General features: G+C 41.4%; 12 protein-coding genes, 2 non-coding genes and 1 pseudogene across 21 annotated transcripts in view; 8 read left to right on the top strand and 7 right to left on the bottom strand.

Annotated features, from left to right (window-relative positions):
• Positions 1 to 1,927, top strand: part of top3a (DNA topoisomerase III alpha) — a 17,145-nt gene extending 15,218 nt beyond the window's left edge. For both annotated transcript variants that reach the window (XM_085352159.1, XM_085352158.1), the window contains exon 19: positions 1,576 to 1,927. In XM_085352159.1, coding sequence (XP_085208285.1) covers positions 1,576 to 1,739 — 164 coding nt within the window. In that variant the 3' untranslated portion in view covers positions 1,740 to 1,927. The remainder of the gene's footprint in view (positions 1 to 1,575) is intronic.
• Positions 1,928 to 7,085: 5,158 nt separating this feature from the next.
• On the top strand, positions 7,086 to 12,705 carry cbx7a (chromobox homolog 7a). The gene is made up of 6 exons (XM_085351439.1): positions 7,086 to 7,431; positions 8,535 to 8,578; positions 8,712 to 8,777; positions 8,892 to 8,958; positions 10,659 to 10,959; positions 11,052 to 12,705. The coding sequence occupies exons 1-6, from the start codon at positions 7,363 to 7,365 to the stop codon at positions 11,576 to 11,578; spliced, it is 1,074 nt and encodes a 357-aa protein (XP_085207565.1). The 5' UTR covers positions 7,086 to 7,362; the 3' UTR covers positions 11,579 to 12,705.
• An 8,018-nt stretch (positions 12,706 to 20,723) lies between these two features.
• On the bottom strand, positions 20,724 to 51,420 carry ep300b (EP300 lysine acetyltransferase b). 3 transcript variants are annotated; one of them, XM_085351441.1, is made up of 30 exons: positions 49,318 to 51,420; positions 47,148 to 47,734; positions 45,986 to 46,165; positions 44,063 to 44,372; positions 43,506 to 43,619; positions 43,115 to 43,357; positions 42,191 to 42,296; positions 41,966 to 42,094; positions 41,711 to 41,828; positions 41,411 to 41,594; positions 41,115 to 41,192; positions 40,401 to 40,480; positions 40,106 to 40,264; positions 39,500 to 40,000; positions 38,994 to 39,233; positions 38,709 to 38,889; positions 38,020 to 38,138; positions 35,878 to 36,117; positions 34,990 to 35,078; positions 33,813 to 33,893; positions 32,474 to 32,530; positions 32,246 to 32,323; positions 31,707 to 31,774; positions 28,678 to 28,828; positions 27,326 to 27,586; positions 27,050 to 27,215; positions 26,651 to 26,818; positions 26,404 to 26,565; positions 25,311 to 25,592; positions 20,724 to 25,173 (listed from the first exon to the last, which is right to left on the bottom strand). In XM_085351441.1, the coding sequence occupies exons 1-30, from the start codon at positions 49,409 to 49,411 to the stop codon at positions 22,090 to 22,092; spliced, it is 8,310 nt and encodes a 2,769-aa protein (XP_085207567.1). In that variant the 5' UTR covers positions 49,412 to 51,420; the 3' UTR covers positions 20,724 to 22,089. The 3 variants fall into 3 exon arrangements, with proteins under 3 accessions (XP_085207567.1, XP_085207566.1, XP_085207568.1); XM_085351440.1 differs by having other exon boundaries at positions 33,813 to 33,923; XM_085351442.1 differs by having other exon boundaries at positions 33,813 to 33,923; positions 37,987 to 38,138.
• An 8,724-nt stretch (positions 51,421 to 60,144) lies between these two features.
• On the bottom strand, positions 60,145 to 69,291 carry xpnpep3 (X-prolyl aminopeptidase 3, mitochondrial). The gene is made up of 12 exons (XM_085352160.1): positions 69,205 to 69,291; positions 69,008 to 69,121; positions 65,671 to 65,793; positions 65,398 to 65,585; positions 65,038 to 65,257; positions 63,445 to 63,629; positions 63,283 to 63,345; positions 62,827 to 62,940; positions 62,622 to 62,707; positions 61,755 to 61,938; positions 61,062 to 61,182; positions 60,145 to 60,981 (listed from the first exon to the last, which is right to left on the bottom strand). Exons 2-12 carry the CDS (start codon positions 69,072 to 69,074, stop codon positions 60,815 to 60,817), a joined length of 1,518 nt encoding a protein of 505 aa, XP_085208286.1. The 5' UTR covers positions 69,075 to 69,121; positions 69,205 to 69,291; the 3' UTR covers positions 60,145 to 60,814.
• Positions 69,292 to 70,563: 1,272 nt separating this feature from the next.
• st13 (ST13 Hsp70 interacting protein) lies at positions 70,564 to 80,502 on the top strand. 2 transcript variants are annotated; one of them, XM_085352161.1, is made up of 13 exons: positions 70,564 to 70,692; positions 71,090 to 71,229; positions 73,746 to 73,794; positions 73,888 to 73,984; positions 75,309 to 75,382; positions 75,528 to 75,594; positions 75,718 to 75,802; positions 75,909 to 76,019; positions 77,111 to 77,213; positions 77,381 to 77,497; positions 77,595 to 77,634; positions 77,854 to 77,960; positions 79,767 to 80,502. In XM_085352161.1, exons 2-13 carry the CDS (start codon positions 71,120 to 71,122, stop codon positions 79,899 to 79,901), a joined length of 1,095 nt encoding a protein of 364 aa, XP_085208287.1. In that variant the 5' UTR covers positions 70,564 to 70,692; positions 71,090 to 71,119; the 3' UTR covers positions 79,902 to 80,502. The 2 variants fall into 2 exon arrangements, with proteins under 2 accessions (XP_085208287.1, XP_085208288.1); XM_085352162.1 differs by lacking the exon at positions 70,564 to 70,692 and adding an exon at positions 70,841 to 70,882.
• Positions 80,503 to 80,951: 449 nt separating this feature from the next.
• Positions 80,952 to 83,697, bottom strand: rbx1 (ring-box 1, E3 ubiquitin protein ligase). Its single transcript, XM_085352164.1, has 5 exons — positions 83,605 to 83,697; positions 82,699 to 82,777; positions 82,493 to 82,563; positions 81,271 to 81,356; positions 80,952 to 81,093 (listed from the first exon to the last, which is right to left on the bottom strand). Exons 1-5 carry the CDS (start codon positions 83,677 to 83,679, stop codon positions 81,081 to 81,083), a joined length of 324 nt encoding a protein of 107 aa, XP_085208290.1. The 5' UTR covers positions 83,680 to 83,697; the 3' UTR covers positions 80,952 to 81,080.
• Positions 83,698 to 83,891: 194 nt separating this feature from the next.
• On the bottom strand, positions 83,892 to 83,963 carry trnaq-cug (transfer RNA glutamine (anticodon CUG)). Its single transcript has one exon. It is a non-coding gene; the product is annotated as a tRNA-Gln (tRNA).
• A 1,152-nt stretch (positions 83,964 to 85,115) lies between these two features.
• On the bottom strand, positions 85,116 to 91,379 carry chadla (chondroadherin-like a). Its single transcript, XM_085352163.1, has 11 exons — positions 91,315 to 91,379; positions 89,461 to 89,619; positions 88,704 to 88,898; positions 88,471 to 88,626; positions 88,226 to 88,371; positions 87,776 to 88,014; positions 87,306 to 87,568; positions 86,324 to 86,660; positions 85,877 to 86,229; positions 85,490 to 85,656; positions 85,116 to 85,407 (listed from the first exon to the last, which is right to left on the bottom strand). Exons 2-11 carry the CDS (start codon positions 89,617 to 89,619, stop codon positions 85,116 to 85,118), a joined length of 2,307 nt encoding a protein of 768 aa, XP_085208289.1. The 5' UTR covers positions 91,315 to 91,379.
• A 1,563-nt stretch (positions 91,380 to 92,942) lies between these two features.
• LOC146633335 (ran GTPase-activating protein 1-like) lies at positions 92,943 to 102,138 on the bottom strand. Of its 2 annotated transcripts, none has more exons than XM_085352165.1 (16): positions 102,092 to 102,138; positions 101,174 to 101,293; positions 100,948 to 101,075; positions 98,950 to 99,009; positions 98,681 to 98,860; positions 98,414 to 98,548; positions 98,040 to 98,198; positions 97,539 to 97,652; positions 96,992 to 97,091; positions 96,778 to 96,862; positions 95,673 to 95,820; positions 95,210 to 95,326; positions 95,005 to 95,110; positions 93,990 to 94,078; positions 93,785 to 93,906; positions 92,943 to 93,426 (listed from the first exon to the last, which is right to left on the bottom strand). In XM_085352165.1, exons 2-16 carry the CDS (start codon positions 101,283 to 101,285, stop codon positions 93,345 to 93,347), a joined length of 1,737 nt encoding a protein of 578 aa, XP_085208291.1. In that variant the 5' UTR covers positions 101,286 to 101,293; positions 102,092 to 102,138; the 3' UTR covers positions 92,943 to 93,344. The 2 variants fall into 2 exon arrangements, with proteins under 2 accessions (XP_085208291.1, XP_085208292.1); XM_085352166.1 differs by having other exon boundaries at positions 93,366 to 93,426; positions 93,742 to 93,906.
• A 4,446-nt stretch (positions 102,139 to 106,584) lies between these two features.
• On the top strand, positions 106,585 to 126,763 carry LOC146633336 (zinc finger CCCH domain-containing protein 7B-like). Of its 2 annotated transcripts, XM_085351444.1 has the most exons (22): positions 106,703 to 106,768; positions 107,023 to 107,090; positions 107,210 to 107,246; positions 109,844 to 110,041; positions 111,444 to 111,602; positions 113,828 to 113,908; positions 114,037 to 114,079; positions 114,182 to 114,354; positions 115,694 to 116,288; positions 116,816 to 116,877; positions 116,969 to 117,062; positions 117,239 to 117,400; positions 118,421 to 118,635; positions 119,308 to 119,408; positions 119,551 to 119,732; positions 120,184 to 120,269; positions 120,606 to 120,766; positions 121,688 to 121,793; positions 124,698 to 124,806; positions 124,959 to 125,095; positions 125,217 to 125,386; positions 126,123 to 126,763. In XM_085351444.1, the coding sequence occupies exons 2-22, from the start codon at positions 107,032 to 107,034 to the stop codon at positions 126,301 to 126,303; spliced, it is 3,111 nt and encodes a 1,036-aa protein (XP_085207570.1). In that variant the 5' UTR covers positions 106,703 to 106,768; positions 107,023 to 107,031; the 3' UTR covers positions 126,304 to 126,763. The 2 variants fall into 2 exon arrangements, with proteins under 2 accessions (XP_085207571.1, XP_085207570.1); XM_085351445.1 differs by lacking the exon at positions 107,210 to 107,246 and having other exon boundaries at positions 106,585 to 106,768.
• Positions 126,764 to 130,863: 4,100 nt separating this feature from the next.
• Positions 130,864 to 142,197, top strand: LOC146633337 (thyrotroph embryonic factor-like). 2 transcript variants are annotated; one of them, XM_085351446.1, is made up of 4 exons: positions 130,864 to 131,074; positions 136,153 to 136,722; positions 138,617 to 138,819; positions 139,169 to 142,197. In XM_085351446.1, the coding sequence occupies exons 1-4, from the start codon at positions 130,891 to 130,893 to the stop codon at positions 139,382 to 139,384; spliced, it is 1,173 nt and encodes a 390-aa protein (XP_085207572.1). In that variant the 5' UTR covers positions 130,864 to 130,890; the 3' UTR covers positions 139,385 to 142,197. The 2 variants fall into 2 exon arrangements, with proteins under 2 accessions (XP_085207572.1, XP_085207573.1); XM_085351447.1 differs by lacking the exon at positions 130,864 to 131,074 and adding an exon at positions 133,891 to 135,151.
• A 5,134-nt stretch (positions 142,198 to 147,331) lies between these two features.
• On the bottom strand, positions 147,332 to 151,593 carry tob2 (transducer of ERBB2, 2). The gene is made up of 2 exons (XM_085352167.1): positions 151,387 to 151,593; positions 147,332 to 149,061 (listed from the first exon to the last, which is right to left on the bottom strand). The coding sequence occupies exon 2, from the start codon at positions 148,857 to 148,859 to the stop codon at positions 147,648 to 147,650; it is 1,212 nt and encodes a 403-aa protein (XP_085208293.1). The 5' UTR covers positions 148,860 to 149,061; positions 151,387 to 151,593; the 3' UTR covers positions 147,332 to 147,647.
• A 7,937-nt stretch (positions 151,594 to 159,530) lies between these two features.
• On the top strand, positions 159,531 to 166,264 carry znhit1 (zinc finger, HIT-type containing 1). Its single transcript, XM_085352168.1, has 6 exons — positions 159,531 to 159,581; positions 162,438 to 162,535; positions 163,068 to 163,143; positions 163,675 to 163,754; positions 163,841 to 164,010; positions 165,853 to 166,264. The coding sequence occupies exons 1-6, from the start codon at positions 159,557 to 159,559 to the stop codon at positions 165,872 to 165,874; spliced, it is 471 nt and encodes a 156-aa protein (XP_085208294.1). The 5' UTR covers positions 159,531 to 159,556; the 3' UTR covers positions 165,875 to 166,264.
• Positions 166,265 to 167,654: 1,390 nt separating this feature from the next.
• LOC146633340 (zinc-binding protein A33-like) lies at positions 167,655 to 169,009 on the top strand (annotated as a pseudogene).
• Positions 169,010 to 171,880: 2,871 nt separating this feature from the next.
• trnal-cag (transfer RNA leucine (anticodon CAG)) lies at positions 171,881 to 171,963 on the top strand. Its single transcript has one exon. It is a non-coding gene; the product is annotated as a tRNA-Leu (tRNA).
• Positions 171,964 to 254,651: the final 82,688 nt, after the last annotated feature.

The following is a 254,651-nucleotide window of genomic DNA, read 5'->3' on the forward strand; positions in this document are numbered from 1 at the left end:
GACACTGATCTTATACTGGTGTACCCACTTTCACTGGGTTAAGTCACATGGTTGACATTGGCAGATGTTTGTAAACAACAAATTCAAAATGTCTCTAATATGACCATATTACGAGACAAATGTTAGAGCCTGACTGATTCATCTGCAGGCTGATATTAACTATGCACTATTATGTCGTTCTTGACAATTATAACAGTCAATAAATGTAAATTAAAGAAATAAAGACGAGGCAGGAGAAGCACCCTTCAGCCACGTTATTAGTGTTGACGTTGCACAGTTTGTCGACCACGTGCACTTTGCAAATCCACTTGCAGTTTCTTAAACTGCTTGTTATCTTAGGTACCTCAACAGTGTATTGAATAACTACACATAACAAATGTCAGGGATCTCTCTTTGTGTTTGGTGTGGCTAAAAAGTAATATCAGCCAAAATATCAGATGATTAAGTAACCAAAATATCGGTATCGATATTAAAAATCCTATATTGATCGGGCTCTAATACTTGTAAATAAATACAGAAGTGTTTTTTTAATAACCTTGGCTCTGTAGATGCCCACATGAACCAATTAAAGCTTTATCTGTAATAACTGAAGCAGTGTGGTTTGATTAAGCATAGTCACCCTTCAAAACACACCGTTATTATCAGGTCCAAATTTCTTTATTCATACTGCAGCGAGAGTTCACATGTGATAAGAAAGTAACACACAGCGAAACATTATCAACAACAAATCATAAAACTGATGCAAGAAGTGATAATGTATACTAATAAAGTATGGACCAATAAAGTATTGACAGGATACTTAGGGAAATCCAGTCGGTGTTCTTTATTGTTACACGCCATCAAAACTTGGCATGAAGACTTTTAGTTTACCAGCTGAAATTTTTTAATCTTCATCTTAATCTTAATTATCTGGTCTTATCTGTCTAGGATAAAAAGGATGGGCATAGTTTTCAGGTCTCAGATTGAACCCAGAGTCAAAGTGCATTCATTAAACCTGTAGTGCTTCTACTGGCCAGCAGGGACTGACTCATTCGGTGGCAGAAGGAAGTCTGAGTACAGAAGTAGATGGAAAAACTGCCAAACTGCTCACTTGATCTACAAAATTTCCTGGATGCGCTCTGTCACATTCCAGTGACTACGTCCACCTTTTATATTCTTCGTGGACATATTCAGGTTTTCAGACCAACAATACAAGACTTTCTAATAGATTCTCTGAAAAGATGAGTCATCTCAGTAAAAGCAAGCGTACTTGACATTATAAATGTATTATAGACAGGCATTTGCAGTGTATGCTATTGAGTTTTAGTGGACCTTGACTGCAGTGATTTGGCTGTAAAATTCTACGAAAGTTCTACAAAGCACATTATGTTTGTTTAAGAAAAAAAAGGATATTATGCTCACCATTTGATGGTAAAAAAGAAAGTACTGTCACGACTCACGAACACAGAGACCTTGAGGCATCAACATGACATGTACCTGCAGTCCCAACATGCTGAAAAAAATTCTTTGGTACTTTCTATGCTATAACTGGTAACTTTGACTCTTTTAACTCTGATCTCTGTTTCCCTGTGTCAGGTGGTTTTGGTGGTGGATTTTATAGTGATGGAGACGGCGGGAGGAAGGGAAGGAAGATGATGGGAGGTCCGAGTGCTAACAGACCCCCTGCTGCTAAGAAACCTCGCACCTGTGGCATCTGCCACATGCCAGGACACACCCGAGTCACCTGTCCTCAGCGATGACCGCTGTCTGTGACTGAAGCCACCCCATAATTGGGCAGAGTTAATGAAGTCTGTGACTTCAGTTTTAAATTTTAAACAACTTGGACTATACATAGAGTGGGGCATCTGCAAAGCAACTGGGTCAACAGGATAAGTGTGTGCAAAACAGAAAGTGTTCCACCCACATGTGTTGGCCAAACCAATACCAAAAGTGCCCAACAGCAGCATAAACTGCAGCTTTTCTTTTTGTTTTCACTCAGCACCGATGCCTCAGCTGTACTCAGATCAGTTCCAGATGAGCGACTCTTCTGTGGGGCTTGGGAGGACAAATAAGGTCAAGCTAATATTGAAGTGTAAAACAAACCAATCAGAACTGTACACGATCCATGTATGCTGGAGAGCACACATAAAATAAACTCTGAGACAAACGCTGAAGTGCTGAACTAGTTTTATTACTCGCGTTTGTAACCACAGCAACCTGAAAGCGCTTAGCAAGTTATTGAAAATTTGCTCACATGGCCTTGGATCAACCGATCCTCCACTCCACTGTCTTTTTCTGCTTTTTACAATCTCGAAATCCTAACTAAAATCCTGTATATTTCTGACTCAGGAGCAACGCCATCTCTGACAAATGAACTTCATTTTAAAAGACGGCGTGCATGCCGGTCAAGACTAATCGGCCAAATGTATTGATATCTGAATATTTTCATGTATCGATTTATGGAGGTGGAAGAAAAAGGCGGGGGAAAAAAATTGTTTTTACACTGCAAAGGTTGGACTGGTCATCTGATGTTCGCACTGATAAAAGTTAATAAACTCATTTTAACATTTTATAGTACATTGAATCTCTGCAGTCATGACAGAGGGAACTTTTGGTTTCGCTTGGAGTGTTCGGGGTTTTCCATTAGCTTTAGCTTTAGCTTTTATTTTGAGTCTGTTGTTTGCTTCTCTTTGTTCATTTACTTTTGGTTTTGAGTCTTAAACTTTCAGTCGGCCCTACTTTGGAAACGAAACAAAATTTATGACTAAGCAGAGCATGCATGAATGAAAACAGACTTGCTCTGGCCTGAAATACTCCGATGCATAAGTAAAGTAGGAATAGAGTCAACCAAATCTAAAAAAAGTTCCCCACAACATCTCTCAGTATGTAACTTTCATATCCAATAACACTTATGAAGCCATGCAAAATCTTTCCTTCATGAAGACTTTTACAGGTACATTAAAGGATCTCATAATTGTAATGAATGTGCTTTTTTTTTTTTTTTTTTTTTTACCCCCAATAATTTTGAGCCCGTGAAAGTGCACCTTTAATTTAATGCAGTCACATTCAGTTTGTACCAAGCACATTTTTCATTAATGATTATATAAATGACTACGTCTTTGCTTTTATATATTTCTGTTGCACTTGCTTCATGTTTGTGAGTTTTTTGTGTATTAATAAAATAAAATATAGTCTTTCTGTGTTAAAAAATAATTGTAACACAGAGGGAGTGCGAGCATATTTCATACAGTTATTTTTGATAATATAGCCATACTAAGGCCTGTAGCTCAGACTGTATGTTGCGTAATAGTCTGAAGGTAAGATTTGCATGACTTCTTTCAAATCACTCCGTGATTTTTCACGGGATGAACCGTAGTGTGCAAAAACACTCGAGTACACAGACGTAGTCAAAATTTCTCTGCAACTTTGCAATCTTTCCACCACAAGGCCCGACTACAGAAACGCACACCCATAGGCCTATTTAAAACCAAATGCTGAGCGTAAACAAGTTCTTTCTCCTAAAGTTGTGCAGTTTTGTGTTCCAGGGAAAAGTCTGACCGGTTCCGTCTTCCCATAAATGCCTTTTGCCTTTGTTCCCTTGAAATGCACCGTCTGCGGTCCCCTGCGGGTGTAGGACAGGAGAAATAAACCCGTGGATTCCCGGTACTGGGCTGTAAGTTACACTAATGTTTTTCGCTGGTCGTATTCCAGTGAAGCAGCCCTGATTTTACTGGCACGTTTGGTGACTCATATGTGACTCATAACATGTGGGTGGGAGCGAGCGCTGTGATCCGTCCTGCCGTGTTGTGTTTGCCGCTCCATCCCGACTCCCAAATCCGCTACAGTAGTATCCGGGCAGATAACGAGTCATGTGACCGCCGTATCTCTTCTCTGAATTGCAGGAATTACCTCCTACTTACGGGAAAAGAGGCGCATTTATCCCGTATTTCAGACTGATAGGTGTACTCTTCCCTATAGGACCATAAAGAACAGGCGGTCAGATCACCAGAGCTTTATGGACTTTACCGGAACTAAAACACCACAGCACTCTGTGCAAACTCACTGCTGGTTATTAAAGCGCCCGTGTGGAAATACTCACTGCACAAAATCAGATTAAAAGGGCACTCTGCCACTTTTACAAGTTCTTCTGCTCAAAAAACTCTGACAGAATAGCTTCAGTGAGGTCATCATTATATCATCAGGGGCATCTTGGCGTAGATTTAAATTTTTAAATTGTGTGTGCAGCTAAAAATTGAAAGTTTTTAAGGCACAGCCACTGACCAGGGAAGGAAGTAATAATTAAAACACTGAGTCATGGTAAAGATATTAATCTAATCACAATCTAGCTTTCATGCTCCCAGTCAATATAAACTGGGGTGACTGACTTTGGTTCTTATAATGATGGTGATCATGCAGTAGTTCTTAAATCAAAGGATGAGGATGTATATTCTCTGCTGTTTGGACCAGTAAATGATCTTTGTTTTAAGTAAACAGTGAGTACGGAATTAATTCTAAATGTTAAAACGTGTTAATATTTCTGTCACTCTTCATGTAACCATATAATCTGATAACCTTTCAGTTCTTAACAGTTTATTAATGCTTAATAAGGTCACTGTAAATTACTGCATTTCATACTCCTGCAAACTTCTCATAACCACTGTTCACAATCTCATCAGGTTGTTACAATATGTTACAGCTACTTTTTAAAATGCTTTCCATTGATGTTGTGTTAAATAAGTAAAGTGTGGCCAATTTCAGACGGGTTTTTTTATTATCTTTCAGGCACTCAAAACCTAAACACATTCCAGCATAACAGTGCTGTTATTTGTGAGTCTTCACTAAAATAACATGACAACAAAACTTTAAAATAATCATCTTTTATCATCACAACAAGTCACAGATTACTTGTTTAGTCTGCCTGACTCTGCTCAGATCAGCAGGTTGTTCTTTGTAGCTTTAGGTCCAAACACGTGGTGAACACAATCCAACACTCATAACACGGTGAAAGGTGTGTCTCTCATCTCGCCGTTATGTTTTCATTCTGCATTTTTAGCCGTTACAAATGCCGATACTGACATATCAGCAAATATCGTCTATAAATCAGCCCCGCCCAAATGCTGGATTAGCCTCGCCCTAAATGAGCAATAGAAACAAGCTGCAATAGGATGATTTCACATGTTTACAAGTTCTGGATCATTTCAAGCTTCTCTTGACTGAAAAATACACTTGACATTTTTAAATTGTCTGCTGTTAGTATGTTGTGCGTGTAAGGTAACAACATTCACATCTGTCCTGTGTTTTCACAGCAGTTTGTTGCTTCATATCTCGGAGGCTACATTTAAACATGCACACAACAGTGTCATTGGATTAACATGTTTATATAATCTCAAAACTGGGAGGTCAAAAGTCGACAAGTTCAGCTCATTCTTCATCCTTGAAGTGTTTGTCAACTCCTCCTGCTGTGTCATCATCATCATCATCATCATCATCCAGCTTTTCAGTTGTTGCCGTGGAAACAGTTGCCATGGCACCCAATGCGTAAGTGATGCAAGTGCTCCAGGTGCAGAGAGAGCGTGGACCACAGGCCGTGTGGATGAATTGTGTTTGTGTGGAGTTACAAAGAGTTTTTTTTTTCTTTTCTGTAAACTGATCCACACCAACCTCAATGAAAGACAGTAGGAATTTGGCTCTGGGCCCTTTTTCCACAATACTTGTGCCACCTTTATGAGCTGTTCTCACCTGGGGGCTGGGTGAATAGATGCTCAGGTATAAAGTTTGAAAAGTGCGTGAGATCACACTGTTAAACAACATCTTTTTTTTCTTTTTCCTTGATCGCATGAGCAGTTATTATTTAATCGCTGAGACCTTCATCTTAGTTATAGTCAGCTGTATTTCCAGCTCTCCTCTCTGCAGAGAGGTTGCTTAGCATTCAGGATGTAAAATTAAGACTTTCTGTCAGTGTTTAGCTCTTTCGTTCCATATTTGGATCAAACGTGGTTGAAGGGGTGGACGTTTCCATGGGAGAGGGAGAGAGAGAAGGCGAGGCTTTCATTTCCATTGCAGATTCTGATCTTTGCTGAGCTTTACTTCTGTTACATAAAAATACATAGAGCTCATATTGTTTCATGCTCAGGCTGGAGTCCAGTGGTGCATCTAAGGACTTGTGAAAGTGGGAAAATTAAAAAACAATAAATCCCTAAAAGTCATATTATGATCTTAGACCAGACTGACATAGTGTCTTTGTAGTTTTCAGTGAGTGAACTTTTTAGCTTTTTGGTGCAGAGCTTGATGGAAAGATTGATAGCATCTACACACTACATGTGTACATTGACCTTTGCTACTGGGGGGGTGGAGGTGGTTGACAATATTTTGTTAGCCTTGTTCAGAAGAATCCTACCTTCTTCCTCCTTTTTCTGCATTAATGCGAAATTAAGTTGATGAGCCAAACAAAACTGAGAATCTGGCTTTAACATTTTCAGAAAACTGGATGCTATGGAAGCTCTGTTTCTACAATAGGGGGGCCATGGAGGGTGGAATCAATCACAACAATTGGGTTATAAATTAATGTAATTCTTAAGTGTTTTTAAACACCTTTTAAATGGTAGAAATACAAAAAAAAATGCTTATTTATATAATAAATTCGCGATTTAAGTAAGTTTCTACAGGAAGCTACACATTTTAAGCTTAACATAGTCAGCTATGTTAAAAAAAATCATGTTTAATTTAGAAAAAAAATTCAGACAGAGGTAAGTTCAGATTTCGTGTTAGCTATTCTAACACCTGAATAAGTCGAAAGTTCGAGATAGCCAATTTGAAATTTCGCGTTATTGAGTAAAAATCTATTAAATATGGAGTTATTTAATAGAAATTTCCAGACAGTCACCCGAAATTTTGACTTATGAACGACAAAAGCAATAATAATTCATGAGCAAAAAAGCAGCAGCTCCCCTAGCTGTAACCCTTAATAATCCTGTCCTCGTGATCTCTTTCCCTCTGCCCCTCTCCTGCACTCTAGTCTAACTTGCGTGCGCGGCCTCGCGGGTGCGGGCACGTATCTTGGAGGCTCGGCCCCTACGCAACAGTGTGAGAGCGCGCAGGACTTAAAGCTGCTGTTGATGTGTCGCAGATTTTAAACACTGAGAGAGGCAGGCAGCAGGAGCAGGCGTGAAGGGGAAGAAGCGAAGGCAGAAAAACAAGCGAGCATCCGCCGTGACAGTGCGAGGGTTTTCCCCACACATACTCGTCTTTAAATAGTATCTGTTATTTAAATTTTTGCACTGCGACAAAAAACAACAACAAAAAAGCCAACAAAAACAACAACAACAACAACCGAAAAAGCATAGATACCCAGTTCGCGTCCTGCTCAGGATTCAGCGATCAGCGATGGAGCTGTCTTCAATTGGAGACCAAGTGTTTGCAGTGGAGTCGATAACAAATAAGAGGGTGAGAAAGGTAAGAATGAGCACGTAACTCACAGAAAAACTTAATCGCCTGTGTTTGTTTTCCCTCTTGAAGGAGCGCTCTGCTCCGGTTGCCATGCACAAACAAAACCTGGCTACGCACTTTTGTCGCTCCCAAATCCTTCTCCAGCTTTTACGCTAAGACACAACACCGATCTGTTTTCATGCAACTGCGCCAAACTTTAACACTGTTTTAGCGCACGAGTCGCATCCTGTAACCTTCATGTGCAACGGCTGGCGCTGCAGCTGCTGCAGCGTGTTCGTGTTTTGGAGGAGCCTACGCAGTTGTAGTGAAATGTGTGGAGGAAGAAGAAGGGGGGTGTGTGACCTGAAAACAGGTCTGACGGCCAGTAGCTATGCGGGCAGCTGCGCACTTTATTTTCGGTTAGATGGTGAGCGCTGCGTAAATCCGTCGCTGACTCCTTCGTGGTGGTGGCCCATTGATTTTTTTGCAGTTGGGGGTGGTGGGGGGATTTGGGGGTGATAATTTGAGCAGCACGAGCGCACTATAATGTAGAAATGCGCTCTCGCATAAGTTTAATAGAGCCTGTAAACAAACACGTTCTTCTCCTGAAAGCGCGCACTGTGCGCACGTCGGAGCTGCTCTTGTTTTGTTTTGTTTTTATCTCGTCTTCACTGGGACAAACTGCGAGCATTGATTTTCGAGCTGATAATTTAAAAAGTAAAAAAAGATTTTAATTTTTTTAAGATAAAATTGCGCAGCACCGCGTTGTTTACATGCCCCCGCCTCCCCTCATCTTCACGTGTGGCCCCACCTATACGAGCGGAGGGCTGTTCTAGAACGTCCACGAGAATCGTAGAAACCGGCACCTGCTGTAGCCACGTTCGGTCACGTCATCGCCAGCGAGAGACTAGCTGCAGCCACTCAGCCTCGCTGTCATTGACGTCACCCCTCACAAAAACACCCCTTTAAAAAAAAAAGAAGTAAAAATCCTCGTGACTCTCCCTCTGTCCCTCCCATCCACACTTTAAAGCGACAGCAGCTTGGTTCTGTATGCGCTGGAGCACGTGTTTTGTGTGTGTGCTGCATCATCTCTAAGTGTACACCACCCCCACCCCTCTGTCTCTCCTCAGGGTGCTGTGGAGTATCTATTGAAATGGCAGGGATGGCCCCAAAAGTGAGTAAGCCTTGAGTAATCATCTAGTGACCTCATCCCCCTCATCCGGTGTATATTTATGAGCGTTTATAGAATGTGCTTCTTCATACTAGATAGACTGACATCTTGGGTGTGTGTGTGTGTGCGCTGGCAGGTACAGTACCTGGGAACCAGAGGACAATATTTTGGACCCTCTCCTTGTTCTGGCCTACGAGGAGAAGTGCGTAATTACAGAAACTGTTGTGGTTTTCCTTTCATTCTGTTAGTCACACTTTCATATTCTTGCTTTTGTTTCTGACCTCTCTCTCTCTCTCTCTGTCTGCTTCTTTTCCAGCCGGGAGAAGATAAGAACTCTGACCTATCGCAGGAAAGGTCTTAGACCGAGGAGGCCCATCCTGCGGGTAGCGACACTTACCTTTCCTCTTGTCTCACAAACCTTTGTTGTATCTTCCTTCATTAATCCTAACTGCTGGCCAGGCTTGTTTGTTTAAAGGCAGTTGCACATTTATCCAGGTGATGACTTTTGGTATTTGTGCACACACACAACAAACAAATAAAAAAGATATTAAAGGGGTATTCCATCAATTTAACATTAAGCTTACAAATTTTTGGGATGTAGGAATCCTGGGACTTTTTTCTTCTTAGTTACTTATTGGCCTAAAGTTCCTCTGATGGGAGCGCCTTAGGTTCAGTGTCAAATCACAGACCTTACCATTAGCACCCAACAAACTCTGCCTTCTGCCGCCTGAACCGCCTGACCTGTAACCCTGCTGCTAATGCAACTTGATCTCAAGCTCCAGCCCAATAACCCCAATTACATCACCATGACATCAGCAGGATTATTTTTCAAGCTCGCTTTACTAGCTGAATGGTCCTCAAATGTAAGTTTCATGTATAACATTGCCAGAATGCCCCTTTGATTGAAACATTTACTTCTCATAAACAGCTGGAAATATAAGGAAACAAAAAAAACCCCAATGCTGTATCATTGTGAACAATACTTTTGTTGTTTTTTCTTCACAGTTCATTATTGTCCAGATGTTTTAACAGTTTAAAACATCAGTTTCTTTACAGAGTGACCCATTAGCGCTGATAATCAATCACTAAGATACAAAACCCCAGCAGAGATCAAGGCGCAATGGCCTCAGTAGTTTTTAAAAGACATGTTTCTAAAGCGAGGGGTGTGACCCCCGAATGGTCGTTGCTCTCACTGTGTCATTATCACTTCAGTCGTTAAAGGTGCAATTTGTAAGAGTTGCTGTCAAGCTTTGTCCCACACGTGGATATCAGAGCATCACAAATTAGCCAAGTCAAGCTCTTGATATCACCATGACGATGAGGACCAGAGAGGGTCCTTAAAAGAAAATCATGCATTAACACTTGGACAGAGTCACAGACTGTGTGCACTGTGCAGTGCTCCTTCTTTGGACCGACACAGTATGCATGCAACACTAACTCACTGCTGCCTGTTGTGGTAAATAGGTGGTACTTTTAAAAAAGGCAAGCCGGGCATAGCTGGTTTGGAATTTGCATTTTGCACCTTTAAGCTCCATTTACTTGTTTTTGAAGCGAGTTTAGAACAGTTCTGGTGTTTCGTGAGATGATGACTGTTTCCATTACTTGTATCAAACTGCAGTAAATCTGTAAATATACATCTTTTAATCTGATTTTAATGGCAGATATTGGCACATTTTCTGTACTTATAAATACGGTATTCACAGCAGCAGGATTGTTTTATTTATTTATGTATTTATTTTTTGGTTAGTATTCCACCATCCTAGCTAATCCTAGCTAAAACCATCCTGTCAACCAATTTCTGCAGAATTAAGACATTTCTAAAAAACAAAAATAAAACAAAGGTGTTAAACATGCTAAACAGCTAATGTTTGCAGTTTGGATAGTGGTGTTGGCTGCAGAAGTAAACTGAATATCACAGCATTTTCTTTACGACTACATTTCCCATACACGTGCTGTCTGTCAAAAATGAAATGCATCCTATGTTTCCACTGTAAGTAACTCAAAAGGCAGAACTGTATTTGCTTCCTGCTTGTGTGCGCAGTCATACAGCTTCTGACCTGCCACCATCTCTGCTCTCCCCCAGAATGTCTTTGCCATGGACCTCCGCAGCGCTCACAAGATGACGGAGAAGCCTCCGCCCCGCATTCGCCTCTCCCTCACCCGCTCCATGAGCACAGACGTGGACCACGTTGAGCACGGCAGCATGTACCAGCGCCAGGTGAGGAGGAATGGCTGGCAGAGGGTGGCCAAAGGAGGGCGAGATGGCAAACGTATGCATCTGCAGAAGAAGAAGATGGAGCCCATGGAGGAGGACTGGGGCGGCACCAGTGAAGAAGAGAAGTCTGAGAGCACCATGGGGGAGAGATGTGAAGGCAGTTTATATGGTTGGTTTGTCAAGCTGATAACAAAACGCAGTAGCCCCACCATGACCTTTGACCCTTAAAAATGAACAAGATGTGTCACCATCTCTTTTCAGGCCTGTCAGAGTGCAGCTCACCTGCTTTGCTCGAGCAACATGACCTGGAGCTGCAGGTGGGGGAGAAGTTGGGTGGTGACCTGATGCCGGTAAGCTCGCACACGTGGATCGACATCATGGGCGAGTGCGATTCGACACCGAAGCCAATGCTTGTGCGCAGCCAATCAAAGGACAGCACCTCTGCATCTGAGGCCAGACTGGGCGATGCAGTTTCTGTGAGTGACAGGTCAGATTCGGACAGAGGAGAGGAGGGCTGGGAGTCAGGCCCGGAGAGAAGCAATGCAACCTCAGTGATAGTGAGCATTCGGGGGAGCAGGGGGACGGCAGGTGACGCCGCTACCGTCTGCTCCCTGGCTGAGGTGAGGAAGGAGGAAGCGAGAGGCGACGATTCGATCGTCGCCCCAGAGACTGCTTCCCCAACAGCAGATCAGCCGAAGACCGTCATCTTGACAAAAGTGACTATAAACTCTGTGACGGTGACGTTTAAAGAAGCGAGGGTGGCCGAAGGCTTCTTTAAGGGCTACTGAACAAGGGTGACGAGTGGCACCGAGAGCTCAGAATAACCATAATTAGACTTGCCACTCATTTTGTACATGTAAAACGGTCACGTATGTAAGATAACTCTACATGTTTACAAAGCTACATTCATTTCCCACTGAGTTCGGTGAAGAAATTTTTGCCTTTGCATAAAAAGTGAGTGGTAATTTTATTATTGTGGCTCATTTATTAGATGTGATAGGAAGCCTGAGGCCCTTAAAAAAGTGCTCAAATTATCCATAAGAATCCAGCAGACTAAATAGGTCTCTGGCTGGTTTCTTCCCCGGGGCCGCTGGGTTTACCGAGAGTGAGACACACGTGAGACAGCAGCCTGAAACGATGCAGTTCAGATAACTACTCAGATGCAGCTACTTTTCTCAGTGCTTTCCAGCAAGACATCGGTCTCACACTCAGATCGGTTCTCGGGGCCCGTTTTCAGTCGCTCCTCTTTCTTACAAATGATTTTGTAAAGATGTTTCTTTTGTCATTTAATTATTTTTTTTAGTATTTGCACAGAGCTAACCGCATGCCCTGTCAGTCTGTGCCACACATGCTCAAAGCCCTGTCCTGTGCTTTGTTGAAGAGGTTTATTTCTGTCACAAAAGCAAGAAAAAAAACAAAGACAGAGAATTAATGCCTGTCGCTTAGATGAAGTTCTGCGCTTCAAGGAGGATGGATGCACAAAAACAAGTACTCAGCCGTGTTCGCCCTTTGTCTGTCCCTTTATTTTTCAAGTATGAAATGCTACCTGGTTCTATTTTTGTATTACCATTTGATAGTCCACTCTCTTCACTAGCCTTTGTGCATATCAAAACAGGAGGTGTCGTTTTACTCAGCTGCTGTGTAGGTAATGTGCAAATGAAAGCAAGTGTACATTCAGCCGGACCGTAGTGCGCTTTTATTTATTGCATGTCACACGTATAAGCTAAACTAACTTATGTCACTCGGTGTGTCCAAACAAGTCTCTTTCTCTCTGACAAACATGAAATGTCAAAGATATCTTCTCTCTTAAAAAATACATTTTTACTTTGACTCTATTTCCAATAAATGTGTACAACAGTAGCTGCCGCCTGGAGTGTGCTTAGAGGGGGTGGGTATAAAGACATGTTTCTGTGTTACCTTTCTGAAAGAGATGACGAAGCCAGTCATGAAACACAGATGTATCCAAATTTATTTATTCATTTCTTGGGAAGGTTTTTGGTTTTTTTTGTTGTTGTTTTTTGACAATGAACCTTCTTTGTTGTAGTTTTGCTTTAGTGCCTCGTGATGAGAGATTTGTTTCAAACCCACTATCGAAACCTAACAACCAACTGACGAGCAGTTTCACGCCCTTGTCGTGTCATGATAAATAAAGCAGAGAAAAGTTAGCTGTTCACTGAAATTTGGAGAACAAGGCACAAAAACATGTAAGTGAACCATTTATTTGGGGTTTTTTTGGCCTTACACGGAGAGCAAAAACCAGTTGGTACAGTCTTAAAAAGAGAATGAATGCAGCTCAAAGCAGCGTGAAAGACCAGACCTTGGTTAGATGTTAGACCACATCCAGCCAAGTCAAGGACACTCGAGGAGGTGAGGTAGGTGTATCGTCAAAGTCTGAAATCAAAAGACGCCTTCATGAATGTTCACAACAAGGTACAAGCCACTGGTTAAACTCAATAACAAGAAGGTTCGATTAGACTGTGTCAGAGCCTGCACAGCTCTGGAAATTTCTTTTAAAAGATGAAACCTAGATTAACTTGTAGCAGAATGATGCGAAGAGAAACCGCTCATGAGCTGACCTGTTTTCACAGAAATGATCCCCACTCCAGACACCTTATCAAATGGTGATTAACCCTCATGTTCATTTCTCCGGTACAGCAACGCTGTTCCTGGGTCAGTTTGACTTGGGGCATATTTAGTTATCTAAAAGTGTCAGAAACTTTTAGAAAATTACGATACACGTTATTTAGCATTATTAACTCCATTACTATTTCATTCAATAATTAGTGCAGTATACAATTAGTTTCTTACATCTCACACATGGGGGTTCAGTGAGGATATCACTAGTTTTTCATTATATACACTGGAAGGACTTACATATAAAATACAATCATTTTTCATGACATTGTTTTTTTTAATCTAGTCTAACAATAGGTGCCAATTTGTCTTTCTCTCATCTGGCAGTGCTTGTCTCTCAATTGTCAAATTGGCTTACTCTGCAGAAAACATAGTCTCCAGGGCCATCATGGCATAAAATATGTCTCTGCATCCCACAAACTGGCTGTTGATTGAACCTTTGACCATACATGGGACCCTCAAACATCCATACAAATGCATTTTATCCAGCTTCCAGTTCTCCCCCCAAAATCCACAGTCACTTTAGTCATTTTGAGCATGTCTGTCTGTATTGAATTGGGCTCAAAAGCTGACTTGATGTCTATCACGTGCCATCCTAGTGGGCCCTGGTGCTGTCTTCATTATGCTTCATGCCAACAGTTTTGCCTGATGTGCATTTGAGGATGAAGATCATTATATTTTACCATTTTCTGATGCGATTGTCGTGCTTGCAGGGATATGATTGGCATTTTCCTCATTTGGAAATCATCAGAATCAGAAATGACCTCAAGATGGTCTTCATCTTCAGACACATCCATCCTCCTCTGTGATCAAAGTTGAGTTCTAGAGCCTCCGTAAATCACGTGTGGCTGCAGAGTGTCATGTTGTTAGGACTCCTTTACAGAGAACCTTTATATGCTTTGCTTCTGTATTGCTGCACATGGCCTGATAAAGGAGACGTGGAAATCACTTCAGTAGGCCGGTCAGAGTGAAGTTAATGTGACTGATTGAACAGATATTCTTGCTGTTTGTCCTGTGTGCTAGTAGCTGTACTTCGAGTAAAAGAGAGTCAGTGAAAATGTAAAAGGAAAAAGCCAATTTTACACCAAAGAATAACCCACTCCATTTACTTGTTGTGTGAGAGCAACGTTTAAATATAAAGACAGAATTCAATTTGATGTGAGGTCAGTGAGAGGTTGTGGTAAAATTGCTTTCAGGCAACAGGGGAAAAACAATTAAGAATTAAAGTTGTGTCTAAAATCAGAATTGATCATTATTTATTACTGATACTGATGGTGATGCAATTTTCTGGAGAACTGATTTGTCACTGGGTGCTGATTTCATACCTGTTGATCTCTAATCTGAATCTTAACCTGCTCCGGAGCGGGCCTGGTTGATGTGACTGCTGATAGAAGCAGCCTGATGAAATGAAACGGGAGATTCTGACCTGATCTCAGTCCAACAGAGCAGAGCATGCCTTTCAGTTATCAAGTACAAAACTGAAGGTAAGAAAGTCCTGCTTTATTCCACATATTTCAGTTTCTAATGATCAAAGAGGAGACAGTAACCTGAACACATATTGCCAAACTTCTCTTCATTTCTCTTCAGTCACTCACACACTTCTATCAATGCCTCTTTAAAGACAAACAACACTGTATTCTTCATCCAGTGGTTTGAAATTTGGTTGGGTTTTTTTTTGTTTGTTTTTTTTAAACCCTCCACTAGAGGGCATAATGCTCTCACGCAAAACATTCCTGTAAGTGACGCCATGAGATTCTAGTGAACAGTGTGATTCATGGGTCAGCGTGTCAGAGGAGTGCAGCACGGGAAATGGTGGCGCTGCTGAAATAACAGTGTTTAACTGGAAGAGAGAAAAATCAGTGTCAATTCCCACGATCATGGGGAGAGAAAAACTAACACAGGGCTTTCAATAACAACAAGTAGAAATGGATGAGCACAGGGCATGCACTTTTGTGGAGCATGGCTTTTACCTAATGTATGTGAAGGGAATCCTTTCTGTTGTAATCAGAGGAAGGTTAGGCTGTCTATTATCCAACAGACCCAAGACACCAAGACGTCTGAAGCTTTGCAGATTCTGCTGAATGTGAGGGAAACTACACATTCTTGAGTCACTGTTTCAGTTTCTCACAGGGGCTGGCTCATAAAGGGATAAAATTGCTTTGATTGTCACATGTTGTTCAAAGAAGGTATGCCGACCTACGGATACATCCAAACTGAAACACCAAAGCTGTTGCCAGACACCTCCATTCATGGCATCTGTCAGTTTCTTGATCTGCTGACGATCAACCTTTCCTGCAGCATCCGCGGCCTCCCAGACACTGTTCAGAGAGGTGTGCTGTTTTCCTTCACAGTGACTCTCCCACAGGCTCTCGGTGGGATTTAGGTGTGGTTTGGGACTGAATCCGTGTGTCATTATTCTTTCATCTTTAAGGCCTGCGATGGAACATTAGCCAGTATAAAATTCACAGTCTTCTTGAAAGATGCAGACCTTCTCATCTTTAATAACACCAGCCCACACCAGTACCTCACCTCCACCTTGGAGTCTGATTTGAAGTGGAAGAGCCACCATCCATATCCTCTGTCAAGAGTTACTCTCATCTCATTGGTCCATAAGTTTGTCCTTGGATATTTCTTGGCCCGGTCTTGACTTTTCAGTCGGATACGCAGCTTCCGTGTCTCTGAGCACTGAACGCCTTTTACCATCTGGGCACTGCAGGTAGGCTGCAGTACTGGATTATGACAGCGCTGGAGGATAACGGCTTCCTGGCACCTTCACATTTGATTCTTCTCCAATTTCTGGCAATTCATTTGCATCTTTTCTTTTCACAGCATGTTTTTGTGAACTTTTTGACTACTGCCAACAAAATGTTTGATGGTTCTGTGATCATGGCACATGCTGCACCCCTCTGAAAAACTTTTTACTTTTTCTATTTTGCTTGTCAGAGTCAGTCAAATCTCTTTTTTTGTCCCATTTCGCCCAAGGAAAAGACACTGCCTATTATTTATCTTCTATCTTGAAATGGGCTGTTGATCTCCTTAGGCCGCATTCTCCCTCATTACACAAAGACACATCCCCTGACATCCCTGAATCCAATATCCATTCAAGTGTATACAGCCTGGAGTTGGAAATTATGCATAAGATAGACGATATAGTCAAAATACTCAGAGGTGACTGTACTGTACTGGAGGATTTAGAAGTTGAAACATGGAGGAATCAGCAATGCACGGATGCAGAAATAATAAAGGAGTAATGGAGAAGTTGGTGGATTAGGTCTACTTACTGATAACCATTAAGTAACTGTTTATATTTAATTAATGATACACTCATATAAGCTCTTTGGGCTGGTTGTTAATTAGTTATGATGTACCGCTCTGCAACCATCAGGGTGTTCCAAGCTTGTTCTTTGAATTTTGTGTCCTTTGTTGTAAGCTATCTTCGGTGCATCGTGGCCGGGAGCCTTCAGCATGAAGCAGGTTCAGGGTTTAGCAAGCGTCACATTTCTTGACCTTGTTCTTGGCAATGACAAAGTGTTCAGGGTTAGATGTTACAAACAAAGAACTGAACTGCGATGCCATAAATGGGTGCTTTTTGTAACTCCACACACTCACAGAAATATCCAGAGAGATGTATGGCGTTATTTTTGTGCCACTATTCTGAGCGCACGTAAAAAAAATTGCAGGTGCAAGTGTTGCATTTTGAGGAGAAATTTATTTTGAGCGAAGAAAAGCTGAATTTGAGTGAACAAAATTCATTGCTGCGTGCAAAAAATGTATTTCAGTGTTTGCTATTATCCACACACACAATAGCAGCCCCTCTCGCTCAGTTTTTGCACTTGCGCTCGCTCGCAACGTGTCGCTCGCGCTCTCAACATTTCAGCCCGTGCGCGCTCAACTCGTTCTGTACACCGCTATATTTGTGCCACAAAACCAGCCAATCACAGACTTGGATGCAAAAAAAATCTGATTGGCTGTTTTCGTCTCCAACCAGCTCGAAATGACGAAATGCAATATCCCAGAATCAATTTCGTCCAAAACTCAAACGAGGCAGTGGCGGAGGAACACAGAGTGGCAGAGTTTGAAATATTACTCTTTGTGGGTCACAAAATAAACTTTTAAGATATTTTCATGCGAGAATGGTGCTGTGTTAACTTCAAATATCTGCTCGATTTATCAAGACATCACATATTTGCATAAGTGCTCTAACGTTTTTGGAGATGCCTGTTACCCACCAGCTGACCGAATACCTGGACTGGCCATTGGGCATTTACCCGGCATTTGCCCGGTGGGCCAATGGTGATTTTTCATTTTTATGTTAGTTTGTTTGTTTTTGTAATGGTATAAACAATGAAAGGTGGTGGATTAGCCAGCTGGTAATAATCAACTCTGGGCTGGACCAATTACAATACATCCGTATTGAGGGGAAAAGACTTCAGCGAGAATAAAAAAGACACAAAGCTGGAGTTATTCTGTGTCTTAGCTGCCTCTTCTCTCCTCATTCTCCCTCCCTCTCCTGTTGCTACTTCAATCATGAAACTGATCAATGATCAGCTGATCGTCTCTCTTGTTTGTTTATCTCCCACTTTGCGCCAGAAACAGGAAACCAGCGGATGTTGCGCTAAACAACAACAGCAGCACGTTCAAAATTGATCAGCTGTTGTTAGAATTTATTTAAAATTAATTTCTAGTATCAGCTGATGTTTGCTGGAGCCACAGCTGTAAAGCTGGAAACATGAAGGTGATACAAATCATACATATATACCAACAAAACAGTGTACATCACTGTCACAACAGCGTTTGTTTTCGTTCAAAGGCTTTATGGTTTTTCCAATAATACCTGGTGGTGTAGTCGGTGATTTTTTTGTCAGTTCAGCCTTATATATTATGTTTAACCCGAGTTCCCACCCGGTCAGCTGGTGGGTAACAGGCATCTCCGAAAACGTTGGAGCACTTATGCAAATATGTGATGTCTTGATAAATCGAGCAGATATTTGAAGTTCACACAGCTACATTCTAACATGAAAATATCTTAAAAGTTTATTTTGTGTCCCAGAAAGAGTAATATTTCAAACTCCGCCACTCTGTGTTCCTCCACCACTGCCTCGTTTGTAGTGATGGGTCGTTCGCGAACGAAATGGCTCTTAGAGCCGACTCTTTGACGTGAACGACGCGAGCCGGCTCCTTATCGCGAGCCGTCACGTGGGTTTTTTTTTTCTTTCTCTCACCCTCTCTCTCTCTCGCACTTTTTTTCCCGCTTCACTTCGCACCTGAGCCTTGTGCTTTATGCTGGGCAGAGGGGGGAGGGGCGGTAGTTACACTCAGTAGCACAGGAACAGAGCCAGAGGGAGAGAGAGAGAGAGAGAGCCAGGGACAACAACGTCACATTAGAAAGGTATAGTAATCATCCACAACTATTTTCGGTTGCAGATGATAAAGGATTCAGAAAGTTTATTCATGCAGACCCATATGACAGAGAATATGCATCTTCTTTTTGTTTTCATATTATAATTTATATTTAATTGTGTTGTGGTTTGAAGTGTTTTGTGTTGTTTTCACTTTAAATTTGTAAAAGGAAAAAGCTGAAAATTTAAATAGTTAAAATTTGAAATGTGAATAGTTGATTTTTGTATTATATGATTTATTTATTACATTTTATGTGGAGTGAAAAAATAAAAGTATATTTACAGTGGCCCCTACAGACAAAGCACATACAAACTTCAAATCACGTACGAACTCTGAAGCACGTACAAACTCCAAAACACGTAAAAACACGTACAAACTCCAAAACACGTAAAAACTCCAAAACACGTACAAAAAACTCAGAAGCACATAAAAACTCAAAACACGTACAAAAGACAACAGAAGTGCTCCAGGATGCTGGGCGCAGTGTTGAGCTTTTGTTACCTAGTGGCTACACAAGCCAGCAAGTACCAACGACCATCACTACTCGTTTGAGCTTTGGACGAAATGGATTCTGGGATATTGCATTTCGTCCTTTCGAGCTGATTGGAGACAAAAACAGCCAATCAGATTTTTTTGCATCCAAGTCTGTGATTGGCTGGTTTTGTGGCACAAATATAACGGTGTACAGAAAGAGTTGAGCGTGCACGGGCAGAAATGTTGAGAGCGTGAGCGACACATTGCGAGCGCAAATACAAAAACTGAGCGAGAGGGGCTGCTATTGTGCGTGTGTATATGGATAATAGCAAACACGGATATACATTTTTTGCATGCAGCAATGAATTTTGTTCACTCAAATTCAGCTTTTCTTCGCTCAAAATAAATTTCTCCTCAAAATGCAACACTTGCACCTGCAAACCTTTTTTACGTGCGCTCAGAATAGTGGCACAAAAATAACGCCATAGAGATGTGGACATAGACAAATGCTGTTGTTTCTGTGATGTAGCAAAGAACAAAGTAAGCATTACGTTAAGTTTAAGTAAGACTTCACTGGCAAATGAATCAAATCTATACAAAGTGCTCTGTGTTTGCAGCCTCTGCCCTTCTTCTTCATCATTTCTGTCGCTGGATATCAGCTTCTTGGCCAAATCCTGATTGATGGCGATCACAGTTTGCTGGCTTCTCCTTGTCCACCTGCTTTTAAAGGATTGACCACTAATCCTCAGTTGGATTAAGATCTGGGGAGTTTCCTGGCCATGGATCCAAAATGTGAATTTGATGATCTCCAGGCCATTTAGTTATCATTTTTATCTCGTGATATCACGCTGGAAAACGTGCAAATTGCCCCCCAGATTGAGGAATGAGGGCAAGCAGAAGCTTGTAAACTGTGATCATCTTCGTCATTGATCATGTATTTAATGTCATAAGACTGGATTAATGGGAAGTCTGGGACAGCTAAGTGATTCTTCTAAGCTTTCAAAACCGTATCCCTGAGAGATCACTTCGGAATGGTTGTGGTTTGGATGTGAGCACCTGATGTGGAGCTCGTCTGTAGTACATCTCATCCGTCAACACCAACGCTGGTATTGGCATCAGATCGATACTTTGTTTCTATCCTCTAATGTGTATTTTTCCTTATTTGGAAATGAAAAATGTACCTCAAACATGCACTGTGAAAAATGTCAGAATCTTTTTGTCAACTGTCATGTCAATTTTTTTAGTCTTTAACACATTTAAACTACGGAAGTTGACCCAAAGTCGGGAACATTTCCAGGTCTCTGAAAGTCTTTTTTCAAAATGCATGAAATGCTGAAAGATGTGTTCTTTATTATCAAGTAATTATAGTAGCACTAACAAAGAGCCACACACAGGACGCACCGCTATTGGTAATTTTCATTTTATTATAAAAACAGTATTTGAGTCCACAGTTTGTTTCCTTTGTACAGTAAAAAATATTAAATTAACCTCCCAAAGGTCTTAGCAGAAAGATAAAGAGGATGGAGTTCATGGGGAGGAAGCTCACCCCAACTCCCTCTCGAAGAGTAGGCAGGGGGGATTTAAAGTCCAAGGGAAGCAGCAAAGGGGACGAGGCAGAAAGAGACGGAAACCAGCTGCTCACATCACCTTCTTTTGCCTCAGTTCTGTGCAACACAGTTCATTTGGATTGTTATCCTCTGTTTACTTCAAAACAGCAGAATCCTAAAAACACTAAAACCCCACCCCACTCTTTTTGTTTTTCATATCCCAGCCAATGTACTCAAAATGTTACAGGCACACAGGTATGCACCCCCCTCCCCAAGCCTCCACTGCTCCGTTTTAAGAGTCTTTAAAAAGGAAGGAGTGCACACACATTCGAGGGAGAGGGCTTTGCATGTTTGTGAGGCGGGGGGAGAAGAGTGTCTTCCAGCATGACTGATGTCCCAGAAAAACAAAAAGCTGTCCGGGAACGTCGGAAACACATCTGTTCACGTCAGACTCGGAGCAGACCCTCAACCTCTGCGAGAAAACACCAACATTTTCCCCAGCTGGAGAGAGTCGACTACAGACATCTAAATCTTAACAGTCAATAACAAAAATATATTTCTATAGGAATCGTAGCAGTCTCAAGGTACATAACCCCGCCCCCTCCCAAAATAAAAGAAATAAATAAAGCAAACCCAAACATTAAAAAATAAAAAAGGGAAGATATGCATCATATTTGGATCTACATTAACAATTATCCACATCACTCTAAAACAGAAAGAGTTTGACATAAGCAAAACAAAATGGATATATATTTATTTTAAAAAAAATTTGTATGCATGAAATCATTTCCTCTTTAATTCTCGATCACTTTTAAAATCTTAAAAACCATTTCTGAAAAAAACAACAACAAAAAAAGGCAAGTACTTGTATTTATCCCCCAAAAATATCACCTTTTGTGTACTCTGTAACAGGTGGCAGGATGGGGGTGGGTGGGGGTGCTAGAGAAGCAGTCTCCCTCTTTGTCCACAATTGGCAAAAAATATATATATATTAACAGCAATAACTTACAATTTATTTATTCTAATTCTTTTAACAACTGGTTGATTTCTTGTTCATCTCCCATAGGAAGTTCAGTTCAATGCATCTTTATTGAAAACATTTTAAATAACATTTAATAATAGTATTAAAAAAAGAAAGAAAAAAAGAAGGCTGAATAATAACAGTAATACTGTCCTGGGCGAGTGCAGTCTGTGCGAAGGATCACGGAGAACTTCAGCTCAGCTTGACACTTTGAGGAGAAGTCCTACATGATGTTTAAAGGGTTGTGATTCATGTTCTGGCTCAGCGGGTCCTGGCTGTTGCCCCCTGGCCCGTGCAGACCGGCCATGCCACTCAGCTGGGACAGCATGGCACTCTGGTCTGACCCAAATTGCTCCATAGTGTTCTGCTGCTGCTGCTGCTGAGTCGTTGGCTGCTGCTGTTGCTGTGAAGGAACTACCATTCCCGGGTGGTGCTGGTTTAGATGGCTTGAGTGTGGCGAACCTGTCTGCAACTGGGGGGAGATGTGGTGCGGAGAAGGCTGAGGCTGCATGCGTGGGGACGGGCTAGAGTGCGGCGGCTGGGACTGGGGTCTGGGTGACGGTTGTGGGGACCGCACCTGGTTAGCCAAGGATGTGGGCAGAGGCTGGCCCTGCAGGTGTGGATGTGGAGACTGGGCGATCTGCTGCGGCTGCTGAGGGCTCATGGGGTTACTGTGCTGGGCTGGTGACCCACCGGGGCCCATATGTCGCTGCTGGAGCAATCTCTGGTGGAGCACTTGTAGGGCCTGAGAAGGTTGGGGTCCACTTTGTGCAGATTGAGGGACCTGGGGTGGCTGCTGAGGGCCTCCTACACCCTCTCCACCTGGACCTGCATCACCCCCTGGCAGGCCAGCCATGGTATGTTGCTGCTGCTGCTGCATCTGGAGATGATGCTGTTGTTGAAGCCTCTGTTGGAGTGCCTGCTGCTGGGCCACAGAGCCTGGGTAGCCTTGCCCCTGCTGGCCCGGTGGACCACCAGGCTGCTGGGGACCAAGAGGCGGACCTCCAGGAGGACCCTGTCCCACAGTGGGAGGCTGCATCCCCGGCTGTCCCATGAATCCCTGGCCCTGTGGTGGCTGTGGTTGCTGAAACTGACCATGATTAATACCCATCTGCTGCTGCTGCTGCTGCTGCTGCTGCTGAAGATGCCGTCTCATGAACAATTCTCTAAGCTGAGGATTGCTGATGTTTCCCATCTGTGGCCCCTGGCCCTGGATTCCTCTCCCCACTCCCTGCTGCTGCTGCTGCAGAGCTGCAACCTGCTGCTGCTGTAAACCGCTGAGCATCGGTCTCTGCTGCTGCTGCTGCTGCTGCAGCTGCTGTACTTGCTGCAGCTGAGCCATAGTGGCGATGTTCACATTGGCCCCTCCCTGACCCCCCATGTGCATGCCTGGCTGACTAACACCAGCAGCATTCAAGTTCACCTGTGGTGCCCCACCTCCAATGACATTTCCAACAGGCCCCCCTGTGGGACCTGGTCCTCCTGGCACAGCCCCTGGTCCGCCAGGGCCCCCCTGCCCCCCCTTATACTTTGATGCCCTCTGTTTGATAAAAGCAGCCATCAGCTGTGGGTTTGACCGCAAGATGTTGAGGACTTGCTGTTGCTGAGGTGGAGAGCTAGGTGAGCGGAGCATCCGTAACAGCTCCTGGAGGGCTGCTTGGGGGAAGTTTCCACCAGCAGCGCCAACCCCCTGGATACCAGTGGCTCCAGGTACACCTGTGACCCCGCCTCCAGCGCCTTGCTGCTGCACCATATTCATCAAGGCAGCATGGCCCTGAGCCTGTTGGTGCTGCTGCTGCTGCTGCTGCTGCTGAGCGGCCATCATGCCAGTGTGGCCCACTTGGTTCATCATAGCTTGTCTCTGGTGGGGCGGCATCCCCTGGGCTGTCCACTGTGTTTGCTGCTGCTGTGGGTTCTGAAGTGGAGCTCCCATCCTCTGCTGCTGGAGCTGTACCTGAGGGGGCAGCTGGCCATGTGGGATGTTACCTTGCTGAGGAGGCTGCTGCATGGGCCCGCTGGTGCCAACCATCATCCCTGTAGGAGCACCTTGCTGCTGATCCATGTGGGCCCGAGCAGCTGTCACTGCCACTTGGGTCTGCGGTGGCATGCCCTGGGCTCCTACCATGCCTACAGACCCTGGGTGTCCCATGCCCATCTGCTGACCTTGACCTTGTTGATGTTGAGTGTGAGAAGGCATCAACTTTCCAGCTGCCTGGGCTGCCTGTCTCTGTAGTGCCATCTTCCTTTGAGCGTCAGCCACCTGCTGAATCTTCATAGCGATTTCTACAGCTGCCGGTGGAGGGCCAGAAGGTTGCTGCTGTGGAAGGGAGGGCTGGCTCGGCGGCTGGTTAGGAGGTTGCTGGCTCCCAATGTTTCCAGTCATGACAGCGCCACCAGGCTGCTGCTGTTGTTGGGGAGGCGTGGCAGAGCCAAGGACTGGTTTACCTTGGGACTGGTGGACTGGTGAGGAGCCTGGAGGTCTGCTGGAAAATTGAGGCAAACTGTTGTGGTGCTGCTGGAGCTGCTGAGGGTTGGTCACTGCTCCACTGGGCTGCTGCTGATGTTGTGGAGAGTTCATTATCCCACCACCACCACCTCCCCCTCCTCCTCCTGGAATTTGCTGGAACTGATGATGAAGGGCAAGCTGGGGAGGCATCCCTCCTGGCTGCTGCTGCACTCCTGGACCAGGACCCATTCCCTGCTGCGGGACTGGAGGCATTGACTGAGTCGGGGTTTGAGGAGTTGGAGGCTGCGTTCCACCAGATGTTGGGGTACTAGGCGCTGTGGTAACATTGTTTCCTGGTGATGGAAGTCCAACTGCAGATCCGCCCGGTGGCCCTCCAGCTGGCTGGGTCACCCGCTGCATGGTGGCCATCCTCCTTCTCAGCATCTGGGCCTGCTGCAGTCTGTGCTGCAGCTGCTGCTGCCGGAGTTTCTGCTTAATGTTCAGACAGAACGGGACAGGACATTTGTTCTCCTGGCAGTGTTTGGCGTGGTAGCAGCACAGAGCAATGAGCTGCTTGCAGATAGGACAGCCGCCATTGGTCTTGCGCTTGCAGCCCTTTGTGTGCTGCACAACGCGCTTCATCTTCTGACAGGACGGCAGCGAGCAGTTGGCATTGCGACACTGGCAAGCGTGGACCAGCGACTGGATGCAGCGCTGGATGCTGAGACGGCGAGAGTCACCGGGGCTTTGAGTAGCTGCCGCTGCCTGGTTGCTGCTGTCGTCATCCAGGCCAAGCCCCAGCTTTTCCATCTTGTGCTCATGACCCTTAGTGTTGTAGCAGGTGATGCACAAGTCATAGTCCTGGAAAATTAGGCAAAATTAATCGTTTAATAACACAAAACTGATAGATTAACTAACATATGCTACTGTGAAATGAAAAATTGTGCTTTAAAAAAAAGATCTGAATATTCATAAAGTACAGTTTAAATGTTTCTCACCTCGCAGACAGTGCAGTGGAAGCGAGTCTCCACGTGGTGTTTACACTCGTTGCAGGTATAGACGAAGCGGTCCTGGCTCTGGTTGTGGAGCTCCACCAACATACACATGGAGCTCCACTTGGACCTCCTGAGAGAGCTGAACTCCAAGTGCTTGTCTCTGGCCAGAGTTAGAAAGGCATCACGGCCGTCCATCAGATCGCAGGCCATTAGAGGATCTGGGTCGGTGATGGGGGGCAGTGAGTTGGCGGTGGGACCAGCAATGAGGCGGATGACGAAGAAGACCTGCCAGTTTAAAGCGAGGAAAATATTTAACCAACCTTTAACAAGATCTGATTTAGTATGTTTATGCGGGAAGATAAAACTGAGGGAAAATGTGTCTTTTTTCCCCCCTGCAGATCAGTGAGTCAGTGTTTTGTTTTGTTTTTCAATAAAATGTTACCATCATTGCACTAAACAATTTTGGTCTCTTTTCTTTTTTAGACTTAAAGTTGAGGATCATTAGAAGCGTGGTTGCTTTGAAGGACAAGTAGGTGCCACTCAGACCACTAGCTTCCTGCTAGGTGTCACAGAACTGGACCTCTGAACTGGGGCAGACTTAAATGCAGCTGCTTGCTTTGTGGCTTCTTCAAAATAATTTATTTCAGTGCGTGAAATTAAAGGATTTTATTAGTCTGTTGCATACAATGTATGTGTGCAACTTGCTTTTTGGTGTCAGCTGATAACTTCCCTTCCCCCTTTTGTCCAGCTGTAGTCACTTCTGGTGCCAAAAACACAGCTGACAACAGGTCATGATGATATGGATGAAGCTTCAAAAACGGGAGCTCACAAACCAGCAGTGGCATAACACTGGCTGTTTCCATCTTTTATATACAGGCGATGAAACAAGGTGACTTTCTTGTTAATGGTTGTGTTGCCAAAAGGCATCTTTGAGGTTGCACTAAGCACATGGACTGTGTTTTAATGCCGCCGTATTAAGTAAGTAATATCAGAACTGCTCCACAAATCAGTCTGATGGCTGATAGTGGTATAAATATGCTGCAGTGTCGAGTAAGAGAGTAAGCAGCGGCACTACGACTAAATTAGACTTGCATACCTCTTTATGTTTCTCCATTGTGGCGTAAAGTTTCTGGGAAAGGTCGTTGGAAACGTTGGGCATCCCTGGTTTTTTCTTATTGGCTCGGCTCAAGCTGCTCTTGTTCTTGCTCGTCTTTTTATTGTTCTTCTTTTTGGCATTCTTGCTGTCTCCTTTTATGGCCTGTGAACGTTTAAATGTCAATTAAGCAAGAGGACACCGCGAATATATATATTGTGACAAAAATTGAGGACTTTGTTCCACTCACATCTGTGCTCTCATTAGAGGTGCTGTTCTCCTCCCTCTTCCTCTCCTCCTCCTCCTGTTCCAGTTCCTTGATGCTCTCCTCCAGGACGTTAGGCCAGAAGTCGCCCTCAAAGTATGGCAGCTCCTTGGCACTGGTCAGCCGGTCTTCTGTTGCCTGCTTGAAAATGTCCTAAAGGGATGACGAGGACGAAACAAGGTAATGCTGTTAATGAGGTTTCAGAGGGTCACACAAAGCATGCAAGAAAACTATGTTAAAGACAGTCCAGGGCGATGGAAACCGTAAGAAGCCACATGAAACTACCAGAGTACCTACAAGAACAGCTTGTAAATGGACTCATTTGCTCAAAGAATCTGGGACAACCAGACACAGAGCATGAGAATTAGGGATAAACTGTCTCACCTTGTAATCATGGACTACGCGCTCAGACACAGCCTTGTCCAGCATCTTCTTGTACCATTCCTGCAAGCGTTTAGGCTTGGGGATCTTCTGGTCCAGTGGGTGACAGTGGAAGATGTAGTCATCCCCTTCACTAGGAGGACAGGCCCAGATATGCCCTGTTGTAAACCTGAGACAGGGAGACAAGGAGCCTTTTATATAAAACTGAGCTTTTCATGCAACTAAAAGCATTCAGAAACAGCAAATGTAACACAAAGAAACTCTAAGCTCCTGTCTTACCCCAGCCTTTTGACATACTCCAGGTAGCCCAGCAGGATCTCGTGATAGACTGCAGTCCTGAGGTGTCGAGGTTTGAAGAAGTGCACGCTGTCCAGGTAGGAAATGTACACTCGCCTCTGATTGGGAGGAGGGCAATCTGAGCCGTACTCTTGAACGTGCATGCCGAAAAAGCAAACGTCCGCTCCGTCAACGTCCTCGAATGCAAACAGGGCTTTCATCCTGTACGGGAAAGACTCGGCCATCTCTCCGTTGTCCACAAACCTGACAGGGAACAAAAATAGGTGAAGAAAACTGGCGTCAAACATTATCAGCAAATGAAGAAACTTGACTGTGGCACGTGTGAACACAGACTACAGCCATGCAGCGCTTTTACCGAGTGAGCTAAAATCTGGTTAGGACAAAACTGTCAAAGCCAAAGGGGTTGGATGTTAAATGAGACGCAAGTAATCACTGAAATCAATTCAGATTGCAGCTTTCCTCCTTCTCGACTTGCTGGACACTTGATTTAATCTTTAATCTCCTCACTCACTGCTGAGTCACCTCTCATCTTCCCTTTTGATAATCTCATAATGATTTGCCTCGTCGCTGTGAAACGTAGGGAAGTATTCTTCTCACTGATTCCTTCAAGGATTCATACATACTTGCAGAGCCCGACAGAATATTTGATCATTTAAAACGCTGATATATTAGCTGATGGTTTTTTTTATTCATTTCAGACACACAAAGCACAGATTTACCCAATACTTGTTATCTGTAGTTTTTCTTAATGAGTTCCTACTAAGATAGTATGACAAAGCAGTTTAAAATATTGTTTTGAGCGTTTATCGGGTTTCAAACAAATGATATTAACAGGAAAGGTGCAGAGTGCCCCCTAGAGGACAATATACACAACACTACATCTCATAACCTTGTTTAGGATATTTCTCTCCTTTGTTTTTTAACTTTCATTTTCATTTATTGACCATTACAAACACTGATATAAAGAATGATACCGATAACATATCAGTATCAATATCCACCAATATATCCGCCACACTGATATATCTGCGCTAACTCTATGTAGAACAGGGATCAGTGTTTTCTCACACTTTAAATCATTTTTCATTGTTCCTGCAAAACTGACAAACATGATCTTAACTTATTACCCTTCACTTACATTTTTTTATGCACATACTGATATTTTTGTTAATACATGTAATAATATGTAGCACCTCAAAACTTTCACCTACCAAAATCACAGCTTACCGTAATAACTCCTCCCATAGCAATTAGGAGTTTCCATGGATTCCCACCTCTAATCAGTAATTATGTTCCCCAAAAACCTGCAGCAGCAGTGAAATTTAACTGTTTACCTGGACTTCATTCCCGGCTTGACTTCAACCACCTTGTCTGAGACATGGACCACACGAATGGTGACCTCTCCAGACTCGGGATGGTTTTGCCGCTTGATGTAGTCGTTCACGCGAGTTTCTAAAAAGCTCCCCAACTTGGTTTGAGGAAGCCCTGCGGACACAGAGAAACAGGTGTGACCAAATAACAGGGCTGAGAGGTACCACTATTCTCACACTGTAGTTTTTGGTGAACAAGTATTTTAACTTCTTTATTTGTGAAAAACTGGAAGCAGCTGTGGGACAGAGCCTTTTTCTGACTTCATTCATTGAAAACCTCCACCAACAAATATCTACTACCTTGTATCCAGGAAACAGACCTCCATACAACACATTTCATCAGCCTCACTCCAGTATAAATCAATCTAATCTTTTGTCCTCCATTTGTTCAGTTTCCTCAGGTTTTTAAAGCACAAACTGCACACCCCACAGAGATATGGGAGATATTTCAATGAATCAACTCATTGGTGCAAAAACACCACTTTATGTCTGCCAAACGGTGTTACCGATGGCATTATCATATATTAAACTAAAGATAAGGGAACAAACAATGTGTTTTTGTGACAGGCTGCTAGTAACAAAGTGTTTAAAGTAGGGGTGGAAATTTAACGCATTAATTGCAATGAATTTGAAAATATAACGCATTAAAAAATAATGCATTTAATCGCACTTTGAATTCCTAGCTAAGGGGAATTTTTGTTGATGCACGATTTCCTGGTATACCGATTACACTGATGCACACATCAGAGCTACAAAGCATCAGAAGAAAGCGCATTGCTAGGACTGATGGGAGGCAAATTTCATTTCAAAAGACTACCTGATCGAACTGGACCTGAAAAAAGTCAGATGCAAGGACTGGACTGAAAAAGCAGCCAATGTCCAAAAACTTTGAAAGATGAAGAAACTGCTGCTCAAGACCACGAAAACGCAAAAAACTAAAGTCAGGATAGTCTGGATCATTGGAAAGCAAAGTGTAAAGAAATGAAGGGAAACTCAGGTTTATGTATAGGATGGCATTTCTAAGTTAAATGTACTTATAAAAACACTGAGAAATCCCTTCTTTCAGCATGGATGACTAATGCTAACCAGGCATAGTTTTCTGGGTAAAATCCAAATCTACATCAAAAAACAAAAAAAGAGCCTTGCTGGCAGCTTTCTTTACTGTTTTTCTGAGTCTGCTGGTGACAAAAACAACACCATTCTAGTAACTTTGCACGATTTACAGTTCAAAATAATCCTCATTTATCCTGCAGTGTATAGCAGGGGGGTAATACTGAACAGAATTGCAGAAACGGGTATTTAAAAGAGTAAATAAATGAATTGCACTATCATACTGTCTGCAATAATACTGGTATAAAGACATAAGGTCATATTAATGCTATGACAATGCCATAGATTTACACTCCCTACTGCCTGCAACAATTAGATGATCTGAGCATTCCTAAAAACTGTGTCAGATGATGACTGAAGTGCAGTGCTTTTCAAAATATACAAGAAACGTGTTCCTGCTGAAGGTGAAAACAAACTTGTTTAACCACTTGAGGCAAAAACCAGGCTACGAAGGAGGAGATACTAACAGCTGCTGATGTGCAACCCAGATGTAAACAAAAGAGCCTGCCGAGCACTGCTGGTGCTGCACTCCACATGACAGGAAGAGCATACAGTGGACAGAAATCACTGATGCGGTTACATACTTCGAAGTGAGGGCTTCAAGCAGCTAAAAAGATCAAAGATACGACAACCCAGACAGATTTTCAAGATTAGGTTACTTTAGTTACTGTTGCCTCAATGTCCAGGGAAAATATGACTTTGGCTACTTTTGTGCTTTTAATCTCAGCCTGATCTTTTTGTTAACACTATTATCGTTTTTCTTTTAAAAGGAAAAAAATAATGAAATTGTGGACACAAGCGGTGGAAATAAGCTTTCTCCAAAGGGTGGATGGGCTCTTCCCTAGCATAGGGTGAGGAGTTCAGTCATTCAGGAGGGGCTCAAAGTAGAGCCGCTGCTTCTCTACATCGAAAGGAGCCAGCTAACGCAGTTGCCTCTTAGGTAAGGTGTTCGGGTTAGGGATGTCCTACTGAGAGCAGCCCCCCCCCCCCCCCGGGGGAGACCCAGGACACAATCTCCCTCTTGGCTGGCCTGCGAATGCCTTGGTGATTCCCCAGATAAGCAGGAGGAGGTGGCTGGCAAAAAGGAGGTCTGGCCTTCCTTGCCCCCGAAACTCGATTTCACATAATTGGGATAAAATGGCTTGATGATTTATTGTTTTGTTATTTTAGATTTTAACTGTGTTTCCTAGTTTTAGACTGGTCGGTCAGTCTAATTTTTTGCCCCTCATCTCTAGGTCACACTTTAAATGAGGAAGTAGAGGGTGGCTGATATTGCCTTGAAATTATATCACTATTTCACGACAATAAAGATGAAAAAAAATATATATATATATACTGAAGGTTTTATTCATGCTTGCGCTTGAAACATATATTAGTGGAAGTAAATCAATCCTTACTGCCGGTGACACAAACCTTATTTGTCTAGATTATTTATCAAGATTGTTTAACAGGTGATGTAGCATAATGTAAACATAAAGACAGTCAACATTGATTTTATTCTGTGGCAAGTTTTGGTACATTTTTTAAATTATATACATTTTTCATTTATCTTCTAAGAGAGGCATTGAATTCATGTGAAGAGAAGATTTGTACATTAGCAGGAATGCACACCAGTGTTATAACAGTGTGAACGCAGTGTTATGTTTATGTGACAGTGCAATAAAAACATTTGTCACTACAATAAATATATAAAAATCAATGACCAATCCTGACACATAATCACAAATCTCAGCACCGATCAAAATAATTGTCCAAGCCAATTTTCTTCTGATTAGTTGCCTCTCTCAAACAGGTGCTTTATTAAAAATATGTGGGTAGGGCGAAGAAGAGAAGCAGAGGTGTAAGGACTAAGCATTAGACGAGCCCAGCTTTATTCCACTTACTTTTGGCGGCGTATTTGTTTTCTTTCCGTGTCTTATTGGCCTTTTTGAGACAGCTGTCACAAACAAATCTGGAAATGAAAATTCAACGGTTAGATTTGGAGGTTACCATCAGCTCTGTCACAATAATCAGCAGTGACAGTGACAAAGCGGCTCTAATCAAGACATGACTCGGCCTTTCATGCTAGTCCTCCTTTCTTTAAACAACTCTAATGAGTGGGAAATCACTCACATCTCTCAATTAAAAACAGACCACACATGTAGGGAGGTCAATCTTGGAGGAATGAGTCTCTTTGCTACGGGACTGCCGCCACGCTGTCAAGCATTTTTGACACCCCCACCCCGATGTAGCGTTTGAGATTTAAAACCTATTTTAAATCAGCAGCAGCTGGAAAAGTGAATGTCAGACCCAACATTTGTAGTTGGGCATATTAAGTGATTTTAGTTAAAAAAAAAGAAAAAAAAGAATGGAGATTATATTCCAGACCCAGTCACGCAGAGAGCGTGTGTGTTCGCGTGTGTGTCTGTGATAGCTGGCTCACCCTGACGGCCATATGGTTTCATTATGGAGGACGCAGATCTGGTGCATTTTACGGCCGCAGTCGATACATTCCACAAGTCTGAGCGGGGAGAGAGCGCGAGGAGACAAAAGACAGACGTTCAAAAGTTAGTACAGTGAAAACATCACACCCGAGGAAATAACCCGCTTGATTCCTCGAGAACCTTTAACACAATAATGGCTCTCAAATGAGTTAAGAAGGGCTACATACAGCTCGGGGTCAAGCGTGTCGTTCTTCTTCCGCTGGAACTGGTCTTTGTTGATGGAGCTGTGGGAAAAATCAGAAAGAACCAGCTGTAATCAACTCAGCCCTCTGCAGACTGCAGGCTGCATTTCCTTCATTCGGAAATGTTTACAACAAATTCAAAATGTGCCCACTGCCTCAACACTTCCCCTCTACATGCTCTCATCCTGATCATCTGTCATGGAAGACAAAGCAATAATAGGAAGCTCTTCTAACCCACAGAGCCGCCACAAACTAATCCTGTGCAGCTCAACACTGTTTAATCCTACAGGACTCACTGTTAATTATCTGGACCATTTTCTCGCTCATTCAACAACTGGGTCAGTAAATATCAGGACTAGAACTTTGTGACTGATTATTCCATTATTCATTTGATCAGTAAAATCTGCAGCCTGTTTCCTAAGCTGCAAGATGCCACTTAGCGAATGTTTTGCCCAGGCTGAGCTCAGTTTACTACCATGTGTGATAAGTGTGTGGCATTGGTTCTCATTTTGGCTAACAGAAAGATTCAGGACGATTATGTTACAGTGATATCAAATACAGACGAGCAACAAATCCACACCTAAGAGAAACACAAAGACTTAAATTATAAAAAGGAAAGAAGTGAAGCTTCTTTCAGCAGATTTTACACCAGAAGCCCTCCCGATCTTGAACTGGAATCTTATGTGTGTTAAGCAAATGAGTGAATCACTACAGTGTGGCGCCACTAATAAAAATGCAATGCTTTTACAACAGTAACATTAATTAAGAAAAAGCAGCTTGAGGAACTAAAAACAAAACAAATAAACAAACAAAACAAAAAACTGCAGCTAAGCTATAGGTGTACACAACAGGAAACATTTGAGTGCCTTTTTTTTGTGCAGGTTTATTTCCAAAGATGTTCCTCTGCGGAGGCATCGCTGCAGAAAAGCTGCTCTGCAGTGTTGGGAGACACTGATGATGCCATTTAGAGGACACAAACTAACTTTTAAACTGTATTTTTGATCACTAAATTATATTTTCGTGACGTAATTTAGTGCTGGTCGCTTGCACAATAGTCTTTCACTGCATTCACAACAACCCTATCAAAATCAGTGTGTTGAACTGTGTTTCACTCAGGAGGACAGAAGCATTTCTTCTTAAAAAAAAAAAAAAAAAAAAAACTAAAACAAAATAAAGTTTCCAATTAGTTTTCAATAAATTCACAAATATATTTGATAGCCTAAAGAAAAGGAGTGGGTTTCAAGCATTACACAAGGACCTCTGAGATGAAGCAAGCTGTCTTGTGTTGTGCGTTGCATGAAGGAGACAATGTGATGGTACTCACGTCTGAGGCTGGGAGGGGTCATCCCCCAGGGAGACACTCTCGCCTTGGATTTCGTTGAAACACTTCTCACAGAAGTGATACCTGTCAGCAAGAAGCCCATATTTTGGTGAACTACACCGTTCGTCATCAGCACAGCCAATCACAGAGAGGGCACGAAGAAGCAGCCGCCAATCAGGGCAGGACAGGCCAGGGGGTGGACACACAGGAGGAGGCAGAGGGCAAGGTAGGTCGTCGCCGGCAGCCAATCGTGATGCAGGGTTTTTGTGTGGGCGGGTGTTTTGATTTTGCGCGTAAATTTCGGAGTGGATGATTGGTCACACCAAAGCAGGCCAATGCAGACATCACAAGCGTTAAAAAAACACAAGGAGGGAGAGAGGGGAAGGAGAAGGGAAGGGAAAAGGGAGGAGGGAGGGAGATGGGGAAAGGGAGGTCAAAATGAATATAAAAAAATAAAAAATAAAAAGCGTGAAATAAAACGTTACAGATCAGACGGAGACGATGAAGGGAGGGACAGAGGGAGGGGTCGAGGAGCATGGAAGGAGAAGGATGTGAACAACAACCAACAGAGGACAGAGAGCCAAGGCAAAGCAAAGATTAGCATCAGACGTTCAGTGATAAACAACAACAACAACATTACAGCAACATGAGAGACCACTAGGAGCTGTGGAGGAGGAAGGGAGTGAGGAGTCTCCATACATGAAAAGGTGGATGAGGAAAAAAATTAATTATTAAATGGTAAAGCAACAGAGACCCATCATCCTTTCTGGTCATTTATAAAGTGGGAACCTTTCTTCTGGTGACGAGCATGACACCACCACCACCTCCTCCCACTCTGCTCATGACGGTACATTTTAGAAAATGTGAAATCAACTTGGTTGTGAGAACAGTGGTGCAACAAATTTAAAAAAAGAGGAACTGTGCAGGACGACGGGAGCCCACTTTATGAATGACAACAACATGGAAATTAAAGTGGTGAAGTATGGAGATGGTGCCAGGGTAACCATTTGAAGCCAAATTAAAACTCATCTGTGATTGAACTGACTGATTGATGCTATGCTGTAGGAAATATCAGTGTGAGGAATACAACACGACACATACGAGGTGATCTCACTGTCTGCATTGTCACAGCAAAAAAGAAAAAAAGAAATGAGAACCAAGTTCTGCCGACAGCCCTTACCTGTTCTGGTAGCTAAAATAAGCAGCATCACGTTGGATGGTGCATAACTGTTTTCCATAGCAGCATAGCGTTTGGGGGGAAAACTCAAACTGCAATGAGGAGACAAAAAGAAATCTCATATGAATAAATGTTTAAAAACACACACTAACACTAGATGTACCAGGTTTACATAAAGTCACAGACTGTAAAAAAAAAAGAAAAGAAAAAAAAGAGAAGATGGACTTCAGGGTCTTTGTCTCCAATGGCAACCAGGGGACAACTTATCTGAATTCAAAACTAACATATTACATTTCTTTGCTCCCTTTTCAGCTTCTTCTAATCCTATATCCTAATCCACGCAGTGATGCGGAGGATTTGTCTGAGTGGAGAGAACTAAGGTTATTATAATTAACTAAAACTAAAGTAAAACTAATATTAAGATGTGAAAAAAAAACATTTTAGTTAACCAAAATAACTATAAAAACTAGACTTTAAATAAAATAAAACTGAAACGATTTTGTGAACTTCAAAAACTAAAATTAAAATGCAGGAAAAATCTTTAGTTTTAGTATCTGATAGTTTGGTTACAAAAAAACAAGTATGTGTTTAAAAAGTTGTGTTTTTATTGCAATACCTGCCTCTGACATATGCCCTCCATATAGTAATCATTAAAAAGACTAAGGTTAACACTGAACCTAATAAAAACTAAAATGCAACATTTTCAAACAACAAAAACCAAACTGAAATAAGAAAACCCACTCTGGAAACTACCTGAAGCTCAACTAGATTCAAAACAAAAAAGGTTCTATTCAGCAGGTTTGATCTGCAGAAATGGTAGATAAAGTTTTTCACTTATTAGTCTACACCTGCAGACACACAGGAATGATAAAAAACATGGTTCTGCCTCACCTTCCTCCCACAGCAGTACCCCAGGCCCTGCATGACGGGATCAATCTCCGACTCGAACACCTCAGCCAGCTTGGAGCAGTACTTGTAGACGCGGGAGGTTTTGCGGTTGTACAGCCAGGCGTTGTTGAACATCAACCAGATGTCCTCTATATACTGCCACGGCTCCTGGTATTGCCCCGTGTCCAGCTTCCGCTTGATGGTCGACAGGTCCATGGGGTTCTTCACGATGTCAAAGTAGTCCTGGTTTGGAAGGGACGCCGTCCAGGTAAGAATGGCAAGTCAATGTAAAGTTCAGGTAGTTGAGAAAGATTTAGAAGCAGGGAGAAAGGAAAGAGCAGCGAGATGTGGGAGCATTTGATCACCCAAGGGAAGAGTTTGAGAGATGGGGGGAAAAAAAGAGTACGATCAAGGTCATCGTCGTCGTGGTCATCAGGTGAAGGTGCGATGACGGCGTCGCAGTCAACCAGGCGGGACCAGAGTAGGGAGAGAAGAGGGTGCAGGGGGACAATGTTGTTGAGCGCTGTAGAGAAGAAGGTTCGCGTGCAAACAGAGAGACATGACAACTTCTGCCCTCCAGCTCTCTGCCTTGCACCCTACTTTAAAAGTCAAGTCCCTGTCTGTGCTGTCAGCTCATACACCCATTTAAACACTACCTAAAGATGACATGTAAACATAATGCAAATGACACCCAGTAATGTGACTGCAAAATTATTATTTATCAATTTGCTTTGGGAAGTATGTTGGCTCATTTTGCCACACAGCCGGGGGGAAAATGAGTCTCTGGGTTGTGATCAGGGTGCAAAACCAAGAAGAATAGAGCAGCGGCAAAAGCAACAAGGCAGACAGAGATAAACTGTTTCTAGCAGCCGAGTGGTCGGCGTCAGCTATGCTAGCAGCACGAGCGGCAATATGTTGGCTGAGTTAAAATCAACAGGGCTGAGGTGAAGCAAGTGAGTGTGAGAGGAGGGACGCCTCTCTGGGTTGTTTTTCTTTTCCTGTCTTAGGCATTCTGCTTCTCCTCAAACTAAAGCACAGTTTGAAAGGCAGAGAGGGGTGTCAGAAGAAAGGAGGTCCATCGGCTCTGAGTGAAAACACTCACAAGAGGAAAAAAAACCTGATAAAAACAAACAAGCAGTGCCTAATTTCTATTACAGGGCCGAATATATATCACAGCAATGTGCTATATTTTGTTTTTTATTAATCCAAACTATTGTAAGTTACATTCCCCCCCCCCCCAAAAAAAAAGAGCTGAATGGTTATTCAGCAGCAGAAAGTTACATCCCTTGAATGTGGGTGCTCCAGAAGGAGATGTGAGCCAACAGGCTTGCTAATCACTGCTGTTTATTAATGTTCATATTTGCAGTGGGAGGACAGACACAGTTGCTCCGATTCAGAGTAAAAACATCCTGAATCTTATCAAGTAGTCTTCCCTCCAAATTGGACCCACTGAAGGTCACCCACCTCTACACACTGCCCACCTGAACACCGTTACACTACTACTGGTGAGGAACTGAACTAGAAAGCTAGCAATGGGACACTACCACGATGATGATGATGATGATGATGATAATGATATATTTAAAAAAAACATTTTTTGAAGCAATGCAACTTTAAAACTTGATGTCAAATGGCAACAAATTAAAATACATAAATGAAAGCGACTGGCTCGTGAACTGCAAATCATCCAGAGTGTATCCCGTGCAAAGTCTTTATTTTTAGGTACCGGTATGTGTAATATTCTTTCAACCGGTTTTTTTTTCTTATATTATGAAGTTTTTAAATATGGAGTTAAAATACATTTCAGCTGTTAATACCTTTTGATGTTGTTTCATATTAAATTTGCATTCATAAGAGCCACTGCTTTCATTTACAAATGGCAAAAAGTAGCATACAAATACAAACACGTAAACATATGACATGCAGTGGGGGGAAAAAAACAAAAAAAACAAAAACCATTGAGGTAGGAGTACAAAGTAAAATTAAAGTGTGGGGAAAAAAAATACGAAAAGTATGAGAAAGAAAAATATTTAAGATGGAAGAAACAAAAACAAAAATAAGCTAAATTTTGAGAGGAGTTGAAGCAAAATGGCAGCCAGTGCAGTCCCTTACCAGGTTAGTTTTGTTACTAGTTCGAATACGTACGGGTATTCCCAGTAACTGGGGGTCCACCGGCTGACGGAAGGGAAGGGACTCCGGGTCCTGCCGGTACAGAGATTCCAGGGTGGGCATCAGAGCCTGACGCAGCTCCTCGGGCTTAAAAACTGGAAAAGGAGAATCAGTCAGGGAGTGGATCAGGGAGCGGTCAGTAACCCCCCCCCCCCCCCCCAACTGCATTATTAAAAGAGGACGTCTTGTGCTCATTTCCAGCTCTGTGTGTTTATTCTTTAATTTATTCATTGTTCATTTTCTTTCTGTCTGATTTTTTTTTTTTTTTTTGGGGGGGGGGGGGGGGGGGGCAATATTTCCTAAAAAGGGGGGGAAAGAACAGAACCACAATAATTCAGGAATAATGGGTGCAGGCTTAAGCAACAGCTTGCGTGAGCCTACCACTCATACATAATGCAATGTTTTGCATATTATTCTGTGGTATGATGCACAACACTGTTAATAAGCTACGACAGCCTTCGCTACTTCACATTCACAGGCCAGCACTGTCAGAAACAATGATAAAGTTCACAGAAGTTCATCTTTCTCCTCGAGTAGATTCATGTGATTTCAACTTATTTCTCTATGACAGTGCTTCACATGAGTCACAGTTTGTGGTTACACAGCTGTCACTGTGGAGATGCTACAGCTGTTAATCACTAACAAAGACAACAGTGGACGCTTACTTTTCTTCTTGCTCTGAGTGTTAGCTGGGGAGCTGTTGGTGGCTGCTGACCCTGACCCTTCCTCTTTCTTCACTTCTGGCTTCTTGTCTTCACTTGTCGCTACTGACGATGACACACAAGATGAAGACGTGTCCATGGGCTCTCCTTTACACCCGTCTCCTGATGGCTTCTCTTTCTTTATCTGAGAGAAAGGTTTGTGTGTCAGTTAACAAATTTCTTTATCAGAATGAAGACTAAAAGAAGACTAAAATAAAACATCAGGAAGTTCATTTTGAAGAGCCTCACCTCTGGTTTCTCCTCCATCTTCACATCAGCTTGACCCTTTCCCATCTTCCCCTTGCCGTCTCCTTGAGCATCGGCTCCTTCGTCGTCCTCTTCTTGTTTCTTCACCTCCATTTTCACATCTTCCTGGCTGGGAGCAGGGCCGTTGGCTGAAGCGAGCTGAGAGGTGGGATCAGTGCTGCTGGTGACTGATGCTGGAGAGCAAACCTGACCATCTGCTGTCAGAGAAGGCTTCGCAGATAGCTGAGGCAGAGCAGGCAGAGATGGAGTGAGGTTTAGAAAAGGCAAGTTAGAAATCACAAACGGGACACGTGCCATGTTATGTTGGGTTTACACAGTCATCTGCTAAAACTAAACATGATGATTTTTTTCCCATATTTCCTGTGAGTACAAAAAAATAAGAGTCAGATAGGGAACCAATTCAAAACGAAAGGCTCACAAAACTTAGTCTTAGGGAAAGAATGTGGAGTAAGAGCAGACAAAATAAAGAAAGACTCTAATCTGCTCACCGGGGTCTGTGGCTGCTGTGATGGCACGTGAGCATTCTGATTCAGCACTGAAGAAGTCTGATTTGTTTGAGGGCCCGAGGAGGCCATGTCCCCAAGTGTCTGCTGTTGAAGGTGATTAGCTTTCTCAGAGTTCATCGTGTGCACTGATGGCTGCGGCTGCGGGGCTTGCTGTTGCTGCTGCTGAGGGTGCTGGGGATGGGGCAGCTGGGGTGTGCTGGGGGTCTGCGGCTGCGGGGTCTGACAACCAGGTAACCTCGGGGGTGTCTGATGGGGTTGAGGTGTTAAGCTGCGTGCTGGTGACGGGGAGTTTGTTCGCATAGGCGGACAATGAGGGAAAGCGTTGGACTGGTTGGAGGATGGAGGCAGGTTAGGCAGAGACCCAGTGCCACCAGCATTCACAGACCCCATAGAGCCTACGGGGGCTCCGGAGCCTGGAACAGAAGGGGCGGACTGGGGAGCGGGGCTGCTGGCTGGGTGGGATGGCGGTGTTGACATCTGGTTCTGATGCAGAGAGTAGGACACAGGATAATGTTTAGTCATCCTCTTTGAAACTTTATCATTCTAAACTTGTTACAAAGTAATGTCACTCTTCAACTCAGTCCTTACCGCATGCACAGCATTCTGTGTTCCTGACTGATTCATACCAACGGCACCAGCACCAGGACCAAGTCCTGGACTGGACCCAGGAAACTGGCCTGGAGGGAGGTACTGGTTCTGTAACGGTGTGGCGTTAGGCTGACTCATCCTCGTTGTTCCTATACCCATCTGGAAACAAAACAAGTCACGTAAAGTCTCATGTAAGCTCTTCTACTGCAGTTAGAGCTTTTCACAGCACATGAGTCAATAAATGGTATTCATATGAACCCAAAGTAATGACAGAGAATGCAACAGTGATGCCAACCTGGTTCAGCGGAGCAAGAGGAGGCGTCGACCTCTGACCCATCGACTGCATCCCACCTATCTGACCAAACTGGTTCATTCCTAAAAAAAAAAAAAAAAAAAAAGGACAAAATCGAGGCATGTGAAAACACTTTTCACTGGGCATTGCTGTAACTTGCACTGTTTGGATTATGCAGACATATTAAAGAAAGTGATATAAAGAGTAAGTATTTCCTGGTCGTGGCAGCGTGTAATCTCATTTAAATTTGGCTCAAACTTTTTCTGAAGATGTTTAAGCCTTGGTTCACAAAGATTAGAGTGATAACCATATTAATAATATAGATTATCAGCAGTTTATATAAGGACATTTTTTTTGGTAGAAAGTTTGAATTAACAAAAATAAAAAGCTACAGACTTTGCTTAACAAGATTTAACATAAACTGCTGGCAAAAAAAAAAATAATGGCAAAAATGAAAACCACAAACAAAATTCGGCTCACCTCTGATGATTTGGGATGGCAGCAGAGAGAAAGAAATAAATATCTGCACATAATTTGGGTGAACCAACCCTCTAATGTAGCTCTCTGCTAAACATTTCCACAATGGGGGAAAAGCCATATCTACTTCCTGATTTCTAAATTTTTTAAATACTGGTCTAGAACTCCTGTCTAAAATAAATACAGTATATGACATTTACTCAAGAATCCATTGATTTTAAGTCATTTATACTTGTGTACCTGCTGGATTCTGCATCCTGTTGACCATCTGATTGGGGCCGGGTGGTCTGACCATGGATGGATCAACGTGAGGCCCATCTGACAGAGCAATAACGAGGAATCAAAGTGAGCTCCTTGTCTACTTCAAAATTACACCTTTGCCTCTGGACTACATTTCATTTTTGAGAAGGAAATTTTGTGTTTTGTATCTTGTACCAGGCAAAGATGTGACTGGTGGCAATCAGTTTGATTATTTGTATGCCAGCAGTATTTGTAGACGAGTGTCTGACTGAGGTAATAACATAATGTTTACTCACTAGGTGGTTGCCCCGGCGGCATGGGAGGTTGTCCCATGCCAGGAGGCCCCTGTGGGAGGCCCGCAGAGGGTATGCCAGGCTGGCCAGGCATGATGCCCTGCTTCTGGAGCCGCGTCCTTCTCTTCTCTTCCAGCTCTTTTTGGATTTTGTAGATCTTCTCTGCCAGCAGGTGGTAGTACTCCGCCTAGAAGAGTCGCAGCAAGCGGATTTTACAGGATAAATCCCAACAGCACATAACACTAATGTATGTAAAGTTATTTTTTCTATATCTGCCAACTAATAGTCACACTGGATTCTTACCCTGCTGTTGGCTGACTCATACATATCCCCCTCTACTTTTCGAGCGTAAGCCACCAGATTATCCATCCGCCGGTCCTTCAGTGCAGCTGGGTCAGGAGTGGGGAAGATGGCCTGCACACTGTTCAGATACACACACACACGAATAGGAAAAATGTGCATCTACAATTACGTTTACACCGACTGTTGGAAATAACTTGTTTATTCATTTCATTGCCTCTGTTCTGTTGGAACGTTTGCAGGACACGACAGACTCACAGCTTGTGGACAAGGTGGTTGCGGAGGTCTTGTGTGATGTCTTCATGCCAAGACTTCCTCATGCCTCCAGCAGAAGGTGAAGTAGCCGTGGGCAAGGAACCAAGGCTCCCCACACCATCATTCATCAGACTGAGAGAAATGACAGATGAGTTAGTTAAGGTCTCAGCCAGCGCAACCCGAATGAAAAAGTAGTAAATAGATGTGGCCAATGAAAGGCAGTCTGACCTCTGCGCGTTCATACAGTTGTGCAACATGGCATCTGGCAGTAGCGAGGAATGCTGGTTGGAGGTCTGCACCCCAACTCCACCGTTCACTCCCATAGAGTTTCCCCCTGGAAAGAGAGGGTTTTGGAGTTAGAATAGAAAATGGGAAGTAGACTAGTGTTTACCTTAGATTTTAGAGTGTACTCACACTACACTGTCTATATCGTGCCCTATCACATTTGTCTGATAAAGCCAGGTTGGTCTGACTAGTGCGATCACTGCGCACCGATCCCAGTACACGGTTCAGTTGGACCCATATATGGTACGCATCTGGTGTGATCGCTAACCACGCCAAAGCATAAAAACGTCACGTTTTTACAATGACAGCTGGCACCATGGAAATCACTGTTAAATAATTAGCAAACCTTTAAGGCACGTGAAAAGACCGTTTCTCACCGTTTATAAAAACGTCTCAGCTTGAGCCACAAAAATCACATTGTGCTCTAAAAAAAAACACTCCTTGAAAGTATGTATGTGAGTGAGTGAGTGAGTGAGTGGAGCCGAGATGCCCAGACAAACTGAAGTGTACTTGGGTCTGGATTGTTAAGTACAGTGTGAATATAGGCGGGGAAGAAATACAAACGATGTTAGCATAGACTGTTGCATTCAGCGTCACTGAAATGTAAATTAAACTTCAGTGGAGAACTGTAAAAGATTAAGGAGGAACTAAAGAACACTCAGCATTCACCAAAGACTTGTAAAGTTACATGTTTAGGCCTCTTTCATAACACCTGAGGCAGCGCCAGCAACTGATGAGAAGTTCTGAACAACTTTAAACAGCTCATTCGAAGTTTCCGAAAAGCTCTACTTAAACATTACAGGGCTGCTTAAGTTGTTCCCCAAAGGTTAAGGACATCATATTCCTAGCAGGTTTCTATATACTAACCCATGCTGTTTACAGTCCTAATCCCGGGCTGTCCCTGCAGCCCCTGGTTTGGCACGCTGGCCTGCGACGGCTGCTGTGGCATCTGGTTGCCCTGGTAAGTGAGGCCCAGTGCAGCATAGGCTCTCTCTATGGAGCTGGGGTCGATCTGGTTGGGAGGGTTCAGGTTCGGTGCGTTGGACTGTCCTCCTGGCACACCTGAACCCAAGGAGTTCACTAAACCCACCCCAGCACTGTTGCCCAGAGCTGTGGCAACAGGAGAAAGAAACAGAGGTAACGAGAGATGAGTATCGTGAATTCTAGCCCACTGTGATGCACTTTATTGTTTAAATTAGAAATAATAATTAATTAAGGAATTAATGTGCAGATACAGCCAAAGTCTGAAAGGACTCACGCTGCTGATTCCTCTTGTCCCCAGCATTTTTCAGTGGCAGACAGACAGGACAGTCGTGTCGTGTGCAGTTCTTCCAATGAGAAATGATCTGTCTGGATGAGGCACAGTGCGCCACTGGAGGAGAAGACAAGAGTGAGGAAATGTTTTAGAAAAGGAAATAAAAGATGAAGAGTAAAAAAGATGGGAGAGCAAGTGGAGGGAAACGGTGTGTGAAGAGTGAAGGCAAGAGATGATTAACATGACAAGGATGAACAAAAAAGCAAAATAAGATCCAAAAGGTAATAACTTATTATATGAGTCACTCAGTAAAACAAAACTACGTCCAGATGGAGACTCGGTGAGACAAGGAGAGGAATTACAGTAAAACAGCCAGCTGAAGAGAAAATAACTCATCCTGATAGAGAAAAACTGGGAGGCAAACCAACAGGGATTAAAAGAAAATATGTAAAAGAACAAGAGAAGGGGAAAAAAGTGTTGCAGATGCATGACACCATCGTGTTTATGAGATAAACCACACACCATATAAACTAGCCATCGGTGTAATTCAGCAGACTCACCCTGGCAGGACTTGCCAAGCTGGCAATGAGTCATGTGGTTCAGCACGTTCTTCATGGTGCGACAGTGAGGCAGGTTGCACTGTCGTACCTCTCCGTTGGCCTGCTCCCTCCGCTGGCATTTGTGCGCGTGCAGCAAGAGGACCAACTGCTGTTGAATCAGCTTCCGCTTCTCGGGGTCTGCAGTAGGAGGTGTGGCGCCGGGTCCCGCCCCCACAGCATTGAGTCCAACCTGCACCCCTCCCACTGCTGCTGCTGCCCCGCTGACCGACACACCGCCAACTGGTCCAGGCTGCTGCTGCTGAGGAGTCGTCTTAGGATGGAGAGTAGAAAAGAGGCACAGGCCACATTAGAAAGATTATCCACCACAAAATGATCACTTTCAGTAACCAATCTTATAACAGTTGAGCACCTAGCAGCTAAAGATCCATGCTGCAAGAAGTCTCCGAGCATGGATCTTTGAAACTGCCGTTTTTGCCATAAGTTTCAGAAGTTTAATACACTTGGTAAGATCAGGTACTTGATTCAACAATCAGTAAACTAATATGGGAAGAAATGAGGAAAAAGTCTACTTCTGAATAATGCTTTCAGCTATTTAATAATTAAATACAGGAGAAGAATCTAAAGCACGAACGAGCCTGCTGAAAAGCACAAAAAAGGCCAGTTTTTAATTAGACCCAAATGGTATACAGCATAATAAGTAACTCTGTAATGTAACCGCAGCAGAGCAGGTGACAGCGCCCAGCTGACTTCTGATCATCTCTCTTGGCTAATGATAATCAGTGCAGAACATCCACCTGCTCATTTAATTGGAAATGTGAATGAACTCAAAAATTGGGGGCAGCTCTTACACTCAAACACACAGACTAAGTTAACAACCTGCAGTGAGTCACTGCTATCTGACACTACACTCCTGAGGCTTTTGGTTGATCTTTATGATGATTCATCTCTGTGAGATAGGTGGGATTATTATAAAGGTGATCTGAGCTACTTATTTACCAAAAACTCCCTCCACCACAACTGTGTTCATTAAGATAACACGGGACACAGTTATTTAGCAGAGGCAGCCCATCTTTTCTAAAGAGGTAATGACAAAACAAAAACAAACTGGAAGTCATCAATGAGACCTACAAGCTGACTGAAGCCAAGTGTGGAGACTGGGTGCTGAGATCGAGTCAGAAATATGACCCCATCCCAGTCTGACAACGCACCAACAAAAATGGGAAAAAATGACATTCAAAACTTTTAAACCCCCATTATTATTATTATTATTATTATTATTATTATTATTATTATTATTATTATGTGTCAGCAAGGCTCAGTGTCAATGTCATCTCAGCTGCTACACTGTCTGGAAGGGAGTAAAAGACTTCTTGTACGACTGCCAGTGAAAGGCCAATATTTGAAGAAAAAAAAATGCTCATCTGGACACTGCCTTTCTGAGTAATTAAAGGCACAAAATAAAACAAATTCCCATCTGGCTCTCAAACTGATCTAGTTTATAAGACACATCATCTAATCGCCTCTGATAGGATGTGTTGCAAATGGCAAATCTCAAAAGCTGTGCAATCATATATAGCAATGTAAAGTTATTGAAGCAGATCTGTAAAGAATAAGGTAAAAAGTTTAAGCTCTCTGGCGTCTACTTTTCCACCTCCATACATTTGCCAGTTGTCAATATTGGAGGGAAAAAAGCACCGGAGGCAACGATAGTTGGTTTTCAGCCTTTCAAAGGATATATTTAATACAGTAAGGATGACTGTGAAATACCCTCAACACTTTTTCTTCCAATCTGAATCTCATTCAATATTTGGTTTTACTTTGAGTCATTCAGAGTTAAAATGTGTGTTTAATTTGCAGTAAGGGCCAAAAGGCTCCTATATGGGCTACAGAGTTTTAAACAGAAGAAAAACCAACAAATCCTACCATCCCAGACATGCCTTGACCTGCTGGTGTCTTCTTCTCCATGCTAAACTGGGCAGCCATATTGCTGGGGAGGCCTGCTTTATTCTGGAGCTGTGGGCCCAGCCCTGCTCCAGGCATCCCCTGGCCAGGGGTCTGGCCGTACGGACCGCCATAGGGGCCCGCGTTGGCCATCATATTCATCTGGAGAGCGGTGGAGAAAAGGGTGAGGGGGTTTAAAATGAAAAGAGGGGGAGGAGGAGACAAGACAATGTAAGAAAGAAGTGTGATAATAAACAGTTTAAAAGGTTACTTTACTTTTCACAACATGTACTATAACCAGACAATCAACACATTTAGTCACCTTTTAAATAACATGACTGTCTGGTTACTGTACTTCACCTCCCTCTCCAAAATAAACTTACGACACAGACATGATTTATTGCCACCTCTTCGACTTGGAAAACAATTTCAGTATCAGCGATGGTCTTCAACATCTGGCCAAACTATTCTCTTATCACAGCAGCAAATCACGGCCTAAACTTCAGTGAGAGTGAGCCTTTAGTACCAGCACTGTGAGGTGGGTGGTAACCTGCTGCCATGTGTAAGTGTCTAATTGAACTGCTGATCCCTACTTACAAGCTCAGAGAGAAAATAAAGCAATTTACTGGGTTTAACAGTGCGATTTCAAACAAAGCTGCAGGCCTGTTACTCTTGAGAAAAAGTCCCAGAGACGCAAACTAACGCAAAGAAGTAATCCTTGTTTAAAACCATTTAACCGTCTTTTCCGATAACGTCTTTACGCCTCTAGAATAAAAATCACAATCATCATGTGGCTAACAAGTCACCAGCAAGTGGGTTAACCATCGATACCACAGAGTAAACTGTGATGCAGCTGTACATCCAACATGTAACCGCATTTCTATCTGCACCTGTGCTGGAGATGAGTAGTTTTATCCGAGTGGCAAGTGCACAGCTTCATCTGCCTACAGCTTTCCATGCTCTAATCAGACATATACCTCCAGGCTTCAGCAGTAATTTCAAACTTTCATATTTTATATCCATGTGAGGAATTGAACTCTGACAGGTACATCCCAAAACTGTTTAACCTGCCAGTTTGACCAGTTCAATCTCTTTGAAAAATAGTATTTTAAACACAAATGAGACTTGCTTTGAGTCTGCCTACCTTGTTCAGTGCTCCAGGCTGCTGTGGTCTCATCCCTGCCTGACTCCCGGCTCCCATTTGCTGACCGCCTTGCTGCTGATGTTGTAGGCCATCTGGCAAAAGATTACTGTTGCTTCCCATGCCAGCACTGCCGGGGTAGCCCATTCTAGGTGAGCCATTAACAACCTGGCCCCCCATCAGCCCCTGCTGAGGCTGCTGTCCACCATTACCCTTCTGGGCTCCCACCATAGCTGCTGCCCGATTGTGCGCTCCAACCATGCCGACCTGCTGCATTAATCCAGCTTGCTGCGGCTGGCTCTGGGGAGGCATGCCTTGAGGTCCTCCAGGGGCAACGCTGACACCCCCCATCATCCCCATGGATGCCCCAGATGGCGTGCTATTAGAAGTGGGGCCACCCTGCTGTGGTGCTGCTACTGCGCGCAGGAGCTCAGACAGCTGCTGGTGTTTTGCAGCTGCATCCTGACCACCTCCTCCTCCGAGGCTGCTGTGGAGTTGACTGGCATCCCCTCCGTTAGTCAATCCCAATTCCGAAGAACTGATGAGCTCGTCTGGGAGGTCATGCTCCAGTTCAAAGAGTGAACCGAAATCTAGGCATACAGGAGGAAAAACAGAATTATTACCAGCCAGAAAACTAGAGATTTTGTTAACAGGGTTTTTGTGTTTTGTTTTTAATAATCAACTATTAGAGTGTATAGGCAGGAAACAAGACCAGCACTAGCTGCCTCTCACAGCCTGGACCTCTCCCCAGAGCCCCAGTTTGTGGTTTGTGGGATGCCACACATGGAGTCGGGACAAGGTGAGAAGCCGCAGAGGTAAACAGTGCAGCACCTTGGAAGGTGTGTGAATTTGAACTGCAGTTCTATGGTTCAGAGGAACAAACTGCAGAGACGTGGAGGAAGTCATATCTACTGCAACAGGAGGCACATTAAAATCATAACCTGTTTTTAAGTAGAACTTTCATTTAAAAGTGACAAGAGCATTACCTACATTTTTATGGTAGTTTATGAGCTGTTGGCACCTCACTAAACTTGAAATTCCCATAATGACTTCTCACTTTTTGGATCAAATACTTCCAAAGATGTATTTGCACTAACAGATCCAACTTCACATACGAGGTGATACACGTCCAGTTGCTCTGCCTGCGACACGCTTTGTTGTTATTATATAGAAAAAAGTGAGCTGCACCAAGTGCGGCGCAGCGTCGCCGTGTAGCCAAACAATGGGGACAGAGAACCAGAATGGGCTCTGATAGTACGACCAAAGAGCTAAAAGGAAAAAGGCCTCTGAACAAAGGGCACCAAAGAAGATATGTCAAAGTCTGTGGCTTGCTTACTGTTTCGTTTAAACCCGGCAGCAGTGAGAAAATTAACAAAGCTGTAACTTCTGCGGGACAAGGACGCTCTGCCTAACTTATTCAAGTCGAACAATAGCTAGCTTGTATATAACAATAGTTTATTAAAAACCCAGTATGCTTAGCGCTAAAGACACAATAATCATACCGCAAATGGTATTTCTCTCTCTAGAGTCACTGGTTATCGACTGATACTCAAAAAGACTTGTTTCATTGAGGTTTTTGTCTTTGCTAACCAGATGCAGGGCTCAGTTGAGCCGGTCTGGTGGGTTTATCTGCCTAGCTACTAGCTAGCTGCTCGGCTACCCTCACTTTCTCTTAAAGCTGCCTCGGAAAAACCCTATCTTTCTCTAGTTTTTATCGGGATATCCAAGAAGCCTGGTGCTTAATGTGTCGGCACTTTAATTCTTCAAACTACTCAATTCAAAACTACCTCTACAACTTGAAGCAAACCGGGCTGACTCGCCTCTTCCATTGTTTGGAGGTGGACCCTAATAGTTGCTGCTAGCTAGCCTGTTGAGGCTAACGCATCAAAACACAAGTGCTGGAAAAGTTGTTCCTGTCGCCACAACTATTACCATGTTCCCCGATTAGCGGCCAAAAACTCTCGGATTAAGACTTTAAAAAATAAACAAACAAACAAACTCCCCAAGACAACAACATGTTGCTGTTCGCAAGCAGCAACTTTTGAGCATGTCAGTCAAAGCAACTAATGCAACTCTGCAGGGACTCCGAAAACTGACCGGCAATTTACACACACCTCACAGTGAAGCTGGTTTATATTTTATCCAGCCTTAATAATGCATGCCAAATAGTTACCATTTCCATCACTGGCAGACACCGAGAGAGCAGGAGAGGACAGCTTGGGCCTCTTGGCTGAAGGCGGGCCGGACTCCAGAACATTATCGGCCATATTTTTTTGGAAGAATTAAAAATAAAACGCTTTAGATCCACGGAGGGCAAATGCAATCCCCCACCCCCTTTATTTGCGTCTCCCAGTCCTTTTAAGCAACCTTTCTGATCGTTCCCCCACCGCTCGGGGGGGACGGTAGGGGAGAGAGGCACAGCAGTGTTGAGTTCTTTCAGTTCTCCCCTCTCGTTTTTATTCCTCTGCAGATATCAGTCCCCCTCCCCAGTCGGAGATTTTGTTTCTTCACAGATTTGAGCAGCAGCAGCAGGAGGAGGAGGCGGCGGCGGAGGTGGGAAGGTGGAGTCGGCAAAAAAGGCAAGCGTGCGGCCCTCTGACAACCTCATGTAGCCTCTTCTGCGACACAAAACCCGTCCCAAGATCTGTCCTCCAGGCTGTACTCAGTCCTGCCCGGCATAGTCGGCGGAGAAAATCTCCGTTTCAAATCCGAATCGCTCCAAGCCGGGTGAGGGGGGTGGAGAGCAATTTGTCAGGGCACAAAAAAGACAACTGCGATCCAGCAAACAGAAGCCAGGAGTTGTTTTTTTCCTCCTTTCTTTCAGTCTCCTGTGTTAACTCCAGGAGCCAAGCTCTCTCATGCAACAGATTTCTCTCCTCCTCTCTGATCGGACCTCTCTCAGTGCCACCGATTTCCCTCAGAAGTAAAACGAGGCAGTGGACACGGTTAAAGTTGCACTACAAACAACCTGCACCAGTTTTAAAGTAGCTGAAGAAATTAGTCAGCTGCACAGAGAGGACGACGCGCCGGGCTTACGGTTTCTCGGGTAAAAAATAAGTCTATCGCGGCTGTATATGTCTCACTACATATAACCCAATGATAGAATTCGTTGTGTTCTGCATGTACATGCCGACTTGTTTGTGCACTTAAGTGTTTGACCATGCAAAAGGCACTGTAGTCAGAAAGAACAGGACTCGTATTGCACGTAGTGGTTGTTGCAACCCGCTTGCGCGAGATGTCTTGCAGTCAGCACGGCTGCAAACAGAAGATCTTCAAGACCAAAAAAGAAGGGGAAAAAAAATCACAGTTCTTGTGCAATCTCCCATATGCACACTTTATCTCTCCGTACACTTCCCGAGGACGATCACAGCGCAAATTTCCTATCAGCGGGCAGTCAGATTGATCCAATCAGTATTTTTCCTCTCTTGCAGAGGACGGTCTGTTGGGTTACTTATCTTGTGCTCCACAAGAGGTTCCTCTCCTGGTATTTTAAAAAAAACACTTTAGAGAAAAAACCTCAGATTAAGTCACAAATATCGTCGCTTTTAAGGATGTCTTGGCCACGCGTGGAGGAGGAAAAAAGAAAGAAAAGCTCTGAAGCAAAAGCAGAGGATCAACGGCGACTGGAGAAAAATTGATCAAAATCTGACGGCTATTTCGGAAGCGGAAAGCTTCAGATCGGCACAATTATGTTGACACCCCCTCCTCCTTGAAATATTTTTGGCTGACAAAATCCTCTCATTGACTCTTTGTGATGGTGAATGCTCCCCCTCCGCGTTGATCCTGGCAGTTTTCCCCCCCTTCTCTTTAAACCCGTCTTTCTTTCCACCTCTCTCTTCTGCCCGGCAGCAATTTATTTATATAATTGTCTATGCGGGCTCTCTCCTTCCTCCGCGACGGACACATTATGATTTTTCATGTTGATGTTTTCCCTCCTCTCTTTTTTTGGCAGGTTTTTCCCCCCCTCGTTATGAGACACCGTCCTCTTCCGCCTCTCCTCCCCGTCTCCGCTCCGCAAACACCCCCTTCCTAGGATTTTTTCGGAGTATTTCCTTCTCATGCATACATATACACATATATATGTCACCGACTCGGTTTTCCCCCCACTGACGTCTTATCGGTTTTCGTGACGCTTTTTCTCCCCGGATAGCACGGACAGGATTCGGGCACTCTTTCGTCCCCCGGCGGTTACCGGAGCGGCTGTCGTGGGTCGCGGAGTCGCTCCTTCTCTCGGTTATCTCCTTCTGTTTCTGACGGTCTGTCCGCACAAACAAAATGGCGGCTTGTTGTTTCTACTCCTCTGATACGGGGGGAGGGTTTGAGGTACAGCAACATTAGGCGTGAAAGGGGGGAGGAGGGAGCGCGCGACGACGGGAAGAAGAGGTTGTCTTCGTAAATGTTCGGGAGTGTCCGGAAACCGGTTCTGGGCTCTTTTTTTTTTCTCATTTTTTTCCCTTTTTTCTGAGGATTTTTGCCGAGTTCAATCTGCAGAGGACAGTGGCGCTCCACTTTTATCTCAGTCAAATACAGCGGCTTTCACTACAGCGAAAGTGGAGAGCGACTTATTTGACAATAATATTGAAAAGTACAGTTTTTAAACAGGGGTGCGTCCAGAATTTTTTGGTGGCCATATAGGGGCCGCTAAAAATATTGGGGTGGCACACCAAAAACAGAATTTCCAGTTTTATTGTGCTGTTGTCAAATATAGGTTACTTGAAAAACATGGCAACAAAAAGAGAAAATCCATTATATGCCTACTTAATTTCCTGCTATTATTGTTGATATCACTGAAAATAGGTACATAGATAAGATTTCAAAATCTTATCTGGTTTCATCCTGAGAGGAGAACAGAACAAAAGGCAGGCAACGGGATCCAAAGAAGAGCTTTGAATGTCCTTTAAGAAGCTTGGAGAAGTATTTCTGAAGACTACTTAAAGAAATGACAAGAAAGCTGCCTCAAAGTGATTAGACTTTGAGGTCGTACCGTATATTGATTTTCAAGCTCATTAGAATCACAGACATCCTGTTTTTGCCTTATATATTGTTTTTACATGTACGTTTGCACATGTTTCAATAAATTCCCGCACTTATTTCCCATTTTTCTAAGCAAAAGAATATAAGGGGCGGCTAACATTTACACATTAGTGTTTAATGAAATATTCTAAAATAACTTTGATTCTATCCCCAAAAGTTGATTCTGTTCATCTGGACGCAGCGTTTTCAGTGGGAGAAACGTTTCATCACTCATCCAAGTGATTTCTTCAGTCTCAGCTGACTGCAGGTTTCCCCAACCTTATAAACAGATAGATCAAAGATACTTGGATTCTAATAAAATGGCGAATTCATTAAGTGTTTTCTGTTACAGAGACAATACACTGCTAAAAAAAAGTATCATGTGATTACTCCAGAGATATCCGTGTGTCCAGTTATCAAACAGAAACCACTGTGGATCCAGTTCACCTTGCTTAGTGCAAATGAAAGTGACAACAGGTGCTCTGAAGAGCCAATAAAAAAGGAAAGGGTTTGCAGGTGGTGGCCACAGACCACTGCTGGTGATGAGAGATGAGAGCAGGTTCAGACTGAGCACATGTGACAAATGTGTGCTTCTGGAGACACCGTGGGAAACCTGCTGTCCCAACATCATATGTGCAGTCATGGATCTGCCAGTGGTGAATACCAGTTGAGTTCCACAGCGCAGGTATGTGAACACAATCCCAATAGCAGAATAATAACCCCTTTAAATTTTCATGAAATCTTTAACATCACAGCCCTGCATCAATAAATCTAAGCATGCTATTTAGCAGAAAAGAGTTAATATTACTTAATAAACATTTAAAAAAAATCTTATAAAATATTTAATCATGTACAGTTTTGTCACAAATACATTTTTTTTCTGTCATTTGGCCGATTTGTGCTGGTTGCATTTCAGCTTTTTCAACACAATTTGCATATTTTCATTGGTTTCATGGGTGTAGCTGGACAGAACGACCAATTGTCACAGATGCAAACTACCTGCCTTCATTGCAGCAAGACCCAGATTAGGCTGGCATTTAAACTACCAACAAACAACCTCCAGTCCTCTGCATTGTAACAACCCATTGCACTCAAAAGACCTTTAACATCAACACAAAGATAAAATCATCATCCACTTGGACGAATGGAATAAGATCATTCTCAAAAATTTGATTTCTGGAGGCAGGGGTTTTTTTCCTCACTGAGGCGACAGTCGCTTCCTTTGGCACATCTAAATCTCATTCCAGTCATTTAACGGTGCCTGAGTGAATAACTGGGAGACAGATGAGCTGCTAGAAGATGGATCTTCAAAGTCCCCATCATTACAATGTCATGCATCTGGAGACAAGACACTCTCACCACCTTTTTTTTCTCCAAATATTATTAACGTTAAAACTGAAAAAAGAAAACAAAAGGCATATGGAAATATTTATCACATTGATAAACACCAATCCATATTAAAATAAAACCTTTTTTGTAACTAAGTATAACAAACAAGATGTTAAACTACATAAAACTTTTCCTTGTTTCTAAAAACCCCCAAACATATCAGGTTATACCAACTGGTTTTTTTTTAAAAACAAAACAAATCAAGTTCAAAAGAGGTCTCCAAATATTTTTTGGCTTTTACAATAAACAGTCCCAATCTAAAGTTTAAGACCACTTGAAAAATGGAAAAAAAAATCATATTTTGCATGGTTGGCTCTTAACAAGGTTCCAAGTAGAGCTTCAACATGCAAAAAGAAGAAATGGGAGCGAGACGAAACATTTTTTTGAGCATGCAATTTATTGAAAACAGCGCTTAAATGGAAACAAGCTGTTTTACAGCTGCTTAAAAGGCAGTATTTTTAGTGTGTTATTCCGAGGCGTGAGTTCAGCATCTGTGTTACAAGCACAAGCTGATTTCCAATCCTCTGGTCAGATTCCAAATCTACGTTCTATGGATTTAACTCATGTTGTGAACTGATGAGAATCAAATTTTACAAAAATAAAATTGTAAAACATCTTTTCTTATTAAAAAACAAAACATCCAAGACAGAATCAAAACACTAAAAAAGGAAATTGACAATATATTGACTGAAGAAGTGGAAAAAAAACTTTTTGAAACAGGATTATTATGAGAACGGCCCAAAAGCAGCTAGACTGTTAGCACGGCGTCTTAGACAGCAGCAAGCTGCTAATACAATTCACAAGATTAGGGACCCATCTACAAATAACTTGCAGTATAGCCAGGAAGCAATAGAAGAAACATTTAGGAAATATTACCAAAACTTGTATAAACAACCATGTTCCTCAAATAAAGACAAAAAAACTGCTTTTCTTAACTCCCTAGACTTACCACGTATTGGTACGCAGCAAAACAGCAAACTAACTGCCCCCATCAGTCATGAAGAAATATCTAGAGCAATTTCAAGACTTAAAGCTAATAAATCACCAGGGGCCGATGGGTTTCCCTCAGAGTGGTACAAGAACTTTAAGGAGGAGTTGATACCAATGCTTCAATCATACCCTTGCGGAGGGTGTAACCCCTCTCTCATGGAGAGAGAGGCGATTATCTCAGTAATCTCTAAAGAGGGAAAAGACACAGAATATTGTAACAATTACAGACCCATATCGGTACTTAATGTGGACTACAAACTATACACATCAATAATTGCTAAGTGATGGAGGAGCTGCACAAGACAATAAGCAACCAGCAGAACTCCCATCCAAACGCAGTGCACATTATAGCTGGGGACTTCAACCATGCTGATTTAAGGTCAGTATTCCCCAGATTTGAACAGCATATTAAATGTGCAACGAGGGGGGAAAACACATTGGATCAAGTTTGCAGATGATACCACCGTGGTGGAGCTCATCTCAGGGGGAGATGAGACGGCGTACAGAGCTGAAGTTCAGAGGCTGTCAGATTGGTGTGTAGATAACAACCTGGAGCTAAATACCACCAAGACAAAAGAACTGGTAGTTGACTTCAGAAGGAGGAAGTCCGAGCTCCAGCCTGTCAGCATCAACGGGGAGTGTGTGGAAAGGTGTGCACATAGACACAGACCTCCAATGGAGCTCTAACACCTCTGCAGTCTTAAAGAAGGCCCAACAGCGTCTCCACTTTCTGAGAATCATCAGAAAAATGGACCTGAAGAAGGAGCTGCTGACCGTCTTCTACCGCTGCTCCACTGAAAGTGTGCTGACATATTGCATCGGTGTGTGGTTCTCCAGCTGCACCACAGCACACAGAAAGGCACTCCAGAGGGTCATCAATATGGCCCAAAAAAATCATTGGGCATCCTCTTCCCTCCCTGAAGGACCTGTACAGCACTCGCTGTCTCAGGAGGGCACGCAGCATCCTACGGGACTGCACACACCCAGGACACCGGGTGTTTAAGCTGCTGCCATCTGGTAGGAGGTTCAGGCTGCTGAGGTCCCGAACAAATAGACTCAAGGACAGCTTTTACAACAGGGCAATAGCCCTGATCAATGCAAATAGCTGACCTGACTGGCTACCTGCCTGGACTTTGTTAGGGGGGAGGTAACAATGTTTAAAACAATAACAATAATAATATTTATATTTATAACAAGGTGCAATAATAATTAATGTGCAATAATAACAGTGTGCAATACACATACACTTCTTCTTCTTTTTTTATTACTAAGTTAATATACTGTGTTGTGTTGTTTGTGTTGCGTTGTGATGTGTCATATCGTGTCGTGTTGTGTTATATGTAGTGCCGACGTAGGACAGTTTTCCAATTTCATTGTACTACTGTACTATGTATGACAATAAAGAGTTATCTTATCTTGATATGGGGCAATTATGACAGATTTAATTAATGACGACCAAACTGGCTTTATCTCAGGACGTAGAACTCAAGATAGTATAAGAAGGACCCTCCAGGTAGTTAATTCGATACAAACAAAAAAGGGCAGTGCGGCCCTAGTAAGTCTGGATGCAGAGAAGGCTTTCGACAGTGTAGATTGGAGCTTCCTATATGCCGTGCTTGAAAGGTTTGGCTTTAATGACGGTGCTGTGATGTGCATCAAATCTATTTACCAATCTCCTACAGCTCGAATTAGAATCAATGGCAGCCTAACGGAGCAAATCTCTCTCTCTCGAGAGAGAGAGAGAGAGGGGTACCCGCCAGGGCTGTTGCCTCTCACCTCTTCTCTTTGCTCTATATATTGAACCCCTGGCACAGGCCATCCGACAAAGTGAGGAAGTGAGAGGAATAAATATTAAAGGGGAAGACCACATCATCAGCTTATTTGCAGATGATATGATATCATAGTCTACCTAGAAAATCCAAACCAAACTTTAATTCCACTGTTTAATGTAATTAATATCTTTGCTGAACATTCGGGGTACAAAATTAATGTGACCAAAACTCAGATACTGGCTTTCAACTATTTGCCATCCAAAGAGGTTAAAATAAGTTTAAACTGAACTGGACTGCAAAACAAATGAAATAGTTGGGTGTAACTGTGACTAAACAATTGAGTGACCTTTTTAAAACAAATTATGATGGACTGACCACTCAGATTAAACACGATCTAAACCGATGGTCAACTCTTACACTAGACTTTAGTGCAAGAATCACAACAATAAAAATGAGTAGATTTCTATGGAACTGTAAAAGGCCTAGAATAAAATACACAACATTACAACTATCTAGGAAGCAAGGTGGTGTGGGACTCCCTAATCTAAAAGATTATTACCATGCGGCCCAAACCAGGCCAGCGATAAAGTGGTGTGATCAGAACTTTAATGCTAAATGGAAAGATATTGAAATAAGAGTACAGGATGTCCCAGTCCAGACTTTTCTTGGAAATGAGCAACTTAAGAAAACTTTACAGCATTTCCTTGATCCTATAACATCCCACACTCTAGAGATATGGTCACGTCTTATGGCGTGCTTGATTGCGTAATCAAATCATACAGGTGCCTCCAATTCAAGGAAATTTCTGTACTATATAAAAACCTAAGAGAGAACATGGCAACATCAACTGAATACATAAAAAAGAAATGGAAGCAGGAAATAAAAACTGATATCTCAACTGAGGAATGGTTAGACATGTGTGAAACCCAGAACACAACGACTAACTCAAGATGCTGGAGAGAATTTGGATGGAAACATCTTACTCGATTCTTTATTACACCAAAAATCAAAAGTAAGCAGACTCAAGACAGTTTGCCATGCTGGAGAAGATGTGGTAACATGGAAGCACATCATACGCACGTGTTTTGGGAGTGCCTGAAACTGCATCATTTTTGGAAGAACGTGACTCTTGTAATAGGCAATATCTTGGGCTATCAATTACCACACAATTTTAAAACTGTATATCTTGGGAATATTAGAGAGTATGTTATGTATGATGACTTGTATTTGACATATATCCTATTGATAGCTGCAAAGAAAGCTATAACAAGAAACTGGTACAAACTGGATCCACCTTCTTCAAAAGACTGGTTAAATGTTGTTATATGGCACCAAGGAAAATTAATGAACGAACAAAACATTTAAGGTCTATAACTTTGTATATCCATATATGCATGCATGTATCAAAGTATGTATATAAGCTGGAGTATGTATGCTGGGAGTAAAGGCAGGTATGCATATGGTAGTTGATTAGAATTGGCACCCACACCTTTTGTTCGCTTTAGTTCTGTTTGTTTTGACTGTGTGCTTGTTTGGTTATTTCCCCTGAAATGTAAAACTGTGACAAAACTGTTAATAAAAACTACAGTGTCAAAAAAACCCCAAAAAAAACATGGTATTATATGGATTTATAAAAAATTAAATGGAATGCAATGATTTTTAATGTAATCAGTTTAAGTCATATGTTCATTTTACATAGGTGTTTTATGTTAATGCAAAGTAATGATATTTAAAATATACTATATATTATGCACTAAGCTCCCAGTTTCCTTTTCCCAGTGTCAAAATAATATGATCATTCATGATAATGTACTAGACTGCATTATGTTTAAAAGGGTTTAATATTCTCCTGATTGACGTTCACTACACACCTTCTCATTTATTTTCATGACTATTTACATTGTAGATTCTCACTAAAGGGATCAAAACTAAACTAACTAAACTGAATGAACACATATGCAATTATGTAGTAAACAAACAGTTCAAAACAAGTTTTATATGTTAGATTCAAAATAGCCACCCTTTGCTTTGATTACCGCTTTGCACACTCCTGCATTTTCTCCATTCCCTCACGAGGTCGTCACCTGAAATGGCCTTCCAACAGTCTTGAATGAGTTACAGAGATGCTGAGTGCTTGTTGGCCCTTTTGCCTTCATTCTGCAGTCCATCTCATCTCAAACCAACTCGACTGGGTTTAGGTCAGGTGACTATGGAGGCCAGGCCATCTGGTGCAGCACTCCATCACTCTCCTTCTTCTCCAAATGGCCCTTACACATCCTGGATGTGTGTTTGGGGTCATTGTCCTGTTGAAGAATAAATGATGGTCCAACTAAACGCAAACCAGAAGGGTTGGCATGTCACTGCAGTATGCTGTGGTAACCATGCAGGTTCAGTGTGTCTTCAATTTTGAATAATTCCCCAACAGTGTGACCAGCAAAGCACCCCCACACCATCACATCACCTCCTCCATGCTTCACAGGGCGAACCATGCATGTAGAGACCAACTGTTCAAAAAGCACAGATTTCCACTGGTCTAATGTCAATTCCTGGTGTTTCTTGGCCCAAACAAATCTCTTCTGCTTGTTGCTTTTCCTTAGTGGCTGTTTCTTAGCATCTATTTGACCACCAAGGCCTGATTTACACAGTCTCCTCTGAACAGTTGATGTAAAGATGTGTCAGCTGCTGGAACTCTGTGTGGCATTTATTTGGGCTCTAATCTGAAGTGCTGTTAAGCGCTTGATAGTTTTTGCGACTGCATTTGGGGACACATTCAGAGTTTTAGCAATTTTTTCAGACTGACTGACCTTCAGTTCTTAAAGTAATGATAGACTGTCATTTCTCTTTACTTAGCTGATTGGTTCTTACCACAATATGAATTCTAACAGTTGTCAAATAGGGCTGTCAACCTCTGAAAAACACAACTGATGGTCCCAACATCATTAAGAAGGCCAGAAATTCCACAAATGAACCCACACAAAACACACCTGTTATGATCAATTACTGATGTGCTTTTGATTACCCTCTGAGTTTCTATGGAAGCAATAAGGAGGAACTTAGTACTCCACAGGACTGCGCAAAGCCCTGTGATGATAAGATCTGTAATTGACCCTGAACTAATACTAATACTGCATTAATGCTAATACTATCAATCTTCATTCAAGCAACATATATATTCAGATTAACCACCAAAAACTCTTGAACTTTCCCTGACTTTGACATTAAATATATTTTTATTAAAAATATACTAGTTAGATAGTAAGTATAAATATACCAGCTGTCACCTGAAATGCACTGAGATCTTTTAAATTTAAACCTTGAGATTTGACAATAGGACCAAAGCATTTCATGACTTTTATCATTCCAAAAGAGCACTTGGCTCTCACACTGCAGGCTTATTTAAGGTTTCCAGAGTATTTAAAGTAGAATGGGAGGCAGAGCCTTCAGCTTTCAGGCCCCTCTTCTCTGGAACCAGCTCCCAGTTTGGATTCAGGAGACCGACCACCTCTCTACTTTTAAGATTAGGCTTAAAACTTTCATTTTTGATAAAGCATTGAATTAGGGCTGGTCTGTCCACAGTCTGGTATCGCTTAAACTTTCTTCCTGCCTATTGTAGGGTCTTTACTTTACAATATAAACCACATTGAAGCGAATTCTGTCGTGATTTGACACCATGTAGATAAAAACTGAATTGAATGAATGGTCCTACAATACTGTCCTTTTTGTCCAAGACATAAGGGGACAACTGACCCTTATAATATAGTGAAGGAAATGTCATCTCTCACTATGATCGACCAACAAAACATCCTCCATAAGTAACCCAAGTTAAACCCATTGAATTTATTAGTTATGAAAGAAATATTGGAAATATTTTAATACACAATAATTTAGAAAACAACACAACTCTCCTCTCTGCTAAAAGAAAAACAAAATCCAACACACACTGACACTCTTGTGACCTTTTTCACATTCAGCAGATTAATGAAGACATCACAGTAACTCCAGATTTATGACGAGCAGCCTTTTCAGTACTCAGGTTTTTGGATCCTTTGTACTGCAGTATGAGTTGGAAAACAATTATGCACTTCTGTGTGCAACTTCTTCAGTGAGATATGAAAATGAACCATAGTTCAGAAAACATGGTGAGAATCAAACCGGTTTTATCACGTAAAATACTTTTGTGGTAGCTGGATGTTAGCTGTTGTTTGTAGATGTTGATTTAGGCTTTAGTGTCAGATTTGGCTCACTGATAGAATCTGTAATCTGCCTTTTTTTGTAAATAAAGAATTGCAACTTTATGTTTGGCTGTTTGGTTTTATGTCTTGGAGCTGAGTTGCTCTAATGCAGCCAGTATTTCATAGACAGAGTAGTGAGGATAACAGGTTGTTGTGACTTAAAAACTAAAGTCTTATTGTGTGCTCCCACCTGTAATGCACCACGGCCCTGAGTCTCAGGATATAAACAGATAGCAGTGAGTAGCACTCGGTCAGTTCTCTTTCTCTCCCTGCTCTATCTCTGTGCACAGGCCCGCTCTACATCAGCGATGGTCTTTGGTGCGTCAGAGGACAGAATCAGAGGTCCTCCCTTCTCTCTGATAACCACGTCATCCTCAATCCTGACACCCAGACCTCGAAAGTGCTTCGGCGCTTGGTCGTTGTCTTCACAGATGTATAGCCCTGCAGCAAGACACAATGTGAGCCGTAACGGTAACGGGACAGAACATTTACATGCAGGTGCAACCGTGTGGATTTCAAACCTGGCTCTATGGTGATGGCCATTCCTGGCTGAAGAGGTTGCGAGCGAGATAGTTCAGGAGTGTCGTGGACATCCATGCCCAGGTAATGGCCAACGTGGTGGGGGCAGTACTGCCTTGCAGCCTGGAATTTAAATAAATAAATAGTTAAAAAGGCTGCAGCAGTCAGACGAGTGGTTCTACTAAAGTCAAACCTCACATAAACCTTAACAAAGCACAACCACATTAAAAAGCACTTAAAACACCAAAATAAAAGATGAATGGAAGTCCAGCATGGACCTGAGAGGAATCCTCTGGATTAGGTCATCTGGTCTGCACACAAAAAAAAAAACAAAAAAAAAAAAACAAAAAAAAACTTTTTGAAATGTTGAATTGAAGCTCCAGCTTTAGTAACTACCGACACAAGATATCACCTGTAATACTGAAAGGGAAATCTGACTTCATAAGAATATAACGCCAGCATTCCTTCTGAAGCCTAAATTATACTCTGTTGCAGATACGGACAGCCGAAGACCCGACAACAGAGTAGTTATTCCTGTTATACTTCTTTGACGACCACTGCATGTGTAAAAATTCTGAGGAAAAGTACGATTTGTCCGGACTCCTCCTCTAGGGACCATGACACTGTGCAGATGAGCCTCATTAAATATGAAGTGCACAACCAATCTGGGCACCCACCGTTTTTCCAATTATTACCTTTAGCGCCTCAGCATCGCTGGTACTGGCCCCGAGGATGCCAAGCCGCTTAAGCTGTCGTCCCAGCAGAGCCAGCATGGTGCTGTAGATGTGATCCAGACTGACGCCTGGAGAGCAAAGAGATAAACAGGAACGCTGGACCTCCAGGACGGATTCGTAGAGCTCAATCTGTGCAGGACTGAATCTAGTATTGAACACAAAAAAAACCCAAAATGTTTATTTCTGTGACTGGAACTGATCAACCTTCAAAAACAGACTACAGTTTCTTTAATTTAAGGGACCTAAATTCTAGAAATCAGATAAAATGAAGTTTAAAGTTGAATACCACGATCACCAAACCAGGATTGGAGGTGATGTGAACCACCTTTATTAACACATGCACTCTGGAAACAAATACTTGGAACAAATAGATGACTAAATAAACCTGGATGTAAAATGAAGTTTGACAAATTTACACTGTACACTGACTCATGGGCTGCGATGCACAAATGGGAACTTCACTCTATCGTTAGCGAAGTCATGATAACAGATGGAAAAGAACTTCTGCCACAACTCAAGGCGTAAAGGATTGAAACCTACAATCAGCGATTGTAGTTTTGTAGTTTAGTTTCTCTCATTTCCAAAAGCTAGATCACCCCTTTTTTTATTTTTTTAAACAAATGTCTGGTTCTATTAAGGGTTGCCACACTAGATCATCTGTTGCTATGCAAGCCAATACGCACTGTGGTAGGTAATTTTTCAGATCCCCATATTGAAAAAGCTTTTGTGTCCTTCCTGAGGGCATAAACTCTCCATATTTATGAGCTCATTAAACAAACTATCACTTCTGTTGGCACCAAATATTTTAAGGGTAATCAGCTTACTTACTTTCCATTTATTGGCCACGTTCGAGTGATATCGCTGACATAACCAAAGTATTCGCAACCACCATCCAGCAACACCATCTCACCATCCTGATGGAGACAAAGAGGAGGGAGCAAAACGTAATGAGTCATATATGCTACTTAAATACATGTAAAGTAATTATTCTCAGGAATATCTGTGTCCTCTGACGTGTTCATGGAGTAATTACCTTGATTATTTGGTTGTTATTTATGTAGTGCAGAGTATTAGCTCGATTTCCTCCAGCAATCACAGGAGGGTACGCAAGAAAGTTAGCACCATGGATCCGATTCTCAAAATCAAACTGGAAAAAAGGTTATGTTAAATACAAAGAATGGAGGGGAGGCTCAAGACTTTTGCACAGTACAGTATGTAACAAATAAAGTAGACACTGTAAGACTTAAACAGCATTTTCAGTTTAAGGTACAACTCTCTGGAGTTCCATACCTGCTCTTTTAAAGCAGATTCGTGAAATTAGGAGGGAAATTTGGAAAATTTCAAAGCTGCTTCTCCAACTGTAAAAATCAATAAACTAACACTTACTGTTCTAATAATTACATCATGAGCCTAATCAATGAAAGACACAAAGATAATGACTGCTCGCACACGTAAAGGCAGTGAAGACAAAGGTCATCACAGAAGTCACCTTAGCAAACAGGACAGCTTCATCCACATCTCCTTGAGACAGAGCCATTGTCCTCCTAAAAGCCTGAAAGATAACAATATGAGCTGCTGCAAGTACACTTCATAAATCTAACATTCACTTGGAGTCTTCAAGAGCTTCACAAGAACCAATTTAAACGTCAACCTGTGCCGTGATTCGACCCGCTTCTTGCATGAGAGCCACTTCGGCTGAGCTTTTGAGGGCCCTGAGAGAGTGTATGAGAGGTCTGAGAGTGCGTGGTGTCGGCCCCGCCTCCAGAACGGGACACACGTGAGCCTGGTGGAGCTGAGGGTGAGCCGGCTGAGAAGTGTCGTACCACAGCATAGTGCCTGGAAGAGGATCAGAGAAGACAGAAATGCTAAGAGTGAATTTGAAGTGATAAAAGAGCTAAATAGAAAAAAAAAAAAGAAAAACATTTTAATACCTAAATGAAAAGTTTTGGCACTGAAATAGGAAAGCATTTATCCAACAACTGCATTTTTATTTACCACACACGTCCCATCTTTCTTTACTACCGTCCTGTCAAAAAGAACGTCTTCACATCAGTCAATAAAATTATATTATATACTCATCCCAGATTTTGAGTAGATGCACCTATGGTATCAATTTGTAAATCCTACTTTGCCTCACTCTTAAGTTATCACATCCACCCGGCTGTTCAATGGGCTGATGACAATACCCCATTAGCATTTTACCGTTGAAGGACAAAAGAATCCATGCAGATCCGCAGGTGCAGAGCCAAAAAAAATGTGAACACAGAACAATAATCAACAGGTCACACATTGCACAACTCTAGAATCCTTATTTATTGCTTCTAGTGAAGTTTTGAGTACACCTGCTCTTCGTTTATGAAGATGAAGAGCAACCCACCTCAGCAGCAATAACCTCAATTATCAGTTTCTTACATAATTGTGGAGAAACGTTGCTTCACCTCATTGAGGTTTGTGGGCATTCATTTATGCACAGCTCTCTTAAACTTCCACCAAAGCATTTTAGTTGTGCTGAGGTCTGGACTTGAGGCGAGTCTAGGCCTGTCAGGTGAGGTCTGACTGACACCTTGATTTTTCTCTTTCACCCATTTGCTGTTAGGGATCATAGTCCTAATGCATGGCTTAATTTGTGCCAAGCTTCAGCTGCTGCACAGAGGGCCTCCTGTCTGCGTGGAGAATACTTTGGTATGAAGAGGAGTTCATTGTCAACTCAATGACTTCAAGGTGCCCGAGTCCTGTGGCTGGAAAATGAGCCCATTCACCGTGCTGACAGTTGATACGAAGTGCTTGTGCTGATATGCTGTGGTTGGTTTTCCCCTGTGCTGTGTATTATGGCCATAATGCCAAACGTGTGGCTTGTTGCATCATTATAAACCTAATTCCCCCCAAACTGTACAAGCAAGAAACTTGTGGGTCTTTTGCAGATTTTCTGACCTTGAGGTTAATTTGATAGGGCCACCACTCCTGGGCAGAAGTTTTGCTTCCAGAACACTCCATCCATCCATATATATTCCTGCGATAATAAGGTTTGTGAAAGACCCTGAAGCAGTGTCACTTTGCTTCTTTATTCAAGCAACATGCGTAATTCAGACTGACCACCCAAAACCATTGGGCCTCCTTTTCCTTTCTCAGAGAAAGATATGGCAGTTAGTGATCTGGTAGGAATGAACCATAACACTTTTTTTTTTCTCTCCGCAGGATTGCAAAGAGTAACCCCCCCCCCCCCCCGCCACTCCCATGCACCCACCTTTCAGGCTCTTGAGTACAACACCCAGTTCTTCTATGCTATGAACTCTCTCTATGCCAGTCAAAGCAGCTGCTCCGTCCTTCCCAGACCGCGGTCCGTCCCACAGTTCTCTCCCCGGGTCTCTGCGAGGGACGAACAAAATAGCCTGGTCTGGTTGACCCTTCCCGTGAAGAACCAAGGCACTGTCAGGTTCGAGAAAACCACTGAGGTAGAGGAAATCCTGAGGAACACGTGTTTTGAGATGAATTAGTAAAAACTTACCCAGGAATTTCACCCAGGAAAAGGAAGAAGAGCAAAATCCAATTTTTTCTCCTTTCTGAAGAATTCTGAACTGAATGCAACTTGAAAGCAAGTGCTCACCTGGTTCTGATGGAAGGGATAAGGGATGTCATTGGTCATGTATCTAGTTGGGTGAGACAAAATGATGGCCACATGGGTGCTGGAGGAAGCAGAAGGTCCGAGTCTTTCGGCCTGAGCCTCGATAAGCGAGGCCAGTCGGTGTCTGCGGAGCTCATATTCCGTCTGGCTCAAACCTGGGGTTACCTCACCTGAGGAGAAGCATGCTTTCCTTAAAGAAATAAATTAAGAAATGACATTTTACAAGATCAGCTGTCCACTGTAAACAATACTCACCATGTTTGATGAGGTGCGGATGAGTGAAAGGACTGGGCTGGCCAAGGTAACGAGGTGGAACCGTCTTTGGCTTCAACCCGCCAGGTTTCACAGAAATGTTTCTGCACAGGCACCAAATACATCCTGCAGACAGAAACACACACAGACTGTAAACAGGTGCTTTGGTCAGTTCAGTTTGACTAAAGCAAAGTTATATCAGTTCTGTCCGCTGGGCGATGCTGGAGTATTGAATATAGTAGTTTTTTCTCATGCATCTTTTTAAACAATTTTAGAGTTCGGTACTAAACGTTAGTAAAAGTTAAAAAAAAGAAAAAAAAAAAAAGACCCAACCCCATTTATAGCAATTTTCAGGCCACTACAAAGCATCCCGATGATTATTTACTGGGTAGAAGTCTGGCTGTCTTTACGGTTTCATGCAACATATCAGTGGGACGAGTGGGTGTCTTCAAAATGAGATAGAGAGAGAAATCAGTTGCATTAACAATCTATTATCTCCCACCTACTTACCTTTTGCTCATGTTACTAGGTAACAACAGGATGTCATGGGACAACTGACTATTAAAATTGGTGAGTGATCTAAGCCCTGTGACATTAACAGATTTTTTTAAAGTGTAAAACTAGCGCAAATGTAATATTATACATATGTATTCAGTTACGGTGTGTCTGATTTCAGCCAATATGTAAAACTTTATCCATACAAAACCATTAAAAAAAAAAGGGGGGGGGGGGGGGCTCATTTAGCAATCACCTAGAGGTGGGGGGGAGTGACAACGATCAGCTCCAGGCTTCGCAAACCAATAAGTTGCGTCACAGCAGCTTTATCAGCATAGAGCAGCGTCTCGCATCAGAAAGTATTTCAGTGTACCGACGGGTAAATCGCTGCCCACTGGTGGTGAAGGTTTGAAGTTACATTTTTTTAAAAGAGCGATTACAAAACATACCTTTATATAAACAAGTAAAAAGCACAGCGGCGCTGGACAACGTTAAATTATTATGACTTTATTAGATATTTATTATCTGAGCATCAACATATGCTGTATTTTACAGGTTGAAGCAATGGTGAAGTTAGAGTAGCCCATCAGTACAGTGCTGTGAAAAAGCATTTCCCTGATTTCTTCGTTTTCTGCATAGTCGGTACACATCTTCATCAAGCTCATCAACAAACACATTTGTTTTTTTAATTAGAAAAATATAACCTGAGTAAATACAAAATTCAGTTTTAAGTGAATATTTTATTTAATAAGGAGAAAAAAAACCCTACCTGACCCAATGTGAAAAAGTATTTTGCTAAATCATGAACTGTGATTAATTAACCACATTTTTGGAAAGCGGAGTGCAATTTCAATTTAACTTTTTTTTTTTTTTTTTTAAATTAAACCTTCATTTAAGGACCACATTTTGTATTTTCTCAGGTCATCTTTGCACATTCATTAGCTAAACCACATAAATGGGACACATAATCAATAAATAAATCAGGAAGAAGAAAAAAAAAAATCATGGCATTGTAACTACATGCCAGTTCAGTTCAGTGGATCTAAGCTCCAGTACTGTGCAAAAGTTTCGAGCCAAATGAAGACGCACAGGGGTGGCTGTGTCCATAAGAACCTTTTGTTGATCCACCTACTGTTCACTGAAGGGTCATTAGAAATGGTCTCAGTGGAAGGTTGAGGGATGCCAAATTACACAAGAACTTGACCAAAAATCAGTGACAACAGGTCTGATGGAGTGTTGAATCCAAATGTGACATTTCTGGTTCAAACTGTCATCAGTACGTACAGGGGAAGTCAAGAGAGAGGTGCAACAGTGAGTGTCTACAGCAATCTGTAAAACAGGGTGGAGGCTCTATCATGGTTTGGAGTTGCATTTAAGCCAGTGGTGTTGGGGATCTTGTCAAAATTGATGGAATTATGAATGCAGAAAAGTACCATCAGACTTTGATCTACCATGCAATCTGCCTTTTAAGTCTGACGTCATTCGCCGTTTCAGGGTCCAAACTCCTCTTCAACTCAAACAAACACTGCGGCATCACTGGGAGCTAAAAAGTGCCAAAATTCTTTAGTTTGTAATGAAGTAAAAAGTGTGGCTGCTCTACCAGATGCAACAATCAAGTTTAAGATTCAGGCATCCATGAAAAACAGGATTTATGAAGTTAGAGGTTAGTGGGGAGTAAGTTCGCTAGTTTCTATCCAAAGATGATACACCATATTCTGACTGAGTTATCCTGAAAAATGAAAAGTACAGCGCAGCAATCACTTTGGACATGCATGAAGACAGAAAACTAAACAGCAGCAATGTTTGTAAGGTTACTGAAGTTGGGCTAGCTGACAGAGCTATGGTTGATATGGAAAATAAAAACACATTAGCACAGTGAAGTTGGAGGATGAACGCAAACTTTTTTGCTCTCAATGAAAGTTAATGTGAGAGACCCCAATGGGCAAAGACAAATGCAATCGTACAACAGGAAAAAGACACTGAAAATGGACCAAACTTCAGTCAGCAGAACGCCTGTGATGATCCATCCCCAGCACGTGGTTAGTCACTGATATCCTGCTGCATAGTTTGGATTACTTGCTATGAACAACAGCTTCATGCACCCATTCAAATCTTCGTTAGCCTCAGAGTGATACTTTTCTGACACATTAAAATATTTGGCGGCTCCCAAACAATAAGCTGGTTTAAATCAACTGAGCTTTACAACGTGCTGCAGACAAATGGCGGTAATAAAAACCCAGAGAGGTGATCAGCCAGTGATCACTGACTATTTTAAGGGCTTGTTCAGATTAAACTGAACACAATACAAACACTTTTAAAAGACACCAGCCTTAATGGAAACAGGGTTTATACGTCATCACTTAACAACCGGATACTATCTGGAAAGTGTCTGATTGATTTTTCAGGATGATAATGATCCCAAACACACTACCAATGCAGTAAAAGCATACCTAGAAAAACACACATTGGCCTCCCCAGAGCACAGACCTCAACATTATTGGAGCAGTGTGGGATCATGTTGAAAGAGAACAGAACAAAACCAACATCCAGAGAAGAGCTTTAAATGTCCTTCAAGAATCCTGGAGAACTATTCCTGAAGATTACTTAAAGAAATGAAAAGAAAGCTGCCTAAAAGACATTAGACTGTGTTGAAGAATAAAGGCGGTCGTACCAAATATTGACTTTCAAGCTGGTTAGAATTATTCAAGCTCTGTTATTGCCTTATATACTGTCTCTAGACGGGTTTTTTTCCCATTTCCCACCCAACATGTACATAAGAGAGGCATGGTTCAGGACTTTTGCACAGTAATGTCATTGTAGTGATTGTAAAGTTACTGTCTCTAACCTCCACTCCAGGTCCGTGGCATCAGCTTGACAGCGGTCCTCACCAAGGCGCTCGCTGAGAGCAACATTGTTGCTGCAACTTGAGGACACCGATCAGTCACAGCATGTCGCTCCCCTGCGGAACAAAGTGTGACAGTCAGCGAACTACCGAGCACTCATATTCACAGAGACACTCTGAAGTAACTTATTATCACTTACCGAGGTTAACAGTCTCTCCTCCAGCAGTTATATGTACCCTGAATGACAGCTACACCTAGCTAGCTCGCTATTCTCACGTCTGCTAGCCACGCTCGTTTGTAGTTCATGAGAATTGCTTCCCTGAGTTTGGTTTCCCAGGTAGAGAAGCGGAACCCTCTCCCTTTCCTACTTGTTGAACCGACTACAAGCAGCTTTTATTTTAGTCATTTGTACACTCAATAAAATGGAGGCTATCGAGTGCCAAAAATAATCAAATAACTAGTTAAGCAATTAATTAAATGTAATTAATTAAAATTGTTAACAAATAAATTATTAAATGTTTTAAATGACATTATTGATATTTCAATTAATTATGTATAGATTTATTTAATGTATTATTTCATATTTTAATTAATTATCAGATTTTATTATTTACTGAATGATGTATTTATTTGATTCATTGAGGCACTGTATGTCCTCCATAAAATACACCATCAGCTTGTAAAAACAAGTCACAAACATTGCTCTCTCATAAAAAAAATAAACTACTAAACTAGAAACCAGCACAACACTGTCACTCTATTATTTAGTATGATTTTAACTTACAACAAGAAAAAAAAAGTAGAATATTACAGGAGCTTCTTTCTAGCATTTCTACTACATGGTAGAAACAACAAATACGTGTATATTTATTAGCGATTTACACTATGAAATTCAGCGTATATGATTAGAAAATGAAAGTGCCTAAACCGTCAGGCGCGTTGCTGCCTGGGAGGCTAGACTCCGGGAAAACTGGCCCACTCAATGATGAGGTAACATGCTTCCTGTGCATTTTAACCCTGAGCGTGACATTTCAGGGAATAACGAGACAAGGTTCAAGGTGGGATGGGTTTGTATGTTTTTATTGCCTATTATTGCACTAACTTTTCGTATTTATGTTCCTCTTCTTGTATACAGCGCTTTGTGACTGTTTGCCTGTTAAAGTGCTTATTAATTTATTTATTATTATTGTCACGATGCTGATACAGCCATGACTAGTAAAAAAAAAATCTAAATGCACTGTTATATTAAAATGATCCAGTACAACTACAGGAAATGCTGTTCACTATGTCAGTAGAAAGAATATTAAATATTTATATATATATTTATATTAAATATTATTTTTTAATATTTCTATTTACAGATATTTATATAAGAAGAAAATAATGTTAACATTTTTACTACTTGGGTTCATTAACCCCTCTAATGAAATAATCTCGTACTTCTAGGGTTTACAAAGTTTGGGGGAGCTGAGTTGATTCGCACGCGCTGTGAAGCGGAACCGTTTCTGTCAGGCCATGCTCAGGGCACACACCACCCTTACCCCCTTGGTCTGTCCGATAACACGCCTGAATGAAAACCCAGGAGCGACGCCACTGTCGGTGAAGGTGTATTATAGTACTAACATCGACTGCAGGCTTCTTCTGTGTGTTTTTTCCTTAACTGTCAGTTAGGCATATCTTCGGCAGGGTGAGTTTGCTTTTATTCCTGAAAATAATGTTTGCATCTACGAACTATTTTCATTAATCATGGCCCGCGGTGCAGCAAGCTAACGACGTTATTATGCGTCAAACGGTCGCCGCGTCACAGATGAATTCACATTTCTAGAAACTTCTGACCTACGACCCCTGAAACAGTCAATACTCATAGGCGTTGCGTGGTTGGTTCATTTATAAAGCTTCAGTAGCGCTTGGTGCTGGTTTTATATTGAACTGTGGAGCTGGTTACTGCGCACGCTCATTCAATCCTTGTGCGTTAGCATACCTAGCTTACGGATGCTGTCATTTGTTTACGTGCAGCTAAACACAACTCCGGACTTTGCTAAGCTGTTGATTGTTTTTCCTCTCTGGTTTCCCCCTGCACCTAGAGCTCCGTCTGGTGGACGTGAAACTGCAGCATGGACCCACGGAAAGTGGCCGAGCTGAAAGGCTTCGTGCAGTTGTGCGAGGCTAATCCCGGGATCCTGCATCTTCCAGAGATGGGCTTCTTCCGGACGTGGCTGCTAAAGTCAGTACACTGGGAACTTACCTGTTGCTAAAAACAGTGGGAAGCCATTGTCTAATGCTGGTCTTCCTGGTTTAAGGAATCACAGATGATTTTTTTTTTCATAATGCCAAAACAAGTGCTTAGGTGAGATCTGAAACAGACTGTAGAGTTGACCACATGCCCTGTTCCGCCCACCTAACGGTAAAGAACACGGCCCCCCCACCGTAGGGTGCACAAAGCAAAGCCTCACAACACAACTAATTGTTAAATTAAAACCCCAGAGGTTGTTTTGCTTCCGTTGATGTTAATACCTCAACTCTGCAATGCAGAAAACTTTTGTTTTTTCATCTGAACAGCTCGGACTGTGGTACTATTATTTGTATATATTTTTAAGGTGCAGTCACTTATTTTTTTTGAGTTTGTTTAATATAAAAAGATATTGTGCTTAAGAATATGCATCGATTAGTGTGTAATTACATTTCCAACAAATTGAGGTTCTCATAAACTAATTAGTTCTCTTAAAAAAATACAGAGGAGCAGGTGTCACTTTATAGAAGCCGCCATGTTACCCTGCAAACTTGAATACAGTGACTGACATGTACATCACTGTATGTGGGTAGAGACCAGCAGCATACGTCAGAGGCCGCAGAGAAATCGTAAGCGTTCGCGTACGGTGGAGGTGAGATTTAATTTGTGTCTGCGCCTTCCCACTCAAGATATGAAAAGTTACACCTAGGTTTTATCGGTCCCCTTCACCAAAGAAGTGAAAAACGCACGATGGCATCTTAATAAAACATCATCCTCTTGCTCCTCACCTCAAGCCTCATCTCCTAAATTGAACTCAGAGAGGTCTAACACACAGAAACGTGCATAAACGTGCTTATTTATTCTTGATATTGTCACAGTTGGGTATTGTCAGCCGATTAGACACGCGACCCTCCTGAGCAGACAATGAGCAGGCTAAACAACAAAAGTTGGTTATAAGCTAACATTATGCCAGGTAATTTTAGTCTCTTGTGTCCTAAAAATCGCTGTTCCATGTGATAAACAAACCTCAGTGACACTGTTATCTGAAGAAAGCGATTCGTTTCAGACTCTTTCAAAGCTTTCACAGTTTTACAGCTGCCTCCAGTGTAAATAGACCTAGAAACACATTGACAACTGAGGTAAACAGCTGACTGACAGCCTGTACTCAATACAGATGAACTGCAGTCAGTTGTTTGTCCTGCAGAAGTTCGATGGGATTATGCACTTGAATTGGGGGGGTTTAAAAACAAGCTGAAATCAGTTGACTGCAGTCTGCAAAAGACTGACATCTGGTGGTGAGATTTTCAGCACTGTAACTTTAACTAAAGTAGCAGACTTTTGTCTGTGCTGCTGAGAATTTTTAGAAATAAACTGCTTGGAAAAACTGAATTAAAAACCAATTAGCCAAAACATTAAAAACTAGACTACTAGTATTCAGACACCCACCAAAGGACAGATCTGATATATGTGTGTGCTGCTGAGCTCTAACTTAATTTTTTAACACCTAACTACAAATCATTAGTTTTCTGATGGATTTGAATACAGGTTTTGTTTTACTACACTCTTGGGCTCACCAGGAGCCCACTATGATTGTTGGGGGTCTGACACAACTTCCTGTGGGGATAAAAGAACGGTCTTTAAAGGTTTGGGACAGGTTAAATAGGGTTAGGTAGGGTAAGGGGCTAGTGAGTACACCTTCTCAGCATCTGTCCTCACAATTATTATCATAGAGGCATGTGGGCCAAAATCTCAAATCAAAGTTCACGGAATGAATGTTTTAAGGTGCCAATATATCGTCCGCTGTGATCGCTTTGCTCACTCCGTACCGTCATCACACAGATACAGGCTTATACTGGTTGTTAAGCCATGAAAAAGTCGCTGCAGTATTTTCCTAAATGATAGTTGTTAGGGCTCCGACAATATCGCATCACAAGTGCCGATAAGAAAGAGAAGGAGTCAAAACTTGAAGCCAAGACTTTGTTGAGTGTCTTTTTTTAGGGGGGGGGGTTGATTCTTTCTACACACGTTTTCAAACAGTTGCAATATCTCCCTCCGGGCGTCAGTACACGATCGTACACTTGTGTCTTCAAACAACCTGCGACTTCTGCAGGGCAACGAACCAAGTTACAAAACTCAAGAGGTGCAGAACCGGCCAACACGCCACAAAGATTGGGTCTCGCAACACAGGATGTGATCTCAAAATCATCATCAGAAACCAGCGACCCAGGGATCATTAAAGTGGCCTTACTTTGTGCGCTGCTTGTTTTACTCAATTTAAGCTCACTTTTTGCAGTTTTAGATGCTGTGGTTCAGTGAAGTGGTACCAAGGAGAGGGACGTAACTTTAAATCTGATGGTGTATATGATTTGATTACACTAAAATGTTGAGAAATTAACTAAGCAATATGTTCAGGTGAAGTAACCCTGTTGCAATATCTGTTTAGGCTTTTCCTCCAAAACAATGTCTTAAAATTTAATGTTTTGTGTTTATTTTATTGTTCTGTTTTGCAGCATGGGTGCAACAATCCCTCCACCACCCAAGACAAGTGACTCATGCCAGGTGATGCCTAAAATATTATTTAATTGCCTTTTACTTCATGCTAATGTCAGAAATTACACCTCATCGTAACAAAGCGTGCTTTCTGACTTGTAGGGTGGCTGTCCCTGTGGCCCTCCACCCACCGCAGCTTCGCCTCCTGAGCCTGAGCCTGCGCCTGCTGTGCCGTCTGAGAGCGAGGAGAGTGAAATAGGTACTGTATGCCCCACTCAACACTTTGTTTCATGACAGCCTGGAGCTTTGATTTACATGCTGTAAATTTAATAGATTAAATGAAATAATGAACACAATTTACAGAAGATTTTTTTTAATAGAGTACACTTTAACTGCTAGTCCTTTATTTATCAATGAATGTTTTAATTAATTATAAATAAACAGAAAACACTTCTATTTACATCCTATTAAAGCATTTTAACATCATTATTTAGTACTGAAACAGACTCAGAGCTTACCCGCAATCATCTAAATTCCTTATTCTAAATATTTCTAAACTATAACAATGAGGGAGTTAACACAAGAATCAAGTAAGAATACTAAAGAGAAATTACTTGAACAGTTACCATCAGGATACAAACATTAAGTTCACCAAGGAGGATGCCGGGGAAAACACACAGACATAAACATATTAAAAGATATCCAAACTGGGCCTTTATCAAGTCACCAAAAATGCACCGAAAAGAACCTGAAGCATCAACCAGTGAGGAGCACAGTGACTGGGAGAATAACGCTGTCATCCACGGCACTTCAGACCCAGCCACACACTCAGACAAAAACCCTAGCTAAACAACTCAGTGCAGAGAGGAGTGCTTGGTTATAGACATGAGAGCGACCATTCCACAGCCACATGGCACAACACCTCTTCTACAGGATGAGACTGGGCTGTATGTTTGCCTTTAAAGGACAAAGGATGCTCTCCTGAGGATTCTAATGTTCACATTTTGGACAGAGAACAGGAGGCAGTCTACATCCAGTTTTGATTTAACCACCATTCGTGTTTCCACGCTGACAATCCCGTGAGCTTTTAGAGCTGAAGGGGCTTACTGGATGAGACGTGAAACCCAAAAGAAGTCCAATTGGCTTCAACTTGAGCCATTTCAGATCAGGATAGAATTTTTTCCATCCAGGCTGAAAAAGCTAATGCTATCGACAGATGGAGCACAGTGGAGATGTGGCTGGACGCATGTGCAGAAAAATAGCTCACTGATATGTAACAGTTCTGATGTGGTCACATAAAAATTGGTGTAACATCCCAACATAGAATGTTTTTACATTATATCCCTTGTTGGTAGCTGAGATGTGGTGCAGTTTTTGCTAGCTGTTAACCTGTTTTTAAGCTACACCAATAATTTCATTGAGCTTATTTCAGTTAGTGTGGAGCTGAGTAAACGTTCCCCGCCAACAATAATGGTTCAGTCCTGCAGGGATGCTGATGCGAGTAATTGTCTACCCTCCAAGTTATAGAACAAACTGCTCCCGTCTTAATTATTTATGTTATGTTTTTGTGTTTGGTTTCTCAGAAATCGACAGAGAGGGAGTGATCGAGCCAGACATTGATGACCCGCAGGATATGGGCGAGCTTGAAGACATTGAGGTAAAATTATGCACATACATTAAATCAAAATTTAACCCTATCTTAGTTGGAAGCTGAGCCCCTGACTAAGATTCAGAGACAGAGAAATTACTATATTTTAAATTTTAGAGAGACTTGAGGCATAGATATCCATACTCTCCCACAGGTCACAGAGGAAATGATGGACCAGGCCAATGAGAAGAAGATGGAGGCCATTAACGCTCTAGGAGAAGGTGGGTTGATGGTCTGTTTACAATGAACAGTGAATGCAATTCCTGAATGCTTCTCCCTGTACATGGAAGAAGAAATTAAAAGGACTCTATGATCTGTAATGTCTCATTTTAAATATATTTTAGGTGATCTGCAGAAAGCTCTGGATCTTTTCACTGAAGCCATCAAGCTTAACCCCTGCCTTGCCATCCTCTATGCCAAGAGAGCAAGGTGAGAGTCCACTGTGTCCTTCATTTGAAACCACCGCCTCTTCTTCCCTCAGATACCGTCTGTTCTGAATGCCTTTGAGTGTAACTGGTTATTCTCTTCGTTTTAGTGTCTACATCCAGATGCAGAAACCCAACGCAGCCATAAGAGACTGTGACAGAGCCATCAGCATCAATCCAGACTCTGCACAGCCTTACAAGTGGAGGGGGAAAGCTCACAGGTACGAGAGAGCTTCTGCTGCACAGGCAACATAGACAAACTCTCATTCCAAACTTCCGCAAAAGCATCATTCAGGCCTGAATTACTCCCCTAAATGGGCTGTTCAGTGCTCATGATGTTTGCAGTGATAAGACATGCTTTTATTTTGAAGGCGAATATTGTCCATTTCTGGTTCATGTCACACTTTTTCAGCTTTCACAACCAGTCGGAGAGTAAAATTTTAAAGTTTGCAGACAAGTTGATGTCTTCCATGCAAACTACATGTGACAAGGTTTTTTGGTACAGCACCCTCTTTTACCTAGCAACAGCCAGCAGCCCTCAGCAACCACCAATCACCAAACAGATGGAGGAATGTGCATTTTCCCTCTTGGCCTGTGTGAATGGGGCCTTAAAAATGCTCCAAATAGCACCAACAACAGACAAAAACACTTCAGTGAGTCAGATTAAGGGAGGTGATGTTAAGCAGATCTCTGTCAGCTCTGCTTCACTGTATTCAATTAGTTCAGTTCGGTTTTATTTATTTAAAAAAAAACTTGTTGGGGGTGAAGGAAAAGGAAAAAAAGGAGTGCATAGGGAGATGATGACAAATGAAAGTAGAGAAAATGTAATGTTGCCCAGTAGTGGCTTCTTAACTAAAGGATATTTCAGAGGGTGTCTGTCTCTTGAATCCAAACTGGGGCCTCAAAGCTGAAGGCTCTGCCTCCCATTCTACTTCTAGAAACCACAAGTAAGCCTGCAGTGTGAGAGTGAAGTGCTCTATGAGAGTAACAGGATGATTTGATGAGGACTGATTGATCAGGGTTTTATATGTGAGGAAAAAGATTGTAAATTCAATTATGGATTTAGCAGTGAGTCAGAGAAGAGAAGCTAATGTGGGAGAAATTTGATCTCTGTGTCTAGTCTCTGTTGGTGCTACAGGTGCAGCATTTTGGATCAACTGAAGGCTTTTTAGGAGCTTTTAGAAATACCTTTAACTCAAGCAGCCATATAAGTCCTAAAGTGATTAAATATGTGAGTTATTAAAGTTCTGAAGAAGGTAACTGGAAATGGAAACCAAATATTGTCAGTAAATTGATGTTTGTCCTGCTGCAGGCTGCTGGGACACTGGGAGGAGGCAGCCAGGGACCTGGCCACAGCCTGTAAACTGGACTATGATGAGGATGCCAGTGCAATGCTGAAGGAGGTCCAGCCAAAGGTAATAGTGAAGTGAACAGAAAGATTAAAAAACGCTTTGCCACAGTTTCATTTTTTTGGTGGGAACAGTAATGCAGGTAGTTCAATATGTAGAAGGTTGCAGTTAAACAGCAAAGTCCTGATCTGTTTACACGATCTTAATGCAGATGAACTCTTTGTAATTTTCAGGCCAACAAAATCATAGAGCACAGACGCAAATATGAGCGCAAGAGAGAAGAGAAGGAGATCAAAGAGAAGCAAGACCGGATAAAGAAAGCCAGAGAGGAGCACGCACGGGCTCAGAGGGTGAGTTGCTGGGAGGAATTCCACAGATTTTCCAGGAGTGAAAAAATCCAAAAACTGTATGACACTGATGAATGTCTCATTCATTGTTTTGCAACAGGAAGAGGAAGCACGACAGGCTGGAGGAGGATTCTTCCCAGGTAGGAGAGCAAAAGCAACTCATTTTACTGCCGAATGCCTTATGATGGAGTCCCATAATTTATACTCCTGTAAACACTGATTGTTTTATTGATCATCCCGTGTCTGCAACGTCCAGGGTGAGAACAATGTGTGAAGCTGTGTGTTCATGTCAGGGTTCTGTTATGCATCCATTTATTAGACACATAAGTGCAAGTATAAGTCTAATCATTGCTTGGCAGGTCCGGGTGGATTCCCAGGCGGATTCCCAGGTGGAGCCGGAGCTGGTCCCGGCATGGCTGGTCTAGGTGAACTCCTGAAAGATCCTGAGCTGCTTAATGCCATGAAGGTGACTAACTCTGTCCTCCACATCACAGCTGTCCCATGGTTAGGGTTGGTTATTTTAACACGTAACACGGTGCTGAGGAGAGTCTTGTAGACAGGACGGCTAATAGAACAATTTTGATGCGCACACTTAGACCAGGGAGCTTCAGGAGTGGGTTGGTTGTTTTTCCACACAGTAACAAATGATTATTTTAGCCTTTAGGGCAGCATGGAGATGAATTTAGTTGTTCTAATTTTTACTCACTGACAAAGCTGTCTGCACAGTGTAGCCAGCACCTCAATAAAGGCAGATACCTAGAAACTGTATTTCTACTTGGTTTAGGAAAAATTCTCATCGTTTTGACATTTAAAAATCATTGATGTCACCTTTAACATTATGTCAGCAGCTATTCTCCACCGTGAACTATGTTAAAAACAAACACTGCTCACGCCTCACAGATGACAGCTTACAGTCCTGCGTAAAGATGAAAGTGACTTCGTACAGCCCCGATTTGCAGATGCTGTGTGCAGAGGTTCAGGAGCAGAAGTCCCATTGTAAACATATCACGGCAGACCTGACGATGTTTGCATGAACATGCTTTTCAGCTTCTCTTTATTGACCACTTTTCACTCACGGTTGCTTTACGCATACAGCCGGCTGTAGCTTTGCAGCTCACAGCCCGACACACACCAACACAACAGCATAGATGGCACAGACGTTAAGGCGGCGAGGCGTGATTGCGTGTGCCGCTCAGGTGTGTCCGCCTCCCCTGCAGTGGCGCTGCAGACCACGCCCCGCCAGACACATTAACCGGGTAAAATACATATTTAGGCAGAATTTTGCAAATATCTATTTTTCTTTTTTAGCAGCATAGTACTTTTTTTCCAGTTATTTTTTTAAAAGTCAGGTCAAGGATCCAAAAGCCCAAATAAGGGTGGCGGCTCACAACAGTGTTTGTTTGCTGAATCATTTTAGTTCAGCTGGGTGTCTTTCCTTTTGTTATATTTCTTTAAGAGTTCAAAATGTGTTAATTACATAAATAAAATGTAATTTTCTCTGTAGCACTTCATGGATTTCATAAGCAACACACCTTAGTTGTTCACACAAAGCATAAAGGTAAAAAACAATATATACAGTGTTATCTTCATTTTAGATGTCAAAAAGTATTTGCTGCTCCCAGTGTTTTCGTTTTCATGGAAACCGGGTCCAAATGGCTCTTTGGGTGTTAAAGGTTGCTGACCCCTGGTCTAGTCAGCCGATCACATGGCAGCAGCCTTTAGGCATGTAGACATGATCCAGATGACAAACTGAAGTTCAGACTGAGCAACATACTGGTGATTTAAGTGGCTTTCAATACAACATTGTTCTTGGTGCCAGACAGGCTGGTGTGTCTGGATTTAAATCAAGTTCTTATGCTGAACAGTACATAAATCGGGGTAGGCAACTCCAGGCCTCAAGTGCCAGTGTCCTGCAGGTTTTAGATGTGTCCTTGATCCAACACAGCTGATTCAAATGGCTAAATTACCTCCTCAACATGTCTTGAAGTTCTCCAGAGGCCTGGTAATGAACTAATCATTTGATTTAGGTGTATTGACCCAGGGTGAGATCTAAAACCTGCAGGACACCGGCAATTGAGGCCTGGAGTTGCCTACTCCTGACATAAATCATTCAGCCACACATGGCTGTTATGCATTGTTGAATCAGTAAGACCACCATATGACCTATGGTTAAAAAAAACCAAAAAAACATCCAACAGTTTTTGTTAAGCTGATTTGGAAATGCCCTGGGTGAGCAAAGTTGACCCCATTTTTGTCCAATATCCAACTCCAGGACCCTGAGGTGATGGCCGCCTTCCAGGATGTCGCCCAGAACCCGGCCAACATCTCCAAGTATCAGAACAACCCCAAAATCATGGCCCTCGTCACCAAGCTGAGCTCTAAATTTGGAGCTCCTCCACAGCCATAGACAGGACGGGACCGAAATGGGAGAGAAGAACGAGTGGATATGTGGTGAAACAATCTGGAGAGCAAAGCTTTTCAACAATTATTCACTGTGTGTAGTTCAAACAGGGGAGCAGGTGACGGGTTATCTGGCATGGTGTAGAGGAAGATTGGCAATTTCTTTTTTTTTTTAATGTTCTTAATCAACCTGTTAGCACTTAGCAACATGTCAACAAAGCAGCCCGGTGGTTAGGAGTCAGGTCTGATACTTATACACCCCGTCCAGCACATCTCAGCTGGGAATTCACTTAAACCACAGGTTGACGTTTTCTAACCTGCGTCATGAACAGCCAAACCGGGAGCCTCCTGCATTAAGACGCTAGCTTAGAAACATTTCTACCGCTGTTTAATACTCACTATGATTTAGCTACTGGTTTCTTTCTTTCTGTGGACGGAGCTGAACTCTCACACCACTGTGGGCCCTTCTTGTTATCAGACGTATTATTATAAAAAGTATTGAACATGTTTGACCCTGTTGGAAAAATTCACAAAAATAAAAGCTCTGTTCCTGCAAATCAGGTTTGATCTGCATTTCTAGTTCTGTTTCCCGTTAAATGTCATGTGTAAAAGAGTTCACTCATTTTTATTTTGACTTCAGTTTTCCTGTGATAATTAAACTGGAAAGAATGATCAGAAAACTCGACTCATCTTTAAACCTGTCATAATCATTGCCTCAATCTGTTTACAAACACATCAGCTGGTTCCAAATGTGGGTCTTTAAAGGTACTTTGATAAATCCGGCCTGGTGGGAGAGTGGGCCACCAGCTACTTAATCCATCCACAACATCTGTCTTTCAGCCAGAGGATTACCACTCTAACACGCAGCCGGCTGGGCTCTTATCAAAGCAGATCTGACTGAGCACTGTCCTGTCACAGCAGACGGCTGATTTGTCCTTTGGATCTCCTTCATTAACTCAGTCTTTTGCCCACAACCCCTGAAAATGTGCTGCTTGTCCCTTCCTCTTTAAAATTCCGACAACACAAGTCACACAAGCTGTATTTTTCACAAGATTCCTGTTTATTTCTGTACTTACAATATACCAGAACAAAATACATGAGAAACAGCTTTTATAAGCGGGTCAGAACAAGGATAAAGTGAGGGTGCTGCTTGCAGAAGCCAACAAAGGGGTGAAGGATAAACGAGCTAGTGTCCATATCTGTGAAAACATGACAGAGAGGATGTTCTGTCAGTACAGCTCTTCAGTTTTAAAGAATAAACAATTTTCTCTGCGGGTCAACAAATGATCAAATGCACTGTTAACCAAGGAACCCCTTAAACCCTTGTGATTGGACCACACAGTAAAACTGTATACAATGTAATGCATGGTACTCACTTCTGAAACTCCCACTCCCTGTTGTCCAGAGGACACACCTGTCTGGTCTTCAGCCAGCGAGAAATACAGTGGAAGTGGAAAGCATGCTGGAAAAGAGAAACAGTAGAAGGATGGTAAAACTACCTAAAAGAATTTTATTTAACAAAAATAACTTCTCTAGTGGAAAATCGATATTTTACTTCAGGTTTACAATATTTAAGTATCATGTATTTTATTTATTATTAGTCCTTTATTTATCCAGGCAAAAATCTCATTTCCAAGAGACCTGGCAATACTGCTAATACTAATTCTTTGTACTTCCACACGACAACAATCAAACTTTGAGGCACAACTGGAAAACAAAGAAATAGATCATGTGCGCTTAAAATAACAAAATGACCAGAGGATCAAGTTATCCCAGATTATTTAAAACCATTTTTAAGGATTTGGGAAACTTTAAAACCTTCCATTTAAATAGTGTTCATTGCATGTATAGTTCCTGCATATAAACCTGGCATGAGCAAGCTCTTATAAGCACAACAGCCTTGTGCAGGAAATTCCTATTAAAGTTCATTATGATCAATGTTGGGAAAATCGCTTCAGAAGTTATACTAATATTAATTTGTGTTTAACATGATTCCTCTCACCTTTATGGATCAGCATGCTGATCATTTTTGATAATGATATATCATCTGGAAGATCACCTCTGCCCGATACATAGAACTTCCTATATCTGCCCTTCCTGGCAGCAGAGATGATTGTTACAGGAGGTGCCTGTCATCGTCTTTTTAAGATCACTCCTTAGAAGTCCTAATCTGACTTTGTGAATCTGCATGTTTTCAGTATGGATGCCAAATTTGAACAGGGAGCATCAACAACTGTCAGTGCTACAGACACCAGGGTCAGACTGTGAAGACTCAGTTCTACTGTGATATCCTGAGTTGTCCCAGGGAGATCATTCAGTAGAAACAACCTGAACTGTGGAGTGCAGGGCACACACACTTCCTATGACTTCCTCCTTTGTTCCCAAAAAATAATTTCAGACACCCATTTTCATCTTCTTTGCTGTGTGTGATTGGCTTTTGTTGCCAATCACACACAGCAAAGACAGAGAGAAAACAGAGAAAATCAAGTGGTCAGATCAGGATTTTTCTTCCACAGTGCAATTCAAACAAAGAGCAATGGTCTTAAAGGGGAGCTGAGACCATTTTGATCACACTGTACATGTTATATAGAAGCTTACATTGCAAACACCCCAGGCTACAGTGCACTCTTCAGAGGTTGCAGAAGCTTGGTTGGCCTGGCACTCTATGCCTAATGGGTGAGGAGGGAAAAGAGAAATGTGTCAACATAAAAAGCACCATATCACCTACAATGATAAGCAAACCTCATTTACTGTCAAAATGTTCACCAAAGAGATCAAAGACCAAAATGTAAAACTGAACTCACAGAGATCCATGATGTGGTTCCTACAGATAGCACAGTTGTCCACCACAATGTCCCAGGCCCAGAGCGCCACAGCATTCCACTGAGGGGGGAAAAATAAAATCACACAAATATATGATCCAAGATTCATAATCTGGAGATTATTTAATTTAAAAAATGTCTATATCCCCTTATTTGAACCACACGAGGGCCAGCAGTGCACAAACTGCTGTGACTTGAGGGGCACTTTTTGAGCTTAATAACAAACATGACATAAACATATGTTTTATTTAAAAATATATATTTTAACTTTGGTTCATTATGAGTGTCAAATGTCTTTTGATTTGAAAAAGAAGCAGCAAAAGCATCTCTTGAGTGTCTGTAAGAGGGCCTTATCCACTTCCCCATCCCAGAAACACGCCTGAGATGTTACTGTAAACTCTATAGAAGTCCTCAAATCATTAGAGATTTAAGGCATGGGGCCCTAAATATATCATTTGAGTCTAGCTTATTGAGAAAAGAATAGCATAAGAACGAGACACACAGTCGCCATCGAAAGCATGTCAAACGTGTAAACATTATTTTTAAATACAAAACAAAAATTACGTGTGATGTGTAGCTAGGCTAATTCCGCCGGGGTACCGTTTGAACAGCTGATGTGTTTCTGCCCATTACACCTTTGTTATTAATTCAGAGATATCTGTAAGGGCGTTGATTCTCGGCCCCTTAATGGGAAGTGCAAATTCGTGGGTATTCGTTACTAACAGCTACAAGCCTAGTGTCCTATGCCACAGTGACATAGCGCTAAAGTTAGCATGCTAGAGTTAGCTTAGTAAAGGCAGTGAGCGGCACTGAGCTATGATAGCGTCCATTGTTCACATTAGACAGCTTCTTAGTAACTCCCCGGTGAGAGACTTTTTACAGCCATACCTTCTTTACTTCAAATCGTTTCTTGCTTGCGCTATTAGTACCGCTCGGTGTATCCACGTCCATTGCTGCTGCCATCTTGAACGGAAGAGTATGACGTATGAGCCAAATCAGGCGGAAGAAGAGCGGCAGTTTCCGCCGTCGAATTTGAGAAATTTTAAAGCGTATTATATCGATATTTGACGGCGTAATGAAGACAGATCATAGTTATTTTCTTATATTTATTTCAAAAGCTAACAATGTTAACTTTCATGAACACAAAGCGAAAAGCTTCTCCATCCAAAACATTTAGGTTCCACCGAGATTTGAACTCGGATCGCTGGATTCAGAGTCCAGAGTGCTAACCATTACACCATGGAACCCCCACGACTAACCCTCAACTACACCTCAGTATAAAGGTAGGTATCACAGACACAATGTTCTGTCATTTCCCATTAGATATAGTAAATTGTTAGAGCACAAATGTTGCTAACACTGCCAAGTAGTTTGAATTACTATTGATCTCCCATCGATGCTACGGTGATAAGATCAATACTTTGCTTCTATCCTATAAGTTCAGTTTGTAGCCCACTGAATTTTGGAATTAAAAAACTATAGCTCAGACATGCTGTATGAAAATATCTGAAAGATTTTGTATTTACCGTCACGTCTAGAATATTTAAAACCTATAGCACATTTAGATAACAGATGTTGACCAAAAGTGCTTAAAAGACAGGTCTAAAAAAAAGAATAGTTTTAAAATAATTAAGAAGGTGAAAGATTTGTTTTGTTGTCGTGTTAACTAATTATTGTGGGAAATTAAAAAAAAAAATCAAAGTGATTTTAGTGGTCATTAAAATGTGTTCAGAATTTGCATATTGATGACTATTTCATAAATCATGAAACACTGATCTCCCTTACATAAGCTGCCCTTATAGGCTAAAAATATTTGTATTGGTATAGGGAATACTGGCTTGATATCAGATCAATACCAACATTTGCAGTACTGCACATAACTAGCTGTGTTTGTCCGTTTTTGTTAGCTTTCAGTATGGATACACCCATAGATAAGATTTTTTTTGGCTATGTGGTTCTTCTATAAACTACACTCAATTCCAATGTGGGATATTGCTGTGCCGTCTCACATAGGGACAATGTGGGATAACATGGCCTCGCTGATTTCACCTATAGACACTTGACGCTTGGCCTCTGTAAATTAGTATGTGCACCACTAAATATACATTTCTGTAATATGCATAGCAGTTGGGCTCCTCTAAAAATGCGTTGTTATTCTCTCTCAACAAACCTTTTTAGTGTTGCATTAAAGTATCCCTGCAAGAATGGTGAGAGATTGGCTGAGTGACTGTCAGGTTTCCTCTGACTTTTTGACTTTGATTTTTCGCTTGGATACAAAAGACTTGCATGGCTCAACATTTTAATTTAGAACCAAACAAATGTAGCTTTCAAGAAACCCAGCTCCTTAACACTCAGGTTTATTGCAAAAAAAGAGGAAAAGGAAAATGAGTTACATGTTCTCATTTCAGTATCTTCTTTTTCTTTGTTACTTTTGGTGGCCCAGGTTTTCTTTGAGGCTGCTTCCTGGGCAGTTTGGCGACTTTAGCTGTGGTCTGTGCTTTGACTTTTCGGGATTTCAAGGAGTCTGCTTTGGATTTCTTCACTTTTGGATATGCAGCACTCTTCTTTTCTGGTGGAGAAATGTTCTCTGGGCAGGACTTGAAGACGTGGATGCCCCGGACCTTCTGACCTCTGAGCTCAGGAGGGTGACCACAAGTTGCGGTCAGCTCCAAACTAACATTCTCCATCCACCTGAGCCACAGATACAAAGAGACAGAGTCAGTAAAGCTGTCAGTTCATTCTAACTGTAGTCCCAGGTAAATCTTACACCGACCTGCGCAGAGGAAGCAGAGAGCAGTCACAACGCAGTGGGTTGTCCTGCAGGTCCACAGTCTCCAGGCCGGTGAGTGGGCTCAGATCAGGAAACTCCTCCAGCTGGTTTCCTCTCACAGTCAAAGTCCGCAGCTCTGAGGCCAGCCCCAGCAGTGCATCCTTGGAGATCTGTACAGTGGTGCAATACAAAGAGTTGAAAAGAAAATTCTTTATCTTGAACAAGCCCTCAGTGCAGTGAATAATCAGCACATATTTTCACATAAACAGTACAGTCACGTTTGGACTAGATATTGGAAACCTGGCTGGTGTTCAAATACTGACAATGCTGAGAAAACATAAACACGTTGCAAACGAACTTGTGATATTAGCTTAAAAGGGTCTCTCGTACCTTTTCCATTCCCATATGATCCATGTAAAGTCTCTTCAGACTTTTGGATAAGGGCTGGAAAGCATTTGGTCCCACCCAACGAACTGAGTTCCCAGAGAGGTTGAGCTCCTGCAGATTAGGGGTCTCAAGCAGAGCGTGGGTGGGCACCTCAGTCAGCTGATTTGAATCCAGGTGAAGGGTACATAGAGAGTCAGAGTCAAGAGCGCCCTTGGCAATGTAAGTTAAGTTGTTATTGCCCAGATATAACTCAGTAAGTTTAGAGCCCAGTGAGGACAGCAACCCACTGGTCTCAAGTTTAGAGATGGCATTTTGCTCCAGATGTAACACAACCAGACTTGGTAAGAGTGACAGAGCTAGAAGAAAGACACAGAACAGCCATGTTTTAGTTCCAGTGTTTCTTGTAGATAGTATCTACTGAGGCAGACTTAATGTAATTTTTCCACTGACCTGATCCAGGGAACTGCGCCAGCTTGTTCCTCTCCAGGTGGATGTAGGTGAGCTTGGGCACTCCAGCAAAGGCCTTGGGGTCCAAGGACATGAGGTCATTATCAGAAAGATACAAATACAAAAGGTTTTTCATCCCTTGGAGGGCACCACCTTCAATTTCATGGATTTTGCAGGACTGCAAGTGAAGAGAAACAAGTTGGCTGCTGCCTGGGAAGCTGTTGGCTGGAAGGTAGTGGAAGTGATTATCGTGGAGGTCCAGCAACTGCGTCTGGGCGGGGAAGCCTCGTGGGATTCTAGTATGGCCCCGACCCTCACATGTGGCATGCTGGGTCTCAGTCTAGAGAAAATCAGTTTTGAATGTGAAACCTGCAAAACGTCTCAGTGGAAATAACAAACAGTCATCGAGGAAGTACTCTGAGGGTTTACTTAATAGAATACCGACATATCACAGTGCTCTGAGACACTGATAAACATATGAGTAAAACAGCTGCCTTGTAGCATGCAGCATTAGCCTTCATTTAAAGGCCTTTGAAGCATTATTTGTGGTGTGCCAAAAATCTACCACTATGTTACCCATCAACCTACAGTGGAGTTTTAGAGCTTTCAACTCAATTTTATTCATATAGCATGGCCACTTGATCCAACCCCTAAATATATGCTTTATCAAAACCCTTTTAGCATAGCTCTCTAGCTTAAAACTAGAGAGGGTGTCTGCCTCCTGAATCCAAACTGGAAGCTGGTCCCACAGATTAGGGCCCTGAAAGCTGAAGGCTGTGCCTCCCATTCTACTTTTAAATATCCTAGGAATCACAAGTAAGCCACAGTCTGAGAGCCAAGTGCTCTACTGTGATTAGCGAAGTAAGTAAGTACAAGTGAGCCAAGTGAGAGTGTGGTAAAACAGCAAATCTATGAGAAACTGGAGTTTTTATTTTTTCTTCCTGCTTTCATTGTGTCCCAGAAGTGTTTTCTGTCTCCAACTTACATCACATTCACAGTTAGCTGGACACTTGACCTTCTGCTTTGGCTTGGCAGTGGCTGTGACCGTGGGTGGGACTCTTTCCGTACTCTCCTCCTCCTCCACCGGTGACTCCCCCCTCCTGCAGCGCAGATCCAGAGGAGACACCGCCTGCAGAGGCTCATCTGAGAGGTGAGGAGGTCCAGAGCAGGCCCCCAGCAGCTTCACACCACTAACTCTCGCCCACTGCCTCAGTGGAGACATGTAGCAGTTACAGTAGATGGGGTTCCCTTTAGAAAAAGTAAGAAATGCCTGTTGGTCAGCATGTAAAAATGACACATGGTATGCTATCACCCCCCTACATCTTTCTTTCTTGGCCTCACTATGAGACATGAGAAGTCAGATCACTTACATCTGCTGGTTTGGAAAAAATGAAAGCCTGTTATGTTAAAGTAAAAATCTGTGTCCAATAAAAAATATCAGAACACAGGCTTTACCTGTCAGGTTGAGGCTGGTGAGGTCTCTAGGGCCTGAGAAGGGCTCCACGTACCGAAGATGGTTGTGGCTGAGGTCAAGGTGTGAGAGGAGGGGGGCTTGAGAGAAGGCCTTGTCTGAGAGGTCCTGAAGGGACATGTGGCTGAGGTACAGGTGTGTAAGCTTTGCCATGGAAACGGAATCTTCCCCGAGGTAGACCATGGGGTTGTGGTTCATGTGCAGCCGTGTGACCTCACGGAGTCTTAACAGGTGGAGGACATGGCAATTTAAAATTGTCACTTAAAAGCTCACAAATTTTACTACATATATATATATATATATATATATATATATATATATATATATATTATTGACTTCTTTCTGAGTGCTGCTGCAGCTGAGGATTCAATGCTAAACACACATTAAAACACACATATCAATACGTCCCATAACAGTCGTCCATGTTGTCCCACCTCGTCATTGTCTGTGTGGGGAAGAACTGCAGCTCATTGTGATCCAAGTCGAGGCGGCTGAGGGTGAAGAGCCCAGCAAACGCCTCAGGTGCCAGGTTGTTCAGAGAGTTGTGGCTAAGACGAAGAAACTTAATGTTCTGCAGCCCCTTGAGGAGGAAGAGGAGGAGAAGGAGGACCGTTGTGGAATCGCATTACCAAACACATCCAAAAAGATTATTAACGTATTTACCCATAATTTGGAGTACCTGGAAGACCATGTTAGGGATGTAAACCAGCTGGTTGTGGGTTATGGCCAGTGTGTTGAGGAAGCCGAGCTGTGTGAAGGCTCCAGGCTGGATCTCCTCGATGCGATTGTTGTCAAGTCGCAGCTCTTTCAGGGAGGAGAGACCGTCAAAGGACTCCTGCAGCAGTGAAAAGAAGAGAACATCATTCTCATAATAAAGACTCGAGAGGAAAAACTGCGGGCCTCTGATCTTACTTGGTAAAGGATTTCAATTTTGTTGTGAGCCAGGTTTAGAGAGACCACTCGGCCAAGAGTCCGAAAGGCGCCCTCTTTAATCTCGATGATGTTGCAGCGCTGCAGGTTGAGATGGGTGAGGTAGGGTGTGTGCATGAATGTCCCCCTGGACAGCACCTGCAAGTTGTTATTTCTCAGGTCGAGTTTCACAGTAATCTAGAGGAAACAATGAGTATTGGACACACAATTACATGCCAGGACGGAAACCAGAGTGAGGCTGGTTTATTCAGATAATAAGTCTGGTTAGCTAATCACTCTTTGGTTCTAAAATCACTCTCTCTTGATTTCAGCACTAATTACTCACAGAATGTGGTCCGTGCTTCATAATTATACGCTTTCATTCTTTCTTTACTGAGGACAATGAGTGATCATTCACAACACAGGCTGGAAAATAATTACATGCAGTATTTTACAGAAGCTTCTTTAGCAGCAGCAAACTCCCTTTAGATGTTTCTGATGTTTCACTGAGGAGAAATCTTTGTCCTATAAACCTGTTTCAGTTCATCGATATTTCTGGGATGTCTTAATTGAAAACCCTTTTCAGGTCGTGCCAGAGCATCTCAGTCAGGTTAAGAGGAGAGCATTTGAAATTGTTATTGAAACACATGCACGCGCCATCCTTCAGAGTAAAGAGGAGAGGATCCATCCAGCTTGTTATCAACCCTCAGTTTAAAAAGCCTACATGTCTAAGATACAGCAAAACCCCTGAATTCCTCACCTCCTCCACAGTCGGGGGGACATCTGTTAGGTTCTTGCCCACACAGGCTGTTGTGAGTGTGATGCTGTCACAACTGCAGGCTCTGGGACACTTTTTGGCTTCCACGGGTAAAGACAGTGTTAAAACAAGGAGGACGACTTCAGCAGAGAAGATCTGCATCTGTGCCAGTAACACATGTTAGAAATAGAATTACAGGAGTGGCTAAAGGCCCCGGGTTGGGAGACAGACACTAGACACACTAGTTCAAGTTATAAAGCTCTTCTGCACCTTACAGAAGCAAAACAACAGATTTGGGGGTCTTGAAACATGGATTCCTCCTCATTTAGTTGGATAAAGGACTCTGCTTTTCCTTTCATGTCTATAAAATATTTTTGAAGGATTGTCATGTTACCTAAGGTATCTTTAAGGAGGCAGAAGAGCTCTCCACGGTTGAAACCAGCATAGCCTTTTACTTTGTTTGATTTCCCCTGATCTCCCACAACTGGTTCCTGGTTCCCAAAACTCAACGGTTTGGCTTTAGCAACACATGGCACACATCATTTATCTGCCATTTTTAAAATATAGATGTAGCAGGTGATGATCAAAACTGATCGATACTCAATATCTTACACTATATAGCTTAACACTGAATGCTACCATATGAGAAATCTAAACTCCAAAGAAAATCCGAGTTCAAAACCCAGACTCACTGAAAACAAGCAGCTTGGCTTACCTTTAACCATATGGCTGTGCTATCAGTGTTTCCTTGGTAACAAGAATTAGAGATGGATTTAATCTGCCAGTTCGGGCTTTAAGTTGTTCACTGAGGGCTTTACTTCACTCTGAGTGTGCTCAGTACTTACAGCCTGTGGTCCAACAGGCTAACAAACAAGACTTTGGTAAATTCTTTTGTGGTGACCCCTGATCTTTGTGTCCTCTCTCTGCAAATTAACACACTGGCTTCACATTTTCTGAGGCACAAGAAGCGAGCAGCTTCTATTTGCTGACACATGAGATGAAATAACTCACTGCTGGTTTGGAAAAATCAAGGCTTTTAAATCTGAATGCCGGAGTTTCATCCATAAGCTTCCATTATAACCTTAAAAAAGCCTGCTTCATCAGGCAATAATAATTGTGTGAATGCCTCAAAGTATTCTGTTATTTCTGCTAATTCCGGCTATATCTTTTGGTATTTATTACTATTATACTTTTTAAAATATTACACTTTTTTCCTTTTGTCCCATTGAAATGAATGGAAAACTTCCACAATTCTGCTAAAACTTGCTTGTTTTTGAAACTTAACTACTTCCTCATACTTTCACGTAGAAACTCCATTCAAACTTTAAAATGTTCTCAAATTATTGGGCTTTTTATGTGTGATTCAGCTTTTTCATATGTGTTACTGTTTTAATTTAATGCCTCTTTAAGTTTTCAGTTGCAGCTTTGTGATTTTCCAGAAAATACATGCGTTGTTATGGTTGCTATGCAATTAACTCAGAGTGACAACTTGTCCTTTCTGAACTTTCTCTTCATGTCTGAACAACTTCTTGCTACTCACTCAATTTTCACTCAACCTCCACAAATTATACATCAAAACGTGGGGATTTTTGCTGGCTTTCAGAAAATGTCACTATCATTGTTGTGGAAGTTACAGATTTTTATCAGATTGCCTCAGAGCAACACAAAGTCTGAAAACTCTCCATAGAAAGTCAATGGAGAGTTTGTTCAAAATCAGCGCTGGAACTCTTTAATGAGAGCCATTTTCAAATCGTCATATCTCCTTAACAAAGCAAAGTTAACAAATGAGGCTTGTGCCAATTCATCTTCAGACACTGCTGACACTCACGGTCGAAGCAGTTTTTACAGTCATCTTACCGTTGAGCCATAAATTACATTTGTTTGAGGGGTGGAAATCTGTCCTTTCTGTCCGCAGTGAAGGTTCAAAGTCTGCCGATTCACCCAGTACAAGTGACAGGACAAGTGCTTCTATCCCACCGAGTTTTACAGTAGTTACACAACGTTTTGTAACTCCAAAAAACGGCGCAGTACCTCTGATTGGTGGACTGAAATTGAGCAGAACCAGGTTGTTCTGCCTCCTTTCAGCAGAAATTTCAGCGTTTTCACCTCTTATCAGCACAAATCTCAGCCTCTTCTGCTGTTTTTATCAGAATTGTCAGCTTTTTTCAGTTACGTGAGAACCAGTTTGGCTCAATGAGTAGCTGAAAAATTGCAGCCTCTTCTGCTCTTTCAGAAGAATTTCAGCTTTTTTTTACCTCTTTTCAGCACAATTCAGCTTCTTCGGCCCCCTGCATATTTTTTCTCTCATCATATCTATTGTTGGGACAAGAACTGCTTTGGCTCAGTGAGATGAGCAGCTGCTGTGAGATCTGTTGGTGCAGGTTTGAATCCTACTTGTTGCTGTTAGCACACCTCTGCTTGCATGCACTCTGCTTTAGTGACACTGTTCAGTGTACCCTTTCAAATAAAGCAGTTTTCAGCAAAGAGTTCAGCTTCTACACAGTGTTTTCATCAGATAGTTCTCCTGCTGTTTTCAGATTCCACTGCAAGGCATTCACACAGCATTTTCGCAGGAAATGCAACTTTTTCTAGTTATTACTACCATTTCAACTTTTCTTTCTCCGTTTTGCATTACTGTAAAATCTGTATCTGCATTACATCTTTGGAGTTTAAAGTTTTGCTTTTTATTTTTAAATAAAACTCATTCCAATAAAAGCTCGGATGCTATCTGAAATATAAAAAAACCTAAGTGTAATGATTTGAAATGCTTATAAATCCCATTTTTATTCTGACTGCAACATTCGAAGAAGGAAAAAATTATTTGGGAAAGAGCCACGTTCACCACAACAGCCTTCTTCTTTTAACTGCAGCCAGGCCATTTCAGCACTGAACCTCTTCGCTAGGTTTAGCATCGTCTTGCTGAGATATGCAAGGCCTTTTTCTGAAAAAGACATTATCTGGATGGGAGCACATATTGCTCTAAAAGCTGACCTTATACCATTCAACATTAATGGTGCCTTTCAAATGTGCAGATTATTCTGAAATTGCTCCGTAAATTGTGGACAAGGTCTTTTGCCAGATTGGTTAATATATATCCAATCACGTTACTGACCCGTTGCCAGTTAACCTGAATTTTCCTTCAGCTGTTTCAGTAGTTTCCCTTATCAGTTTAAATATTTAACATTTTCCATGTTTTATTGTGAATAAAATATGGGTTTATGAGACTTGCAAATCACTGCATTCCAGTTTTATTTCCTTTAAACAGCATTTTGTCTTTTTTGGAATCGGGGTTGTAGAAACTACAGTCAGCTTGCAGACACTTAAAAAAAACAACAACACTCAAATGAGCTTTATTTTTGCAACACAATTTCATCAACAACTGTCTAACCTGAAAATACATTTCAATTTATTTAATGCATTTTAATGTGGTATGTTACAGTCTTGTTTCTGCTTGTCAATAGATATTTTAATATCACAATTTGACAATATTTGTGAATATATAACAAATATTTGGTGTGAAACAAGAGAACAGCAAAGGTGAAAATTAAATAGAGAAGCCACAATAGCTGCAAGTGCCAAGTCCACACTGATCCTGGTTTACAGCTGTCATCTGTGGAGCGTGAGGCCTTTTCTCATTCACCCATATACAAAGAAGGTGAAGTTAAAGGTGTCAGTGCTGTCTGGTAGTTATTTGAACATATACAAAGGGCTTCAACAATTTCACACCTTCAGAGCTTTTTCTATTTCATAAGACATATTCAAGTTATGTCCGAAGTCCAGGGAAAAAAGGGGTTTTCTCAAGTGCTCCTCTTTTTTACTTTTGTGTTTGTGTGTGCTGGTTTCCAAAGGCCATGAATGATCAGTCTATGCGCACGTGTCCACAGTCCTCAGCTCTGAGACCGGACTCTCTGCAGTGTTGATTGGAGATTGTTTTTAGCATTTCCACATGACTCCAAGGTCTTGTTATTCCTAAGAATGACACGTGCAGATTGTACAATTATTTATCCTGTATTACAATTTTTTCATTAAAAGATCTGGAGATTTTCTAGGATCCCATGAAACACCCCAAAATCAACAATAATTATTTAATTATTAATTTTTTTATAAGTAAACTGCACCAAAATATTGCATTATATAAATAGTTTAATCAAGAATATAATGAATCCTCTCCAACACAAAAGTGAGATAAAACCAGGGCGAATTAATCACCATCTGTTTACGCACCTGGTGCAGAAGCATTTATGTGCTACGTTACTAAGGATAGGAAATAATGGCGTTTTGTACCTGGAAGCTGCCTTTTGATTGGCTCATTCTGTCACGTCCTTACCGGGACATGAAGGCCTCCAGCACAGCCACGCTCTCTTTGGGGAAGTAGTCCTGTCGAACGACATGCTCCAAAGCTTGGAGGTGGCCGGGGACCACAATCACAGGTTTCACCTTATCCTCGCTCTGAAGGTAGAGGACCAAAAACATTAGGGGGGGGGGGGGGGGGGGGAGCAAACCAAAGACACATTTTGCAGAGTGTTTCATACCTTAATAAGTCCAAGCAGCACTAACAAAGATGATACAAAGCTGTAGCCTTGGAAGGAAGAGGAGGTGAAAGCTTTCCTCAGGAGCCCATCTGCAAGAGGAAAAACATCTTTACAAACAGAATTTTCAACACTGGAATAACACATCACTGACAACAAGTTTAGTTTCTCCAACTCCAAGCACTACAAAACACACATTTATGCAAAGCAAAATAAGATTATTTATTTTTTTAAAGCACAACTTTCCATCCACCAATTTGTTTGTTGATGGGAAAAATTACAATAATATGAAAAAAAAAGTGCAACGTGTGGGGAACGTATACATATATATATCGTTATATCTTAAGGTTAGCGTGGCTCTCTTGGATGGAAACAACTACCAGCATCTGAAGCTAATGATTTTATACTGCTTCATAAATCCATACACACCATGCTAGTGTAAAAACAATGAAAATAAATAAATAACATACATTTAAAAAAAAAAAAAAAAAAAAAAAAAAAAAAAAAAAAAACCTCTGGCACATACTGTATACAACAACAGAAACAAATGCCAGTTTTACATGTGGCTTTTGTTCTAAATAAACCTTTAAGTGGATCTATTATTATAAAGCTCCACTTAAAATTTTTGACTCCGTATGAACTCGACGAGACCGGTGAGGACAGAAGCCCCGCCCACCTTCCGCACAAACCCTTTGTTTGCAAGTGGCAGCCAAACGTGAAAGCTGGCTCTAACTGTGATGAGCCAAAACCACTTTTTCCAGAGTAGACTGAGCTTTCTAATGACTTAGATGAAGTAAATTGTAGGATTATTTAAATAAAATTAAATAAAAATAATTTAAGAGCATTTTAAGCTTCAGCAATAGCTGAAAATGAGAAAACTATACTAATACTCAAAGTAATATGTGAAAAAAAAAAAAGAAAGAAAGAATCAAACAGCTTAGCACAAAATAACTAAAATACACAAATGTCACACAAGTCTGGCATTTGCAAGATGACTCAACTCCACAAAGTGTCTTACCAATACTGTCCAACACTGCATTCTTCACTTCAGTATTGTCCTCCTTGTACACAGATGCAATCTTGAGGAAGGCTTCAGCTGTTTTTGTAGCGTCTGAAACATCCACCTGGGCCCAGAAGAAGAAATGTTTACACACTAAAGAACTGCTGGATCTTTGCATAGGATTACAAGTGTGTTTTAATGTCACTGGAGATTTCTTTGCTACCTGCTGCTCAATAAGCAATGCTCTCGTGGGGCCCAGTTTAAGCAGTTTGTCAGGGGAGGGAAAGCTGAGGAAGGAGGAGACTTCTGGGGGTCGAGGTGTTGACTGTGGGGTGGAAAACTGTAAGAACAAGGCAAAAGGAAAAAGTCAAAACACAAATGTGTGCATATGATCACAGCTAGTGTGGATTTTAGACTTCCTGTCACCTATTCAGTACAGAATGAGGCTTCTGTTAGACATAATAGTGACGTCCCTCAATACTTTAACATGTTAGTCATCATTTGGATTCAATAAGGCCCATATCTTACATATATCCTACTTAGAACTAGTGTATATTTTTTTCCTTATAGAGATTTAATGGTTAGAATTTAAAAAATTATAATTACAGACACATTTGATGCCATTTTACTCATTTAACTTGAGCCAACTTGTGTTAAAACTATTGCAATGAACAGACATGTCTTACCTTATTGCCAGTGCTTTCCTCTTCCTCCTCTTCTTCCTCTTCTTCCTCTACTTCCTCCTCGTCCACATCGTCCTCGTCATCATCTTCTTCCTCATCGTCGTCTTCGTCCTCCTCGTCATCATCATCTTCTGGCTCGCCCTCATCATCACTGAAGAAGTTTTTTTTTTTAAAGCACAGCTCTGTAGTGAGGACTTTGCAAAAAGACTTCATGACCTAAAGCTGCGTCCACAGTAGATGCGATTTGCGCGTTTCACATCACTTGATAAACTGATATTTGACATCTGACATGTGATGTATTTACTACCGTGTCATTCAATGGTATCCTAAGTTGGCAGCCGTTTGAATCACTCACCTGGGATTTGAGAAAAGTTTATCTCGGGTACTGTCCACGTCATGCTGGTTAGTATTTGAGTAGAGTATTTAAGAGAAGCCTGGCAGGAGGATCTCAGTATAAAGATTATAGACAGCAGATGTCACAAGGCTCAAGAGCATCTACGGACCTCGTCAGCATGTGCCAGATAAAGGCCTATTACAATTCAAGGTTCTACACAGGCTACATTTATCAAAACGCAAACTGGCTTCCTTCCTAAAACGATTCATCCTGCGATCGAAGCGAACAAATACCGGCTTCTCTAGCTCAAAAATCCTGAACCTGTCCACACATCCGAGGATTTTGCACTAAGACATTTCAGGCCTTGTCAGAAGTTTTGCTAAAGCAAATTGCTCGGGGCCCAAACCAGACATTATTTTGGGTGAAAGCAGCAACCCTAGAATTGTCAAATAATCAATACATGTTAATCGGATTTGCGCTGTTATTGACGAAAACTTATTCTGTTGAACTGGAAGCAAACGAAGCCACCGAGGTGGGACTTATTCCATGTCATTGGGCAACTCTTTGACTACTTTAACAAATCCAAGGCATGAAAGATGTATCTATAATATTTTGTCTTTGAGATACTTTTTTAAGTTGCTGTAAGTTCATATGAAGAACCTCAAAAAGAGAGTTGTGGGGGGGGGGAGGCTCTGAATGTCACTTTCTGCTATGAATCACAACCACTGTGGATGCAGCTCAAGCAAACAGGAGTCAGACTAAGCTGTGATTTACCTGAGTGATCCAAGTAGCTCGCTCATGTTCATGGCTTCCATGGCGACTTTCAAGGCTCTGCAACCATCCTCTCCGATGCAGTTACCTGAAAACCAGAGATCCTTTCACACAAGCCATGAAGCCAAATGCAGCTAAAACAACATTCCTCCATAATGTCTCAAATACAAACAAACAACAGAAGCATCATGACTGACACCGACTGCATTCTTTGTACCATTTAGGTCCAGTTTCTCCAGTTGGTCCTTGTCTTTTACTGCCTGTGCTACGACCAGAGCAGCATCCTCAGTAATCTCACCGTACGACAAATTGAGCTCCTGTGGAACATAAAAACTATTTATTCAGAAAGGTGTCCCACGTACATACATATGCTTTTATTTTAACTTCTGTAACGTCACTGTAGACTTCCACTATGTAAAACAAAAGGCGTTGGATAGGAGCAGCTGTAAAGTAAAGTTTTCCTTCACACGCGAGCTCCTAGATAGGTTTCTACTGCAGGTCTATTCTTTGTTGCAAATGTGAGAGAAAAGCTTTCATGGTGACAACTGAGCGTGAATTAAACGATAAGCGTCGAAGCAAACTTTTACATTAAAGATTTTTTTATAATCAAGTTAATCGATGAATCGTTACAACTCTAATACCATCATTAACCCTGTGCCCTGTTGTCAGGATGATAGGGGGAAAAAAAATTAAATATTGTCCAAGCCTACTGCCAACAACAACTTGCAACAAAGAGCTGGCAGTAGAGGGTTGCCCTCACTTACCTTGAGGATCGGCAGCCCCTCTGACACGCTCACTGCAATCGCTTTGGCTCCTTCCGGTCGTACCAAACAGTCTCCAAAGTTTATCACCTGGATGCTCCGCAAGTGTTTCAAGGCCTGTGAAGACACAGACAGTATCTGCTGTATCAGGCTGAAAATAACCAGTACAAATGATGGTGATGCATATTTTCACTATATTCAAATCATTCTGTCCTATTTTGCAGGCACTGTACAAATGTATCTTGTGAAGGCATAACTTTAAAGAGTTATATAAACAATACAGATCTTTCCTCTGTGCCTTTTAAACCAATCACTCTTTTGTGCAGGTGTCAGTGAAGCAGATTTCCATGCCTTTTTCAAGACTATCCAAGATTCTTTTTCCAGGCCTGGGAAATGAACGTTTTCAAATACTTTTCAGGTATTTCATGAGTGCACAAACTCTGTTTAAAAAAAAAACAACTCACTGTCTAGATATGCAACTACTAATCCCTTACATATGTATACCTGAGCCATGGCCATAGCCCCCTTCTCAGTGAACGTGTTGTCATTCAGATTGAGGATTCGAAGTCCTGGATTGTGTTGCATGGCTTCGGCCAGGGCGGTCACACCTGCGTGGTTGATGCCATTCTGGGGCATGTGAACCTCCTCCATGCTGCCCATAAGCTGGAAAGACAAACTTTAATCGTACACATTCGCTGCTTACACATAAAAGATAAAACTGTAAAGATCTACTTTGAATGTGTCTGACAGCATAAACTGGCTGATAATTATTTATACGAAGTGGTCCAAGAATAAAACGTGTCAATCATTAAGAGACGTATGAGAAACAGTCGTTCTGATGAATCAAAATGAAGCCTGTCGATGAAAATCAGTCTTACCTTAAAAGCCTGAGCGAGGGCAGTGGCTCCGTCATTCTCCAGTCGGTTTCTTCCAGCAACAAACACCTTCAGGCTGAGGGGCGATCCCGCAGCGCTGGATTTTTTATGGTTGTAGATCAATGATGCAGCTAAAATCTGAGGAGTACAAAACAAGTACAGTCATAATGATCTAGGATGCATCTGTCCACTTGTCTGGTTTTCATCTTTGATGCTTTATTCTTGACAATGACGACCTTATCCAAGAACACGTGTCATCTCCACACTTACCTTGCCACCTCCGATGCCCATGCCACAGTTGTTGAGCCGTAGCTCCTGCAGTGTGTAGCAGGTGGAACTCTTTAGCAGATTCTCAATGCCCTTTACTCCATCGGGTCCAAAAGCATTGTCGCTGAGGTCTAAAACTGTGAGCCTGGCACCCGCCAGCATCAGAGCATCACCCAGTGAATTCTACAAAACAAAAATAGGAAAATAGGAAGTGAATCAAAACTAACCGCTTGGGAGTCAAAATTGATGTGTTATTGATAATCATGTAGTACCAGGGAAGGTGGGATCTCAGAGCGCAGGCGACCTGTAAACATGTCACTCCAGTAACAACGCTGAGGAGGAAGGAAGCAAGGAGACAAGAGCAGTGTCAGTGGAAGCCACAAGATGATTGACTGACTGATTGTATTCCATTACAGGGCAGTTAATCATATAAATTATTATTAGATTCACCCATGCTTGTTGCAGGTATCAGTGTGACAGAGAGCAGAAGGCTGTTTTCAGCCATATTTAAACATTGTGTCGGACTAAGTTATCAGTTCATCTGCATATGAAACTTCTTATTTTAAGTGTGCACCCAACCTATCGCCCTAAGGCAGCTGCAGGATGCCAACCCCCCTTCACCCAAGCCATGAATTGGATAAACGTTTGGATTTCTCATTCCAGATTTTCATACTTCAAACATTTGCTATGATAAAGCACCTTTCATCATATGCCTTTGGAATATTAATATAGGGCTGGGCCATATTATACCGTTCACGGTAATACCGGTATAATGTTAGGCAACGATAGGAAAATGAAATATCGAGATAGAATATGAATAGAACGCGCATGCGCAGTGCCTTTGTTTTCATACGCACATGGCCGATTGTTGAGTGAAACAGATGAACCAGAATTGGTTTGTACAAATGGTGCAACTTCAGTGATGTGGAACTGGTTTGGTGTTTGTCCGTCAGATACACGACAAAGCACATTTTTTTGCAGAACATGCAAGCGGCCGTTGTTATTGTCATATTTGTCGGACTAAGATGCTCTTAAATCTGGGAGTAATCTGGGTGCTAAACTCCGTATGCTTCAGGTCAAACAACACTGCAGCATCACTTAGAGTTAAAAACTGTCTAAATTCTTTCATCTTTAATAAAACGATCAGCATTGCTGCTTTACCAGGTGTAACTATGAAGTTTAACTTCCAGGCATCCATGAAAACAAAATTTATTACATTTAACAGAGTTAGAAGTTAGCAGGAAGCTAGCGGAAGTTAGCTCGCTAGTTTCGCTAGTTACCTAAACATGATATTGCATGTTCTGACTAAGAGATTTCTGAAAAAATTCAAACGTACAGCTCTGCTATCACTTCCAACATAAATGAAGACAGGAAACTAAACAGCAGTGACGTTTGTAGGGTTACTGAAGTTGGGCTAGCTGGTATATAATGATGTGCTACGTGATCGCTAGCGACACAGCTATGTTAGCATAACATAAACAGTGAAGCTGGAGGACGAACGCTAACACTTTTCCACTTATAAAAGTTAACGTTAAGGTTCCTCATGGTTAGAGACAAATGCAATCGCATGGCAGGATGCTGTAAAAGGACCAATCTTCAGTCAGGAGAACAACTGAGATAATCCATCCACAATACGAGGTTAGTCATTAATATACTGCAACAACATGGGAATAGAGCAGCTGCCAGAGAATTCAACATTAATGAATCAATGGTACAGAAGTGGAGGAAGCAAGAAGAATGAGTTTAATAAAGTTTGATTTATCTGACTGCTTTGTTTCGCTTAATGTGCCTTATAATCCCGTGCACCTTATGGTCTGAAAAATGCGTACTGCACACTGCAGTTTAATGTTGCAAAGCACCTCTTTTTAACTTCAGTGGATATTATACATGGTTATGCTCAGGATATGTCAGCCCATTTCCACTGGAAATGCCTTTTGGTTAAACTTTCAGCAAGGAATTTGCATTTGCACTGTTACATTTTTATAAAGCTTTAATGTACATAAAAACCAGCTTCTTGTTTAAGTGAAAATAAATGGAAGGTTGTCTTTTTGCGCTAGTAATGTTGTGGAGTTGTATTTTGTCTCGCATCAATTATATCGTCAGTTATATCGTTATCGCAAATTTTCAAATATATATCGTGATAAATATTTTTGGCCATATCGCCCTGCTCTATATTAATATTAATTGTATTTTTATTAGTTCGTATTTATTGTGGAGAAATATAAAACTGCTGAAATGTTAGAGATGATGAACAGAGAAAAACGTCTCACCATCAATGCACTCTTTGTCTCCAGGGCCTTAGCGATGGCCTGTGCTGCCTCCACACCTACAGTGTTTCCCTCCAATCTCAGAGCTTGTAAACCCTCAAAGTCCTGGATCTCCTTCACCATCTCCTCAACTGCAGAGATTCAAATGATCATATTAAAACAGGTAACACATAAGAAAAATCATTAAAGCCAAGCCTTTGGATTATTTTAGTGATTAAGTGACACTCACCTGACTGAGCATCATCCAGCTTTCTTCCCTGTCCTTTGTAACTGAGCTCTCCATCCTCCACTCCAGTTTTGGCCAGAGAGTCAGCCAACTGCGCAACGTCGTCTGTCGCCATCCTGGCACCTGAGGACCAAATGCATCACTTTTTAAACTTCATGATAAACTCCGCTGTCTGACTCCTCTGCCCAATACCAGATGCTAACAGAACCAAAACAAAAGCACCCAAAAGAAGTCATTCAAACTCTAAATTATTCAGCTGGGTGTGAACAATCTGGTTTAAAGAGCGCGGGTTTTTTCTGGAAAACCTACCCTTACTGCTAGCCTTACTGCGACACAAAAACAGCTGAAAGCGCTTGTTCCACTGAGGGAATAATGCACCTCAAACACTGATTTTAAGTCTGGAAAACCACCGGAGCTCCCATGTCTACACTGTGTAACCAGTAATCTCTACAGTCTCCTACATAACGTCTGCACTCTGTGTGCTCGTCTAATACCCGGAGACAGCCGACAGCTTTGACGTAACGGTCACTGAGACAGAGTTGTTTTGGGGTGGATTTCCTCTTACAAGCAACCGGCGCCTAGCATGGGCTAACGTTGCTACCGTTATGCTAATATACCTGCATGAACTGTAACAGGCTCGTGTCCGTGGAGCCTTTACGATCGTTTCTGGAATTTATAATCCATCTTTATGCCATAATTACATATTTTCTTATGCGAATATGAACAGAAAAGATTCACGTGCTAGCAAAGGTCCATTCAACGTGGTTACAGCTCGGTCAGTCATCTGTTAGCAAACCTTTCAAGTTGGCCAGCGCCGAGGTTAGCCCCAGCCCTCGGGTTGAATTAGTTATTTTACACACCCTAAATCGCGTTTTAGCTAAACATGAGTCTACTCTTTATATAAATGAATGCTGTCATTACCACAACACTGCTGTGCCGCTTGAATACAGTCCGGCGGGTCGCTCCCTCGCTATTGCGCCTCTTCTTCTTCTTCTTCGTGAGTTTTATCAGCGAAAATGGTGCATTACCGCCACCAACTGGTAAGGAAGGACCTTAACAAAAATATTAGTCTGTCTTCAAAAATTAAAAAGCAGCCTCATAACCTTTATATCTTGAAGTTTGTTTGTTTTTTAATTTGTTTATTTATTTTCTTTGCCTTTAATGAATAGCTTTTGTTCTTATACTGAACTTTTAGATTACTTGTCTAAAACAAGCCAGCATCAGAACTTCAGCCAAACTACAAAAATAAAATACGAAGGTCAGCCAGGAAGTGAATCAGAAACAAAAGCAACAAATCCTGAGATGTTAATAACCCATTAATCTTCGAAAATATTCTGCCATGCCAATTTGTTATGTTTTATTTCTCATGGAAAATACAAACTAGTTGCAACATTGCAGAGATCCTCTTTTATTCTTGTTCTTCTTTTGGCTGTTCCCTTTAGAGTTCACCATCCGCTTCACATCAACTCTCTGCATGTCCTCTTTCACTGCATCGATGTATCTTCTCTGTAGTCTTCTTATTATCCTCTTAACTGGCAGCTCCATCTTTAACATCCTTTATTCCATATATTCAATATCGCTTCTTCCCTTGTTATCAGTGCCACCGTCTCCAAACTAAACATCATAGCAGGTCTCACTACCATCTGAATGGTGATTTTGCATATCTTTATGATCACCAGAAACTTTAAACTCGGAGTTATGAACACTTATGCCTGCATGTGATTGTGTGTGTCCTCAGTCATGAGGTCAAACTGCACGTTTTCTCCTCTGAGGGCTGCCTTTGTAATTTCAGACACTTGTAGGTGCCATACAGCAGTGTGATGGTGGGCCTCTTTCTGATATATTCCAGATGTATATGGGGGTGAAGACGAGTCAACAAATGGCATATTTATGCAGGCTTTGTCAAACTGCTTTTATTTTTGTGGATGTCAGAGCTGGTAGGCCCTAGCTCGTTAAGTTAAATATGTCCAGAGCCTGTGATGCGCTAAAGGGCGGCAGTTTTATTTCAATAGAGATCAGAGGTCATCTCCTTCTATTTGTCACACTTACAGGATATGATCATGTGATTCATCATCTCTTGACTGTGCTGATCTGCTCTGCTAAACGCAAAATTTCCTTCTGTGTGCTGTGACTGTGCGGACTCAGGAAATATTATGGTACCCATAGTTGTGTGATTTTAGTTCAATTTTTGTCTTAGTGCTTAAAAGGTTTAAAATACCTTACAAATATAAGATGAACCGTTAGTTAATCATCAGTTTATCACAGTATTATATAGGTATCCTTGTTGTCCTTGCTGTTTTTAGTCTGAAGCATGCCTTCTCACCAACACTACAGCACTTTACCAGCTTCTGATTGGCTGATTCAATCATTTCTTCCCCTCCAAAATGGTGCTGTTTCATCTATCTAACATTTTTTTCATCACCACCTCATGCATCCATGTAGTTTGACCGCATAACAGAAATTAAACCATTTATAACGATTTTGTAAAGTGAAATGTAGTACATTCAGATTAAACTAAGAACCATTTTTTATGCTCAAACTTGATCATCTCCTTTACAAACAGGTTTGACAGGTTTCCAGTGCAGCAGGCAAAGTGGGGCGCAACAACCTTGCTTTTGGTTGTTAAAATATTATCATATTACCAAAATAAAACCCCTCTGAATTTTATTTTGTATAGTTATGCCTGTAAAGAAATTATGTATCATGGTTTGTATTTTTTATTGTATGCAAATACCATGTGAGTTAGAGTAAATCAAACAATATCAGCTTTATTTATACATCAGCTTAATGCCAGTTCATATCATTATTTCTAAATATTATTGAAGTGTTTCATACACTAAATTAAAAAATGTAGGGGGAAATACAGCAAAGATTGCGATGTGAGTAAAAAAAGGAAAAGAGGGGTCTAGTAAACTGGGAATAAATGTGAATGTTTTGTATAATACAGTAATTCAGTTTATTTAAGATAGCTTTTTAAAAGACGTGACAGTGCTTATACATTTGTATCTGTTCTCTAATTTCTAAAAATGTCAAATTTGAATTGATAACTCCATCATTTTAAGTCCAGTTTACATATACTGTGCCACACCTCAGGCTTTTCTTCCTATTTCCCTCCCTTAAGAATGGCTTCTTGACAGCCTTTTCACACTGAAACCATTTCTGATGACGCTTCAGTGAACAGTAAATGAATCAGCTGAAGGTTCAGGTATCAGGTCTTTGCTAGATTTCGCCTAATTTTTAAGCACGTAACCTTCAGAATGAAATATCTATTATTTATCTATCTTCATTTAAGCCTGCTGCTTCTTCTTTTGTGCTCCACTTCTCCTGTCTTATCAGATGTTTTAAGGACACACTGGACATCATGCTGAGATAATCACCTTGGTAATGGATAAATACAATTTTATATAGAATAGAATAGAATTCAACTTTATTGTCATTGCACATGCACAGGTACAGGGCAACGAAATGCAGTTTGCATCCATCCAGAAGTGCTTTAGTGATATAGATATATTACAATATATATTAGCAATAATATAGATATGTGAGTATATTACAGAAATGGGTCTATTATGGTATGTTATAATGTACACGGTATGAAGTATGTTGTGAATATTCTATAACTATAAGTATGTACAGGCTGTAGTGAGTACAAGCTATGTACAGGCTATGAACAGGATATAAATATGAAAAACTATACAGAATATGAAATAAATAACTTTACAGAAATCTGAGATATACAGCTATACAGAAATGGGAACTATGCAAGTTGTAAACAGTTGTAGGATTAAAGATTATTGAATGTACAGAATGATTATTTACACAGAGCTATACAGTAGTGCAGTTAAGATAAGTGAGGGTGTAGATAGTTTCTACAGAGGCTATATAAAGTGCTAGTGGTTGTGAGTGGTGGTTCAGTCCATGTTATTATTGTGTGTTTGAGGGTACAGTTGTCCATTGTGTGTGTGTGTATGTTCAGTCCATGTGTTAATGTGGGTCAGATGTCAGGAGGCAGAGTTCAGGAGTCTGACAGCTGTGGGGAAGAAGCTGTTCCGGTACCTGGTGGTCTTAGTCCGGAGGCTCCTGTGGCGCCTCCCAGAGGGCAGGAGGGTGAAGAGTCCATGTGATGGGTGACTGGGGTCTTTGATGATTTTCCCAGCCCTTTTCAGACACCGCTTCCTGTAGATGTGTTTTATGGCAGGAAGTGGTGCTCCGGCGAAGCGCTGGGCAGTTTTCACGACCCTCTGCAACGCCTTCCGGTCCAAGGCAGAGCAGTTCCCGTACCAGACTGTTATACAGTTGGTCAGGATGCTCTCGATGGTGCAACGATAGAAGTTCACCAGGATGTCTGAGGACAGGTGGTTCTTCCTCAGAGTCCTCAAGAAGAAGAGGCGCTGGTGAGCCTTCTTGACCAGCTTGGAGCAGTTGGTCGTCCAGGTGAGATCCTCGGAGATGTGGACTCCCAGGAACTTGAAGCTGCTCACACGCTCCACAGCCGTCCCCTTAATGTGGATGGGTGGATGTGGGTCAGCATTCCTCCTGTAGTCCACGATGAGCTCCTTGGTCTTCTCGGTGTTAAGCAGCAGGTTGTTTCTGTCGCACCACTCAGCCAGACGATCCACCTCCTCCCTGTAGGCGGCCTCATCGTTGTCACTGATGAGGCCAATCACCATGGTGTCATCTGCAAACTTAATGATGGTGTTGGAACCATCAGCAGGTCTGCAGTCGTGGGTGAAGAGGGAGTAGAGGAAAGGGCTCATCACACAGCCTTGTGGTACACCGGTGTTCATCGTGATTGTAGATGAACAGTGGTTATCTGTCAAACTGTTTGTTTTTTTGGTTTTTTTTTGTAGATTCAACTAAAGAAATGTGAACAAATTGTGTTTTTTGTTGTTGTTTAAAATGTAAAAATATAAAATTGGTTCTCTTCTAACTTGTCTGCTCTTGAGTTAAGTGCCTTTTTAATATTTGAATGATTCAAAGATCAGAGTTCAGTCGGTTAACAATCAACAACAACGCTCCTGTAAACATGGTCACATACAAAACTGAAACGAAAGAAAAAGCAGCCAAAGAAGACCTTTGAAAGACCCACAGAAAGCCCGGATACCTGGTGCTCAAGAGCACTTAAAAAATGAGAAGGTCCGACTGCTTGTGCAAAATCAAACGAAATCAAGGGTGGCTCAAAATTTTTGCACAGCACTGTATTTATCTACCAATTAATCGAGTTAATATTTTTGTAATGTAAACAGCACGGCACTGCTGTCTTCCTCGCAGGCCGCACTAAACAAACGCCGCCAGGTCTCCGAGGGTCACGATGACGACCTGAGCGCTGGTTGGCCGCGCGCTTGTGACGCATGGGCGCTTGTCGTGTCACGTGACTGCAGCCTGTAACGGGGAGGAGGTCTGCAGCTGTCTGGATGTACTCAGGCTGCAGAGAATCGAAACTTATCCGAGGAGAGGGAAGTGTCGGGCGGTTACAAACGAAACCTCCTCGGGGTTTGCTCCTGTCAAAGTCTCTCCGTCTTCGTCCGGAAACAGCATGGCACACGTTTAAACTTTGCTTCGGCTCAATGAACTTCCTGGCTTCCTCTTCTTCTACTGGTAGGTGTGTCCGATGCTGGCCCAGGCTGGTCTCACAAACGGCCTCGCGTGCTGGATGTTTGCGCCAGTGATAAACGGTGAATGAGGCTGAATGTGGGAGTGTTTATAGAGGCTTGCAGTTCTTTTCGACTACTTTCAAAGGAAGCGGGTGTATCGAAGAGTAGCTCTGATACACCCACTGTCACAGCCACTGTCACTGAAGTTGGTATTTCCTCCTAATCCCTCTCCGTTTGTCTGTGTGTCTCCCACTCCAGTGGACAAGCATGGACCCTGGCCGAGAGAAACGCAAGGAGGAGATAAACAAAGCTCTGGCTTTTATACAGTAAGATCATTTTAATTTTTATCTGAGCGCACCCAGACAGAAAGTGAAACTGTCCCTGGTTACTCACGCCTCACAGCCTAGCTGTGTCATTACGATTTTAACAAGTTCCTCTGCTCTAGGTCTTCCCTGGCCTATCCTGACCCCGACGGCTATCAGGTAGTGCTAATGCTGTTATGTGCTTTTGCTTTTTATGCCCTGTGCATAAAAAGGGCAGCTGGCCCTGTGCATGCTTTGGTGTGAAGCACTCTGTCCTTTTTGCTACCTTCCTTCTTTCTATTCCTGGCTCTATGTAAAATCAAGCGCCGGATAGCTTTCTTTTGACTCTTTATAATCTTCCCCCATTACTCAGTTCAGTCCATGTTTGCTCGCTATTAACGTTTATTGACCGTTGACTGTTGAAGAAACAAACCACATCCCCACTCTACACCTCCAGAACAATGCATAAACCCCACAGGGAAACCTGTAGACTCAGGGGTTCCAGCTTGAATACCATTAAACAGTGCACCTTTGTCTCTGTTACATCTCATGCAAGTGTCAGAAATCTAAAGGCAAAGTTGTGGAGTTCTGCAGCTGTCTTGTAGGTTGTGTTGATCCATCTGCTGTGTAACATCCTGTTTATAGTTGTGGGTTTCAGTTGAACCCAGTCCTCTTCATATAATAATTCTGCACTCAGAAAACAGAGTAATTTTCTATAAAACATGCAGCAGTATGTGATGAACCATTGGTAGTTAATCTTGGTTATGTGTAGGGCTGCTCGATTATGGCAAAAATGATAATCACGATTATTTTCACTGAAATTGAGATCACGATTATTTGATGATATTTATTTAACCCTTTAAGACCTACTATAGAACCAAGTCCACCAGAGCTTATATATATATATATTTTTTTTTTTACATGCTGTAGTGCCATTTGTGGGAGCATTTCAAGTTGCTATACATCAATACAACTGTTATAGCCCATATTTTAATAATATGTATGCATTAAGTCCATAGTAATTACATAAATTGCAAAAAAGTGCAATAAACTACAAAAAAATTTGAAAATCGCTTTTGTTTTGTTTACATATATTTCTACTTGGAGAAATTTAAGAGGTTTATCCCTCAAAACTTTAAATACAATAAAGTTGCAAAAAATAGTTTCCCACCACAAGAAATTTATTTTGAGTGTCTTCATAGTTTTATTTTGGAGATACAGCAATTTTTATATACTGCAGGAAAAACAAAAAACAATCCTATGATGCAAATTTGCAAAGAAAACAGCATGTGCATCATTTCACTGTGGGAAGTGTTACGAACAGCTGATAGGAACGGCAAAGCGTGTTTCTGGAATATTATGTTTTTGTTCCTGCAAGCGCTTTTTATGCAATTTTTGCAAAGCTATATGTGGAACGAAACCGTGGCCGAGGACAAGCTGATGGCATCAGATGTAAGTACAACTCCTCCGGTTTCATATGCAAAACAAATTATTGCGCTAGCTTACACGGTTCAGGTTCTACAGGGATTTAACAATAGTTACGCAAAACGGAGCGTGCTGCTCTGACCGGCTTTAAAGGGTTAACAATGACTTTAAAAAAATTATATAAAAAAGTGTGCAACACCACTGAAGTTTTTTTTTTTTAAACTCTTTTCAACCAACGGCAGTCACTCTCCAAATAACTTCTGCTTAGCTTTCCGAGCTTCCCTCGGGTCCTCTTAATCAGCGGTCTCCAACCTTTTTTGCGCCACGGACCGGTTTATGCCCGACAATATTTTCACGGACCGGCCTTTAAGGTGTCGCGGATAAATGAGGGAGGGGCTAATAATCGGCTCAGTCATTTTTAATGATCGTTGAAAGCCCAGATCGTAATCGTGATTAAAATTCGATTAATTGAGCAGCCCTAGTTATGTGCAGTCCTAAGTGCACAGCATGATTGTAGAACCACCTTTAGCAGCGATGACTTGGAGCTCTGGGTTTCTGTATGACTTTATCAGTTATGGAGGAATTTTGGCCCACTTTTCTTTACAACTTTGCTTCAGTCTGGTGATTCTGATCCTTCTGAACCATAGTTGTTCAACCTTTTTCTAATTGTACTGTCATGAACTTTAACATTTAAGGTGCGAACCGAGGCCTGTAGAGTCTGCGCTGCAACTCTTGGGGCTTTTGTATTTTCTCTGAGCATTGCACAATCTGACCTTGGGTTGAAGTTGTCGGGACTTCCACTCCTGAGAAGATTACTATTTATCTTAAAGCTTTCCTGCTTGTGAATGATCTTTCTCACTGCAAAGTGATGGACTTCAAAATGTTTGGAAAAGCATTTTGAAGTCCAATGATCCAGACCAGCAACCTGACAAAACTTCTGCTTTTATAGATTTGCTCACACTTGCTGAAAACCAGTTAATCAGCTACATTTGATTAGCAGCACCCAGATTGATTCCCGATGGGCCATTTTTGCACAGTGACTCCATAACTCTATGAAAAGTGAAATGTATTTTGGAGAAATGTCTCTACATATGAGAAAGAGTGATAATAAGTTATATATGATTTAACATAAACCAAATGAATTGTAAACACATTCAACATTTTCTAATGCAGTTTAAACTGCTGCTTAGAATAGTATTAAAATACTATACTAACCCCCTTAATGTAAATACGTGCATGTCAATATTAAGGTGGACCTTAAAAACATAATGTAACTTACAAGACGTTAGCGCAGGTCCGCATAGGTTAAAAAAAAAGCTTGTTATTCCTTTCTTTTCTTTTGCTCCTCACAGGACTTCCTGACCCAGTTAGTGTGCAACCTGCTCGATGAGGGCAACGCCTTCTTCAGGGATGGCCAGTGCGAGCAGGCTGTCAAAGAATTCAGCGAAGGCTTGAATGTGTCATGCTACGCTGAAACAGAGGAGATCAAGATCCCCGAAGCTTTGCTCGAGAGCCTGTATGTCAACCGGGCGGCTGCCTACCACAGTTTGGTGAGATAACGTTTGATCTTGTGTCTGTGCAGCGTTCTGGGTATAGGAATGAAGTGGGGCAGGTTAACGTCTCATGCTGTGAGATCTCACGATGAAGTTCTAGTATAGCAGCATGTGTAATACATATAAGGCTTATCTACCTCACTATGTAAGGGAGTGAGGGTTTTTTTTCTTTTTCTTTTCCATAGCTGAGACATTTTGAAACAAACGCTTGTGAGGAATTCTCCTCCACACCTAAATGTGCATGAGCCACATAAAAGTGGATCAACCTGAAATGATTGTTGATTGAACCTGAGCTTTTAATATCTATTGAGTGGTTAGTTGATAACATCTATATTTTCTACTTTAACAAAAACCAATTGTAAACATTCTTAAACATGAACTCCATGGCTCTTCCTCCACTGTGCTCCAGACTCACGTTCTCTGCTGGTGGCTGGATTGTCTTGAGTAGCTCCCCTATTCACAAGGTGTCACCACAGAAGATGGATTAGATTTCATGCTGGACGTCCTTCTCGACACAGCTTTTTTTGTTGGGTTTATGCCTCCTTCTGGTCTTTAACTGGAAGTCTTTCACACATTAGGTGAATGTGTTAACCAGGTTGGGATCATCAAACCGCATTTTGTTGATATTTTTTGAGGTATCAAAATTCATCATTAAGGGGACAACAGAGGTCTCCAAATGGTCCAAACACACAATAAAATTCATGCCCAGGCGGTTTCAGGCTGTCCTGCTTGAATATGCTACTGTAGCGGCCCAGAGGTCTGTGACATGCACGTGTCCACGAATATCCAGCCAAGCCCAGCAGTGTTTGCCATTAGTCAGCACAGATATTGCCAAATCTATGCATGTGTGATTACAAAGGCTAATAATAGATGATTTAGTTGATGTCTACTTTTGTGGAAATTATCCCTGTTTTTGGAAGAAAAAAATGCAAAAATCAAATGCTTGAGCAACACTGGAGCATGGAACATCTAATTTAATCTTTAACAAAGCCTACAGCGGTATTAAGAAGAAAAGGTAGAAATCCATTGTAGTGGCTATTCTTCCTGTAGCGCATAACTTGGATTTACCATTCTATATAACTGAGGCTATCCTGAACCTCCCACCCCTCACACTTGATTTATGAAACCACTTATAAAAACAGATCTGTTCTGATTTACTGCCTCTAATATGTAAACATCACTAAATCATTCAGATGTGTTTGTCTGCATTCAAGGCCGCAGAGCCTTTGACCTGCATACCAGTGAAGTGCTCCATAGCAGCTACACACAGTTTAAACCAAGAGACTGTGATTTCTTCACCTTGTAGAGTCTTACTTAAAGCTAGATGGGAAAAGGAAGTAAAGAATTGATGGTATATTACTTTGATTTCTTTTGTGTGTTTCTCTCATGTTTTCCACAGGGGGAGTATGAACAAGGTGTGCTGGACTGCAACAGTGCTCTGGAGGTGTGCAAAGACAGCCGCAGAGCGCTGTACAAGAAGGCCCTTTGTTTGAAGGGGCTTGGAAAGTATAAGGAGGCCTACGATTGCAGCGCCAGCTATCTGCTCATTAACCCTCAGGTGAAGGATGGACAGAAATGGGAGAGTTTATGCTGATAGTCTTATATTGGAAGCAGTCAGATAAATCAAACTTTATTAAACTCATTCTTCTTGCTTCCTCCACTTCTGTACCATTGATTCATTAATGTTGAATTCTCTGGCAGCTGCTCTATTCCCATGTTGTTGCAGTATATTAATGACTAACCTCGTATTGTGGATGGATTATCTCAGTTGTTCTCCTGACTGAAGATTGGTCCTTTTACAGCATCCTGCCATGCGATTGCATTTGTCTCTAACCATGAGGAACCTTAACGTTAACTTTTATAAGTGGAAAAGTGTTAGTGTTCGTCCTCCAGCTTCACTGTTTATGTTATGCTAACATAGCTGTGTCGCTAGCGATCACGTAGCACATCATTATATACCAGCTAGCCCAACTTCAGTAACCCTACAAACGTCACTGCTGTTTAGTTTCCTGTCTTCATTTATGTTGGAAGTGATAGCAGAGCTGTACGTTTGATTTTTTTCAGAAATCTCTCAGTCAGAACATGCTTTATCATGTTTAGGTAACTAGCGAAACTAGCGAGCTAACTTCCGCTAGCTTCCTGCTAACTTCTAACTCTGTTAAATGTAATAAATTTTGTTTTCATGGATGCCTGGAAGTTAAACTTCATAGTTACACCTGGTAAAGCAGCAATGCTGATCGTTTTATTAAAGATGAAAGAATTTAGACAGTTTTTAACTCTCAGTGATGCTGCAGTGTTCGTTTGAACTGAGGATTACGGAGTTTAGGACCCAGATTACTCCCAGATTTAAGAGCATCTTAGTCCGACAATAACGATGGCCGCTTGCATGTTCTGCAAAAAAATGTGCTTTGTCGTGTATCTGACGGACAAACACCAAACCAGTTCCACATCACTGAAGTTGCACCATTTGTACAAACCAATTCTGGTTCATCTGTTTCACTCAACAATCGGCCATGTGCGTATGAAAACAAAAGCACTGCGCATGCGCGTTCTATTCATATTCTATCGCGATATTTCATTTTCCTATCGTTGCCTAACATTATACCGGTATTACCGTGAACGGTATAATATGGCCCAGCCCTAGTCTTATAAAAAGTTTTCAGTAAGAACTGTATATAAATCTGTTGGTTAAATCAGCAGCAGCACTGATTTGTAGAAGCAAGATACAGTACAGTGTAAACATCTTGAGCCACTCCTTATTACTGTTACGCCACTGAACACTGATCTATGAATCAGTCAAGCATAAGAAAGGCACTTAAGGTTCATCAAAGGATGAACCAGGGCTGTGTCTTTATATAACAAGAAACTTAGCAAATAATGTCTGTGAAGGTTCTCAGTCATCCAAGTCACACCAACTCTCTGCCATTTATAATCCAGTTTTGAGATCCCTTCCCAGACGCCTGGGATCTCCTGATCTCAGGAATTCGCATGATAAGGTGGGGCCAGGTTTCACAATGAACTCACCCGAAACTCTGGCTGATTGGGACCCACACCCAGTTTCACACCTTGGCTCAGGCGATTAGAGGATCATCAGGGGGTCCTTTTGTCCCTCTGTGGGGGGATACTCCCACTAGGTTTATATCTGGGACTCTCCACCATTTGACCTTAGAACTGAAGAAGCTTCTCGGATGAGAGGTGAAACGTCTTCAAGTAACTTAAAGAAGTCCAGACGCTTTTCTTTGCAAGCTCCTTTGACCTTAGCAAATAATGAATTTTAAATAGTATCTTCAGACACTTTGTAACTACAGCCTGTCACAAAAACACATCCCCAATTCTTAGTGAAAATAAAATAACAACAAGGTGATTCCCAAATTTTGCTAATTAACAACTAGCAAAGACACAGGACCTGAGAGATGTCCCCAAGTCTTAGCCCTGTGACATACTGGTGTCCAGGATGTAAGTGGAAGAAAATTGCTGCATCTTTAAATCCCTGTTAATGTGTATGGAGGAGGTCAGGAGAGAGATTTCATCACATTCCTTTTTTCATTCATGTTTAGTAAAATTTAATCAGTTGTCTGCATTTCTATTCATTTAATTTTTATTTAAAAAAAAATGAAGGCATCCAATCGAAGGAATGCATTTTTTTCCATAACTGAAACGATGAATACTTTTTAACAAGATGAGATAAACTTATCTGTGTCTCAGTCTCGGTGTTGTTCATCGCATATATGTTAATTGTAGCTTGGAGCATATCAGTAAATCCATTCGTTTACCTGTTGGCAGGACCAACAGGTGAATGAGCTCGCACAGGAACTGGCAAACCATCTAGGACTGAAGATTCGAAAACCTTACGTCAGCGCAAAGGTGTGTAAATGTTTAAATCTGGTTCATTGTGGGTTGTAGGACTTTATCAGCCTTCAGCTTAGTCATAGTCAGACAGGACACAGTCATTTTATCAAAAATCTGACAGCGATTTATGTTCTTCTCTCCAGATGTCAGGCGGTAATGTAGAAAATGGTAATGGCGTTGCACCAGGTGGGAATTTTGACATTTGTGGCTCTGTTACTCTCTGTTCTTGATCATTTTGTACACAAACACAAGAATGGTCCAAGTAAATGCACTTCTGTTCCTTTTTAGTCAACTTCCCCAGCGTGCCTCAGTCCTCATTTCCTTCCACACCTACCAGCTGCAGCACACCTACTAACTCTGCAGTACCTGAAAGGTCGGGCACTATCGAGGACTCCGAGCTGATGGGAGATGACATAGACAGTCTGCTGGACTGTGTTTCTACTGAGCCGGAAACAGCTGAGGTAAACTCCAAGTGCTGTGTTTTTTTTCCTTTCAGAACAGCGGACTAACTTTTGTTGCTGATGATGGAAGATGATGTTTGAGTGATATAAGTGCTCAAATGTTTCATTTGAGTGAAAATCAGACACGGTTTACTTCTTGTTTTGAGCAGCTCACCCAACACAGGGAATTCTGTTTACCTTTTACCTCTTTCAAGGCAAAGTATGGTGAGTCCTTGATGAGGTCTGAGTGAAATGCAACAATACTTAGAAATTAAAGAAGAGTCTACTGAACACAGGCATATTTTTTTGTTTTGGAAGATTCAGTGTCAGTGGTTTTCTTACAGACACACAAAATATCAACAGATCTCCCTAACTTTTGTTATTTGTAGTTATTTATGTCAGTACTGTTTAAAAATAATCTTGTTTTATTGTCACAACAAAACATGGATTATTAGTTTATGCTCTGCTTGGATTGGCAGGTTGTTGAGGATGTGCCATTCCAAACTTATTGCCAATACATTTGGAAAGTTGCAGAGTGCCCTCTGGTGGACAACATTGGCAATTATAACATGTTCGAAAGGCGTTTCTCAGAATCTTGTTGGGGGGTTTGTAGGTGCTGATGCTGATATACCAGCAAAAAGCTCATTTTGTCCAATATATAATATATGTTTTTGTGAATATATCTGTTGGGCTGTAAGATATCTGCTAATGCTTGCAAGCCTCATCAATAAACTGCATGGGTGCAACTCCCAGTCACACATCTCCTAACTGGCTCTAAGTAACAGGTTACTAAAATAGTATAATTTCACTCAGCTAAACATCTTGGATAGTTTGTATCACGCAGTAGGATATATTTTTCAACAAATAATTCAATTTAAAATGCTCCAAAATGCATTAGAAGACACCAATCTGCTACAATCTCTGTGCCAGGATACCTGTCAATCAAAGCAACCCCCTTCTCTAACCTCCAGTATCTAGATGGGGAAGAAATTATATTTCAGGGGCAAGCAGGGCCACTTTATGCCTCCTTTTAAACACACCCCTGCTTGGAAGATTAGAAACAAGCTGTCAAAACAGTAGTAGTTGCTAACATAACTTGGGGACAGAAATGATGAAGTAAAACTAACAAGCTAATAGGCATCAAGGACTTTATAGAGTCAGGTGATTCCCCTTTGTGCATAGTGGTTTTATTGATCCATTACTTAGGCCAAAATATTGATTAATGCAGTATTGTATATGGGTTATTTACCAGCTGTGTCGGCCAGCATCCATTCCAACTTTCATGTTTAATTATCCAGTTGAGGCATTGTCATGTTTTGCTTATGTTTTTTTTTTTACATCCTGCCTCCTTTCTTGACAGGACGTATTCTCAGTGCCCAGCGGGACATCCACTTGCACACAAAGAGGCCCATCTGTCCTGCCCGCACCGACACCCCAACTACCCCCGGCCTTTTTCAGCTCAGCCGTTAACCAACTCAACTCCTTGGACTCCTTTTCTGGTTCTGGGCTCGGCACCTCAGCTGCTACACTGGATATCCTAGACGACCTCTCGACCTCTGAAAAAGGTGGTGTTGCAGATGCTTCAAACTTACTACTGACCCCTACGAAGCTGGACGGTCTTGATTCCCTCGATTCCCTCGATTCTCTCGATGACGCCTTGGATAAGATGCCGAGGGCTGCTGCTGCTGAAGAAGTTATCGAGGCCAAAACAGAGCTGGATGTAGGAGAAAAGTCTCTTGATGAGCTGCTAGATGAACTAGATCCCTTAGAGACACTCTCTAATCCAAGCAGCCAGGGCGATCATGTCTCTAAAATTAGGAATAGATCCATGGACCGGCTTGACTCCCTTGATTCCTTGGACTCATTTTCCTCGATAGAGGGTGTTAGAGTAGTTTCGTCAGCAGTCTTAGTCGGGGGGTCTGGCCTGGACTCGCTCTCCGATTTCAACTCAGCAGGTGACTATGATTTATATCTGGCTTATTATAAGGGATGCTTTTTTGCTCAAACATCCACCGATATACACCGATTTGTATGATTCACATGCCCATTTAAAGATATTCAGAAAGGCTGAAGAACAGTTATTATTTAGTAATAACTGAAGCAGTCTGACCATTCTCCCCAGGGATTAACGAAGCATTTTCTCCCAAAGAACTGTTGCTCGCCGGATGTTATCTCTTTCTCATACCACTCTCTGTAAACCTTACAGATGGTTGCATAGAAAAATCCCAGCAGATCGGCTGATTCTGAAACATTCAAACCTGCCACATTTAAATCCTAAAGCTGAGTTTGAACTTCAGCCATGTCTGTGAGCCTAAATGCATCAGGTTTCTGCCGTGTGATTATATGATAAATATTGACATTAGTGAGCAGCTGAACAGTTGTACCTAATGAAGTGGCCAGCTCCCCTTTAGCGTCTGAGGTTGGTGCTTCAGCCCTTTTACCTCATGCAGTTCATAATTTATGTTCTCTCCTTGCTCCTCAGGTATCTCAGGCTCTCATAGTATTGCGGCTCCAGTAATGCGATCTCCAAAAAATCATTACAAAGTAAGACTGATGATCAGGCTTGTGTTACGTTTTCTTTCCTTGTATCTTCCTTAGCATTAACTGATGTCTTATTCTTACCTTGGAAACAAAGGCGAAGGAAAACCAAAGGCCGGGTGCAGTGTATAACCCTCTGTCCTCCACCCATGAGTTCCTGCAGGCCTGCTCTGCTTGCTACCCTCGAGAAGGTATGGTAGGATTTGAGTGACATCAAAATGGTCCTGCTGCTTATCAGCTGGTGATGGTTTTACAGTGTGGGAAGTTTGATGCCCTGCTGTTCTCAGTGGAACTTTAAAAGAACTTGTTTTCCTCTTTAATGTTTGATCAATATGTATTGTGTATTTGTGCACTAATTCCTTCACAGGTGTAGGGATATATACTTACGTTCACAAGCCAGACCTGGTCCACAACTGTAAGAGAGACATTCTGCTATGCAGACTAAAAGCCGACCCCCCTTTAGACTGGACCAGAGTGCGACCGCTGCCCATACTGAAGGCCTTTGGTGGGCGATTTCTACTTTGCAAAGGTAAGGAGCTCAAGATCAAGGTCACGAGTCTCTTCTATTTTTCATAGTTATTTACTTATTATTGCAGATAAATATGTCTTTAATGGTAAAGTCTGAAAATGGTGACAATCATACATTTATAAGTTGTTGCCAGATAATCAACAATAAGGGACTAGTTTCCCACTTTTTCATTCATCAAGTTTAATTTCTTTTATGATTAAAAAATACAATTAATAAAATTTTATTATACCAATTCCCTTAATTGTCTGACCAGTCTATTGGAAGAGAGAAGAATATTTTAATACACATTTTATGTATTTATTTATCTTTATTTAACCAGGAAAATATGACTGTTGACTTTCAAAATTTCTGACCTGTCCTGTTCTGGCCAAGACTTGTATAAACTAGTAACACACATACAAATACACACAGAAAAACCCCACACAAGCCACATAACATACAGTTGATTTGAAAAATGTCTAAAAACATCAAAAATTTATAAACTTCATTGTGAGTAAAGCCTGAAACATCAATAAAATTATTTTTCCTGTGCCAGAAACAAACAAGGGTGGTAATATTCAGGCAGAACATTTTCAGTAACTACATCCAAGTCATCTAAATTCCTTCAGTCAGACCAGTTCCTGAAGTTCAAGAGCAGCTGACTCATCACCATGTCTTTCCAAATATACGGGAATAGATTAGAGCTTACAGTCGTTTTAGTTTTCAAAGTCACCCCAGAGCACAGTTGGTTCTTCCAGAGATATTTTAAGGACTCAGTGTTTCTTGTTTCCATATTCCCTAACCAGGTGAGCATGTTTTGAAAACATTGAAAAATGTGATAAATTTGGGGAAAATTGTTCAGATTTTCTGTTAATTTGCTGCAGAGAGTTGAGAATGAGCCAGCTGTGGATTGCACACGAATACTGTGTGTGTGCCTGTTACTACACTTCAAATTTCTGTGCAGTGAAAGAAGGAAGGCAGTAAAACTCGCATACTTAGTGCGCTTATGTGAATGAAATGTGTGTTTTCTTATATTTCCAGAGTTGCTGAAGTCTGGAGAGCTGGGTGTGTGTAAGTATGGAGAGAAATGCACGTTTGCCTACAACCAGATGGAGATCGATGTTTGGACAGAGGAGAAGAAAGGGAGGCTGGACAGAACCCGACTGTTTGGCACAAAAGCTTTTAAACTGGACCCCGTGAGCAGCATCATATGCCTCCTACAGGAAAACAAAGGCACGTTCATGTTCCTCTGTCAGGTTAGTGCACGTGAGCTGTGTTTATTTGAAATCTCTGTTTTTCTCTTTGATAATGGAGCAGGGGTATAAAAGCTCTTTAACCTGATCGGATTAATGTTAAAGATTTACATGATGCACGCTGGAGTTTCTCCATTTGTTTTGTGTTTAAATGTTTAATCTGGAAACTTCAAAAGTACCACTTTCCATTTGTTCTTTTGAACTATGAGAGTTGAAAATGTGTGGCTACTAACCAATTTAAATGAACTATGGTACCCATTCTTCCAAGAGTGTTCAAATATTCAACCAGAATTATGCCAGAAGTTTGTTGATTGCTATCAAAAGTGTTGGCTGAGGTGCATCTTACTAAGGGACATTTAAACACAGATATCAGTGGTAATAATTTATATAACCACTTATAATTTGTATAATGTTAAACCTGTGTGAATTTGAAAAAAGGGGAGTTCAAAGACAATGCAGTTAAATCCAACGATAAGTGGATGTAAACTGCTGACTGTATGTTAGCCAATGCACACTATGTTTGTAATATTTGTGTCTGGATGTAGCACGCTTCCATCACGACAAATGTTCATTTCATTTCTAAGATGATCTTCTCCATCTTTCTCCCTTTGTTTCCGTCACCGGTCTCTCTTCCTTTCCTTTCAAAATCTTCGTCTTCCTGCCGTGTCTCTCCAGGCGTGCTATGACAGTAAACCGAGAATAATCAGTAAGCGCTTCCAAGACGATCAGACCATCTGCTCTAACTTGGATGTTCGCCACAACTTTGATGCTAATAAGTGAGTGTGCTTACAACATACGGGTCATTACAAGTCCTTGTTCTCTCACCCACTCTCACTTCTAATCCTGCACCAACTCTTTGCTCCGTATGCCTTCTCATCTGTCTCCATCACGCTTTCTTTTTCCCTCTGTGCCCATCAGGTGCTTGGCTTTCGTGGTGAGGACCCACAATGTGATTTACAAGAAGGTTCGCCCGTTGAGCATCCTGTGTCACATGGATCTGTGCAACCAAGCCATCCGGTACGGCTGTGTCAGAGAGGACAACTGCCACTACGCCCACTCTGTTATCGAGCTCAAAACCTGGAAGGTGCAGAGAGAAACAGGTGCCTGACAAATACTTTGCTTTACTGTTGTCATAGTACTGTTAATTACTGAGATCAAACTTAGAACAACAGATTGAGAGCTTGTGTGCTGAAATGATCTGAACCAAACCTGTGCTTTATAATAATGTCACACTATTATGTTTTAGTAGTAAGTGTTTAATTCATCATTTATATAGCATCACTCCTCCTTAGTATGCCATTTACAGCAGTGATGTAGTAGAAGTGTGAAAATTAAGTTGCACTGAAGAATTGTACTCAATGAAAATGATCTATACTATAAATAGAAATAATAAACAGTTAATTTCATTCATCGATGACAGAAAATCCATCGCGATCTGCCAGTATTTCCACTGTGGAAAACATTCACTGCCACAATATTCATTCAAAAAGTCCATCAAAGTGCACTGTTGTCCTGTAATCGTTCTCCTTCTTTATGCATTTTTATTTTCAGGTGTCAGCCCTGATGAGATTGTGAGAATATCCGCAAAGTATCATGACAAGCAGGAGCAAAACTCAAGCAAACAGAAAGGAAACAGAGTAAGAAGCATTGTGATGATCACTTTTATAGAAATAGTATTTTTCTTACTAACCCGTTCCAGTCTGGCTCTTCTTTAATGTTACTGTTATTACTGTAAATATGTGTTGGAGAGATGATGCTCTGTAAGGTGAATGTTTCATCTTGTCAACCATTCAGTAGATTTTGATATGAGGACGGTCATACTTATCATCAGTATGCTTGTAGTGGCCCGACAATGTGTGTGCGTTTGCGTTACTGCTGATACTAAATGCAGACTTCCATCCAGCAGCCTGTGACTTTATTTAACATTTCATCTGTGGACGAACGTCCCTTTTTTGTCATTTAAATTTAAACAGGTGCCTTTTGAAGGAGGTGGGAGCAAACCAGGAGGGGGAGGAGGTGCTGGGAAGAGTCTTAACATGCGGATGAAGTTTGCCTGCGGTCAGTGCTGGTTGGACGGCCTGATCAGTGAGCCAGACAAAGGCCTCAAGCACTGCGGTGCTAAAGCTAGACATGCGTGAGTAAAGTGAATACAGGTGCTCAGTTCCTGTACGAGTCTAGAGTTTTATTTTTAATATTTTATAATATTATGTCATATTAGGCGATCACTTCAGTGATTAAAACTTAATCATTGTCCAGTGCACCTCAACACAGCCAATTAAACTGTATTCAGACCTCCTGACCTTATGTGATTTTTCCCTCCAGGGTGTGTCTGGCAATGAATGAATGAATGAATGAATCACTGAAAGAGAAACACTTTTTGCACTGCAGCGACTTCTCTTGTATTTCAATTTTAACAGTAGAACCACCAGGGGGGGTCGCTTTGACCACGTCTTGCAACAACAGCATCAATAACAAGGAAGTCATTCAGCTCATTTTTCTCATATAAGAAATATTTAATTTTTTAAAAAACATTTAAGGTTAAGTTTTAGGATTTTTATTCATTTTGCAGTGATTTTTAATATTTCATTTTAGATCATAAAGGTAAAATATATAGAGTTTGCTAATAAGCAGCACACATTTTAATAAATACATTATTTTAAAGTACAACAGTGAAAGTTTATCACACAGTCCATGTTTTCTTTTCTTTTTGTCCCACACGCGGCAAAATTCACCATATGAAGAAAAAAAAACTATTAAAAAAGTCATAAATAAGAGATGTTGGACTTTTAATCTAACAGAGTTACATGAATTTTAAAATGCCGAGCAGTCAAAACACCCCGCTGGGCATTTTGTGTTGAAGAATTGTTTCACCAACCAATCGAATGATAATCCCTCAATGTCTGTCACTGCAATCAAACAGAAAGTGCTGTTTAACTGCAGATGCACTGCTCTTACAAAGGCACCTAAATGGACCCTTTACAGCTTTTCTCTTCCTCACCAGATAAATCCGCCAAAGCACGGAGCATATTTACAACGTTTTTGTCGTCACCTTCAGGTGGACTAAAGACAGGCGAGTGCTGCTGGTCAAGTCCCAAGAGAGAAGTAAATGGGTTCAGGTGCGACCACTGCCACACGCCAAGGATCTCCCTGCACAGTATTATGTAAGTCTGCACTTTAAAGCAGAAGGCATTTAAACCAAGGACTTGCATCATAGACATCATCCCTGCACTGATACAAATGAGGACTTCCCTCATCTTTGTTACATTATTTGGTGGCATTTGTAGCGTTCCAGTAGAGAAGTTGGATACTTTGTCTCACAAATGGCACTGTGCGTTGTTGGTTGAACAGTAATGTGTTCCCCCATCACTGCTTAATTTCTTAAAATTTCACTTGTCAGCAGTGTTGGGGAGTAACGGAATACATGTACCGCCGTTACGTACTTAGAATACAAAATATGAGTAACTGTATTCCGTTACAGTTACCGTTTAAAAAGGTGGTATTCAGAATACAGTTACTTTGTTGAAATAAATGGATTACACTGCGGTACTTTCCTGTTTCATATTGTCGCGGGTCAGGACTGTTTGGGTTTTGTTTGACAGCTACGTTCTGTTGTTCCAGGCGGCAGCGCTACGGTTGCCATGGTTACAGGGTGACGCTCTCTCTCTCTGCGACTGTGTGTTTCCTGGGTGAGAGAGCGCCTTTTCGTTGTTGTTGTGCTAAGCTAACAGGCAGAATGCTACAAGCATAGCTCTAAAGAATGTAGCATCATGGGCAGTGTAGTCCGTGTTGCAGGGAGAATGGACTGCCATACACGTTATGGGTCTGTGAGCGCGAGGAGGGAGAAAAAGGGGAGTGGAAAGGTTGGAGTTGTCATCGAGGAAAAACGGGAGCTGGAAGCATGTAAATATAATAATAACCACTGCAGCCAAGAAGAGTGCCTGACGAGCCCAGTTGTAAGTAAGCTATTAAGACTCGACTGTACACCGTGTTCGTGTTTTCCTCCGAAAACAATAAGTTCCGTTGGAGCAGTCTTTCAACGCCTCTCTCTGTCTCTGGCAAGCAGAGTTGACCCACACAACAAAGTAAAGCTATTTTTCGGCTACGAGCCGACAGGGACCCCGCCGTATTAGTCAGAGGTCCCTTTACTACAGCTCGGAGTCGCGGACCTTCAGTAATAGTAATAAATCACACAGCAATCGTACATTCACGTTGTTGTAAAAAGCATGATAATATATTAAGTAATCCAAAGTATTCAGAATAGATTAGATTAGATTAGATAGAACTTTATTAATCCCTCGGGTGGGTTCCTCTGGGAAATTCGATTTCCAAAAAAGCACAGCACCGACAGAAGTTACAGAGTTACAGAATATTTTATATATATATATATATATATATATATATATATATATATATATATATATATATATAATACACACACACACACACACATACACATATATATATATATATATATATATATATAACTACAGAGACAAATAAAAATACAAGTGAATTGCACATTTCAAGTATTGAGTCTATTGCACTGTTGACTATTTACAAAAGTATTGCACAAAAGGTATTGCACAGTGAGGTGAAGAGGCACTACAGCTTAGTTGTTCCCCCCTCCTTTGTCCTCCTGTTTCCCCTCCCTCTCCCCTCCAGAGAGGAGTTAAACAGTCTGATGGCGTGTGGGACAAAGGAGTTTTTAAGTCTGTTAGTTCTTGTCTTGGGGAGAAGCAACCTGTCACTGAACAGACTCTTCTGGTTGTTAATGGCCGTGTGCAGAGGATGCCTGGCATTGTCCATAATGTCCATCAGTTTCTTTAATGTCCTTTTCTCTGCCACTGTCACCAGAGTGTCCAGCTTCATGCCGACCACAGAGCTAGCCTTCCTGATCAGTTTCTCCAGCCTGGATGAGTCCTTCTTTGCTGTGCTGCTCCCCCAGCACACCACAGCATAGAAAAGTACTCCAGCAACCACCGACTGGTAAAACATCCTCAGGAGCTTCCTGCAGATGTTAAAAGACCTCAGCCTCCTGAGGAAGTACAGTCGGCTTTTTATACAGGTGCTCTGTGTTGCATGACCAGTCCAGTTTATTGTCCACCCACAGCCCGAGGTACTTGTACTTGTTGACCACCTCCACCTCCTCCCCCTCTATCTGAACCGGCAGTGGACCTGCTCTAGACCTCCCGAAGTCCACAACCAGTTCCTTAGTCTTTGAGGTGTTGAGTTGCAGGTGGTTTGTGTGACTCCATGCGACAAAGTTCCTCACCAGACTTCTGTACTCTTCTTCCTGATCATCCCAGATACACCCCATGATGGCTGTGTCGTCTGCAAACTTCTGAATGTGGCATAATTCAGAGTTGTGGCAGAAGTCAGAGGTGTACAGGGTGAAGAGAAGAGGGGACAGCACAGTTCCCTGTGGTGCTCCTGTGCTGCTGACCACTGTGTCAGACGTGATGTCCTTCAGCCTGACGTACTGTGGTCTGTCGGTGAGGTAGTCGGAGATCCAAGCCACCAGGCAGGGGTCCACCTCCATCCTGTTCAGTTTTTCCTGAAGCATACAGGGCCGGATGGTATTAAAGGCACTGGAAAAGTCAAGAAACAGGATCCTGACCGTGCCTTTTCCCCCATCCAGGTGTGAGTGGGCTCTGTGTAGGAGGTACAGGATGGCATCCTCCACTCCGACACCCGCCTTGTATGCAAACTGTAGTGGGTCCTGGGCATGTTGTACCTGTGGTCGGAGGAGGTTGAGGAAGAGCCGCTCTAGAGTCTTCATAAGATGTGATGTCAGTGCCACCGGTCGGAATACGTTACTGTCATTGAGTAACGTAACGGAATACGTTACAGAATACATTTTGGGGCATGTATTCTGTATTCTGTAATGGAATACATTTTAAAAGTAACCTTCCCAACACTGCTTGTCAGTCATTATAAATTCTGATACCGATATATCAGCGAATAGCTATTATTGTCCGGGCAGGCTCTAGTGTTGATATTTCAAATGATGGGGAAGGGCGTCGTCTGCGATCGGTGTTTAACAGCGTGATGCTTTCTCCTGACAGATGTGTGCACAGATTTTGGAGAAGAGGAAATGTAGCTACTCTGGGGTCTGCACCTTTGCTCACAGCCCAGAGGAGAAGGACATGTGGATGTATATGAAAAATAATGACTGTAAGTTACTAAAAGCAGCCAACGCTATTTGGTTTGATTGGAAAAATAAAGGAAGCACTTCTTATCTGCATGAGGAGGGAAGTGCAGTTTGTACGAGAAGAGGTCCACTCACTGAATGTCCTCTCAGTGATCTGATGTTTGTGTGCCTGTAGTGAAAGACATGCAGCAGATGTATGACATGTGGCTGGAATTAAGCGGTTATAATCGTCAAGCAGATGGATCCACGGTCAACCAGCCCAGCCCTGAGGAAAAATACATCACTATGCCCACTGATTATGCTGAGCCAATGGTGGGTTTCACTTTTCTCTCTTTGTTTCAACAAAGCAAAAGTCTGAAAATCTTAAAACTCCCATATTGTTCTTTCAGTTAGTAAGAAAAGATGAGAGTATTTCTTCCCGTCTTTATTTTAGAGTGGCTTTCACTGCCGCCTGTGTGGCAAACACAGTAACAGCGAGCGGCAGTGGCAGCAGCACATTTCCACCGAGAAGCACAAGGACAGAGTGTTCAGCTGCGAGGGAGAAGATGAAGCTCTGACGTGGAGCTACCGCTTCCCGGGTACACGCTTTGAACTGTGCTCCAAGTAAGAAATTTTCCTGGATCAGTTTGTACATGCAGACAATGAATAAAAGTGAGCTATTATGCTTTTTTTTTTTTTTTTTTTTTTTTTTAAATTTAATAAATGCAGAAATTAAGTCAGCATATGTACAAGTAATCAACTTGAGCCACTTCAGGCTTCAGTGTCTGTTTTAGTCCATTTTCTTTCCTACTCTTTGCTCTGATGAGGTCATAGAGAGGGGAAATCCCGAGTATGGTCATCTCAGGGACACATATGTGACTGTGACCACAGAGGCCCCACCCACTGTTTATGATGGACAGCCAATCAGAGAAAAAGCTGGCTTAAGTTGAGGATGAAAGGAGCTAAAACTGCTTGTTTCAGACAGAAGAAACTGACGGGCTGCACTAAGTCCACTGTGAACTGCAAATCATGCAAAACTACCTCAGTACAGTTTAAGAGTGAACATAAGTGAGAATAATAGATCCACTGTGTGAGGTGTAAATCACATGACCAGTTTGCAAAACCTGAGCTGTTGTAACAAACTGTGCAGCACAGGATATGAGGCGTTTGGGGACAGTACAGAGCTGTAGGTCACTTGTGTGCAGGAAGTATCCAGGTCCTAACATACAGAAGGACTCTCACACTTTATCATCCAGCAAAGATTAAGTTATAAAGTCTGCTGAGTGAGTGGACTAAATCGTATGGTAGTGTTTAGTTAAAGTAAAGCTCACAGCATAGTGTTTTATTTAATAACTGACAGGTTGGATGGCAGCTGTCCTGATGGTGCATGCTGTGACTACGCCCATAGCCCGGAGGAGCTCCAGGAGTGGATAGAGAGACGAGAGTTCTTACGACAAAAGCTGGCCAAAGCTAGGGAAGATATGCTCGTCATGCCTGATGATTTCGACTTTGGAAAATACAACTTCCTGCTTCAGGACTAACAAGAATTTGACTTTGTGAGCCAATTTTGTAACTGCCAAACAGCATTTCAGTTTGTCAAGAGTTTTCAAATTAAAACCAACAGCAGCAGTTCACTCGAAGGCACATATATATTTAACAAACCTGAATTTAAAAAAGCGTATATTTTAATTTTCTTGTGACTTCACGGCGCTACATTCACAGCTCGTGTCTCTCCAGCCAAAACATTAACTGCACTGTGCTGTGAGCGTAAGGCTATGTGGTGCCACACTAAGAAAGAAAGAAAAAATGATCATCAGTGAAGATTTATAAAGGTTTCATATGCCATACCTGCAGCCTTCCTCGTGCCTTTGTTGTTTTACCTTCTGTTTGTGTTTTGCTCAATCAGGGAATGTTACTGAAGTGTGCCTTCATTGTGCAGTTCATTAAGAAAGGAGGTTTTCAAAACTTTCATTGTGCAATAAAATGTCCCCTATATGGCAAGCTGGCTTGTACTTCTGATTTGTACTCGTGCAAAGACAGCAGAGGTCCAATTTTGTGTTCTGTTTAATACATTTGAACTAATTGAGTGGTAAGGGAGTACTTGACCCCAATGACTATCTCAACCACGAAAGAATATCATTCCTTTGCCTTGAGATTCTTGGGTTGTTTTTGTAGTGTGCTTTGGATCATTGTGCATTTGCACTGTGGAGAGCTCTCTGATCACTTTTGTAGCATTTGTCTGAATCTGGGCAGAGAGTGTAACTCTGTACACGTCACCATTCATCCTGCAGCTTCTATAAGCAGTCATAGTATCAGTGAACGCTAGTAAACCAGTTATAGTGCTATCTGTATAAAATATACTGCCAAAAGCATTCAGTCACCCATCCAAATCATTGAATTCAGGTGTTTAAATCAATTGTATGGCCACAAGTTTATAAATTTCGCCACCTATTCATGCAGACTGCATTTATGAAAGAATGGGTCATCCTCAGGGGCTCAGTGAGTTCCAGGGTGGTCCTGTCATAGGATGCTATCTGTGCAACAAGTCCAGTCGTGAAATGTCCTTGCTGCTAAATATTCCACAGTCAGCTGTTAGTGGTGTTATAACAAAGTGGAAACGACTGGAAATGACAGCAACTCTACTATGAAGTGGTAGGACATGTAAAATCACAGAGTGTGTTCCGTGGATGCTGAGGCTTATAGAGCACAGACGTTGCCAATTTTCTGAAGAATCAACCGCTATAGTCCTCCAAACTTCATTTGACCTTTAGATTATGTCAAGAACAGTGCAGCCAGACCTTGATACAATGGGTTTTCATGACCAGGCAGCTGCGTCCAAACTTTACATCACCAAACACAACAAACCGTCAGATTCAGTAGTATAAAGCACACACTGGACTCTAGAGCATAGACGATTCATGCTTATCCATATGGCAATCTGATGAATGATTCTGGATTTGGTGGATGTCAGGAGAACGGTACTTGTCTGGTTGCATTGTGCCAAGTCTAAAGTTTGGTAGAGGGGAGATTATAGAGCGAGTTTGGTGTGGAAGAAGTTGACTCTTCTGACCTCAACACAATCAAACACCTTTGGGATGAATTATAGCAGAGACTGAGAGGCAGACCTCATGGATGTACTTCTGGAAAAATGGTCAAAATTTCCCATAAACACTACTAAACCTGTGGAAAGTCTTCCCAGAAGAGCTGAAGCTGTTATAGCTGCAAAGGTGCAAAGGTATATGCACATGCCATAACATCCCGATCATGTTTGAAGGTAATGTGGTATTCTGTATCATTCTTGTACAAGTTCATCTTGTTTTCATCTGTTCATAGAATTTTCCAGAACTGTGAAGGCTCTTTTAGATGTTTTCTGCCAAAGTCTAATCTGTAACAAGTAGTTTTCACCTCATGATAAACTTTCTGTGTTTTTCATTCCTGAAAGCCTCTTTTGATTGTAAATTTGAACAATATGTCTGCCTCCTCATAAGTGTGCTGACTTGGTTAGATGTTGTGAAGTTGTTTTTGTTAACCATCGAAATAATTCTGCCCTCATGAACTTTAGCTACTTTAACATCTTCTGTGGTCTTTCAGACATTTTTACTTAGCTGGTCAGTGTATTTGTTCTTTTTAACAGTGCAACAGATTATTGATTTGGGGCTACTACTGATGTTTCTGCTGTGTATGTGATAGCTTTATTTTGATTTTTCAGCCAAATGAAAACCTCTTTCAGTTGAACTGCCCTTTATTTCGGTCTCGTATTTAGTTACCTATAAATGGAAATTCATCTCTTTATCTATACGCTTCATTTGTTGTGAAGTAAAAAGTAAAAGTCCTCAGCCGCCATGAAACTGATTGACAGCCTCAATATACAGGGAGTGCAGAATTATTAGGCAAGTTGTATTTTTGAGGAATAATTTTATTATTGAACAACAACCATGTTCTCAATGAACCCAAAAAACTCATTAATATCAAAGCTGAATGTTTTTGGAAGTAGTTTTTAGTTTGTTTTTAGTTTTAGCTATTTTAGGGGGATATCTGTGTGTGCAGGTGACTATTACTGTGCATAATTATTAGGCAACTTAACAAAAAACAAATATATACCAATTTCAATTATTTATTTTTACCAGTGAAACCAATATAACATCTCCACATTCACAAATATACATTTCTAACATTCAAAAACAAAACAAAAACAAATCAGCGACCAATATAGCCACCTTTCTTTGCAAGGACACTCAAAAGCCTGCCATCCATGGATTCTGTCAGTGTTTTGATCTGTTCACCATCAACATTGCGTGCAGCAGCAACCACAGCCTCCCAGACACTGTTCAGAGAGGTGTACTGTTTCCCCTCCTTGTAAATCTCACATTTGATGATGGACCACAGGTTCTCAATGGGGTTCAGATCAGGTGAACAAAGAGGCCATGTCATTAGTTTTTCTTCTTTTATACCCTGTCTTGCCAGCCACGCTGTGGAGTACTTGGACGCGTGTGATGGAGCATTGTCCTGCATGAAAATCATGTTTTTCTTGAAGGATGCAGACTTCTTCCTGTACCACTGCTTGAAGGTGTCTTCCAGAAACTGGCAGTAGGACTGGGAGTTGAGCTTGACTCCATCCTCAACCCGAAAAGGCCCCACAAGCTCATCTTTGATGATACCAGCCCAAACCAGTACTCCACCTCCACCTTGCTGGCGTCTGAGTCGGACTGGAGCTCTCTGCCCTTTACCAATCCAGCCACGGGCCCATCCATCTGGCCCATCAAGACTCACTCTCATTTCATCAGTCCATAAAACCTTAGAAAAACCAGTCTTGAGATATTTCTTGGCCCAGTCTTGACGTTTCAGCTTGTGTGTCTTGTTCAGTGGTGGTCGTCTTTCAGCCTTTCTTACCTTGGCCATGTCTCTGAGTATTGCACACCTTGTGCTTTTGGGCACTCCAGTGATGTTGCAGCTCTGAAATATGGCCAAACTGGTGGCAAGTGGCATCTTGGCAGCTGCACGCTTGACTTTTCTCAGTTCATGGGCAGTTATTTTGCGCCTTGGTTTTTCCACACGCTTCTTGCGACCCTGTTGACTATTTTGAATGAAACGCTTGATTGTTCGATGATCACGCTTCAGAAGCTTTGCAATTTTGAGACTGCTGCATCCCTCTGCAAGATATCTCACTATTTTTGACTTTTCTGAGCCTGTCAAGTCCTTCTTTTGACCCATTTTGCCAAAGGAAAGGACGTTGCCTAATAATTATGCACACCTGATATAGGGTGTTGATGTCATTAGACCACACCCCTTCTCATTACAGAGATGCACATCACCTAATATGCTTCATTGGTAGTAGGCTTTCGAGCCTATACAGCTTGGAGTAAGACAACATGCATGAAGAGGATGATGTGGACAAAATACTCATTTGCCTAATAATTCTGCACTCCCTGTAGAAGCTCGATAATTCTGGAGCCTCTGAAAATTGAGGGGAGGACTAACATGTGTAAATTCCTGTAATTCCTAAACAGTTAATCCAAAACTTTTGCTAAAGCCCTTGAATTAAAGGGTGAAAGTAGTGTATTTGTATGTGTGGAAGTATATACTCTAATTGGAAAAAGCGTCTGGACTGATGAGTTTCTTAAAAGTCAAACTCAAAGTAATCCAAACACTTTTTTGCCCAGATCCTTGGACTACAATGACCTGGATGACTGAGAACCTTCACAGATATAGGCTCTAATACTATAAAGCATTACTTTATAATAGTATTATAACACTATAATGGCATTGAGTGTGGTTAACAAGTTTCAGCATAATAGTTTGACACACCTTGGCTTGAATGGTGGTCACTGTGTAGTGCAATTTTTAATCAAGCCACTAGGTGGCACGTGACGCTCCAGATCCCACAGTGTCACTGCACGTGCTGCCGTGCGTGGGGGGGAAAGCCGGAGCCGCGCCGTTAAAGGTTGTTGTTTTGGTTGTGATTCTCCAGAGCCCGCCCCCTGCTTTTTGATAGGCGCTGCGGTATGATTGGCGTGCGCGCGCTCAATTGTCACCGCGTCAACATGCTGAGGGGGCGTGGCTCGCATTGGTAATTATAACTCTGATTGTGTTCGGACACATGCATCCGTCCCCGTGACGTTGAAAAGTTGATGCAAAGCGCACGTAGTCGTTTCGTCGGAGTAAATAAGAGTTGTGTTTTCGAGCAGAGCGGGCAGTTTCACAAGTTGTCCAACATGACGGCGGCTAACCAAATGTTTTTCGAGGACAGGAGCGACGTGCCGGACCTGCTCAGGTACTTGGCCGACTGTCCCTTCCCGGCCTTTGATGACAGTGGTAAGCATGTTTTAAAATAACGTTATAACTGTTTTTGCATCTTTTTATGAGAGCTGCTTTTGCTAGCGTCCAGTCTGTAGTTGGCAGACTTATTTAAGTAGCATATGGTGGTGTGTAGTTACATTCATGGAAACGCTAAGTACGTTTTTACTATATTTCATTACTTTATGTGACTTTCCCACATAAAAATTTGACATAGAGGCCTATGAATATTAAGGATTAAACTATGGCACTGGTTGTAAAATGAGTATAATTAATTAGTTACATTATTTTTAAGGTTTATGATTTAATATTGTCCTGTGACAATTGCTATGTTGCCATTTTATTAGAGTCTGAGATACAAGTAATGCAGCAGCCCTGCAATTCTTCATGGTATCTTCATCTTATTTATCTTGCTTTCAGTGATACACATGAAGTGGTTTTATACATAAAGCTAATGAAGTGACTTCTGTTATTTTGCCTATTAAAACTGACTAGTGCTTTCATTACATCTCAGCATTGAACTAAGTACTTAATCCAGCTCTAGTGTAAAGTTATTTTACTAGCAGACACTTTAAACCCTTCTGTATGGGAAACTGTAGAAGTAAAACCACCCGTAAACATAATTAAATGTCTCCTGTTCAGTTCATTATTTTACTGAGTGCAGTAGTATGTGGTAATCAGAATATCACTCTAATCTCTTGAAGTGTGCACAGGTGATGAAAGGCTGTGAGGTGTATTGTGTCAGCAGACTGTCTATGCTGTTTCTCCGTGTAGCCTGAAACTGATGCAACAACACTGAAACAGTCCTCACTCAGAGTTTCATCATTTCATTAGCTTCTTTATGCACTCTGCTTATGTTATGCACACTTTTTAGCTTACTTTCTGTTAAAAATAAATAAATTCTTTGGTTTATTTTTCATTAGAAGTTGCTAGTGCAATGACATAGGAAATGTGAGAGGGAGTGACATGCAGGGCATGCAAGAAAGACTGCCAGCTGAAACTGAACTAAATGTGTTGGGGTTGTGTTACTTCACCTGTGCTCTGATGTCTCCTTAAGCGTTTGATGGCACTTATGTGGGTACGAACACCTAATTGCTCCAGTATCACCAAAGTTGGTCACAGTGAGGTTTCGAATATACCTTGACCTGTTAAAAAAATAAATAGATAAATAAATCTTAGTATGCAGTCCCCATCTTCTCATGACTAATCAGAGAGTTTGTTCATCTCTATAGACAACCAGACAGCTAGCTCAAAGGCACAGTGTCAGATTTGGGTCAAACAACTTGCAGTAAAGCTGTGGCTAATGATGCATAGGAAATAAAACCACCCTGGAGTTTGATTTCCTTCATAAAGACCAGTCTGTGTCATTCAGCCCCTGAAATCAGACATGTGCTGTATTAGCAGATTTACAGCGAATATTTAGCTGTGTGTCATAAGTGTATGATACACATTGGCAGCATGTAAAATCTATGATGCCCTAGAGTTGACCTTCGGGGGGCACTTTAAGTAAATGTGGTTACAACTGAAAGGAACTCTGCAGTAAAAGCAATAAAACTCAAATAAAGCAAAATGAGTCGGCTAGTAGAAGCAAATCATGTGCCAGTAAAGTTTGTAGTATGTTTAGTAGTTTGTAAGTAGGTTTCTAGTCATGTAAAAATAACAAAAATCCAAAATTATTTATGTAAAAAACAAAACAAAACCAGGTTTTGCAGTAGCCTGAGAGTTAGCTTAGCAAACCTGAAATAATAATAACAACATAGATTTGTATAGGGTCTTTCAAGAAAGCCAAGGATGCTTTTCAGTAGAGTAGATAGAGGTTAAAAAATGCAGTATTATAGAAACTTGTTTTGCTCTCATGGTCTTTCACAATGCTAACTACATATTATTATATTCTGATTATTATATTATTATCTTAAGCTAATAAAGTATACTTCCATCCATACTTTCTATGCACATTTACCTACATGATGCTGGTATACAGATGAAGAAATTGTACAAAGTTGTAATAGCACTACCCTTTGCATCCCTGATACCCTGGCATACAATGTTTGGCTTTAGATTTACATGTTTACACATGTTTGTGACACCAGAAAAAATCCCACAGACATGCAAAGTAATTATAGTGTTAGAAACTCAAATATAAATATTGCATTTTATTATCTTGTTGACAACCAATGCTGACTCACTAGTACATAATATGCTGGCCCTGTGATATGCAGTGTCTTCGCAGGACACTTCAGTGGCAGATTATTGTGTTATTGTTATTGTGTTTACTGTGGTTGAGGCCTTAATAGTTCTGTAATTTCCCCTGTAAAGCATGCAGAAAGCATCACCATCAAGTTTTAATTCAGTTATTTCTTCCTCATCTCAGTGTGCATACAAAGTTCCCTCTGTTCACATGTGTTGAACAACAGCAGACTCCTGTCTCAGCTGTTTCAAGAGTGTAAATTTAATCCGTTTAAATAGACAGCAGAGGGCACTGATAAGTGTTTATTGTGCTCTGGTTTGCTCTGTAGACACAGCAGACTCCAGCCAAGACCGGTTCTTGTTTTGTATTTTTTCCAGTGAGCTGCAGGACCTAGAATGAAAACTTTGTATTGTGTGAACCGAAAGCATAACAAATGATTTAACAGTTCATTTCCAATATTGAAACATGCTTCCTACTCCCCCTTCGTCTTCTTCTTCTTCTTATTGTTGTTTCAGTTTGACCTTTATCATCCTTGTAATGCGATACAAAATGTTGCACATGCGCTCACTAGTATTCGTGGCCACAGAAACCTTAATAAAAACCCTGGTCTCATGTGTCCCTGTCTAACCTTGTACGTGGACAGAGTATTAGGACACCAGTCTTTTGGTGTGCGGTTTCAGTGTTCAGTCTGTAGAAGCTCATGGCACTTGTGCTGAACTTGGAGGGGGGGGGGGGAAAGGAAAAAAAAGAATTTCACTGCGGCTGAACATCGTGTTCCTGAAACAAAACAATATTCGAGACAAGGTCGTGCGCGCTCCGTCGCGCGGAAGCACGCACGTCTCTTTTTTTTTGTGGCAGTGAGGGTTTATTTTTTTTTAGATTAATTATTATTATTCGGTGCAGAGAGGACCTGGAAGCTGGTGCGCGTAGAGTTAAAGCGTATCTAGGGAAATATGTGATAGACGTTATAGATTATACCTCGCGTGCACTATTAAATCAATATAAAATAAAAACACTGTCGTGCGCGTGCCCGCTTCAACCAGCTCGCATTGGCTTGCACGTGCAGAGAATCTTTAAACCACGCCCATCGACAGAGTGTGCTTTCACGTGAGTCGGGTGCGGGCGGGGCGCACGTGTTTGGCCACGAGTATCACGCTCAGAAAACAAGCGACTGCACGAGCTCACAACGTGTTTATGTGGGTGTGGGTATTTGCGCTATGCGTGCGCGCGTGACACGCAGTTCTTGCCGTGAAAGTGTGAGTACCTCGTGCCTCTAACGCCTTCTAATAAAGATGTTAATATGATGACTGCACGAGGCCGAGTGTTGCATTCACGTTGCGCTTATAGGGTCTGTTTTTTTTTTCCTTCTATGTAAAGCCATGATTTCCTTGTGTGTTTGTGGCCAATGACCAAACGTAGAGCTACCACAGATTAGAGTCAAAATGAAGCTGCAGTAATATATTCATATATGAAGTACTGACAGCCAATCAGCTGCTACTATTGCGTGAAAGAGGCGTGGCACGGAACTTCTGAATATCCAACGAGCGTGCTCCGTGGGTAAGGAGAAGAAGAGGCTCGGTGTGGTGTTGTTTTTGACTCTAGAAATCTGCATTTTCGGCTTAAAAGGCTCAAAATCAGCGATAGTGTCGAGTCCAGCGGCTAAACGCGGTTCTTGTGTTCCTGTTTTTCGGACGCAGCTCTCGGTAAAAAAAAAAAAAAAAAAAAGCAGCGTCGCCTCGGTGTACTCGGAGCTCGGCACGGAACAATGCCTGGCGAAGCCGCGATGGCAACGGAGCTCGAGCCCAGCGGTAATACCGCTACAGCGTCACCCCAGAAGTCTTTTCCTTTTGTTTTAAAGAAAATTATGGACATACCTCCTCCGAACATCCTGGAGGAAGGAGAAGACGGTAAGCATTATTAATTATTATAAATAATAATAATAAATTTAAATTAAAATGCTGCCCAGTTTTTCAGCTTGTAAATGAACCACGAGTATATAGGTTTTAAAGCTGGGTAGTAATCAGCGTCTGGTGTTTCGCCTAAAACGTGTGGTCGTGGTTTTGGCTCACATGCCCTCTGTTGCGTGGAGCAAACGATGAAGAACAAAAAGTTCCTGCTCTTCTGCGCTGACAATCAAGGAGCTAAACCAGGCTGGAAACAGTCAGGACAGAGCGGACTCCCTGCGGTTTCATTAAACAGCCCGAGCTACTTTTCTTTGGTTGCTGGCTGATGGTGATGGTGTTTTCTGACTATCTTCTTTCATTTTAACATCTACTCCCTCTCTCTGCCTCAGTCTGTCAGACCGCTTGTAGGGCTTCTTGGATGTAGCCCGCCTTTGTTTACCCACTTGTTTGTCAGGTGTCACATCACCACCACCCCTTTCCACCCAGCCTCTTCTCATTCATAATTTCACTTTCTTACCGTGTCTCCTGAATAATGTTGTACCATGCTGCAATTTTTGGTATCCATTCAACACCCAAGTAAATACAGGGCCAGTATCGCCAATAGCGATACTTACAAAGGCAACTTGTGTAGCAGAGAGTAGTGTGTCATTACTTATGAGGTCATCACCAATTTGCAACACATTGTAATGACTGGGATTTTTTTTGTAATTAATACATGCCTTTCAACTTTTCATGTTTGTTAAAACTGTTTTTTAGACCTTGAATGTTACATATATATTTTGCTTAATTTTTTTTGTTTCCAAAAAATAATAAAGTCAGTGGGTTATATACTGAACTTAGGATTGATACTTTGTTTCGATCCTCTGTCTTGTTGATACTGTTGTCCTTCAGATTGATACACCCACCTCTACTACTGAATAATATTTGGACAAGGGAACTGTTCATTTTCAGCAAGCAGCCATTAATTTCACTTTTTCCTTTTATGCTTTATGTCTTTAATGTAGAAATAGAGAAGGAGAAGTTGTGCTCATCTGAAGATGTGGATGGAGGAGGGGCTGTGGCAAACAATGCTGGTGGAGGCTCCAGAGGAGGTGGTGGTGGAAGTGGGGGCAGTGGAGGGGTATCAGCCTCCCTGACCCCAGCCATTTGGGAGAAGACCATTCCGTATGATGGGGAGACATTCCACTTGGAATACATGGACTTGGATGAGTTCCTCCTGGAGAACGGTATCCCTGTGACCCTGGAGGAGGAGGAGCTGCAGAAGACGCTGACAGTTGAAGACAAAGGCAAAGCCATTCCCAAGGCTATTGCAGGAGCTACCACCACCACTCCTACTCCTACTACTACTGAAACAACTACTCCCGCTACTCCTGTTGCTGCAGACTCATCATCTCCCCCCTCTGCCTCCATGGCTACCCCAGATCCAGAGGAGCCTGTGACAGTCACCACGTTACAACCGGCTAAGCTAGAAGAAGAACAAGAAGAAGAAGAAGAAGAAGGAGAAAAAGAGGAAGAGCAAAAAGAGGAATCTTTGCCTGAGGAGGCAACGCCAAAAGCAGAAGTAAAGAAAGCGGGTGAGCAGATTTACTGCATGTGTTAAACATTAACACCTGATGAAAACTGTTGTTTCCTCTCAGTTATGCAGCTCTAGTTTTATTTAGTTTGGTCTAAGAATATCAATGCTGGCATGGCTACCTGAGTCATAACGATTAATAAATGTTACCAAATCTGGCCAAACAAGCTCTGTGACAGACTGGTGACCAGTCCCAGGTGTAGCCTGCCTCTCACCTCATGACAACTGGGATAGGCTGGATTAAATAAGGAATATCGTCAACTTTATAAAATGCGGTATGCCAGAGCATTTGGCAGTAGGACATACCTTATACAGATTTTGGTGCTTGCCCAGCTATTTCTGTGCATTATTACTCTGCTAAAGTGATGTCGTGAAAGGCAGATTTTTGCATATAATTTTCATCTAGGTCTTCAATGCTAATATAGTCAAATAATTTCACTGCAGGCAGTTTAGTCACATGTTAACAAACTGACACAGAAGCAGTGATGGAAATATTTTTTACGTAAATGTATTTTTGGGAGGTGTCCAACTTAGACACCTTTCATTTGAGCTGCACAGAAACTTTTAAAGCCTTTTTTTCCAGTGTGGCATGTAGTGAACTTATTTGTTTTACTACGTTTTATAATTGTTTTTATGTAGGTATGGTTATTATTCCCACAAAGACTTGTGCTTCTTTTGTATAACCCTCAGTTTGTTTGTTTTTTTTAAATGAGTGTTTGCAATGATAAAATATCTTTGTGGGATAAGCGGCTGAGAGCAATGAAGCCTACATAGCTCCCTAACAGGTTTCACAGTAGTGGTGTGAAGTAGGGCTGCCACAAACGATTATTTTGATAGTCGACTAGTCACCGATTATTTTTGCGATTAGTCGACTAATCAGATCATCATCCATTGGACGTACAGCATACAGCTTATTGCACCAGCAGCATCTGGTCTTATATAACTATCATTAGCTTACAGCTTGAAGTGTTTGTGCTAACTAAAAATAAAGACAAGATGGTAGTTTATTAATTTTTAATGAAATTTGCAGATTGTTTCGGTGAAGTTTAATAAACTCCTTGCTTTCTAAAATATAACAGGACACCGGAGTATATTATCCAGCGTCTCAAACTTCTGATGATCAGCTGTCTGCTTGAAGTTTATTTAGCTGTGCAAAAACTATAACTTTAATCTTAGCCAAACCGATTTACTCAGGAACAAATAAAATACTAAAGAAAGCCAAACAATAACATTTTAAGTTATCTAAGTGACTTATATATCATGTTTAACCTGAGTAGCGAAAGACAGTGGTGGGTTTGAAAACGATTTGCCGGGAGTCCGGTGTTCTCACGGCTCTAGTTAGCCTTGCCCCCGCCTAGCTAACGAGCTAGTGGGTAACAGACGTCTCCGAAAACGTCGGAGAGCTTTTGAAAATATGTGGTGTCTTGATAAACTGAGCAGATATTTGAGGTTTACACAGCTACATTCTCGCCTGAAAATATGTTAAACGTTTATTTTGTGACCCAGAAAGAATAATAAGAGTAAAGTTAAAACTAACTAGCTGCCGCCATTGTTGACAACTGCGCTGGGCCGCGCTATGAATTCTGGGACACAGCTTCTTCTTCTTCGGGGTTTAACGGCAGCTGGCATCCTTGTACATGCAGTGCTGCCATCTTCTGTTTCAGTCCGTTATTACACCCTTAAATCCTACTACTCATTCCTGCGTCCTTTGTGATCTTACAAAGCTTCAAACGATGCGTCGACTATTAAATTAGTCGTCGACGATTTTAATAGTCGACATAATCGTGACTAGTCGACTAATCGTGGCAGCCCTAGTGTGAAGTCTGGCCACCTGGTTCATTGCCGTTTACCTGTCTTGTGTCCAAGCTTACTTTTTCCCCTGCTGGACTCTGCAGAACGTAACACGCCCTCCCCAATCGACCCAGACGCCATTGAGGTGGACATTAATTTCCAGCCAGATCCCACAGACCTGGTCCTGTCCAGCGTGCCCGGGGGTGAGCTGTTCAACCCACGCAAGCACAGGTTCTCCCAGGAGGAGCTGAAGCCGCAGCCGATGATCAAGAAGGCCAAGAAGGTTTTTGTTCCCGATGAGCAGAAGGTCAGTGGAATCAAATTTTCTTCTTCCCAAACTGCAGTTGAGATCAGTTCACTCCAGTCTGAAAAAACACTGTTGTAAAAACTAGTTAATATATGTCATACAGTTTAAGTCTGACATATATTTAGAAAATTTCCACTCTTTTCATCTTGTTCAGTTGTCAGAAAAATGCATTTATCAAAATTGGGTTTGCAGAATGTTTAAGCTCCAACTCCATCAGTTAGTTTGTATTTCTATGTGATTACGTTAGCCCAATAAAACATTAGAATTGAGCTGATGATCTCCTCAATCCAATCCCTTCTTTTATGTGGGCAGGTTTAACTCTTCTTTCTGTCCCTTTTCATTCCTCTAGGATGAGAAGTACTGGTCGAGAAGAAAGAAGAACAATCTGGCAGCGAAGCGTTCCCGCGATGCACGCCGCCTTAAGGAGAACCAGATCACCGTGCGTGCATCCTTCCTGGAGCGTGAAAATGCTGCTCTGAGGCAGCAAGTGGCTGAGATGCGGAAAGACTGCGGTCGCTGTAAGAACGTCCTGGCTCGATACGAAGCCAAGTACGGCCCACTGTAAAAAATAAATAAATAACAGAAAAAAGAAAACTCACAATAAAACCCATGACGAGACAAAAGCAGAACTCCCTTCCCCGCAAATTTCAACACAGATATAAACACCTAGGGAATCTAAATTTGCACTGTTGTCTTTGCTGACCTCCAGTCACTGTGTTCGGCTCCAGTTTCTAACACAACGCTGGAGTTTTGGATGCACACTGGCAGGCAGTGAGGCATGATGGGAGCGGTGGTCACAGGAAGGCCTGTGGAGAGCGCCTGGCTCCTACACTCGGAGAGGAAGTGGACCGTTCTGGATTCTCCCATGGTCAAACACACATGGAAAATATGGTCGTCTCGAGAAAAGTTCAAAGAGAGTCAAGCGACATGAAAAGAGCGGGTCGGTTAGAAAGAATCGCACGCTTTCAAATTCGATACAGCAGTTTCCGTCAGAGCACAGCACACCTTTAATGGACCAAAGCACGAGTAGCGTCAGTCAGAAGCTGCATATTTAGAAAGGTGCACTCCTCCTGTTTTCCTTGTGTTGCACTTAATTAGGAGGCTCAGAAGAAGAAGAATATTTAGTGAAGTTGCGCAGTGTAGGAGAGGAACAGATGAAAAATGAGCCGGAGTCAGGTTCAAGGTGGTACTCCCAGTCTGGAGAGGGTAAGAGGAGGGAGACCTCAGGAAAGGTGTGGTCCAGTCAGAGTTCTTCCGTCACACAAGCACGCCTCTGCACACTGTTTAAAAACAACTGTTATGTATATATAATCATCTCTCTGCACCATTTTTATAGTGTATAATCCATTTTGCACTTTTTCATTAAAAAACAGAAAAGAAAACACACACACGGTGTGCGGAGATTAAGCTGGTAGCAGCTGTCAACCTTATTAACGATGATCACAGTGGGAGCTGTTTTAATGGTAGCATACTAATGAAAATGCAAAGTAGGTCTAAAGTTTAAAGCTTCTGTGATTTTTAACATCTTTTTTTCTACTAAGATTTATTTGGAAGGATCACCTTATTCTTCAACACAGCCTGATCTCTCTTAGGCAGCTTTCTTCTCATTTCTTTAAGTCGTCTTCAGGAATAGTTCTCCAGGACATTTAAAGCTCTTCTTTGGATGTTTCTGCCTTTCTGTTATGTTCTCTGTCAACATGATCCTACACTGCTTCAATAATGCTGAGGTCTGAGCTCTGGGGAGGCCAATCCATGACTGATGTTTTTCTATTTAGGTATGCTTTCACTGTGTTGTTTGAGATGATTGCCATTCTGAAAAATAAAGCTGTTTCCAATTACGACACTTTCCACATAGTATTGTATGATGGCTCAAAATCTAACAGTACTTTTCTGCCTTCATAATTTCATCAATAGTAACAAGATCTGAAAACTGTTTAATGCCCATCAAACTGTTACTTTTGATCTTTTGCGTAGATTCAACAAAAAATTAAAACAAGTATGTGTTTTGTGACAACTGCTAGTAACAAAAATACAAACAAAAAATAAAATCAACTTTGAAAGAGCTTTTTAGAAATCCTGGAGAACTATTGCTCAAGACTACTTTAAACAATAACAAAATGTGGCTCCTTGAAAGCAAAATATAAAGAAATGAGGGGTGGGTTTAAGGGTTTTTCACAGTGCTGTTGGGATGTTTATTTACTGCACACTGCAGTTAGTGTGCTAGAGTCACTGCCTGCCTAATGGTGTCGAGAGGACTGGATTGATTGGTTGCTTTTTGTTTTTTTATCTTAAGCAGGCTCAAAGTCGGCTGTTTCTGAACCTTGTAAATATGTCTCCTGGTCTTTATTTTGCTAAGACGGGGACTCTGTGTCTTTATTAACCCTACAATATTCCTTATATTTGCCAAATAGTTGAATGAGTGCTGTATTTATTCTTGGGTAATGATGCATTTGTTGATTGTGATGTACAAACAATGTGTCAGATAATTTTATTTCTCCTTAGGATAATAATAATAATACCTATATAATGAAACCAATGACAAAGCAGGGAATTCAAAGGGTGAACTGTGCTTTTGGATGTTTGTTTTAAAAACAGGTTTATATAGTAATGTGGGCTTTATTTTTTGTGGGGTGGGGGTATTGTGTTGTGAACACACAAAGGACAGGGTGCACTTTCCTTTACCTCGTCCAACACTTGCTACTGTGAAAGGTAAAACATGGAGCATGGCTACAAAGTGTTGGTTGAAGCAAAGAACACGTACAAAGCAGCTTAGTTCCATTTGGCAAAACCTTAAATCTGACTTTATAAACTGAGTTCTTTCCGCCAAAGCTTCTGAGTGTGAATCTTAATTAGTAAATATGTTGCAGACTGTTATGGGACTCTGTATCTCAAACTTATAATTTTCTTTTTGATTTTTATCAGCCAGCTTGTGCTCATAATCCTGGAAAGAAAATAAATGTGGCAATAATACTCAGTAGTGATGTTGTATGTATACTTACTATGATGTACTAAATAGAAATGCCCCAAAATCATTCGTGCTTCCAGTTCTTAATTCTCTGTAGTCCGAGATCTTAATGCATGAAACCCAGTGAACCTGTCTGTCTCTCTCTCTCTCTGTTCCTTGTTTGTTTTTTTAAAAAAACAAGTTTTATACCAAGTGTACTTATGTCTGTGAACCATTACTGAAAACTAGAGCTCTTTGGTTTTTGGGGGGATGACGTGGGCTGATGGTGTATTGTGCAGAACAGTGGAAAAAAAACAAAAAAGCAGAGCATCTTTGCTGCGATGTCCTTTTGTTTATGACAGCACCGCCTTTCCTTGTGCAGCCAGCGCTTGACCTTGTGGTGAAAACAGCTGAAAGCAGCATCTTTTAATCACTGTGGATTATTATCTTTTTTTTTTTTTTTTTTTTTTTAAATTTGCTATAGATTGATCTGTATCTGGATACACAGGAATCAGCTGGTGCTTTTTTTGTTTGTTTGTTTTTTTGTGTGTGTGTGTGTGTGTGTTTTTTTTTTCTTGTCTTCTTGATTGCTAATATGATCATTTGAGTTTCCTGATAGTGTATTGTAACAGCTGGTTCTTGGGGGTTTTTTTCTGTCACATCGACTGCACTGAGCTTTAGACATCAGTCTAGCTGATGAATGCAAACTTGGACATTTAAAAAGAAAAAACTGGTACTGGCCACGAGAGGTTTTTAGAAGCCAATAAAATAAAGATCATATTTTGTATAGTGATGCATAAAGTATGTAGCAGTTTCTGTTTGATGTGAAGCTCCTTATGAAATCATTTTTCCTTTTAAAGAGGTTGGAGTTTTTCCCCAATTCTCTGCATGCAGACCTGCAGTTATGACTTTTGGATGTAGGTGCGTCTTCTGCCACCTACTGACAAAAGATGGCTCCTGCACTTGTGAAACCCTTTGTGCTACTTTTGGGTAATATTTAAGGAAAACTAGAATCCTGGAAATGCACAAATAATTGACAGAGAACATCTGGCACAAGTGTGTGTGCGCACAGGTGTTTGTAGGTGTGCTCAGAGCAGCACGACTAGATCTCCAATCTAAACCTTGACACTGGTTTGAGATGCTTCGCATTGACAACACCGTGTCCTTGTTTACTTATTTGAAGTAGCTCCCGGAAAACCATTTTAAATCTCTTTCTGGAAACATTTTTAAAGACTTGTGGTGTTTTTGGCTTTCTGTTCTGATTTTTATATAAATGTGGGTTTTTTTCTCGTTTTTGTATTGTCCCTATCATGTATTGGATACATGCAACTGCAGTATCGTGTCCTAATTGTATCTTGTATTATGCATATGAAATAAATTTGGAGTTTTACCGACACGTGGCCTTGTCTTTTTGACCTTGCCTGATTTGCTGACCAGCTGCGGCGGCTGTGTGACAAATGTCGGGTAACACAAGGAGCTGGTGGATAAATGAAGGCATTGTCCTCATCCTTGATGCACTTGCATGCGCGCACACAGAAACACAAGCCCCCTGAGTGCACATCTCCCCCCCCCCCCCTTTTTATTGTCCCTCCATTACCTCTCTCCTGCTGCTCATCAGTATTCCAGCAGAGTAGGAGATGTTGCGTAATGATCACATCGACAGACAGGGGAGCAGAATTGTGTAACACATAAGCAGCCTCTAAAGACCAGAGGGATGGGTGTGTGTGTGGAAGATGGAGCAAAGACGGCGAGGAAGCAGGAGGTGGGGACAAGCAGTGGAAAGGATCAGGTAGTGGTAAAGATGGAGAGTGGGGGAGGGAAGATAGCTAGATGATGAAAAGAGAATGAGGGATGCGGTGCTGAGGATGCAGAGCTATGCATGTTGTCACACCGCGACATGAGCAAGCCAACCTTCCAGCTGGCTGTACACAGACACCAGCACGGGGCAGGACAGGCAGACGGAGTGCTAGGTGATGAAATGCAAAGTAATATCTGCTGGGATGGGTCCAGCTGAGGTGGGCTGGTGAGCAAGCTGGCTGCTCACCATTTGAGAATTCCATCCTTGCTTTGAATTATTGATCAAACATCACTCGAATCTGTTTACCGCAATCAGAGCAATGAGCTGCTCCAGGACTCTCACGCACGAACCAGGGGTCTGAACCCGCACAGAGACCACAAAGGAGGAGGACTCACCCCCGCACTGTCACGCACAAATGAGGACGACACAATCAGCTTAATTTTTCCATGCTTATAATTTTTTGCCAATCTGTTTTTATTACAAACTTAAAAAAAGGATCTCATACAATAAGAAACTGCAGTAGTAACTCCCCATTCCCGAGGGGGCAGCACAGAAAACAGGTCATTGCATCTCAGTAGTGAAATATTCATTATACATCTACAGGGTGTACAGATCAGATACAAAATAGGAAGAATAATAATAAAATACAGGCAGGAAAGAAAACACTATTTATACATCATCTGAACATTTTATTAGATCCATTTTACTCTTAAAGGTTAATGTTTATTCACTTTTTTCTTTTTTTACATAGAAAATAAATTTATTTTATGCCAATGAAATATCCCAAAGTGCAAAGTAAAACGCAAACATCAATATAAGCAAAACGACATCAGAATACAAAATTCTTGTCTCCATCGTCATTCCTGCTCAACCCTGATTTTAGAACAGCCCGCATTCAGGTTTATGGTGCTTCCCCCCTTTATTTACTTCTTTCAAATATCTAAGAGCTGACTCTCCAGCTTGTGTTATTAGGAAATGTAATACCACCATCGCCTCTATGCTTATTTTTTGTTTCAATTTTGGTTTTAATCAGGATGTGAGGGGTACAGAGAAATGTTTCTGGTCATGCATGACTCAAAGAATCCCTCCAAATGTTTTCACCATTAAATAAACCTAACAATCTAAACCAGGGTTGACAACAGTTCAGAGCAACATTCATTTCCCTCGTCTTTTCCCAAACCGGTTGCCTTCTTATTGAAGAGAGATATTGGAGAGAGGTAGAAACCCCTTGAATCCTTCAGGGTTGTTTAAAAACTTATGGCATTTCATTGAATTGGAGAAGGGTGTGTAAGTAAAGACAGTCAGGGATTATGGCTATAGTATCAGTACCATAAGGATCCGGCTGATGGAGCAAGGGTGGCTCAGTCAAGACAAAAAAAAAAAGAAAAAAAAAGAAAAAAAGAAAAAAAAGAAACGATAAAGATAGAAGGAACATTTTGTTCTTTTTAATATTAGCAGATCTGGGAATTGAAATGCAGATAAATTAAAAGTGTTGGGGAGTTTATAATATACAGAGTGTGTGCTACGTGAAAATAGGACTAATTAATTTTTTTAAATAAAAAAAGAAAAAAAAAAAGAAAATACATTGTTTTGGTTTAAATGTAATGCCTATGGGGAGGAGTGCTGTCAGACTGCCCTCGGAGCACAGAAAGTGGTGATCAGCCATCTTTTCCTACACAAACCCACTGTAAACATTTCTAACTCCAACTGCAAACTGAAGAATGATTACATTTACCCGTCTTATTAGACATATGGTGTACAAGGTACAATAAACATTCAATACTTTATTCTGTACATCTTTATTTACGTCTCAATTTGCATATATTCATGTTATTTTTCTGAAAAAATAACTTCAGCATGTAAGAAACTAAACAAAGAATCTCAACATAAGAACTTTTTATACACATATTCCTGGACTCTGCATGTCTTATACAAATGTTTTAGTGATCATTTTCAAAAACTAATATAAAAAATAAAAAAAAAATGGTGGAAATAGATTCAAGATCAAAAAGAAAAAGAAAAAAAAAAAAAGCCTTTTCCCTCACAACTGTAACATTTACAGAGGTGTACACTTCACCCACTCATTCCCTCTGAAACAAAAACAACTAAAGCTTGCTGCATATGACAGTAATGCCACATTGCAAAACCAACATGAGGACAAGACAAGGGTCCTTCTAGTACAAAAATATCTATAGTCTGAAAAACATTAACAAAATAACAAAAAACTAAACTAAACAACCAGCCAACCAAGAGTGAGACTGACTGCATCTCTTTCCCGTTTGTGATGCAAATGTAGCTCATTGGAGTTTCCAAAGCATTTCATGACATCTGAATAAAATGTGCAACAGCCAAACGGAGGGCAAAGGAACGGTTCGGCATCGGGAGCCTGGTAATAAAGTGCTGGACCGCTGGACGTGGACATGTGGAGGTTACCCTTCTCTTTCAGGGACGAACCAACAATGACATCAGGCCCCGCTGTTAAACTGCACCAATACAAACATCAGATCTCTGACAAGCTATCCAGTGACACGACAGATGCCACAGAAGAACACTCCTCATTGCATCTCTGTTCGCATCACTGCAGCTGGGAAATAAATTTTAAAAAAAAAAAAAAAAAAAAAGAAAGAAAGAAAAAGAAAATAAAGAGAGCAACCTGAACTGTACAATTCTGGTTTTTCCTTTGCAACAGCCGGAGGAGCAGAGATCGCTGGAGAATTTTAAGAGGACTGAGAGAATAGTGAGCCTTTGGCTTCAATACCATTTAAGCCCATCAGAAACGTGCTCTGGGTGTTAAAGCGTTGCTTTCTAAGCCAGTACACCCTGAATGGCACAGGGGGCAACAGAACCCTCTAGCTGCTTCTCTCTCTTACCGTCTCCCTCCCTCCCTCCTGTCCATGCAGAGGAAAGCCTCTCCTTCATAGTCAAAGTCATGCTAAGCCATTTATCACAATCCCTAATGCTGAGCTACTGCTGCATTCCCACCCCCCCACCCCCACCTCTCATCCTTCCTGCCTGTTCACCTTCATATGCTGCTGACTGGTGTATGTTTGAATATGTGTGAATATGTGTGAAACCATAATTTGCATCTTTATGTGCACAACTGGCCTAATCAGCAGATGGTTATCGCCTTAAAATTCAAAAGATTCATTTGTTTTCACATTCATAAAAAAAGGTACCCCCCCCACCCCCAAATCCATTTTGCTGACCTTCACAGCTGCAATTTCCCTTGACAGGTACAATACATTCAACTACATTACTCTTAGCGCCTCGATTCTCCCCTTAGCTGCCCTTGCTTCATTGAAACCCCGGTCACGTGCCCATTCCAGCTGATGATAACCTGCTTTCAACATGCGTCCACCAACAAGACTTGAAATATGCCCGTGCGTCAGGTTGTTTCAAAGGTAACAGGGCTTCACTGTGCAAGCAACGAGTCTCTCAATCACTCTGAACCACGACCAAACAGAAGCGAACTACATGCACAGAGAGCAGAGCCCCTCCACCAACCCCACCCCGTATTTGTGGCAAGTAGGGCAGAGCAGATTGCAGAGCAAAGTGCTGAGTTTCCCACAGCCGTCGTTCCCTGCAGGACTTGGCAAAGTCCTTTTTCACAGCATGACAGTGCAGTGCAAAATGGAGCTATACTAGAGTCCACTAGACTACAAGTCCCAAAAAACAAGAAGAAAAAAGGAAAAAAAAAAACTCACGTTAGCATTCATTGCAAAATCATAAACATGAAATTGGAGACGGCAAAAAGGTGGACAAAAAAAAAAAAAAAAAAAAAAAAAAAAAACAACAACAAAAAAACCCAAAAAAAACAGAAGCACCCATTCCAAGCCAACACAAATACAAATAACGGGTAACAGCAATGGACACAGGAAGTAGGAGCAGGGTGGGGTTTGGGGCGGGTTATAGAGATACCAAACAAATCACACTAAATATTTAGTGGACATTGTAAATCTTTGTAGTAAAACTAATTCTTAACACACATTAGTATTAGAACAATTTGTTAGAAAAACTGAAAATATCAGGAGGGTCTTTGCCGTACACCCAACTGCTCCTGCAACAATTCTTATTACAAATGAAGGCTTAGTTGGCCAGCACGACAGGCTGGAAAGACTGGCTGGGATATTGCAGGTTGTAGCTTCCTAAACCCTCAACAAATGGTGGCTTCTCCATGTAAGAGATCCCTCCACTGCTGCCAATGATGCCCACGCTCTGGGCAGGAGGGCTGGAGAACGGATCAAATGGTGGGTGGGTGTTGATAGTGTGCGAGGGCTGGAAAGGGCTGGTAAGAGGCTGCATGGGCTGGGTGTCTGCATCAAAGTAAAGAGGGCCTGGAGATCCAGGGTAGACAAACTCTTTGGCGTTGGGGGAGAGCTGGCTGTGGATGGGACCCCCGAGGGAGTGCAAGGAGAGAGAGAGGGGCTTGTGCTTAAGCAGCTCTGGTGCTGAGATGGTGGTAGGAGAGCGGGAGAGTATCCTCTGAGATGGTGGTACGATGACACCAGAGCCTGCAGACCCTGACCCGGCCCCACTGCACTTCTTCATTTTGGTGGAGCCGAATTTGGTGGCGGCGAAGCTGGCAGTGGTGAAGGTGATTGGCTGTGGACGGGCAGCAGGAAGAGCAGCAGGTGGCTGCTGAGTGGAGAGGTAGGGCAGACCGCCGCTCGGAGGAGAAGGAGTAGATGTGTTGGAGGAATGGATGCTGGGATCGGTGGGTGTGCTGGAGCTGGGGTAGCTGAAGATTCCAGGGCAGGACTGGGCAGATAGGGGTGTGGGAGAACTGGAGAGGGATGGCATTAAGGAAGGAGATGCCTGACTTCCAACTGGTACAAACACTTGAGCATCTGGATTAAAGCCCAAGCTCTTGGCATCCTCCATCTCTGCATCTAATTTAGCCTCTCTGATGACCCCTTCGGCCGGCTCGCTGTCACAACCGAGGCCAGGGGGGGACTCCAGATAGAGCACTTTCACCGCACCCTTCTCTCCAATCTGGTAGGACACCTCATAAGGGTCAATCCACACGCTCAACTCTGCAGGAACATTTGCCCGCACCTCCTCCGTGTCCAGCCCACTTCTTTTGGCAGCCAACTCCACCACAGGGTCCCTCGGTGCACCCAGGTGAATGCAGCGGAAAGCAGAGCCCCTCAGTGGGGCCTCGGGGTACCAGTGACCCTCAAAACGAGAAACTAGTATCTTCTCCAGCTCCTCGCCAAACAGGTCGGCTCGTCGACGAGGCAGCTTGTTGTACAGGTAGGACACGATGAAGTTGAGCGCGACCTTCACTTCCAGATGCATGTCTGCACCGGGTTAGTGCCAGTGTGGGAACAAAGTGTTCAAAGGGGATGAGATGAAAGTGAGGCAATGCAGTGGCAACAAATCTTTTTGTCCCCCTCTGACTTATTGTGCAGTGTTTGATTCTTTTAGTGTCACCATGGTAAAGGCACCTTGAAGGCAGAGGCTGCAGGTTACAGGCTGTTTTGTGTTGGCAGGTCCTCAACTATGAAGACAAGAAGAGAAGAGCAATACAACTTTGTGTGAAAATGAGGAATTTGTTTTTTCAGCTGATCTCTCACAACAGACAGTTAATGTGGTATTTTTGGAACACAGAAAGACGGGGCTACAGGGGGATTGTAATCAGAGTATTATTTTATAGTGAGCTTTAAAAAAAAACAAAAAACTCAAGTCTTACATACAAGACAATTACCCACACATAATGCATCACAAGAGAAGAAATTCCTGCCACTACTTTCGATACAAAAAAAAAGCAAAAAAAAAGCCAAAATCCTAATGGAGTCATAAGCTTCCAACAACACTGAAAAATGCATAATACATGCACCTGCCAACCAGTGCAAGCATCGGGATATCTATTCAAATGCCTACTGGTATTTTTTATTTTTTTTAATTACAGTAGTGATATGAAGTATAACTCCTGCATCCTGCAATCCTAAAATTTACCCTTTTATATTTCCTGTTTATCAGCCTCAGGGTGGATGTAACAGATGCTGTGCACTTCGTAAATCCTGCATAATCTGAATGCAATTGCATGAAGTGCTTCTTGCTTTAATACACAATCGTACAAGAGTCCACTCGTCACCATGCATATTCCCACTGAGAGCAACATTATATGCATATCATAATACAAAAGGATGTACCGGAGAAGATGTGTAAAATGGAAGGACAGTTAGCCGACTCCACAGAACACAGTTTCCCAGAATGCACTGAATGTGTTCAACACCACCCCATCTCCCTCCCTTCACCTCTCCTCCCCTCCTCCTTCCTACATGCACACAAACAATTCACTCACATTCACTTCCCTGCCAGATGGGGATTCGGAAGCTAAGATTAGAAAAATGCCTCAGATTAAAGGTAATTCTAATGTTGCTACAGATAAAGCTGCACAGCCTGCACGCAGGGCTGCAGGGGTGACACAAAACCACAGGTCTTGCATTTTTCCCCTTGCATAAAAAAGGGTGACATTGAAGGATAAGATGGGGGCTGTTAGGATGAGGCTATAAGTAGGGGCCCTGTTTTTGCATCATCTGAGGTGCAAATTCCTCACCTTAATAACGAGTTACACTGACAAAGAAAGGACTGCACCGGTCTTTTACCTGAAACAGCCATCATCAGTGTCTCCAAAAACCTTGAGTGCACAAACCTCTAAGCCACCTACTGCATTTCCCACCTCTCATTTAAAAAAAAAAAAAAAAGGGAAGCAAGCAGCAAGATACACAAGATCCAATGTCAAACAATGACATTAGAGAAACAGCTCAGCTGTTGTCCACAGATGTGTGGCTTTCAGAGTGAAATCTGAGGAATACAAACAAGACTCCAATCTTTCCACAGACACAAGCCCCACCACCTTGCATAACTGAAACATTTGCATTTTCACTGGCAGACTTGATTCTAGTCTTGTTTTCCTTCTCGTCAGGTCATCAGCAGAATCTGGGGTGGTATTTTTTGTTTACATGCAGGCATTAGTACAGCGCTGACACAGTACTGCTAAACATCCACTATATACCAGACAAGCGGCACAGCTACACAATTTGCTATGAAAATAACAAAAACAAAAAACCGTGTATAAGGGCAGCAGAGGGAGGCCTGCATGATTGCCTAGAATAAGGATATGAATGTTGCAGGAATTTGTACTCGTGTCCCTCACTTACCAACAGAAATTAAACTGTCTGCTACTTTAATTTTCCTTACGTTTGGAATTTTGTGCACATGTGCCTCCTTAAAAAAAGAGACAAACATGGACAAATGTCTTCAATGTTTGCAAGAACGCATTAAGGTCTACCTGGAGAAAGGATTAGTGACATTTGCGAGTCAAAAGGTAGTGGACCAGAGAAGACATTGGTTTAGCTGATGTGCAAGTGGAGAAGCCTTCCCTGGCAAATTGTCGCTGTAAATTAAATTATAAAGCTAATTAAGTGATGAGCAGCCTATCGACCAAGTATCTGAGGAACGAAGGCGGCAGCCCCCTCTCTCTCTCTCTCTCTCGGCATAAACACCCCCGCAAGCACAGCAGAAGGAAAATAAACGTGAGCTGAACACACTCCGGGAGGCTCGCTTTAGCTAATCTATAACGGGCTCGGGCAAAACAAAAGCTGTGTCTTTCCAGGGGCTCAACCCTGTGCACCTTCTCTAACGGACAGCTAAAGCTTCTAGAAGAACAATAACAGCAACATCCCGCTGTCAACAAATTTTATATATTTGTTTACATTTTTTACAGTCCTTGCATTATCAGGGACTGTAACATCCAGTCCTTTTTTATTGAACATAAAAGCAACCAATCCCGCGCACCGGCTGACGGTTAATTACTCACCTAGCTTCACTGATGTACTAGCTTGTCTTTGTTTTTTTTAAATTCCCTTACGAGGACTCCGATTTCATGTGTCGACTCACTGGTTCAGATGCGAAATAGTTTACATTTTTTTCACCATCATAAATATTTTTTTTTTCTCCCCCACAGCTGCCCAAATAATTGAAAGCCTCTCCAAGGTTTCCCCACTTTGTCTTCAGCTGACAGTTTGCATGGAGGGTCCAGTAAACTTTGCTGTTTGACAACCCAGCGTATTTATACAGTGTGACTCGCCCACACCCCCGTGACGACAGGGACTACTTTCTTCCCATTATTATCTTTTCAACATAGCGGTTCTGACGCTCCTGTCGAAGCATAATGTGCTCCTGTCGCCACTATATTATTATCTGTATTTCATAGGTTTAGTTTATCCAAATTTAAGCTGATAAAAATAAAAGTGACTCCTTAATTTCTGCTCAAATAGCATGGTGTTGATTAATCAGTTTTCTCGAATAGCCAAAAAGCCAAACACCCCACTGTATAGTCGGGGAGTGCGCTTTTCCAGCTATTAGAACATTATAAATGACCCAGCGCGATCTAGTTTCTATGGTGGAGGGATATTTGTAGTTTCATATGGTGCTGAACAATTTACTAAAAATATAAGCAGTGACAGCAACAGAGTCCTAATTGGCGGAGATAGGGGAGGACCCTCACCTTATTGGACTACAGCCGCTAAAGCGACCAGACTTTCATCAAGGGCTTGTGGGAAATGGTGTTCATGTTGCAGAATTACGTGGTTAAGATAGCAGTAAAAATATTGCGCGTTTGTTGTTTTTCTCTTTCTCTTTTTCTTTTAAATTTCATTTAAACAATTATACAGTTATGTATATGTAATATTTTTTCATATAAATGACAAAAAAAAACCATAAACCGAAAACAAAGCTGAAAAGAGCAAAAATTAAAAATGAACAAACAAACAAAAAACAAATAAACAAATCAATATTATTAGTTCAAACATTTCTTTAAAATTATTTTACATTTAAATGTATTGAATTTAAATGTAAAATAATGCTATTGAGCATTTTAGTTCCCCACTGTGTGTGTGTGTGTATATATATATATATATATATATATATATATAAAAAAACACCCAGCACGCCCCTGCGGGCGGTTTATCCTTCAAGCTCGGGTCCTCTACCAGAGGCCTGGGAGCTTGAGGGTCCTGCGCAGTATCTTAGCTGTTCCCAGGACTGCGCTCTTCTGGACAGAGATCTCCGATGTTGTTCCCGGGATCTGCTGGAGCCACTCGCCTAGCTTGGGAGTCACCGCACCTAGTGCTCCGATTACCACGGGGACCACCGTTACCTTCACCCTCCACATCCTCTCGAGCTCTTCTCTGAGCCCTTGGTATTTCTCCAGCTTCTCGTGTTCCTTCTTCCTGATATTGCTGTCATTCGGAACCGCTACATCGATCACTACGGCCGTCTTCTTCTGTTTATCTACCACCACTATGTCCGGTTGGTTAGCCACCACCATTTTGTCCGTCTGTATCTGGAAGTCCCACAGGATCTTAGCTCGGTCATTCTCCACCACCCTTGGGGGCATCTCCCATTTTGACCTCGGGACTTCCAGGTTATACTCGGCACAGATGTTCCTGTACACTATGCCGGCCACTTGGTTATGGCGTTCCATGTATGCCTTGCCTGCTAGCATCTTGCACCCTGCTGTTATGTGCTGGATTGTCTCTGGGGCATCTTTACACAGCCTGCACCTGGGGTCTTGCCTGGTGTGATAGACCCCAGCCTCTACGGATCTTGTGCTCAGAGCTTGTTCTTGTGCTGCCATGATTAGTGCCTCTGTGCTGTCTTTCAGTCCAGCTTTGTCCAGCCACTGGTAGGATTTCTGGATATCAGCCACCTCCTCTATCTGCCGGTGGTACATACCGTGCAGGGGCCTGTCCTTCCATGTAGATATATATATATATATATATATATATATATATATATATATATATATATATATATATATATATATATATATATGATGATGAAGGCTCTTAGGGTCCCATTGATCTTGTACCAGAAGGCAACATTGCAGACATAGAGGACAGTTACAAGTACCTGGGGATCCCGCAGGCAAATGGGAACCATGAAGAGGCCGCTAGAAAGGCTGCAACCACCAAGTACCTGCAGAGGGTCAGGCAAGTCCTGAGGAGTCAGCTGAATGGTAAGAACAAGATCCGGGCCATCAACACGTACGCCCTGCCCGTGATCAGGTACCCTGCTGGGGTAATAGGCTGGCCAAAGGAGGAGATAGAAGCCACTGACATAAAGACAAGAAAGCTCCTGACCATGCATGGAGGGTTTCACCCCAAGTCCAGCACCCTGAGGCTGTACGCTAAGCGGAAGGAAGGGGGCCGGGGACTGGTGAGTGTCAGCACCACAGTCCAGGATGAGACAAGGAACATCCAAGAATACATTGGGAAGATGGCCCCAACTGACCGAGTGCTCAGTGAATACCTCAGGCAGCAGAAACCCAAGAAAGAGGAGGGAGACGAGGAACCATCATGGAAGGACAGGCCCCTGCACGGTATGTACCACCGGCAGATAGAGGAGGTGGCTGATATCCAGAAATCCTACCAGTGGCTGGACAAAGCTGGACTGAAAGACAGCACAGAGGCACTAATCATGGCAGCACAAGAACAAGCTCTGAGTACAAGATCCGTAGAGGCTGGGGTCTATCACACCAGGCAAGACCCCAGGTGCAGGCTGTGTAAAGATGCCCCAGAGACAATCCAGCACATAACAGCAGGGTGCAAGATGCTAGCAGGCAAGGCATACATGGAACGCCATAACCAAGTGGCCGGCATAGTGTACAGGAACATCTGTGCCGAGTATAACCTGGAAGTCCCGAGGTCAAAATGGGAGATGCCCCCAAGGGTGGTGGAGAATGACCGAGCTAAGATCCTGTGGGACTTCCAGATACAGACGGACAAAATGGTGGTGGCTAACCAACCGGACATAGTGGTGGTAGACAAACAGAAGAAGACGGCCGTAGTGATCGATGTAGCGGTTCCGAATGACAGCAATATCAGGAAGAAGGAACACGAGAAGCTGGAGAAATACCAAGGGCTCAGAGAAGAGCTCGAGAGGATGTGGAGGGTGAAGGTAACGGTGGTCCCCGTGGTAATCGGAGCACTAGGTGCGGTGACTCCCAAGCTAGGCGAGTGGCTCCAGCAGATCCCGGGAAAAACATCGGAGATCTCTGTCCAGAAGAGCGCAGTCCTGGGAACAGCTAAGATACTGCGCAGGACCCTCAAGCTCCCAGGCCTCTGGTAGAGGACCCGAGCTTGAAGGATAAACCGCCCGCAGGGGCGTGCTGGGTGTTTTTTTTATATATATATTTTTTATTCATTTATTTATTTATTTATTTTAAACCTTTTAGCTGGATGTCAAACAACACAAGACTCTTAAGCATATTTATTTAGCAAATTTCGCAATGGTATAAGCATCAGCAGTACGTTTAACTTGAGTAATGATGCTGGTAGAAAAAACTGTCAACTCATGTTTTTTAACAGATGACTTGAAACACTAAACTCTAATATCACTAGTTTATTTTAAGTTTATAAGAATATAAAAACTGGTAAGATGGTGAGTTTTTCTTCTCACTGCCGTGTGTTATGTTGTAGTATCCATTTATCGTGTATGCTACTTAAAAATGATTACAATGAAACAACTGTGAAAATGTTTCATTGTAATCATGAAATAAACCAGATTTTTACTGTCTGCATCTTTTACTGTTTTTCTGCTTTTGTTTACACCAACCTTAACAAAACCCACCGACATCCAGAGTTACCTCACTAACAACGTGGAGCAATAACAGTGTACTTAGCTACTTTTTTTCCCTAAACACAATCAGCTGACTGAGAGAAATGCCTGTAGCTCTCCACTTGGTCAGTGTGAACCTTGAAGATGTATTCCATAGACACCTTATACTTGTATTGCCTTCACTTACATCCGACACTACTATGTTCTATTTAAATCCAGGTTCCTTTTATAGTTTGCAGTAAAAATTTTTAAACCATTGCTCAACGGACCAGAAGTGCAAGTCACTCTTTACTGACACATTGTAGATAAGCTTGTTTTCGGACAACACAACTAACACCCTCACACACTCTTTCATTTAGAACTTCACATTCACTCTTTCATTTAAAACTGAGATTCTAAGATGTAAGCAGAAATGCTCAGCCAGGAGCATGTATCCCCACTTTCACAATCCTTCAAAAAAAGTAGCACAAAAAGATAACTGACTCAACAATGGTAAATAGAGCCACCCTAGGCTGATATTTAAGCCTCTGATTGAAGAAAAATGTGTTTAATAATTCAACAAATCTCCCACCTTCAACGCATGTACATTTAAATTTTGGAACAGGCTCAACATTGCTGTTGTTTAATGTTTTTTAGCTGCTCTCAAAAGTCATCTTATGGCTTTAATACTTCCAGCTGATAAGGACACTTACTGCATTTCAAATGAACGCCCAAAGGCTTTGAATATTCACTTTGTCTGTAATGACAGTATCAAGCTACAAAGCAGTGTTTTTACTAAAATTCAACATTTTCAGATGTCTGTGTTTTGTTTTTTGTTTTTATTTCACTGTAACAACCCCCAGAATGCAATTTTTTCCCCATTTTTTATATCTTGTGCTTTTGTAGTGAGGGTATCGTTGTCACTGTGTTTTGTACTACCAGCTGTTAAAAGAGCACATGGGGGGGAGCTCTGCTTTTACTTTGAGCAGTCTGTTTTTATTTTGTCTAGTGAGTGTGTATTTTCAAAGGAGATCTGCATCAGTTTGATTCTGTTAACACAAACTTCATGTGAAGTTCACAACAGAGATAAAGAGATTTAGAGTTCATTGTGTATCTAAGACATCCCTGCAGTTTAACCAATAAAAGTGGGTATCAATTGCATAGCAGTGAAAATCTCATATTAGGGTCCATAAACAGTCTTGAACTAGCAGAACAGGAATGATAAAATGGTAAATGGCCTGTATTTGTATAGCGCTTTACTTAGTCCCCAAGGACCCCAAAGAGCTTTACACTACATTCATTCACACACACGTGATGGCAAGCTACATTATAGCCACAGCTGCCCTGGGGCGCACTGACAGAGGCTGCCGGACACTGGCGCCACCGGGCCCTCTGACCACCACCAGTAGGCAACAGGTGAAGTGTCTTGCCCAAAGACACAACGACCGAGACTGTCCGGGGCTCGAATCGGCAACCTTCTGATGACAAGACGAACAGCCAACTTTTGAGCCACGATCGCCCCTGCAGGAAAAAAATGCAATACATCTGCACCTCTGTATCCATGCTAGTGCTGACCCACAATGCAATGGTTGTGCTCTTAGCTAAGCTCTGGTCATGTGACCATCACAAATTCTACCTCAACCAAACTTCACAGCACTTTGCACCTTATAACTTTTAACAAACACTTATTTTGTAATCACATATTTTAGACAGGTTTTCAATCAGTGCTGCCCTTTTTATTATCTTGTCTAATACATTTTAACTCTTTCCAACAAATAAATGAACTAAATTAAACATGAATCTATCACAGAAAAATAAACACCTTTATTTAACTGTCTCACAAAGTAGAATAACAGTGATTCTAATAACAGGAGTCACTGAGAGCCTGTACAGAGTCTGACTTTCATGAGTGTGTGAGTGTGCGTGTACCATGTTTAGATATCTTTCTGGGAACCAAAAGTGGGAATGTTACTATACTGATGTGGACCAACAGTTTTTTATGGGGACAAAATTCTGGTCCCCGTGAGTTTGAAGACATGTTTGAGACTCAAAATGTGGTTTTAGTGTCAGGGTTACAGTTAGGTTATGTTTTTGATCAGGGGTGTGTGTGTGTGTGTGTGTGTGTGTGTGTGTGTGTGTGTGTGTGTGTGTGTGTGTGTGTGTGTGTGTGTGTGTGTGTGTTAATGAGAGCACACACAGGACACTAGACACTGATCTCTGAATTTTTTACTTCTCGCCTTTGGAAATTCCACCATAGGCATGAAGGAGAGATTGGAATTACAGATTGGACTTTGATTTGGTTTTATTTCTGTTCACCATCATCATCATTATCATCATAATTACTGTGTTGGATTATAATTCTGAGAAGGATTTCGACTTCCATTATTCTCAAGAAGATTCTCAAGACTTCCAAGGTTTTCTCAGCTGATTATAGCTTTGAGAGAAGTGGGATCAATCAAGGAATCCTGCTTTCCTGATTAATTCCATGAACACAGAGCACTGAGGTGGAACACATCTTCTCACCACCAGCCTCTCCCCCCCTAAAGGCAAGAACAAAGTCAGAATTACCTCAGTGGGTTAATTAAATAAGTTGAATTGAGGTGATTTGATTATTCTTTATTATTCTTTTTATTTATTTTATTTTGCTTGGCTCCTGCCAAGCAGTTGTAATCAAATCCAAACTGTGGACATTCCCTTTTAAACCCTTGTAAAACAATAAACATATAAAGCTGGGTATAAATCTATATTAGCCCAAACAGCTCTAATAGGTTGCTCTAGCCTTTAGCTCTAACCATCTCAGATCAACAACTACCACGATTTAGAGAGGAGTGGCCATAATAGATATGATTAATAAGATTTGACCTGCAAGGCTTCTCGGGTTTCTTCATATCAGGGCAAGCAGGGAAGACACCTGGATGTCAAGGCAGTCAGGCTGGACGAGTCTCCTCAGTCCCCTCAGTACGAGGGAGAAAGGATAAACCGTTTTGAGCCGTGTGACGTATAAAGTGACGTTTAATGACCAGAAAAAAATCGTCTTTTACGTTCCAGACCTGAGAGCAAAGCTGCACATGTTGGGGAGGTTGTCACAGGAAATTATGCTCCAGGCCCGAGAACGTCGGGAGTGCCTGTGCAACGGAGGGACGAGGCTTACTTCTCTTTAGTTTCTATATGAATCAGATCAGGTTTTCAATGCATGCAGACATAAGTGATGTAAGTCTCAGGTAAAACTACTGATATCTCTTAACTGCTGCATCATTTACAGAGCAAAGCTTAGCTGGACTCTCAGCATTAAGAAAACAGTGTCTGTGTCTTTTCCTCCAGGGCTCGGTCCTCATTAGAAGCGAATAAGTTACATTTAAAAGATCAAAACAGGTTTCCCAGGTAAAATATCTTACCTTTACTTTAGATGCCCCTCCCAAATATAAAACACAAGATAAATAAGTTATAACAATAAGCTAAAATACATTTAAACTTATCAGAGACTGTTTTTGTTTGCTGCACATACTTTTCTGGACTCAGTTTTTCTCACTTAAATTATTGTGAAACCTCTTGAAGCTTCCACAGTGATGATGATGTACAATCAGGCAATTCAAGGTTTGTGATGTTTTTATGAAATTAAATGTGAGTTTTACTAATTCACAGAACTTTACATAATGGCTGCGCAGTGACTTCAGCATGACCTCTTTCATTACATCTGACTCTTCTCTTTCCCTCCAGCCTGGCAGCTCCATCATTCACCACATCATTGTCCAATGAAACCACTATAACTGAGTACAATATATCATCTCCAGGTGGCAATTCTACTATGGTGGCCCTGAGAGGCCAAACAGACTGCAACTTAAGAAAACATCCGCAATAAGAAAAACACTGCAAAAGAACACAAAACACAACGGAAATAGGAAAAAACAAAACAGAAATAGGAAAAAACAGATTTCCAAAGGCACAAGGGAAGTGTTTCTGGGGAGACAATAACCTGACGGACCAGTTGCAGGAACCCAAAACATGCTAGGTGTGTTTTATCATGATTCATATAAAACTGATGACAGATTTTTAGGCTAATAGTTAGGCTTACACACTTACCTCTCGTCTTTTCTTTCCTCACAAAAACGGTAGATCCTCCACTTCTGTTGAGTGTCTCCCAGCGCAATTTTTAGCATATTTTGGTACAACAGACTGAAGAAAACGCTCAAACTTTATTTAAAATAACAAACATAAAACACTCACTTCAGAAAAAAGTAGAATTAGAATGAAGTAGAATGAAGATCAGCCATCAAAATCATCAAAAGTTGTCACCCTTTAATTGTCCTATCAGCGGTCAAGATGACAAACGCGCTTCGTTTGCTCTGACAGGGACTTACACGGCCGCCGTACAGAGGACGTGAACAAAGATGGTGCTGGAGAAGAAAGGTTCCGGTGAGTGTTGGTCTGTTTGAACTCTTCTTTTGAATATAAAACACTGTCATGCAGTCAGACGGTGTAAAAACACTTTAACAGAGAGCCCCTCTGTTGTTCTATCTTCTTTAACTTGGAGCTCACAGGGGAAACGTTGGTTTTAAACTCAACTCCGGTTTGCTGAGCGGTTCGTGTTGTTTACTGTTAATGTTATTATTACTGTTTTTATAGAGCTGCAGGGTTTTATTCTAACATATACATGTTAAAAAGGAATAGTCCAGTTATTTAAAAAAAAAACCCCAACTTATAGGAGAGGATCGACCGTAGGTGATGTTACTTTACGGTTTATTTAACCAGGACCACCTGAAGGATTTTGGGTGTTTCACTGAAGTAAAAGATGTTTTTTGGGCTCCAGCTGTGAGCCGAATTTAAGTTAAGTACTTAACTGGTTCAGATTTTGTTTGATGAGCTTCCAGACAATAATACGAGAACAGAATGAGATAAATTTAACGTTTTCACAGTGCGGTATGGTTTGATTGGAAGGAAACACTAAAACTACTAGTAAAGGGTAATTCAGGGACACACCAGCCAGCTTTTTCCAGTCCTAAATTGATAGCAGGCTTTTCTGCTGATAGTTTCTCCTTTCCCTGCTCTCAGTCTCACTGTGAGTGCATCTCCTCACACACGGAGTGGAGCAGAGAGCAGGGCTTGCAAAATCGCTAGCCCGACGTCCCGGGGCTAGCGATTTTTCCAGTCGGGCTACCAAAATCTATCTCTGCCCTGCCCGTCGGGCTATTGTAGGAAGGGAAAATATATGTCAATGCTTTTGCATTCTTTCGGAAATGTAGCTGGGTAATTATGTCATTGGCATCGGTGAGCCACTGTCAATATGTGACATATTGAAATCGCGTTTGAGTTTGCGCTTGTTTTTTTGCTTTCACTTTGCAATCGCGCGAACTGTGTATAGAGAGCGACAGCACTGATTGGTGAGTGATGATAATTTGTGCACCAATTCCTCTGACATCGTCTTATTAATCGTTAGCTTACTATGCAAACATGACAAGTGAAGTCTCCCGCAGCAAGCTTAAACATATGAGAGGTTGATCGCACAGAGAATCGCTGACCTGTGTGTGTGTGTGTGTGTGTGTGTGTGTAAAAGCAGCAGGATATATATTTTAGTTCTGCTGAGCCAAATAAGACAGGTCAGGGTGAAGAAGTGACAGCCAAAGAAAAGCTTACCACCAGCCACCGTACAAATCAGACTATAAGGCAAAAAGAAAGTGCAGCTTTATGGTTTCATGGACAAAAGAATTTCTGTGGCTGCAATATGACGAGCTATATAACCGGGGCTGCACATAAGTGGTCCGCAGGTGCGCATTCGCTGTCAAAAAAAACAAAAAAAAACAAACACAAGATATGAAGTTGCAACGCGTGTTTGCATACATAAGATTTTCTGGAGGACAGACATTTGTTTAAAACTCTTAAAGATGTCGAAGAAGCTCCTTTAAGCAATTACTTTGGTGTTCCTCCACCTCCAAACAAATGTCAGAAGGAGTCCGAACCACAAAAGAAGCGCGTATTCTCGGAAAAGTGGTTGCAGGAGGTGAGCTGGCTTCAAACAAATGATGAACGCACAGAGATGTGGTGCGGAATGTGCCGTGAAAATCCCACTCTAGCGGACAAAAACAGTGCTTTTTATATGGACGCAAACGCGCGTTGCAACTTCTTATCTGGTGCGCGTCTTTTATTTTGACAGCGAATGCGCACATGCGGACCATTTATGTGCACCCGTGTAAATAACATAATGTTCTGCCGGGTGTGTTGTTGGTTTTCTCTCGATTTCTGAGTCGATAAGCGCCTTTGTTACTGGGACCAGTCATTTTAAGAAAGGCCCCCATTAGAACCCATGAGAAATGCAAGAAATGCATTATTGCTCAGTCTGCAATATCTTTCCCAGAACAAACACCAATTGCAAATAACATACTAAAAATAAACCTGAAAAATCTGTTTAGAACAGCGTACTATGTTGCAAAGAGTGAACTACCACTGGCAAAATTTAGCAGTCTTTGCAAACTTCAAAAAGCAAATGGCCTAGATCTTGGTTCCACTTGCCTCTTACCCGTGACTTCAGTGGAAATTTTAAATTCAGGATCTGACACAGACGGATTCATGTCCTACACAGTTCTTACAAGTTCATAGAAATTTCTGTTCAATTAGAACCAAGTATTTGAGTTGATGATTGTAATTTTTATACAATGTTGTAATTTGTTTTTCAACAATTTTTTGATTAATGTTTTGTTTCCTTTACAATATTATACATTAAAGTATAATATTGTAAAGGAAACAAAACATTAATCAAAAAATTGCTCTCTTTTTTATTCGAACTACTTACATTTATTTTGGGCTACCAAAAACTGAAGAGTCCCTGCCTGAAGGGCTACCAGGGATTTTGAAATTTTGAGAGCCCTGGAGAGAGATTCTGAACATTATGTTGCTGTAAGTGCATCAAAGCTTCCTCCCAGGAGTCCCACTGAACGTGAAGAGAAGGTGAAGCCGACAGGGAAAACATCACCATCACTGGAGCTTTTCAGCATGGTCACACTCTGTGTTTAAAACTTTTGCAGACCCTTAAGCTGCTACTGTGGCAGGTTTGAAATCCCTTAAACTGCTGAGCCTTTGAGCTTTCAGCTGTTTTTTCCTGCTCAGAATGAACCTCTGTGAGGTGACTGTGTGCTGTATCACAATTAGCAGTCCTGATGATTTCCCTTTGGTTTACATGCTGGAAAAACTACACAGAACTTTATAGAAATGAGCTGAGTCGATGGGTCTTTTATCACTGATACCAACTGATGGAAACTGTGTGTTTGGATCCAACAGCTCGGGTGGAGGCTGGTCAGCGCAGAGTTTTGGATGAAGCCACCAGACAGAGGAGGCTGACCCGTCAGCTGGAGGCTCTGGAAAAAGACAACTTCCAGGTCCGTGTCTGTAATTTAAAGTTGACTGACAGCTTTTCTGCTCTCACTTCCCTCTAACATCCACACAGAGCTCCACTCTGTACACGGGGATCACTTCATCCACCTCGCATTCACATAGAAACAAGCACAGGTGGAGATTTTAAGCAGGACTTCTTTAGAAATCCTCTAACATTGAATTGTGCAGTTCGGGCGACTAATCAGAAGAAAGCTCAGAGCTCTCTCTGTGTATGTCACACATTATAGTAACCTGTAAGGCGCATGAGCTGCTTGATCACTGATGTTCTGCTTCTGTCAGGGTCAGAGGTCACAACCCTCTAACCCTCTTTCACCATCTCCAGCTGCTCGATGTGGCCTTAGAGAAACTAGAAGTGGTGAATGAACATAGGTAAACATGGTGTTGCTATAATGAAATACAATGATTTTAAACATGTCCACCTGTTAGTGATGCTGATTGGCTCATGTATGTCTGACGGGCTGTTAATAAACAGTCTGTATTATTGCTTAGCAATGACATCTTGTTTTGTGTTTCCAGGACGACCCTCTGTCCTCCCTTCCTCCCCCAGGTCCTACTGCCCGCCTACCTGCATTCAGTGAGTCTGAAGAACCAGGTGAGTTTTTCACCGTCCAATGTGCACATGAACCCTACACTTTTGACACTTTTTACACGGTAGCAGCTGAAATCTTTATTCCTTGAAACTTGAGTAGCTGTATATAGGCTGGTACTTATAAAATACTTTTCTACTCTAATTAAGTATTCAAAGCACTTTTCACATGGTTCACACAGCTCTGAGATTTCTTGTATTCACAAATTAAGGCATATTGGACAATTCGAGGATCATCATCCTTCCTGATGATACTTTGGTATCCAAACTGGAGAAGCTGAGGTCTAAACCACTGACCTTCTGATGAGCCACTCTCCCTCCTGAGCCACAGCTGGCCCAACAGTAGTGATTAGAAGTGGAAAATTACAACCAGATCAAATCCTGTTTAAAAACCTGCAAATATTTTTCCATTGTCACCACACCGACCAATTTAAAAACTGAAAAGTCCATATTAGGAAACGTGTTTGTGATTAAAAAATCTTCCAAAAAATCCTCTAAACATTCTCTGTCCTCCTTCTTCTCTGTCTGTGCGTCCAGAGAAGAAGAAGAGAAAGACGAGGGGCGACCACTTCAAGCAGCGTTTCAGGAAGAACTTCACCACGCTGCTGGAGGAGGAGGTGAGTCAGACGCCCTCTCTCCTCTCTCTGATTGGCTGAAAGGTGGTCGTTAGCTGACCCACTGTCTCCTCTCCTTTGATTGATAGAATCTCTCAGAGAAGCCAGAGCCTAACTACCTGTCAGCGGCGGCCCCGCCCTCCTCGCTACCTGCACGCCACTTCTGCTGCGTCTGTGGGTTCCCGTCGCACTACACCTGCACCACCTGCGGGGGGCGCTACTGCAGCACCAAGTGTCTGTGCACACACAGAGAGACGAGGTAAACACACCACATGTTTTTTGGAGATCTGGGGCCTGTTCTTCGTACCTCGCTAAGTAAGTTAGCTGGATTAGATTGTTGACGATTTCGCGTGATCTTGGATCGTTCGGTTCCCCGAAGCTCATCCGGGACTTGCTGTCATAGCAACAGAGCCGTAAGCGTAAACCTGCTCGGGAGCAGGTTTACTTTATGTAAACAGGATTAGATCGCGGCCACGCAGGTATGTCCGCTTCATTTATACGAAAGCAACAGCGATATTCCACACCTGTTTCACCATAAATAAATAACATCAATGTAACTAAAGATAATGCAGCATTTGATCCTTTCATTGATTTCACACAGATACATACAGGTCATTTCCTAAAAAAGGGAAATGTACTATTAACATTCTATTACATGTATGTCATTATTACAGATGTAATTCATATTTCAGAGTAGTAATTGCAAATCACTTCGTGTAATCAAGATGAGAGACCACGGCTATAAAAGCGAAGGTGGATTTGGGAAGTCTGTCACAGCCATGTCCTGTCCGTTTACGCGAGCCACCCATTGCGGAAGGTGCAAGATTGATAAGGAGAGTCCTCAGAATTCAGCGTATATTGCGGGACAGACAGGATCCTTTAGCTCAGCGCGACAGTGTGCTCATAGAGAGATATCGATATTCCCGTGAGGATATTATTCACTTAACCAACTTGTTGACGAGGGGGTGCAGGACCACCACCTGTCTTTTTTTTTTTGCTCTGCCCTTTTCTTGGTTGCTGTTATGAACAAACAAACAGATTATTTCAGGGTCTCTTTCCAAGAGACGAAAAGCAATATAAGTGATAAATATTACCATTCTGTAGAATATTCTTATATTCCACTTTTACTTGTTCCCATGTTCTAGTGGGTCCTGTTGTGGCTCTAATGTGAAAGGGGATATAATATAACAATATAATATAATGTAATATAATATTGGATAATATAGTGTAATATAATAAATCTATAAATAAATAACAAAGTGACTGAATAGTGGTATTGTCATGCGCTTTGGGTGCCTTGAAAAGCGCTATATAAACCCACTCCATTATTATTGTTATTATTGAATTACTTACGAGTTTGATTTGTCAGCAACTTTCTGCCAGCCCCTCTCTCCTTGCTTTTGCAGCCTTTGCAGTGTTCCCTTGCGTTTTAATTAAACTCTGAAACTCCTGAAATCCCTCAATCAAGAGTTCTTGCTCTGCTGCCGGAAAATACCGAGCGCGCCCCTTCGACATTTTCGCCGACCAATCAGCGGGTTGCCGATCAATGTTTCTACTATCGATGCGTAGCCCCTTTTACGACACCCAGTGATGTCACATTACTGCGTCCAGCTGTACTAATCGTCAACAACAGGTGTGTTCGGGGAACCGGATTAGCGAGCTCACGGTTAGCGCGATGGTTTGGTCTTGGATGTTTCATTTGATCTTGGATGTAGTAAGCGACGTACGAAGCACAGGGCCCTGGTTGCTCAGGTTAGATAGATGCTCAGCATCAGTTACCATGACGATGTACCAGGTCAGAAGTTTACCTCATGTCAGCGAGTTACTTCTCCAAAAAAGGGCCGCCTCTTGTGACTGGATGGATTTGATTTTGATGGTCTTGGTTCAGTTTTGGAGGGTTGCTGTAAGAACTGGAACCACTAAAAGCAGAATGAGGACACCCATCTCTAAGATACGGAGATTATCTGCAGGATCAGGCTCATTGAAACAGACTTTAAACACTCTTTGACGCGCTGTGATGTCACCATCTGAAGAAACTGGAAAATCTCCTGACCAGAGTTCATGCTTAACAACATCTTTTTTCTCCTGTGTGTCTCTGCAGGTGTTTAAAGTGGACGCTCTAACTGCCACTGCCCTGGTGATGGAGGTGAGGGTTGCATATGGGATGCATGAAACTGCATCATAAAGAGAGTCTGAACCCTTTGTGCCTCTGCTGGCTGCTGTGAGAGCAGCTGGACAGAGACTGACATGTGCAGGTGGACAGGAGGCTTCTTGTGATGTCGCAGCATTGCAGATTCACTCGGGAGATTTGGCTGCTTCAGTATTTCTGTATATTTTTCTTTACTCTGTCAGTTCTTTGTTTACCTGTCATAACTTAGCTCTGGTGCAAATGAAGATACATGCACGCGTTTGTTGCATCATCATCATCATCATCTGAGTGGGCAGAATCAGATTAATTGTAAATATCTGTGTAACTTTAATGTTTTCTTCATATTTCAATAAATCAGATCTGATTTCACACAGTCTCCTAATCCAGGACTCCAACTCGATCTACAGCATCCATCTGCAGTCATGTTTCTGTCTCTATGAGCCGCTCACATCACTAGAGATTTTTCTAAGTACAGGTCATTCCACATTATTTCATTAAACGCCTCCCACCTGACCATCAAACATCTGCCTGAAAAAAATTCCAGCAGAAAATTTTAAACAACATTTCTTACAAACTCAAATTGATTAAACTTTGCTTCAGAGAATAAAGAGGCAGACTTAAAGTCAAAGATTAAATTCCATCTAAGGCTTAGATATAATTTAATCTTTGACTTTAAGTCAAAGCTTAGATTCTAAGCTGTTGTTTGTGTCAGACAGAATTTGATGCTGGCGTTGGCCTGATGGAAGAGTTACAGTAACTCAGGGGTGGGCAACTCGAGGCCTCAAGGACCGGTGTCCTGCAGGTTTTAGATCCTTGATCCAACACAGCTGATTCAAATGGCTAAATTACCTCTTCAACATGTCCTGAAGTTCTCCAGAGGCCTGGTAGTGAACTAGTCATATGATTCAGGTGTGTTTACCCAGGGTGATGTCTAGAACCTGCAGGACACCGGTCCTTGAGGCCTGGAGTTGCCCACCCCTGCAGTAACTGCTGGTTGTTCAGTGAGAGGAGCCAAAAAACACACGTTTACAATCCATTTCACTTTTATATAAGTCTGAAACAAAAGCTGCCAAACACCTGCAACACTTTATTTTCTGAGCTTCAAAAAAGGTCTTTTGACCTGCAATAAACACCTGCACTCTGCTGTCACACTCACACATTTTTGGGATAAAATATCTTAATTTCAGGAGCAGGCGCACGCCTCCAAACATGCCCTTTTCAGTTCTTATCTATGTATATGATCCCTCAGCTCTACAAGCTGTTCGTTGTGGTTTTCCTGTCCCCCCTTCAGTCTTTTCACTTCTTCACCTCTCGGAAATAAATAAATAAATGGGGATCTGCCAGGCCCAGGAGCCGCCGCCAGTCCTCTCCGAGGCTTTCCCCAAATCACAAAAATACTGTCAAAACTAAAATGAGGATGTGGGCGCACCTGAGTGAAATAAGTGGAAGTTGAATGAAGCTCCACCCCCTCATGTCACACTTCTGAGAAGAACGAGGAATGAGGCTGTTCCACTTCTTTATTAAAGACAGACGCACAGACGATCAGACTGAGTTCAGAACAAACTAGCTTCTTCCTGTGAGTCAGCTACAGGAGAGAAAAGTGGAAAACTCCAACACTGCTGCTTCAAGCTGCTGAGGCTCCACACACTGAATGTGAGTTTGAGCAAAAACACGACTCAGTGAAGCAGAGGAGGGAGGGGAGCCAGGACTGACTGTACTTCCTGTCTGCTGTTTTCAGCTTCACTACAGACTCAATGGCTTCCAGATCAGAGGAGGATCTCTGCTGTCCGGCCTGTCAGGAGGTCTTCAGAGATCCTGTTCTTCTGTCATGTAGCCACAGCTTCTGTAAAGACTGTCTAAAGAGATGGTGGAGAGAGAGAACAACACGACTGTCCAGTTTGTAAGGAAATATCAGTGTATGAACCACCTTTAAACCTGGCTTTAAGAAAACCTGTGTGAGTTGTTCTTACAGGAGAAAGATCAGAGAGCTTCAGAGGCTCTCTGCTGTCTGCAGTCTGAGAAACTCAAACTGTTCTGTCTCGACCATCAGCAGCCAGCGTGTCTCGTCTGCAGAGACTCAGAAAAACACACCAAGCACAGATTCAGACCCATCGATGAAGCTGCACAACAACACAAGAAGGAATTTAAGGAAACTCTGGAGGCCTTAAAGAAGAAGTTAAAGGTTTGTGTAGAAGTTCAAGTGAAGTTTGATCAAACAGCAGAACACATTAAGGTCCAGGCCCGGCACACAGAGAAGCAGATTAAGGAGCAGTTTAAGAAGCTTCACCAGTTTCTAGCAGGCTGGCCGCACTGAGGGAGGAAGAGGAGCAGAAGAGTGGGATGATGAAGGAGATGATGGAGGTTCTGGGCAGAGCGATAGCAGCTCGTTCAGACACAGAGCCACAGAAGAGGAGCTGAGAGCTGAAGGTGGCTCATTCCTGCACAACTACAAGGCTGCAGTGGAAAAAGTCCAGCGCTGCCCCCTGCTGGATGATCCACAGCTGCCCTCAGGAGCTCTGATAGACTGAGCCAAACACCTGGGCAACCTGACCTTCAACATCTGGAACAACATGAAGGACATGGTCTCCTACACTCCTCTCATTCTGGACCCAAACACTGCTCATCCAGACCTTATCCTGTCTGAAGATCTGAACAGTGAGAGAAGGAGCGAGGCAGCGGCTTCCTGATAATCCAGAGAGGTTTGATTGGTTCTATTCTGTCATGAGCTCTGAGGGCTTTAACTCAGGGACTCACAGCTGGGATGTCGAGGTTGGAGACAGTACAAGCTGGATGCTTGGTGTGGTAGAAGAGTCTATCAAGAGGAAGGGAAACACAGAGTCTGGATTTTGGGGAGTAGTGGTCTGTTTAGGTAAATACTCAACACGCTCACCATCAGCTGGATTCACTGCTCTCTCGGTTCAGAAGAAGCTCCAGAGGATCAGAGTGAATCTGGACTGGAACAGAGGAAAGCTGTCGTTCTCTGGGCCCAATACTAACACACACATACACACCTTCACTCACTTTCGCTCACAGGATGTTTCCATTTATTCAAACTGGGGATGATGTGAAGGTGTTGCCGTTGAAGGTGTCAGTGGAGCAGATGAGTTGAGGATGATTATATTTCTCATGTTGTTTCCTGTCAGTGAGTTGAAGCTGTTAAACTGCAGCTGTCCTCCTGCTGCCTCTTGGTTCCAAAGCCCTTTGTTTCTTTTTTAGTTCTCACTGTTCCTGCTCTCCACCTTTTCACATTGAAAATCATTTCACTGTTTCTCACTGAATGACTCCCCAAACCAGATTTGAAATTCATCAAGTTTCTAATCATTACAAGTGGTTCATGTTTCTATTTGATGTGTGTAAATGGAGATGATTTAGTTTGCTGGGATATGGACTGACATGTGTTGAATGGGAGGAGCAGATTGTTATTGTTGTTGTCTTCTTGTCTGTTTATGAAAACAAATATATTGTTGAAACAATGATTAATTTTTAACTCCACATATGAAATGTTTCTGATATTTGAATTCTGTTTGATTAGAGACTTTCATCATAACACAAATGAGATTTTAGTGTTTTACAGTTTTTCGCGATTGCTTAAACACATTTCTTGAAACTATGCCTCATATTCTCAAAACAGGATAGGGCGAGAGGCGGGGTACACCCTAGACAGGTTGCCAGTCTGACACATAGAGACTGACAACCATGCACTCACAATCATGGGCAATTTAAATTTTTCAATAACCTATCCCCCCATGCAAGCTCCACACAGAAAGAGCCTGGCCTGATGGTGGAATTGAACTCAGGACCTTCTTTCTGTGCGGCAACAGTGCTAACCACCGTGCTGCCTGACATTGGTGCAATAAATTAAAAACAATATTTCCAAAACTGGCAAGTTATGTTGCTTGTGGTTCTTCCCCTCAATGTGGGCAGCACACACAGTGCTCTAATTTCTCCCCTGTACTTGTGCCAGTTTCCCACAAGTACATTTTTGTGAGTTAAAATCTAACAGGCAGAAGGCAAATGCATTTGGCACGATGTTGGTGCAGGCGACTATAAATCGCACTGTTCACACAAACACAAACCCTGAGGCTTCATGCATTAAAGAAATGCACATTTACATTCCATGTGTCAAAAAAGAAACAAAAAATCCAACTTAGTTTAAAAATACACAAAAAGGTGAAAAGTGTGTTTTGCTGCGTTAACTCAAGTGGAGAGTAAACATCAGCCGTCATTAAAATATGTTCAGAGTTTTGCAGACTGATAATGATGCATCTCCTAAATCATGACACATTGATTTTTACTGCATTTGTAATGTGAATGTATCAGTATTGGTAGTACCAGTAGTAAATGTATATACTTGGTGTTGGATGGATATCAAAATTTGCAGTACGACACACCACTAACATTTAGTGGAGTCTGTGAATTATTTTAAAAGCAGTTTGGAACTTTTTTGTTCAAACATCCTTTCTGTTGATAATTTCACAGAACTTTCTGTTGTTGTTGTTGTTTATTTTTAAGCTACCTCTCCCTTATCCTGCTTCTGCCACAGGTTTCTTCCTGTTAAAAGGGAAATTATAGATTTTGCATCTCTGTCATAGATAGCATGGCCAATAAGGGCTGAAAGTCAAGATGTTTGGTCCTGAAGATGTTTCCCAAGTGACTCCTGAAAAACAGCAGCACAGAGAAACTTTCAGCACCTTTAGCAGCAATAACTTGAAGCAATGGTTTTCTGTTTGATTTTATTGCTGTCTCGCATCACTGTGGAGGAGGAATTTCGACCGACTCTTCTTTACAATGTTGCCTCAGTTTATTGAAGTTTGGGAGTATTTGTTTATGCACAGCTCTCTTAAGGCTGCACTAAAGGCTTTCCATCAGGTTGAAGTCTGAACTTTGTCTGGGTCATTGCATTGACTCTAGAACACTTTGGTATAAAGAGAAATTCATGGTGAACCCAATGACTGAAAGGAGCAGAGGTCCTGTGGATGTAAAACAAACCCAAATCATCACTCCTCCACCACCCTGATTGACAGTTGGCTTGTGTAGCTACCAACCATGGGGTGAACAATGGCTGATGTTTTTCTTCTTTGAGTTGTGTTAACAAACATCTTAAAGCTTTAGACCTGCAAAACCTTCTGTTTTTATAGACATGTTCAACACTAGCTGATGATAAGTCAATCTAGAGCATTTGCATTAACGTCTGTTTGCTTTTTACAACTTCAGTTCTTTTTTCACTCAGTAGGTGGCAGCAAACTACAAACAATGGCTGCATTTTACGCTCATCCGTTTTCATTAGAGGCAGAACTCAGAAGCACATCCAGGTTTAGGTCTACTGCTTGGTGCTACACAAAAACAGGCTGAACAGACTGAAACTCACATGAACTTTGACAAATTGAAGTAAGAATGTCACTTCTGCTCTTCAGTTTTCTCAGAAATGCCTACACCTAAACCTAAACCTACGGATATGTTCGCGAACTTTTTCTCTTAGTCTGGAAATACTTAGTTAGCCCATTACTCAATTGAATTGATTATCATGACCCTCACTAATAGTCACTCAATAAGTTAAGAGTAATGTGCAAAACCCATTAACCAAAGCAGTATAAATATTTAAACTTTTAGCAAATCCAGCAGCTTAATTAAGTGATCATATGGTCAAACGGCTTGTCCATTTTTAATATATCCCACATAGGAGAAGAAGAGCAGTCATGGAGTTTTTGCTCCTCATGTTTTTTTAACAAGTCCAATAACCTGATAGATGTTTGCTGAACATTGTGGTTTACATCAGCACCTACATTAAAACATAAAAACCCTGTTTTGTGTGGGCTGCTCAATACCATAAAGCAAGACCTCTGAACATCTCAGTTTTTACACACACACACACACACACACACACACACACACACACACAGTGTTTTATGTGCTGTTGTCTGTACCGTTGCCTAAAATAGAAATGTTTAAAACTTCTACATGGATGTCACATGATACAGTTGTCAAGATGGCCGAGCGGTCTAAGGCGCTGCGTTCAGGTCGCAGTCACCCCTGGAGGCGTAGGTTAGAATCCCACTTCTGACATCATGCCTTTACCGATTTTCCCGGAGGAACCCACCCAAGTTCCTCTGCAGAGCTGTGCTACAGAGCAGAAGTTCTATCTAATCTAAGATTCTGTGTGGTGCAAAGCAAAAATAAAAAACTCCCTCCAGGCAGAAGCGCTCCATTTTTGTATGTGGGGAAAACAACACACACCGAAAAACCCAGGAGACAGGCTGGCACCAGAACACCAGGGATGTGCCCCGAGATGAGTGTGAAAATGTGATTATCAACAAGCCCATCTGGGCTTCAGGTAGGCCGCACGCTTGTCCAGAGTTCACTTTGTCTTCAAGCGTTTTAATTTAAAACATAAACTGAGGCCTACCCCAAGCTAAAAGAAGGCAGATTATGTTCTCAGACAAAGCAAGCAATGAGGGCGAAGCAGAGAAAGTACCTGCACAATACATTCACATAAATCAAAATGGAATTTCTTTGAGGACACAAACATCTGGGGAGTAAACAGCTGTTTCAATACCTAATCACAGATTGTGCTCTCTGTTGTACACATTTTTAGTAAGGCATAATTAACTAAAAGGCTAGAGAGATGAAAGGATGCCAAGCTGATACCAGGCCTCAGTCACATGGATTGTTTCTTAAATTCTGAAATTAAGTGGACATGCAAAAAGATCTGACACTTCATATATTAAACTGACGAGAGGCTGTGTTCACCCGAGAAAGCTCCCAGAAATTTGAGCAAATGTTGGCTGTGAAGTTTTTACTCAAACCAAATTGCAGGTCAGTTTAAAGCGGAAAATTGTGCAAGTAGTCCAAACTAAACCGTTCTTGAGATGCAGAAATGTTCTCACACACACAAAAAGCAGACGACTGTGCCTCCAAACAAATGCTTGTAACATAAATGATGAAAACAGTAACTGCAAAGTTGAGACTGAACAGTGTTACAGTTAAAGAGCTCCTTCAGTGACTGACTGCTGCATCCTACATGCATGAAGGAGCGTTTCCGCAGGTCCTTCCTCCCTGCAGCTGTCAGACTGTACAATCTGCTCCCAACAATCATAGATGTTTACATCTACGCTGTAACTGCAATAATTTAATCAACCGATTCGCACTACAACCTGGTTTACCTCTTATCTGTAGTTAATTTAATAACTGTACAGTACTCTAGTACTCTGTTTATAGTAACCATTGTCCTTGATGTAAATATGTAAGAAAAATTGTGTGTTTCTGTTCTGTGTCCTGTTTGTTGTATATGTGTCTTTCTGGCTGCTGTTACAACCAAATTTCCCCTTGTGGGACAATTAAAGGATTATTCTATTCTTCTATTCTATAGCCAACCATTCAGCTGACTCATTGGTGATTGCAGGTTTCATTATAGAAGAATTTCAAGGAGAAGACAGACGGCAGGGAGTCAGAAACGGGGGATGGAAATGCAAGATGTTGAGGACAACTTATGAGCCCAGGCGTCAGGTGTGAACAACAACAATAACTGGGCTGCATTTAGGTGTACAGATCACATGACCATCAAAAGAGCAGTGTAGGGGAGCTTTATGGACACAAACTGGGAGAGGTGGCATGCTCAGCTGACCAGTAGAATACCACACTAGACTTTCCTCCGGGAGGGTTGAGGACCCTGTTGTGGGTGCGAGGCTTGGGTCCCAGATGAGGCTCGTGGTTCTTCAGCTAAGTGTCATCAGGAAATGAGGATGGCGTGGGCTCAGGCTCCAAGGGTGCCGAGACAGCAGCCGCAGTGGCAGCGGGTGGCTCTTCCTTGACTGGTGCATCGGCTGGGGGTGTTGTTTCTTCTTTCGCCTCAGGCTGGCCGGCTTTGGCTTCAGGAGCTTGATGAACTGAAGCAAACACGCTGACATGTGATATCAAATTGGACACAGCCACCGTGACCTCACCCCCTGGTTATTGCACTCTGTGTTGTGTGTAGTGTGATGGACAGTGGCGTGTCTAGGAAATTTTTGTTGGGGGGGCCAGGTAGGGGCACAGATTTGGAGAAGGGTGGCAGATGTAATTGGCAGATAATGTTTAAAAAAAATTCTACCAACCGTTAACCATATTTCAATAACCCTGTAAACCTAATAACCGAACGTGCTTTTAACTCTTATTAGAATGAGATTTTAACCACTACGGTGCAAAGTTTTTAGATACTGCGTTAATAAAGTACAAGAGATACAATCAGTGCTTTGTCAGTGTTTACTCAGCATTCAAGGACAGCAATATTTGCATTGTATTTTTACTGACATATAGTGCACATATGTTTTGGGCAAAAACATTTTTGAATATTAAAATATGAACATTTGTAACAAACAATTGACAAATTAGCCAATTCCAATGCAAAACTTTATGTGCCTGTTAAAAAAAGAAGATAATCTTCTCACAAACTGGTGTTTGATTTTGAAACAGGAAAAAAGTGGGGAAACAACTGAAAAGACTAACATTTGAATAAAACCTGAAAGCAAGTAAATACTTTCTATGCTGCCTTATGGTAAACTTTGGTAATATTGATAAAGAACAACACTGGCTGATGATGAAATACAGTCAGCTGGCATGGTGACACTGCAAGTATTAACCTGCAGGGCTGGACCGGGACAGAAAATCTGGCATTTTGACTAGAGACCGGCCCACCAGGTATTAAAGCCATAAAGACTTTGAATGAAAACAAACGCTGTTGTGACAGTGATGTACAGTCTTTTTGGTATATGTATGATTTCTATACATTTTACGTCAGATAAAAACTTTGATTGTAAGATTTAGATAATTATTTAATAAAAGCTAGATATTTTAAATGAGAATAAGAAAGAAAAGTATTTCTTTGTGCCCCCCTTTCCCTGTTAATGCCCTACCTGGCCCCCTGGCAACACTTTCCTAGACCCGTCCCTGCACAGTTACCAGCTGTCAGCTGCTTAGAAAAGGATCCTGGTGTTATTTGTCTCTCAGAAACAGTTCATAACTTCCCTTCAACTCATTCATGTCACCTAAAAGGTAAACCTGTTTCTCCATCACCTGTTCAACTCTGATGATTCAGTAAGGACATCTCCTGGTTTCATCTTCATGTTTCCCTCTCACCACATATCCAAACTGATATCATGACCAGCAGCTTTTACAGCTGTGGCTCCAGCAAACATCAGCTGATACTAGAAATTAATATTAAATAAATTCTAACAACAGCTGATCAAGCTTAAACGTGCTGCTGTTGTTTAGCGCGACATCTGCTGGTTTCCTGTTTCTGGCACAAAGTGGGCGATAAACAAACAAGAGAGAAAAGCTGATCAGCTGATCATTGATCAGTTTCATGATTGAAGTAGCAACAGGAGAGGGAGGGGGGAGAATGAGAGGAGGCAGCTGTGCAGCGTAAACACAGAATAACTCCAGCTTTGTGTCTTTTTTTCATTATAGCGAAAGTACGGGAGAAACTGCGTCTCTTCTCAGCTCAATACAAAACGTGTAATATTTTCTATCAATGAGGGACCATTCCATTTTTTTAAGGAGCCGTTGGCAACTATACTAACTAACCTTATGAATAAAATAAAGTTCACTATCAGTAACATCATAGCACCCACCCAACTGTATATAAACTCCGTCATGCTAGCTAGTAGCAGTACGAGTTATTGTAACTGACTGTAAAAAGTCAGCACAACGAAAATAAACTGCACCTAAATTTGGTTTATATCTGACCCAGATAGACTGCAGGTCATAACTTCTTACCTGAAGTTCAGTTCACCTGACACTCGGACCGGCGGCTGCCTCGGGGCTCTCCTGCCTCCCCTTCCCTCATCCACCTGCTGGCCTCTGTGGAAGCCCCGCCATAGCCACCACCAAACAACTGAGTTATTTTTACACATCGACCTGCATCTGGCCAATCCACCACCTCTCATTGTTCATGCCCTTACAAAAAAAAAATAAAAAATAAGTCACCGGGCATATGCCCGGTATGCCCGATGGCCAGTTCAGGTATGTTAACCTGCAACCAAATCTGCAGCTCCATACAGCAATGTTACGACTTAGATTATATCTTATAACTCATAACTCTTATGTTAGCTGCCCTCAGTAGCATACTGTCTGAAATATTCAAAGGCTGCAATAATTCTTTAAGTGTTATTTTTTCCTTGGTATTCTAATTTCACCGAAGTTTACTAAACTCAACAAACTTAATATTACTTACCGGGACATTTATTCTGTCCTCATTTTCTTTCACCGAAAAATTGCCTCATGCGGTGCCATCTTTCGTGCTTGGCTCTCCTACCTTTGCTAACGTCATGCACATAGTGCAGAAGCCGATGCTGCATTCACTTACACTCGGATATCTGAGCTTCACCGTGAAAATCGTACATTTGATATTTGATTGCATTTTATTGTTTTACCTTTGGGGTGGCCTGGGGGGGCACAGGCCACCCCGCTGGACATACCATTGGTGATGGACACCACCATGTTGATTTTTTTGGATCAAGAAGTGATCATAATTAGACAAGAGCATGGAGTACCAATTTATCATCTAAAGCCAGAAAGCTTGAGTTTATGTAAGACACCACAAGCCCTGCCATTTTCAAGTCCCGTTCACTAACAGAGGAGGGTTAAATCACATATTTGTTACATTTAAGATCAAAGTGGAAATAATAAGCGTTTAAAAAAAAAATAAAAAATGCAGGACGGAGGACAATTTATTGAGACTATCACACATTTTTATTGTTTGTATGGAGCTATATGCAGTAAAGCAGAGAAAATGCACGAATGAGAACATAAAAAGACCGAAAATTTGTTTTGTTTTTTCCCCTCTTTTTAACTGACTCATTAACTCACTTCCTAAACAACTAAATGCCATGTTGCCATATCATTTTTTGATTAGTCGACATTTATGGGCAGAAATCTGTGCCATCAGAAACTGAATTTGAATAAGTTCAATTTGAATTTGAATTGCTCAGATTGAATCTGAATTGTAACTTGAATAAATGCTTTTGAAAACTGAATTTGAATTAGTCTAATTTGAAATTGAATTTATGGTTTGAAAATGATCATCACTAAATTGAAATTGAATTTTATATTTTGAAAATGAATTGATTTGCTTTGAAACTGCATTTTATCCTTTAAAAATTCAGCTCTCGAATAATTTCAGTTTCATTTCTCACCATTCAGTTTCAGTTCTACAATTCAATTTCAGTTCCAAAATTCAGTTTTTTGGAACTTACATCCGGTTCCGGTTCAAGCGCAGATTAATAGAACTACGTTTTACTAGCGGACCGAAAGTGTTACCGACGGGAATCTACAGCGTCTTGAGCTGAATTAAGACTTCAGAAGTCATTCGTCATGTCAAATGACCAGCGGATAAACTCTCAGGTTGGTAATAAATGTGTCATGGTCCTGAGTCTGAGGACTCAGTGTTTTGTGTTCCTTATGCTTTTGTTCATTCAGAGTGTGTATTCTGTTGTGATTTTGCCATTTGTTAGGTTTCTGTTCTTTGCCTGCCTGCTTCCACTTCTCTGTGTTCCCTCTGTCTGTCCATGGTGTTATTGTGTCTGCTCATGAGTCTGCCTGTCAAGTTCAGTGTCCGGTCTGGTTCTCTGTGTCTGTTAGTTTCCTGTTTTATTCTGAAAGTTCATGTCTCATGTCAGTGTGTTCAGTTTTACCTCTCCCCTGTCTCGTTAGCCTTATTGCTCCCAGCTGTGTCTCCCTCCTGTGGCCCATTCCCTGATTACTCCCCGTGTATTTAAGCCCTGTGTTTTCCTGTGCTCTCTGTTGCGTCGTCTGTTTAACTCCATGTCAGTCTGCATTATTCTGTTACCTGGTATTCATTCTGCGTCTCTCTGCCATCTCTCTTTGTGCATTTCGCTCCTCCTCCCGTGAGTGTCTGGTTTAAGTTTTGTTCTTTAGTTTTCCCAGTTTAGGTTTGTTTACTCCCCGCTCTGCTCTTCCTGTTTTGTCACTTTATCACCTCTGCAAATAAATTTTCACTCGCACCCCAGTCAGTGCCTGCATCTTGGATCCTTTTCTCAATTCACCACACGACTGCTGTGCAGCCGTGACAAAATGTATTACATGTATAAGAACAAGCGTCATGTTAACAAATGATAGCCGTACAGTAACTTTTATGCTTATTGTAGCTGTTAGCTAAAAACGCTAATTTAGCGTAGTTTGCCCTGAATTCAGCTTTGACAAACAAATATGATCGACTGTTTCTAGTAGAATTCCAAAGTTGTCATCTTGTACCCTCTCAGAGTACCCCCTCTGTATGCTTGCAGAGACCCCTACAGTAGGGAAACATGCAAAACGGTGCCCAAACCATTTTAGTTTTATTTATGTCTTACACAGCATCCCAACTCTTTAGCTAACTTAATAACTTTAGCTAAAGTGAATAGTTAGTGAGCTATGCCGCTTTGCTAGCTAAAATACCGGTGTTGGCACATAAGGACGCTGTCATAGCCTGTCAATGACGTTGATTAGTTGTGCATCATCTTTCACCCCCCTCTTCCTTTCTCCCTTTTCTTTTCCTCATTTAAGTCCGTCCCGTATCTAGCAAGTGAAAATAAAAAATAAATAAATAAAATAAACAATAAAATATGAATCAAATAGACCATTACGGCAAGGCTGGGATGGTCAATTTGGTAAAGTAAATCTGTTGGGCATCTTTTCTCGCCTTTAGACAATAATTCTGACGGCAAAAGAACCAAACGGGACAGGCAAAAAAAAAAAAAATCAACGCGAGGAACAACATCAATCCTTGCAGTATTGGATTGAGGGCCTATTGACATATAATACATAGCTAAAGGATCAAAATAAATTTAAGGATAAAACTGTGAAAGAATTAACAGATGAGAAAGATCAAATGGGCAAAGTAATAGACGACCAAAAAGCCCAGAATATGGAGATCAAACGGAAATTGTCATGATCTAAATCGCCGGCTGACATCGACCCTGCTGACAAGGAACAAACAAGCCTTTTCAGGAATAAGGTGGAAAAGGACGAGAGCTACATCAACAGTGTTCTGCAGCTGTGCAGAGTAAGATCCAAATGAATCCACAGCAGTCCACCTAGTCTTACTATGATGCATGCTGTCTGGTTGGAGTTTTGGGTTGATGCATGTTGGCGGGATGGTTGCTGGCTTTATGGATGGTTGGGTTAATGCAGGTTTGTTGGTTGGATTGATATTGAATGGATACATGTTGTTTATGGATGTTGTGTAGCCCAGGGTTACAAACAGATAAAAGTAGAAACCTTTTGTTAGAATTATTACACAAGTTGTTAATGCATTTAAGTTAAAACATTCAAAGCTAAAAGAGACGGAGAAAACTCTGGCTGAACTTAAAGAAAAACATGAGGAAGAAGTCGAAGTCCTGCAAGGACCGCTGGAAACAGAAAAAGAAAAGGTTGCACGTCAGGAATTTCACAACAGCCAAGTTGTTGAATTGTTATTGAAACGCCACAAAGAGGGAAAAAAAATAAGATGCAGCAATTTTACGACGAAAATACTAAAAAACTCGAAGACAAAGCTAATGCTGAAAAAACAAAGTTAGAAAAGGTCATAGAAATGTATGATAACCAAATAGAAAAGCTTGAGAGAAGAGTAAAAATTAGTACAGGTGTGACCGCCAATGCAGTGAAAGAACGCGAGGAGGTTTTTTTTGCCCTTTATCCCCGTCCCTCTTCTCCACTGTTTCACCCCCCTCTTCCTTTCTCCCTTTTCTTTTCCTCATTCAAGTCAGTCCCATATCTAGCAAGTGAAAATAAATAAATAGCTTTTTGTTTACTTTTGTATTTTGTTGCAAAGGGACAAACTGCAGAAATTGTAGGTGTATAAATAAGTCTAGTGGTGTCTTCTGTATATCTTCCAGCTCTTTTGTGTGCTGCGTGTCATTGTGTGATGCTGACTATATGCCCTAGCTGTGTCCTTTTGGCTGCATTCTTCTGACCAAGCCAAGGCCTATTTACTTTTGTATTTGTTGTTTAAGCCACATAAACACTGGAACATCTTGTAAACACAGTTATAGTGGAGAAAAGAAGCTAGAAAAAATTTTTTTTATTTTATTTAATCTAAATAAATTATTATTTTTTCTGAAACATGAAGAAGGACTTGAATTTTGTGTTATTTAAAAACACGTATTTAATTATTATTCAGTGTTGTGTGTGCTAGCAAACTGCCAGCCTTAAACCTAAAAAAACCCCCACGATTTTATAGAACTAGACAATGCATTTCCTGAAGAAAATTTCAATGTAATGATTATTTATCAATACATTTTGTATTTAGTATTTAGTTTTATAAAGTAAATGCTGACCACACAAGTTTCCTTCTGGATTAATAAAGTTTAAAAAAATATCTGTAAAGTGTTATGAAATATAAAAATGTTTTTGTTGAGAATATGTCCACACAAAATAATTAAATAGGGCATTTTCTGTTAATTAATAGAGGTTTTCTGTTTTATAATTATACTGCAGTTTGGACGATGAGCTTCTGGAACGTTTTTAGGCATTTGTTCACATTTTGGAATTTAATCCCCAAGAAACAAAGATTTTCTTCTTTTATTCCACCAGCACTCCATTATCATGTACACTGTAAAATCTAACATTGTGTTTAATTAAAAAATGTAAGGATATACTAAACTCAATTTTTTTCAGTTTGTTTAAATAAGTTACCAGTAGTTTTTATTCAAAAAGCTGATCAACCCAGTTTATTTGAGTTGTCTTGAATTGGAAAAACTAAGTAAGCTAGAAATTTTGCTTCTCAGTGCAGGCTTTTAAAAGATATGGTTTGAAAATGCCATGTCACTGCTATCCTCCTCGCTTTGCACAGATTAGTCTGCATGTTCATGGCACCCACATTTTTTTATTGGATTAGTTTGAGCAAACCTGGGTTCTAGTGATGGGATTTCCGGCTCTTTTTAGAGATCCGGCTCTTTCGGTTCGGCTCCGAACCGGCTCTTCAGGTTGTTTTGTTGCTTTAATTAATTTATTATTAACAATAATATAAAATTATGCACAAAAGGAATTACTAATGTTAAAAAAAGTTTTATTTATATATGTTTATATATAAATATATGCGGTGGCCCCTAGAGACAAAACACGTACAAACTCCAACACACATTTCTAGCATGAACTGAACTTCCAAAGCAGAGCTACTAGATCACTTAAATTACACAATTGAAAGCATGCGTATGGAGTGCCAGGACTGCCATAATGAATTAATTAAATACACCATTAAATAATTAATTAAATGTGTCAATAATTAATTAAAATTGGAATTAATTAATTAAATAAATAGTTATGACACATGTAATTAATTAATTATTGACACATTTAATTAATTATTTATGTATTTCACATTTTAATTAATTATTGACACATTTAATTAATTAATTATTGACACATTTAATTAATTATTTATGTATTTCACATTTTAATTAATTATTGACACATTTAATTGATTATTTAATGATATATTTATTTATTTCATTTTGGCAGTCCTGGCGCCTGGCTCTCATCATGAAATAATTTTATCTGTCAGCCTCACCCATCAAACTCAGGGGGCGGGGTTAACGCTGCCCATGCAGCTTCTCTAACATTTGATTGGTTGCCGTGCAAAGTAAGTCAAAACAGGTCGATCCTAGATAATCGATTGCTTGTGTAGACTTGGGGCAGCCAGGTATCCCAGAATGCAGATCAAATCACAGGCAGCAATGTATGGAACGCCAGGACTGCCATAATGAATTAATTAAATACACCATTAAATAATTAATTAAATGTGGCAATAATTAATTAAAATTGGAATTAATTAATTAAATAAATAGTTATGACACATGTAATTAATTAATTATTGACACATTTAATTAATTATTTATGTATTTCACATTTTAATTAATTATTGACACATTTAATTAATTAATTATTGACACATTTAATTAATTATTTATGTATTTCACATTTTAATTAATTATTGACACATTTCATTAATTATTGACACATTTAATTAATTATTTAATGATATATTTATTTATTTCATTTTGGCAGTCCTGACGCCTGGCTCTCATCATGAAATAATTTTATCTGTCAGCCTCACCCATCAAACTCAGGGGGCGGGGTTAACGCTGATCGAGTCAAAACCATTGCTTTGGCCTGGTGGCCATTGTTTCTAGCACACAACAACCGGCATGTGGAAGCTAACAGAACTGAGCTTTGAAAAACCCTGTTTGTGTGTCACCAAATACCGTTTTAATATTTTTTTAGCCGAGAATGTAGTGGTTTAATCTTCATGTGTCTGGTCGGTTTGTCAAGATACAGCCTCTTTGCAAAAGTGTTTCGATGATTTCGGAGATGTCTGCCCAGTCTCACGGCAAAGCGTGGGATAGACCCGCTCGCCTCGCAAGCAATCCCACCGACAAAGCGCAGGCCCCGGTACACAGCTGTAGTAACCCCCGCTGACTTCTTTTACTGAGGTTATATTTATCGATGTTTTATTTCCTGATGTTCTTATGTGTCCTACGTGTTTCAGTCGCCAATTCTGAATTATAACTAACATTAAAAACATGTTTAAGGAGGAGAGAGAGCAAATAAATCTGTTTAACATCTGATCTTTGGGTTTTTGTTCAGTAATCAGCGTGACCTGTGTATAAACACATAAAAGAGATAACGTTGGTGTTTCCGTCATGTAGTAACTGCTGGCTTTAACTGTACAAAGGTTGTTCGACACTATGAAACACATACAGACTTCATGATGTTCGGCTAATATTTTTATTGTGAATATTAATCATGCTGACCTCGCTCTGTACACCACGCAGCGAGGTCAGCATATCCACGATATCCTCAGCTCCATGAGTTAACACAAAGTTTCCCAGCTGACTATCTAACTGCCAACTATTCCAGAGACGTGAAAATATACAGCATAAAGAAAAGTGTAAGAGACTCAGCAGCAGATTAGAATAACAGTTATACATTTAATAAATCACCAAATGAATCCAAGAAACGAGCAAACCTGTTCCGACAATTTGAATTTGTATTCCCTCAGCTGCAGACTCGCTGCTGTTTAAATGTTTGAAAAGGAAGATTAGATATAAAAAACGTCAAACATAGACTCAGTCTGCCTTCACATTTGATATGAGGCCAGCACGTATAGTGGCCTCAGCAGGCTATTACTGAAATACACGTGCTATATCATAAACTATGATATAAACAGGGAGGTCCTATTAACATGTTTAGTTTTAAAGGACACCTTCCTGCCTTTAGTCTCATTCATGAGCAGTATTAGTTTTCTTCTAACATCCAGAAGTCTGCACAATGTGTTTCATAGTTTGTAACAAGCCTTTGACAGGTAAACATAACATGACCGAAAAAGCAAAAAAAAAAAGAAAAAAAAAGAGAGAGAGAGTGTTGACATAAGAAGAGAAAATTCTCTCAATTATGGAGACAGGCAAATGGTTCATTTATGTTTGATGTGTGTTTATTCCTCCCTAAATATCGTCGGTGAAGTTCGCCATGCATGTCAGATTTTCCTGCGCATTTTTATACCTCTGCCAACAGAGACAGAAAAAAAATCACATTCTAACAGACAGCTGGTGCTTAGAATACAGTTGAATAACTATTAAAAAACAGATGATATTTAGATGATAGTTCAGTCTAACACATGTGCCAGTGAACCGTTAAACGTCTGTGAAACTATGCAGTTATGAAACGTAACTTTAACCTCAGCCAAACCGATTTGCTCAGTTGTAAATAAAACAGCGAAGTAAACGTGACCCGACAGACAGAACCTGAGTGAATGAAGTCCAGCGTTTAACCACTGAGAGCTAAAACTCAGCTGAGGTTTCAAAGCTGTGTGCCGGTGATTGGACATCAGCCGCTGATAAAGCTGTTCGCCTATAAAGTGCTCTGTAAGGAAACGAGCTCCAGCAGCTCTGCGCTCGGGGAAAACACTATATTTACTTATCTTGTGCAGAAAAATGCGCTGACATTGCGTTATATCGAGCACCGGCTGCCCAGTTAAACTGTGACTATCACCAGGTAACTAGGCGTGTTTCTTGAATTAGCAGCAGGTGTTAAACAGCTGACAGATGAGGAGGAGGATGCATGCAGGTAAACTGAGGGTCTGTTGAGCTGATCGCTGGTTTCGTGAGAAAAATGTCAGCTCGTTCTTTATGTTACAGAAGCACAGAGACACAAGACCAGGCGGAAAGAGACGATCGTTCGGTGAAAATGAGAATCTGCGAATGCAACATGTGGAACACGGAGAGTGGAATATGTAAACAAACCGGTTAACGTAACCCCCTCGGTGCACTCTGCATGCTAACTGTTAGCAGAGCTAGTGAAATCTCTGAAAACATCTGAGCACTTTTGCAAACATGTTCTATGTTGACAACCTGACCAGACATACGTCGCGACATTCGCGGCTAAAACACTGTTAAAAGTGTAGCTGGTGACAGAAAAACGGGGTATTTTAAAACTACACCACCACCATTGCTGCTTGTGATTTGATCTGCATTCTGGGATACCTGGCTGCCCCAAGTCTACACAAGCAATCGATTTTCTAGGATCGACCTGTTTTGACTTACTTTGCACGGCAACCAATCAAATGTTAGAGAAGCTGCATGGGCAGCGTTAACCCCGCCCCCTGAGTTTGATGGGTGAGGCTGACAGATAAAATTATTTCATGACGAGAGCCAGGTGTCAGGACTGCCAAAATGAAATAAATAAATATATCATTAAATAATTAATTAAATGTGTCAATAATTAATTAAATGTGTCAATAATTAATTAATTACATGTGTCAATAATTAATTAAAATGTGAAATACATAAATAATTAATTAAATGTGTCAATAATTAATTAATTACATGTGTCATAACTATTTATTTAATTAATTAATTCCAATTTTAATTAATTATTGACACATTTAATTAATTATTTAATGGTGTATTTAATTAATTCATTATGGCAGTCCTGGCGTTCCATAGCAATGGTGGTGGTGTAGTTTTAAAATACCCTGTTTTTCTGTCACCAACTACACTTTTAACAGTGTTTTAGCCGCGAATGTCGCGACGTATGTCTGGTCAGGTTGTCAACATAGAACATATTTGCAAAAGTGCTCAGATGTTTTCAGAGATTTCACTAGCTCTGCTAACAATTAGCATGCAGAGTGCACCCAGGGGGTTACGTTAACCGGTTTGTTTACATATTCCACTCTCCGTGTTCCACATGTTGCATTCGCAGATTCTCATTTTCACCGAACGATCGTCTCTTTCCGCCTGGTCTTGTGTCTCTGTGCTTCTGTAACATAAAGAACGAGCTGACATTTTTCTCACGAAACCAGCGATCAGCTCAACAGACCCTCAGTTTACCTGCATGCATCCTCCTCCTCATCTGTCAGCTGTTTAACACCTGCTGCTAATTCAAGAAACACGCCTACGTTACCTGGTGATAGTCACAGTTTAACTGGGCAGCCGGTGCTCGATATAAAGCAATGTCAGCGCATTTTTCTGCACAAGATAAGTAAATATAGTGTTTTCCCCGAGCGCAGAGCTGCTGGAGCTTGTTTCCTTACAGAGCACTTTATAGGCGAACCAGCTTCATCAGCGACTGATGTCCAATCACCGGCACACAGCTTTGAAACCTCAGCTGAGTTTTAGCTCTCAGTGGTTAAACGCTGGACTTCATTCACTCAGGTTCTGTCTGTCGGGTCACGTTTACTTCGCTGTTTTATTTACAACTGAGCAAATCGGTTTGGCTGAGGTTAAAGTTACGTTTCATAACTGCATAGTTTCACAGACGTTTAACGGTTCACTGGCACATGTGTTAGACTGAACTATCATCTAAATATCATCTGTTTTTTAATAGTTATTCAACTGTATTCTAAGCACCAGCTGTCTGTTAGAATGTGATTTTTTTTTCTCTCTCTGTTGGCAGAGGTATAAAAATGCGCAGGAAATTCTGACGTGCATGGCGAACTTCACCGACGATATTTAGGGAGGAATAAACACACATCAAACATAAATGAACCATTTGTCTGTCTCCATAATTGAGAGCATTTTCTCTTCTTATGTCAACACTCTCTCTCTCTTTTTTTTTTTTTTTGCTTTTTCGGTCATGTTATGTTTACCTGTCAAAGGCTTGTTACAAACTATGAAACACATCATGCAGACTTCAATTTTACATGTATGATCTTAAAACAGGACACAGCCACTATACGTGCTGGCCTCATATCAAATGTGAAGGCAGACTGAGTCTATGTTTGACGTTTGTTTATATCTAATCTTCCTTTTCAAACATTTAAACAGCAGCGAGTCTGCAGCTGAGGGAATACAAACTCAAATTGTCGGAACAGGTTTGCTCGTTTCTTGGATTCATTTGGTGATTTATTAAATGTATAACTGTTATTCTAAACTGCTGCTGAGTCTCTTACACTTTTCTTTATGCTGTATATTTTCACGTCTCTGGAATAGTTGGAAGTTAGATAGTCAGCTGGGAAACTTTGTGTTAACTCATGGAGCTGAGGATATCGTGGATATGCTGACCTCGCTGCGTGGTGTACAGAGCGAGGTCAGCATGATTAATATTCACAATAAAAATATTAGCCGAACATCATGAAGTCTGTATGTGTTTCATAGTGTTGAACAACCTTTGTACAGTTAAAGCCAGCAGTTACTACATGACAGAAACACCAACGTTATCTCTTTTATGCGTTTATAGCTGATGCTGTGTAGAGGGTGTTCCTCTCGACTGTGCTGGCATATCTCTTCTTAAGATCTTGACTGATACTTTGCTTGATGTTTCTGACCAGCGCTGTGTCACCAATGTTGTCTTGGGTGTCGTGCAACAGCTGTGCTAGCAGCGGTGCTACGAGAGACAGAGTAGGATTCTTTTCCTCAGACATCACAGTAGTCGCGACTTGCATTGACTTCAAGGCCCGGACAATTTCTTCAGTGTTCCCAATATCCGTCTCGTTTAGAGTAAAGATATCTGTGCTACTCTTTCTGACTTCGGGAGACAGCAGCGCTGCACAAATCGCAGGTTGTTGTTCAAGGAAACGCTGGAGCATGTCATAAGCACTGTTCCATCTCGTGCAGACATCGGTCTTGAGCTTGTGAGTCGGGAGCTGTAACATTTTCTGTTTTTGCTCCAGAGCGTGGTTTGCCACTGTGCTTCTATTGAAAAACCCAGTTATGTGCCGCACTCTTCCCAAGACCCTGGCTACTGCAGGCAGGTTTAAGGCTCGTTGTGATGCCAGATTGAGCGTATGGGCGAAACACTTCACATGCAGGTATCCCGCTAGCTGAGTGGCAATTGTCATATTAGAAGCATTGTCGGTGACAACCACCAGATTTTTGTCGGCAATCCCCCATTCCTGTGCTGCATTTTGCAGGAGATTTGCAATGTTCGCTCCGGTGTGACTTTCATGTAATGTTCGAGTTTGGAGAACGTAAGACAGCAGTTGCCAGTCCGCTGTGAGATAATGAGCTGTTATAGTCACATATGAATCCACAGCCTGCGAGGTCCATGCGTCGCAAGTTAATGCAACCCTTTCTGCTGTGCTCAAACTTTCCTCAACTTTACGCTTCACATCTATGTAGAGATTGGGTACAGCTGTGTCCGCGAAAAAAACGTCGTGATGGTATCACATACCTGGGTTCCAGCATCTTGATCATGTAAGAAAAGCCCTCGTTTTCCACAATGTTGTAAGGACGCAGGTCTTTGCAGATGAAGTACGTGATAGATTGTGTTATTTTCTTAGCTCGCTCTGAATTGGGAGATAGCTTTGCTAAGCTAAGAGTGTCCAGCGTTGGTTGATTTTTCAGTGGAGCTGATTCAGAGCTAGCTTTCCCGTCCGCGGTTAATGCTATTTTTGGATGGTGCCGTGTAAGATGGGCCCTCATGTTCGTAGTATTCCCAGAGTACTTTATTTTCATACGACACACCTTGCAAATCCCGTGTGTCATATCCATCTCATTTGTTCCATCCTTGTTAAAAAATCCAAAGTACGTCCAGACATTTGATTTAAACGCAGATGGCGCTTTCCTGATCTCTTTTTCTTCCTCCATCTTTGTTTGATCTATTTTCCCATGTGCTGACCTAACCTCTGCTGACCTCACTAGAGAAAAAGCTCAACCGCACCATCTGGTGGACTGGAAGTTTTTGGAACAAAATATCGATATCTGCTGTCCCTGTATCGATACATTATTGGCAAACAAAATATCGCGATACTACGCAGTATCGACTTTTTCCCCCACCTCTACTGATTACTGATCAAAAACCCAAAGATCAGATGTTAAACAGATTTATTTGCTCTCTCTCCTCCTTAAACATGTTTTTAATGTTAGTTATAATTCAGAATTGGCGACTGAAACACGTAGGACACATAAGAACATCAGGAAATAAAACACCGATAAATATAACCTCAGTAAAAGAAGTCAGCGGGGGTTACTACAGCTGTGTACCGGGGCCTGCGCTTTGTCGGTGGGATTGCTTACGAGGCGAGCGGGTCTATCCCACGCTTTGCCGTGAGACTGCGCAGACATCTCCGAAATCATCGAAGCACTTTTGCAAAGAGGCTGTATCTTGACAAACCGACCAGACACATGAAGATTAAACCACTACATTCTTGGCTAAAAAAATATTAAAACGGTATTTGGTGACACACAAACAGGGTTTTTCAAAGTTCAGTTCTGTTAGCTTCCACATGCCGGTTGTTGTGTGCTAGAAACAATGGCCACCAGGCCAAAGTAATGGTTTTGACTCGATCAGCGTTAACCCCGCCCCCTGAGTTTGATGGGTGAGGCTGACAGATAAAATTATTTCATGATGAGAGCCAGGCGCCAGGACTGCCAAAATGAAATAAATAAATATATCATTAAATAATTAATTAAATGTGTCAATAATAAATTAAAATGTGAAATACATAAATAATTAATTAAATGTGTCAATAATTAATTAATTAAATGTGTCAATAATTAATTAAAATGTGAAATACATAAATAATTAATTAAATGTGTCAATAATTAATTAATTACATGTGTCATAACTATTTATTTAATTAATTAATTCCAATTTTAATTAATTATTGCCACATTTAATTAATTATTTAATGGTGTATTTAATTAATTCATTATGGCAGTCCTGGCACTCCATACATGTGTGTATTGTTTGTGTATTTATACACAGGCACTCATATATATTCAAATAATTTAAAAAAAAGTTCATTTACCTGTTACTACCACACACCAAATCCGGTCGTTGGTACTTGCTGGCTTGTATAGCCACAAGATAACAAAAGCTCAACACTGCGCCCAGCATCCTGGAGCACTTCTGTTGTCTTTTGTACGTGTTGAGTTTTTACGTGCTTCTGAGTTTTTACGTGCTTCGGAGTTTGTACGTGTTTTGGAGTTTGTACGTGTTTTGGAGTTTGTACGTGTTTTGGAGTTTGTACATGCTTCAGAGTTCGTACGTGATTTGAAATTTGTATGTGCTTTGTCTCTAGGGGCCACGGTAAATATACTTTTATTTATTCACGCCACATAAAATGTAATAAATAAATCATATAATACAAAAATCAACTATTCACATTTCAACTTTTAACTATAAATTTTAAGCTTTTTTCGTTTACAAATTTAAAGTGAAACCAACACAAAAACCACAAACACAAACCACAACACAATTAAATATAAATTATAATATGAAAACTAAAAGAACATGCATATTCTCTGTCATATGGGCCCGCATGAATAAACTTTCTGAATCCTACCGAAAATCGTTATGGATGATTACTATCCGGTTGTTCAGTGATGACGCGACGAATCCTACTTCCGGGTCTAAAGTAGTCTGTGTTTAATATGGCTTTTGTGTTGTTAACATGTTTAATGTTATGTATTTTCTTCTATTTGATCTCAAAAAGCTCCTAAAACAGTCAGTGATCCCTGTTGACCTCCCTTGGCTTTTATTACCACTAATCATTTATTTAAGCTCAGTTTTTAAAACCTTAGGATGTAACTACAGCCCAGCCCATGCAGCAGTATATGAATGACTAACCTCGTATTGTGGATGGATTATCTCAGTTGTTCTCCTGGCTGAAGTTTGGTCCTTTTACAGCATCCTGCCATGCGATTATATTTGTTCCTGACCACCGAGAACACTCACGTTAACTTTTATCGAGTGGAAAAAAAGTTAGCTTGTTTATATTATGCTAACATAGCTGTGTCGGTAGCGGTCACGTAGCACATCATTATATACCAGCTAGCCCAACTTCAGTAACCCTACAAACGTCACTGCTGTTTAGTTTTCTGTCTTCATTTATGCTGGAAGTGATAGCAGAGCTGTACGTTTTAATTTGTTTCCAAAACCCCGCAGTCAGGACATGCTATATTGTATTTAGATAGAAGCTAGCGAGCTAACTCCCTGCTAACTTCTAACTCTGTTAAATGTCATAAATTCCGTTTTCATGGATGCCTGGATGTTAAACTCAATTGTTACACCTGGTAGAGCAGAACGCTGATCATTTTATTAAAGACGAAAGAGTTTTTCAACTCTCAGTAATGCCATAGTGATCGTTTGATATATGGACCTGCAGCGGAGTTTAGACCCAGACACGGCTAGTGACGTCAGACTGAACAATCGGATACCTTTCTAATGTGACGTTGTTGTCCCTGGCTCTCTTTCTCTCTCTCTCCCTCTGGCTCTGTTCCTGTGCTACTGAGTGTAACTACCGCCCCTCCCCCCTCTACCCAGCGTAAAGCACAAGGCTCGCGTGCAGAGTGAAGCGGGGAAAAAAAAGTGCGAGAGGCTGAGAGAAAGAAAGAAAGAAAAAAAACCACGTGACGGCTCGCGATAAGGAACCGGCTTGCGTCTTAATGTCAAAGAGTCGGCTCTAAGAGCCATTTCGTTCGCGAACGACCCATCACTACTGGGTTCAGATGGAGCAGCTTGAGCTCAAGAGATAATTTCTGTGATTTTTTGCGTGATACTCTGGCTTGGAAGTAAACTGTTTTTGTACCTTCTTTCAGTTTAAAACCAGGTTTTGAACTTGCTAGCTAGCCAGCTTGTTAGCCTAGCATTAGCCTAGCATTGCTGCTGCTTCTCAGCTCATGTTACTTAGAAAATTAACCCCACAACTTTAAAATTCATTTAAAAATTGCTCAGTGACATTTTCTGTTGATTGTTTGAAATTGAAAAGTGAGCAGCTATTAGAGCAGCGGTCCCCAACCCCCGGGCCTCGGACCGGTAGCGGTCCGTGAGTCGTTTGGTACCGGGCCGCGAGAGTTTAGGCTCAGGTGTGAAATGTATAGTTTTCAGGGTTTTTATCGGTTTTCAGTGTTATTTTGTTATCGTTTTTATCGTTTACTCGGCTTTCCTTGGTCTTTTCACATGTGTTATGAATAAATCTTCTTTTTTTCGGTACCGGTACTAGTTTTATTTTGTTGTATTTATCTGCGACACCTTAAAGGCCGGTCCGTGAAAATATTGTCGGGCATAACCGGTCCGTGGCGCAAAAAAGGTTGGGGACCGCTGTATTAGAGGACAAAACTTTTTCGGAAGGTGCAGCCCTTAGGGGTAGGGACTTTTTTTCTATCCATATTTATGTTTGGCAATATGTAAAAAATTTCCAGCCAACATTCGTCAGTCCAAAAAAGGATAATAGGCAATATATTCGCTCCCGTGACCTTTTGATGGGTGAAGCAATGTAAAGGAAATTATGTCTTTTCTGTTTTTCTAATTTAAGCTTGAGTTGAATGTCTTTCACTCTAGATTTTAGATGACCTATCTCTTATACTTCATTGCCAGCCTTTTCAATAATTTGGTTCACTGGTCCAATGAGCTCCTGTCTTTGTTTGAATAAAGTGAAAGACTTTACCATACCATACCATTGTACTTCTTTTGAAACTATTCAAGCTCCTGTTTTTTTATCTAGTAAAGCTGTCTCTAGATATTTGCATCTGGTACATAGACAGTTCAGCTGTTTTTCAAGAAACTCCTTTGTTATTCCAACAAAGGGGATGCCTTCCACACCGTCTACGCATTTCTTTTTCAAGTTGAGGAACATATCTGTAAATTTCACCTTTTCTTTTCCCGGAAGTGAACTGCATTTGGAAATGCCTTTCCAAAGGACAAAATGCACTGTACAGTTCTTCTTGGAAGTAGTGCTCTTTCTTCTCCAGCCAATTAGCGTTGTGTATAAATTTTTCTCTTTGCTTTATTGTGGAGCACAGTTTCTCTTCGAGACCCACCTTTTCAGCCAGTGCCTGATTGTGTGCCGTTTTTACCTTATGCCTGTCCACTGCTGTCTTTCTGTGTTTTTCCTTTTCTGTGCATAGGGCCTTTATTAGGTCATTGCGCGATATGGCAGCCTCGCTTCTGTCAGTCTGTCCCAGGGCAGCTGTGGCTACAACCGTAGCTGCCTCCACCAGTGTGTGAATGTGAGAGTGAATGAATAGTGGCATTGTAAAGCGCTTTGGGTGCCTTGAAAAGCGCTATATAAATCCAATCCATTATTATTATTATTATTATTGCATTTTTCTTTTTCAAAGAAACAAGTTCATCTTCGACCATAGCCTTTATTTTCCTTTCAAATGCCAGAGCCCTAATGTTTCTCTGACATTTGCGTTTGATCTCCATATTGTTAGGGTTCCTGGGTCGGTGACCCAGTGTTTTGTGTTTTTGGTTATTTGATTTTGTTATCTCTTTATATTCTAGCTTTGCTTTACGGGTTTTTCTTAAGTTAAGGTCCTCTGGGTGGGGTTTGGTTAGAGTTTTAGTGTTTTGGTTTTCTGTCTGTGTTCCTTTGTTGCTGTCTTCCCTGTCTGCTGTATTTCCACGTCCAGTCAGTGTCGGTGTCTGCCCTGGTCCCACGTCTCTGTTCCCTTTGTTTTAGTGCTTGCCTGTGAGTCTGTGTTATGTTTCCTGTTTTACTTTGGAAGTCCATGTCTGATGTTAATGTGTCTGGTTTTGCTTCCCCTGGTCTCGTTAGGCCTGATTTGCCCCAGCTGTTTTTCCCTCCTCTTACTCATTCCCTGATTGCTCCCTCTGTATTTAAGCCCTGTGTTTCTCTGTGTCCATGTTGCGATCTACCGTTTATTTTGCTGTGTGTTTTGCCAGTCCACCGGTGTTAGTTTATTTTGAGTTTTTCCCAGTTATGTTATGTTTGCGTTCAGCATTAAAGCTGTTTTGGTTTAAGTTTGTCTCTGGAGTCTGCATCTTGGGTCCTATCCCTGTCCGCACACAGCCGTCACACAACACATATACTGGGCCTTTTGATCTTCTATTACTTTGCACATTTAATATTTCTCATCTGTTAACTCTTTCACAGTTTTATCCTTAAATTTATTTTGGTCCTTTAGCTATATATTATATGTCAATAGGCCCTCAATCCAATGCTGCGAGGATTAATGTTCCTCCTTGCGTTTTTTAACTGCATTCATGGTAACACTTTTACCAATTTTTATTTCATTCTCTAGCTTTTCTATATAATTATCATAAATTCCTATGACTGTTTTTAACTTTGTTTCTGCAGCATAAGCTTTGTTTTCGAGTTTTTTTTGTATTTTCATCATAAAACTGCTGCATCTGATTTTTCTCCTCTTTGTGGCGTTTCAATAGTAAGTCAACAATTTGGCTGCATCGTTGGTCCATAGAAGCGTGATCCGTTTCTTATTGATTGTATGTTGTTTTTGTTGTAGTATTCAAGTTCTGTTTTAAGCTTTTCAACTTCATCAATCATTGAATGGAGTCTTTGGTTGAACTGGCTGGCATATGTTTCTTTTTCTTTTTGACTTTTGCCTTTTAAACGGTTAACCTTTTTTTTTTTTTTCCCAAGATATCAACATCACCGTCTTTATATAATATATTTATATTTATCATAGAGCTGGGCGATATAAGATTTTTTCATATCACGATATGTTTTTTTTTCATTTCAGGCGATAACGATATCTATCACGATATAAGCCAAATAACTATATTTGTAAGATTTAAATGTGCCGTTGCTCACAAGTAAAATGTGAAATAATCAGCTTGTTTTGATTTAAATATTTATTTCCCATAATAAGTTCAACAGGGTAGATGTACTTAAGGAACATGAGACTTTTTCAGATAAATAAAGGCAAATATTGCAAACTACACAAAAGCAGCCGCTAAAGCGTTTAAGTTTCAAAATAGAACAAACGAAACAGACTACTAAATTGTCAATTCCACTTAGAAACAAAATATTAATTCTAAAAATAAATCTTAGTTTGTTTTACAGAAGATCAGACAAAATTGACTAACTTTTGTCAATATCAAATAAACTGAGAACTAAAAGGAAATTCTCAATCTCTCCTTGTTGTATAGCTGAGCTTTTCAAACAGTTTTAACAGTTACTTTAGTCTGACAAAAGGCGAATGACGAATTAGGGCTTCCAGTCAGAGATTGAGCATGCACCGCTTTATTGTATTTCCAGACTTGCTTTCGGCACAATTTACAGTGCGCGCTACTCTGTTTCTGTCAGACTTGAAATAGCCGAAATACCTTCACACTACGGAACTTCTATGGCTTTTCCGTTCGACAATCTCTCCGGCATTGGAACCATCATCTGTTTTCTCTTCGGTAACCTTCAGTCACGCTCGGTTGATTTTTCTCTAGTCAGTGGCTGTGTCCCAATTAAGAGACTGCACGCTTGAAGTACGCGCACTACGCGTACTACGTACGGTGCGTACTATAAGTACGAGAAGTGCGGAAGTGAGAGGCTTGTGAAATGGGACGGTATACGCTTCGTCGCGCTGTTCAGGTTGCCTAGCAACCATGATACTAACCGCGAGACACGTTACATACAGCTTTGTTTGACAGAAATGAAGGAGAAAAATGTTTTGTTGGTCATTCATTTTTGTCATGACATCACTTTAGTTGAGTATCTGAGGCTGAGACCACGGGACTGTAAAACATGATTGTTGGGCTTCATTCCTGTGCTGAACAGTCATTTAAGATTAGTTAGTAAATAACAATTAGTTAATGTTGTTCATGAGACTAAAGTCATCTCACTGTGGCAATGTAAATATAATATGGCCAATATTATAGTATTGTCAGATTATTATGATATATATATATATACATATACATATATCACTGACTTTCAGCTTGTTGTGTTTGTGGATATATGACTGACTTTAATTATTACACATTCGCACATAAATAAGTGACGTCATATTCAGTACTTTTGACAGTTCACTCTTCGGCCGCTCCATCTTATTAGGGAAATTCCACATACATAAATGTAAATTTCAAAACTCAAACGACATTTTTAATGTCCGCGACACTTTTTACCTGAATAAATGAAAGCTGAATAAAAGTCACATCTGATGAAAGGAAGTTTCTTTTTGGATCAAAATGAATTGATCTCATTCATGAGAGAAACGTTTGACAAATTATATGACAGCAAGTCATTTACATCTGTTACCGTCAATTATTTTTTGGCAAATACCAGAAATCACTTTGGCAAACGATCACTTTTTGGCACAACACTGGGCACCGGTCATTAGAGAACATGAATGATTATTGAATATTTAGTATACAAACAGAATGACATAAATCTCTAGCATTCTGCACTTTATTCAAGGAAGTTAAGTAATGTGTTGTCTTTTAAAAAGACAAAGGTGCGAGTGAATTAAAGTTGGATGTTATGTTTTGTTCACAGTGCCTGAATATATATCATGGTCAAGAAGGACTTCAAATGAGCCCTTTTGAGTCAGATAAATAATAATATAAGTAGTGATTTTTCAAAATAAAAGTCCTATGAAGGTTTTATGAATTTTCTCAGTGACCTTAAACAGTTGTCCAAACACACAGTGGAATATATCTATAATACACAGAAACACAAACTTGTGCAGAAATTACATTTTAATCATCAAAGTCACATGTGAACTATTTACAGAAAATCATATTGTGGGATTTTGACTTTTTGCCCATACGCAATGTCAATTTTTTCAAGTCCGTCTTCGTTGGTTGATGTCTCCACCATAGGACGATTCAGTCTCTCCCACAGCTTTTTTTTAGTGCTTCTCCCCAGCTCTAAACTGTAGGTATGTTTGCGGCCATTCTTGGACCTGCAAGAAGAAATTCAATCAAAATGATGCATGTGGTCAAAAACCATACTGTAACCATTTTAGAGCTGGCGATTTAAAAAAGTGACAGGACATTTGGAGACAAACGTACGTCAGCATGCTATCTACCACCTCATGGTAGACTCGCTGATAATCTTCCACTGAGAGGTTGTGGATTTTTAAAGGGCTGTCACTGGAGCTGGTTGGCTGGTGGTCGGTACTGCATGGCTCGGGTCTGGGGGGCAATTTTTTTGCCACTGGCAGGTCATCATGTGAGATTGCAGAGGGAGGCACTGGATGCTGGGCTTCGCTTCCTTTTCCGGGGCTGACTGACTGTTCTGTCACGGTGCCGGGGCCTCTGGGTTGAATTAACAACCTGGGGAAAGGTCAGAAGCACACAAGGGAATGTCAGTAGTTAATAGCGACCTCATTTTTTTCAAACAAGACAAAAATCTAAATTTGATGAACCACAATGAAGTCCAAACTCCAAAACCCTCAAATGATTCTGTTCCTGAAATTTTACACATCCAACCTGGTCCTTGCTGCAGCACGGTTGTTTCCTGCTGGCTCTGGGTTTCTTTGCATCACGGGCCTGGCATGCAGTGTTTCTCTTACAATAATTATGGTCTTTGAGGTGATCGGGCACAGTAAGCTGCAGGTATACACAAAAATGACAGTAATGCAGACATCAGTTAGTAGCTCATGAAACATTTAAAAAATAACAAACCCTTTCATATGTCCATAAACTACTTAAACCACTCGCACGGTTGAATAACTTGTCCACAGTGATTGTAACGACAAAAAATATCCAACATGTTCACATAAAATCATAAGAACTAAAACCAGGACAATGCATCAAGGTCAGTGTAATAAAAGACGTGTCAACTTATGGGCTCGTCGTGTTAGAGTTTCACTGCTGCATACCCCCAAATGACATGTCAAATAATAATTTGCATAAGCTAAACAAACACCAAAGTCCATGTTGTATTAAACTCTAATTTCTGTTATAATCATTGCTGCTTATTGCCGTTTTTGAACAATGCAGATGCACAAAATACCTTTGTAACTGGCTAAGCTTGGTCACGTGTGGCACTTATATGGTTTAAAATGACATGTAGGATATAAAGAAAAGCAAGCTACAATAATAGGAGAGCCCTGCCTTGTGTGTGGGGGGTAATGAGTTCAAGATCATCATTGGCTGTGGTGTAATGAGGGACCTCTACCCAGAGGTGACTGTCTTGTCAGGTGAATAATTGTAGCATAAGCCACAATGAAGAAGGAGATTAAAACTTTAGTTTAAAAAGCCCAAAAGCAGAAGCTTTGAGGATTTTAAAGATGATCACAGTTACATGTGGCTCCTGTAAACATGTGACAGTGTGTACATTTGAGAATTCAGATGATGCTGCAGAACATGGCTTGCATATTTGTAAATAAACATTTTGGGGATTAGCTTTTCTACAGTGAATAAAGTCTCAGTGTTTACTTGTTTTATTCCCTGATTTTAGTTTTAAATACAAAATAAAGGCCCCCAATCAGGAACATGCACAGCCCACCCCCCCCAAAAAAGCTAGAAACAGGCCTGGTGATCATTATGCACTTGAGTTAATTCGAGATGTAAGATACTCTACTTATTAGCAAAAACTGAACATTTTTATCCCAGCTGCAAACTTTGGTGACATGTCTGCCACAAGATCATTTAATACACGCAAAAGAAAACGTTATTATAGGTAACATACTAGTTTAAATGACTTTATGCACAGTTTACCCGTTTACAGCTACAGTGCAACAGTCTAACATGCAAGTATAACTCCCACATGCACAGGCCTAAGTTTTAATGCTTTTTATCCACATTTATGTCGTCTATATTTTCATGTTGCCCTGTTGCAAAGTGAACTCTTTCTGGCCGTCGAGTAAATATTCAAAACTTATTGAAAATGGTCATAAAATCTCACATTTTTCCATGATGGATGATGGTTGCTGGGTCGCTTTCCTCCGTGACATGGGAGTTGGACACTTGTAAGGCTGCAAGAAGTCTTGAGCAGAAAGTTGTCTTACTTTTGCAGAAATTTGCAGAAATCCCTTGTAGCTTTGCACAACACGCCGAGTGAAATCTGTCTGAACTATACCAAAAGATGCAATGCAAATAGAACCTGGAGACGCATAGCAACCACGCAACCTGTCATGTTAAATCACGCATTTTTGTACCTACTGTTAAAAATCACTGTAACAATTGTTTTTAGTGAGTTTTTCCCTCAGTTCAACCTCAGTTATGGCGGCTTTTTTAATATTTAGGCATCCACATAATTACTCCATCAAAGTGGTGCGTAATGATCATACGAAAATACGTCAAAACAGAGCAAAAGTGGTTTTATTTGCCACAGCATATCACAGCAGCTCATTGTATTTGAAAACTACTGGATTTCATAAATTGTGCTTATTTTATAAATGGCCCGGAGAGTAGCAAATTCTCTCTTTCTACTCACTGTACTGAACCCGCTGCACTACCCACTTTCACCAATAGGTGTCACCCTTTTACCGTGGAACCAGCTATGTACAGCTCCAAAGTCAATCGCTAGAGAGATCTGTTGCAGTAATAACTTCTTTCCAAAAGGTGTCTGTATAAAAATCTCTGTTATGCTCTGTTAGTTTGCAGTGCCTTAGTCTGTGGTGACATTTTTGTTGGCTCATGCTCATGAGTCTGTCCCAGCCTCAGAAATGGATTTAAGATGTTTTAGTTTGATATATCGCCCTGTGGTCAGTTTTTGACATTCGTTTTGTTGCGGTCTTCAAAACAGAAAACAGTTACATCTGAAAGAAGATTTTAAATAAAACAAAAAGGGACAATTATATAATACATAATAATACACAAATGTAAATTGTCTGTTTTTTATACAGCACTTTTCTGCTCCACTTGCACACTCAGAGCACTTTATGAAACATGCCTCATTCACCCATTCACACACACATTCATACCCTTTTATAGTGTTTTTTAAATAACATTGACATGCATTCTCACTCTATACTGTTTATGGCATACAGTATCTGCTTTGTTGTTGCATCACTAAAAGAACTTTTTTTTGGTTTATTTTTTTGGTTTATACATCTGAGTTTATTTCAGATTGTGGGAGGAAAGAAAATGAGAACACAAACCCCAGCTCATCAGGGGGTCTGAAACAGGGATTTTTTAAATATTATTTTATTTTAGTTGCTGAGAGGCCACAAATCAAATCATTGCACTGCTGACATTTGTGACATAGTTTTGACTTTTTTATTTGATTACATTTTGTATGATGGATTATGCAGAAAAAGTAGAATTGGGCTGAAAGGTCTATTGCTTTATTGCCTATTCAGGTTGTGTATCATGTTTTAAAAAAGTAACTGAGTAACTAACTACTTTTGAAGATAAGCAGTCAGTAAAGTAACGGGATTATGTTTTTTTGGAGAAGTAATCAGTAATTAGTTACTAATTATTTTTTTTCAAGTAACTTGACCAACACTGGTCATCATAACATCAAACAGGGGTAACTTAATGAAACCCTTGCATTAGAAAAATTTAAAAGATTGTTTAACTTTTAGAAATTAGTGAAATGTGTAGTATAAAGACGGTGACCTGTTTACTTAAAATTAGCAGCAGGTATTAGACATTGACCAGACAGATCTAAGGAGCCATGATATCTTTAAAACAAAACAAAACAAACAAAAAAAACAAACAAAAAAAACTCCAGAAAAACAAAAAAACCTCCTAATAAATAAATAAATAAATAAATAAATAAACAAACATAGAACATAGGTAAACAGGATATTTGATGTTGCCAGAACTTTGCATATCACTGTACAGTGATCCAGTGACAGATTTGACCCATTTATACATCATTTTATTTATTCATTTATTTTTTTGTGACCTTATAATAGTTTTATTATACTTAAATCACATATATTGGTGTTTACTTTTACTGTAAGTCTTATTACTGCTAAAATTAACGGAATAATTCAATATTTATAATTTATTTAGTTTTAATTGAGTTGCATACAAAAAATGTGCAGAAACCACCACTAGTTAGAAGGCTATTTGTCTACTTCTTGTTACATAGTTACAATTTCGATTTACTGTTCTTTCAAAACTGGCTGACTGACTCAAAAATGTACTCCCTTTTGTTTTGGAGCTGTCTACTGTATTAGGATGTGCTCGATTCAGAGAATTAACTAGAATGAACTTAAATCTTTGAAAGGAAGTGTAAATGTTTAGCCACATTCTGTTATTACTGCATTATTATAGCAGCGTCATCAAGTACTGTAACACTAGGACGTGCTACAGTTTGATATGTAGTGAGTAGTGAGCTCTATCGGCTTAATCCTAAGCTTGAGAATGGTGTGTTGAGAGTGGGAGGTAGGCTTAGTAGAGCAGCTATGCCTGAAGATGCAAGGCATCCCGCAATTATAGCCAGGGATCTGCATATTTCTGACCTAATACTTCAACATGTACATCAGAAAATAGGGCATGGTGGACGTAACCACATGCTGTCCGAATTGCGGCAAAGGTATTGGGTTCCAGGTGCAAGCATTGCCATAAGGAGGATTTTGGCTAAATGCATAGTGTGTCGCAGACTTCATGCGGCATCAGGATGTCAGATGATGGCAGACCTTCCACAAGATCGCATCTCACCCGATGAACCTCCATTTTCTCGGGTTGGAGTGGATTGTTTCGGACCCTTTCAAGTTAAGCGTGGAAGGTGTGAAGTAAAGAGATATGGAATTATCTTTACATGCCTGGCAGTGAGAGCTGTGCATTTAGAGGTGTTGTCATCTTTGAGCACAGACTCTTTTATCAATGCGCTTCGTCGATTTATATCAAGGTGAGGTCAGGTATTGGAGATACGATCGGATAATGGTACAAACTTTGTGGGTGGTGAACGTGAGTTGAGAGAGGCAGTGGAAGGATGGAATCAGGCACAGATTCATGAGATGCTGCTGCAAAAGGGCATAAAGTGGATTTTTAATCCTCCTGCTGGTTCCCATCATGGCGGTGTTTGGGAACGTCTCATAAGGTCTGTCAGGAAGGTGTTAAATTCCATCTTGAAAGTGCAGGATTTGGACGAAGAAGGCCTTTGTACAGTTCTTTGTGAGGCAGAGGCTATTGTGAACAGTAGACCAATAACTAAAGCCTCTACTGATCCTAATGATTTGGAGGCCTTGACTCCTAACCATCTGTTGCTGCTTAAGACCAAGCCATTGATACCACCAGGAGTGTTTCAGAAGGGGGACGTGTATGGACGACGTCGATGGAGGCAAGTTCAGTACATGTCTGACCTCTTCTGGAAGCGCTGGGTTAAGGAGTACCTGCCCCAGTTTCAAGAGCGTCAGAAGTGGCAGAGAATCGGACGGAACTTCATTCCTGGGGATGTGGTTATTGTTGTCGATGATTCTGCGCCTCGTAACTCTTGGGTGACTGGAAGGATTGTGGAAGCAATTTCTGACAGTAAAGGACTTGTACGTCGGGTTCGTGTTAAAACAAAGACTGGTTATTTGGACAGGCCGATCACTAAAGTGTGTCTTCTACAGGAAGCAGAAGAGTCATGAAGATTGACTTTTTCCAAATGTCTATTTGTATTAATGTGTATTTGTTTATTTTGAATTTGTATCTTTGAATGTTTTGATAAAGGATAGATCATGTTTATCAATATGTCTCCTACCATGGTAAGTATGATGTAATTATTGCTCTAAAATAATTAGGGGCCGGTATGTAGGAGCCATATGAGTTGTTTCCGTCTGACTAAGTGGGTTGGTTTAAATGGACTCACTGTATTGGTGCATGGGTGTGGGGCGTGTCTCATGGGTGTGGTATAAGATAAATGTGGTTGCACTCACTAGTTCACAGCACCTGATGTGATGAGCAGAAGGTAGGGTGAGCACGAGGCAAAACTTTCTGTTGACCGCAACATGTTCGTAATATTATCGCAATATAAATGCAAATTGAACACAACGTGATCGCAACTTGAGCGCAACTTGAATGATTTGATATATTTGACTGTAACTTGATGGTGTTTAGGGCTGCCACAAACGATTATTTTGATAGTCGACTAGTCACCGATTATTTTTGCGATTAGTCGACTAATCAGATCATCATCCATTGGACGTACAGCATACAGCTTATTGCACCAGCAGCATCTGGTCTTATATAACTATCATTAGCTTACAGCTTGAAGTGTTTGTGCTAACTAAAAATAAAGACAAGATGGTAGTTTATTAATTTTTAATGAAATTTGCAGATTGTTTCGGTGAAGTTTAATAAACTCCTTGCTTTCTAAAATATAACAGGACACCGGAGTATATTATCCAGCGTCTCAAACTTCTGATGATCAGCTGTCTGCTTGAAGTTTATTTAGCTGTGCAAAAACTATAACTTTAATCTTAGCCAAACCGATTTACTCAGGAACAAATAAAATACTAAAGAAAGCCAAACAATAACATTTTAAGTTATCTAAGTGACTTATATATCATGTTTAACCTGAGTAGCGAAAGACAGTGGTGGGTTTGAAAACGATTTGCCGGGAGTCCGGTGTTCTCACGGCTCTAGTTAGCCTTGCCCCCGCCTAGCTAACGAGCTAGTGGGTAACAGACGTCTCCGAAAACGTCGGAGAGCTTTTGAAAATATGTGGTGTCTTGATAAACTGAGCAGATATTTGAGGTTTACACAGCTACATTCTCGCCTGAAAATATGTTAAACGTTTATTTTGTGACCCAGAAAGAATAATAAGAGTAAAGTTAAAACTAACTAGCTGCCGCCATTGTTGACAACTGCGCTGGGCCGCGCTATGAATTCTGGGACACAGCTTCTTCTTCTTCGGGGTTTAACGGCAGCTGGCATCCTTGTACATGCAGTGCTGCCATCTTCTGTTTCAGTCCGTTATTACACCCTTAAATCCTACTACTCATTCCTGCGTCCTTTGTGATCTTACAAAGCTTCAAACGATGCGTCGACTATTAAATTAGTCGTCGACGATTTTAATAGTCGACATAATCGTGACTAGTCGACTAATCGTGGCAGCCCTAATGGTGTTTGTATATTTGAGTACTAATTGATGCCATAGACCAGGTTGTAATTTGACATAATAGTTAGTGCAGTTATTGATAAGTTGCAGTTATTTGTTTGTGCAATCTGTGCGTTTGTTTAGTAGTTAATCCTATGTGCCGATATTGGACGGTTGCATGTGGAAATAAAGAAGCAAATGATACAGAAGTGTATGGTATGCGTTTATTGTTGCGCGTCATCAGGGTCCTCATGTTTAGCCTGCCGCGGCCATTGGTTGGAGTAGCCGCAACATAAGCTTTATCAAGTTATCACATATTTGCAAAAGTGCTCCGATGTTTTCAGAGAGGTCTGTTATCCGTTAGCTTATCTGTTATCTGTTAGCTTGTAAAGACCTTATATACATTTCTGACATACAAAAACAAATCAGCGACCAGTATAGCCACCTTTCTTTGCAAGGACACTCAAAAGCCTGCCATCCATGGATTCTGTCAGTGTTTTGATCTGTTCACCATCAACATTGCGTGCAGCAGCAACCACAGCCTCCCAGACACTGTTCAGAGAGGTGTACTGTTTTCCCTCCTTGTAAATCTCGCATTTGATGATGGACCACAGGTTCTCAATGGGTTCAGATCAGGTGAACAAGGTGGCCATGTCATTAGTTTTTCTTCTTTTATACCCTTTCTTGTCAGCCACGCTGTGGAGTACTTGGACGCGTGTGATGGAGCATTGTCCTGCATGAAAATCATGTTTTTCTTGAAGGATGCAGACTTCTTCCTGTACCACTGCTTGAAGAAGGTGTCTTCCAGAAACTGGCAGTAGGACTGGGAGTTGAGCTTGACTCCATCCTCAACCTGAAAAGGCCCCACAAGCTCATCTTTGATGATACCAGCCCAAACCAGTACTCCACCTCCACCTTGCTGGCGTCTGAGTCGGACTGGAGCTCTCTGCCCTTTACCAATCCAGCCACGGGCCCATCCATCTGGCCCATCAAGACTCACTCTCATTTCATTAGTCCATAAAACCTTAGAAAAATCAGTCTCAAGATATTTCTTGGCCCAGTCTTGACGTTTCAGCTTGTGTGTCTTGTTCAGTGGTGGTCGTCTTTCAGCCTTTCTTACCTTGGCCATGTCTCTGAGTATTGCACACCTTGTGCTTTTGGGCACTCCAGTGATGTTGCAGCTCTGAAATATGGCCAAACTGGTGTCAAGTGGCATCTTGGCAGCTGCACGCTTGACTTTTCTCAGTTCATGGGCAGTTATTTTGCGCCTTGGTTTTTCCACACGCTTCTTGCGACCCTGTTGACTATTTTGAATGAAACGCTTGATTGTTCGATGATCACGCTTCAAAGCTTTGCAATTTTGAGACTGCTGCATCCCTCTGCAAGATATCTCACTATTTTTGACTTTTCTGAGCCTGTCATGTCCTTCTTTTGACCCATTTTGCCAAAGGAAAGGACGTTGCCTAATAATTATGCACACCTGATATAGGGTGTTGATGTCATTAGACCACACCCCTTCTCATTACAGAGATGCACATCACCTAATATGCTTAATTGGTAGTAGGCTTTCGAGCCTATACAGCTTGGAGTAAGACAACATGCATGAAGAGGATGATGTGGACAAAATACTCATTTGCCTAATAATTCTGCACTCCCTGTATGGAGAATCTTTTTTCCACAGGTGTTTGGGGAATATCACATGAATGATCTTGGTGATGTGTTATTGTGTAAAGAATTTTGTACAGTAGCTATGGCTCCGATCTCAGACACAGGATGGGCCAGGTTGGGTATGTACGGTCTGTTTATGTGGGGCTTCAGCTTTTATATCACAGAGGCAAAATAAAGGAAGGTCAGGCACAAGTAGGGCTTTTTAAAGATAGTGTTTTTATTTGCCGTCATAGATCTATTATAACTGCACATGTGCATCATCAACTACAAACCTATAAATGTGTTGAACAGCCACACCCTGAGTGTGCTTGACTATGAGATCTTTGATACAGTTATTTTAACAGTTCTTTCTTTACGATACATACAAACAAAACTGAGTAGTCTTCTGATTCCTAATCTTCTTGTCATGCTACTTCATGAAGTGTTTGAGCTCACCTTGCTCAGGTTGTTCTCAATATTTGAGCCTGTATCTGGGACCAAGTCATCTTTGAACTGATCAGCCAGAGAGGCAGTCTCTGTAAAAGAAGTCACTGACTGACCTTCAAGGCCACTTTTCTCCAGGTATGTCTTCATACGGTGGCTGTAAAGGAGATAGAAATTGATGTGAGACTGAAATAATGAACATTTTCTTTTAAATGTCAATTCCACTGTAGCCGTCGCATTGAAATGTAGTTATTATGTGATTGCAATGTTCAAAATTTGGTGTTTAATCTGGATTCATGTTGTGTTGTCGCCACCTACTGGTGGGCCTGAGTGTGGCGCTTTGTGGTGCGCATGCTTTGGGGTGATGCTCAATTAAGCGCACATTACACCAGAGACTGAAGGCTCGAGCCAGAAAGAGAATGCTGGCTTGTGTAAAAGGTGGAAATATAGAAGATATGGACTACAATTGCTCATGAATGTTCAGTAGAAAGGCGCACACTGTATGTTGGTGCATTTACTTTGTGTGTATGTTTTATTTGAGTTGTAATTTTTGTTCTGCTGATGTAATATCCGTGTTTTTCATTGATCATTTCACCATAGTTTTTCACGGTGTTTGCTGGTGAAAAGAAGATTAAAATACTGACTGAACATCAGCTGGAGCATGGCCCTTTATTCTACTTCGAACATGAAAAACCTTCAGGAGCAGTTACAGTAAAAAACGTGGCCTGTTATGGAGCGAGCAGCCAGAGCCCTGCACGCCATTCTTCCAAGACGGCAGCCCACGTGGAAGAGTAGACTGTGAGTTCTTACATCAGCGAAACATTTGAACTGCATAAAGAGATCTAAGAAAAGGCCAAAAAGAAAATTGTATGGTGTAGATATTGTACATTTGTTCATTTATTGAAAGTTTATTACTGTGCTGTTTGATATTTAAGGTAGTGTACTCTGGGTAAGTTTCCTTTTATTGTTCTAAGTTGTTGGTTCAAAACATTGTAATGGAGCAGAGTGCACAAGAAACTCATATCCTTGAGCAAATACTTATAGCCTTAGAAGATGAAAAGGCACAGTTAGAAAAGAAATTAGAAACTGAACTTGAAGATGCAGAAAGAGAAGAAGTTGAAGCACGCATAGGAGAAATTCATGGAGACCTTGAAATACACAAAGTAGGGCTGCCTCAGCCATCATCTAAACCTGATGCAGAGGTGAGACGGACAGACCGTCAAAGGCAACTAACAGAAAAAATGCGTGAGTTTAAACAGACAGAGATAACAAGCAAAGAAAGAAAGTTTATGTCAACATATGTAAACTTTAAGGCAGAAATTCAGCTCACTAGGTCCAAACTTAAAGAAGAATGTTCTAAAGCAAAATTAGCTGAAATGATCAAGTCAGTAGAAAAATGTGAGTTAGACCTACAGCAAGATTATGTGGCTTTACGTGCACTGACTACACCATCTCAAGATATGAGAAGAAAGATGGATAGCTGTACTTCAGTTTCTGCTGAGATGATGATACTTCTGAAAAGGCGTTACGCAGATGTTGACAAACCTACAAACCTATAAGTTTGATGCAGGAGCTGTAAAAGAATCACTCCTTCAGTTACTCCAAAGAGAAGGTGCAGAATCAATTTATGGCTCAACTGTGTCTAGAGCTGGAAGAAATAGCCAGCACAGCCATAGTCAAAAACACATTTGAAAAACCTGAGAAAGAACAAAAACGTCTGAAGGCCAGTGTCCTGGTGACATCAGCAAATGGGTCTAAAGATGTGAAGAACACAACTACAGTTCAGAGCAACAGAAAATCAAAACCCAACCCTTCCTCAACTCAGAAGAAACAGCAACTTGAATGTATCTGCTGCAAGAAAAATCATTTTATCTATGAATGTGCAAAGTTTACAGCAATGCCGCTTGAAGAAAAGAAACAGTTTATTAGGGACAACAATATGTGCTTTGCTTGTCTGCGAGTCGGCCACATTTCCAAAAACTGTCGACAGAGAGCAACATGTAATGTCTGCAGACGAAGCCACCATTCTCCTCTCCATGAAGATCCTCCACTGGGAGATGAACCTGAACCACCATCAGAAGAGGAGAATGCAGCTACCGTATCGTGCAGTGTGAGAGTGGGCAACAATGATTGCACTTCAATGATCGTTCCAGTGTGGCTTTCTTCATCAGCGAAGAATCAAGAGACATTGGTTTATGCTCTGCTAGACACCCAAAGCAGCAACACATTTATTGACCAAGATATTTGTGAAAAGATACAGGCAAGCAGGGAACCAGTGAAGCTAAAGCTGACAACAATGACTGACAGGTGTTCGATTGTACCTAGTCAAAGAGTGGATGGACTGAGGGTAAGAGGGTACAACTCAGAAAAGTACATTGACTTGCCACCAACTTACACTCAAGAGTACATTCCATTGGAGAAACACACTATTCCAACTCGAGAGACAACAAAAAAGTGGCCCCATCTGCTCAGCATTGCAAATGAAATGCCAGATCTCTTGGACTGTCCTATAGCTCTTCTCATTGGTTACGACTGAGCAAAGAGCTCTAAAACCAAGGGAAGTCATACCAGGAAATGATTATGATCCCTATGCAATAAAAACAGACTTAGGGTGGAGTATCGTGGGAGCCATTAAGCCATGGAAAAGTTCGATGGAAGCAGCAGGGATCTGTCATCGTGTCACAGTAAAGGAGCTGCCATCTGTCACACCTGCTTCTGTGATTAAAGCACTTGAAAATGACTTTCTGGACACAAACCATAAAGAAGGGAGTGTATCTCAAGAGGACATTCAGTTTCTAGAGATGCTGAATGAGAACATTCACTACAATTGAGGAAGGCCATTTAGAAATGCCTCTGCCTTTTAGAGAACGCCCACAGCTTCCAAATAACAAGCAGCTTGCAATGTTTCGCTTGAAACGTTTAAAAGGAAAAATGGATAAGAACCCAAAGTACAAGGAAGACTACATCAAGTTCATGAACAGTGTCTTTAAAGATGGTGATGCAGAGGAAGCAGATGGCACATCAGGTAGTAACACATGGTACATTCCGCACCATGGCGTTTATCATCCCAGGAAGCCAGAGAAAATTCGAGTTGTTTTCGACTGCTCTGCTAAACACGAAGGCATCTCTTTAAATGACCACCTACTCACAGGCCCAGACTTGATTAATGCTCTGGCAGGGGTTTTGTGCAGATTTTGAGAGCATCAAATAGCAATTATGTGTGATGTGGAAAAAATTTTCATCGCTTCCATGTCAACTCAGAGGATCGAGACTTCTTAAGGTTTCTGTGGTGGAAGGACGGGAATACAGATACTGAGCCTAAGGAGTATCGCATGCGAGTGCGCATTTTTAGAGCGGCATCATCACCGGGATGTGCTAACTATGGCATGAAGTATCTCGCCAGGGAACAAGAAAAGGACTACCCACTGGCAGCCAGATTCATTCACAAAAACTTTTATGTGGATGACGGGCTAATCAGCATTGATTCAGTCAGGGAAGCCAAGCAGCTGGTCTGTGAAGCACAAGAGGTCTGTGCAAAAGGGAAACTGCGCTTGCACAAATTTGCATGCAACAACAAGGAGGTCGTGAGCATTATCCCAGAAACAGAACGAGCCAGCAAGACCAAAGATGTAAACCTGAACTACTCTGTAATTCAAATGCAAAGTGTGCTGGGAGTAAAGTGGAACATAGAGGCTGACGTGTTCTCATTCAGTGTAGCCCTCAAAGAAAGGCCAGCCAACCCCCCCCCCCCCCCCAAAAAAAGGCCAGTCTCACTCCCAATTCTTCTAGTTGCATGCTGAAGCTCTACTTGCAACCTTGTTAAGTTCCAACCATGCAAAATATGATTTATTATTATTATTATTATTTTTTTTACCATTTTTCAAGTGGTCTTAAACTTTTGATCGAGACCGCACTTGTTATTAATCTCTGGCTCTCTTTCACAGCATGTCCTTTGTCCTGTCTTCCTTCTCTCACCCCAACCGGTCGCAGCAGATCGCTGCCCCTCCTTGATACATGAAGATGGCGCCGGTGAGGTTGGCTGCCGTCACGACTGCTCCGACCACTTTTTCTTTGTCTTTGTTTTTTAAGTTAGTTTTCAGCGTTTCTAAATCGGCAAAATCATCACCATTGGGTACATTAGGTATGACAGTGACACTCTTGTTTCTATTGGTATACAATGTACTCACAATTCGAAGTTTTTAACTCCGGATCTGAGCTGGCCGAGTGAGATCTCGAGGGAGAACAAAGGGAAGCGGCGGCGGCCTAGAGGGAAGCGAGCCGGCGTCAGGAACAGGCTGAGAGCTCGTGCACACCGCACACCTCTGCCTAGCATACTGCTCGCCAACGTCCAGTCACTGGAGAACAAGCTTGACGACCTCAGGGCCAGGATAAAGTTCCAGAGAGACATTCGGGACTGCAATCTCCTCTGCTTCACCGAGACATGGCTGAACCCAGCAGTGCCGGACCACGCCATCCAGCCGGCCGAGTTCTTCTCGGTTCACCGCATGGACAGGACACGGGACTCGGGGAAGTCAAGGGGAGGCGGCGTGTGTTTAATGGTGAACAACAACTGGTGCAACAGTGCGAACGTTGTTCCTCTCACACGCTCCTGCACACCAAATCTGGAACTACTGTCCATCATGTGTCGTCCTTTTTATCTACCTCGGGAATTTACATCGGTCATTGTAAGTGCCGTTTATATTCCACCACAAGCGGACACGGTCACCGCCTTATGCGAGCTGCATGAGGCACTCACACAGCACCAGACACAACACCGGGACGCTGCGCTTATTGTGACGGGGGACTTTAATAGCGCCAACCTCAAACGCGCAGCGCCGAACTTTTATCAACACATCACCTGCCCCACCAGGGGTGAAAGGACACTGGACCACTGCTACACTACGGTCAAGGACGGCTACAAGGCACAATCCCGCCCTCCGTTTGGCAAATCTGATCACGCCGCCATCTTCCTCATGCCAAAATATAAACAAAGGCTGAAACAGGAAGTTCCGGTTCAGAGGAAGGTCGTGCGCTGGACGGATCAATCGGTGGCCGCGTTACAGGACGCACTCGATGACGCAGACTGGTGCATGTTCAGAAACAGCTCCGACGATGACGTCAACGTGTTTACGGAAGCGGTTGTGGGATTCATCGGGAAACTAGCGGATGATACCGTGGAGACAAAGACTATCACAACGTTTCCCAACCAGAAGCCGTGGGTGGATAAAACCATCCGCAACGCTCTGAGATCCCGCACTGCTGCCTACAACACGGGACTCACAACGGGGGACATGGACCCGTACAAAGCCGCGTCATATAACGTGCGGAGGGCGGTGAAAGAGGCGAAGCAGCGCTACGGGAGGAAACTAGAGTCACAACTCCAACAGAGTGACTCTAGGAGCCTGTGGCGGGGACTAAGGACAATAACGGACTATAAAGCACCAACAACCGGTATGACGAACGCGGCCGTGACTCTGGCAGACGAGCTGAACACTTTCTATGCTCGCTTCGAGGCTGCAGCTAAGGTCTCCAACAATGCTAGTGTTAGCGGCGCTAACGGCTGCAGACAGGAAGATACTGCCAGCACCGGAAACGTGCTCGTCATCTCCGAGCATGAAGTAAGGAGAGCCTTCAAAAGAGTGAACACCAGGAAAGCAGCAGGACCAGACGGCATCCCAGGTCGTATCCTAAGAGACTGCGCATACCAGCTAGCTCCTGTGTTCACTGAGATATTCAACATCTCTTTATCTCAGTCGGTGATCCCCACATGCTTCAAAGAGTCCATCATTGTTCCTGTCCCGAAGAAACCCCACCCTGCTTCTCTCAATGACTATCGCCCTGTAGCCCTCACCTCAGTAGTGATGAAGTGCTTTGAACGCCTGGTCAGAGACTTCATCATTTCTTCACTACCAGACACACTGGACCCACTACAGTTCGCTTACCGTCCAAATCGTTCCACAGACGATGCCATCTCTCATCTCCTCCACACATCACTCACTCACTTGGACACTAGAAGGGGGAATTATGTTAAAATGCTCTTCATAGACTACAGCTCTGCATTTAACACCATAATTCCCTCCACACTCACCACCAAGCTGGAGCATCTGGGACTCAGCTCATCTATGTGTCAGTGGATCTCCAACTTCCTAACTGGCAGACCACAGGCAGTAAGGATGGGCGGACATGTCTCAGCCTCCACCACTCTCAGCACTGGAGCCCCCCAGGGGTGTGTTCTGAGCCCCCTGCTGTACTCTTTGTACACATATGACTGTGTGGCCACTACCAGCTCCACCACCATCATCAAGTTTGCTGACGACACCGTCGTGGTGGGCCTGATCTCTGATAACAACGAGATGGCCTACCTGAAGGAGATTAGGAATCTGGAGAACTGGTGCCAGAGGAACAACCTCCTTCTAAACGTCAGTAAGACAAAGGAGCTGATAGTGGACTTCAGCACTAAGCAGGAGAGGAACTACCAGACCCCCGTCATCAACGAGTGCCCAGTGGAGAGAGTGGACAGCTTCAAATACCTCGGAGTTCACATCACGCAGGACCTGTCATGGTCCTGTCACATCAACACTGTGGTGAAAAAGGCCCGACAGCGTCTCTACCACCTCAGACGCTTGAGAGACTTCCAACTGCCCTCCAAGGTGCTCAGGAACTTTTACTCGTGCACCATAGAGAGCATCCTGGCGGGAAACATCTTAACCTGGTTCGGGAACAGCACCATGCAGGACAGACGAGCTCTACAGAGGGTTGTGCGGTCAGCTGAGCGCACCATCCGCTCCGAGCTCCCTGACCTGCACTCAATCTACAGCAGGCGGTGCCGGACCAAGGCCAGGAAGATTGTGAAGGACCTCAGCCATCCCAACAACAGACTGTTCTCTCTGCTGAGGTCAGGAAAGCGATTCCGCTCCCTGAAGACCAACACAGAGAGATTGAGGAGGAGCTTCTTCCCGCAGGCGATACGGTCTCTCAATCACACCACCACACAGTACTGACCCACACATATGGTTCTTACACACACACTGGACTTTCTGCACATTGTTTTTGCACACATTGTTTTTTTGCACAACACTGGTCACTATATTCTTCATTTCCGGTTAATACTTGTACAGTTGCTGTTATTGTGTATATATTTATTTATATTTAGATTTCTTCATACATTCTTATATAGTTCTATATTGTGTATTTTGTTGTACAGTTATTTTATTTTCAACTTTAATTTATATATTTTATCTTATTCCTTCCCAGTTGAATTTGCCCTTCATTCTAGTTTGTGTTGTGCAGTTATTTCATTTTTGACCTTAATTTATATTTTATTCCTTCTTAGTTAAATTTACCCTTTTTAATTTTTCATATTTATTTCCTATCTTATTCATAGCCTTTTCCTTTTTTGTTTTCTTTAGGTCACGAGCAGTTGTCCAAGCATTTCACTACATATCGTACTGTGTATGACTGTGTACGTGACAAATAAAATTTGAATTTGAATTTGAGCCTCGTTCTTCCGGCGGTTTCTTCCTGTTAAAAGGGAGTTTTTCCTTCCCACTGTCTATATGTTTTTCTGTATATGTATTATTGTAGGGTCCACCTTATAATATAAAGCGACTTGAGGCAGCCGTTGTTGTGAGTGGGCGCTGTATAAATAAAATTGAATTGAATTGAACAACTAACTTGAGCAAACTAATCCGTTTATCCTGCACTAATGTGCAGAGGATTTTCATGCAGTCTTTAAATAGCACATTTATTCTACATCAGTTTGTTTTACAGCCCGTTTCAAAATATATTCCAAAAAATATTGTCACATGTACAAATCCAATGTCTGGCTTAAGAACATGAGGACTTACATGTAAGCTTCAAATTGACAGTTTATCAAATTCCACTTACCTTTAAATCTAACCTCTCTTCTTTCTCTCCTGTCCTGTTTTTCTTGTCTTCCTCCGGTTGAGTCATCAGCACCTCTTTTTCTTGAGGACACTGAAGAAGAACCACCTGTCTAGAAGAGATGGACTGCAGAGTGAAGGGCCAACTAGTGCTCAGCATCTCTGGATCCCCTTTATGACTATTGGAAAACCATTTCAGGTGACAACATGAAGCTCATTGAGAGAATGTGCAAAGGAGTAATCGAAGCGAACGGGAGCTATTTTAATTAACTTAAAATATAAAACATGTTTAGAGTTATTTCACACTATATAATTCCATATGTGTTCATTCATAATTTTGATACTGTCACAACTGGGGCAGCAGCCGTGTGATGTGTGGAAGGAGGACTCAAATGCAGCACTTATTCAGATGTGAGGGTGATTTATTAAGAATATCAAACATAAAGTGGGGATGGCAAAACAGAACTATTAGTGATTGCCCGCTTGAAGCTGAAGCTCCGGTGCGTGTGTCAAAAAAACCAACACACTGCTTCAGAAGCACTGTGTCGAAGCTTGATTCGTTTGGCCAGAGTCACGTGATCAGTGACGTCCGAAGCTTCATTTAGAGCCTAACTGCTTCAGTATCTGATTCAATGGTTTATAAGGAAGCGAATCATTCCCAGGATTTGTGGAGTGTTTTGATGGTGACAGGAAACCACTGATCATTCCACTGAGAGATTTGGAGCTAGCGAGGAATAAAGGAGGTTCTGTTGTGTGGGAGAATTTTGAGTTGATTTTTGTCAATTGGGTGGGTTTTCCAGCTTTGTGTTCTGGCCGTTTGCTTTTGTTTTGTGCGTGTTTATTATATCTGAAAACGGGAAAAAGGTAAAATGTCAAAAATCTGCTTCCATAATATAAATATCATTAAATAACTTTAGAAAAACTTCCACTTGACTCTTTACATGTAATGTTGTAAAAATATATATATTATTGTTTAATTAATCTGAAAATGTTAGTCTGCCAAATGTGCAGCAATTTAATTTATTTATTCTCTTTATCTGATCGTTTGTGGGGCCCAGGTAGACTGTATAACTGCATCTCTACCAGTTTCTCTGCACTCCAGCCTCTTCTGTTCCATGTGAAGGGATTTTCCTTAAGGCAGGAGAAATTATCTCCACAAAAAGGAACAGGTTCAGCCATCGCACACTAGAACAAATTTTCTTTTTAAATAAAAATGGAAAAGGGTTACCTTAAATGCATCATGTTTTTAATTTGCAAGTTCATAAGCTGGACAGACCTGGTGCACCTAAACGCGTAGTGAGGGTGTGCTGGGAACGTCTAGCAGAGGCCCCAGTCCGCGAGATCTTCAATGCACACCTCCGGCAGAGCTTCAACAGCATTCCGAGGGAGACCGGGGACATTGAGTCCGAATGGACCATGTTCAGCGTCTCCATTGCCGAAGCTGCTGCATTGAGCTGCGGCCGCAAGGTGGTGGGTGCCTGCCGTGGTGGTAATCCCCGAACCAAATGGTGGACACCAGAGGTGAAGGGAGCCACCAGGCTGAAGAAGGAGTCCTATCGGGCTTGGTTAGCCTGTGGGACTCCGGAGGCAGCCGACAGGTATCGACAGGCCAAGCGGAATGCGGCTCGGGCAGTGGCTGAAGCAAAAACTCGGGTGTGGGAGGAGTTCGGAGAGGCCATGGAAAAAGACTTTTGGACTGCCTCGAAGAGATTCTGGCAAACCGTCAGACGTCTCAGGAGGGGAAAGCGGTGCTCTACCTGCACTGTGTATAGTGCTGGCGGAGCGCTGCTGACGTCGACTGAGAAAATTGTCAGGCGGTGGAAGGAATACTTCAAGGACCTCCTTAATCCCACTGACACGTCTTCCGAGGAGGAAGCAGAGTCTGGGGATGAGGGGAATGACCCGCCAATTTCCGGGGGCGAGGTCACTGAGGCAGTTAAACAACTCCTTGGTGGCAGAGCCCCTGGTGTTGATGAGGTCCGCCCCGAGTTCCTGAAGGCTCTGGACGTTGTAGGGCTGTCCTGGTTGACACGCCTCTGCAATGTTGCGTGGAGATCAGGGGCAGTACCTGTGGACTGGCAGACCGGGGTGGTGGTCCCCATCTTTAAGAAAGGGGACCGGAGGGTGTGTTCCAACTACAGGGGGATCACACTCCTCAGCCTCCCTGGGAAAGTCTATGCCAGGGTGCTGGAAAGGAGAGTTCGTCCGTTAGTCGAACCTCGGATACAGGAGGAACAATGCGGTTTTCGTCCTGGTCGCGGAACACTGGACCAGCTCTTTATCCTCTCCAGGATACTTGAGGGTGCATGGGAGTTTGCCCAACCAGTCTACATGTGTTTTGTGGACTTGGAGAAGGCATTCGACCGTGTCCCTCGGGGTGTCCTGTGGGAGGTGTTGCGGGAATATGGGGTGTCTGGCCCATTGCTACGGGCCATTCGATCCCTATACAACCGTTGCAAGAGCTTGGTTCGCATTGCCGGCAATAAGTCGGACTCGTTCCCGGTGGGTGATGGGCTTCGCCAGGGCTGCCCTTTGTCTCCAGTTCTGTTCATAATTTTTATGGACAGGATTTCTAGGCGCAGCCAAGTGGCGGAGGGCTTTCGCTTTGGTGGCCTCAGAATCTCATCTCTGATTTTTGCAGATGATGTGGTTCTGTTGGCTTCATCGGGTGAAGGCCTCCAGCTCGCACTGGAACGGTTCGCAGCCGAGTGTGAAGCAGCGGGAATGAGGATCAGCACCTCCAAATCTGAGGCCATGGTTCTCAGCCGGAAAAGGGTGGAGTGCCCACTCCGGGTCGGGGATGAGTTCCTGCCCCAAGTGGAGGAGTTCAAGTATCTCGGGGTCTTGTTCGCGAGTGATGGGAGAAGGGAGCCGGAGATCGACAGACGGATTGGGGCTGCAGCTGCAGTAATGCGGACGTTGCACCGGTCCGTCGTGGTGAAGAGGGAGCTGAGTGTAAAAGCGAAGCTCTCAATTTACCGGTCGATCTACGTCCCTACCCTCACCTATGGCCACGAGCTGTGGGTAGTGACCGAAAGAACGAGATCGCGGATACAAGCGGCAGAAATGAGCTTCCTCCGAAGGGTGGCTGGCCTCTCCCTTAGAGATAGGGTGAGAGGTTCGGCCATCTGGGAGGGGCTCAGAGTAGAGCAGCTGCTGCTCCACATCGAAAGGAGCCAGCTGAGGTGGTTCGGGCATCTGACAAGGATGCCCCCTGGGCGCCTCCTGGGTGAGGTGTTCCAGGCATGTCCCACCGGGAGGAGGCCCCGGGGCAGACCCAGGACACGCTGGAGAGATTACATCTCTCGGCTGGCCTGGGAACGCCTTGGTATTCCCCCGGACAAGCTGGAGGAGGTGGCTGGGGAGAGGGAGGTCTGGGCCTCTTTGCTTAGGCTGCTGCCCCCGCGACCCGACCCCGGACAAAGCGGATGACGATGGATGGATGGATGGAAGTTCATAAGCATTTTCCTTTCTATTTTTCCTTTCTATTCTACCCCCAGGTCAAAAATATGTCTGGGGAAATTTCCCTAATATAATATTATTTATAAATACACCCGTCCACTGCCAGACTGCAACCGCACCTTATGTACATTCTGTAGTATTCATTCCACCTCATTTAATTTCTGTATTTTATGTATATAAGTTTAGATTAGTTATTTATATTTATATATGTGTGTGTGTGTGTGTGTGTGTGTGTGTGATATTTACATTGCTGTGCTTGAGAGCCACCATCTACCGGAACCAAATTCCTTGTATGTGTCTGCACGTATACTTGGCCAATAAAGACGATTCTGATTCTGATTCTAGCGATTAATTGCATAAGTGCATGGAGGCAGGACCTCACAGCTGAAGCATACTCCATAATGTGTTGTACATTATTATATGTATATATTATATGTAACGTGGTATTTTTCAATTATTGTATTTACCAATATCAAGAAGTCACAAGCAAAGAAAGACCACACCATGGTGCATAACAAGGAGAGTTTACTGGTCAAAACTATTTATTAAACAAATAAAACACATTTTTTAACCACCAAAAAATACACGTTCAAAGCAACACAACGGTGGCCCAATATCAGACAGAATTCCACTCTGTAGAGTGGGCAATCTTAATGAAGCAGTTGGTTTTATTTTGTGGATTCAAGCTGCTCTTCATATTTTAGGCCACCAGATGTCACCAGAGAGGACTGTGTTGAAAAGCTTCGAGTAATGAACCGTTTTTCAACACAAGCTTCAGTGCTTCAGAAAGCTTCATTTGACCATCATTAAGAACTACGGATGAACTAAACTGGGAGAAACTAAACCAAAGAGTAGCAAACCTGAACATGAAGGGAGGACAGCAGGGAGAGCACGCAGGGGATTCACAGAGTAATGCAGAGTACGCAGGGTAACACAGAGGATGAACACAGAGGACATGACGAGGAACTGAGGGAAACACACACTATAAATACACAGAGGGACACTGGGAAATCACACACAGGTGGGAGACACAGCTGGACCTGATTAAACTGACGAGACAGGGGAACACTAACACCAGGGACCAACAGAGGGAGCACAAACCCAGAAACTCAGTATCTAAAATCCCAAAACACAAATCATCCCAAGACAGCCCACAAATAATAATGAAAATAATAACAATAAATACACCAAACACAAAATCACTGAGTCATGGACTCAGGATCATGACAGATGCCTTGGGTGAGAATCTACAATATAAATAGTCATGAAAATAAAATGAGAAGGTGTGTCCAAACTTTTAACTGGTAGTGTAAGTAAAAATTTTAATAACAATGTACCATATTTTGTTTATAGGTTGGTATAACTTGCACTGCCAGACTGTACTCACACAGTTTATGTTTGGCAGAGTGGTCTTATAAAAAGTGGCCAGCTACTGTAACTGCTGATACACTGTTTTACTGGATATCTTCAGGACATTTGAAGAGATAAAAACTGTTGCAGCCAGTTTCCCAAGGTAAGGATTTCTGCAGAAGTTGGAGAGGAGGACTTGTCGCTTTGGAAGGGTAAGATCGGTGTGGACTAAATAATAATAATGGATTGGATTTATATAGCGCTTTTCAAGGTACCCAAAGCACTTTACAATGCCACTATTCATTCACACACTGGTGGAGGTAGCTACAGTTGTAGCCACAGATGCCCTGGGGCAGACTGACAGAAGCGAGGCTGCCATATCACGCCATCGGCCCCTCTGGCCAACACCAGTAGGCGGTAGGTGAAGTGTCTTGCCCAAGGACACAACGACCAGGACAGAGAGTACGGGGATCGAACCGGTGACCTTCCGGTTACAGATGCGCTTCCCAACCCCCTGACCCACGGTCGCCACCTGACGTGGTAATCCAAGTGTACCTGTTTTATTTAACTGATACAATGACAGTTGTAAAGCATTTTGTATGCTTGTACTTTGTGCTGATGCTAATTGAAAACTGTACAGATTTTAGCAATCAAAGTGGTGTGTCGTTTTATACTTCATTGTTGCCATATCTGTGTATTTAAAACACTGTGAGTCGAATTGGTGAGTCGAATTGTCATCTTGGTTAATATTTTATTGTTACCTTTTTTCATGTGTTTATATTTAACAAAATGGATATTAAAAACTATGAAAGTTGGATGTAACTTCCTTTATTTTTGGATCTACAGTGCGTGTTCGATTGTTCTTTGCCAGATTTGTGATGACAAGATTGTAAGTCTGTGTGAAGATATAAAATGTTCATGTTTGAGGCAGGAAGGATTTAAATCAACAAGTAGAAATTTGTTTTTGTCACGGCTGAAAGGCAGAAGTAGGAAAACGGACTCAAATGCAGACTGAGACGGAGGCACTGAGAAACGTGATAACAATACTTTATTTACAAACTTGAAAAGTCAATGATATACTGTGAGCACACACATACACACGCGCATATATATATATATATATATATATATATATATATATATATATATATATATATATATATATATATATATATATATATATATGTATTAGGGGTGCAACGATACACAAAATTCACGGTTCGGTTCGGTTCGATACTTTGGTGTCACGGTTCGATATTTTTTCGATACAAAAAAATGTTCATGCATTTTTAATTTGTCATTTATTAAAATTATAAATATATATTTTAACTCAAAAGTACAGTTTTTAAATTTAACCCTAACCCTTGTGCGTGTTTTTTATTTTGACAGCGAATGTGCACCTGCGGACCACTTATGTGCAGCCCTGGTTATATAGTTCGTCATATTGCAGCCACAGAAATTCTTTTGTCCATGAAACCATAAAGCTGCACTTTCTTTTTGCCTTATAGTCTGATTTGTCATAACTTCTCCGTTTTGTGGTAAGCTTTTCTTTGGCTGTCACTTCTTCACCCTGACCTGTCTTATTTGGCTCAGCAGAACTGAAATGCTTTTACACACGCACTCACATAAGCTCAGCGATTCTCTGCGCGATCAACCTCTCACATGTTTAAGCTTGCTGCGGGAGATTTCACTTGTCATGTTTGCATAGTAAGCTAACGATTAATAAGACGATGTCAGAGGAATTGGTGCACAAATTATCATCACTCACAGATCAGTGCTGTCGCTCTCTATACACAGTTCGCACGATTGCAAAGTGAAAGCAAAAAACAAGCGCAAATTCAAACGCGACTTCAATATGTCACATATTGACAGTGGCTCACCGATGCCAATGACATAATTACCCAGCTACATTTCTGAAAGAATGCAAAAGCATTGACATATATTTTTCCTACAATAGCCCGACGGGCAGGGAAGAGATAGATTTTGGTAGCCCGACTGAAAAAATCGCTAGCTCCGGGACGTCGGGCTAGCGATATTGCAAGCCCTGTATCTGATTGAGGAATCACTCATCTTTGGAAAAGAGAGTTTATTACAGAGAAATGGCTCTTTCCAAAATAAAAGCTATACTATCCGCTTCTTCTGGGCTATATTCTCAGCAGCATAAGGAGAATCATGTGCTAACAGCTGTCTAAATGACTCGGCTAAAGTTAGTAGCATGCTTGTTGTTTTTGTCTTTGCACTAGGATGATGTCGGCGTAAATGTGCAGTCATATTCGTTGTGTTCCCACTAGTGCTTTCAGGTTAATCTCGTTGAAATGACCTTAACGCCACAACACGGCAAATCTCCGTTAACGAGCTACCGCCGATCGCCCCGTGCATGGGGCTAGACGGCCAACACGTTAACGAGCTAACTGCGCTAGCACACTAGTTCACACCAATGTAATTGAGCATTGCATGGCACATCCAACATACTGTTTTACTTTAGTCCATGACTCGCTTACCTTCAGGGTCATACGTCACATGAAAACCAAAATAATTCCAAACGCCAGATCTGAATGAGGGTGGGGGAGGTGCCCTGGGCTCTTCCTTCTGACTATGCTGTCTGTGTTGAGCGCTCAGTGGATCTGCGCTCGACAGTGCAGCCTAGGCGGAGTAGTCGAACACAGATTCACTGAGCGCTCAACACAGACAGCATCGTCAGAAGGAAAATTGATAAAATAAATTACAAATGTTGTATTGTTCGATACATATGCGTACCGAACCGAAAGCACTGTATCGAACGGTTCAATATCGATACGAATATCGTTGCACCCCTAATATATATATATATATATATATTAGGGGTGCAACGATACACAAAATTCACGGTTCGGTTCGGTTCGATACTTTGGTGTCACGGTTCGATATTTTTTCGATACAAAAAAAAATGTTCATGCATTTTTAATTTGTCATTTATTAAAATTATAAATATATATTTTAACTCAAAAGTACAGTTTTTAAATTTAACCCTAACCCTTGTGCGCGTTTTTTATTTTGACAGCGAATGCGCACCTGCGGACCACTTACAGTGGGGCAAAAAAGTATTTAGTCAGCCACCGATTGTGCAAGTTCCCCCACCTAAAATGATGACAGAGGTCAGTAATTTGCACCAGAGGTACACTTCAACTGTGAGAGACAGAATGTGAAAAAAAAATCCATGAATCCACATGGTAGGATTTGTAAAGAATTTATTTGTAAATCAGGGTGGAAAATAAGTATTTGGTCAATAACAAAAATACAACTCAATACTTTGTAACATAACCTTTGTTGGCAATAACAGAGGTCAAACGTTTACTATAGGTCTTTACCAGGTTTGCACACACAGTAGCTGGTATTTTGGCCCATTCATCCATGCAGATCTTCTCGAGAGCAGTGATGTTTTGGGGCTGTCGCCGAGCAACACGGACTTTCAACTCCCGCCACAGATTTTCTATGGGGTTGAGGTCTGGAGACTGGCTAGGCCACTCCAGGACTTTCAAATGCTTCTTACGGAGCCACTCCTTTGTTGCCCGGGCGGTGTGTTTTGGATCATTGTCATGTTGGAAGACCCAGCCTCGTTTCATCTTCAAAGTTCTCACTGATGGAAGGAGGTTTTGGCTCAAAATCTCACGATACATGGCCCCATTCATTCTGTCCTTAACACGGATCAGTCGTCCTGTCCCCTTGGCAGAAAAACAGCCCCATAGCATGATGTTTCCATCCCCATGCTTCACAGTAGGTATGGTGTTCTTGGGATGCAACTCAGTATTCTTCTTCCTCCAAACACGACGAGTTGAGTTTATACCAAAAAGTTCTACTTTGGTTTCATCTGACCACATGACATTCTCCCAATCCTCTGCTGTATCATCCATGTGCTCTCTGGCAAACTTCAGACGGGCCTGGACATGCACTGGCTTCAGCAGCGGGACACGTCTGGCACTGCGGGATTTGATTCCCTGCCGTTGTAGTGTGTTACTGATGGTGACCTTTGTTACTTTGGTCCCAGCTCTCTGCAGGTCATTCACCAGGTCCCCCCGTGTGGTTCTGGGATCTTTGCTCACCGTTCTCATGATCATTTTGACCCCACGGGATGAGATCTTGCGTGGAGCCCCAGATCGAGGGAGATTATCAGTGGTCTTGTATGTCTCCCATTTTCTGATGATTGCTCCCACAGTTGATTTTTTCACACAAAGCTGCTTGCCTATTGTAGATTCACTCTTCCCAGTCTGATGCAGGTCTACAATACTTTTCCTGGTGTCCTTCGAAAGCTCTTTGGTCTTGGCCATGGCGGAGTTTGGAGTCTGACTGTTTGAGGCTGTGGACAGGTGTCTTTTATACAGATGATGAGTTCAAACAGGTGCCATTCATACAGGTAACGAGTGGGGGACAGAAAAGCTTCTTACAGAAGACGTTACAGGTCTGTGAGAGCCAGAGATTTTCCTTGTTTGAGGTGACCAAATACTTATTTTCCACCCTAATTTACGAATAAATTCTTTACAAATCCTACCATGTGAATTCATGGATTTTTTTTTCACATTCTGTCTCTCACAGTTGAAGTGTACCTCTGGTGCAAATTACTGACCTCTGTCATCATTTTAAGTGGGGGAACTTGCACAATCGGTGGCTGACTAAATACTTTTTTGCCCCACTGTATGTGCAGCCCTGGTTATTTAGCTCGTCATATTGCAGCCACAGAAATTCTTTTGTCCATGAAACCATAAAGCTGCACTTTCTTTTTGCCTTATAGTCTCATTTGTCATAACTTTTCCATTTTGTGGTAAGCTTTTCTTTGGCTGTCACTTCTTCACCCTGACCTGTCTTATTTGGCTCAGCAGAACTAAAATATATATCTGTCTGTGAAGGTTCTCAGTCATCCAGGTCATCGTAGTCAAATATAAATCCTGCTGCTTTTACACACGCACTCACATAAGCTCAGCGATTCTCTGCGCGATCAACCTCTCACATGTTTAAGCTTGCTGCGGGAGATTTCACTTGTCATGTTTGCATAGTAAGCTAACGATTAATAAGACGATGTCAGAGGAATTGGTGCACAAATTATCATCACTCACAGATCAGTGCTGTCGCTCTCTATACACAGTTCGCACGATTGCAAAGTGAAAGCAAAAAAACAAGCGCAAATTCAAACGCGATTTCAATATGTCACATATTGACAGTGGCTCACCGATGCCAATGACATAATTACCCAGCTACATTTCTGAAAGAATGCAAAAGCATTGACATATATTTTTCCTTCCTACAATAGCCCGACAGGCAGGGTAGCCCGTCTGAAAAAAATCGCTACCCCCAGGACGTCGGGCTAGCGATTTTGCGAGCCCTGTATCTGATTGAGGAATCACTCATCTTTGGAAAAGAGAGTTTATTACAGAGAAATGGCTCTTTCCAAAATAAAAGCTATACTATCCGCTTCTTCTGGGCTATATTCTCAGCAGCATAAGGAGAATCATGTGCTAACAGCTGTCTAAATGACTCGGCTAAAGTTAGTAGCATGCTTGTTGTTTTTGTCTTTGCACTAAGATGATGTAAATGTGCAGTCATATTCGTTGTGTTCCCACTAGTGCTTTCAGGTTAATCTCGTTGAAATGACCTTAACGCCACAACACGGCAAATCTCTGTTAACGAGCTACCGCCGATCGCCCCGTGCATGGGGCTAGACGGCCAACACGTTAACGAGCTAACTGCGCTAACACACTAGTTCCCACCCATGTAATTGAGCATTGCATGGCACATCCAACATACTGTTTTACTTTAGTCCATGACTCGCTTACCTTCAGGGTCATACGTCACATGAAAACGCCAGATCTGAATGAAAGTGGGGAACGTCCATGTTGCAAGGAGAGCTTAACTTCTGTCTTGCTAGCTTGCCCTGCGCTCTTCCTTCTGACTATGCTGTCTGTGTTGAGCGCTCAGTGAATCTGCGTTCGACTGCTCCGCCTAGGGTCGACAGTGCAGCCTAGGCGGAGTAGTCGAACGCAGATTCACTGAGCGCTCAACACAGACAGCATCGTCAGAAGGAAAGTTGATAAAATAAATTACAAATGTTGTATTGTTCGATACATATGCGTACCGAACCGAAAGCACTGTATCGAACAGTTCAATATCGATACGAATATCGTTGCACCAAGATGGCGCCGCGTATGGTCGCCCTGGTGCTTCAGTGCGTTACTTTTGTTTTGTTTTTGTGCATAACTTCTGTGTCTGGGCACTCCTCTGGATACTCGTACACCAGAGAAGAGCTCCTTAACTACAGGACTACAACGCCTGTGGATTTATTTCCAATATTTGTCGCATCTGCGGCAGATTTACTTCTGACTCTGACCAGGAAAGCGAGACGCCGAAAGAGAGGGAAGCGAGCCGGCGCACTCGTGCGTTTGAGGAGACGCGGACTGCGAACTGCTCTTCCTGGGATCTTCCTTTCCAATGTACGCTCACTCGGGAATAAGATAGACGAACTGGCCCTGATGAGAAGCATGAACAGAGACTTTGCCTCCTCCTGTGTCTTATGTTTTATGGAGTCGTGGCTCAGTGAGAACATCCCAGACTGCGCGCTCAAGCTGGAGGGCTTCCATCTGCTGCGCGCGGACCGGCAGGCCGCTCTCTCCGGTAAGTCCAAAGGTGGAGGTCTCTGCTTCTACATCAATAGTGGCTGGTGCACAGATGTGACAGTGATTGCTCAGCACTGCTCTTCCTCTCTGGAATATCTTTTTATCCACTGCAAACCGTTTTATTCTCCGCGGGAGTTTGCTTCATTCATCCTGGCCGCTGTTTACATCCCGCCAGACGCAGATGCGCAGGCAGCTCAGTGCGCACTCGCGGAGCAGATTCTCCACACGGAGCGGACATTCCCGGACTCTCTCATCATTGCTCTTGGGGACTTTAACAAAGCCAATCTGAGCCATGAGCTTCCGAAATATAAGCAGTATATTAAATGCCCGACCAGAGAGGAGAGGACATTGGACCACTGTTACAGCACGATCAGCGGGGCCTATCGCGCGGTGCCCCGCGCTTCACTCGGACTTTCTGACCACGTCATGATCCACCTAATCCCCGCGTACAGACAGAGGCTGAAGCTCTCCAAACCTGTCGTGAGGACTAAAAAACTGTGGAGCAACGAGGCTGTGGAGGAGCTTCGCACGTGTTTGGAGACCACAGACTGGGACACATTGAAGGCTGCTTCTAACAGCTTGGACGAGTTTACGGACACTGTCACCTCCTATATCCACTTCTGTGAGGACAGCATTGTGCCATCACGCACCAGGGTGAGTTATAACAATGACAAACCCTGGTTTACCCCTAAACTCAAAAAGCTGTGGCTGGAAAAGAGAAAGGCGTTCAGAAGCGGAGACAGGGACTGCTACAGAGAGGCCAAGTACAGGTTCACTAAAGAAGTGGACATTGCTAAACATCAGCACTCTGAGAAGATGCAGCAGCAGATCTCAGAGAATGACTCGGCCTCTGTGTGGAAAGGTTTTAGGAATATCACCAACTACAAGCCTAAAACCCCCCACTCCACTGATGACTTGCTCTTGGCCAACACCCTTAACGACTTTTACTGCCGTTTTGACGAGCCATCAGGCAGCCTTCACACCTCCAACGACCCCAACAATAGAGGCACTTTGGACACTCATTCCCCCACCTCTCCCCCCTCCATAGAGCCATCACCACCTTCAAACTGTTCACATACAACACCCCCCTCCTCACCCCACACAAAAGAGGATTTCACACCACCTCCTCCCACCACAACTCTTCATATTCATGAAGCAGATGTGAGGAAGCAGTTTAAGAGTCTGAATGCTCGGAAAGCTCCCGGCCCAGACGGCGTGTCTCCTGCCACCCTCAGACACTGTGCAAATGAGCTGGCCCCAGTGTTTTCTGGCATTTTCAACTCCTCACTGCAGGCATGTCATGTGCCTGCCTGCTTCAAGTCCTCCACCATAATCCCTGTCCCCAAGAAACCTAGGATCACTGGACTAAATGACTACAGACCCGTGGCTCTGACATCTGTGGTCATGAAGTCATTTGAGCGCCTAGTTCTCTCCCATCTCAGGACCCTCACGGCCCCCCTCCTGGACCCCCTGCAGTTTGCATATAGAGCCAACAGGTCTGTAGACGACGCCATCAACATGGCCCTACACTTCATCCTGCAGCATCTGGACTCCCCAGGAACCTACGCCAGGATCCTGTTTGTGGACTTCAGCTCTGCCTTCAACACCATCCTTCCAGACCATCTCCGAGGCAAGCTTTCCCAGATGAATGTGCCTGATCCCATCTGCCGGTGGATCACTGACTTCCTGACGGACAGGAAGCAGCATGTGAGGCTGGGAAAGAATGTCTCGGACTCTCGGACCATCAGCACCGGCTCCCCTCAGGGCTGTGTTCTTTCTCCTCTGCTCTTCTCCCTGTACACCAACTGCTGCACCTCCACCCACCAGTCTGTCAAGCTAATCAAGTTTGCAGATGACACCACCGTTATTGGACTCATCTCGGACGGGGATGAGTCTGCCTACAGGAGGGAGGTTAAACGTCTGGTGTCCTGGTGCAGCCACAACAACCTGGTGCTGAATGCCCAGAAGACAGTGGAGATTATTGTGGACTTCAGGAAGCACACAGCCCCACTCCCCCCCATCATCCTGACTGACACCCCCATCACCTCTGTGGACTCATTCCGCTTCCTGGGTACCACCATCACCCAGGACCTGAAGTGGGAGCCCACCATCACCTCCGTCATCAAGAAAGCCCAGCAGAGGATGTACTTCCTGAGGCAGCTGAAGAAATTCAACCTGCCAACACGGACGATGATGCAGTTCTACACTGCAATCATCGAGTCCATCCTCACCTCCTCCATCACCGTGTGGTACGCTGGAGCCACTATCAGGGACAAACAGAGACTGCAGCGTGTTGTGCGCTCTGCTGAGAAGGTGATTGGCTGCAGACTCCCATCTTTGCAGGACCTGTACACCTCCAGGACATTGCGGCGTGCAGCTCGGATCTCAGCTGACCCTTCTCACCCTGGACACAGTCTGTTTGACCTGCTCCCCTCAGGCAGGAGGCTCCGGTCCATTCGCACCAGAACCTCTCGCCATAAGAACAGTTTCTTCCCCTCTGCTGTTGGACACATGAACAATAACCATATGACTGTTCCCGCTACTAACACATGACCCTACGCTGTGTTCACTGCATCATTCCATGATTGGCACTGATCACCACCTGCACTCATGTATATATCTTTCAACGTAGCACTCTTAATTCTTATTCTCATGTATATATCTCATGTATAGCTCATGCACATATCTTTCTACGTAGCACTTTTAATTCCTATCCCTACTTTTATTTTTTCATGTCTATTTAAGTGCTATTTATGACACTATGTTTGCACTGAAGCACCGCAGCAATTTCCTAATGTTGTAAACCTGCTCAACATTTGGCAATAAACCCCTTTCTGATTCTGATTCTGATTCTGATATGTGTGTGTGTGTATATGTGTGTGTATATGTGTGTATATGTAGTTGGAGAGGGAAGATAGTCAGAACTGAGGGGATCGAACTACCAGAAGGCAACACTGCAGACATCGAGGACAGTTAGAAGTACCTGGGGATCCTACAGGCAAATGGAAACCATGAAGAGGCTGCTAAGAAAGCAACCACCAAGTACCTTCATTTTGTCACTCCTGGCTCTCCATACGTACATACATAAATACATACAGGACAGCCTCTTTCCTTGTTTTCTACAGTCATTGACTGCAGCGCAGAACAGTGGGTGGACACGCATAGTCATACTCACAGTGAGATGTGACGACATGTGTCGAGATGTGTCGCTCTTCCAAACATTTTTTTCTCGGTAGCAGAATTGTCGTGCTCTCTCTATACTGATAGAGAACAAACATGCTGGCAACAAGATGAAACTTTTTATGCTCTCTGGTTTGAGAGTCACAGTTTAATGACTAAATTAGCGCCTATCTGACCCGAGCGGATTGACGGATGCAGAAAGTAAAATTCAGACTGGATATAAACATCTTGATCCTCACTTACACATGCGCTCTTTGACAGCAAAGGGACAGCAAAGGGGCAAAGGGGCAAAGGGGCAACAATTACTGGTATATAAAACTCACCTCAGTCATTACTGTACAGTTGCGTCAAAAATATGAAAACTCCGGAGTTATTTCTGCCTTTTCCTTGTAACTGCCTCTACGAAAGGACATGAAAATGGTAAGAGACTAATCCTCAGTAGCCTAACTGCATTCAAATTTACTGATCGGAGAAATTTAAAATAAAAATCATAAATTGCACTTTCAGCTAAATGTATATACAGTGCTGTAAATCTAAATGTTACGAATGTGAAATTTAAACTTTATAAATCCAGAATATAAAAGATAACTAGAAAAATTTGCATTTCCTGCGAAAATGCAGTGTGGATGCTTAAAGCTGAAGCTGTATGCAAAAAGTAGCTGAAAAAGCTGAAAAGTTGCAGAAATTGTAAAAACTTTGCAGAAGCAAAAGAAGTTTGCTAAAATGGAATAACTTAGCAGAACTGCAATATCTTAGAGGAAACATAATACTTGGCAGAAATACAATAGCATAGCAGAATTTAGCAGAAATATTGTAACTTACCAGAAACATGATAACTTCTCAAAAATACAAGAATTTAGGAGAAATAGTATAAGATAACAGAAAGAATATATTTAGCCAAAAATACTTAAACATTACAGAAACACTATGATTTAGAAAAATAGTACAACAGAGCAGAAATATTGTGATTTACCAGAGACACTGTGATGAACTATGAATATTGTAATTTTAAATTGAGACTATGTTTTAGCACAAATATTATAATTTGGCAGAAATACTATAATTTAGCAGAAATACTATATTAAGCACAAATCCTATAAAAAGCAGAAATGGTATGATTAAGCACAAATACTACATTTAGTAGAAATAATTTGTTTTAGCACAAATCCTATAAAAAGCAGAAATACTGTACTATGATTTAGTAGAAAAACTATAATTAATCAGAAATACTAAATTTAGCAGAAATACTATATTAAGCACAAATACTATGAAAAGCAGAAATAGTATGATTAAGCATAAATACTACATTTAGCAGAAATACTATATTAAGCACAAATCCTATAAAAGCAGAAATAGTATATTAAGCACAAATCTTATAAAATAGCAGAAATAGTATGATTTAGCACAATAGTAATAAGTTAAACAGAAAAATTGGAAAAGCAAAATGGACAGCTGAAAAAATGCTGAACATGCTGAGGGTCCCTCAAATATACTTGTTAAATGACAAAAATCTGCAAAAAAATTTATTACAGCCACACAATCACAAATATGTACACATGAGGAAACACACATGCACAGAGACCCACACACAAGATCCAATTCAGTCAACCAGTCTAAATATATTGAATTTAAATCTTAGAATGAGATCATCCCATTAAAAGCCTTTCTCTCTCTCTCTCTCTCTCTCTCTGTCACACACACACACACACACACACACACACACACACACACACACACACACACACACACACACACACACACACACACACACACAGGGAGAGAGAAGTAAGTTTCTAGGTCAGCCTGGGAGCTGCTGAATTTGAATCCACCAATCAGAGAGGCTGTGCACTTTTCCCCACCAAAACAGGTGCATCTGTTTACACACGCAGCAGCACAGAGAGACACAGGATTTTTGCAGTCTATTTCTCATAGTGACGACTCCCCTCAAACAAATGACCGTAATTTCCTAACCGTAGGGGCTAGAACGGTCATTCTTACACCGTTTTGTTCAGAAGAGATGGGGGAATCTTCAAGTGTTGACAATTTAATATTAAAATATGAATTTTTAGAGATATATGACATGGATGACTTGTTGACTTAGAAGCCACGAATTCCCCAATATGCAAATTTGAATGCCTGAGACCACATATGTGATTGGCTGGCTGGGAAGCCGTGCAGGCCCTGATTTGTGGATTTGAATTCCTCAGCCCTCAGATATGATTGGCTGGCTTAGAAGCCACGAAGGCCCCAATATGCAAATTTGAATGCCTCAGGACACTTATTTGATTGGCTGGGAAACTGTGCAGGCCCTGATTTGAAAATTTGAATGTCTCAGTCCTCACAGAGGATTGGCTGCCTGGGGACCTGGCAGAAATATATAGAAATACTATTATTAAGCATAAATACTACATTTAGTAGAAATACTATGTTTTAGCACAAATATTATAAAAAGAAGAAAAACTATAATTTAGCAGAAATACTATATTAAGCACAAATCCTATAAAAAGCAGAAATACTATAATTTAGAACAAATAGTATAAAAAGCAGAAATACTATAATTTAGCAGAAATACTATGTTAGGCACAAATCCTATAAAAAGCAGAAATACTATAATTTAGCAGAAATACTATGTTAGGCACAAATCCTATGAAAAGCAGAAATAGTATGATTTAGCAGAAATACTGTATTTAGCACAAGTACCGAAAAGTACCAGAAATACTATGATTTAGCAGAATAGTAATAACTTATTGAAACACAAATGCACAGAGGGACACACAAACACAGGCTCTAATCCAGTCAACCAGTCTAACTATGTTCAATTTAAATCCTACAATGACATGCTGTCAAATAAGGGCAGGGTCCTCTCTCTCCCACTAAACACACACACACACACACACACACACACACACACACACACACACACACACACACACACACACACACACACACAGAGGGAGAGAGCTGCCGAATTTAAATCCACCAATCAGAGTGGCTGTTTACGTTTTCCCGCCAAAACAGGTGCATCTTTTTACACACGCAGCAGCACAGAGAGGCACAGGATTATTGCAGCCTATTTCTCATAGTGAGGACTCCCCTCAAACAAATGACCATAATTTCCTAACCGTAGGGGCTAGAGCGGTCATTCTTACACTGTTTTGTTCAGAAGAGATGGGGGAATCTTCCAGTGTTAACAATTTATCATTAAAATGTGAATTTTTAGAGATATATGACATGGATGACTTGTTGACTTAGAAGCCACGAATTCCCCAATATGCAAATATGAATGCCTGAGACCACATATATGATTGGCTGGCTGGGAAGCCGTGCAGGCCCTGATTTGTGGATTTGAATTCCTCAGCCCTCAGATATGATTGGCTGGCTTAGAAGCCATGAAGGCCCCAATATGCAAATTTGAATGCCTCAGGACACATATATGATTGGCTGGGAAGCCGTGCAGGCCCTGATTTGAAAATTTGAATTTCTCAGTCCTCACAGAGGATTGGCTGCCTGGGGACCTGGCAGAAATATATAGAAATACTATGATTAAGCATAAATGCTACATTTAGTAGAAATACTATGTTTTAGCACAAATACTATAAAAAGCAGAAATACTATAATTTAGCAGAAATACTATATTAAGCACAAATCCTATAAAAAGCAGAAATAGGATGATTAAGCATAAACACTACATTTAGTAGAAATACTATGTTTGAGCAAAAATCCTATAAAAAGCAGAAATACTATATTAGGCACAAATCCCATAAAAAGCAGAAATAGTATGATTAAGCATAAATACTACATTTAGTAGAAATACTATGTTTTAGCACAAATAGTATAAAAAGCAGAAATATTGTAATTTAGCAGAAATACTATATTAGGCACAAATCTTATAAAATAGCAGAAATAGTATTATTTAGCACAATAGTAATAAGTTAAACAGAAAAATTGGAAAAGCAAAATGGACAGCTGAAAAAATGCTGAACATGCTGAGGGTCCCTCAAATATACTTGTTAAATGAAAAAATCAGCAAAAAAATGCACAGGGAGAGAGAAGTAAGTTTCTAGGTCAGCCTGGGAGCTGCTGAATTTGAATCCACCAATCAGAGAGCCTGTGTACTTTTTCCCGCCAAAACATGTGCCTCTTTTTACACACGCAGCACAGAGAGGCACAGGATTATTGCAGCCTATTTCTCATAGTGAGGACTCCCCTCAAACAAATGACCATAATTTCCAAACCGTAGGGGCTAGAGCGGTCATTCTTACACCGTTTTGTTCAGAAGAGATGGGGGAATCTTCCAGTGTTTACAATTTATCATTAAAATATGAATTATTAAAGATATTTGACTTCTAATGCACCATAACTGAGTAGAGCGAAGCAAAAACTGCCTTGACTTGCCCTCAAACAACGCTTTGTGACTTGAAATCTATTTGGAGTATCGATATCATTCTTTCACCGTAAGAGACAGCAGGCTCTGGTGAACAATCATGGAAATTTTCAGGTCTCTGTGGAAATCCAACAAAAAGTTATGACGAGAGAAAAAAGTGGTTCATTTCCACAGTTTGAAATCTGAAGAAATCTGAGCGAAGGACGAATTTCCTACCCTCAAACAAGTCCAACTCATTTCAGAACGGTAATAGGTGAGAAAGAAATTCTTGAATTGTGAGCGTCAGGGGTGTCTGAAGATATTCGGGGACAAGCCTCATGTCTTAACTTTGCTTCGTTAAGGAGATATGACGATTCGAATATGCCTCTCATTACAGAAATCCAGCGGTGATTTTGAACAAGCTCTCCATTCACTTTATATGGAGAGTTTTCTGACCTTGTGTTAGTCTGAGGAGATTTGCAAAAATTCTATAAATCCCACAACAATGATGGTGACATTTCCTGAAAGCCAGCAAAAATACCTACGTTTTGATGTATAATTTGTGGAAGTTGAGTGAAAATTGAGCAAGTAGCAGGAAGTTGTTCGGACATGAAGAGAAGACTGCAAAACCTTCAGTGACACACTGGAAGCCAAGAGCATAGCAACCATAACAACGCATGTATTTTGTGAAAAATCACAATTTTGCAACTCAAAACTTTAAGAGGCATAAAAGTAAAACAGTAGAAGATTTGAAAAAGCTGAATCATACCTGAATAGCCCAATAATTTGTGAACATTTTAAAATTTGAATGGTTGTTCTAGGTGAAAGTATGAGGAAGTAGTTAAGTTTCAAAAACAAGCAAATTTTAGCAGAATTGCTGAAGTTTCCCATTCATTTCAATGGGACAAATTAAAGGAAAAAAGTGGAATATTTTAAAAAGTATAATAGTTAAAAATAGCAAAAATCATAGCAGGAAAGAGCAAAAATAGCTGAATAGTTTAAAATTTGAACGGTGAAAATCGGCTGAAAATTGTGGAAGTAGTTTAACGGCGAAAAGTGTACGGAAACACCCGGAATAATAATAATAAAGAACTAGAAAAATTTGCATTTCCTGCGAAAATGCAGTGTGGATGCTTAAAGCTGAAGCTGTATGCAAAAAGTAGCTGAAAAAGCTGAAAAGTTGCAGAAATTGTAAAAACTTTGCAGAAGCAAAAGAAGTTTGCTAAAATGGAATAACTTAGCAGAACTGCAATATCTTAGAGGAAACATAATACTTGGCAGAAATAGCATAGCAGAATTTAGCAGAAATATTGTAACTTACCAGAAACATGATAACTTCTCAAAAATACAAGAATTTAGGAGAAATAGTATAAGATAACAGAAAGAATATATTTAGCCAAAAATACTTAAACATTACAGAAACACTATGATTTAGAAAAATAGTACAACAGAGCAGAAATATTGTGATTTACCAGAGACACTGTGATGAACTATGAATATTGTAATTTTAAATTGAGACTATGTTTTAGCACAAATATTATAATTTGGCAGAAATACTATAATTTAGCAGAAATACTATATTAAGCACAAATCCTATAAAAAGCAGAAATGGTATGATTAAGCACAAATACTACATTTAGTAGAAATACTTTGTTTTAGCACAAATCCCATAAAAAGCAGAAATACTGTACTATGATTTAGTAGAAAAACTATAATTAATCAGAAATACTAAATTTAGCAGAAATACTATATTAAGCACAAATACTATGAAAAGCAGAAATAGTATGATTAAGCATAAATACTACATTTAGCAGAAATACTATATTAAGCACAAATCCTATAAAAGCAGAAATAGTATATTAAGCACAAATCTTATAAAATAGCAGAAATAGTATGATTTAGCACAATAGTAATAAGTTAAACAGAAAAATTGGAAAAGCAAAATGGACAGCTGAAAAAATGCTGAACATGCTGAGGTTCCCTCAAATATACTTGTTAAATGACAAAAATCTGCAAAAAAATTTATGACAGCCACACAATTACAAATATGTACACATGAGGAAACACACATGCACAGAGAGACACACACACAAGATCCAATTCAGTCAACCAGTCTAAATATATTGAATTTGAATCTTACAATGAGATCATCCCATTAAAAGGCTTTCTCTCTCTCTCTCTCTCTCTCTCTCTCTCTCTCCCTGTCACACACACACACACACACACACACACACACACACACACACACACACACACACACACACACACACACAGGGAGAGAGGACTAAGTTTCTAGGTCAGCCTGGGAGCTGCTGAATTTGAATCCACCAATCAGAGAGGCTGTTTACGTTTTCCCGCCAAAAAAGGTGCATCTTTTTACACACGCAGCACAGAGACATAGACCTGCTTCTTTCAGTTTATTTCACATAGTGAGGATTCCCCTCAAACAAATGACCATAATTTCCTAACCATAGGGGCTAGAGCGGTCATTCTTACACCGTTTTGTTCAGAAGAGATGGGGGAATCTTCAAGTGTTGACAATTTATCATTAAAATATGAATTTTTAGAGATATATGACATGGATGACTTGTTGACTTAGAAGCCACGAATTCCCCAATATGCAAATTTGAATACCTGGAGCCCACATACATGATTGGCTGGCTGGGAAGCTGTGCAGGCCCTGATTTGTGGATTTGAATTCCTCAGCCCTCAGATATGATTGGCTGGCTTAGAAGTCATGAAGGCCCCAATATGCAAATTTGAATGCCTCAGGACACATATATGATTGGCTGGGAAGCCGTGCAGGCCCTGATTTGAAAATTTGAATTTCTCAGTCCTCACAGAGGATTGGCTGCCTGGGGACCTGGCAGATATATATAGAAATACTATGATTAAGCATAAATACTACATTTAGTAGAAATACTATGTTTTAGCACAAATACTATAAAAAGCAGAAATATTATAATTTAGCACAAATAGTATAAAAAGCAGAAATACTACATTTAGTAGAAATACTATGTTTTAGCACAAATAGTATAATAAAGCAGAAATACTATAATTTAGCAGAAATACTGTATTTAGCACAAGTACCGAAAAGTACCAGAAAAACTATGATTTAGCAGAATAGCAATAACTTACAAAATTACAAATATGGAGGCATATTGAAACAGAAATGCAGAGAGGGACACACAAACACAGGCTCTAATCCAGTCAATCAGTCTAACTATATTCAATTTAAATCCTACAATGACATGCTGCCAAATAAGGGCAGGGTCCTCTCTCTCCCACTAAACACACACACACACACACACACACACACACACACACACACACACACACACACACACACACACACACACACAGACAGACAGACACAGAGGGAGAGAGCTGCTGAATTTAAATCCACCAATCAGAGTGGCTGTTTACATTTTCCCGCCAAAAAAGGTGCATCTTTTTACACACGCAGCACAGAGAGGCACAGGATTATTGCAGTCTATTTCTCATAGTGACGACTCCCCTCAAACAAATGACCATAATTTCCTAACCGTAGGGGCTAGAGCGGTCATTCTTACACCGTTTTGTTCAGAAGAGATGGGGGAATCTTCCAGTGTTTACAATTTATCATTAAAATATGAATTATTAAAGATATTTGACTTCTAATGCACCATAACTGAGTAGAGCGAAGCAAAAACTGCCTTGACTTGCCCTCAAACAACGATTTGTAACTTGAAATCTGTTTGGAGTATCGATATCATTCTTTCACCGTAAGAGACAGCAGGCTTTGGTGAACAATCATGGAAATTTTCAGGTCTCTGTGGAAATCCAACAAAAAGTTATGACGAGAGAAAAAAGTGGTTCATTTCCAGACTTTGAAATCTGAAGAAATCTGAGCGAAGGACGAATTTCCTACCCTCAAACAAGTCCAACTCATTTCAGAACGGTAATAGTTGAGAAAGAAATTCTTGAATTGTGAGCGTCAGGAGTGTCTGAAGATATGCCGGGACAAGCCTCATGTCTTAACTTTGCTTCGTTAAGGAGATATGACGATTCGAATATGCCTCTCATTCCAGAAATGCAGCGGTGATTTTGAACAAACTCTCCATTGACTTTCTATGGAGAGTTTTCTGACCTTGTGTTAGTCTGAGGAGATTTGCGAAAGTTCTATGAATACCACAACAATGATAGTGACATTTTCTGAAAGCCAGCAAAAATACCTACGTTTTGATGTATAATTTGTGGAAGTTGAGTGAAAACTGAGCAAGTAGCAAACAGTTGTTCGGACATGAAGCGAAAATTGCAAAACCTTCAGTGGCACACTGGAAGCCAAGAGCATAGCAACCATAACAACACATGTATTTTGTGAAAAATCACAATTTTGCAACTCAAAACTTTAAGAGGCATAAAAGTAAAACAGTAAAAGATTTGAAAAAGCTGAATCATACCTGAATAGCCCAATAATTTGTGAACATTTTAAAATTTGAATGGTTGTTCTAGGTGAAAGTATGACGAAGTAGTTAAGTTTCAAAAACAAGCAAATTTTAGCAGAATTGCTGAAGTTTCCCATTCATTTCAATGGGACAAATTAAAGGAAAAAAGTGGAATATTTTAAAAAGTATAATAGTTAAAAATACCAAAAGTCATAGCCGGCATTAGCAAAAATAGTTGAATAGTTTAAAATTTGAACGGTGAAAATCGGCTGAAAATTGTGGAAGTAGTTCTACGGCGAAAAGTGTACGGAAACACCCGGAATAATAATAATAAAGAACTAGAAAAATTTGCATTTCCTGCGAAAATGCAGTGTGGATGCTTAAAGCTGAAGCTGTATGCAAAAAGTAGCTGAAAAAGCTGAAAAGTTGCAGAAATTGTAAAAACTTTGCAGAAGCAAAAGAAGTTTGCTAAAATGGAATAACTTAGCAGAACTGCAATATCTTAGAGGAAACATAATACTTGGCAGAGATACAATAGCATAGCAGAATTTAGCAGAAATATTGTAACTTACCAGAAACATGATAACTTCTCAAAAATACAAGAATTTAGGAGAAATAGTATAAGATAACAGAAAGAATATATTTAGCCAAAAATACTTAAACATTACAGAAACACTATGATTTAGAAAAATAGTACAACAGAGCAGAAATATTGTGATTTACCAGAGACACTGTGATGAACTATGAATATTGTAATTTTAAATTAAGACTATGTTTTAGCACAAATATTATAATTTGGCAGAAATACTATAATTTAGCAGAAATACTATATTAAGCACAAATCCTATAAAAGCAGAAATAGTATATTAAGCACAAATCTTATAAAATAGCAGAAATAGTGTGATTTAGCACAATAGTAATAAGTTAAACAGAAAAATTGGAAAAGCAAAATGGACAGCTGAAAAAATGCTGAACATGCTGAGGTTCCCTCAAATATACTTGTTAAATGACAAAAATCTGCAAAAAAATTTATGACAGCCACACAATTACAAATATGTACACATGAGGAAACACACATGCACAGAGACACACACACACAAGATCCAATTCAGTCAACCAGTCTAAATATATTGAATTTGAATCTTACAATGGGATCATCCCATTAAAAGGCTTTCTCTCTCTCTCTCTCTCTGTCACACACACACACAAACACACACACACACACACACACACACACACAAACACACAGAGGGAGAGAGCTGCTGAATTTGAATCCACCAATCAGAGTGGCTGTGTACTTTTTCCCGCCAAAACAGGTGCTTCTGTTTACACACGCAGCACAGAGAGACACAGGATTATTGCAGTCTATTTCTCATAGTGAGGACTCCCCTCAAACAAATGACCATAATTTCCTAACTGTAGGGGCTAGAGCGGTCATTCTTACACCGTTTTGTTCAGAAGTGATTGGGGAATCTTCAAGTGTTGACAATTTATCATTAAAATATGAATGTTTAGAGATATATGACATGGATGACTTATTGACTTAGAAGCCACGAATTCCCCAATATGCAAATTTGAATGGCTGAGGCCACATATATGATTGGCTGGGAAGCCGTGCAGGCCCTGATTTGAAAATTTGAATTTCTCAGTCCTCACAGAGGATTGGCTGCCTGGGGACCTGGCAGAAATATATAGAAATACTATGATTAAGCATAAATACTACATTTAGTAGAAATACTATGTTTTAGCACAAATACTATAAAAAGCAGAAATACTATAATTTAGCAGAAATACTATATTAAGCACAAATCCTATAAAAAGCAGAAATACTATATTAGGTACAAATCCTATAAAAAGCAGAAATACTATATTAGGCACAAATCCTATAAAAAGCAGAAATACTATATTAGGCACAAATAGTATAAAAAGCAGAAATACTATAATTTAGCAGAAATACTATGTTAGGCACAAATCCTATAAAAAGAATAAATACTATAATTTAGCAGAAATACTATATTAGGCACAAATCTTATGAAAAGCAGAAATAGTATGATTTAGCAGAATAGTAATAACTTACAAAATTACAAATATGGTGGCATATTGAAACACAAATGCACAGAGGGACACACAAACACAGGCTCTAATCCAGTCAACCAGTCTAACTATATTCAATTTAAATCCTACAATGACATGCTGCCAAATAAGGGCAGGGTCCTCTCTCTCCCACTAAACACACACACACACACACACACACACACACACACACACACACACACACACACACACACACACACACACAGAGGGAGAGAGCTGCCGAATTTAAATCCACCAATCAGAGTGGCTGTTTACGTTTTCCCGCCAAAACAGGTGCATCCTTTTTACACACGCAGCACAGAGAGGCACAGGATTATTGCAGTCTATTTCTCATAGTGAGGATTCCCTCAAACAAATGACCATAATTTCCTAACCATAGGGGCTAGAGCGGTCATTCTTACACCGTTTTGTTCAGAAGAGATGGGGGAATCTTCCAGTGTTGACAATTTATCATTAAAATATGAATTATTAAAGATATTTGACTTCTAATGCACCATAACTGAGTAGAGCGAAGCAAAAACTGCTTTGACTTGCCCTCAAACAACGCTTTGTAACTCGAAATCTATTTGGAGTATCAATATCATTCTTTCACCGTAAGAGACAGCAGGCTTTGGTGAACAGTCATGGAAATTTTCAGGTCTCTGTGGAAATCCAACAAAAAGTTATGACGAGAGAAAAAAGTGGTTCATTTCCACAGTTTGAAATTTGAAGAAATCTGAGCGAAGGACAAATTTCCTACCCTCAAACAAGTCCAACTCATTTCAGAACGGTAATAGGTGAGAAAGAAATTCTTGAATTGTGAGCGTCAGGAGTGTCTGAAGATATACGGGGACAAGCCTCATGTCTTAACTTTGCTTCGTTAAGGAGATATGACGATTCGAATATGCCTCTCATTACAGAAATCCAGCGATGATTTTGAACAAGCTCTCCATTGACTTTATATGGAGAGTTTTCCGACATTGTGTTGGTCTGAGGAGATTTGCGAAAGTTCTATGAATACCACAACAATGATAGTGACATTTTCTGAAAGCCAGCAAAAATACCTACGTTTTGATGTATAATTTGTGGAAGTTGAGTGAAAATTGAGCAAGTAGCAGGAAGTTGTTCGGACATGAAGTGAAAATTGCAAAACCTTCAGTGGCACACTGGAAGCCAAGAGCATAGCAACCATAACAACGCATGTATTTTGTGAAAAATCACAATTTTGCAACTCAAAACTTTAAGAGGCATAAAAGTAAAACAGTAAAAGATTTGAAAAAGCTGAATCATACATGAATAGCCCAATAATTTGTGAACATTTTAAAGTTTGAATGGTTGTTCTAGGCAAAAGTGTGAGGAAGTAGTTAAGTTTCAAAAACAAGCAAATTTTAGCAGAATTGCAGAAGTTTCCCATTCATTTCAATGGGACAAATTAAAGGAAAAAAGCTTAATATTTTAAAAAGTATAATAGCAAAAAATAGCAAAAGTCATAGCCGGAATAAGCAGAAATAGCAGAATAGTTTAAAATTTGAACGGTGAAAATAGCACAAAAATTGTGGAAGTTGTTCTACGGCGAAAAGTGTACGGAAGCAACTTGAAGAATAATAATAATAAAAATAAAGAATAAAGAGAAACAGGAACTCAATAGTGTGGATGCTTAAAGCATCCACACAACTAGAAAGATTTGCATTTCCTGCGAAAATGCAGTGTGGATGCTTTAAAGCTGAAGCTGTATGCAAAAACTAGCTGAAAAAGCTGAAAAGTTGCAGAAATTGTAAAAACTTTGCAGAAGCAAAGGAACTTTGCTAAAATGGAATAACTTAGCAGAACTGCAATATCTTAGAGGAAACATAATACTTGGCAGAAATACAATAGCATAGCAGAACTTAGCAGAAATATTGTAACTTACCAGAAACATGATAACTTCTCAAAAATACAAGAATTTAGGAGAAATAGTATAAGATAACAGAAAGAATATATTTAGCCAAAAATACTTAAGCATTACAGAAACACTATGATTTAGAAAAATAGTACAACAGAGCAGAAATACTGTGATTTACCAGAGACACTGTGATGAACTATGAATATTGTAATTTTAAATCAATACTATGTTTTAGCACAAATACTATAATTTGACAGAAATACTATATTTAGCACAAATCTTATAAAATAGCAGAAATAGTATGATTTAGCACAATACTAATAACTTAAACAGAAAAATTGGAAAAGCAAAATGGACAGCTGAAAAAATGCTGAACATGCTAAAGGTCCCTCAAATATACTTGTTAAATGAAAAAAATTGGCAAAAAAAAATATAACAGCCACACAATCACAAATATGGACACATATGGAAACACACATGCACAGAGAGAGACACACACAAGATCCAATTCAGTCAACCAGTCTAAATATATTGAATTTGAATCTTACAATGAGATCATCCCATAAAAAGGCTTCCTCTCTCTCTCTCTCTCTCTCACTCACTCACTCACTCACTCACTCACACACACACACACACACACAGAGAAGTAAGTTTCTAGCTCAGTCAAGCAGCCTTGGAGCTGCTGAATTTGAATCCACCAATCAGAGAGCCTGTGCACTTTTTCCCGCCAAAACAGGTGCATGCAGCACAGAGAGACACAGGATTTTTGCAGTCTATTTCTCATAATGACGACTCCCCTCAAACAAATGACCATAATTTCCTAACCGTAGGGGCTAGAACGGTCATTCTTACACCGTTTTGTTCAGAAGAGATGGGGGAATCTTAAAGTGTTGACAATTTATCATTAAAATATGAAATATTAAAGATAATTGACTTCTAATGCACCATAACTGAGTAGAGCAAAGCAAAAACTGCCTTGACTTGCCCTCAAACAACGCTTTCTAACTCTAAATCTATTTGGAGTATCAATATCATTCTTTCACCGTAAGAGACAGCAGGCTTTGGTGAACAATCATGGAAATTTTCAGGTCTCTGTGGAAATCCATTAAAAAGATATGACGAGAGAAAAAAGTGGTTCATTTCCAGAGTTTGAAATCTGAAGAAATCTGAGCGAAGGACGAATTTCCTACCCTCAAACAAGTCTAACTCATTTCAGAACGGTAATAGGTGAGAAAATAATTCTTGAATTGTGAGCGTCAGGAGTGTCTGAAGATATACTGGGACAAGCCTTATGTCTTAACTTTGCTTCGTTAAGGAGATATGACGATTCGAATATGCCTCCCATTACAGAAATCAAGCGGTGATTTTGAACAAGCTCTCCATTGACTTTCTATGGAGAGTTTTGCGACTTTGTGTTGGTCTGAGGAGATTTGCCAAAATTCTATAAATCCCACAACAATGATAGTGACATTTTCGGAAACCCAGCAAAAATACCTACGTTTTGATGTATAATTTGTGGAAGTTGAGTGAAGATTGAGCAAGTAGCAAGAAGTTGTTCGGACATGAAGAGAAGACTGCAAAACCTTCAGTGGCAGACTGGAAGCCAAGTGCATAGCAACCATAACAACGCATGTATTTTGTGAAAAATCACAATTTTGCAACTGAAAACTTTAAGAGGCATAAAGGTAAAACGGTAAAAGATTTGAAAAAGCTGAATCATACCTGAATAGCCCAATAATTTGAGAACATTTTAAAGTTTGAATGGTTGTTCTACGTGAAAATATGAGGAAGTAGTTAAGTTTCAGAAACAAGCAAATTTTAGCAGAATTGCAGAAGTTTCCCATTCATTTCAATGGGACAAATTAAGCTTAATATTTTAAAAAGTATAATAGTGAAAAATACCAAAAGACATAGCAGGAATTAGCAGAAATAGCAGAATATTTTAAAATTTGAACGGTGAAAATCGGCTGAAAATTGCGGAAGTAGTTAAGTGCCAAAAAGTGTACGGAAGTCCCAAGAGGAACTCAATAGTGTGGATGCTTAAAGCATCCACACAATAAAGAGAAACAGGAACTCAATAGTGTGGATGCTTAAAGCATCCACACAATAAAGAGAAACAGGAACTCTATAATCCACACAATAATAATATGGGGGATCTGGATTACTCAGATTATTAGATACGACTGTTAAAGTGAGACTTCTTTCAGCTATTACCGACCTACATTGCCAGAAAGAGGAAGTTTATGATCTTCCACCGTAGTTCTTTTTTGCACCTACGGGTGGTGGTATTTCTGTGGACCAAAACGAAGTAAAGTCTGTACTACTTAAATTCACTCACAGTTTAACATTTCTTTTCAACCACAACGAAAACTGTAAGTCAGAAGAAGCAGCATATGTAAGAACAAACTATAACAGCTACTCAGCCACAACTTTAAATATGTTTGATTATATGGTTTCCCAAATTTCTTAGATCTCTTTAGTGTTTTAGGGAGAAAAGAGAGGACAGTGGCTCTTATTAGTGGTTCTTATTAATGATTCTTCTTCTTCTTATTAGTATTATCATTATTAGTTGTTGTAGTATTGGTAGTAGTTATAACAGAAGTATATACAACTGGAGAATTTAACAGTGAATTAAAGAGTTTACTGTATCAGTCCTGTGTATTTCCACTATAGAAAAATCCTTTCTGTTAGAGGAAGGATTAAATGCATCCCTTGGCCAGCGGAAACAAACAAACAAACAAACAAACACACAAACAAACAAACAAGCAACCAACCCGCTGCACTCAAGTCTGCTGTGTCCTGAGTGAGGGAGAACCACAGACACAAATGTCATATTACATATTTATACCACTGAGGCATGCTGGGTAACCAGTTGACTTATAAAAAAGAAAGAAGTGAAATTACATCAAACTGAAAAACACAAAAAGCATCTTTTTAAGGACCGAAGCAGCTGTAATGCTCTACATTTGCCCCAGATGTGTTGCCTTTTTTTTGAACATTATGAACATTATTCTGTCTCTGGATTTATTTGATTCGACGATTTTGTCAAAGTAACATTGCTGCACTCACTATTATTACTACTCAGTTACATGTTTCTTATATTTTATTATGTTACAGATTAAGTCATTTGTTCATACTTTGTTCTTTCTTTTCAGTCTTCATGTAGGTCAGGTGTGGGGAAAGGCTCGCCTAGCATTTCCTCATTTTAAAGTGCTGATGATGTCACACATGATATTAGCAGGTTGAACCAAGAGGAGGGGTTTCTTTTACTATAGAAATGCTTCCTTTTGTTTGTTTCCAGGTCCGAAGGGATTTGTTGAATCTTGTTTTTTTCCTTAATACAGCCATTTAGTTGGGTAAATGTGCTAATCAGAAGTGTGAGGAGGTTTTTGTCATTTTTAATCAACTATGTAGAGTTTTAGATCACTCAGCCCAAATGAGTGGCGCTGGCCGGACTAATTGAAGGGAAATTGCCGGCCCTATATATAGCCAGTCTCTGCAGATTCAGAAGAGAGAGGAGAGGTAATCTATGTTACCAAACCCATGTACTTTTGAGTTTTGTTTACTGAGTTACTTTGGGGGGAAGTTTTATTAAGTTTCATGTAGGATGGGGTCCGCTGTAAATAAATTGCTCACCTCTGGAAACCCAAAATGTCAGCTGAGTCTGCTCCCCTACCACCTTCCTTGATGTTCGAGTTTGACTACCTCACACTGCTCTTCGAGAGTAGATTTTAAGTTTTTATTCGATTTTGTGAAAATGTTTAAATTATTTTATTTTATTTTTTGGATTTTGTGACAACAAATTGAATCATTATTTTGAACTGTTTTATATTCAAAAACTGTTATTACCTTGGATCTGCGTTTTTACTTTTTAGACATTGGTCCAAGTTGTAGGTCTAATGAGTGACTTGTGTAAACAGAAGTAAAACACGCAATATTAAAAAGTGTAAAATGTGTGATGATTGTGACACACTGACCTGTCAAAACTAAACGAGTCTCGTGGTCATTTCACAAAGTATGACATGAGATCAGTGAATAAATCTTTTTCATATTTATAAACTGTGTTTTTAGAGTAATGGAGGTTACCTACATATGTTTTAGGACTATTAACTTACTTAAACACAAGGATTAAAATATGCTTCATCCTTCAGGGCGGGGAGTTGTCACAGTGGTGGTCCCAGAAGGAAGAGATGCCATCTTACCCTGCTCCCTCAGCACCAAGATGAGCCTTCAACATGAGGTCTTTGACTGGAAGAAAGATGGTCAGAAGGAGGTGTTCCTGTACTCTGCTCGCGACGAATACAATAACGGACGTCCGGGACAAGACGAGCAGTTCAAAGGTCGGGTCTCACATTTCTCAGAAGAGTTGAAGCTTGGTAACGCCTCCATAGTCATCAGAAACACCAAGCTGGTCGACAGTGGAGAATACTCCTGTATTATTCCACATCTTCACCCAAAGCAACAACGTTTCAACATTAAAGTCATCGCTGGTGAGTTTTTCAATTTTGAAAACATCCTGAAAACACGACTAATATTGCTGCTTTACGCACTCCAATAATGTAATAACAGAGTTCTGCATTTATGATGTGACCTGTGAAAAGTTTTAGAAACACAAAAATGGAGAACTATTCCTTTAATGCTGAGGTGGTTCTCACTGTTAGATTGTACAAATGTAACTACAAAGCAAACAGCAGGAGATAAGCTGATGATGCAGAGTGAAAACGTGTTGTTGTTGCCTTTTAGAACGTGTTTTTAAGGACCGATCAGGTGACGTCACAGGTGAGTGATGATGTCATTTATATCTGCGACGTGTGCTGCAGCTCTGCAGGCCTGAGCATCATTTGAGAATTGTTGATACTGAACAGCATAAACAGTTCAGTAAATCAGTGTCTGTGATGCTCTGCTGTTAAACACAGATCAGGAGAAATGGTGTTGAACCCTGTTTTTGATCCATGACCCCAGTGTGTGTAAAATGTGAATAAAAATAAAATACCACAACTGAATTAGACTTCATGACAAACATGTTGGTGAAACATCTGGACTGCATGCTTCCCACTTCAGCATCCAGACTCTACAACTACGAAGCCATGTTTTTTTTTAATAGATCCAGTATGCAGTTTAGGATCTTGGGGAAGTATAAGAGGCGTGTGACTGGACAATATGTTACTCTATTGAGGTCCTTTATCACTGTGACACATGAATTTGAAGCTTTATTCAGAGTTCTGTGTGTAAATGAGTGAATGGTGCACAGCCTCTGGGTGCAGAGTTGTAGCACACAGGCAGATGTAAACATCAGTGACATCGTCAGCCTGTTGATTTCTCCACCTCTGTCTTTACGTCTGAGACGCTGTGGATTACAGTCACATGACAACACTTGCCTGTAACAGCAGTGTACTATAGTACTGTTGTTTACAGCCAAGTGATCTCAGTCTTTATTACATTTGTATTATTTTGGTTTATCTGAGTGTGAGTTAGTTTTTTTTATATTGAATAATTTATGTTTTTGTTTTAGGAGGAGGCCCCAGAGCAGACCCAGAGCAGACCCAGGGCACGCTGGAGAGATTATATGTCTCGGCTGACCTGGGAATGCCTTGGTGTTTCCCCCTAATAAGCTAGAGGAGGTGGCTGCGGAGAGGGAGGTCTGGGCTTCTCTGCTTAGGCTGCTGCCCCCGCGACCCGGCCCCGGATAAAGCGGAAGAAGATGGATGGATGGATGGATGGATGGATGAGAGGACGCTTGGTGAGAAGGTCGGTGTGATTATTCATAAATGGAAGAAATATAAAACGACCATCAATCGGCCTTGTGTCCAGAGCATCATGCAAGATCTTGACTCAAGGGGTTAAATTATCATGAGAAAGGTGGAGGAATTTTACAAAATTACACAGGAGGAGCTTGTTAACCAGAAACACCACTGGTAACACACTACGCTGTATTGGATCCAAATCTTACAACACTCGTTTAAGTGCTTTCACAGTCAAGCTGAAAAGGGTAAACACCAACTAGCCCATTGGCTGGGCTGGATGTGCTTTACAGGTCTACTGCTCTACTGGTCTGCCCAGATCTGGTGTATATGACGGTTAAATCTCCCACGAGGCCTTTTTTGAACCGGTGAGGTGAATCTATTAAGTCACTGTGACTTTCACCTACACCATACCTACAGTTTGTTAATATGGTCACAACAAGTGAGAACAAAGAAAACAAAGAAAACAATCTGGAAGTGTGGGTTGGGTCTTGTATCAACAATTAGGGCACTAAAAGTAATCAAGAATAGTATTCTAAAGTAAGGGCAAGATAAGATAAGATAAGATAAGATAACCTTTATTAGTCCCACACGTGGGAAATTTGTTTTGTCACAGCAGGAAGTGGACAGTGCAAAAGTTATGAGGCAAAAATTAGAATCAAAAATTAGAAGTCTGGAGTTCATCATTATATACCCTATTAATGTGTAGATTTGTGCATCATTACAGCTCATACGACCCTCTTCTTCCTTTGAGAGGTTGCTATTCTCATCACCTGACCAAAAAAACCTCTGAGTCATTCCTCTGACAAGCTGGATTATCAGCCCTGATTACTTTCATACTTACTCAGTTACTACCAGTGTTGGTCAAGTTACTTGAAAAAAGTAATCAGTAACTAATTACCGATTACTTCCCTAAAAAAGAAATCCCGTTACTTTACTGATTACTTATTTTCAAAGATAATTAATTACTTAGTTACTTACTTACTTAGTTACTTAGTTACTTTTTAAAAACACAATTTACAACCTGAATAGGTGATAAAGCGATAGATCTTTCAGCCCAATTCTACTTTTCCTGCATAATCCATCATACAAAATGTAATCCAATGGAAAAAAAAAACTTGTTTTATTAGTTTTAACCTTTTAACTTTATGCATCAAGCAAAAATTTAATTATATGCAAAATTCTCTGACTGGAAGAAAATTGTTTAACATTTAAACTTATTTTCTGCACATTCCAGCACATAATTATTATTTTTTTGTGTGTTTACACTCACTCTTTCAAATAGATGCAAGTAAAACACAGCAGAAAATAAATAACATCAAAGACTAGCGGTCCTGTTGCTCTATTTTCACCGGTAAAGCAGGAGTAGGGTAGGCGGAGGTTTACCCTGGTGCAGGTGTGGCGCAGTGGTCAGTGGAAGAATCCACGAGTTTCTCTATGAGTTTCCCATTACATGGTAGCGCACTCGGTGCTTGCTTAGAAGTTTAGGGTTTTTTTCGCTGTAAATAGAAGTTTTCTTCCCACGCACAACGGACACTAATGTTTTTGTCACTTTTTATGGAATCAAACTCAAAGTAAGGTCAGTACTTCCACGCTTTAAACGCTGAACGCTCATACTCTCTCCTGCACTCGATATATGATCCACTGTTGATCTGCACACAGCTGTTGTCACGAACGTCGCACTCGCTTATGTCACTGTCATGAAACATTCTCGCAAAAAAAATCACAGTTTTAGTAACGCAGTAACACAGCGTTCCTACGGGAAAGTAACAGTAATCTAATTACCGTTTTTGCAATAGTAATCCCTTACTTTACTCGTTACCTGAAAAAAGTAATCAGATTACAGTAACGCGTTACTGCCCATCTCTGGTTACTTCTTTAAAAACACCTTTGTGCTGATTCATAGATTCTTTCCTGTCACATTCTTTTCCCTCCTGAAATTATTATTCAGAGAATTAACACTGGTGTTATTCACTCTCAGTCTGACTAAATCTGCTGCTGCTTATGGACGAATGAGCCTCAAATGAGACAGGTTATTCTTTCCACGCTAAAAAGAAAGAGATAAATGCCCCCTCACCAATATACTGTCGGAAAACCATTTAGACCCTGCTCATTCAGGCACCCCAAGAGTATAACGTACATAGTGTTTCTCTCTGTGTGAGAGAGAGATAGAGAGAGGCAGAAAGCAATTATTTCAGCTCATGTAGCCGCAGCGTAATGGAATAACTTGCCAAATCAAAGCAGATTACGCTTGCGAATCCATGTGATATCAGTTCGTGAATTCAATTTGAGGTGTGTTACACTGTGTGATAATTGCATTTTCTCATTTCTTTTAAATTACATTTGATTGTGATTTCATAAACAGCAAGAGGGATAACTAGGACTGTTTGCTGCAGGAAGAAACATTTATGTAGATCTGGGTTGTCCAAACAGGAAATTAAAACTTAAGACACAACAGCTTCTGACAAATTTTACACATGTTAGAAAGAGGAAAAGAAAAAGGAATCACCAAACTTACATTTACAGGAAATGCTCGATCAAAGTGTAAAACAAGTGATTTTAATCATGGCACCTATTTCCACGTGATTTAACCAAGTACAATAACCCATTTTTGACCATGTCAAACCAACACATTTGGCATTTGGTGGTTTAATGTAATCAGATTACGTTGTATCAACGAAGTATACTTTGTTAGTCAAGGCAATTACTGCTAGTCTTGCTTAATGAACCAATATGGGGGTTGACGATTTCATGGAGGCAAACAATCATTTGCGCTTACATTCATGGGTAATTTAGAATCACCAATTAACCTAACTCTAATTGTGTGAATGCCATTAGGCATTCACACTATAGTGATCCTGTTTCTCTTTAAAGTTTATTCTACCTTATTGTAGTTGCTCAGACCTTTGCTGGTTAACTCCTCCCTCACTTTTCAGCTGATTTTCACCATTCAAACTTTAAACTGTTCTGCGCCTTCTGCTAATGCCTGCTGTATCTTGAGACCAGGAGGCGCAGGTTCGAATCCTATCTGTGCCTCTTGCTGCACATCTTCTCTCCCTGAGTTCTTGACACTCTTCAGTGTAGGCTTTCAAATAAAGCAGTTTTCAGCAGACTTCAACACAGAGTTTTCAGCAGGTAGTTGTCCGTCTTCTGCTTTTTTCAGATTCCACTACACTGCATTCATGCAGGAAATGCAACTTTTTGTAGTTACACACTGCAAACCAGACAGATTGTGGATTTGAACCCTGGCTCTTCTTGCTGGGAGGCAACAGCACCAACCATCACGCCACCACGCTGTCAATCCAGGCTTACCAAAACTGGGAAAGCTATGACTACAAGGCTTGATGCAGAATTTTCTGTACGTTTTTGTCCTTGACAGGTTAAACCACAATAAATAGCGATAGCATAAATGTGGTGTGGGTGTAGTTGTCTGCCTCTTAAAACTCCAGCGATTTTCCTGCTGTTTGACATCTAATGTGATCTTGTGAGTCCAGGTAACTCACATGTGTCAAAGTCAAGCCCCGCGGGCCACATCCGGCCCGGCGTACATTTATATCCAGCCCGCAAGATCATTTTATATATATTTATTATTATTGTTATGCATGGCCCGGCGATATAAGGCGCTAATAAAACACAAACTACAGATCCCATAATGCAGCGCTGCGGCCTCCTTGCCAAATGCTAGGCTAACTGGGAACATTCCCGCGTCAATTAGCAAACTTCTGTTACCTAGCCCCTCACAATGGCGAAGAAAAAAGTTGATTCTGAAAACAGAGCCTTTCAGCACCGGCAGCGGGAGGCTGAATTTATGTTTACAGACATTGCTGGTAAACCTGTATCTTATTTGTGGAGCTAATGTGGCTGTAATTAAGGAATTTAATTTAAAACGGCACTACAAGACAAAACACAAGCTGAAAAACCGAAATGCAGAAACTACAGAAGGTTAAGCTAAAGAAGAATCTGACATTTCAGCAGAGCAAAATCACAAAGTGAAGCTGTTGTGAAAGCAAGTTTTATTGTCAGGACGACAGGAAAATACATTTTTTAAAACGTATTTCAAAGTGTTGAAAGATTGAGCGCTGGTGTTGAGCAGGATGTAGGATCTAGTAAAGATGCAGGAGGAGAAATGTACCAGTCAGTTATCAGCATATTACTGCATCACACACCAGGAAACGCTGTGTGGTAAAGTCCTAAAAATGGAGCATGTAATGATCACCGTAACGCAAACCGTACATTTTATCTAAACTAAAGGTTTAAATCACCGTCAATTTCAGTCTTTTATGTGGGAAATAGATTCAGAGTTTGCCGACATTCCTTATCATACAGAGGTCCGTTGGCTGAGTTGGGGAAAAGTTCTCAATCGAGTTTTTGAGCTCAGCAAGGAAATCTGTCAGTTCATGGACATGGCATGTATTATGCGGTGAAGGCATTTCAAGTGAAGCTGTCACAAATGCACCAGTGCAACTTGCCTCACTTTCCCTGTTGCCAAGTAATGTTAACATGAAATTATTTAGTTCTTTTGCAAGAAAAAATCTTCACCCCCCCCCCCGCACAGACACATCCTTCAACACCTGGTATTCCCAGACAGTCTCCCATCCAAGTACTAACCAAGTCCAACCCTGCTTAGCTTTGTGAGATCACATCCTTCAACCACACACACAAATTTTTTGTTTTTGGACTCCATTGTGGTTTATTTCACACCTCAAACATTTAGTAAACAATTAAACAAATAAAAGTAAACTGCAATAATTTACAGGTAGCAATAAAATAAACGACTAACTCTTTTACGCTACATCCACACCTACACGGATATTTTTGAAAACGCAGCTGTTTCTATGCGTTTGGGCCTTTCGTCCACACGTAAACAGCGTTTCAAATCACTGAAAACTCAGTTTGTGCGTTTATGTGTGGATGCGGAATACAGACTTCGTCACGCAACATCAAAGGTATGTGCCTTTTTTCACGTCATGCTGTGCGCCACATTGTTTACATGAGATGAATTTCTACAGTGGCTCTGTGCAAAATGAGTTTAAAAACATGATTTGGACAGGGGGAAGAAATTACGGCAGGATCAGCCTGATATTAGCGAGTGCTCCAGATGCAGGGAAATCTAATTATGTCGCACTTGGCACTTGTGCAGGTGAAGCCAAAGGAAAGATATACTTCACCATATTTTCTAGTCTTTGACTTGGAAGGAAGTTGTTTTCTTTGCAAGCTCCTTTGACTTGTTTTGGAAACATATCTGGCGATGCTTCATCTCCTGCTTTGCGTTTGTGTGGGAGCCCTGTCAAAAACCTGTCCATTATGCCAGCAGTGTCCAAGAGTTCCCTGTTTGATTTTTTTCTTTTCATACCACGCCCTCCCTGTAATAGCTCTGCGCCCCCCCCAGAGGGCGGGCCCCACACTTTGGGAACCTCTGATTTAAGAAATGATGGCAGAGGAAGAAGTAGCTTGAAATGGGTAAGAATTGGCCAGTCACAGTTGGAGGCTGTGTCAGTGCTATGTTGGATTTCTAGAATGGCACAGGGAAGTAGAAACATAAATACTGCAGTATTAACACATCTCCAGGACGAATTAGGAGACAAGATCACCCACCACACACTTCTTATTAAGAGGAAAACTATGAAAAACGTTTTTCATATGGCTATCTGAGGGCTCTGCTCATATACTGAAGGTTTTAGGTGGATTCTGATGATTCTTGGCTCTTTGTTTTCTCCGTTAATCATTTTATTTATTTGATCATATTTTTAAGATTGTTGACTAACCTTCAAACCTTAATCTAACTTGTCTTTACATAAAGACAGCAGATTCATATTAAAATATATATTTATGCCATGAAGGTGTTATGAGCCATCTCATCTGTCAAGCAAAGAAGGAAACAGGATAATTCTCAATCCGTCAAACTATCTAATCCATTCTGCATATATTAATGCGTGTCACTGTTTATTGGGTGAACCGATGTATGAGAAGACAGTGGACTGGTTCACTTGAGAGCTGAGTTATGTCATTATGTTACGAAGATAAAAACAGTGCAGCTTCTTGTCAGCTACCCGCTGAGTTTTCTGTCAGATTTTTCCTGTTTGAGGTGAAATACGGTTACGCTAAACCCTGGGGGGCCCTTCCACCGACACACTCTTTATGACCTCATTCATGGCTGGCGTGTTCGAGCACACATTTTATAGATACCACTCGCCCCACTACTGCTGCTGATTTATTTTTCCATAAAGTGATATGAATATAATGAGTTTATGGAACAGCTTCTTTAGGACAGAGGCTCACCGCAGACACTGACGGGGGTGACTGTTCGGGCGAGGCAGTGGCATTAAATCAGATTTTACTGCTGTTAACCGTTTAAAAATGACAGATTTGCACAGACACGACAAACCTTAAGATGAAGTTTGATGGGATATTTTTCATGGAAGGAACAGCTTCAGTGAAATGTGAACTTAGTCACCGATCCAGGGACTTACGTTTGTCAAACATAGCCTGTTTGGGTGCATGCGTCTGGTTTTGTTCTAAAATCATATATAAAATAGACATTTTTTTTAATGTGAATTTATTGTGTTGTGGGTGTTTTTGATTTTTTTCCCCACTGATTGTTGCTTGACTTTAAAGACTGGCTCTAATGGGAAAAACATGTAAGGGCTGGCATACAGACTGGAATTGTGCAATACAGTTAAATATATTTGGAGAATTGTCTAAATTTGAATTCCACAGCTTCTGTCTAAACAGTGTTTTTATTATTATATCATGCCCTCACCCCAGAATATAAGCTGTTGTCCCCTTACCAACCAGTCCGCAGCCTGAGATTGTCAGGAAGGAAACAACTTGCAAGAGAAAGTCCAGCTTTCTGCATCAATAAACCCTTTCAAGTTATTGTTGAAGACGTATTTTATAAGAATGTGTTTGTAACATTTCTTTTTAAAAATTTTATTCTTAACTTAGATTTTATTCTTAACTATTGAGTTATTCCTGTTGCTGTTTACTTGGTTTGTTTCAATCAACAACTTCTCTCAAGCTGAAAAATTAACTGCAGTTCCTCTAATGGCCACATGAGTATTGGCTCCCAGATACAGGAAGCATTAGACGTGCTTGTAGCTTCAGGTCTGAAAAATGAAACCAATACAGAAGTGTCTTAAACCTGCATTCTATCTAAAGACCACCAGATGGCGATAGCTGTGTTTGCAAAAAGGCTTCCAGTCCTATAGAAGTCTATGTGAAAACAGCTTTCTAACTTGAGCCCTCTAAAGACTTTCCTGATGAGTTTATGGGCTCAGTCATTCATTTTGGGTCAGTGAATTAAAAAGTTACATCTATTTTGTAAATTTTGGCCATACTATGTTTCAAATTGGAGGGCAAACTGCAGTCTCAAAGTGCTTTCTCATTAGCAAACCAGTCAATCATGAATCGATAGTCAAGCATTCAGTGCCACAATCAGACCCAACTCTCCTCTCAAGATGGTGGAACAGCGAAAACGCTCATCTTGAGGCTTCAAAATGGCACTTTAGGTGACGTAACAATGACTATGTCCACCGGTTATACAGTCTACACTCGCAAAATAAGCAATTAGATTATCACTGTCTGCTGTTGTGACGACTGTATGAGAGTTTGTAATTTATTTATTCTTTTTTTTTTTTTTTTTTTTAACTTTTCTATTTTGTTAAGGCTCATATTTAGGGGTGTGGTCACTTTGATCGGCAGGTATTTCAAGAGTTGTAGCTAGCTGCTTTCTGCAAAGACCTCACATTCACTAATTCGAGTTACTAAATCATGTTGGTGTTGTTGGCCTCTTCCTAATCATTGTAATTGGCCTTCAGCTCATCCAAAAACTTTTCCTGAAATTTTTGCTGAGTGAAGTCCAGTGCCCTTTTGCTCTGTTATCACTAGCTTAGCACTAGCAAGCAACCGCTGATAGCTAGTGCTAAGGTGGCCAAAAACAGCAAAGCAATGATGCTTCAAAATGCCAAGTCCAGAAATCAGTTGCTGAAGTCATGGTGGCAAAATGCATGTTTGATGTACCATGTTTGATTTTACTCAGTTTTATTCCAGATGCCAGCCTCTGTATTCATGCATGACCACATGCAAAACACTTTGTAATGCTGGGTTTTGATAAGCGCCAAGCTAATAAACTTCCTTTTTTATTATTACTGTCATTCCTGATGACTTCAAACAACATCATGCAAACTGCTAGCAGACTCTGAGAGGGTGAGAAGCAGGGAAATAGAGAAGTTGCCTTCAGTAGTATGTTAGGTGACAGCTGGACAACCCCTGAATGACAAAATAAGAAGGCATGTGTGCGTAGACATGAGTGAAAAGGAGTGTGTCTGATTATCAAGTGGGGGAAGCAAATCCTTTTGTATTCTCCAGCACCACAACCTCCCTCGTGGCATCAGAGGTATCTGAAGAAAAGATAGGGAGCCAAAACAGTGATATATAAAAAAGACTGAAAGACAAAGAATGACAGTGACCGTCGTGATTGAAGCATGCCGCTGACAGGGCGTGGTCACTTAAAGCCAGAGGGAGATAAAGAACAAGATGAAGCTGAAGGAAAGGGGAAGT

This window comes from Diplotaxodon limnothrissa, linkage group LG4, assembly GCF_057381915.1.
Source record: "Diplotaxodon limnothrissa isolate DT_005_m linkage group LG4, D_limnothrissa_male_GT1.1, whole genome shotgun sequence".
NCBI lineage: Eukaryota > Metazoa > Chordata > Actinopteri > Cichliformes > Cichlidae > Diplotaxodon > Diplotaxodon limnothrissa.

Excerpts from the sequence above, each read along its gene's own strand:
- tob2 (XM_085352167.1), bottom strand. The coding sequence starts at position 148,859 with ATGCATCTGGAAGTGAAGGTCGCGCTCAACTTCATCGTGTCCTACCTG.
- chadla (XM_085352163.1), bottom strand. The coding sequence starts at position 89,619 with ATGCAGATCTTCTCTGCTGAAGTCGTCCTCCTTGTTTTAACACTGTCT. Across the intron at positions 86,661-87,305 it reads CAGCTAACTGTGAATGTGAT|ACTGAGACCCAGCATGCCAC; the intron begins GTAAGTTGGAGA and ends GATTTTCTCTAG. Across the intron at positions 85,408-85,489 it reads TCTCTGCTTCCTCTGCGCAG|GTGGATGGAGAATGTTAGTT; the intron begins GTCGGTGTAAGA and ends TCTGTGGCTCAG.
- xpnpep3 (XM_085352160.1), bottom strand. The coding sequence starts at position 69,074 with ATGTTGCTCTCAGCGAGCGCCTTGGTGAGGACCGCTGTCAAGCTGATG. Across the intron at positions 62,708-62,826 it reads ATAACAACCAAATAATCAAG|GATGGTGAGATGGTGTTGCT; the intron begins GTAATTACTCCA and ends TGTCTCCATCAG. Across the intron at positions 60,982-61,061 it reads GGCCATCACCATAGAGCCAG|GGCTATACATCTGTGAAGAC; the intron begins GTTTGAAATCCA and ends GTCTTGCTGCAG.
- rbx1 (XM_085352164.1), bottom strand. The coding sequence starts at position 83,679 with ATGGCAGCAGCAATGGACGTGGATACACCGAGCGGTACTAATAGCGCA. Across the intron at positions 82,778-83,604 it reads AACGATTTGAAGTAAAGAAG|TGGAATGCTGTGGCGCTCTG; the intron begins GTATGGCTGTAA and ends TTCCCCCCTCAG. Across the intron at positions 81,357-82,492 it reads TAGCCTGGGGTGTTTGCAAT|CATGCTTTCCACTTCCACTG; the intron begins GTAAGCTTCTAT and ends TCTCTTTTCCAG.
- LOC146633335 (XM_085352165.1), bottom strand. The coding sequence starts at position 101,285 with ATGGCGACAGACGACGTTGCGCAGTTGGCTGACTCTCTGGCCAAAACT. Across the intron at positions 97,092-97,538 it reads AGGGGCTGCCGATCCTCAAG|GAGCTCAATTTGTCGTACGG; the intron begins GTAAGTGAGGGC and ends TATGTTCCACAG. Across the intron at positions 95,327-95,672 it reads AGGAAAGCACTGGCAATAAG|TTTTCCACCCCACAGTCAAC; the intron begins GTAAGACATGTC and ends TTGTTCTTACAG.
- LOC146633336 (XM_085351445.1), top strand. The coding sequence starts at position 106,585 with ATGTACTCAGGCTGCAGAGAATCGAAACTTATCCGAGGAGAGGGAAGT. Across the intron at positions 120,270-120,605 it reads GCAAACAGAAAGGAAACAGA|GTGCCTTTTGAAGGAGGTGG; the intron begins GTAAGAAGCATT and ends AAATTTAAACAG. Across the intron at positions 120,767-121,687 it reads GGTGCTAAAGCTAGACATGC|GTGGACTAAAGACAGGCGAG; the intron begins GTGAGTAAAGTG and ends CGTCACCTTCAG.
- ep300b (XM_085351442.1), bottom strand. The coding sequence starts at position 49,411 with ATGGCCGATAATGTTCTGGAGTCCGGCCCGCCTTCAGCCAAGAGGCCC. Across the intron at positions 44,373-45,985 it reads GTCAAGGCATGTCTGGGATG|ACGACTCCTCAGCAGCAGCA; the intron begins GTAGGATTTGTT and ends CTCCATCCTAAG. Across the intron at positions 40,481-41,114 it reads CAGGATGCAGAATCCAGCAG|GAATGAACCAGTTTGGTCAG; the intron begins GTACACAAGTAT and ends TTTTTTTTTTAG.
- st13 (XM_085352161.1), top strand. The coding sequence starts at position 71,120 with ATGGACCCACGGAAAGTGGCCGAGCTGAAAGGCTTCGTGCAGTTGTGC. Across the intron at positions 76,020-77,110 it reads TGGAGGGGGAAAGCTCACAG|GCTGCTGGGACACTGGGAGG; the intron begins GTACGAGAGAGC and ends GTCCTGCTGCAG. Across the intron at positions 77,498-77,594 it reads AGCACGCACGGGCTCAGAGG|GAAGAGGAAGCACGACAGGC; the intron begins GTGAGTTGCTGG and ends GTTTTGCAACAG.
- cbx7a (XM_085351439.1), top strand. The coding sequence starts at position 7,363 with ATGGAGCTGTCTTCAATTGGAGACCAAGTGTTTGCAGTGGAGTCGATA. Across the intron at positions 8,579-8,711 it reads TGGCAGGGATGGCCCCAAAA|GTACAGTACCTGGGAACCAG; the intron begins GTGAGTAAGCCT and ends GTGCGCTGGCAG. Across the intron at positions 8,778-8,891 it reads GTTCTGGCCTACGAGGAGAA|CCGGGAGAAGATAAGAACTC; the intron begins GTGCGTAATTAC and ends CTTCTTTTCCAG.
- znhit1 (XM_085352168.1), top strand. The coding sequence starts at position 159,557 with ATGGTGCTGGAGAAGAAAGGTTCCG. Across the intron at positions 163,144-163,674 it reads CAGTGAGTCTGAAGAACCAG|AGAAGAAGAAGAGAAAGACG; the intron begins GTGAGTTTTTCA and ends CTGTGCGTCCAG. Across the intron at positions 164,011-165,852 it reads TGCACACACAGAGAGACGAG|GTGTTTAAAGTGGACGCTCT; the intron begins GTAAACACACCA and ends GTGTCTCTGCAG.
- LOC146633337 (XM_085351446.1), top strand. The coding sequence starts at position 130,891 with ATGCAAAGCGCACGTAGTCGTTTCGTCGGAGTAAATAAGAGTTGTGTT. Across the intron at positions 131,075-136,152 it reads CCCGGCCTTTGATGACAGTG|AAATAGAGAAGGAGAAGTTG; the intron begins GTAAGCATGTTT and ends TCTTTAATGTAG. Across the intron at positions 136,723-138,616 it reads AGCAGAAGTAAAGAAAGCGG|AACGTAACACGCCCTCCCCA; the intron begins GTGAGCAGATTT and ends TGGACTCTGCAG.